This window comes from Seriola aureovittata, chromosome 5 (assembly GCF_021018895.1).
Source record: "Seriola aureovittata isolate HTS-2021-v1 ecotype China chromosome 5, ASM2101889v1, whole genome shotgun sequence".
NCBI classification, from domain to species: Eukaryota; Metazoa; Chordata; class Actinopteri; order Carangiformes; family Carangidae; genus Seriola; species Seriola aureovittata.
In genome coordinates this window covers 2,285,001-2,500,000 of record NC_079368.1, presented here as the reverse complement: position 1 = coordinate 2,500,000, position 215,000 = coordinate 2,285,001, and the positions used below count along the sequence as shown (strand labels likewise).

The 215,000-nt window shown below is 40.6% G+C and overlaps 5 protein-coding genes and 2 long non-coding RNA genes across 10 annotated transcripts in view; 5 read left to right on the top strand and 2 right to left on the bottom strand.

The window, feature by feature from the left end:
• Positions 1 to 29,724: 29,724 nt before the first annotated feature.
• si:dkey-3h3.3 (uncharacterized protein LOC100144568 homolog) lies at positions 29,725 to 43,156 on the top strand. Its single transcript, XM_056376105.1, has 5 exons — positions 29,725 to 29,937; positions 36,392 to 37,384; positions 38,294 to 38,511; positions 39,937 to 40,033; positions 42,126 to 43,156. Exons 1-4 carry the CDS (start codon positions 29,932 to 29,934, stop codon positions 40,004 to 40,006), a joined length of 1,287 nt encoding a protein of 428 aa, XP_056232080.1. The 5' UTR covers positions 29,725 to 29,931; the 3' UTR covers positions 40,007 to 40,033; positions 42,126 to 43,156.
• A 913-nt stretch (positions 43,157 to 44,069) lies between these two features.
• Positions 44,070 to 52,754, bottom strand: golph3a (golgi phosphoprotein 3a). Its single transcript, XM_056376106.1, has 4 exons — positions 52,354 to 52,754; positions 51,075 to 51,206; positions 48,447 to 48,561; positions 44,070 to 46,758 (listed from the first exon to the last, which is right to left on the bottom strand). Exons 1-4 carry the CDS (start codon positions 52,561 to 52,563, stop codon positions 46,334 to 46,336), a joined length of 882 nt encoding a protein of 293 aa, XP_056232081.1. The 5' UTR covers positions 52,564 to 52,754; the 3' UTR covers positions 44,070 to 46,333.
• LOC130169395 (uncharacterized) lies at positions 52,724 to 54,532 on the top strand. The gene is made up of 3 exons (XR_008827827.1): positions 52,724 to 52,813; positions 54,254 to 54,358; positions 54,488 to 54,532. It is a non-coding gene; the product is annotated as an uncharacterized LOC130169395 (long non-coding RNA).
• A 1,445-nt stretch (positions 54,533 to 55,977) lies between these two features.
• Positions 55,978 to 124,465, top strand: pdzd2 (PDZ domain containing 2). 3 transcript variants are annotated; one of them, XM_056376925.1, is made up of 26 exons: positions 55,978 to 56,708; positions 77,481 to 77,814; positions 81,678 to 82,156; positions 84,914 to 85,412; positions 88,231 to 88,376; positions 89,285 to 89,417; positions 89,578 to 89,742; positions 91,447 to 91,546; positions 93,231 to 93,376; positions 94,311 to 94,430; positions 95,424 to 95,538; positions 95,654 to 95,727; positions 95,846 to 96,068; positions 96,320 to 96,437; positions 96,551 to 96,683; positions 97,388 to 97,475; positions 97,628 to 97,731; positions 98,622 to 98,784; positions 102,101 to 103,038; positions 103,164 to 103,308; positions 113,840 to 116,348; positions 120,497 to 120,614; positions 120,737 to 120,838; positions 121,401 to 121,671; positions 121,880 to 122,014; positions 123,972 to 124,465. In XM_056376925.1, the coding sequence occupies exons 2-26, from the start codon at positions 77,695 to 77,697 to the stop codon at positions 124,130 to 124,132; spliced, it is 7,305 nt and encodes a 2,434-aa protein (XP_056232900.1). In that variant the 5' UTR covers positions 55,978 to 56,708; positions 77,481 to 77,694; the 3' UTR covers positions 124,133 to 124,465. The 3 variants fall into 3 exon arrangements, with proteins under 3 accessions (XP_056232900.1, XP_056232902.1, XP_056232899.1); XM_056376927.1 differs by having other exon boundaries at positions 98,619 to 98,784; positions 102,122 to 103,038; XM_056376924.1 differs by having other exon boundaries at positions 98,619 to 98,784.
• A 10,504-nt stretch (positions 124,466 to 134,969) lies between these two features.
• On the top strand, positions 134,970 to 173,516 carry npr3 (natriuretic peptide receptor 3). Of its 2 annotated transcripts, XM_056377388.1 has the most exons (9): positions 135,332 to 135,411; positions 135,494 to 136,020; positions 162,016 to 162,138; positions 162,846 to 163,021; positions 165,847 to 165,982; positions 169,377 to 169,471; positions 169,553 to 169,670; positions 169,760 to 169,844; positions 171,721 to 173,516. In XM_056377388.1, exons 2-9 carry the CDS (start codon positions 135,810 to 135,812, stop codon positions 171,830 to 171,832), a joined length of 1,056 nt encoding a protein of 351 aa, XP_056233363.1. In that variant the 5' UTR covers positions 135,332 to 135,411; positions 135,494 to 135,809; the 3' UTR covers positions 171,833 to 173,516. The 2 variants fall into 2 exon arrangements, with proteins under 2 accessions (XP_056233362.1, XP_056233363.1); XM_056377387.1 differs by having other exon boundaries at positions 134,970 to 136,020.
• On the top strand, positions 151,483 to 154,065 carry LOC130170204 (uncharacterized). The gene is made up of 3 exons (XR_008827956.1): positions 151,483 to 151,643; positions 152,132 to 152,501; positions 152,884 to 154,065. It is a non-coding gene; the product is annotated as an uncharacterized LOC130170204 (long non-coding RNA).
• A 39,754-nt stretch (positions 173,517 to 213,270) lies between the features above and the next one.
• LOC130169196 (uncharacterized) overlaps positions 213,271 to 215,000 on the bottom strand; it is a 20,313-nt gene continuing 18,583 nt past the window's right edge. The window contains exons 12-15 of the mRNA XM_056375694.1: positions 214,788 to 214,892; positions 214,506 to 214,677; positions 214,294 to 214,335; positions 213,271 to 214,205 (exon numbers count right to left, since the gene is read on the bottom strand). Of these exons, the coding sequence (XP_056231669.1) occupies positions 214,107 to 214,205; positions 214,294 to 214,335; positions 214,506 to 214,677; positions 214,788 to 214,892 (418 nt within the window). The 3' untranslated portion in view covers positions 213,271 to 214,106. The remainder of the gene's footprint in view (positions 214,206 to 214,293; positions 214,336 to 214,505; positions 214,678 to 214,787; positions 214,893 to 215,000) is intronic.

Genomic DNA, 215,000 nt, shown 5'->3' with positions numbered 1-215,000 from the left:
GTTCGAGTCCGATCTATTACTGCTCCTGTAATTTGTCCTTTCTCTTACGAGCTATCAGAATAAAAGCGATGAATGCTTAATTAAATGTATATTTCCAACTGTAACTTATCTCTTAGATTTCGGCCTGAAGGTTAACAAAGGTATTTATTTTATATCAATCTGTCCTGTGTCATTTTTCAACATACAGCTATACATTTAAAGAAAAAAGTTTTTTTTAGCTGAGGAATAAAGTATCAAAGTATCCTTTGACTCTCGTGTCTGAACACGGACATGACTAAAGTGATGCGAACTGTCTGTTGAGATTCTGTTTCCGGTCGTTAGAAATTCATTGAAGAAGTTAAGCATGACAGTTAGCATGCTACGGAGCAGGCTAGTTCAGCAGTATAAGTTACCATGGTTACTGAGCAGGGAATCCTATAAGCCACAGTAATGGAACGGAACTCTGTTTGATATTAGAGAAACTTAACAAAATAAGACATGATTTTTACCTGCCGTGATGGAGTAGGGCTCTGGTGATGAACTGGGACCGACAACAGGCTTCAGGTGAATTATTGGCTGTGCCTTTAAACAATATGATTTCTTTTATTTTTTACCAATAATGAGATTGGTGAGAAATGAATTAACTAATTGCAGGTGTCAAATCATTTTTTGGTTACAATCTGAATAAACTCTTCAGATTTTATATGAATAGAATTTAACCTTTAAAAAAAAAAACAATAAAACAGATCAGTGCATATGCAATTATTGTTGGTGCTTGTTGTTCCAGGTCAAATGTCCTCACGACAGCCGTCACACCACTGTACAAACATCCCCATTTAACGGCAGCCTTGGGGCACGGGCAACCTCCAAACCACATGAAATCCTAGCCTGGCATCTGAAGAGACCACAGACCATCATAGACATGACCCCTTTGTGGAAACAAGCCTTTCTCTCCATTGAGCAAACAGCCAATTAGCTATTATGGAGAGTGACTGCGAGGACGTGTGTGTGTGTGCCTGCTTTTTGTGGACCAGGTTGCAGCCTCTTACCTCTATAGGTGGGACATCTGCTGAGGGCTTGTGTCCCCGGATAAGTACCAGCCGAGCACAAGCACAGCACCTTTTCAACCTGATCACATAGGTATTTAGCTCTCGGCCCTGGCCACTGTCTCTGTTTGTTTTATTCCAGAGCAGGTGTTTTATAATCATTAGCGACTCCATTACGACCCCGGCTCTAAGTAGAAGACAAACAGCGGCCATGCATCTATTCTCAATGGAACCATCTGGTGGCAAGGAGGAAAAATGGCTTGTGTTTGGCGCCAGTGTTTGCCAATGGTCACATAATTGTGTTCCAGAGGAGAGGAGGCAGATAGCAGACAGAGTGAGCTGAAGTGCTGCGGATTTTATAGGATGTTTCCAATGTCTTTGTCTGCTCAGCCAACATCCTGGTGTTTGTATTCATCTGTTTACTGCAAAGCCTTCCTTCACTAAAGCTCTCTCTCTCTCTCTCTCTCTCTCTCTCCCTCTCTCTTCTTTTTTTTTTTTTTTTTCAAGAAATGTTTTTGTGGACAGTCAATAAATTTCACATTCCCAGGGCGCACAGCCACAGACGGGCTGAAACACACCGGTCTCCTCTGGGCGTGTGTTTATGCTCCGTTTTCATTCACATCATCGTTTCTATAGCATGTTGTTCTTCCTCTGCTGTGGGTTTTAATGTCCTGTGCAGGTTACATGTAAATGTTTTATTCATGTGTTGCTTTTTCCTCAAATCTGTTTATGCAAATGAACAAATATGATTTATTAAATGTATTAAAGCAAAAAGAAATCATCTGCACAGTCTGAGCAGTACAACACATGTTATCTATCCATCTACAATACAAGTAAACATATAAGAATACATCATTTTAATTAACAGAGAAATATGGCGGGTTTACCTTCTGTCATTTAAAGGCTGACCAAAATTTGAATGAAAATTATAAAGAAAAAAAAAAAACAGCACATAACTATAAAGTGAGACTGAGCTGAACCTGGTTTGTTGGAGAAGATGTGACATTTTTGATGAATCTTTAGAGTCTGGTCTCAGGATTCTGGCGGGACTGGAGGGTGCCGGGTTTCTGCTCGTGACTTCATTTTTCTGAACTGGGGGTCTGTGTGTTGTTGTGGTGCTACTTGTGCATTGTGTTTGGTGGTGTTGCAGTTTGTGTTTGCAGCAGCAGCAGCAGCAGGTTGTGTTACGCCCTCCGCTGCCTCTCAGGGCTCTGCTTGTTTGTGGAAAAGCCTGTGAATGGTGTTAATTATTCCAAACAAAATGCTGCACCCACTACACATAATTATGCCACCGATGCTAATTACTGTGTTAGTTATTAACGACTCATTAAACAATTATGGTCACCGTCAATGATATGCTAATGAATTTCACATGAAACGTGTAAAAGTAACTATTCAGCAAGATGATGGATGGAGGGCCGGCACACTGAGAGGACTCTGTCTTATCAGGCAGCCCCACATTCCTTTTAGCATTAGCACTCGCCGTAATTACCATTATTACAATTATTAATAACTGGCTTTTATTATTACAGCTTTTGTTATTAGTTAATTCCAGCGTTCAGAGGCAGGTGACAGAGCTGGAAACAAAGAGTGTCGTCCTCGGTTTGAAGAGCAGGATCATTATCATGTGTGATAATAAATATGACATGAGACACACAGTGAGTTACTGGCTCCTAAAGACACTTCTACTTCTACTTGACATACATAAAGAAACATTTATATGTATATGTTTTTTTATTTTTAACATTATAAAGAAACTGTTTTTTTTTTTGGGTGAAGAAGGACAAAGACAAAGAAAGTGACAGCATGACATGACACGACTGCAGCGGGACAAAACAACTGACAGCTTTTTGTTGCTGTCATAGATCTATGTTCTGACTTATTGAGAGGGACAGAGAAATAGAGCAAAATATATCTGTATATATAGATATATATATCTATATCTAAATATCTAAATATACACACACATATATATATATATGTATATATATATATACATATATATATATATACATATATATATATATATATACATATATATATATGTATATATATATATATACACAGAGAGAGAGAGCGAGAAAGAGAGAGAGAGAGATTTTTTCCCTTTTCCTTCCTTTCATCCCAATTGGATGTTAGGTATTCATGTTTTCTTTTTTCTCCTTTTCCTTCTCCTTTTGTTAGGGTGGTGGCGGGTGGTGGTGGGGGGGTGGAAGATGTTATGGTCATGTGATACAGGTGTGGAGATGGGACCTGTTTGGTTTCATTTTGTGTTGGTGTCGTGCAGAAATACAGTCGTGCCCCTGACAGCAGTCGTGCTCCAGGCCGTTGGGAGGAGGCTGACACCACCAGGTCACATCTTTAACATATCTGCAACTCAGTACCTAAAGCATGATGGGAGATTCTATGGTTCAGTATTAAGTACATAACCCAAGTGATATCAGTAGAAATTTACCTAGGTGCAATGTAAACGCACTTATTCTGTTTTTGTACCTCAGTTTTTAAATTAATTATTGTTTATTTTATATTTATCTATATAGACTGTTATGTGTCTACTTATCTGTAGTTATGGTGACTGTATGTAGTTATGTTTACTGTATGTAGTTATGTTGACTGTATGTACCACTACAGGCACTTCATTTCGTTCTACACTGTACAATGACAATAAAGGCATTGAATTTATTATTTCTTATTTTTATGTCTAATTACACTGGTTACACTGTGTCCTGGACTCTCCTGGTATCTCTTAATGTAAAGATATTTAATCATCCTTATGAAGCAATATTTGTCTATTAATTGATTATATATTATATTGTATATATATATATTTATTATTGCAAAGATCTGAATGTGCAGGTGTTTGTTTTTCTTCTTCTGTTTGAGAAATTCTGCTGTAAATTAACAACCACCGTGTAAACACAAGGAATATTCTACACAAATATGAAAGGCTACAGCCACAGACCGTGACAGATGCTGTTGTGAGCAGATGTTTAATGTATCAGTCTGCAGAGATCATGAGAGAGACGTTTCCTGATCAGAAGAAAACAAAGCGTGTTTTCCTGCTCACACCGAGGTGTGGCTCCAGTCTTCACTGAGCTGTGGCAGATGATGCATGACTTTGCATTGTGTGTGTATGTGTGTGTATGTGTGTGTGTGAGGGTTGAGTGGTGGTTTTATATGCTCCTGAGAAGCCTGTGCTATGAACTATTTCATCTAATGGCAGAATATACATCTATTTCATGTTCCCAGAGTGAGGACCTTGGTCAAATTGATGTATGTGTCCTCCTCCTCCTCCTCCTCCTCCTCCTGGATCCCTCCTCTTTTTTTCTCCAGCAGCATTATGGGTGGTTTTAAAATATTAATATGAGAATGCATTTAGTGGAGAGCAGCTCGTATGGGTATTCTCTCGTGACTCCCAGTTCAGGTCACTGGGGAGCGTCTGCCTGTTTCTCTGCCTGCCTGATTTACTCTAAATGCAACATTAAAGATTCTCTTCCTCTTGGAGGCTGCATGCATGATGATGCTGTCTCTCATTACCCAAATATTGTACAAATATATATATATATATATATATATACATATACATATACACAAACACATATATAGATGTATATATATATATATATATATATTATATATATATATAAATATATCAGAATCATTGTGTTGTTGTGTCGTCTAAAGCTTCTGCTCAGATCTCAGTCGAGCGGCTCCTGTGAACACTGATGAGAAAAGACTAGGTGTCATTTCTAGTTAAAACTTGAGACAGAAAACACAACCCTCAGAGAAACGCATGCAAACACACACGAGCGTGCACATTTATTTGTTCCCTCTGGATGCGAGCACAGCTGCAGGGCATGTCTTCAGGCTATGAGCTTTCTGCCTGGAATCCTCTCTCCTCTCGTTTTCTTATTTATCTTTTCTTTTTTTTTCTCCACACTGATTGGATAGTTGATGCAGAGACGGTGAAGCTGGAATTAAGCTCCTCCAGGCGGAACATAGGTGAGCATGATCGGACCCGCCCACCAACACATCACTGCTTTACTGGTTAGCTATGCTGCTGTAAAGATAAAGCATAATACCTCTGTCATTAGTGAACGATTATTATCTAAATCTATTTTTAATTATTTTTATTTTTTCATCCCTAGAAACACAAGATACCTGAATCTTTTTTGCTTAGCTTGATCTGAGTCTGTGGTAAAGATTTCCATCCGCTTGGTTCATAACCAGAGTCAGTCTGTCTAAAACCTGAAGGGTCCACATGATCAGAGCAGATTTTGATCACCTCTGGTGAATCATCTTCACACTAAGAATGGGAAATGAAAAGTTTTTGGAATGATAAAAATTGTATTTTTATACGTTGTTATAGTGTAGAGGAGACTGGGAACGTTGCAACAGTTTTTGCATTTCTCTCAGTTACTCAGAGACTATTTCTTCTAGACCAACTTTTAACTTACATCAGTCTGCTAATTACCCATACCATTCAAAGATGATTACATACGACATATCATTCACAATATTTATTTGAATGGAAGTATTCAGATGCTGCCCCACCCTGAGGCTGGTTACAACATATTAAAAATACATTAAATTTCACAAATTAACTTTTTTTTTTGTATTAGCCAGCACAGTATTCTGAAAATACGGATTGTTTTACATAATATTATAGTGTTATTTATTTATTTAATAATGTTTATCAGTTATTGAGTTTTGTTTTGTGTAGAACACAGAACCGTCCTTGAGTCACAATAGGCAAAATTTATTTATTTATTTTCTGTTTCTTATGATGAACAGAACAGGTAAATATATTATAATATGAGAGTAACAAAATAATTAAATGATCAATTATATTATAATTGTTTATTTTGCTATGGGACAAAATTAGCTGCATATTTTGTCTATTTTGAACTAAAATGTTGAAACACACTGTTGTGTGATCTGTTGTGATTTCACTGGGTGATTTAACTTGTTAACAACCGTCTCCACCCAGAACATCATGTACTAGACACACTGACCTGGACACATGCTAACCATGTAATGTAGCGGTAAACAAAACAATGATTCAAACTCAGTAAGTTTTGATTTATTCACAAAATTCGCTGAGATCCCTGTAGTCCTCTTCCTGCCCGTTCCTGATACGCGCCACAAGTATTTCAGGATGTGGCCGTATATACAGAGTGAACAGGAACGGAGCCAGAACAGTCCCCTGTGGAGCCCCAGTGCTGCTCATCACTGTCCCTGAGACACAGTTACCCAGTCTGACATCATTTTTATGGCTACAGAGCTGCTGCTGACATTAGAACGATTCTCCTGAAGACTTTCTTTTGAGCCCCTCTTCCACTGGTCAAAAAACCTGCTAAGACCCGCGAACAACTGGCTTTTGTCAGCAATGGAAAGGGGTACAATCGGTATTCACATCCGGGTCAAATGACTCCGCAGCAGACAAAGGTATTTATTGGCTCCGGCTCAGATCGGCATTGATGTAAACACAACACCCGGGTGAACATGATCATTTTCGCCCCTTTTCCTGCTGTGAAGTCTTATAGAGTACAGACACTGTAGACAGACCTGTCACCTGTTTCTGTTAAACCTAACCCGAACTCTAACCATAACCTTTTAAACCAGAAATACCACGGCCGCACTGCACCCCAGGATGACAGAGTGAGCTGCAGCCCCAAAATAAGTTTTAAAAACACACGATCACCGATTGAAGCGTCTCCCACGAAGGCTCTGATGCTTTTGCAGGAGCACCAACCGGGGATGAGACATGATATATCTGTGTTACCAGTTTACACGGCGGCTAGCAGCTCATTCTGTGTGTGTGCTCTTTAACTGCATTTGGGGGGGGGGGGGGTCTCCTTATTCACAGTGAGATTTCTGTGTTCTGAAGATACTGATCCACAGAAGTCTTAGAATCAATGTTAGTATGTCCAGTCAAACCCATCCACCATGTTGAAGAGACAATTCTCAGGAAACCAGATTTTCTGGCCCATTTTCTGACCTACTGTCACTGTGACCTACACACAGGTAACAGGTGTTGGACAGGTAATGGACAGACATATTTAAAGAGACACAACTTAATTTTTCACACAGACAGGCCTGTACCAGACAGGTGTACCACACCTCAGTGCATGCTGGAATAGGCTCCAACCCGGAGAGCCTGAATAAAATGGACTTCCCGATACTGTTCAAGCACAAAGTGTCCAGCCAAATTCTTCTAGATGACCTTTTTTTTTTTGCACTGTGGTCATGTGTGGACTCTCCATAAGAATGAAAATGTATTAGATGGATGTGGCTTAATTTTGTTTGATTTATTTATTTTCTGTCTGCACTTTTGTACATTGCAGAGTTAGATTTGAAACCGACCAGCTGGTTTTGGGTGAAATAATGTAAAAATGTTACTTGAATTAAAAGCTGCAAGCAGCATTGAGCGGGCCCTTGCACTATTGCACACCCTGGGGGGGGTAGGCCTGTAAAAGCAGCCGCACATCGTCGCAACCAGGTTTAAAATTTCCTACTTAAACTGTTTAGCCACAGAAAAGATGTACTGCATTTTTATAAGCCTTCTTAATTATGTCCACTAGATAGAGGCAGATTCCCCTTAAACAAGCACACTTTATGTGCCTGTGTCACTTTATCACCCGAAGAGACACAGAAATTTGCTGTGCTGCCACAGCTACACCGTTCAACAAAAGGAAGCATCATCTGTGTTGTGTAAAGTATGTTGTGACCAAGTTTGGGGCAGATTGGACAAAATATAATACAGTTCGAATAACTGTGTTTCAAAATTCACCACGTGGCCACAGGCAGGCTGTTAGACGAAAACTCAAAAGCTACACAATTTAACTTTCATCTTTGTCTTAAGGTGAGACTGACCAAATATGATGTCGAACTGACAGTCCAAAGCACATGGTCTAAAGTGCATGGCACAAGCACATTTAGGGCGTGCATGTTGCTGCTCCGGGTGCATGGTTCAAAAGGGTTGTGTTTCTTAATTAATTGTGGGAGTGTTTAGGGCGTAACAAGCACTAAACCAATCAGAGTGCCATCTCCCATTCCCTTTATAAGCTATACATGCCTGCACCTTGGTGGACTGCTGTTATACACACAGAATCAGAGTATACTTGTGGTCAGCTGACCAGAGTCCAGTCCTGACACAGGCAGCAGCTCCGTGTGTCCTGAGGGGGAAGGGAGGGCTGAGTGAATCAGTGCACTGAACACAGATCTACAGTGAAGCAACATTAGACATCTTTTATGTTACATTATGAGGAGCATAAAGAAACTTTCATTATACTATGAAACAGTGGAAAAATTTAGTTGTTGGGCCTTGGTTGTTTATCAATTTATTAGCTATCATAAATTTTGATATTAAATTAAAACATTAATATCAAAAATATTAATATTAAAACCCCTGGCCCATCTTTGTGATTTCTGTTTTAAGTTATTCTTCTGTTTTTCTCATTGTGCAGTCGGTATCTGGAGGGCAGAGCTGCATCCAGATCACCTACTTGGAAGAACCTTGGCCCAGTGCTGTCTTTGGGGGCTCTCTCTCAGCTCCTTGGCATATTTTACTTTTGTGTTCATGCAGACAATAGTTCATACGTTAGATATCCCACTCATACACACATGCACCAACACCACTGATCATGCTGAAATTTACACCTCAAGGCCTGCCTTCGATCTTTTGTGTTAGTTATACCATTTTGTTGTTAATAAATGTATTATTGTTTGCTCTAACCTGCATTCCCTTGCTTTTTGTCAAGGCATGTCGTGACAACAGTAAGTCAAAGTTGAAGGATTGGAATTCTACTGAATAGAGGTTGTCATTATTTACACTTCACTGCAATATTAAACACACCAGTAGTTATACTTTAATATTTTTATTCACAATGTAAAAAAATAAAACATACAATGTCTAATCTATCTAAAAGTATGGATAGGTGTGTGTGTGTGTGTGTGTGTGTGTGTGTGTGTGTGTGTGTGTGTGTGTGTGTGTGTGTGTATACACAGACAAAGACAATATGGCCGATTCAAAATAGTCACAAAATGGCCGCTGAGATCTCCTGTTGTATGGGGGAGGGAAGTTGTGAGTTTCTTTGTTAGCTCAGTTCATGTAATCTAAAGGTACCAGGTTAGAGGGAGAAGGTTAGATGCAGGCCCTAGAATTGAGATATGCTACAGATACGTGTCTGAACATACAAGTACCAAATTAACAGTGTGACTAACCACAACGTAAGCAATCATTACAAAAACAAAACATTAACCAACATGTACATGTACGTTAAGAAAGGTGAAGAGTTCTACTGCTCAGCTGTGGTGTGCTGTGCTAGGTTAGGTTAGGCCCAGTCGGGTAACGTTACCCAGTCCTTGGAACAAAAGAAAGAGGTCCTTTCGAGTCGTGTTATGAAGTCCAGTGGGATTCTGTTGCTTCCTAGAGGAGTGAAGTCCTGTCTGGCTGTGTGGTCTCCATGAGACAGAGGAGGCCGCTGGTTTCCTCTTTGTTCTTCTCACAGAGTTGGCTGTCCCTTGCTAACTCTGCTGTTGAGGAGAAGAGTGTTGCAGTCTACCATGGGCAGGCCGGCAAGGGAGTTGTTGTCTGAGGTAGCAGGGCTGACCTGGGCTGGGAGCCTTGTTGCTCCTTGAATAGGTTCAGAGAGGAGAGAGGAGCTGCTGCTGCTCCTGAGTAAGCCAAGGAGAGAAGATAGAGGACAAAGGAAGGGAGCTGGTTTTCTTTGGTGGCACCCTGGGGGGTCACATGTCATGCACCGACCAGTCAGTAAGGTCCCTGGGGAAGGGTCGTCACCAGGTTGGAACAGTGAGGAATTGTGGGGAACATGGAACAGGAAGAACATGTGGTCCCCTCGATCTTGAGTGTGGTGAGTCCCTACATAGTATAGGTGATGAATGAGAAACATTGTGGCACACTATGCTTGTGCGTAACAGGGTGTGTTGTTCACCCGCCTATGTAGGAGCATATTACTCTTTCTTAAAATAACAGTGAAATACTAAACCACTGACTTCAGACCAGGTTTTTGTTGGTCAATCACGTTCCGCAGCAATGCAACAACACTTCACCTGACCACATCTCATTTTAAGGCCAAACATGCCCATGGGCACAGGCCCTAAGATGGATTCAACTACATTTGCTATTTAAACAATATGGGCGCTCTACTGGAAAATGACAACTGTGTTGGTCTAAAACTAGCAAAGACACTTGTGTTGCACTTTTTCCCTGGGTGTGAGATAGAGCCCTGAGTGTTACGTGATGGGCTGAATCTTTGGAGAGTTTTCTGCAATGATTGTAGAAGAAATACTGAATAAGCATAATATAGTCAAACTTCAAGCTACTGAATCACAGTGAAAAATTGTTTCAATTAAAAAGAAAGTCAGACTACTATCAGTGGTGTCACTTGTCACCTTTGTAAAAACTGTGAATTTGATCTGTGATGTGTCAAAGTATTTTTTACCTCTGAACTGAACTTGATCACAATGTTGCTTCATTTGTCCACAGCTCAACAGCAGATCATTACATGACTTCACTGCTCACTCTGGGCACCTGACATGGTAATCTTTCATTATGTCCCACTTACTTGGCATGCAGAGTGAAAAAGATGAAGAGGGATTTGTAATCTGATATTTCATCTGAATTCCAACACTGCCTCTCACTCCAAAAAATCAAAAGTAACAAATTATGATGTTGATAATTGCTGTTATTAAGATGATGCAAAGTGAATAGAGGCTGCTGCTTCTACTCTGGCCGACAAAGGAAAGAATGACATATGGTGAAAAGGCAGCATCGTATGTGATTTGTGTAAAACAGCGTGTGTGCTACGCACACAGTGTGCGGCGAGCTATTTTAAACAACCACACAGCATCAGACTAAGAGCTGTGCTGCTCTTCAGGTGCTCAATAATTAACTGCATGCTGCTCACAGAATGTTGGTGGTGTAGCTGAGGAAGTCAGGCAGAAACTAGGAGCAGGGTGTGTGTATGTGTGTGTAGCGGGGGGTAACATTGAACATACTCCTCCTGTCATATGGCTTACTTGTTGCAACATCTGAAAATTAGTCCCTTGTGTTTATCACCATGTCCCTCTAATGAGGACTAAGGTGGGATCCACAATCATGACTTGCACCACGTAGGTCTGTAATGCTGATGACTGTGTCCGACACGGAGGAAGTCCCACAGCACACCAGAATGGGGGATGAGCAAAATCCTGGTAGCCTTTGTGTCGGCATTAAAGTTTCAGGTCGCGTGGGCCTGTTTTACATGGCTGCTGATTCCCGACTGATGCTGAGCTGGAAAGCAGCCATGGGCAACAGCATGTCAGACATCAGACCGCTGGTCTCCAGGTGCCACAGTGTCACAAACAAGTGTTGAATTAGACCCAGAGGGACTTAAAGCTACATATGCTAACATCACCCTGATGCTGTTAAAATGGCTGTTGTACACAAGGACTCAAAGGTATGCACCATCAGAGCTTGGGACTGCAAACATGCAGCTACAAGGGCATGTACACATGCATATAGCTGCATTCAGGGAAAAACCTCCACTTTCAGTTATTTGCAATCATGTTCTAATCAGGGATGGAAACTGCACAGTACGCATTGCTTTCATCAAGTATTGTAGTAATGATAAAGGGATAACTGATAATCAGGCAGGTAAATTACATGAAAACAGCCGAGTACTAAAAGAGACAGAAGCTGCAGACCTGACTCCAGGTTTTCAGCTGGATTCAAAACACATTAGACAACTGTATGAGCAGAGTCTCTTCACTGTAGATGGATAATATCTTTGGACCAAAAAGGCAGATCATTTATTATTTAACATCTCTTTCTCCTGGCTTATCTCTGAAATTCCGAACTAGACAGTACCGCCTCATTATTAAGCTCCTTGATCACATTGTCCTCTATAATGGTGGACATGCATACATTACTGTATCTGTTCAGACCCCAGTAATTGTTATTCAGGTCATTATTCTATCATTTATGAAAAGTTACATTTTAAAATCTGATGTAATACCTGTATGTGCACAATATACATAACTGTGATGCCCATAAATCAATGAGCTTTGGGATTATTGGGTAATTACTAAAGGCAGTTTTCCCTACATGAGAATTGATGTCATTTGTGCTCATGTTGTTGTTGCTCATATGTCACTAAATTATTTCAGTATTCACTCTATACATGGGAAAATAATTTCTACTAGTTACACCATATACTAAACCTTATGAAGAAAGTTTTTTTTTTTTTTATCTTTAAGCCCGAATGAAATGAGTTTATAATGAGAGTGTAGCAGCATAATTCCCATTAGCCTACTTTCAGTCTCTTTCTTTTGACTGGCATCTGGCTGAATGACACACATATACACACACATACACACACACACCCCACACACACACGTCTGTACATTAATAGAAGAAATGATATCTCTTCATTAAAAAAATCATCTTACTGAATGGACAATCCTGGGCTTTGTGAATAGGTCTCCTCATGACCAAAACCAAACCAATGCAATGAAAGAGGAAAAAATGAAACATCCAAATTGCTACTTCAATCTCCAAGAGCTTTGAAGTGCTGTTTTCATCCCATTTTGACCAAAATAAATGTGTATTTTTATTATAGCATGTGTCGGGAGGTTGCTAATGGGTTTGGAATAAAAGACAACACTTTGATTCAGCCCGGCACTGGTGGCACAGAGACCCTTTTTACTTCAGCTCATTTTAAAGCTGGTGCGCCGCTGCTCCCCTATCATTGGTTGATCAAGTCAAAGATGACGACCCACTCAGTGTTAATGCTTGTCTGCAGTTAGAAGTGATCCCCATGAACCAAATCAAAAGCCTGACTCCCCGCTGAATAGATGCAGTGTCTTGCTCTGCTGCCTCCAGTTAGGGATCACAGCAACATGTCCATGTGAAAGGCTGAGGGTGGCCGGCCAAGGCTGCTTTCTCCTCCTCAGGAGCAGACTTCAGTGTTACTGAGGGCACACTTATTCACGAGCAGGGAAAAGTCAAAGCTGCCGAACAAAGCTGAGGAGCCAGTGAATGGCTACTGTTAGCTGTCAGACGTTCTACACTAATGCAGCTAAAAATGTTATCAGGTTTCATTGTAGCTGTGAAATAAACATTTCATCTGTTATCCACAAGAATCTTGGATAACTTATTAATCAAACAAGAAAAGGTGATGAACTCCCACACAATGTCTGCACTTAGAACTTTAACATGTTGTAGTTGTAAGACCTCACAGATATGGCATCACAATATAAAGCCATGATTTGAAATCTAACAATATGTTTACATGCACACTAGTATCTGACTTTATAAAATATTAAATTCAGAGTATTAAAACCCAAAAAGTCCTCAACAACCTTATAGGTAGTTTGTCCATCGGCTCAGATACCCTCCGATCCAACTGAACCAACTAGACAATTCTCTGATAAAGGTTTGGTTTAGGCAAAAAAATAAACTTCTTTGGGTTAAAATTAGTACTTTGTTAAGCTTAAAGGACCTTCATTACTATAGTCACAATCAGAGTATGTATTATACAGTGACAATCAGGGGGGTCGACTTTTACTTCAGGGCAAAAGGGAACAAAGCACAGTGCAGGCGCAGTGAACTGAGACATTACAGTCCTTATAGTATTTGTTATAACCAACTAAATGCTTGAGCACCCAAAAGGAAGACAACTCAGTGGTGTGGGTTGATTTGATTATATTGTTAAGAGTAGTTGGCTGTGGGGGTCTGGCAGGTGAGCAATGGTGGTGCAGAGGTTCAGGACTGGAGGTTGCTGGGCTGAAGAGGTGGCTGAGGGGCAGGCATGTGGTGAGTCACTCTGTTAGATCTGTCAGGGAAGGGCAGGATGGAACTGGATCCGATGCAGGCAGACAGAAGAAGATCCTGAGGCACAAGGAGAGTGAGGTTAGACTGACACTGACACACAACACAGGAAATACAATGGAATGGGGGAAAAGAAACAAAAAAAACAAAAAACAGTGGAGACAAAAGGAGAGGGGGGAAAACTCCTGGAGCCCAGACCAGGACCATGACACTACCCCCCTCTCAATGTGAGCCTCCGAGTGACCGGCCAGGCTTGTCTGCATGGGTCAGATGAAAATACTGGACAAGAGGAGTCCATAATGGGACGGGGAATCCAAGACCTCTCCTCTGGTCCATATCCCTCCCAATCAACCAGGTACTGAAGTCCCTGACCCTGATGGCGTACATCCAGGAGCTGGGTGGTTGTCAACAATCCGGGCAAGAGGAGGGGGACCGGTTGGAGGGCACAGAGGACTGACATGCACAAGTTTTAACTGAGAAACATGGAATGAAGGGGTGGATTCTCAAAGAATTAGACAGCTTCAGTTTAACAACAGATGGGTTGATGATGTTCACCATCCTTCAAATGGTCCCAAATATCAGGGAGAGCTTCTTAGAGTCAGTTTTCAGTGGACCATGTTTAGAGGAAAGCAAAACTTTCTGACCAGTAGCAGCACTGGAGAGGAAATTGTGAGCATATTCCACACAAGTGAGTTGACTGCTCCAGGATGAAGGACTGCTGGCAGCAATGCATTGCAGTAAAGCTTCCAGGTCCGGGTTGGCCCGCTCCACCTGCCCATTAGTTGGAGGGTGGAAACCAGAAGATAAACTCATAGTAGCACCAAGAGCATGACAAAAAGCTTTCCAAACCTGGGAAATTTACTGGGGTCCACGGTCTGAGACAATGTCCATAGGGATCCTGTGAAGCTGGAAAACATGATTGACTGGGAGGTCAGCAGGCCTTCAGGCTGTGGGGAGAGCCAGGAAGTGTAGCACTTTGGAAAAACAGTCCACAATAGTTAGAATGACTCAATTACCTTGTGAGGGAAGAAGACCAGTGACAAACTCTAGAGTAATATGGGCGATTAGGTACTGGCAGGGGTCTGAGAATTCCAGCAGACAGTCGATGGGAAGCCTTTCCCTGGGCACACACTGAACAGGCGGAGACAAAGTCATGGGTGACTGTGTCCATAGCTGGCCAGTCCTTACAATAAATGGTTGTTCAGCCCCCTCGAGCCAATGCCTCCATTCCTCCAGAGCCAGTTTTACGGCGAGAAACTCACAGTTGCCCATGTCATAGTTTTGTTCAGGAGAAAGGTGATGGGGAAAAAAAACACGATGATGGAGCTTTTTTATCAGGAGCTATGCACTGAGAGAGGACTGCCCCAACCCCTGAGTCTGAAGCATCCACCTCCACAATAAACCGACGGGACGGGTCTGGCTGGATTAAAACTGGGGCTGTGGTATACAGTTTCTTCACGTGGAGGAAGGGGAAGGCGTGCTCAGCCTTTGGGGACCAACGGAATGGAAACGCGGAGGACGTGAGTTTGGTGAAGGGAGCCACTACTTTACTGGAGTCCTTGAAAAAGCGGTGGTAAAACAAGCCCAGGAATCAATGTAGCTCTCTCCTAGTGGTTGGTTTGGGCCATTGTTCCACTGCTTCCTACAATCTTCTCGGGATTGGTCCTCACCTGCCCACTCTCAATTATGTAGCCCAGAAAACTGACTGAGGGAACAGGGAAATCACACTTCTCTGCCTTTACGAATAGCTTGTTCTCCTGGAGCCTCTGGAGAACTTGAATGACATGGATGATGTGTTCAGAGGGTGAGCAGGAAAAGACCACGATGTTATCTAGATAGATAAAGAAAAAGTGATTGATGAAATCTCATCAATTTCACTACGGCGTAAAATGTGTTTGCTCACTTGCTCACTGTGGACTCTTAAACATGGCGGGTGAAATAAAATGCAGCGAGTACTCGACCAGTCAGAAATGTTCAGCAATGCAGACCACACCCCCCAAAGTTCCTGAACCTTTGGAAAGTACTACCCCCCGACCAGGTACCTTTTTGGGGGGTAGATCAATTACCCTGGAACTAAATTTAGACCCTGGCTCCTGCGGTGGAAACACGCATAGTTCCTCAAAAGGTTCTTGGTTCCTGGGAAAAGTTCCTGTGGTGGAAACGTGGCTAAAGAGAAACCGTAAGGAAAAGTTGAAAAAATGCCAAAACTAAAATCTAAAGACGGTACACCAGAATCAAAACGCAAAAGGAACTTTAGTAGTTCTGAACCTTAGGTACTGCCTCAGGAAGTGCACCTCAAACAAGCGGTTAAGTGTTTTAATGTAGCATTCATTTATTTTAAAAGACCACAATGCTTTGTAAAATAACCAAAGCTTTTTTAAAAAGAATATTATAAATGACAAAAATATTATTGTAATTTAAATAATATAATATTATTTAACTGTAGAACAGAAATAACAACTTATTTTGCTCAAACCCGTCAGCACTCAAATGTGCGTAAGAGTATTCTTGAGTGTGCATAGATTCTGTTCTTACTTAAGAACAAATCCCAAATAAGAAAACATTGATGAATGTCAGAATCTTCGTAAAAAGTGCGTGAGTGGGTTTTTAGAAGAAATTTCTTCTTAAGAATGGTTGGTGAATGAGTCCCAATATTGTTCTTCTGTAGATGACACACTGTCTAATAAAGACCTCTGATGATTGAAAGTATGTGTAAAGTAAATGTACAAGATAGATAGTTAGCTACTGCTACTTACATTTACCTACAGTGTCTGTGTGACACACAGGAGCAGAGACCTAAGGATGGAGCCACTCTTGGAGTGAGGCAGGCAGATGAGATGTCAAACTAATGTCAAGGTTAAGAAATGGCATGGTCCACTTTAGGGGTGTCTGAAAGATTCCTCCAGGCATGAATATGGGAAATATATTGTAATATTTACAATTACATGCAAGAAGTACTAATGGGGGGGGGGGGGGGGGGGGCAGACCCCCAATCTAATCAATGTTTATATTTTTTAGAATAATTTGGAGAATATCTCTCAGGCCTTGTTAATCATGCTGATGAGATTTTAATTACAGGTGACTTCAATTTTCACCTGGATCAGGCCTCTCATCGTCTAAGTAAAGCCTTTCTGGCACTTCTTGATACATTTGGTTTCACCCATTTTGTGTATGAACATATACATGTCCTTTACCTGGTTCTATCCTTTCAGACAGTGGTTTGTCTCCCCAATCATCATAATGAATTTAACCTCATTCACACAATGAAACATGCTCATCCTGCTGCCTGCACAGAGATGATTAACACCAGCGGTTGACAGCTTTCATGTAAACAATGTCCTCTCACTTAAAACACTATTTGCCATTTTGCCAGGGAGCATGGAGCCGACGACGAGAGCTATTTACACTGTTCTCAAAACTTCCTATTTTATCTGTTGCGGTTTCTGAAGGGCTCTTGAGCTCTCAGTGTTTGTTGAGATGAAAAATGGCAGAGTGCCTTCCTCAAGGTCTGTACTGGCTGTTGTCTCAATTTGTCAATCTTGGCATCTTTATACACTACCCAAGCACAAAATGTCAAATGTTGCTTGAAAAGTTACTTCCTCTGTTAGACCATCATAAATTTTGTACCTTTTAGATGGGAAACAAGAAGAGCATAAAGGACATGGACCCCCCCTCCCTGCCTGTTAAGGGGTTTAATTTATGCCTGTTTCCATGGTAACTATCTCCTTGGTCTTTGCTAAAGCAGTCACCTGACAGAGGTCCATTAGTAACTGTATCGTCTGCCTGTTCAGGATATGCGTGTGTATCAGTGCAACCAAGCCGGTAGTCTAAACAGGGCATCTGTCAGACTGTCATTTTGCCACCTTTAAGTGAAGCCATTAAGTTTCCTCAGGCAGAGGCTTGGTGGTCATGAAGGATGAGTTCTCTTAAGGCCGGGGGAAACCCTGGGGTAAGTGATGAGAAGTCTGTTTAGTGTCAAAACTAGATCATAGGGTCTGAAAGCTAAGTCAAACTCAGATTGAAGATAATATACTATGTGTGCAGAGTAATATCAAAGAGGCAAACCTTGGTCTTATTTTTATGGTTCCATTCATCCTCATTTACCTGCTGAATAAATAACAGATAGCCACAATAAGTCACTGGATGTTGAAGCTGAAGATATACATGTGACTATTTGAAAATTCTCCTACAGGTCAGATGTCAGCAAATAATCAGCAGCCAACTCCCTGGAAAGTCTGAAGAGGTCAAACCAAAAGACGAAACAGGTCCTGCCATGGAGCTGACATCCTTTCAGCAGGATGACATCATTTTTGAGTGCCTTACGAAACAGTCCTGGTTTTTGTCACTTCATTGATCAACATGCGGGTAGGTTTAGGCAATTATTCAAACTACCTGGTTGAGGTTAAAGGAAGGGCTAGTGTTTCGTAGGAGAGTGGATGTGAATAGTGGCCTTTGGTGTCCTAAACCGGACACTTTGTACATTTCAAGAAAATGGACTGGGAGAGGAATAAAAGGATTGTTAATACTTCTTGTTTTGAGTTTCAATACTAAAAAAAAAATAGATCAGTCACATGTCCAATCACATAAGCCCATGTGGCGTGATCTCATCAGTTCAGAGAATTCACATAATAACATTAATATTTGTTATTTGCCGTTATATGCTGTCTTGTGTTTAATCATGCATGTGATTAAGTCATTCACAGAGAGCGGCAAAAAGGAATAAAAGTTATAAGGTGAGGTAATTAAAATATAATCATCCATTGACCTCATAAGTCATGAGATATTTCTCTCCCTTACATGAGAGTACATCAGCTGCAATAAAAAGTATTGATATCTGAACTAATACATGTGATCCTGACCCTGGTTTTACTTGATATCAAATTGAATGTGTTGAATGTTTTTTTCAACCTTCTGATACGACCAATAGGAGTCTCCTGAAACAGCGCCCCTACAGCAGCAGACTTGCTGGACCCTAGTTGTCATGGTTACAGTGATAAACACTAATGTACCGAGAGCCGCGTAGCTACCTTCATCACCAACCTTCATCAGCTACCTTCATCAACTTAACCAAGCCATGACCGTTACTATAATAACGGTCTAGGTACTAAAACCACTTGGTTCAGAGAATGGTGATTTGGGTTAAAATAAGTTCTTCCTCAACATTAGACAATGTTTGTTGTCATGATTACAATAATAACAACATGGTTAACTTTGTCAAACATTCATGGATAATAGAAACAACATATACTGCCACCTTCATATGGGAATCAAACACTGCTCTCAAGTGTCATATTCATCCATCCATCCCAACCTCCTCCGGACGTGATCTTTGTCTTTCTTTATACTACGTCACTATTTTCATTTTCATTTTCATTTTCATTTTCATTTTCATTTTCATTTTCATTTTCATTTTCTCTTCACCTCATTTCTAATGAACTTACTGAAAAAGCCGCATTACTATGTTCACCTGGACTCAATGACAAACTCATGAGACTTTAGGGGTCAAAGGTCAAGGTCACAGTGACCTCACAAAACACTTTTTAGCCATTACTCAAGACTTCACACGGCAATTATGACAAGATTCTGGATAATTCTGGATAAACAGGAATGCAATCTGAGACTGTGAGTGGCAGAGGCGAACAACCACAAGGTGGTAATTCTAGTCTTCACATTATGAAGGGCTGTATGAAGAGTTGGCCCTGCAACAATCTCACTAATGAAGGGCATGTTGACTTTTGTTGCAGTTGGTTCTTTAATATGAATGTTTCATTAAAGTCTAATTAAACATTTCTGTTTTACAAATGAATTGGCTTCATTCATCTTGGGGTTTGGTTAAAAAATAAATAAACTGTTGTATGTTATATGGACAGGAGTTTTTTACTATAGATCCTCTGGTACCAACATTAGCATTATTAAACTTTTTTGTGGTTATATTTGGCCTCACCAACCCGGTCCTCTAGAAACCACATGCATATGTAACTGAACAGGTTTTTGTGGGAAATCAATGGATTCCGCTCAGAAGCAACGGTGGAAACACCACGGTCACACCAGACCAGGTTCAGATCCGACACTTCTGCACAGTGTTGTAAAGGTCAGAAGGTTTACAGGTGATCCAAACCAAACCATTTAAATTTTATTTATTTCTTCTCTTTAGCCTCCAGAGTTAAAGTCCAACTGAAATTAAAATGCATGTTTTTGTCCGCTACAACATACACACTGCTCTGTCAATCACACGTGCTGTGTTCAAATTTGAGGAAAAAAACAAAAGGGATAAATTTATATATTTTGTTTTCATCATGGTCTAGATACTGGTGTGGTTCTCAGTAGTGCTGGTCTAAAATGAATGACCAAATATTTTCTACTGGTAATTTTGTGAGATCAATTCAAGTCGAGTTTACCTCCAAGAAATACCCGTATCCTTACACTATGTTACCAAACTAACTGCAAGACCCATGAATCAAAGCCTTACAACCTTAAAAAGGTGTCACAAACTCAGGTGAGTGCTGTGTGACAAAGTTCAGCTGTAAGCAGTGCAGCAGGGATACTTTTGAAGTGTTACCTGCTGGTTGGATTCATGCAAATAAACTCCTGATCCCTGCAGCCTGCAGCAGTTCGGTTACACAACTTTTAATCCCTCTTAGTGTTAATAATGGTTTTTGCATTTTCATTTAAACACATTTATTGTCTTTTGATTGTTTTTTCTGATTCTGACATGATACAACATACAAACGAGTCAGTAGAGATTTGTTTATTTACTGTAAAATTACACATGTAGCATCATCACATTTACCACTGTAGGTTAAGTAAAAACATTTCTTTATTTCAGAAGTCATCCCCTTATAGGGGAGATTTGTAAGTTTTTCTTGCTGTTGAATGTGGGTTCTTGTCAGGCGGATGTGTTGGTGATTGTTGCTTGACAAGAGCTTCAGCCACTGTTATCTTTGTAATACAAGGTTATATACAGGTTATAATAAGTCTTCTGTGCAGCTCACGTTTTCTCTGGACTGGTAAGTAAATGATGCTAATGTTAGCTATGTAGCAAGAGGGGAAGAAATGATCAAACATCCTCAGCTCACTGCTCAACCACTGCTAACATCACACTGGTTTTAAACACAGCTGCTGAGAGCAAAGGGGAAAAAGGGAAAAAATGTTTTTTGGGGAAATTAATATAATATCTATATATTGTATAATTAATATAATATCTATAAAGACCATTTTTTTCGTCCTTTTAATAATAAAAACAAATAACAATAATTTCTAAATATTATTTTTGACAGTAAGAACTAAATGTGATTTCAGCTTCAAATTTAGTAACTGTCCGAAACCATTCAATTGTACCAGTGACATCAGTTTAGCATCAACATCAGGATCAAACCAGTTAGATGATTGTATCTCTCTACAAGGAACACATACATGCCTCTCAGTGTTGCAGTCCAAGAGGAGGTGAGCGTCACGTCAGAACAGCTGTGCTGGAATCAGCCTCTCTCATAAAGGTGTCACCGTCTGAATTGTGATTTCCAGCAGCACCATGTGGTTTGGTGAGGGGGCACCAAGTTTGAAAAACATGTACAGCACTCATGTGGCTCACACTGCAAACAAATACCCATACAACATCAATTAGTGCTCAATGAATATGAGTTAATGAGCAGCTGTGAGTGAAAGAGCACAGCCACACTTCAGAATAATGGCTGCTGTCTGCAGCAACAAACAACAGCCTGTTAGTCACCCTGTTTCTGCTGCTACTCACAAAACACTGTTGTTACATAAGTGCTAGTATGATAGTGAACATTGTTATACACAGTATTGTCTGACAGTTAATATGAAACAGCAGCGTGTTTAACTTGGACATGAGGAAGACATATAAGGATTACATGTGAATTATGGACATTATTCTCTTTCTGAAAATATAAATAACTAATGGACTACACCACTGACAATGTGTTTAGGTGGAGTCACACGCAAAAGAAACATTTAAAGGAACAGTGTCATGACTGCAACTTAAGACAACCTGCTACAACTGACTGACAGCACTTAATACACAGGGAGTCAACCAGGCAGCTAACTCCAATACTGAAGTACTAAAAACTGCAGTTCCTCTAATGACCACTAATGTCTGGCTCCAAAAGTGTACAGCATAAATAAACATGTTCACAGCCTGTTAAAAAAATGGTTTTGGTCTCTTTAGCTAATTTCCTCCTTCATGACAACTGTACGGGGGGTGAATTTTTATGTAACTCATCTGTTTAAATTTTATTAAGGCTTAAAGTTCTGTAAAATTGAGGCCATGGCTTCTTTAAGTGATATGTGGGCGAGCGTATGCTTGCCACAAAATGGCTCCACCCATGCTCCACCTCTTGCCCATTTTTGGATTAACTGGGAGATGGGGACAGTCAGGCACTGCCAAAATAGCAACGGTGGAGCAGCTCACTCTGAGCTTCATGAGAAGGAGAAAAACTGCTGAAATCAAGAGATGTCTGGTGTTGTATTTACTGCTGTGCTGTCCAGTCTGAACTCTAACCTCATATTCTCTATAGCTCCTAATTCATACAGAGGAAGGTGACAAAAAGAACTACAGTTTAATGTGCTGGTTGTTCTTTTTGATGTGGCTCCTCTGTTTGTTACATGATTCTTGTAAAGTGTGACACAGGCCATATGTGACAGTGTCTCCAGACGGTTTTTGGTGGGTCAGTCCAAGTCAAAAGTCTGGGCCAATTTTATTATTTATTATTCCCATCCCTGTTCTCTCCCTTGGTATCATGTATAACTCTATAAATAAGCGAGTGATGATGTAGTACATGCTTTGAATTCATAGGATATGGTGATGCAGTGTTTTAAGCAAACCATATGGCAGCAGGAGGGGACAGAACGCTTATTGTAACCATAACAGACTTGAGTTGGACTTGAGCTCAAAGACTTGAGACTTGATTTGATCTTGTGACCAAAGACTTGAGACTTGATTTGATCTTGTGACCAAAGACTTGAGACTTGACTTGGACTTAATGACTTGTGAGCATTGCTGGTATCCAGTCCAATCATTGTCATCAGTTGCATCCTTGCCATTTGTCTGCATCAATTCTGTAGGTGATTAACTTCTGTTTTCAGGTTTGACACAACATCATGTTTGGATAGTCTTAGATATCCTGTTTTTCATTGATAAATTATCATCCTCAGGCTTTCTTCCCAATGTAAAGTCTCTGAATAAATTCCTGTACTCTCGTCTCCCCCCAGTGTGAAGGAGATACAGTCCTTGAATAATGAAGGTTCAACTTGTCACATTGTTCTCGGGTTATGTTGGAGGTACCACCTCTGAAATACTGTGCTACACTGCCTTGTGTGAGGGGACCAGGGTGTCTTCTTGGCATGGTAACATAACCTTTTAGCTATCCTGTCCTTTATAGCAGTCAGACAATTATTGTCCAAAACAGTCTATCAGTCTCATCAGACATAAAGGACATAGAGCTGTATATTGCCAGCATAACAAAGGCAAGGGATACCTTTAAATTTGGTAATGATATGTTTTAAGGGAAGCATCTGTAGAAATAATACTAGAAGACCAAAGATAGAACCCTGAGGCACAATGAAGAGCAGCAGTTTCAGACATACTGGGACCAAACAATACAGAAAACTCCTATCTGAGAGGTAAGAGCAGAATCAGTACAGGTCCCAAGAGACGCCCAAAAGGATTTTAATTATCTTTTTTTAAGTAGTAGTGGAAAGTTGGTTCTCTGGTCCTATTTCCACACTGCTATGTGAAGAGCATTCAAGCAGAATCCAGCCCCAGTCATCCTGCACATCTCACAATGTAGGTTTTACACAATTTACATTTGTTTTGGAATAATTTTCCCCCTTCTGGACCAGCAGTCCAGCCAAACAAACGGAGGAGGAGAAACTGGGCTGTGGCTCCAGGGAAACAGTATGAGGTGTCCCACAAGACACGTGTTGCATTGAGGCACCAACATCAGAGCCAAGAGAGGACTTCTCTGCCAGCTCAGTGGAGGGAAAACCTCCAGAGTATCTGACCACTTCCTCTTTCAGGAGCCTACAGCAGGAGGAGGAGATCACCAGATGGGAGGAAGGTTGTTTCCTTGGCTTCACAGTGGACTGGGGAGCCACATGAACACTGTTAGCCACCATAGGTGGAAGGGGAAAGGGAAGCCACAGTGTCAGCAGGGGCCATTTTCAGCATTAGGATGAATTGGAACCGCAGGAGCATTAGCCGGGTTAGCAGTTTGATTGGCTTAGGTTAGGTAGTGAGGCAGCCCTGTACGAGCAACCCCTGCAACCATGGACCTCCACCTCAGACCAGGATGGCTTATGATTGGGTGTCAAGCAGGAGAATGGCCATGAACGAGTGGCTGTGGACAACTGTGTCCTAGATGGTTGCACTGACATAGATAATCTGTTTTGACTGCCCAGAGGCCATGTCCATGAAACTGGGCAAAAGACAGTCTTTCTTCGGAAGTTCATCAAAAAGTTGTCGAATATCGTCTCGAAGGTCAGCAATCTTTTTGTTTTCTTTCTGGAGTAGAACATAGTTTGCACAGTTCAAGGTTGGCATACAGCTACTTGAGAGAGTGCTCAGCTTATTTCTCAGCTCAGTTAAAATCCAAGTGTCCGATGTTTTAAACCCTTCATCCAATATGAGACTAAAAACGGGACCCACTGTGAGGATCAGGATTTGGTAGTTTTCCGGTGTCTCCCTCAGAGGGGTGTGGTTTCACTGTCACTGGTTGGTTTCAATGCCACTGTCACTGTCTGATAACTTATAATTACTCAAAATCCAGGCTTCCGGTTACAGTTATGGTTATATATTTTATGTGGCTAGTTAGTAGTTAGCTATTAACAAGTTGCTGTTGATTAGCATGGTAGCTGTGTTACCTTATTACCTTAATGTGTGTTCTTAAATTAGTTAGATGTCTTGGACGTTGAGAGTCTCTTACTCTTGGGTTTCCAAAGTAAGCACCTGAACACATCATAACTTTTCATCTGTTATGTCAGTTAAACTCATATTTGTCAAGGTCGGCCATTGTGACATCTTCTGAGTCAGTTCCTCTCCATCCTCAGTTTTGGCTCCATAAAACATGCAACTGTATTGCCTTACTCCTGTTGTAGGAATCAACTCAAGGATTGCTTTATGATCTCACCGTCATATGGAAGTGCTTCTGATGTATATACGTGTATGGCAGTGGCATCACATACTGACCGCAGCAGAAAGATCTGCTGTATTGAAGCTTCGCACTGAATTGTGCATCGTTCTTATACTCTGCCATCAGAGGGTCCTGAGCTGTAGTTGAGTTTCACTGCATAAAAGTTGTGCATTTTTGACAGTTGAAGACTTGTTATACGACAAAAACACCAGAAATATTTGGTCCATTAGACGCTGTTATATCTGCAGGCACTGCCATGGTAAACAAAATGAAAGGTTAGCGGTAGGTATGTTCCTTTACGGTAAGAGAAACACATCATAGGATAATAAAATGTTGTTGAAAATAACTGGATTATGTGCAGTGTCACTAAGGTTATACATTTTAATATGAGTGGAGCTCTGTCACAATTTAAGCAAATAACAGTGACATATGTTGTGGCATCTCCTTTAGCAGACCCATTATTTTCCATATGTGGCCATTTTGTAATGTGTTATGCTTGTTATGCCATGGCCAAAAAAAAGTCATGCATTTCTTTTAACAATTGCATAATAATTACATTTAATTCACTTAATTCACCAGTTTAAGTTATTTATGAATTCTCTGTTACACATTAATATCATCTGAGCTTTGATTATCTTGAGGGAAACAATGACTTGATCAAAATTTAGGACGCTCCAATGACAATACACTGATGACAACTACAACATGGTCAAACTACAAGACAAAAGAAAACAAAAAACACACAGCAAATTGTAAATGACATATATGCAATGCATTCAGAGAGTATTCAGACCCCTTCCAACAGGACAATGACCCTCAGCACAACACAGGAGTGTCTCAGGGACAACTCTGTGAATGTCCTTGAGTGGCCCAGTCCCAGAGCCCTGACTTCAATCCTATCCAACATTTGGAGAGAGCTCAGCATGTCTGTGCACCGACGTCCCCATCAACCTTTGAGAGTCTGAGATGATCTGCAGAGAAGAACGACAGGAAACCCACAAATCCAGATGTATAGAATCCGTCATGTTAGGCCCAAGAAGAGTCGGGGCTGTAATCGCTGCTAAATGTGTTAGTAGTTAGTTCTAAGTGAGGTGTCTGAATATTTATGTCAATGTGATATTTCTGTTTTTCCTTTTTAATAAATTTGTTAAATATTTCTTAAATTATGTTTTCTCTTTGTCATTATGAGGATTGAGTGTAGATAGATAAATAAAAGGAATTTCAATCATTTTAACATTAGGTTTCAACACAACACCATGTGAAGAAAGTGAAGGGTCTGAATACTTTCTGAATGCAATGTATTTCAACATAAGCAGCGATGTAATGAGTTAAATAGGTTTTAACTAAGTTCTACTCAGCAGGAGCCCAACCTGAGAGACAATACAACCACCTGAGGTAAAAGGAGGATGAAAATAGCATATCAAATTCTAAATATTGTGTAAATATGAAAATAATTGTTAACAATAGGCCTATGTATTATTATATAATATACTATATAATATTGTATATACTACTGTAGAATATCATTTGGTGTTCAGAGAACTGACAGAGATGCTCTGACACGCTGAGCTCTGCTTTAGAGTATTTGGTGGGCGAAATGGATAATATTAATATTACAATAATTATTGGCATTGACATGTAAAGAAACTGTTCCAAATCATGGTGGCAATAGTTACATACATGTCTGTTTTAAATAGTAAAATTATATTTGGGTAAATTAAAAAAATATAATTTAAACATTCTCTGACTGTGAACACTGACAAATTCTGTTTAATTGTCACTTATTTATTTTTACCTAAAAACTACAAACCATATATTTTAAGATGTTATATATTATATTATATCATATTATATTATACAATATTATCATATTATATTATATAATATGATATAATATTATATTATATTATATCATTATGAGATATTTGAGGGGCCGTTTGTAGCACAGCTGATTCTGCTGCTGCTGTGTGGAGAAATAAACTCCAACATTAAATGTTTTTCATGACGTAGACGTAGCTTGATGACTGATTTTTCAGAGGGGTTCATGTAAGTGGCAGGTTTGAGAAAATTCACATACAGGAGTTCTGATTTTCCTAAGACCAGAAATCAGAGGATGCTGATGTTTGGCAGGAAGCTGTGACACAGTATCACCCATAAATTAACTACACTACTTCACCAAATTCAAGAAGTTTGAATTCAGATGTGATCAAATAACAAACAGTTTCCCTGTGACTGAAACTGCGTCACAGTCTGATATTTTTTCCCGCTATCCATGACACTTTGGAGGCGTCGTCCTGCGTCCATCTGACTCCTGTTATGAGATTAGAAACTGGACTTAATCCCCGCTCACACTGCGCCTTTTCCAATATTACTAATGTATATTCTATTGGCTGAATTTGACAGATGTCTAAACCTCGTCAATCCCACCAGCGTGACACTGTAGTGCTGCTCAGGCGCTCTCCTCTGGATATTATCTAAAGACTGAGGGCGCGAAACAGGGTGATGCACAAGGACCATAAATTCGGGTCATAGCCTACATTTCTCTCTGCGGAAAATTCAGTTAAATAAGCATTTTTAAAATTTAAACAGTATAACGTTAATTATATTATTATTATTATTTATTATTACTGACAACAAACTGCAAATAAACAAATTTCCATTTATTTTTCTCTTTAAATTCTTATATAGGCTATTGTAATATAACATTATATTATAATATGTAATATACATATAATAATAACAACAATAATACTACTACTACTACAACTAATAATAATAGTAATAATAATAATAATAATAACAATAATAATAATTAAATATTAAACCAATAAACTAGAATAAAAATGTCAGGGATGTTCTATTTGCATTTATGTGGGTATATTTTCTTTTATTATTATTATTTTTATTATTGTTGTTGATTTTCCCGCTCTTCACTGACTGCTATAATATATAATAATGTCACCTCACACATGTCAATCCGAGCTCTCCATACAGGACACACAGCAGCATATAGTCAACAGTAAACAGGCCTGCAGGCTACAAACAGCAAGAGAGGAGAACAACGGTCCTGAAGCTTCATTTCCTGATCCAGTCCTCTGCCGTGACAGCCTGCTATCCTCTGACCGCACACACTGTGATGAGACCGGGATCAGTCTGGTCTGTATCAGCTGGACCAGCTTCACGTGAAACCACTGATGAGAAGTCGCCTGTGGTAGAGTGCAGAGGAGGAGAGAGGACCAGGACCAGGACCAGGACCAGGACCAGGACCAGGACCGGCAGTCGGCTCTTCTGAAGCTACACTCTGCCAACTCAGAGTCGGACTAATAAAAAGACACTGTGTGATAAAACAGACTGAGTTTGGTTAAAAACCAGCTGCTGGTGTGTCAGGACTGTTACACGGTGGCCAGCAGCGTCACTGTTCTGCGATCAGTGTGTGGAGCTCCACTGACCTCTGCTGGACAAACACTGACACTGCAATACGAGCTGCTTCACGCTCTGTTGGAAACTTCACCTTCACCGTTAATGAAGCATCATTTTCTTTACTAGATCTGTGTAGAGTCGTTAGGCTTCCTACGGATGAGACGTTATTCAGAACAGACCACCACGACTGGCGCTCAAGCAAAGGCCAGTTAGTTTGTTTTTCATGCAAAAAAAAAAACCATAAATACTTCTGTGCCAGTATTGTGAAAAACGCATGAATTATATCCAAATGTCCAAATGTCATCAAACTGTGGGCAAGCCGGTCCGAGGATCCAGCCTTGTGTTGGGCCAGAAGTTTCATTTTGCTATCTGTACGGTGGCCCTGAGAGATCAAACCACTGCACATATAAAAAAACACAAACACATTCAGAAAAACATCTTCATGGATTTGACATGTGCTGTAAATAGTCAAAACACAACCAAATACACAAACCCGGTAGAGCGCGTACACTAACCGCAGTGGCGCAGGTTCGAATCCAGCCTGTGGCCCTTTGCTGCATATCTTTCCCTCTCTCTCTCTCTGGCCATCAGAATTAGGCAAAAAATAGCTTGAAAAGGAAAAAAGCGATTAACCTGGCTGGGACGCACTTGTTGTTCAGTGACCCTTCATTTGACTATGACAATGGAAATAGAAAGAGCTGGGAAGTAAATGTGGCATTAGAAAATATAAAGTCTCCAGATATAAATAAATGTGGAATTACAAAATAAAAGTCCCCTGAAATAAATAAAAACATTTTTGTGTATTGATTTATTTATTTCTATAGATATTTATTTATTTATTTACTCATATATATTTATATTATGCTGTATTACCTAATCTATTTATTTCAGGATTTATTTCATACCTGAGTTTTTTTTAATTAATATTGATTGAGATGGCATTCCATAATGAATCACATACATGACATCTTTTTTAACCTTATGCATTTGCTTGTTGTTAATGTTTTTTTTATCACTACAGCACCCCTTTTAAAAGTGTGTCCTAAGTTTCCAACCCTATCTTATTTGTTTGAATATTTCTTTTTATTTATTCAAATTTCTTTTAATCGTTTTAAAATGCTAATTTAATATCATCTTAATGTTTTATTTTTAATGTATTTCCATGCCTCTGTAAAGCACTTTGAATCGCCTTAACTTCATGTTTTCAAAACCAGAGACAGGAAACTGTCACAGAAATATAAAGTGTCCTGAAATGGAAAGTAAATTCTTCAGTACATTAGCTAGTTTCAACCACTGTGCAGAACCGTGGGTTTGGAATGTGGCCTACAGTGTTTTCCATGTTGGCTGCTGTTTCCTTGATTGCCGCAAGGGGTCGCTAGAAGACACGTGATGAACCCTGAAGACACCGGACACCCAGAAGTTGAAAGTGAAACCAGACAGGTCTTCAGTGAGTCCTGAGAAGCTGGAAAGTATCGCTGCAGGTGGAAGGAGAGAACTCTGCGTCATGGAGGTGGGTTTCATCTATTTACGTTTAAAAGAGTTGAACAGGCTGAAGGAAGGAGAGCTGTGAGGGCGGGTAGAGTTTACAGTCGCTGTTTTTTTTTTACCCAGTTAACCTGTTAAACTGCAGCTGGTGTTTCTCTGGATGAGACGTGGGTTGGGACCTATCTCTGTTTGATTCAGACACTGAAGCAGTTCTGTGAACTACTGTAACGTTTGATTTTTCGCAGAAAGAGGTGCGTTGCGTTGCGTTGCGTTGGCCAGATAACTATTAAATAGATTTCCGCTTTGGGCGTCTAGCCTTCAAAATAAAAGCGCGTCGATTCAAATGCCTACACCCGACTTCCGCTGTCACTTTGGTACTTTTTGATGTTGTCCATCATGTATTAGATGAGATTAGTCCCGTAATTATTTGTGTCAACAGATCGATCAGTTTGTAAATGTGTAATCTTTAAAAATAAATCACCTTCCAGATATACAAAAAATACTCACAAAACAGATCTCAACTATAAAACCGATTTGCAAAAATTCAAACAAATTCCACAAATAAAACACATATCGGTGGATACATTGAATGTATTTACAAATAAGAGAAAAGCACTTACAACTTTCAAACTGTTATTTGTGAAAACATTTTTCTATTTCGCTGGACTACTTCCGAAAATCCCGTGAGCGTCCGCGGGGAAGTAATTTCCTCTTTTCAAAGTAAGAGCACACAGTCATCTTTGAGCGGTTGTTTTTTCTTTTTTTTTCAAAAGTTCGGCACCTGTTGCCATGTCGACAGTAAACCTTCATGCTGAGGGAAAGAAAGCATGGTTGTGGATTTTTTTCTACACTCTTAATAGACAGTTCATACCCCTCCAACCTGAGAGATATCTGTGTCGTTTGTTTTATTGAGTTTATTGTAATCATTCAGTCCAGCTGTTTACAACATGTTATCTTCATTAGTCCCGTACAGCCACCGAGCCAACTAATGCCTTTTATTTCTCATGTATTCTTTCTGAATAAACATCTTTTCGAAAGTAAGATATTGAGTCTAACGTGAGAGTAACATTAACAAAGTTTTTATTTAGCCATGACTGGATATTTCATATGTATTCTTTGCATACTGTAATCATGCTAAGAACAAACAGTCCATTTGTTTCCTCCTGTTGAAATTTACACTTTCAATTTCATGATCACTTTGAATTAAAAACATATAAGCACCTCAAGATGAAATCCAGACTGACTAATGTCTGGGGGCAGGCGTGTTTCTAACCAAGCAATGTATTATTTTAATAAAACAAAAATTTCATACATGTTGGGCCAAAAAAAACTTCCTGAATGTGTATAAAATATTGGGCTACTTTTCTGATGATTAGCTGGGGTTGTGGCTCTACAGTGGCAAGAAAAAGTATGTGAACCTTTTGGAATAACATGGTTTTCTGAGTAAATTTGTCATAAAATGTGATCCGATATTCATCAAAGTCAAGGATATTGACAAATATAATGTGTCTTAAATAATACCACAAAAAAAAAAGATCTTTCATGTCTTTATTGAGAATAACCAAAAAATCCTCATAGTGCTAGCGGAAAAAGTATGTGAACCCTTGAATTAATGACCTCAAAAAAGCTAATTGGTGTCAGGTTTTAGCATACCTGGAGTCTCGTTAAGACAATGAGTTTGGGGGTGTGGCCTAAAGCTACTTTGACTGATAAAAACCCCCCAAACTTTTGGAGTTTGTTTTGCAAAAGAAGAACACGTTTATGTGAGCCATGCCTCGCCAAAAAGAGCTTTCAGAGGATCTACGATCAAGAATTGTTGATTTACATAAAGATGGCAAGGGTTACAAAGTGATTTCAAAGACTTTAGAAATTCACCAGTCTACAGTTAGGCAAACAATCTACAAATGGAGACACTGTGGGACTGTTGCTACTCTACCAAGAAGTGGACGCCCAGTCAAAATGACACCAAGAGCACAACGAAGACTCATCAATGAGGTAAAGAAACAACCCCGAATGACAGCCAAAGATTTGAAGGCATCATTGGAACTGGCTCATGGAACATCTCTGTTCATGAGTCTACAATACGTAAAACATTGAACAAGCAGGGTATCTACGGCAGGACACCACGAAGGAAGCCACTGCTTACTAAAAAGAACATTGCTGCACGCCTGAAGTTTGCAAAAGAGCACATTGACACTCCACAGCGGCATTGGCAAAATGTTTTGTGGACTGATGAAACTAAGATTGAACTATTTGGAAAAAACACCCAGCACTACATCTGGCGTAGAAAGGGCGTGGCATATCGTCATGAAAACATCATCCCAACCGTAAAGTATGGTGGAGGAAACCTCATGATTTGGGCCCGCTCTGCTGCATCAGGGCCTGGTCAGCTTGCAATCATTGAGGGGAAGATGAATTCCCAAGTTTATCAGAGAATTCTTCAGGATCATCTGAGAATGTCTGTACATCAGCTGAAACTCTCTAGAAAGTGGGTGATGCAACAGGACAACGACCCAAAACACCGGAGCAAGTTCACAACAGAATGGTTTCAGAAAAACAAGTCAGAGCCCAGACCTCAACCCAATAGAAATGCTATATCTTGAAGAGAGTCATACACATGAGATGTCCAAAGAATATGGCAGAGCTTAAGCAGTTCTGCCAGGAAGAACGGGACAAAATATTCCTCCAACGATGTGCAGTTCTGATCCAGAGCTACAGGAAACGCCTGGTTGAGGTTATTGCTGCTAAGGGGGGGTCAACCAGTTATTAATTCTAAGGGTTCACTTACTATTTCCACTGCCATTTTGAATGTTGAATGAGTGTGTTCAATAAAGACATGAAAGATCAGATTTTTTCTTGTTATTATTTTAGACACATTATATTTGTCAATACCCTTGACTTGGATGAAGATCAGATTTTATGACAAATTTATTCAGAAAACCATGACATTCCAAAAGGTTCACATAATTTTTCTTGCCACAGTATTTGGACTGTTTGGTGTCGACCAGCTCTCCAACACTGGTGCAAGCCACTTTCAAATTAAATTGCTTCCATTTTTACTGCTCATCTCCTCATTTTGCTTTCGCCCCTTCCAAGTTGTCTTTATTTTTAGATCAGCTGCTGCAACTCCATGTTTTACCTCAGGACCATTTCAATGTCTTAGTCCATCTGGCATGTGAATGCATCAGATTTCATCACAGTCGGAAAAAGTAAAAGTTGCTGTCTTGGTCATAGCTCCGCTCCCCTGCTAGTTTACAGCCTGTCACACTGTCCCTGCATTGTTCTGTTTACTGTGAAGAAAGAAAATGTCTTGAGATGTGAGTCAGCTAAGGGTCTTCTCCAATGATGCATCAAGTCATTGACAGGGGGACAGCCCTGTGTATATAATTCCCTGTTCCAAATCTTTGACGCAGAGAGTTTGACCCCTTTTTAAACACACAGTCTTTTAACTTCTGCCTCTATGGGTCTCTCTTTCAAAACAATAACAAAAGACAGTGTTGGATGACGTCATGAAATCGTGTGGGATCATGCAAGTTCTTGTCTTCACCGACATTACCATAAGCTTCTGGTTTGGATTCCTTCAGTGCCAGTGGTTCAGGAAATCAAACAGACTCGGTGATTCCACTGTTAAAAACACTGGATGAAGCAGTTTCACATTAAAGCTGGTGTACGTACCCCGTCCCTTCAGACATCCCTCCACGGCCACTCCCCTAAAGCACTGCCCGAGTGGACGAGAGAGAGAGAGAGAGAGCGGAGCAGGGATTGTCGTTGTGATATCCCAATAAGGAATGGCTCATTCACAAGTAAGAAAACATAAGATTACCATAATGAATGTAATGACTCGCTCGTACTCAAAGCTGTCAAGCTGGGTGATTTATTGTTGGAAATACAGTTACATGCAATAACTTATCGCTGGCTAGCTAGTAGCCACCTGCAGTAAGGTTGTTTATCAGACAAAGCTAGAAACACCAACAAAGTTAGCTACACTACTAATGCTAAGCTAGCTATATTACTAGTACAGCTAATGTTTCTTTTGAACTGTTATCTAGAATTTTCTGTTGCATGTCTATGAAAAAACTGTAGCACCTATGTAGCTACACTGACGTTTTTTCACATATTACATTGTTTTGCATGTTAGAGCTTCCAGGATAAACGCATTGCTAGCTCTGATTTCGCCTCATATTACACAGGCCAGGCTCAGGTGAGGGGGGGGGGGGGGGGGGGGGGGGGGGGGTGAGGCAGAGGAGGTCATGGGAAAGGGAGAACAGGTGCAGATGAGCAGGTATCTATAATAGCAAATTATTTCTGTTTTTTCTGACCAGCACCACTAATACAAAATTCAATAAAGCTCTGTTCTATAACAATATCTAATTGTGTTTGTTATCTGTTGCTGCACAGACCAGAATTTGAGAGCTGGACTTGGAACAGTCGCATCACCTGCTGGAGCTCTGTCTGAGCTCTGTGACCCAAGACTGATGTTTCATATGTTACAAATGACATCAGCAGATTCTCCTCAACCAGGACCTCCGGTAACAGGTCATCCTACCTGCTGCATCAGCCAGAAATGTAAAGGACACCACAACATCACTCCTGCACTTCCATGCTGCCACACATGGAATCATATACAGTACCAGTCAAAGGTTCGGGAAAGTGTGTCCAAACTTTTGACTGGTATTGTATTTTGCAGAAGGGGGTCCTGCACATTGCCAGACACATCTGGAATGGCACCTGGGCAGTGGCTGATTATCCAGATCCAGGGGAGATGAACCAGAAGTTCAGCTATGCAGTTTACAGACAGTTTGATGTGTAACAACAACAGAGCACTAGGACACGGTTACAGTTGTTATCCCTTGTTGCTGTGTCTGGAAAAATATGTGACTAGGACCAGATCCACATGGACAGTATCAAGGTTTCATAGTAGAGTAAACTGCAATAGCACTGACAGGCAATAATCTGTGCTTTATCACTCTATACATCAAGTAATTTGCTGTCCTTTTTCCCAGGAGGATGTAACAATACCAAGTAATATTTTTTTCTCTTTATACTTGTGTAAATATTTAAATTTGTATTTTATTATTTATATGCACAATCTGTTCTGACTTTTTTGAATAAAATCTTTAAAATGATACATGCCTTTTCCTTACACTTACAGCACAAACAATGAAGTCGTTTTATTTAGCATCTCTTTGTATGCTACACAAAGCGTGTAGTATGTAAAGCGAGCTACACATAGAGAAGGATGCATTTATATGAGTAACAGTGGTCTAAGCAATTACACCTTCATTACAACTTCTTAAAAACTTTGTACGTTTGTAAACGCGTCGCCAACGACCTGATTTTCCGAGGTTTGAAGAGCTAAGCTACGTTTCTATCACATGAAGCTGCGCTCAACGGGTGGGAGACAAACTGACGAAGTGGTGGAGGTGGAGCGGGGGGGTGGTGGTCTCATCAATCCCTGTTTTAAAGGTTTGGAAGTTGTGGAGTCTCTCACAACTAAAAAACCCAAAACACAAAGTCCCGTTCGCAGCCATGACAGACATAAGATAAATACTATCAAGCCACATCTACTCACAACTACAGTGCAGACATACAGGCTGCACAGATTACATACAAGACAACATTATGTGTAATCATAAAGTTAGCTACACTGTCTACTAGCATAGCTGATGTCGCTTACACCCAGTGCTATCTAACGTTAGCTTCGGCTAACACACAAAGCATACGTTGGTTTATGATTAAACAGCTGCAACAGCTCATGAAACATCTACCTACGTTAGTATAACACAAAAAATCAGCGATTCCACCCGACACTCTTCGGCAGACACATGACATCTTTATTTACAGTCTATGGTTTTTACCAGCAGCTGAATTATCCACAATGATCCTCCTCTCCATAACAAACAGACCAGGGGATTAAAACTGGTGAATGAATAATGCAGTTTGAAAATCAGGACGTCTGCAGCAGCTGGGAGCTGAGCTGTCTAACATTTCCTCAGCTTGTTTCTCTGATAACTTCAGATCCAGACGTCCGACGACTAAAATCCTTCATCTGGTTCAAATATAGAGCTGAAAACCACCAAGGTGTAAAAAGTGTATGTGGCTTAAAACTAGATAAAAGTACATTTTTAGCTTCTGGCAGACAAACACAATGACACATGTACATAGAGGATATGATGTCACTGACAGATGACTAAATAAAATGTAACATTACGATGATTAAAATCACAGTTTTCTCTGGTTTTAGAATTGATGGAGATATTTGGGATAATTTAAGAAAACAACAACATTTTAATGTGAAAGAGTTACAGATTATTAATTTAATTTGAATCTAGAGTAATTGTGATTGTTCTGGAGTAATCCTTTCAGCCCTGTTGTAATGAATACAGTGCCCAGTAACACATTACTGCATCACCTTCACACTGCATTGAGATGGAGGTATGTAGCTAATAGCTAACGTTACCTGTCATGTCTTTTTGCAGTTCATCACAGACGTCACTGCCGTCATTGATGGAGCCGGTTACAAAGACAAGGGCAGATTAATAAAGATTCTTCAGCCTTACAGTCCTGAGAGAAAAAGTTCCTCCTACATCGTGAGAGGAAGCTACGAGGAAGTGGAGCGTCTTTCAAACAAACTGTCAGCAATGAAACATCACCTCAGTCCTGCAACACCTGGACGAACCCTTCAGCAAGATCCTGCTCCAGCCAGTGTGAAATCAGTGGTCGTGTCCTCGGTAGTCATGAGCTACATTCAGCAAAAATGTGCAAAAGAACTTGACAAAATTCAAGGGAACAATTTTGTCATTGAAATACAGCCTGACCTCAGAACAGCACACAGTAACCCCGGTGTCACAGTGCAGGTGACTTTTAGACCGCAGCATACCTCCGTACAGCCTGTTCATGCTGACTATGTCAGACAGAGGTTCATCACATTCTACCAGAGAACAGCCTCTGACTTGGAGGCCACATTGGTCCCTGTGAGTTCACAAAGCCACAAAGACCTGCAGAGGAGATTTCCACAACTCCTCATTACACCCAGCTTCAACAAAGATGAAGCAAAAGTGAGCGGGCCTTTTATGCACATTGCTCAATTGAAAGAGTTCCTTTTAAAAAATACACCAAGTCCAAGCAAGAGTCCAGTGAGCAAAGGTGCAGCAAGCAGCAGAACCTCAGGTCCTCAACCTACACACAGCAAAGATCCTGAGGATGAACCATGTCTAATCTGTATGGAACAAATAGTCACAAGAGAAAAGGAGACTCTGCGGTGCAAACACTCCTTCTGCAGAGACTGTCTGAAAAGAGCTTTCCACTACAAGCCTGTGTGCCCGACCTGTGGACAGTTATATGGCACGTTGACAGGGACACAGCCAGAGGGAGGCACCATGACTGTCACCAAAAACTCTTCATCTCTGCCTGGATACAAGAAATATGGAACAATAATCATCCAGTACTACATTCCAAGTGGCATCCAAAAGGTAAGGCTACAGGTACAACTCTGAACAATTTACACTTCCACATTTTTGAGGTTACCATCTATGAAGTCATAGGAGCCATAAAAAAGAATACATTTGTAAAAGAATGAGAAAATAATGGAAATATAAAGAGGAATAAATAAAGGAATTAAATAAGTAAATCAAAAATATATATAAGAATCAAAAAATGCTTTTCCCTACTGTTTTTTCTTTTACATATTACCTTTGCTTTTGTTTTTCCCCAATGTTTTTGCTTTTACCCTATTGCTTTTGCTATTCCTTGAGGGACCAAGCTGTCAATCAACTGACTTTGGGTGAGCTCTCCTGCCCAGCTTTATTCACTTATATATTTCTCTTTATATTTCCACATTTATTTTCTTACTAGGTTACAGATTTATTTATTTCTATGCCACTCCTTTGGCTCTATAACCATCTCCACCCACATACCACCCCATCATGAGTGGGAAATGTAAAGGATGACTCTCAGTTCACATGATGACAACTGACTGTGAGGATTGGTCAATAAATTATACATCTGTTTACGTCTGATTATCTATCTATTTTACAAGTTGAAACTTGACACTGGGGTCTCCTATCCATATTCCAAGCTAATTGATGATTCTACTCTAAATAGCTGCTGAGCTTGTAATCAGATATCAAATATATCGTCATTTAAAACTTTTTATTCAAACAAAGAAGCAACAAAAGATTTTTGTCAGCGCACATTTGAGATTTTTTAAAAGCTCATTGAAGACAAAGAAAATGTTGTTAAAATGACAAAATGCTGACACACACACACACAGCTGTTGCAGCTTGTAAAAAGCTATTGTTGTCTAGTCTCCGGTCCCAGAATCATAACTTCCAGCTGGCAGAACATCATAAAGCAGAGAAAGCTTGACTATGTGTTTGCAGGAGGCGCATCCTAACCCTGGTCAGCCGTATGAAGGTGTGTCCCGTACAGCTTATCTCCCAGACTCCTCGGAGGGCAGGATGATCGTCAAACTGCTGAGACGAGCCTTTGATCAGAAGCTCATCTTCACTGTTGGTCAGTCCTCCACCAGCGGCAGGAACAACACAGTCACATGGAATGATATTCACCATAAAACCTCCACACACGGAGGACCAACTCAGTAAGGACTCTTTCTCTGGCAACATTACATTACCCCATTGTTGTGCCTTTCATGTAATGCAACCATTAGTCAGATAAGCCAATGAGCGAGTAGAGTGTTCCTGCAGAACCACAGGCTGCAGTTTCAGGAGGACCCTAGTTTTTAGCAACACTGCCACCTAAGGAAGTGGATGACAAGACTGCATTTGGATAACAATCAAAGAGCGAGTATGACAACTCTTATGAATATATTAAGAGTAGTCAACTAATCTACCACATTTATAATAATACAATTATATATTATTATTAATAATATACAACCGTGGTCCTGTACTGCAGCCTTCTGTAGGCGGCTGCAGGAACGTAATATTGCCCGATTTTATATTAGCAACATTAAACTACTAAATTATAGCAGCAGGGAAATCTGTATTTGTCAGGTTTTCAGACACACCAGGAAAAGACCCAAACAAACAACTCAAACACTGTCAGGTTTCCAAAAATCAGGTCCTTTAATACAAAACAGGTTCGGTAAATGGGAGTTCAATCAACGAAGGCAAAGGTACAAAATCGGTGGGCCAAAGCAGGGTCAAAGACAGGAACTGGGTAAAAAACACTAAGCGCTCATTAAGGAAACACAGTAATTGCTGGTACGCGGCCGGTCACCAGGGAACAAGACGAGCTGGCACAGAGGGGAGAAAGCAAACAGACCATATACTCAACAGGGAGGGGAGACAATGAGACAATGAGACACAGGTGCAACACATCAGGGCGGGGCAGACAATCACAAAGGCGGGAAACACACAAGGGCAGGAAGTGGATCTGAAATGAGAGGAGAGTTGCACACCAAAATAAAACAGGAAACAGAACTGAAAAAGTGAGAAAAAACTAAAACATGACCTAGTGCCAAGGCGAAGCATGACAGCGTTAATGTTGTGAGTAATGAATAATGAGTATTGAAGGGTCACGTCAATATCTGATCAAGATCTAGTGACTGCAAAGGCCATAGCATATGATTCAACCTTTATTTTATCTGATAATTGTCTAACTGTGCTAAATGCGCAAACTACCCAGCATGCAACTCTTAGCGACCATAAGACAGAAAGTATTTGGGTGGAGTACTTAGACAATAAGTAGTAAATAACATCTACGATCTAAGGTCCTAGAAATGAAATCGTTGCAGTATTGCAGGAACATGCTGTTGCACTGAGCAGGCCGTGTGACATTTCATATCCTGCTGCCAAAAAAATATTTCCTTTATTTCCTCATGCAGTGATTAGTTTTTAACATCTACATATTTATAAGAGAAACATATTCATGTGTCCTAAATATAATCCCCAGTACCGAAGTCTCATCTGGGTTCACAGGAGGAGACTGGACTCGACTGTATGAGTACTGACTATAAACCTGTCCATATGAAGTCACTTAATCTCTGTCATTGTGTTTGCAGCTACGGATATCCAGACCCTGGTTATCTGAGCCGAGTTCAGGACGAACTGAAAGTCAAGGGAATCGAATGAGTCAACAAATAAATGTACTACGATGATGTATGAAGTTACACTATTATCTTTACAAACATCGTCTCTGATTGTAAAATTAAAATTAGATGTTAGAGATTATGACACAGATTGATTCATTAATGTAATTTGATACGTCATAAATAATCACACGTTAGTCAACCATAGTCTCACCTGTTTTCTACTATCATTCCTCATTCTTCTTGGATTATTTTTTATTGACTTGTTCTTTTATATTTATTTTCACAAAATATAGAAAAGTTTATATTTGTAAATGAACAATCGATTCCTATTGACCTTTTGAATGTTAAACTTCATGATGTGTAAACAACTTATTTTGCTGGTGATGCTAACTGGGTTATCTTGATATATAGTGTCTATTTTGCATTTGTAGTAGCTTGTGTATCCAATATTCACAGCTCATGTAGAACTGGTAAAATGATTTGTTGTCAGGTCTGGGGGGTTTAATTACCACTGTATGATAAGAGGAGCATGTACACCTTACCTGAAACCCAGGTGAGCTCAGCTGAGTTTCCACAGTTGCTCCACTCACTGCATCAAGTCGCCCACCCGGGTTCTCTCCTCCTGTCTCCAGCTATGTATCAGAAACTAAACTTAAGTGCTTCAGGAACGAGGTTTATCATGTTTTGTCTGTCACGGTCAGGAAAGTTGGAGCATGACATGTTTTCATCTCCGTCTCTCACCTGCCCTCTGACAGGAGGAGGAGCAGGTCTGGGAGCATGGCAGCCAATCAGAGATTCTGGTTCTTAGTGTCATTGTTACTTGAGGCTTCCTTCAGCATTCCCTCAGTCCAGCTCTGCACAGTCGGACACATGGACATTGACGTGTGCTGTAGAACTTCAAAATAAAATACTCTGCAGGTCCATTGATTTGGCTCACAGGACTAAACCCTTCCCATCTATGAATTACTTTCACTTAGACATTTAAAGGAGATGTACCTGTACCAACAGCCTGTATATGCACATAATGTAATCACCATGTTGAGTTTCTGCACTGCTCACTAACAGAAAAATACTTACATTTGAAATTGAAAATTCAAAATATTTGATAGAAAAATTGACTTGGTTGTTTAGTCTGGGTTCAGCAGTCGAGGTGCCTCTGACAGCAGTTACAGTCTCGTTTTCAAGAATACTGATTTGTACTTTGTCCATGCACGGCAGCTAAACAGTGGTTGTGGTGAAAGCATGATGTGTAGAAAGAGCCGGGACCCTTTACCTTTCTTTTGGCAAGACGACGTATTTTACTTTTATGGAAATCTCCTAAGGCTCTATTTCTCTGTGGCTTAAGGATGTCATGTATTTTATTAAGTAGGAAAAGATAATATATTCTGTGAAAGGCACCGCAGCAAAATGTTTTCATAAATGGACCTCTTTCATAGATTACCCCTCCCCATCCCCCCACCTTACCTCCCTCCCTGCCCAAATTTTCCTTTAGGTTCTTTATATAATTTTTCTCTATTCCCTTTTAATTTATTTATATTAGTGATTACACATCAATAGTCATAAGTATTTGAATGATGTATGTTTTAAATATTTGATATATTTATTTATACATTATAATTTATTATTAGTGTTATTTTTTGTATTAACAACCGATCCTGAGATTGATTCCCCTCTCAGCAAACACTGCGTCCGCGTGTTAATTGTTTGCTGAGCACAATGTCGCGTTCAGGCGGTGCTGGGATGAAACCTGAAGACATTGCTGAGATTATTCAGACCACTGTCAGTGAGACATCGGCGTCTTTCACTGAAACACTACAGGGAGAGATCTGAACTTTGCAGACAGAACTTCCAACTCCGGCATTTCAGTTTCCCCCTCAGAATTGAACTGACCACATTTTTTGACTATTGTTAAATGTCTTATATTTCCCTTTGACACTAATGACTAGTCTTTCTGTTTTGACAGGGAATGTGCAGGGTTTGAACAGGATAACCAAGAGAGGAGTTTATAGATAGCAAAAATATTGATATTGTATTAATTCAAGAATTACAGCTATAGTATAACTTACCTGTTATTTCTCTCTCTCTCTCTCTATATATATATATATATATATATATATATATATATATTATATTATATTATATTATATATATACTTGCAGCTTCGGTCTACCTTAACAGCATTAGGGGTTCCATGGACTTCTGAACTCTCTAAGCATGAGCTCACAGGGCAACTGTATAACACCAGCAGGACCAGTGGGACTGTATCTACAATGTATTCCCATTACAAGCGACCTGGTAAAATGACTACAGTTCTACTGAAGTAGCTTGGGAAACTATCTGAAAGAACATCAGATACACATCAAAAAATCCTAACCACCAAACTATTCCTCTAAGATTTGTGCACAGAACCTACTTAACACCTAAAATCAGACATCTGCTTAAATCTGCTCCATCTCCTCTATGTTAATTCTGTCCACAAGGTTCAGGGAGTGCCCCAAGGTCCCCATGTCTGTCTACTAAAAAAAAAGGATATGGCTGTCTGGCCTAACTGCTACAAAGAAAATCCTGGTTGTACGGTGGAAACCGCCACCACACATTGTCATGAAAACACTGCAGATTTGTTGATCACTCACTAGGGAGGGAAATCAGGGGTGATTATTCTTAATTGTTGACATTTAGTTGTGTATATGTTTATATGTATGTGCAGGCATGTGCATGTGGGTGTATATGAACAGGATTGGCACATACGAACATAAGGATATGAATTAAGACAATGGAGGTATATATTAACCTGTATTTATGCTACAAGTTAAGGTATATGTCAAGTATGCTTGTATATTATCTTCATTTGTACAGTTGTTAATTTTATAGATGGCTACAATATACCATGAATAAGTTCTAAGTTTATTTAATTCAGAAGCATATATGTATATGCATACATGCTCTTTTCTTTAAAAATTTTCTCCTGCTGATATTCATTCTGTCAACACGCCATAAAAATTGTTCACAAAAAAATAGGGAAACCACTTGTAATCATATATTCCTGTATTTGTTGTATCCTCAGTAATTATATAAGAGCCAGGACCCTGAGAGTGACTGAGATCTCATGGGCTTCACCTGTGTATTCTTCCATGTGAAGTTATTTAGGTTTAATTTTGTATTTTGTAATTAAATTCACAGACAAATCTGAGCAGATTTTGTTGATCAGAGCTAGTTATTGAGTCCACAGTGAAGCAGGTGCTTGACCCTCCAGACACACAGCATAAACTGAAACTCACTGCTCTCACCCTTAATTCAGTGGTTCTCAACCCGGCGGGCGTGAGATTATTTTGAGGGTAGCGGGATGTTTTTCAAATAAATAAATAATAAATACTTTTGAATATGACTTTTCTATCAAATCTCCCACACCAATGTTATAATGTCCTTATGCAACAGATTTGAGTGAGTGAGTGAAATGAGTGTGTGAGAATCTGGGAGGGAGAAGTCGGAGCAGCAGACTGAGCGTGGCACAGCACAGCGGCAGATGCTAAATGTTAACCAGCTACTGTACAGTGTCTGAATATGTAGTGGAAAGTCTGCCAGCTCAAGATGAGACCAATGTCAGATATGTGAAGGTGGGCTAACGCAAAGTAACATCATGTGGCTAAAAAGGTTGAGAACCACTCAATGATGAACTCCATTTAAATGGTTGTGTCAGAGTGAAGCTGGTGAACACGCAGTCACTTATCTCGTGTTTTAGAGCCATCATTAAATTAATGGTCAGTTTGAAAAAAAAATATCCATTTATATCCATAGAGGTTTAACATGTTATAAAAGAGAGAAACTGAAACAAAGTCTGGAGTTGCGGAAAACTCATCACCTCATGTGCCAGGGTGAGCAGTGGTTGATTTGCAATCCACAATATAGTTCATGTGTCCAACTGGTGAACTACAGGAAACACACAGACTGTGATTTATGCCCTCATACATCAATTAACTGACCCGAGGCTTCACATGGGACAAAAATGTTGTGTTCAAGGTCCATGAGTTTCAAATAAATATTAAAATCAGTTGTATGATGAGGCACTTCCAAGCTCTTGGTTTATTTTCTAGGGTCAAAGAAAGTACACAGATTAGAGGTCCCTTTATTTAGATAACATATAATCTCTCATATTCAATCCACAATACGAGGTGATTCTCAGACGCATAAACCTGTTGCCCACCTCTCCTCTTCCCCCACAGTCTCTGTCTAATCACTCTCAGCTCTCTGCTACATACAGCACCCCGAAGGAGGCGATCTCCACTCAGCAAAGTCTTTCACAAGATCCATGAGCTTCGTTAGCAAAAATCTGTGTTAAAGCAAAGAACAGTTGAACAAATGTGAAAATAAAATTCAAAAAATTGAGGCAATATGAAATTAAGAGCAACGTTTGTTGTGACAAGGCTTTGTTGAATGTTTGAGCACAATGTCCAACAAGTGAAAGACAGTGCAGCTGATCCACGGTTCTGGAAAAGTGACAGTGTGAATTTGTGCCTGATACAAATACACAAGTATATACATCAACATCTGGAATGTGAGCCCGTCTTCTGATTCTTCTGATCACACTTTTGGATTCTTTCAAAGTTCAGTAGATATAGTGGGTTTATTTTGAGAAGGTGAAAACTTTGTCTGTCTATTTGAATTTTGCTAACAAAGGTAGCTGGCATCGATTGGCTCTGCTTTCCTGAGTTTGTTCCCGCTGCTAAAATATTTCAGTTTAATCCTCAACAGCCAAGCACACAAAGATGCATTTTCCCCTTGTCAGAGTCAGTTAACATTGTGTCAGCTGATGTTACTGCAAATCAGACAGATATTACAGGCTAACCTGGTTTATATGAGCACATTTAGACAGTGTATCTAGAAGTGATACAATCCAAGCCTGGGTCCTACATCAAAATGTTTCACTATGAATAAAAAGTCAGAGGATTTTTGAGACGGTATGACCTGTTTTCAATTCATTATGTCAGAAAGTTTCATTAAAGCTATAGTATGTTCAAGAATTACTTCAAAAATTATAATTTTAGTTGAAATTTGCTCCAAAAACTATGTTAGTGTGTTGAGGTGCTGCAGACTCATTGAACAGCCTGGCAGCAGCGCCGACATATTCCCTCCTAAAGTGTTCTGAGCAAGCCTCTTCTTTCTAACCAATCAGAGAATGCCAAAGCTAGCATTAGCTGCTGGAAGATGTCACTGGGTCTGACTCACAGGCTGGCTAGGTCCTGATTCCTGCATCAGCTGAAACAGCGAACGTGACCAGAATGTAGGTGGAGGACTGGGCGGGGCCTAACGGAGCAGGGAGAGTTAGGGAGGGAGAGTTAGGGAGAGAGGGAGGGAGGGGAGGAGCAGAGTAGTTTGCCTTTGAGTCTCATGCTAGTGCTAGATTCCCAGGGGTTTCATACTGTAGATTGTATATTTAGTATCATTCATTTTTCTTTCCACCATCATAACTATCAACTGTATATGTTTGTGTGTCTCATAATGTTCACCAGTTCTACTCATTTTAAACAACAAATGGAGATGAGTCTAATTAACCAATAATAAAAGTCATACTGCAAAAGTCAAAACTCCACCTTCCTGGACCTGTTTATAGCTTCCATTCATGTTTAGACTTTTTGTCCCGTTTTACACATGAACTGTGTGTGGGTGGGGGGGGGCGGGGGGCGGGTTGTTGTCCCTGGATGAGCAGGTATATGTGATGGATGGATGGGATGGGTTCCGAGGCATCAACAGAGTAGTTCTAGGTCTAGACTCATACTTGGATCTGTCCTCTAGTCAACGAATAGATCACATCCTTACACTTCAAATTTGGTAGAATAACCATGTAAAGACTTGTCAGCATCACTGTCCTGTACATGTACACGTCTGCACATCTGTACACATCTACATCACATTGGTTATTGTATTCTGAGGTGTGTCAGGATGGTACCTCGAGTAACTTGTGCCATACACGCTGTACCTCTAACTGTTAAAGATAAAAAGATTTAACAAATAGAAAAAAAGAGGATATGAATCAATATCTTGATTTCAGCTCCACCCACATCATCACCAACCATTTCATTCTAAGTTCCATATTATTATAATTTTTTTTAGCAAAAGTGAACACATAAATGACAGAGGGGGGGGGGGGGGGCATGAAGGATCAACAAGGACTGTTATCTGGGAGGGAAGGAGGATGAGGTGGGGGGGGGGGGGGGACAAGGAAAGAGGGCAGCCCATTCCAAAAGTCCAGGCAGGGGTTAACTGTAAGTCAGTCAAGTCACCAGGTTGGGGGGTCAATACTGTGATTCCCACCCCAACATACAATGCCACTTGAATGCCATAACTGCTTGGTGTCCTCTTTGTGGTAGCCTCATTTGGTGAAGGCGGCCACCACAGCCCACAACAGCTCATTGGCGTTGGCTTTCATGCTCTCTCCCTCGGGCTCCAGTTCCAGCAGCTGCCGCACTCTCTTCATGGCCAGGTCGTATTGGTCATCTAGCAGCGGGGCAAAGGCATTTTCCAGGACGTCGGAAGAATGGGCTAAGAAGATGAGCGCGAGCAGCCGCTTGTCCATTCGATGAGGGTCATTCACCCACTTGTCCAGTACAGCCTCCTGGACCTTCTTGATGAGACGCTGCTTGATGTTGTTGTTGGTCAGAGGATGTGTAGTCATGTCAAAGAGCAGGAAGTTCTGCTTCTCAGTGGTGAGGACGCCTTTTTCCACCAGGTTTTTGGCCAGCCGTTCACGGACGTTCCTCAGCTGATAATGAAGTTTCAGGGGGTTCCACGTCTCTCCTAAAAGACAAACCGATAGAACATAAGACAGTTAGTGCATCACAAACAGGTGACATGCTCATCTGCATTAATATAGATAGAAATAGAAAGAACAGGGTAGTACCAGTAGGGTTCTACAGTGAGAGCTTTTCACTCACATATGAGTGTGTGAATGTGAAATATTATTTTCTATAGTTACTAGAGAAGCTGGTTCAAAATCCATAAGGGCAGGGAGCATTTTATCTGTACTTGGAGAGATCAGTAAGATTGTTCACGGAGCAGCAGCTTCTCCTCGCTGTCTGTCTCTGCTCTGTGTTGGTGTTTGACTGAGGTGGGACATAGCTCCTCCACACAGAGCAGACAGCAGGGCAGAGGTCACGGAGGAGGACACGACAATGGGTGAAGTGAAATGTAGGGATGGATGATCTGGCAAAAATATCATGAATCATGACCTGCATCCTGTTAGCGCACTGATTTATTCTGAAAGTCCTGACAGAAAGTTATGATTTGTATGTTTCCGACACTTTCACTCTTCTTTCAGATGTTTGTCTGCCTGCTGCTAATCTTCACCCATAATCCTGTCTTCGGTTTATAAACTTTTAAACTAACAACTTATAAACTAAAGTGTCACAACCAATCTCACTTTCTGCTTAGTTCGTATGGAGTATTCCTTTTGACAACGCTGTTATTTATTCATTTATGAGGTGATATATGTGTTTTCATTAGAAAATTCAGTCTCTGCTCCGGCTCGTCCCTCTTCTTGTCTCCCTGCCTGCAGCAGGTCTCTGGTCCCATAGACAGACTGTAACTCCACCGTCTTGGCCTGCAGCTGGTGACAGTGGTTCTTGTTCTGCACAGATGGAGAACTGGTTCATGTGGAGCTACACCAAAGCCACCGAGGCTGCAGAGCAGAACAAGGACTGCTGTCTCCATCTGCAGTTAGCAGGTTAGCTGTTTAACAGTTAATAACAGGCTGATTAGCAGAGACTGAACTTTTAAAGTTCAATATCTAAGATCATCCAAATTATAAATCGGATCGTCCACCCCTGGTGAAACATATTACTCCAGATCTGGTTGTTACTCTACATGCAATATAACCTTTGTGAATAAAAAAAACAGTTAGAGGAATTTATCAAAGCACCTGTTAAACAAGTAGAAACCTGCAGAAAACAGTATCTTCAGCTTTCGCTGCAGTCTCCTGTCCAAGCTGACTGTATGAATCCTGTTTATTTACTGCATCTCAAACAAGCTGATGTTTTTAATCCTTTATCTGACTAATGTGACAAATCTTTATGTTTCTTCTGATTCAGTGGGAAATGCGAACAGAAGGGTTTTTTAGTTCCCGTATCATTTGGTCTTAAAGTCCGACGGCACACTGACACAGATTACCATTCTAAAGCAGGATGTGTCAGCATAATCAAAGATCATTGTCACATCAGCTGCTGTTTAACGGTTTGTGTATGAGATTCAAAACAAACCTTCATACTTTTAATCGCACAATTCTCACAAATACAACTCACAGTCTATCCATGCTATGACTGCAGACATACACAATCAGTCTGCATTTTCACACATTCACATTTGATGTAAAGCTCAAAGTTAAGCTGGGTACAAGCATAAGGAAGCAGTGTGGATCTGTTCTGATATAAATCTCCTCACAGCTTTACCACCAGATCGAGGCTGTGAGCCGATAAAGCAGATGAACTCACCACTCAGCAGTTCGATCCAGCTCTGCACCGTCTCTGGCGGCTGGGTGTCTTTGATGTGTTTCAGGGCTTCGTCTAGCAGCACGTCACCTGTTGGAGCATCTGACTTACAAATGACCTGCGGAGTTCATCAGAATGACGACGGGCAGTTACAATGTGTGGTTATCAGACAACAGCTGCTGAAAATAATGTATCAAGGCCCTGCTCACATCACTGACTGAGATACAGCATCACATCAGAAGGGATGGGTACCGAAACCCTGTATTAAATGGGCCCCGGGGCTAAATTTGTAAAGACCGTAGTATCGATGAGCTCCGACGTTATCGGTTCTGCTCTCAGTTCTGGGGAAATTAAAAGAAGAGAAATTAAGACATTTCCTGTTTGTTATTGCAACATAAAGGTTTTCACGCACATTTTATCCTACACGTTTGTGATTTAGACTTTGTGATGCATTGATGCATTTTTGCTGTTTCCAATGCAGAAGTTCATATGCATCTCTCGCTCTGACCTTTGTGTGTGAGGGGCGGGGGCAGCACTATGTCTCATGCTGGAGCACTGTGCAGCACACACACAGACTCTGCTCTCATACCCTTTTTCCACCAAAATTAGCAAGTATAAGCAGGTTTTTCAAACGCAGGTAAACCCGCTATTAAGAGCCAAATGACCCCTATTCCACTTACATTGAGTTTGCCGTTCTGTTCTTACAGAGGAAACACACAAATGCAGGGAGCAGAGCGCACCGATTGAACCCTTTTCCATTGCAGGCAAAAGCCCAATGTTAGCAGGTGTTAGCGGGTTTTGACCATTGGAAAAGGGGCTTTGGTGACAATGGAGTTCAAAGTGGTGAAGTCTTTAGCATGTAAGGGCAGAAACACGCGTTCATCTGTCATTGCTCTAGGTATTTTTGTGTGTAGGGCCGCCACTAACGACTATTTTTCTAACGATTAATCTATCGACTATTTTAAACATTTAATTTTCCTCCAGAAAATGTAAATGACACGCTGGCATCAATAATCCCAGATTCAGGCCTACACATTTTACACTTATTCAGTGTAAATTCTCAGGCAGCAGCTGATGACATTATGAGAGTATTTATCAGTTACAAGGACAAAAGATATCAAAAAGCTCTGTAGTAATCCTTCACGTTTGTGACTGAGCTCACCGTGCACCACAAAAAAATATGATCACAAAATAACACTGGTTAAACAAGACTTAGAGTGAAGGGATTTGAACTGTGATGTGCTCATCCTCCCAAAGTCAGACATTAACCAGCTGATCTTACCTTTATCTTATTCATACTTATATTGATCCAGTTGAGACTATTACTGTTTCTTTTTAAAAAGAATAAATTCAGAACAGGATCTGAATTGACTGTTCTGGTTTGTCTCAGCCAGTTGCTCAGTTTGCAACAATCTACCACGTTTTAAGATTCGTGGTACACTAAGATAATCAGTTAGACTCACATACAGACAGCTTTCGTTGTAGCATTTCCTAACAGTTCGCAATTAATTAACCAGCAAGATGTTGTTGTATAAAAGACACAGGGAGTTGGCGGAGGAAATAGATGATCTCTCTATCTCTTTTCAATTTGTTGCTTGTTGAACAGGTGTTTGGATAAAGTTCTTATTGGCCTTTAACTTTTTATTGCACTAGTTGTCCTTAACTCCAGTGATCTTGAGTTATCTTTACATCACCTGGTTCTGTATCTGGCACAGCCTCTGCCATGCTGTTTGCTCTGTGTGTGTGTGTGTGTGTGTGTGTGTGTGTGTGTGTGTGTGTGTGCGTGCGTGCGTGCGTGCGTGCGTGCGTGCGTGCGTGCGTGCGTGCGTGCGTGCGTGCGTGCGTGTTTAGTGATGTGGGGGCCACTGGTGAACTATTGCACAATCAAAAGTCAGTCTAACATAGTGATTTGCCCAAAACAATGCTTAAGTTTATTCCTTAAGAATGTTAATTGGTTGAATTGACATGATAAAATAAAGCAATGTTAATTTTTTTTTTCTCTTACAAAATAACAAAAAGTACCGATAACAGTACAGTTTAAATACAGAAATCGATTTGCAGTATCGGTAAAAGTAGTAGTACCATTAAAATCTTAACGATACCCATCCCTACACTACAGACCATGAAGTCAATTATCATTTTATAGAACAAAAGAGATAAATTGTTTGGTCTATAAAACAAGAAATGAGAAAACATCAGTTTCCCAGAAGCCCAGGCTGACATCTTTACATGTTTTGTTCAACCAACAGTACAAAAGCTAAAGATATTCAGTAGAAATCCTCACAGTGGAGAAGCCGCAGGGCAATTTTTTTGGCTTGATTAAAGTACAAGACGTGTTGTTGATCAATCGTCTGTTTATGTGTTCTGAAAAAAAATGGAAAATGACTTCGCCTCAAAGCAAATTCCCTCGCTCCCTTCACCTTCCACTTCACTTTAGTGATGAAGGAATATGGTGGAGTTACAGGTTAAGGTGTGTAGAGGTCTTTTTGATAGTAACTATAAAAGGGTTGAAGCCCCATGCTCGTGACCCACCCAATTAAGGTGGTGACAGAAAAGAGCACCAGCACGTGATGAAAATAAAATAACTTATCTGAACAATTTATGTAGTAAAAGCAGAAACACATGTCCCACCTTCCTGGCCAGCAGACCTTTCCTCCTCATGCCACAAGCCTCCAGCTGAAGGCGTCCTCTCAGGGCCAGTTCAATCAGCATGCACCCTCGCAACCCCGATGAAATGCAGTCATTCCAGAACGAGGTGTAGCCCTGCATCATGGAAAGGGTTTACCAAAAAGTTACTATGGAATTACAACAGAAGAGTTCCTAATGGCCAACCTGGCCAGAGTAAACATGCAATATTAAACAATATTAAACAACACCTGTTTACAGCACCCTCAGAAGAATTTATAGCAACATGTTTTGGCATGAAAAATGCTCCTTCAATGTCTGATGATTGAGTGAATATAAAAGTCATGGTCATTCATAAACAGCTTAGAAAGCTGTAAAACTTAACAGGTGGAGCCTCATCCTTGATACTAACAGGTTGTACATGGCAACAGTCAACCTCAATCGATCTATGATGTTAATTTGTCTTGGTCTTGGTGTATGTTTTCTGTTGTAACAGACACACAAGCACATCATTTAAAATCACTTGTCACACCTTGGTTTCTCCTTTCAAATGATAATAAAACTTGTATAAATAACTAGGTGCACCTGTCTGATTTAAATGTGTTTTATATTTGACTTTATTTAGATTAATATGTCAATATTGGTTTTCAGTTGGGCTTGAAACAGATTTATCTTTTGGATGGATGTCAACAAATCATAACTACAGGCTAATTACCTCCACAGAGATTAAAAAAAACAACAACACAGTAAACAGTGTAAAGTTACAGAGGGTGCCAGTACTGTTTAACAGGCAGTGTACCTCTCTGTCAGTGGTTTAATCAGTGATCAGGTCTCATTAGAGAATGACCCCAAGGCAGCAGATTAATAGGTTCCCGATTATTCAACACTCATGGATACTTACAGATTATTAATCATGTGTTTGCATTACACTCTTCTATATAAATCGTTTTTTCTCTATATCCTCTACATCCGACTCAACAGTGTAAACACAGTTTAAACACCATCTGTCACAGCACAACACCGTATTCACCGACCATGGCTGTTAATGTTAAGATTCGCTTCTCAACATTAACGAATTTCTTCCTGAAGATGTTTAACAGTCCAATGAGGCCCATTGTTGTTGTTGTTAGTTACAGCTAGCATCATAGCAAACAGGGATGCTAACGTTTATTGAAGCTATGTCGGTTAGGAAAATAAAGCTAACATTAGCTTTGGTAACGTCCCATCGTCTAACGTTAAGATATACCTTAATATATATATATTATACGGGATTATCTAACATTACCTCTCTGTCTTTCAGTCCTAACAACAGCACCTCTTCCATCAGGGTCAGACGTGTTTCTTTGGAGTCTCCGGTGTCGTCGTCTTCCTGCTCGTCTCCCCGCCGGGGCTCGTGGTCCTCCTCGCAGGACGGACGGTCTTTGTCAGCGGCGTTGCGCGAGGCTTCGGTCCGCCTCTGCACGAGGCCCGAACTCCGCTGAGTCAAGGAAGTCATGTCTACCGGCGAGTTAGCTAAACGACAACGAAAACAGAACGCCTCGGACGACGCTGCCCGAGATGTTTGCTTCACTTACTTGTTGTCAACCATATATCAGTTATCCTGAGTGTCGTGTAAACAGACTACTGCAGCCCGAGCACCCGTGTCATCTGTGAAACTGCTCCCCTTCCTTGACTTCGTCCGCAGCTATATAATGTCTATCTAATATGGCGCCGTGTGTAAATGTGGTACCGAAGTTATCCAGCAGGTAGAGGCCGAGACAACCGTAATAACTTAAAGTTACACTGAATGCTACGTCAGCTACTTTACACAACTATAGTTACAGTAGTAGACTAGACTACTTCTAATCTGTATTATGTTACCAAGTTATCTTATGTTTTGTATGAATCTATTTCATTCCTCTGGAACAGAAGTCATCAAAATACTGCAAAAACAAAACTCAATTTTATGATAATTGTACATGACAGCATTAGGGCCTGATATTCAGACTCAACATGTTCACACAACATGTTCAAATAATCTTGGTTAGTGTTAATTTAATTATAAATTTACCATATGAATGGCTGTTGTGTATGAGAGGTCCCATATTTTACTCTTATCCTGTTTTATATTTGAAGTGTTGATCAATAAGAAGATATATATGTGGTTTTAAGAACCAAAAACCATCCTGATGCAGTTTTACATCTCCTCTCTCACACTTCACTCTGGAGCTCTAATAACAACAGCTCGGTGAGCCAAGCAGTGACTGCTTTGTTGTGACATCACAAAGTTACAGAAGTCCTGAGGGCTCAATTTCTGAATACAGGCTGTGTGTATTTTTCTGTGGACTGAGCACTTTGATACTTTCACAGTATTAATATAGAACCTAGACCTGCTTTATATTCAAAAGACACCTTTATACTATATGTGACCTTTAAGTGGTCATATTATTTTAATTATCTTATTATTTTATTTTATTACTATTATTGTATTATTAATTCATATTACTTAATTAAGGCTATTATATAATTGTTCCCACTATCATTTGCAGCACTTTATTATTTTATATTTATGATACATATATTTTGTAGGGTGTAACATTTAAGGTGCTTATTTACAAACCCCTTTAGTTCCCACCTGTTTACAGAGACAGGTTTTCAGAATGAAGTTGTGTCAACTGTTGGTGGTGATTATAGAAGACAGCTAAAAGAAAATCATAGCCCGCATGTCGCCCACAGCCCAAAGAGCCTGGAGAATGCTACCAACCAAAAAAATCAGGGATATACAGACAGCGGTGGAATCTAGATATAGGGGAGACTGGGGATGGTCGTAACATTTCTGACACTTATATCTGTATCTTTCAAGCTGGTGCATTCAAAATTTAATAAAAACTAGTAACACATTTCTGTTGCTAAATGGTGTAGGTGTTATCTCTGCAACAAACAAAAAAAATGTATGGTTTAGTCTCAGACACAAGGAGTGAAATATTAGAATTCACATAAGGACTATGACAAAAACCTGATATTGAAGCTTTTTATTCAACAATTAAATGAGTTTTGGTGTGTGTGTGTGTGTGTGTGTCTGTGTGTAAGCCATTATGTTACCTGTCAGTCGTAGTGATAATATATATATATAAAATACTAACTCGCAAGTTCTGGACAGATACCCTCCAAAATGGTTGCGTCTTCTCCTGTCTCACCTTTCCCAGGTCACCCATTGGGCGCACACTTTCCTCTTTTCCTGCCACCTAGGAACACACTGGACTCTGTTCGTCATAAGGCAACGCTTCTGGTGGCCTTCTGTGGATAAAGAGGTTGGAGAGTATGTGTCTGCCTGTTCTGTTTGTGCTCGGAGCAAGACGCCTGGACTGAGTATGCTCACAATACATTCCCTTTTGTCTGCTACTGGTCTCTCCCCCTTTCACTATGCTTATGGTTACCAGCCACCCTTGTTTCCTGAGTTGGAGAGAGAGGTCAGTGTTCCGTCTGTCCAGGCTCTCATTCGCCAGTGTCATTGGACTGGTGCTCCTCAGGACATCTACCAGATACAACAGGTTGGCTGATCGCCGGCGGTGTCATGCTCCTTCCTACCAACCCGGACAAAAGGTTTGGTTGTCAACCCAGGATCTTCCCCTGATAGTGGATCTGATAAGTGAGAGGTTTGCACAGACACATTTGCATGTATATATGAAACATAATTATGGCATACAGACGCCATTATGAGAAAGGGTGTATTTCTTTTTCTTTGGTGAATGCAATGGACTTCAATACTGACATACCGAATAAAATAAAAAAAATAAAATGTCTCTGTATACAGTACATAATGTTCAAAGTTGTGTAAACAGAACAAACAGAGAGTTTGGTTGAACCAGAAACTGTAAAACTGACAGAGGTGGGGAGTTGTGAAGAGTTGTACAAAGTTTGTTGCTGTGGGTAGGAGAGATTTCCTGTGTCGGTCCAGTGGGGCTGAACCACTCTGTTAGAAAAAGCAGTGCCTATCCAGAAGTTGGTAGAGAGGGTGTTCAGGATTAGCCTGAATTGATAGCAGTTTGTTCTGTGTCCTCCTCTCCACCCCCACTACAAAGGTTTGCAGCTAATTACAGAGTCAGACTTACTGATCAATTTATCCAGTCTGTTGGTGTCACCAGCCCGAGTCCTTGAGCACACTACATTGAAGTTTGTGTTGCTCCTGTTAGTGCTGAAGCCTCGGAGTGAGATGCTCCCGTTGGTAAATGTGTGTTTTTAAAACTTATTCAGCGGTCCAACACCGCAGCTACAGCTAGTTAACATGGCTGCCATGCTTAAACCCCTTTCACAGTGGACCGGGAGGCACAGCTGTATGGTTTAACATGAAGTGGATAACTACAAAGTATTGCAGCCTCCCAGCAGACCCCTCTCCTTGAGCGACTACTCTCAAGGAGATTAGACACTACACCAAGGCTCACCTGGTAGGCTCACACTACCAGGTGAGCCTTGGTGGCTCACCTGGTAGTGTGCTTACAACGTGAGTTCAGTCCTAACTGCAGCGGACATGGGGTCGAGTCCAATTCACGGCCCTTTGTTGCATGTCATCCCACCTCTATCTTCCTTTCACTGTCCTATAAAGGCAAAAATGGCCAACAAATAACTTTTAAAAAAAAAAGAAGAAAAAAAAAATTTTAAACTGAAAGTTCAAGTTTTAATCTTGAACTTTGAAAAAAAACAACAATGAATTCAAATTAAAAATAAATGTACGAAAAGTTTTTTCAGTTTTAAAAAAATTTAATTGAATTCTGGAATTTCTTTTGAATAAATTATTAGTTTTCATTTTTCACTTTCATATATATTTTGATATTTGAGTTTTACTTTTTTTTCAGTTGCAAATCTTATTTTTTCACTTTTAGATATTTTTTTTTCAGTTTCAGATCTTTTTTTTCCACTTTCAGACATTTGGCCCTGATGTGGGGCGGGGGCGTGGCATCAACCGAGAGGGGCATGGAATCATGAGTGACAGCAATAACAAACATAACAAAGAAAGGCTGAGGAGGACCTTCCTCGATGACGTTGCCTTCAGTAAACGTAGGTACTGTGAGAAGTATGTAAAGCTTCATATACATCATCTTCACCGGGCCGCTGTGGTTAGTACTGAACCCATGTGGTACGCGTATTACCAGGTGAGCCACCGAGACGCCCTGAAATTTTTCATTTCAGTTTTTCATTTACAAAACTATAAACCCTGATTTGGCTCCATGACTGTCCAGCATCACACAGTGTGGGAGGAAGTGGAGCCTGGGAGGCGGAGTTTAGGGCAAAACAGCCGTCTCAACAAAATCTGGACCTTGTGGCTCCGCCCTCCGCCTGGAGCCGAGGACAGGGCGGCCGCATGATAGCTCAGCAAGTCCCGATACCTACGGATAAAGAAAAGCGGAGCAGCTCCACTAAACGTCTGCATCTCGGACGGGTCTTCCCGCGGAGAGTTTCTGTTGAATGGACATTTAAAGCACTTTTTTTTCAAGCTGAGCGGATTGAACCGTGAAGACGCTGTTAAAAGTTGTGCGTGTAGTTTTTGGAGAACTAGTTCATCTCAGTACCAAGTTGATTTTCCAAAAACCCTTCAGCATGGACTACCCTGATGTTTTCAATGGGACTAGGAGCCTTCGAAGTTCATGACCATGTAGAATAAAGGTACGGACTCCTCTGCTCTCTGCTTTAATACTGCTTCAGGCTGATATAGTCTGACATGTTGAAGTATAGGGAGAACAGTTACAGTCACTATTGTTCTGTCAGAATGTGTTTAAAGTGTTGTTTAACGGTGGGAGACAATATAATTATAGTCACGAATCAACTAGACCCAGAGCATGGAGCCTGGTTGGTTTCTGGCTGGTTGTTGGCTGGCTGCTGGCTGTCTGTCTGTAGACACTTTTCCTAACCAGACATTTAATCAGGTTAATTAATCCAATTCATCCTTAATGTGCTGGATGTAGGAGAGACTGAGTTCACCATCATAACTATGAGCAGTTATTTGAACTACAGCAGCCTGTGTTATTTTTGTCATGGCAGCCTGCAGAGACTTTTTCCCTTTGACCGCAACATGCTGCATTTTCCAACCAAACACAAACCCACCAGTGTGACTAGTATTTGTATTACCAAATGAGCTTATAATTACTACAAGTAAAAAGCAACACACATACTAAACAGTGTTTGTGTGCTGTGTAACCTCTGCAAAGGACTTCTAACAGTAGAAATCTCATTAGATGAACCAGTCCCTCCTCTCTGATGTCTGTAAACGGGTCCACTTCAGCACATCCGCTTGTCCAGAGTGTGTGATTTCTCCTCCGTCTCTGTCATGATGAAAACGAGCTGCTGGTAGATTGGTTTACCTTCTGCCTTCCTGCTGAGGAAACCTCGCTCCTCTGTGACTCTGCTCACTTTGTCTCAAGCTTTCAAAAATGACCTCACTATGAAATAATGTGATAGCTTTTACATCTACAGGCTGCCATCCAGACTGCACTGATCATTCCCAGTCTACCACCTTCAGGAACCAGACAAGTGATTTACAGTTTACACTTTTGAGGATGTACTATGTGTTGCTTTGCCTGGACTGAGTCTTATCCACCAGAGTAGACAGTGTTTGTATATCTGCTCCAGTCATTTCCACGTTCCACCTTCTTTTCTTTCTTGAGGGGAATCCCCACACAAAGTGTCACAGACCAGATATGTTTTCACTTTATCTAAATCACATGCGAGTATGATGGATGCAGATCTGTCACCGCGAGTTACATCTCTCAGTCACTGTCTTTTCAGTCAGTATGAATATAGCGAGAGGTCAGGAGGGATTTAAAGCACAGGGCTGAGACAGTTTCAGAAAATACACAATATTAATAAATATTTAAGTGTGAAAATATTTAAGTTTTTAATGTTGGTGTCGACAGACTTCTTGCATCATTTCTTGGTCATGAAACAGTGAATACAAGAACAGCACAAGTCTGTTAGTGCACTGAATGTGTTTTCAGGTTTAGGCTGGTCTGTCCTCAGGGTTTTTGTGTGTCTGTGTGTGTGTGTGTGTGTGTGTGTGTGTGTGTCTGAGAAAGAAATGGAGGAGGGCTGTTATATTAAAACATCAGCTTCAAGTTGGGTTCTGCTGAAAACTTGTAACTGTCACCATGTCTGTCTTAAAACAATAGTCAGGACCCTTAAACAGCTTTTTAAAACCATGCCATGATATTTTCAGTATATATCATGATGGAAGATATATATATCTGGATATGTGGGGCGTGGGCGAAAAGATCACATGACAATCTTTTTGCGTAGAATCGCTATCACGATCTGCATCCTACCGCTGCTCTGATTTTATTGAGAAAGTCCTTACTGGATGATGTGATTTATATCTTCATGCGGCTTTGTTGCTTGTGTCAGATGTTTGTCTGTTCGCCACTGTTCTTCACCCAGAATGCTGTCTTCTGTTTACAAGCTGTCACAACCAATCACACTTTTTGCTTAGTTCATACGGAGTATTTGTTTGGAGGCTGTTATGATATTTATTTATCAGGTGCTGAATTGTTTTGATTTGAAACTTGAGTTTCTCTGCTGACCAGCTAATATGATCACATAACTAGAATAAAAAAATAAAGTCAGATTAAGGATATGTTGTAAATAAGTGGATGAATTATCATTAAGTTTCGTACTCAGTGTTTTTGCTCTTCAGTCTGATGATGAACAAACTGTTATGAACATGAGATGCAGATTAAACAAAACGATTCCACTGATGAATATCTACTACTCCTTATTATTTATCACTTTATTGTAAACTCTTTTGTTCCTGTCAGGATCCTGTACGAATTGATGGCTCAGTTTTTCCAGGTATCTGATTGGTCGGTAGTTCGGCTGTTGACAGGTTTTGATCTGAACCTCTAAGTTAACATGCGTCAGGTTAGGAGTTCAGCGTGAGTTACCGGGGTGATTTACCCCAGTAACATGTGAGCCACCGTCGTAGGACTGAAAATCCAGAGTTAATCCTGAAGTTACCTCGATAACCTCTAATCCTGTTTCATATTACAGACCTCAGATTATTCATCCTCAAGTAGATTGTGAAAAAGGCTGCTCCATTCCCTTTTCACTAGGCTCTGATCCCCCCACATTATCATTATTTTGTCATTATCATTGTTATTTCATCAGTATTTTAGTTGGATGTTCTATTAATTTTTCAGGTTCAGTTATTCAATACATTAGTTGTGAGATGTGGTTGATCTTTGTTTGCAGGTTTGATATGTTGGAAGGGTCGGCCCACTTTGTATATTTTCAGTTGTTTGTCTAGGTGAGTGGGGTTGATCAGCAGCTCAGTCAGGGAAAGGGGAAACAGGTCTGTGTGGTTAGGTCCTGTTAGTGAGCGACTGGGCAGGAGTATGTGGGAAGAGGGGCAGAACTGTTCTGCAGTAAATTACAGTGGGGTGAACTTGTGCACCTATGAATAATATCTGGTGCTTATTGTAGAGTGGGAATTGTCAGCAGTAACAGAAGTTAGTATGTGGTGGTAGTGTGGGGTTTGGTATGCTTGGACGGACATGTGTAGCATTAGCTCACCCCCATACTTACCTGAGCTGGTGGTAGGCTCCAGTCAGGTGAGAAGCAGAAGATACGATGGCAGTGAGGAGTCATTAGAAAGTGTAAGAGCAGGTGGCAGCTTGCTGTGAGGCTGCAGATTTTATTTCTTTGACGTTATGGGCGTAGTTATTTTTCTGTTGAATCTCCCGAGGTTCATTTTTCTTCCGTTTGATAATATTTTTGTTAGTCCAACCTGTTGACCTGCTTTCTTTGGAATATCCCTTTTAAAGTTTCCAGTGCCCAAACACCATCGTCTGCCCTTTTTTATAGGGTAGCAGCGCTACATAGATCTTATGCCAAAGTAAGATCATTCACAATATGAGATCATCAGATCGCCCACCGTGAAAGCTCCTCTAAGGCTCTTCATAAATGTGCTATTTAACTTTTTGATTAGGGCTGGGTATCGCCACTGATTTCCTGAATCGATTCAATTCCAATTCACAAGGTTCCGATTCGATTTGGTTTGATATCGATTTAATCAGAGATATTTCAGTTTCAATACCAGTTTTTCTTGGAATTGAATGAGATTCTCAGAGAATCAAAACGGAAAATTTCCCCTCTAACCTGGTGCATTATTAAAAACATTAATGTTTACATTACAGATGGACCCGAAGCAGTTACATTAATGCTCTTTCTGTTTAACATGACCAACAGTTTAGACACAAATCTCAAGAAGAGATCAAGGTTGATCTCGGGATTTTGGATTATTCAAATGAAGATGGAGGTTAATCAGAGAATTAATCTTTTTTCAACCTATTTTTGATGCATAAAATCATAGGCTGATGATTCCTGTCCCTGCAAAATTTGTCTATATTCAAACATTCTTGTTTACTGTTTATTCATTTGTGGTTTCTATGGGAACAGTATTTGCCCCTTGGAAAAAGGGGCAAATCACAACAAGTTGAATTTGACCCTGAACAAACACAAGAGCTCAAAGCAACAAAAGAGAGCAGAATCGTGCTAAAGACATTTAATCCTAAACCAGATTGTCGCCTCCATCTTCAGTTACTGTCTCTGAACACGTATAAACTTGCTTGACGCTTCACTTCTGGCATGCTCACCAGTTCCCTCCACACATACAAAAACACACACATCACCTACGACTCACACACACACCCAGGAGAGTTTTCTGGGCGGGGGGAGTGTTGTTTGTGAGACAGAGACAGTCATACGAGAAAGGAGAATCCGTTGAAGAAAATTCACTCAAGTCTTTAGTTCCAAGTTTGCTGTAATACCATGTGAGTTTATTGGTAGTCCAGAATACAGTGAGCCTACTCACACAGTTATTTGCTAGATTTCACGTGGAGCAAGCTGCAATATGTTGAGTATATTCCTTTCACCCATGCCTCAGATATCCCCTCTTTAAAATGCTTCCAATGGATGAGATGAACTCCTCAGTCCTCACCCTAATGGAGATTATATGAGGCTTCAGACGAGTGTCTTTCACAGTTACAGTCTTAGAAGTATGAAATGTCTCTTCTCCGCTGCAGCTCAGCAAGGAAACAAGAAGATTGAATTTCAGAGTAAAAAGATTATAACTTTGGAAAATACCCACTTGATTAGATTGACTCAGACCACTGAGTCATCACACTGACTTCAAGATTAACACAGGCTGTGGATATTGTTTCCCATCACTTAAACTGAAATCATGTTAGGAGGCCGGAGCTAATAAAAGTTGTTTCAATGGACATGTTGGCACGTGATTGTTGTTTTAAGACAGAAAGTTGAAGCTCTCCTTTAAATGTGTTTGTTCAGATAGGACCGGGAGCTCATAGAGGGTGGGACACCAGCTGATTCCTACTTATTGTCAGAATGCAAGTTTTTACATGTACATGGTGCTGTAAACAAAGAACTGAACAGATTATTATATGACACACTTGTCTTGTAAACAGATACAAGCATATTCCTGAAACGATCTTTCATGCATTCAAGAGTAGGCATTCTGCTGTGTTTTAGAACCAGTTTCACGGACCTGCAGTTCCGACTGTGGCCACAACATCTCTGTTTACCTCCATGCAAAGTGCTGTTCATGCAGCCTGGGTCTTCATACATCTGTTATTTATTTTCAAAACCCCCACAAAGCATTTCTGCAGGCAGCTGCACCCACACCACCCCACATGTTTCTACAAGCTGAGGTCTGTACTACGAAGCATGATTAGAGGTTATCAAGGTAACTTCAGGTTTAACTCTGGATTTTCAGTCCTACGATGGTGGATCACCTGTTACTGGGTTATCACCATGCTAACTTACACTGAACTGCTAACCTGATGCAGGTTACCTTAGAGGATCAGATCCAAACCTGTCAACAGCCTAACTACTAACCAATCAGATACCTGGGAAAACTGAGTCATCATTCAGGGAACAAAAGAGTTTACAATAAAGTGATAAACAATAAGGAGTAGTAGATATTTATCAGTGGAATGGTTTTGCTGTCGAGGCCAGCATGTGTCCACTCTGGTTTTAAAATAGAGCTGATGTCTTTAATTAGAACAATGATCCACACACTGTTGAATATTTCCCATGATTATAGATCTGTTCACTATTCACTAAGTGAATGTTTGCATTTAAACAGTAAAAATAATAACATGCCCAACACATCTGTTTCTCAGATGAGAAGAGACCAGTAGCAGTACTGAGTTTGCCTGCTGTGTGCCAACTCTATAAACAAGGGAATAGCAAATATGTTATTATTATTATTTACTATTATTATCATTTATTTTCCAAGTTGTGGCATTTTTCCATGTACAAACACTGTAAACAAACCTGTCACCTACCCACCACAGTGCTGTTAAAACAGAAACGCAGTGGTTACACTGCGCTCAGAGAGGAAAGAGTGAACTGCAGCCCTGACATAAGTTTTAAAAACACACAATCAGTGATCGAAGTGTCTCATATGGAGGCTTCCAGACTGACAGGAGCACCAACCTGGTTTTATCCAGGTTGCACAGCGGCTAGCAGTGATGACATTGCTCTGAACAGAAAGGCAAACTCATCTGGCAGTGTAAAAGGAGGCTATCGCCTTTTTTAGCAGGCTTACCCACGTTTGAAAAAACGGTTAACTTTGGTGTTAAAAGTTATTACAAGGCTGTAAAATCTCCAGAGGAGTGCTGTCACTGCCTTACGCTGTGTTTTGACTGACACAAAGCAAACCCATGTAGGTTGCCGCACATGCCTAGGAGAATGTTGATGCTGTACAGAACCTAATGTGAGTTTAATTAACCACAGTAATCGGTAATCTACCACGGTTATAGTGATAAGTAAAATTTTAACCCAAATACTGTCTGCCATTTTCTTCTGTAACTTATTGTGAAACTGGTAACCATTTCATCTCTATTCAAATATGAACTTGATTCAACTAGTTTAAGCCCGTAGTCTGAGTGACTGTGAATCCACCTGCTGAACAGAGCCGGAAGAAGAAGGGAAGCACCTGGAGATGCTGGTTCACTCACTCCACAAATATACATGCACACATGCAGTAAGTGAGACTATGATGAGGTCACGTGCGTGTGAAACTGTTAGACTCCAGCTCTGGACAGAGTCCGGCTGCTCTGCTCTGTCTGCACGCCGCTCACAAACTGCTGACCACAGCTCACCATGGCCTGAAACAATAAATATCTCTAATCCCCGGCATGTTCCAGCCCCCGTTTAGCGTGAGAGCCCTGAATCAGTCTCACCTCCAAACAAACCATGTCCTCTTTTACATGCTGTATAACAAAGATAAAAACTCGAATTAATAACTAACTTCAACCTGACTTCACCTCGACAGAGACTCTCTCCTCTGCTGATGAGGTGAGGTTTCTTACTGTGTCTTGATTTCAGTTGATTTGAGCTGTTGCTTGATTTTATTATTATACCCTGACACTGTGATGTGCTGATCTGAGTAGGTCTGTGAAGTGAATATAAGATGTGATCCATTAGTCGCCGTCACTTGTGGTCAGTTTTGTGATGTTACATTTATTTGAGGAGCAGTAACTTAAATGGTGGTGGTAGTATTTCAGGCTGTGAAGAGCAGGAAGAAGGACATGTACTGTGGGGTTACCTGGTGGAGCATCATGCTGCTGCCGCTGTTTCTGTTCTGTCTGATGTGTTTTCTGATTGTTTTCTGATCTCATGTCAAAGATTGGTATCAGGGCCGATCAAGGCATTTAACTGATGGATTTTATCTAGCATGAACCTAGGCCTGATCCTTTTGTTTTACATTAGCTGTCACACAGGTGTCGTAAACTGAGAGCGCAGATAGTGGCAGGACGCAAAAAGTCTGTAGTGTGGAAATATTTTAAATTGGAGAGCGAGTACAGTGACCCTGAAAGCTCAAAGCGCTGCTACTTAAGAAAACAGGCAAATACACAAATGTGCTGCAAATTATGAAAAGATGATCAATTTGACAAGACGTGCTGCAAATACTCAAAACACAATGGAAGTGTTTCCAGCGGACACAAGCGAGTGAGGGGATGAAGGCGTAGTCCTGACTGCAGCGGCCCGGGTTCAAGTCTGACCCGTGGCCCTTTGCTGCATGTCGTCCCCTCTCGCTCTCTCAGTGCTCAGTTGTGAATTTCGAAGTTAGAAGCATTGAACAAGTTTAGTCCCAGCCAGGTTCATCACTTTTTAGTGTCCCCTGAAAAAATGCTTCCATTGTGTTGCTAGTATTTGCTGTTCATTTCTTGTCAAATTGATGTTTTCCAGATTTGTTTTGTCTGTGTTTTTGTTTTGCCAAGGCCAAAAAGAAAACACAGCAGACAATTGAATTCATGGCTTTGGATGACCAGCCCATCGCTGTGGAACTGTGATAAGAAAAATATTTTTATTTTGTTTATTTTAGTATTTTATATATATATATATATATATATATATATATATATATATATATATATATATATATATATATATAAAATAAAAAAAAAAGCTTGAAGGATTCAGGATGGGATTCAGAAATGTTTATTTCTTAATGTATTGCAGCGCTATTCAACCACCATCAGACTGTCGGCCTCGATGTGACGTTATGGAAGGACTCTAGAGGCTGACTAAGGGACTACCTAAACTTTGTCTTACATCATCTGATCAATATTGACTCCAATAATTTCATAGTTGGGTCTGTAGCACAGTCCTTAGAGGGTGGTCCTGCCACTCAGAAGCCGTCTTGGCAGTGACCCCGGGCTCACAAGAGCAGAGCTGTAACTAACCAGTCAGATCTGATAAAAAGCAGGTTTGATGGCTTTGCACCAAAATAAAATTTAAACCTTTTTTCCAAAGGTCTTACTTCTACTACACATGGGGTTTCATTTGTGTCAGTGCAACAACACGATTGGCTTGTTAGGGGGAGGGTGAGACATGTGTCACATCTTTGGTGTTACAGACTTTTCTGTTCAGGATTCTTTAAGTGGTTTTCTGAGACTGTCCTCTTGTAAAAAACGAGCCCATAGGTCGTCCGTGCAGCAGCTTATAGTAGTTAGATGTGTTGCTAGGCGACATCTAGCGGCCGTAGTAATTATGACAGGAGCAAAGGGAAAAGTGCGGTGACGTAGTGTAAAGAGAGACGAAGTCCACGTCAGGAAGAGGTTGTGGTGGATGGATGAATATGACACAGGAGAGCGGTGTTCGATTCCCTTATGAAAGCAGCAGTTTATGTTGTTTCTATTATCCATAACCGTTGACAAAGTTAACTATGTTGTTATTGTAACCATGACAACAATAATAATATTGAGGAAGTAACCTAAACCACGATCTTTCTTAAACCTAACCAAGCCATGATCATGATCGTTATTATAGTAACTAGGGATGCTCATTTTGAATCTTTTTCTGACCGATAGCCGACGCTCGTTAACCGACCAGTAACTGTTAACCGACAAGATCAAAATGTACTATTTAGAATGGAATACCAATATAAAGAAGGGGCTTATTTTTACATGTGCGGAACCGGCATAATCGCCTAGATCTCCTGAGTAGGAAAATATTTTATAACTTAAAATAAATAGCAAATCGCAGCCAGACTTTCTAATGTATAAACAGTTTAACAAAATGAAAACACACACTGAATCCTCCAGCACTGAGAGTGCTGTAAGGAAAACCTTCTACTCCTCTTCCTCCTCCTCTGCTCTCGGCTAATTAATGATCCAAAACAGCCAACAGGTGAACAAAACCTAAACTGGTAGTTGCATTTTTCAGAGCTCAAAATAAAATAAACAGGGCAGGTCTACCTCCGTCCTCAGCATGGGCCAAACTTGTGCCACCTCAGGAACATCACATTTCCTGGGTAGCTGCTCACATCATGTAGAAAATCAATCAATAAAAACAGCTTGTGAGCTCAAACTAATTAAGTTACAGTGTTAAGAAATCATGGTAGTTCCTCTGCTTGGCAAGATTTAAGATTTACCACTTTTTTTCTTTTTTTTTTCAAATAACACAATAAAAGCCTAATTACTTGAACTTTTGGACCAAATTTGGCCCAAAACCAGAGTGTTGATACAGGGTTTCCATCACTACTGCAGCTGCAGAAAGTCTTTTCACAGACTGGACAGGTTTTACACCACATTCTGGATGTTAAACTGGGCACAAACCACTGGAATGGACTCTTATTAAACCATTTCAAACAGCATTGGAAAAACGAGCTGCTAATTAAGTCGTGACTGTCAATAATTACAGGAAGAACGTGATATTCTGTGTAGAAAGGAGACAGTTGTGTTTTGATGGATTTTTAAATTGGATTTTTAAAGCCACTGATTGACTTGTCCAGACCACAGCGGACCAAAACAGCGTTGTTCCTTTATTCTGTAACTGTGTGACATTCGGGATGAACTGAAATGGGGCTTTTTCTAATCTTTGGCCATATGGCGCCACTAGAGAAGCAGGGTGGAGGGGGAGGGGTGGAATGAGACATGTAGGTCAGCCTGAAACACGGAACAAAGAGTGGGAAACTAATCCTTGTTGTCAAACTGGAAGGTGGACGCGTTTGTTCAGCGCCATCTGAGTGTGTAGACCTCAAACGCTTTGAGAAGATGTCGCGTATATCTGAAGGAGAAGGAAGCAGAGACCTACTTTTACATACATGTAACTGCACTTCCGCATCCAGTAAGTGTCACTGACCAGAGTGATGCTGGTACGTAGTACATGAACAGGAACTGTTAACAATGTGTTCACCCACAGAGGAGATGGCATGCAGGTCGCCACATTGACAACACTGTGATTGACAGTTTAACTGTGGTTCGGTGAGGTTAACGTAGGTTTATGTTCGGCCATATTCAGATCAACCTGATGATAAGGTTCATTCTGAAAGAGCCACAATGGCTCCATTGCTTTGCCTTGTAGCTGTAATTCCAGAGGTGGGCGATGTCCAAAGCTCCATTACCTGAGTCACAGTTTTGATACTCCTGGTCAAACTTGGTCAACTTGCTTTTATTCAAAAGTACTTTATATCAACACATTGTTGTATTGTTCCACATTTACAGAACCTAATGACTGAAACAGCCTACTTACTTACTGACTGACTGACTGACTGACTGTAGAACTGAGGATAAAAAGCTTGTAGAACATGTTACAAAGCTGATAGAAATGGACATAAAATCAACATAGAATCAACAATTTTCATTTTGATGTTCATTTCACAATTTCCGTTTCTTTTTGTGTATTTAACAAGCCCATTAAGTACAGCACTCAAGTAAATGTACTTTGTTACTGTCCACTCCTCCTTAATTCACATCCTCATTTGTTGTTATTGTCGTCACTCAGACTAAACAAGCATGTCACCTGTTTATTGTAAGTATGTATCTTTCTGATATTTGTTCATATAATTAACATTTCAAATTTTTTTCATATCATGCCTGACTCGAGCCTGATGAGTTAACAGTAAACACCAGTGAATGGTCACATGGTCTCAGACACTTGGACCCCACTGGTGATGTAATGTTGACCTCACACCAAACGACTTTTCAAGCAACTTCGCAGACAAATTCCTAATGTCTGAATAAAATCATGAGAGTTTTGCTCCTGTTATCTCGATAGTTTGGTGTCAGGTGATCGTCAAGTGCAAGTATTACTGACCTCGTTGTCTTTGCTCGCAGCTGTTCACTTAAATTCTGTATTTTAATGCAACAACTGTCTTTGTGGTGCGTTGTTTGTAGTATTTCTACAATTAACCAACTTCCTGTTTACACTGGCTCGCAAATGCCCAGTGAACATCAATGGTCATGTGATGGCATGTATTTTCAGGTGTGTTAGTATGGACAGAGATTATTTCTGATACGGAGCTGAAACGCTCACGGGGACGCAGATTGTATTAGTGTGGACGTAGTCTGAAAGTCTTTCAGACTTTTGGACCCCGCTGGTAATGTAAGCTGAAGCAGTGGGTGCGTGTTCTTCTGTCAAACAGCTGTTGTTACCATGGTCACAACCTCCATTTACCCCTATTTTACACCTGTGTGGACACCTTGTAAACGAGCTCTGTGGTTTCTGAATGAAGGTGGGCTGCCATGAATCTGCATCAACACAGACTTAAGGCCTTTAATTCTGTTACGAGTGTTGAGCCAGAGATTATGTAGAGAGGGGGAGGGGCTCCATTCAGAGGGATTTAGGTCATTACTGGAAATGTCATGTTAATACTGTTGTTATTTTACTGATGTATGTCAGCAGCTGATGAACTGATTCAGTTTCCATCTCTCTGTCTGTCTGAAGATTACACTTTAAAGCCTTTATGAAAAGGCCTCATTCACACACCCTCATTACAGGGTTTCAGGCACAGGAGACTGTCATCAGGTTCCTGCACACTTTTTAATAAATACTCTCCCTGTCTCAGAGGAGACTGAGTCGACCAGTGGAGGCCGGAAAGTAAGGGACTAACATGTTGCTCCCCACCAGCCACAAAGTTTATCTGCAAGTTAGCAAGTTTAATACATAATTAAAAAGATTTGCTTTTGCTTTTTAAATGTTCCATATTTTTTTCTTCTCTTGTGTGTTTTATTTAAAGTGTTGATCCATAAAAAGATATATTTGTGATTTTAAGACCCAAAAACAGTCTCAATCTCTTTTATTTGTTTCTTTTCTTGTGTGTGTGTGTGTGTGTGTGTGTGTGTGCGTGTGTGCGTGCACGCGCGCATGCGTATTATAGGATGTTCTAATAGTTGATTGTATACAATAATAATAGTAGTAATAATAATAGATAGATAGCTAGATACATTATTTATCCCCTAGGGGAAAGTCATGTGTCCATTAGCTCATTATTGATAATTAATAATAATAAAAACAGTTGATAATAAATAAACAGTAATAATTAGACTAGAAAATTCCAGGGAAATTTTGAGTGCCACGGGGGCTACTGCCGGGATGAGTACATGATTTATTTCCAGTGTTCAAAAGTCACCCTGATCATATTCTGGTTTTGAGAAATGTCTTGATATAAAAGACTCTGATATAAAACAATGTCACATCCCTCCATCATGTATTATGTGGGAAATATCTCACATTCTGTGTTGTTTTTTTTAATAAAACAAGAGGCAACATGTCTTCAAACTGGCATTTAAAGGGTTAAAATCCTGAAAACTAATAAACATTTGGTAGGTTTGAGCAGAGCTGAAGTGGTTTAAGAGATTTATGCAAAAAAAGCAGAAAAAAATATTGATATATGATGATTTTATAGCATTTTCTTTTTGTATCCTTTTTTGGACGCGAGGAACCCCAGAGGGTACAAAATGTGTTACCAGTGTATAATAGACCTGTAACAGTAACTGACATTAGATTTTAAAAATATGTCAAAAAAGACACTTTCTTGCAGAAATCCATACCTTCAGCTGTAACACAGCCAAAATGATCAGCAAATCAAAAAAGAAAAGTGAAGAAAATGTCCAAAAAAGGACAGAGGGACCCCTGAGGGTTAATAAATCCCATGAACCGCTATTTAAATTACCACTATTATGTTTTTTTCTGTGCTAAATTTAACATTACTGGGGAGGAGAGCAACGCGACTAGAAGTGACAGCGAGAGAGGGCTAGTAGCTTCTCCTCTCCTCTGTCTCAGCGGAGACCGTCACAACTTGTGTGTTTTATGAATCGGTATTGGATTAGAGATTGAAGATCACTTTTAATTGGACAATCAATTTTTTTCAACTCTCCCCCACCCAGTTCAAAGTGATGCAAAATATAATATATAATATGTATAATGATATAATAATATAATAATATAAGTGTGTATATATACATGCACACAGGTCACAAAATCATATGTATATACTCAAACATCTACATTTTGTATATTGTCATCCTGCTCATGACCTCCGACCAGAAGTTTGCATGAGGGGGCGGAGCCAGAGGGCATGGAAGTAACTGTCTGTTGTGGTTGAGCAGTGTGAACATGTATTGTTTTGGCTAAAGACCATGCGGTAGGGTTTGTGGGTAGTGAAGGACTTTATACTGAATTAGTTGGGTTTTAGAGTTACATGTCATAGAGAAGATGTTATTGCATATGTTTGTCCAATTGAAATCTGATGGAAGGTTATTTATGTCTGTCGTCCATTTGTCTACGGGGATTGATAGTGTTCTGTCGTTGGATACTATGAGTTTTTTTGGTTTGAGCGATTGTAACTTTGAGTAGAAGGGTGGACTGTGACTCTTAAAATCTTCGAGTTTGATGGTTTTTTTTATGAATTCTCTTAACTGAATATACTCAAAATGACAGTGACCTGCTATGTTATATTCTTTTTGGATGGTGTCAAAGGTCAAGAGCAGGCCACCATTGAGTAGCTGTTCCAGGCTGGTTACTCCTCTCCCAATCCAGGCTGAAAAAGCAATGGTTTTCCTATTGATTAAAAACATAGGATTGTTCCATAAAGGTGTATGGAAGGATGGTGAGAGGATGTGATGGAGAATTTCATTTGCTTTCCACCAGGCTGAAGTGTTGATGGTATTGTTGTTTTGTTTTTGTTGTAGCAGGCATGAGTTTTTATGGATTTGTATATAAATGGGAGTAATTTGATGCTTAGTTCTTGAGTTAAGACAGGGTATATGACAGTATAGTTAAGTCTGAATAATACATTTAGGTTTGAAGAAATGTGAATTCCAAAATATTTTGTTTGTTTGTTTGAAAATAGGGTCCCCGGCCTCAGCATCCTATTTGCTTATAGGCAGGATCTTGGTTTTTGACCAGTTGATGGAGTAGCCAGACTCCCAACTGCAATTGCTGATCAGATTATGGTCTGAAGCAAGTGATGATGAGTGGTTTGTGATGTATAACAGAATGTCATCGGCATATAAACTGATTTTGTGGTGAAGTGATTTTGATTTGACTCCTGTGATATGGTCGCATTGTGTAATTGAAGCTTCAATGAAAAGTGTAAACAGTAATGGTGATAACAGGCAGCCTTGTCGAGTGCTTCTCTGTAATAGAAATGGTTTTGATATGACTCCATTGGTTATAACGGAAGCAGTGGGTGGATTATAAAGTATTTTAATCCAGTTGGAGTCAGAAATCCAAAGTGATTTAGAGAGGTGAAGAGAAAATGGATGGGTATCGAAACCCGGTATTGATCGGGCCCCTGGGCTAAATTTTTAAATAGACTGGAGTATTGATAAGCTCGGACGTTATAGGTTCTGCTTTAAAAAATAGCTTTCCTGTTTATAATGGCGACATAAATTCTCCAGCACACTCTTAAAAAAAAAAAAAAAAAACACACACTGGCTTAACTTTTAAAATATTAAGGTAACAAATTACATGGGTTTTGTTTTTGAGTAATTCCAACTCAGCCATTATTGAGTCAACACCATGAGACTTTTATAGTTCGACTATCTCAATTACTTAAGTACAACTTTGTCCTCTAAAAGCTTAATTAAGCTGAACCAACTTAATTTTAATGAAAAAGTATTTGCAATATTAAGTGGCCAAATTACCTAATTTAAGATATTCTGACTTGATTTATTTTACTTCAGTTCAACTCAGAAATGTCCATGCAAATTGTTACCCAAATTTTTTATTAGTAACTTATTTCACTTCAGTCAGGATAAATTACACATAGCAATTCCAGTTTTTTGATCAAACGGTTTATTTTAAAACCAATGCCAACTTATGTCCAAATTGTCTTTAACTGTGAAAAATTTTTATACCACCAATCAAGCACAAAATAGGTGCAGGTTTTTACCAGGAAGTTGCCCTAAAAAAAAAAAACAGCATATAAACAATTAAATTACAAATTAAATAACTGAACTAAAGTACTGAACTCTGTGCATGTTAAAGAATACAATAGAAAAATAACAATAATAATAATGAAAAATAAAATAATAACCATGTGAAAAGCAATACATAAACAAAGGTTAGCTGATATATGTATTCTCCCCTGGGAACAAAGAGGCATTGTTTCCAAGTTACTTACAATGTAACAAGTTAAATACATATCTGATATATATGAATACTTCCAAAAAAGAACACACAGTGTACAGATTGTTGAGCTTGAGCTTGTGATTGAGCTTGTTGTTAAACTGTATCACATTCTACTGACTTACTTCTGTTTAGTCCACACCATTTAAACGTATAACACCTCTATAGCACACAATACTGTTCTAAGTCACAAACTACACGTGCCAAAATGACTATAAAGTTAAACCCACACCCCTGTAATACTGTCCGAACAGTGACCGTTATAACATTCATGCTGGTACGATTTATTGCAGTGCTGTTGTATTACAGCTAAATTCTTCACATTTTTAGTACAGCAGTTTAGTGTTGAGAAACATAACCTTCGGACTGGCTTTTAGACTATTATACCTCTTCTTTATTTCATTAAGGAGCTTCAGTCTTTCTTGTTCCAAACTTCCTTCTGTTTCTCCTCGTGGGTGAGGGGGTAAACAGTTAATCTCTGCCTTTCTTGGCTTTTTGATGTTCTTTGCAGGTGTTTGCTCATGTGGTCGCTTCTTTTTGAGAGAGTTCACATCAACCTCAGGGCATCCAAGCCCTCTCAATTTAGATCTAAAGTTGCCCATTTTATATTTAAGACCTCCATCTATTGTATTTCAGAGATATCTACTGAAATGAGCATACTAACCAACTAGCCACGTCCCGGACCGTGTTGTTATACCACTTTATGACACTAGATGCTGTGTGAGTCAGAAGTCATGAAGAAGAAGAGCTTCCTCTTGAACTTGAAGTTACGCTACAGCTCCCGACTAAGAAAAAAGAAAATGCTGCCGACGAGCATCACAGAAACGCAGAGATGTCTGAGGCGCCTAGAAAGAGATCTTTATCTCCACCCCGAAGACCACTCTGACAAGAAGCCACGTTCAACTGCAAAGAAGCAAGACACTGGTGAATGCTGGTGTGTTTTTCCTCCACTGGAGAAAGCTCCGGGTAAAGAGACACGGCTTGATGCCGAGCTCTAGAATTCCAGTCCAGTCCTCCCCAGTGTTGGACCAGCACCTGCCTTTTCTTCTGGGTCTGGCCTCATCAACCATCAACAACCACATTACAGTAACACCTCAGAGTATTATCCCTGCACAGAACACATGTTGTCTATACTGTGATCTTCTGCACATCCTGCTCAGTGGGAGTTTTGTCAACACTTTTGTACATAGTTTTTTCATAGTTTTATTTTTTTAATTTTATATATGTGCATCTTTGTATATTTTTGAATGTTGCAGTATTTTACCCTTCTATTGCTATTTCCTGTTAATATGTTTATTGGATACTGCACCAAACACCAAGCCAAATATCTTGTAAGTAAAAACCTACCTGGCAATAAACCTTATTTTCTGATTCTGCCTTTGTGATGATGTCATCATCCCTTCCTCATGCTGCTGTAGCTTGACACCCTTGTGTCATGCAGTATTCCCTTGTCTTCATATTTTTATAGGTAAATAAAAACATACTGTTTCTCAAGAATGTCAGGAAGGATTGTGGTAAAGTTGAGCTGAATTTGATCCTTCTGAAAGCTTCATCTCCTGAGGCAAGCACTAGCTCTGTGACCTAAGCGAAGTAGGCCAACGCTGTGAACGCTTGGTAACATGTTCAGGTGATGAAAGAATCAGTGTATCCTGCGACCCAGAAGAGCAACTGCTGTAGAAAGGATGGATGGAGGTCACTGGAGTATAGAGTGCGGCTGCTGAGCTATAGATGGAGGTCTCTGATGCATTTTCAATGGAACTATCAGTAAAGTCCCATCAGTAAAGTTCAGAGTAACTGTGGATGCTCATTTGACAGAGATACTGATGTAGTCTGTTATTACCTAGAATATAAACTTATATAATCTTATCAACCTCTTAAAATGCTTTACAATGATACCCACATTCACCCATTCACACACACATTCAGACACTCGCACACCAATGTTAGGTCACAATTAAGTGTCTGGCCCGAGGACCGGAGGATGATCCCTGGACGACCCGCTCTACCTGTGAAATCTGTGAAATATTTAGCACAGTCTTATCACCGCATGCTCTGCGGAGGGAATGATGGGAGTCCGTCCTGCTGCGGCCCACAGTGTGCCGTTCAGCCTGCGACGCTCCTGGAAAGGAACAGCATAGCAGCAACTTTACAAACCCAGTCTCAAAATGACCAAAACACAAAACTGACTGTGGTGGAAACAGCGACTCTGAAGACGATGGTTTGAGGACATCCCCCTAACATGTTTGTTTACAGTGATTTTACAGGCATTGTGTGATTGTATATTAATGTGTCCTCCTGGCTTTTACTGCAGAGTGTGTTTCCAGCTCAGTCTGTGTCCTTTCCCAGGGGTTGTCTAAATAAAGGGAGGAGAGGAATCTGCCAGCTTTCTGTGGTGATGCACAGAGTTAAACACTCAGCTGAATTTTCTGTACACACCCACATCAGGATCTCCACCCCCCCAGTGCAGCGGGAACAAACAGCACAAACAGGCGGTTTATTATTGTTGGAGTGGAAACACACTGAGCTTACTCAACCAGCTGGTTAGTAGCAGTTTATCTGTTCAGGTCCTTCTTACTACAAGATTTCCTCAGTGAGACAGTGAGACAACACACAGCTGAATTATATTACAGGACTCTTCTAGTTATTTATCACTGCGCCTCTTCAAAACCTGGGGACACACCACAACATCCCCAGTCAGGGACCTTTGTTTCTTCATCAATAATCATCAATACCCCCCCCAAAATTATTTTTAAAAAATGGTCAAAATTAAATCTGACTTTTATTCTCTATGGGTCAAGCTCAAAAAACACTGAATCCTACATGTCCCATAATGCATCTATTTGGGCATCCCAGCCAGAAGAGATGATCAGAGTTATTTTCTCAGACTTACTCCTCCGGGGCCACACAGGCTGTGGATGGATAACCAGGACCAGTTTAGGAATAAACCCAGACCAGCTCTCGCCCATCTTTTGGACTTCCTGCCTTTTCTTCATCTTCATCAAGTGTCATCCTCCTGAGGTTCTACTATCACCTCACATCCACTACTTCCTTGTAAACCTACACCTCCCATCCAAGCCATGGTTGTGCTCGGGCCAGAGCGGGGCCGGCCCTGTAGTGTACAGGAATAGTAGAGACAGATGGTACCACAGAGCCAAGCAGTTCATTTGCAGCCTGAGCTCTGCATACTCATTTAAGTGTGGTTTCGTGTAGCCTGTGTTTTTGTCTATATCTGCCACAGATGTGGCCGAGCTCTGCTCTCTTTCTGTAGTTAGGCATGGAGATGGAGGGTCAACCCAGATTCTTCTCTTTACTATGAATGGGGCCCTTGAGGGACTCTGCTGGTTTCACCATTAACAACAAACTTAACGTCACTGTCGGCCATTTACAAAGCAGACCTTTATCAGTTATAGAAATGAAGCAGGTGTTTGTAGATGGATTTTTTATCATGCAGAGAGACTCTGTTGCTAGAAGTGTTTAGATTTAGCATAAAATACACAGCAGTCAGTTAAAAAGTGGTGTCATGGCTCAACCTTCCTTCAATCTGGAATAATCATAAGTGTTTTCACATAAACTAATAAAAGTAAACAGCAGGTGATATTGAGTATATTTCTGGTTTTCGTCATGGCGTTCGATCCGCTGTGTATGCTCTGCAAGATGTAAATCGTAAGATATATTGTGGACACACACACACTGGGGCATTCCGGCTGACATTCATAATTGTGAGTCATTGTCTTACATTACCTGGTGTTTGATTTACTCTACAAATTGTTGCTCTTGGTTATTCTGAACAGCCCAAACTAGGTTTGATGACTTATTCCCTTTATTTTAAGTTATTTATAGTTTGAAAAATGTGTTGACTATGAGGCTATCATGATTAATGCAAACTCGTCTGCATCAAATGAACAGAACTACAGGTGCTAAATCATCAATACATTTACATTTACTCTTCTGTCAGACGCTTTTATCCAAAGCGACTTCCAGGTGAGGGAACTCTCAAAAGCTTCATTGCAGTAGGAGACCTTGGTGTAAGTACTAAGTACTACATCTACTTAATAAGTGAAGGAGAGAAAGAGCCTACCTTACTGGACATCCTCAGTATGTGCTCTTTCAGAACTGTATGTCAGACACAGTGGTGATCAGTACTGGAGCTCCACAGCAGACTGTCCTGTCCCCCTTTCGTCACCCTGGACACCTGACTTCAGGTACGACACAGACATCAGCCTCCTTCAGAAGCTCTGATGACTCTGCAGTTGTTGGAAGCATCAGGGAGGAGGACGTCAGAGTATGAGAGGGTGTCGGACAGCTTTGTAGCTCTGCAGAGAGCTCTGCAGCTCTCTACAGGAAGGACCAGAGTCGGCTCTTTTTCCTGCGGAGGCTCCAGTCCAGATGTTTTAGGAGTCTGTGGAGGCCGGAGCCATTTTCTACACTGTGGTCTGCTGGGGCAGAAGTCTGAGGAGCTGGACCCTCTGCACGGAGTCACAGAGAGGAGGATGTTGTCAGGTTCAACCACAGAAGCTCCTTCCTCCCTGTAACCATTCAGCTCTGCAGGACGTCTCCACCAGTCCTCTGCTGTTAAACTCCTGTCACCTACTGTTGACCCACATTACACTTTTCAATCAGTGACTTTTACACATTACAGTTAACTTACTTTTCATTTAATGTTCCCACCTCACACCTCACTTTTTACTTTTGCATTTGTACATTTTTCTATACTCTTACCGTAAATGTATTATTATCAGTATTAATGTGTAGTAAAGTAAGTAAAGTAAGTACTTTTCTAACTGTGTGCTGGGAAATTGTAACAAAGCAGTTTCCCTGTAAGGACCATTAAAGTTTTTTTCTGATTGTCATTGTGATTAGTTGATCTCTGTGGTCATGGTTACAATAATAAATACATGGTTAAACACAGCATTCAGAGTTGGCCCCTCCTCCATAGCTCAACAAGCGCGAGAGAGATGATAGAGGGTAAATGGACTTGCACTTATATAGCGCTTTTTTAATCTTACTGACCACTCAAAGCACTTTACAATAGTTGCCATATTCACCCATTCACTCACACATTCATACATCACACTCATACACTGATGGAACAGCCATCAGGGGCAATGTGGGGTTCAGTATCGTGCCCAAGAATACTTCGACATGCGGCCTGGAGGAGCCGGGGATCAAACCACCGACCCTCTAATTAGTGGACGAGCAGCAGTGGTTGAGTGAGGTAGAGAGTGAATGAAGAGAGGGAGCGAAGCAGTAAATCAGAGAAATAAAACATTTTTTGTGTAAATCAACAGCCAAGAGCTCAATTGTCAAAATGTAAAGTAAGTGGAAAGTAAAGCTCTCAAAGGACTAAAAAAAAAAGGCTTTGATTATTATATTATATCATTTGATGCTGTCAATTAGAAATAAAAAAGAGGCAAAGTAACAAAAAAGAACAAACATCTTTTCATTGATCTTTTTATGCATCATGTGATCTGCTGCTCCATTGTGATGTTCTTGTGTTGTCTGCAGGTGATGAGCTGGTGCTGCAGACACCACAGCAGAGATAACCTGCCATCAGTCTGATACCTTCCACCCTGGCTCATCTGGAGATCTCCGAGTAGAGTCACACAATTTCTCAGACATGGACTTGGGGCTGTCGGCCCACACTGGTACTGGTTCCTGTGCCTGGGAGCATTGGCGTGGCTGTTGGTGAGAGACCCACCTAAAGGCCCAGGATGCCAGGATGCCCATCACTCAGGACAACGCCCTCAGCATCCTTCCATTGCTGGAGGAGTGGCAGGGGGGATGTAGCACAAGATCACAGCAGGACCGCAACCTGAGTCAACACAGTTCTGGCTGCAAGGTATTTGATCTGTATTGAGTCAATAAATAAATAAATAGCTATATAAATGAATAAATACCCGGCTCCGGGTGTCTTTCAATGGGCAGACACAGATATTTGAAACCCCACAGGCAGCGAAGGACTTCATTGAGGCAAGATCCAGGCAGCTCTAGTTTAAAGAGGGAAGAAAAAACCTTATCTCTACTTCTACAAGAAATGTATGAGTCCTTTAATTCACAATGTGTTTTTCCCTCCACTTGAACAAACAACAATCTCACACCTTTTGAAGCCCAACAAAGAACCACTTGAGTGTTCTTTGTACCGCCCTATATCCCTTTTTAAATGTAGATTTTAAAATATTGTCTAAAACTCTCGCCCTTTTGTTGGAACAGTGCTCGCCCTCCATGATCTCTTCAGATCGAACAGGATTTATGAAGGGTAGACATGGCTTCTTCAATTTACTTAGGGTTTTTAATATAATATACAGTATACTCCATCGTCTCCAGTACTGGAGATTGCTTTATCGCTTGATGCTGATAAAGCCTTTGACCGGCTGGAGTGGGACTACCTGTTTTACACCCTTGATGAATTCGGTCTTTATCCAAAATTGATTTCATTGATAAAACTCCTTTAAAGTTCACCTAGGACAAATACATTACACTCCTATTTTCCACTCCACCGAGGAACCAGACAGTGAATCCCACTTTCTCCTCTCCTGTTTGTGATATCTATCGAACCATTAGCAGTTAAGCTCTAAACAGATGACAAGGTTAGGGGAATCCAACTTGTAAACCAAGAACATAAAGTGTCATTATATGCCAATGATCTTTTACTTTACATTTCTGACCCTATAACCTCCCTTCTTACTATTTTGGCAGAATTTCAGGTTATAAATTAAATATACACAAGAGCGAACTACTCACTTTCAACTCTAAAGCCAGGGAGATCTCATTTGAAACTTTTAAATTTAAGGTAAAGATAGATCACCTGACCTATTTGGGTGTCAAGGTTACACATTTAGATAAAAAGTTATTTCAGGAAAGTTTTACTCCCCTTCTTGAATGCACTTAGACAGATTTTCAGAGGTGGGATAATCTCAGTTAAAATAAATACTTAATCTAGATTCTTGTATTTTTTTCAATGCATCCCAATCTGCAGACCAAAAAAGTATTTTAATATACTAGACAAATATATTTCTGCATTTATTTTGAATAGTAAACCCCCAAGGATTCATAAAGATTTTGTGCAAAGAACAAAACAATCAGCCTTACCAAATTTCCAGTTATATTATTGGGCAGCAAATATATTAAAAAAAACTTTATTGGCTCAGTGCTCCATCTACAGAGACACCGTACTAGGTTCATATTGAATTGTCACACACTGTGGTTAAACCTCATTACTGGCTCTGCTTGGCTCAGCTCTTCCATTAGAACTGTATACTTACAAATGTAACCCTTTACAATCAATGTCAGTGGCACCGATTCATTCTAATCATATGTTGCAACCCTCTATGGTTGATTCTGCTTTCATGATCTGGTAGAATAATGGTATACATAGTTTTGAGGACCTGTATATAGATAAGATGTTCGCCTCATTTACTCAGTTGACTCAAAAATGTAATATTCCACACACCCATTTCTTCCACTATCTACAAATATGGCATTTTATGTATAGCAGATGCAAGGGCGTAGGTTTGGTCTCAACATTGGTAAGGAAGCAACAACCCTGCCACCCCTCCAAAACTTTTTAAGACTTTTTAATGCTTTCAACCAAATAGTTTATTAACATGTAAGATCTGAATTTACATTCAGAAATGTATTTATATTTAAATAAAACTATGCAGTATCAGCTCAAAGACAAAAACATTAGGAAATGATCGTGTGTTACAATAACTAACAAGTAGACATCAGAATAGGTGGACTATGGTTGTATTAAATATAAATTAGTAATTTACAATTAATCCGTAATATGGATGAATTTGTATCCTTTTAAAACCTCAACTAAAACCCTGAAGACACACCTGTTTCCTCATCAGCCTCCTCTACTTCTCTGGTCTGCTGCTGTTCCAGCAGACAAATAATTCACAATTCACAAACATGCAAACTTTTGTATTTTGGTATTTCATACTGACAAAGTTGTTATGTTGTTGAAAAAAAGTTTAAAAAAAAAAGTAAATGTGAGAATAACTTCTTGATAATAATATTTATATAAGTACATTTATTGAATGCAGGGCTTTTACTTTGAACAGAGTTTAACAGTGTAGTATTAATCGTTTTACTCTTCTGTCACTGACACCAGCAGCCTCTGTTAGGTAAAGGGTGAAATAAGACCAGATGAAAAGACCATGTCTGAGTGTGCTGAGGGCCCCGGGTCACTAAACAAACTGTGGGGAGTGTAAACAGGAAGTATCATTGTCCTTGATATCTATTTATGGAGCACAGACATGTTGTATGAAAGCATGGTGTCTGTAGTGCAGCAGGTCGGAGCCAATCACAGTGTGTCATGCATGATGGGGGTGTGGCTTCTACATTAAACATACTTCAGAACAGGACACATGTCCTCTGGTCAGGAGCTCAGTGTGATGAAATATGCTGGAAGCTGCAGTGTCTAGTGTTTGTACCTTCCAGTCCTGCCTGATCATGATGCATAAATGATGTGTACACACAAAAATCCTGCGTACACCATTTCCCGCACATAAACTGGTCTTTATAAACACAGAATGTGTCACCTCACTCGTTCCTTTGACCATCTGTACACACTGTTTTTCCAAGTGATCCAAGTTACAGTGAAGTGAAAACAAAAAATAAGCAGAGACATGTAATTTAACATAAAATAAAATAAACAACTTCATTATCATCATTACACAAAACCAGCAATTTTACAATTCAAAACAGAATAATTGTGTTTGTGCTCAACGTTTAATCTCCTTATTATTTTTTGTGAGGCATTGTGTGAACTGTTTCATTCTGCTTTAATATTACTAATCACAGTTTTAGACGCCTGCCTGGAGCCTAATTAAGACATCCCAATAAAGTTCCAATAAACAAAGTTCAGAGTAAAACAGAACTTCACATTTGGAGTGATTGTACTAAAGTAAACTGATGCTAATTGTGGGAGTGGAAATGAGGCTTGTGCACATGCGCCCACTTCTTCAATGAGGGAGATTTATAAAACTGAACCCTGTGTACACACAGCTTTTTAATTTTGACGAAAACAATGCATATCCATATTTCTGGTTTTGTGCGCACACATAGATTTAGCCATGAATCTATAGAGTTTTATGCATCTCGCCTCTGGTTGGTTGGTTTCCAGTTCCTGGATGTTTTGCTTTGGTCCAGATTCTTATATCAAAGTTCACCAGATCTGTATTTACTTTGCCTTGGTGAGCAAATCCACTAATTACAACAATTACATCAAAATGAAACTGAATCTAAAATATTTGCTGTTATTAATACAACCAGCTCCAAGATTTAAAAAAATTCTGCAAGTGTATGTTTAATTTTAAAGATGTAGATCTTCAGCTGGAACCAGTGCACCTCAGGCTGAGAGCCTCAGACCGAACAGGGAAGTCAGAACTAATACACTGCTTCTTCTGGTCTTTTCACAGAATCTGGTGACAAAAAGATCTCACCTGTATCTAATGTGTTTTGCTGGTGACTGATTGTTTTGCCTAATTTTTTTGAAGCTGACAACAGGAAGTGACCAACTCTGTGACATTGTAAAAGTTACACATGATAAAACACATGTAACTGTGTGTGCACAGCTGCATTGGTTAAAATGAAAACATAACATCTGTTCTGACCCTGCATGAGTCTAAAGATATTTAACAGTCTGAATCCTCCAGCATCACTCACAGCTCTCTCCTCCTCTTCCTCCTCCTGCAGCATGCGGATCCAGACTCGGGTCAGAATGGGGAGCGGGACAGTGTGTGCAGCAGTAGCAGTGTTAACAGCGGTACCGTGGAGGACATGTCCCTGTGTCTCGCTGCCATCCAGAAGTTGGTGGAGTACATTAAGTTCAACTTCATGGAGGGCGACGCAGCTCCGTCAGCCAGCCCGTCCTCCTGCAGGGAGGGGGTGGACGTGGAGGTTCACGCTGTTTTCCTTAGTAAAGACGAAGGGGACACGTCAGAGTTCGGCCTCAGCTTCGGGAACATCCCTATCTTTGGGGACCCTGACGGGAAAAAGAAGGGGGGCCCGAGGAGGAGGCGGGACCAGGGCCCCATCATGGACGTGGGCTGCATCTGGGTGACGGAGGTGAGGAAGAGGAGCCCAGCAGCTCGCTGCGGGGGGATCAAACTGAGGGACGAGCTGCTGTCACTGAACGGACAGCTGATGGTGGGAGTGGACGTCAGTGGAGCCAGGTAAGACCACAGTGATGAACTATGTTATTTACTGCAACTGCACATGACACAAGCTTTTGGAGCTTAAAGTCTGAATTTGTCTGAGTTTGAATTTACTTTATTCTGATCAGTGAAATTAAGGAAAGGAAAGAAACAACGCGACAGGTTTGAAAAATCCAGTAAATTAAACACCTGACAAATAGTTATTAGTTATTAGTATATGGCAGCAACAATCTTGTAAATCCAGTAAAACAGTCCTGCTCAGTCATTGACAACATCACCTCTATAATAGAACAATGACCAAATAAAACCTGGGACCGGTTTCACAAAGATAGACTTTGACTGTGGCTTAGATATAACAAATGGTCAGACTTTAGATTCTATTAGATAGACTCTAAATTCATCCATTGCACATAGCAGTTAGTTCTTGACTATCTTTAAGGGATAGTTCGGGCTATTTGACGTGGGCTTGTGTGAGAAACTCCTGAATATTCGTGACATTACCCGCAGTAGATTGTGTTCAGGCCGCTCCCGGTTAGGAGCGCTGACCGGAAGCACCCGGCGGAGTGGCATAGCTATTTGTTAAATACGTGTTAAATGTACGCTTTACTCTCAGCGGCGTATCTTCCCTTTCCATATTCCTTCGCACGAGCGCACGTACACGTTGTGTGCACTGTATTACGCCGCTGTCTGATTCACTCAGCTGACCTGCGGGGTGCTACAGTGCGCTCCTTAGGTGCGCTTGTGCGTAGGAATACGGTAGTTCAGCGATTGAAAAATGTAGTGCCAAAGGAAAGTGCTGTTTTCACGGGAAGATAAACCGCGAAAAAAAAAAATTCTACATGAAGCTACATGTAAACAGATATTGGATTGTTTCAGTGGGCGAACAGCAACACATAGCTCTGCCACTCTGCTCCTCACAGGGAGCGCGCTGCCCAGGCTCTACTGTGGTTAATGTAATGACTATTCATGAGTACCTCACACAACCCCACGTCAAATAACCTGAGCTATCCCTTCAAGCCAGGCTGTGGTAAATTAATTCTGGGTTAGTTTAAACATATTCAAAATTCAAAAAAAAAAAAAAAAAATGGCCGACTGAGGAACTGCATCCAACCTCTGAGCTCCATTTACCTCAGCAGAAAATTACAGTGTCTGACAAGGGCAAACGCCCCACAGCGGCCCAGAACACGTCCAAAAGGAGAAACACGCTGCAAATTCGTAAACGATGCAGATTCAAAAACACATAGGAAAAACAAATAGCCTACAACAACAGGGCAAATGAAATGAAAATGAAAAAACGCACGGCAGGAAGCCAAAACAAAGACATTAACAGCAAACACGCTGCAACAACAAAAACAACACAAACCCCCAAAACAGATGCAACAGCTAACAGTTCTGCATATTCAGACAACACAACAGAAGAGATGAGGTAAACTGATTGAATTTCTCCTGTTTGGGTCTGATAGTTTCCCACAGGTCTGTTCTGATCGGGTCAGAGACGGCACTTAACAACAGGCCTTCAGACCAAAGCCTTTCTGTTTGTTGTCATACACCGTATATGTACGGTGAAACTCTTTGTCTTCAAAACATCCTCTGTCCTCATGTGGACACTGTAAATATGACCTGCTCACCTGTCTCATGTTGTAACCACCAACACCGAGAAGAGCGTCGGACCAGGCGGCAGCTGCTGGAGGTGGATTAAGAATCAGGGTTTTTGGGAAATGTCACAGATAAATGAATGCAGCTCTTAATCACTGAGGGGTTGTTGTGGGTTAGTTAAATTGATAGTTATGACTCCAGTGGTTACCATAACAGAGGTTAGACTTCATCCCCAACCCTTACACACTTCTGAATGAGTTCACAGTGTTTGACACAGAGTCTTGGCAACTGGTAGGTTTGGTCTCAACAACAACCCCTCCAAAACAAAGAGGACTTTTTAATGCTGTTAAACGAACGGTTTAATAACTTATGATCTATATTTACATTTAAATAACTACACACAGTAACAGACTGTAGATGAAAAGAAAGTTAACTTCAGGAAATGACTTGTGAACGGAATGAAAAGAGAGAGAAAACGTTCATTACTGGGGGAACAAGTCAGACCGGGCTTGTGTTCCCCCGATGAATGTGTGACTGTTTAATGAAGATCTGTAAATATTAATGTAATGTCTTTATATAACTTATACTAGACATTTTTGAACCTGATTAGAGTTAGGCTGTTGCCAAAATTATTTATTAATTTACAGTTCACTCATCAGTATTTTAAGTGTCTTTGATTATGGTTTTCTTTTAGACTGAATAGTTTGTGGAGAGCAGATCCTGAAGTGCTTGTAAGCAATAAAAAAAGTCAGAAATTGGCATCAGAGCTGTCTGAGTCTCCTCGTTAGAGTCAACCAGTCAACTGTCAGTTAGTTCATCACCAACTTCAACACAACGGAGAGACTGGACCCTGTTGCACAGATACATCTGCTGTTCAAACGACGTGGGAAATTGACAGCTGTGTTCGTCTGAAACTAGCAAAGACACTTGTGTTGCGCTTTGTGTGACTTTGTGCCAGGTGTGGGATAGAAGTCCTTTGTGTCTAAAGAAAATACAGCCTCTCTCATCAAGGTTATAGATGATGCACTCAGGGACTGATCTCCATCCTGTGTGATTTGCTCCACTCATCGAGATGGAAATGTGAGGAAGTGTTGACCCGTGGACATGGACTGTATTTCTCTTTATGATATTTGAACATGTATGTAATGACATCATTATCCTTTCAATGCTTGTTCACAGTTACCTGGCCGACCAGTGCTGGAATGGAGGCTGTATCTACCTGATCATGCTGCGGCGAGTCAAGCGAAAGGCTCCCCTCCCTCCCTGTGATGTAAACGGCGGCGTCCCTTTCAGCAGTGAGGGCTGTGAGGAGCAGCAGCAGGGCGGAGCCTCTTCTGACCCCTCTGACCGATCAGAAAACTGCAAACGCACACGCAAGTTTGGTGTGATATCACGGTCGTCCTTTAACCGGGACACCAGGGACAGTACTGACTCTGAGCTCCAGAGCTGCTACAATGGCTACAGCTCCTCTGGTCCCACTGAGACTGAGGTTAGTCCAGGGGAGGACCCAGGCTACATCCTGTCCTCACATACACCCACAGAGGAAAGTCCAGACACCTTTCTCCAGGCGAGGACAGTCCCCCAGCGTCTGCACAGTGCAGGCACCCTGCTGGCAAGGTGTCACAGTCAGCTGTTAGACAGCAAGATGGATTCTTTCAGCAGTGAACCTTTGAGCCAGGTAAGACACACGTTGACGGACAGGGATCTGATTTACTCTACATCGGTACACGCTACTTACAGCACACATCGTGAGGGGCCCTACTTAAAGGGGTTTTAGGGCAGCAGCAGTGCACTCTATAGAGTCTTTAGTGGGTTTATAGTTGTCATTGCAAAATGTGACAATATGAGGGCCCACAGGGGCCCCCTTTTCCCCTTTGGGGCCCCAACCATTTCCCTGGTTAGCCTCTCCTAGCGATGCGCCTCTGGTCCTTTAGAGAGGAAAAAAATTCTTTATCAAGGGAAAAACTGAGGAAACCTCAGGAAGAGCAGCAGAAGAGGAGTCCCTCCTCCAGGAGAGACGGACAGGAAGTAGATCTGTGTAGATGGACAGTGCTCAGATTCACAGTGTCGACAATCAGCACAACAATATTACAGATTGACTGTAAACATGAAGGACATGGCCACACAACCTCCTCTCCTCTCTGATCATGGACTACCAATTATCTAAGGTTCAGATCTCAATAACTATAACTCTTGCTACATGTTTTCATTTCCAGAACAACTGCCTTGTTTGTCTTCCATCCCTTCATCCTCCTTCACACATACACACACACACACACACACACACACACACACACACACACACAGATCAGTCTTAATGCCGACCTCCGGAGAGAAGCTCATCTTGATAGCCACAGCAGGGTTCACGGACACTATTCCACAACCAATTCAGACCTGGGGAAAGGGGGACTAGAATTCAACCCCTCACCTCAAAACAATAGACGCCCTTGTGACATCAACTAACCATGCCCCTTTGATGCCAACAGATCACCTTATAACGGGTTCGCTCTAGCTGACCATGCCCCTCTGACAGCCCCCGCTCCCTCTGACAAAAAGGTCCCACCTTCACACAGTCTCAGACTGCTGGAGCACTGGTCAGGGTCTCCTCTCTGGGACTGAATCCAGATCCTCCTGCCTGTCAGACAGCGGAGCTAATATCTGCATCTGCTCTTTGAGGGGATATAAATAACTCAAACAAGATGACAGGATGAAACCGCTGAAAATATTCTACATGAAGCTACATTTAAAAGGATATTGGATCGTTTCGGTGGGCGTTTTTAAAAGTCTCTAAAACACCTTTTTCTTCATGTCCCCATGCACAGCAACACATAGATCTGCCACAACCCCAAAACCAAACAACCTGAACTATCCCTTTAAGAACTGGAAACCAGAAGACATTGCCCCTAATACAAATAGAAAATGCCCATGGGGGGGACGTGACCCAGTGAACTGCCCTTACAGAAAAACCACATGAATTTCACATGTGGGCACATGTGCATGTGATTTTTGCACAGGTGAAATTTAACATGAGAAACATCTTAAAATCACATGTGAAATGTGTGGAACACATGTGATTGCACATGCGAAACATGTAGTTTTGGAACATTTCCATGGTGTTGGTATAAATTCCCATGTGAAGCCATACTTAACATGAAACTTAGATCTACATGTGAAATCACAACATAACATGGGACTTTTCACCTCACACGTTACATTATCTTTTTCCCATGTAAAATTGGGATTCATATATAAAGCTAAAATCAGGTTTTTGTACCACGTGAATTTTAAGATAAACATGTGGATTCCATATGTGAAACTTAGGTTCAGGGTGTTTTGCTTCATGTCACTATCACTTTCACATACAAAGTTTGTATTGACATGTTAAGTTAAAAACATGTCATTTTCACATGTGAATTTTAACGAACATGTGTGGAAAAACAAATGTGAAATGTGGATTCAGATGTGAAATATTGAATTTCACATGTGGGTTTTTCATCAGGCCTCAGCTCTGCACATTTGCTGCAGTTCTGCAGTTGCCCGCTGGGATGACTTACCGGCATGTTAACACTCTCCTGACACACACACATTAGTGGACATGACTGCTGTATATTAGTTTTGGTCATGCGGTGTGGAGGCTGCAGGACGTGCAGTACAGTACAGCTCAGTGGATGGTGAGGATGTAAATGACCTAAACAACCTGTTTGAGTAGACGACAGATCAGCGTACAGATGTTTGAGAGGATCAACAGGATCGCCGCCCTGGAACAACTGGTGTTTAACATGTGGGTTAGCGGATTGAGAAAGACAGCTGGTGTATCATCCCAGCACATCAGCAGGATGGTAAATGTCTGCGGCTGACGTGGAGACGACCTCTGTTATCCTGCTACGTCTACTAGTCCTCAAAATGGCTGAAGCTGTGAGCAGTGGGGTCAGAGGTCAAACAAGACAGAGGGCTATATTTTAAACTGCCAGCTCAACATGGCTGGTCCTGGTGCATTGACTCTTAGAGCATCTCTATCCACACCTGCTGTTTTGGTTCATGCATGTGCAGCAGTGCAAAGTCCAAAAGGGCTGGATTAGGAGAAATCCTGAACAACCTCTGAGCTTCAGCACATTCAATGTGAAATGAAATAAAAGAAGATACATTAAAGAGCCAAAGCCTCAGCCATAATTTCAGAGAGGGAGTCTCAGCCACGTGTCAGTTTGTTTGTGCATGAACTAATGTTGAAACAAAATTGCCTGAGAAACACTGATCAAAGCCTCTTGAATAACACAGTGACATAAAAAAAGCATCCAAGGATCAGACTCGTAAACTATTCTTAGTTTCCCAAACGTCTGTTTTTTGATTTGTTTTTCACAGCTTCAAGCCATTCTGTGTGATGTATTGTTTCATGTATGTGTGTGTGTGTGCGTGCGTGCGTGCATGTGTGTGTGTGCGTGTGTGCACGCACGCGCGCGTGTGTGTGTGTGCGGGCGTGTGTGCATGCTCTCTTGCAGTTCAGAGAGGGCAGCCACATCTGGAAGATGCACATGGTGAAGGGTGAGGAGGGCCTGGGCATCCAGATAACAGGGGGGCGGGGCTCCAAGCGCTCACCTCATGGCATCATCATAGCTCATATAGAGGAGGGGGGCGCCATTCACAGGTACAGTTGGTCATTATAAAGTCCTGATATAAACATCCACCTGCTGTGTTCACTACAGCTACATGTTTGTAACTGACAGAAGCAGCTGTCACACTACACTGACTCTATCAACTGTATCAACTGTATCTACTTTAAGTTCTTACTATGATATGAGAAGAAATGCCGGTAAATTCACTTATAGTGACATCCATAAATGATACTCAACAAGGTGGAATGTAAACAATATTAAAAAAACGCTAGAAATAATTTCTAATTATTAAGGTCAGACTAAGGATATATTGCAAATAAGTGCATTTCATTAAGTTTCTTACTTAGTATTTTTCTCTTTTGTCTGATGATGAACAAACTGTTCATGTGCTGCAGAAAAGAAAACAGTTAATGTTGTAATGTAATGAAAGAAAAGAGAAGTAGTTGATGTTGATTTTTAAGTAAATATTAAACAGTGTGTGGATCATTGTTCTAATCAAAGACATCAGAGGTTTAGTTTTTATTTCCAGTTGTGGACTCAGAGTCTCCTCATGTTGTTCTGAGCTGCGGTGATGAAGAAGAGAGTAAAAGCTTCATCACTGTCGGATTAACGAATCTCTGTTCAGTTCAAATGAAGCTGAAATAGTTATTATGTATCATTTAGCGTGATAAACTCTATGTGCGTTTATTAGTTAAACTCTGTTTTAAAACCAGAGGGGAAACATGCAAAGACTCAAACAGCAAAACGATTCCACCAGTTTATATAGATGTCCGTTGCTCTTTATTATTTATCACTTTATTGTGTGAGAATTTAAGAAAAAAAATCTGGTGTTTTGTCTAAGTAGATATTGCCAGTGGTGGAGGACAGTTCAGATTTAGTTTCTGAGTGTGTGTATGGTACAGTGTGTGTAAGTGTGTCTGTCTGAATGTGTGTGTTTCAGGGACGGTCGTCTTCATGCTGGTGACGAGCTGCTGATGATCAATGGTCAGTCTCTGGTGGGCCTCACCCACCAGGACGCTGTCGCCATCCTCCGCTCCACCAGCGGCCTGGTCCAGCTGGTGGTGGCCAGCAGGGTGAGTGCACACACACAGACACACACACACACAGACACACACACACACACACACACACACACACACACACACACACAGACACACACACACACACACACACACACACACACACAAACACACACACACACACACTAGGTTAACTTCCTGTCTGTCCCAACAGGAGGAGTCAGATGTGGGTTTCGAGCGCTTCCCATCCAACAGTCTGCCGGACCTGGTCAGCACCTGCGGCTCCTCGTCCCCCTCCCCTCGTCCCCTCTCTCATGCCACCCTCCCTCGCTCGGCCCAGACGTCCAACAGCAGCACCAGTCTGCACAACCCCTTGCTGGTACACACAGCTGAGATGTAGTAGCATGTTTATGTATCTGCTTGTTAGTGCGTGCGTGTGTGCGTGCCTGCGTGCGTGCGTGCGTGCGTGCGCATGCGTGTGTGTGTGTGTGTGCGCGTGCGTGCATGCGTGCGTCCATGTAATCAGACAAAACCGCAGGTATGCCAGAAATCAATTCTTCTTCTCTGCTCTAAAACAGTGGCCTAAACAGGAAGTTGTGCTGTACAGCCACTGGCAGCTGTTTAAGAGCAGTGAAGAAGAACTGATTTCTGGTAAATGGTGTGAGATTAGCTGTTAGCAAAATGATAACCCTGGAGAGTCCCACCAGCAACAAGGCAACATGTACAGCATGGAAGGCTTTAAGTTGGAGGGGTGGCTCATGTGTAGGAAGTGTTATTTTAATTCATTTTTGGCTGGACCGCAACAGCGCTGCAATATAATCTGAAATGTCACTGACTGACTGACTGACTGACTGACTGACTGACTGATCATATTTCCACCAGTGGTCAGCAGAGTGCCTCGTCACTGAGTCTGGATCAAACGGGCTCTATTAGTGGGGTGTTTACAGCTGCTGTTGCCAACTTAGCTCATTGTCTCTTTTTTAAACCACACTGGGTGTAAACATGGTTCATGACTGGACTGTGTATGGATGCCGACCGGGGGCTCAGGGCTACACCTCTTGTTACGTGCAGTCTACCGAGCCGTTTCCTGGCTACATGTACCATTATTACTAAAGGAGGCAGAGGAACGTGTGCCTTTTGGGCTTAGTTCTTCCTGTGGTGGCCCAGGTTTGAGTCCAGCCTGTGGCCCTTTGCTGCATGTCATCCTCTCTCTCTCTCTCTCTGACTGTAATGAAGGCAAAAGCCTGAAAAAGTCACTTAAAAAAAGAAAAAGATATTCTGTCTTTCTCTCTGAGTGATCATTTTACAGTAAATACAGCTGAAATCACAGCTCAGTTTTCAATGTATGTGTTTGGTGATTTTGTCAGATGACATCTCAGTTATAAAATCAGGATTTGACCGAAGGCGGCCCAGACATATTCTAGATTTTACCTAGTCTTGTTTTATGATTGACAGTCAGATTAGATAATAAAAGAAAGACTCTGTAGCCTTCATGTATCTGTTCATGTTTTACAAAGGGTTTAAGCAATCATATCACATTCATACAGCGTCAGCAGTTAAAGGTTTTTTTTTAATGCAGTGGTATCGGATCAGTCCTCAGTATTGGCCGATACACGAGTTCAGGTATCAGAACGTCTCTAGTTAAAACGATAGTTGGATTATTTGCTGTGGGCCGGTCTGGGTCGGAGCAGCAGCAGGAGCCCCGGTACAGAAGCTGACTGCTGAGCTGCTGTGGACGTGCTCAGCTGAGAAACCTGTTTCAGCCATTGAGAAACACCCACAGAACAAAAAAAACTATATCAGTTCAAGTGTTTGTTTTGTTTTGAATATCTTCACCACTTTGCGTCAAACAACCTTTTACTTTGGCTCTACATTTCCTCACGTGTTGAACTATATTAGTGTAGTATTCCTACACGTAAGCACACCTACAGTGCACGCTGTATTACACCACAGATCAGCTGTTTGAGTTGTAGTTCCCGCGTGTTGTGGAAGAGACGACAAATAAAAAAAATAAAAATGAGTCCAAAGCTGTTTTGGAAGAGATGAACGGAAAGTGTTTCTTTTTTTTTTTTTCACCCTGCAGTTGACGAACCTGGACAAACTAGAAGAACAGAGTCAGACGGAGGCACCCAAAGGATCCTCTGGCAACCCTCCGCCCACGAAGCTCTGCAGCCGGTCCCAAGGTCGGTGCTTCTCAGAGACAGGTGGAAACAGCACATCTATTCCTGACTGGCAACCTTTACACATTATATTATTACACTAGATGAGGGAGATTCAGGACTCTCAGTGAATCAGAGGTGACATGGGGCTCTACCTCTGTAGTGGTGCCCGGGTCAGTACAAGCAGAGCTCCCACACTGTTCTTCCTCCTCGCTCATCAAACTGTCCTGCTCATCTCTGTCCTCAGCTATAATAATGTTGGACAAGGTCCTAATGCTTGGAGATTTTAATATTCACATTGATGACCCCACATGTAATGCTCCCTCTGCCTTTCTTAACCTCACTGACTCCCACAATTTTAAGCGACACGTATCAGGCTCTACACGCACACAGGACCTTGTTTTTACTCATGGCATTGATATTGAAATGTTGTTCTATGTGTCCAAAAAAATCCACAACCATGGATTAATGTTTTAGACAAAAATGCAGAAGGACTGAGCGCTTGTGGAAAGCCACAAAACTTAAAGTTGACAGGCTACATCCTAGAGGACTCTTGCACTTTCAGTGACCTAGTGAAATCTGAGAGAGCTGCTTACTTTTCAAATCATATATCCTCCAATAAGAGAAATCCGAAAGTTCTGTTTGACACCATAAACCACATCGTCCCTCCCAGCACCCTGAACTTGCCGATCTTCTCAAACAGTGACTGAAACACCTTTCTTAAATGTTTTATAGAGAAGGTGGTAAATGTTAATAATGTCAAATTTTACACCCTTTTCCACTGAACTTCTTTTTTTTTTTTTATCAGGATATGTCCACAGTTATTTAAACATGCCATTGTTCAATCTTTGTTAAAGAAATCAAACCTGGATCCCTCCTCGCCAGAAAATGACCGGCCTATTTCCAAACTGCATTGGTGGTTGAAAAGCAACTTATCCAGCTACTGGAATTGCACAGGCTGTTCAACCTGCTCAACCTCCAATCAGCAATCAAGCAGAAGCTCGTGACCTGTCCTCCTCCTCTCAACCCAATTTTGGCATTATTTTTGACCAGTCCACGAGTTTGAATTCACACATTACAACACTAACTAGGTCATGTTTTTCCCACTCAAGAAATATTGGCAAACTCAGACCTGTGCTGTTATAAAATGAAATGGAGATGTTAATACATGCTTTTATCTCCTCGCATTTAGATTATTGTAATTCCCTTTCTACCTATGGGTCCACATCTTCCCTACAGCGCCTGCAAACTGTCCAGAATGCTGCTGCCAGGCTTTTAACAAAATCACACAGAACCTAACCTCTCTGCACCGGCTTCCCATTCATTTTCAAATCCATTTTTAAATTTTAGTGATCACTTTAAGCAAGCATACCACGCTCACGCTTTAAAACCCGGGGTGACTGTACCTTCCAGTCAACAGCTCCCAAGCTCTGGTGTAGTCTCCCACCAAATCTGAGATCCCTGGACTCTGTGGACTCTTTTAAAAAGCAACTAAACAGGCTTTTAGGTAACACGTGGTATTTTATGCTTTTAACCAATGTCCTACATGTGTTTCTCTTGTTTATTTTATCTGGCATTCTGTTTTGTTTTTTATTTAATGTAATTGTATTCTGTCATTTGTTTTTATTAAATTTGATTGTGAAGCACTTTGTGACTAGCATCTGGGAAAAGTGCTTTACAAATAAACCTGGCTTGCTTGCTGGATCAGGGGGGAGCAGCCGTCTGGAGTCAGTGGGTGAGGATGACGAGCTGTTTGTGGAGAACGGAGTGAGCGGTGAGGCGGCGGAGAAGCCTCCGCCGGGCCGACGTAAACACTCTCTACCTCAACAACTAGATACTGCTGGAGTGAGGCAGGTCAGTAAACGCCTCAATTAATGCTGCGTTGTTACTTTTTGTCCTGACCCACCTGAACCTGATATTTTCTAGTATAAATTGACCTGAACCTGCAGACACAGAGGTCAGAGGTCAACCTGCACATCCCCACTAGTCAGTTATAACTGGGTATACTGCTTCTTTATGAAGGAGATGTCAAGATACCAGGAATCATCATAGGCTCTGTTACAAGTTTCTTTTTAGCAAAGTTGGCATTTCATGTGTCAGCTAATATTTATTATAGTAACTGCCTGATGGAAAATCATACGTACACACAAGAATTAAAAACAAAGTTAGATAAATGATGTGAACAGATAAAACAACCATAATGGTTACAGTTAAAAAGTCCAGCATGTGTGTGTACACGATATGCACATAGACGTACATGCAGATGTGCATGCCTGTGTGTTAGGAGTCACACGTGTGCACACACGAGTGCATGGCTGAGTTGTACAAATCACACACAGATGCATATACATACACACAAATAACCACAACAGCATATGTACTTATGTATCATCCTCCACACATACACACACACACACACACACACACACACACACAAAGATAGAAGCAGCAGATCAAAGCTTGGTCACTCTGACCTGACTGTCATGACAACAGTGCTGAGGAGAGCTGCTCTAATTGCTGTGTTGATGAGAGGTTAATCAAACATTCAGAGTCACAGCTTGGGTGACGTCTCTACAACAAACCCCACAGAGCTGAGTTCAGTCAGTTTGGTGATTTTCCATCAGAATCTACAACACAACAAGAGATCACAGATATTACCTTCAGTATATGGGAGTTATGCAGATGTTCCATTAGAATAAATGAGAATTCATCACAATATAAACAACAATGATGTTTTTATAAGTTACATGTGACAGTTTCCTGCTTTTTATATTCATCTCCCTTTTAGGAATATCAGATCATTAAGAAATCAGCCCGCTCCCTGAGCACCATTCAAGTGGAGTCTCCATGGCGACTGGCACAGCCATCTATTATCTCCAGTATAGTGCTGATGAAAGGCCAGGGCAAGGTGAGTGCAGTCCTTTGACATGTGAGCATGTATTAAGCCCAGACTGTGCTCTGAGTCCGATGTGTGTGTGTGTGTGTGCGTGTGTGTGTGTGAGTTCAATCACAGTTTGATTTGAATGTGTGTTTGAGTTTTCCATCACATATTTATCTAATACAGCAGTTGAGCTTCTGCTAAAACAAGGTTCAGATTTTCAAATACACACTCAGTGAAACATGTACAAAACTCTTGATAAGAATCATTTTTAAGATTCATTAGATCGTGGACATTAGAGTGGGACAGGAAGTATGAGGAGAGAGAGAGAGAGAGGAAGGAAAAAGATAACCGAGAATATGTTCTCCTGATACCGTCTTAGTATCTTATTTAAAGAAGTGGCAAATTCAACAAATTCCAACCTTAATAACAAGCCTAAACATGAAAATCTTTATTGATTATGTTAAATACAATTCATGATTAAGTAGGCAAATAAAATATGGAAAAGTCGAGAGCCCTACTTATCTGTAATATATTTATAATCCATTTCTATATCTGGTAGGTCTAGTACTTTATAGTGGGATTAACACACTTGAATTCTAATGTCTAATGTGTCTTAAATTTATTATATATCTTATATATAATATTCCAGTGAGATTTCTCTGTCATCAATATTGTATTTATACCTTGTGATTTTCAAAGTAAAAGTAAAAACATCACACTAAACCAAAAACATGAAAAAGCTGAGGTGTGTATAAAAGTTAAGTACAAACTATAAGTTTGTAGTTTAAGTTGTCAAACATGGTCACCATGGAAAACATAATAATAGAGATAACGAGATATTAATGAATTAATCATTAATTATTCTGTTATCTTGAGATAAATATTCTGTTATCTAGAGAGAACAAAACTCTGTTATCCTGTTATTAGATAACAGGATAAAAAAATATAAGTAGTATGGCCTTTCTCAGCTTCCATACGTGTGTCTGCTGGGCCCCTCTGACATGAGGTCTGCCTCCACAGGGTCTAGGATTCAGTATTGTTGGTGGGCAGGACTCAGCTCGCGGTCAGATGGGGATTTTTGTCAAAACCATTTTCCCTCACGGAGCTGCAGCAGCTGATGGACGACTAAAAGAGGGTAACTACATGTTTTGACTCTGCGTCACTGAGCCGAGAGAGTTCAGGTTGTAAAACAGTCGCGTACACTCACACTGAAGATCCACCTCAGTCTGACTGTGTGTCTCCCCCTGCAGGAGACGAGGTTCTGGAGGTGAATGGAGAGTCTCTCCAAGGACTTACACACCAGCAGGCCATCCAGACCTTCAAGGTGGTCTGCACGTTTACTGGATTCTGACTGACAGTGTTATTAAAGACACCTAAATCCTGTTCCTGCTACGTCATGTACAACTTCAACTGTGTGACACTCACTTTTATTTCTCCCACAGCAACTGAAGAAAGGTGTGGTGACGCTGACCATTCGGACTCGCCTTCGTAGTCCAAGCCTGACACCCTGTCCCACCCCCACCCTCCTCAGTCGCTCCAGCTCACCCAACTCCAATACCAGTGGGGGAACTCCTGTCCCCTCTGGGTTTGAAGAGGCTGATGGCCGCAGGGGCCCCGGTCCTGGTCCTAAAGACTGCATCATCATGGAGGTCACTCTTAATAAAGGTGAGCTGACTTGATACAGAAAACCCTTCGTTGGAGCTGCAGGACCTAAACCAAAAAACACAGAAAACACCCAGATCTGAAATATACTGATGTGGACAGAGTGTCCTCATACTTTTATGTAGTGTATCCTCACCTGCTTTTGTTGCCTCATAAATCACATCTTCTGTGCCACTTGTCATACAGTACTTTACGTCTGCAGTGATAATAACCTCGTTTTCAAAGACTCTGACAGTGAATGTTGACTTTTCCAGAGCCTGGTGTTGGTCTGGGGATTGGGGTCTGCTGTCTGACCCTGGAGAACTCTGCTCCTGGTATCTACATCCACAGCTTGGCTCTGGGATCTGTGGCCAAGATGGACGGCAGGCTCAGGTGAAAACCTCAGGGTTATCTTTGACCTGGAAACTAATGGGCGCTAGTGAAATTAATACGTAGCCTCACTGATGCAAACAGTGTTGTGCTGACATCTGTTCGTCTCCTTGCAGTCGTGGAGACCAGATCCTGGAGGTGGACTCGGTCAGTCTTCGTCATGCTGCTCTCAGCGAGGCCTACGCCATCCTCAGTGAATGTGGACCTGGACCAGTCAGTCTCATTATAAGCAGGCACCCTAACCCCAAGGTAAGAAGACATCTGTTTGTTTTCTACAGACTGATCCATTCTCTTTGAACATATGTAACATACTGTATATCTAGTTCTGATGTAAATCTCCTCTTTAATCTTGAGTCATCTTTATCCTGGTTTATATTCAGTGCGCCATTGAACAATTATTTATTAACCAGTATTTGGAGCTGATATATTTGCAGTAAAAATTAGAAGTTTGCCTCAAAATTTACAGTAACACAGATTCCAAGACAAAACTTTCTTTAAAAGCCTTTAAACATAAAGTAGGTTTAATGAAATGGTAAACAGAACTTTTCTGTAGAGGATTTTAAATGCCACATTCAGATCAAATCACAACAGCGAAAGGTACATGATGAGATCTGTAGCATTTCACTGATGTCCAGCAGAGGGCAGCAGAGACCTGACAATACTAAATACAAAGCAGCGTCATTAGTTTTCATGAGGAGATACAGGGGTGCTTTTTCTTTTTGGCTGATCTGCAACAGCGGGGCAGGCCTATGATCTGGAATGTCCCTGACTGACTGACCGACTGACTGACCGACTGACTGACTGACTGACTGATTATATTTCCACCGCTAGCCAGCCGAGTGCCTCATCACTGAGTTGGAGTTTCTAGTGCAAACAGGTTCTATTAGTGGGTGTTTACATCCTACTGAGTCACACCAATGATAAATCTGCTGTATCTCCATGTGTTTCCTCAGGTGTCAGAGCAGGAGATGGATCACATCATAGCTCGATCCACACACAGGGAAAAAATGAACAGGAACAGACACTCATCTCACTCCCAAGGTCTGAAATATTTACCTATGTTTTCATTTGCCTGTCCTCTTGTTTTACAGGTTAACTTTACTGTTAAAGGCTCAGATGCCAAATTAAAATGTTTTTATATGCTCTGTGTGTCTGGCCTCTCTGGGTCTAACTGCCGTGGTTGTAATGTGCAGGTCTGACCTGTAAGAGCCCCAACCCATCGATCAAGGAGCAGCAGGGAGATGGCTCCCCTGCTCTCAGCTGGACCATGAAGAGATTCCTGGAGCCTGCCAGTAGAGTAAGACTTCATTCACATTCATGATCATTGTTGAGTTCATACAGACACATTGCTGAGTTTTAGTTAATTATTCTGTAACTGTAACTGTATCTGTATTAATCTGCTGTTCAGTCCATATCTGTTCTAAAAACACTCTAAAATCTCTTGTTTTCTTATTTTAGTTCAAAATCAAAAACTGAGAAAAACATAGTTATTGTTATATGAGGTATTGTTGAAGTCTTTTACTTGAACTTACTATATTTGTATTTTTACCTGCTCCTTATCATTTAACGTCTTTAAAAGTCAAACAGCTTAGCATAGACATTTATGGTCCAAAATATCTCTCCTTAAAAAGGGGAGAAAAGAATGGAAATTTAATGTTAAGAATAAACATTAATGGCTCAGGAGATGGGGTGGGTGTTGGTTCAATTCCTGGCTCTTCCAGTCTGCATTTCTGAAGTGTCCTTGGGTGTGTGTGAATGGGTGTAAAGCACTTTGAGTAGTCGATAAGACTAGAGTATAAAAGTCCTTAAAATCGAGTATTTCTCATCAATACACACACTGTGTGTCCTTCAGGCCTAACAAATATGTTTGAAGTATTTCCTCCAATAAAACATGTACATTTTTACACCGATGTCTACATTCGTTGGCAAACTGTCTTTTTCTTCTTCTCTGCCTTTTGCTGGGGCAGTTCTATCTTTCTTGCTGTGTCACCACAAACAGCTGTTGATTAGTGAAATGAAGCAAAATGAAGCTGTTCTAGAGACACATGGTGGAACATCACCTGACTAAGACACTTAATATTGGGTTTCCCTTCACCTTATCATCCTCTGTATTTCAAAAGCATGAGGTTGTGGTTCTCATCCTCCTTTCTCTTGACCTGATCTACTGTTATCTCTGCCCTGAAGCAGGGCTCCCTGAGCTCAGAGGCTGAGTTATCTCAGTACTTCTCCCAGGACGTCTCCAGCCACTCCTTCTTGTCTGACACCATGCTCATTGGATTGAGTGGTGATGAGGCTCCGCACCAGCAGAGCTGCCGCACCTCCATGGACGACAACGCATCACAGCCACGAGGTAAATGTTCAACCATTTAAATACCACATGCCACAATGTGACCTTAATATTTAATAAGAATAATAATTCCTAATAATTCCTGTGGTAATTTTTGTGCCCCTGTGATATTTTCCTTTGGTGTTTTATGTGATTAAGTACCTGGGATATGTGGAAATGTCCCTTAATATATTGTCTTATATTCAGGTCAATACAAGTATCACAGGAACACAAAAATTACCACAGGAATTTATTGCAGGAATGTGGGGTATTGTTTCCCAGAAATCGTATTACCTATACTTTATTCTCGTAATATTCTGACTTTTAGATTTCTTTTTTCTTTGGTCTATGTGGCCTAATACCCGCTGGGAGGCAGGTGTGGGGTCATTTTTCTAATTTGTTTTTGTCTTTCTACCCAGAAAAAAATGTTGCCTTGCCTTTCAGGGCTTCCGTGGGCATTAAACCTACCTTTAACAGTTTTTGTGTGCATGTGTGCGCTAGTGTGGGGACACAGACAAAGGAAAAAGGAAAAATGGCTGATTTAAAATGGTCTCTGTGACCACACGATCTTAAAAGGGAAGAGACTACAACAAGATTGCAGTAAACAAAGAAACTACTCATAATGGCCGCTGAAACCACATGGTTTGTGGGGAGGGACGGTGTGAGTTTCTTTGTTAGCCTAGTTCATGTAGTCTAAAGGTGACAGGTTAGAGGGTGAATGTTAGCTGCATGCAGGCCCTATAACTGAGATAAGCCACAGGTATGTGTCTGAACATACAAGTACCAAATTAACTCTATGACTAAGCACAAACTAAGCAAACATTACAATATCCATCCATTCCATCCATACATTATCTTCCGCTTATTCTGGTTCGGGTCATGGTGGCAACAGGCTAAGCAGGAGGTTCCAGACATCCCTCTCTCCGAAGAATGCTTTCCAGATCCTCCAGGGGGATCCCGAGGCTTTCCCAGGCCAGATGGTATACGTAATCCCTCTGGCAAGTTCTGGGTCTACCTCCCAGGTGGACATGCCTGGAAAACCACCTTATCAGATGCTCGAACCACATCAGCTGCTTCCTTTCGACGTGAAGGAGAAGTGACTCTGAGCTCCCTCTGGATATCCAAGCTCCTCACCCTATCTTCAAGGCTGAGCCCAGCCACCCTACGGAGAAAACCACTTTCAGCCACTTGCATCTGCGATCTTATTCGTTGACCATAGGTGAGGGTTGGAACGAAGATCAACTGGTGAATCGAGAGCTTTGTGTTTGACTTTGTGCCGAGAATGCATACACAGCTCTCACTTTGGTTATACAGGGTACCCTATACACCATACCATGTAGTACCCCCCACAGGCCTATGACTTTGTCCCCCAGCCAGCCTGTCCAAGTCCACAAACACATATAGACTGGCTGGTCAAACTCCCATGTCCCCCTCAGTACTCTCATAAAGGGAAAGAGCTGGTCCACTGTTCCACTGCCATGACAGAATCTGCATTGCTCCTCCTGAATCTGAGGATCCACAATTGGTCAGAGCCCAGGAGCAGTGCGATTTCCCAATAATTGGAGCTTCCCTTCGGTCCCCTTTTTTAAAACTGGGAACCACCACCCCTGTTTGCCACTCCACAGGTACTGTCCCCGACATCCATGCGACATTGAAGAGGCGTATCAGCCAAGACAACCCTCCAATGTCCAGAGTCTTCAGCATCAAAGGGGGCATATCTCATCCACACCTGGCGCCTTGCCACCAAGGAGCTTCTTGACTACCTCAGTGACCTCTGCCAGGGTTATTGATGAGACTTCACCCGAGTCTTCAGACTCAGAGTATTCTTTCCAACGCCCAACAACATCTCCAGTCCGGCTCAGCAGTTCTCCTCTCCAACTGAACACAGCCTGGTTCAAGCCTTGCTTCCCCTCCACCAAACGATTTGTCAGAACTTCCTTAAGGCCAACCAAAAGTCCTCCTCCATAGCCTCCCCAAATTCCTCACACACCTGAGTTTTTGTTTCCGCAAATGCCGAAGCATCGCAGCCAACCCTGAAATCCATCCCCGTGGCTGGTGGGTCCGCAGAGGCTCCATGTAGCCTTTTCGGGCTGAAGGCCCGGCCACCAGACGCTCACTGGCGAGTTCCCCTTTCAGGTCTGGCTCCAGGAGGGTTCCCCCAGTTTCCCTATTCACGAGCAAGGTACCAAAACTCCCATATGGCATCTTCACTCTGGGTTTTATGAATTGCTCTTAGTCTGGCCCCTCCCCTGTGACCAATTTGCCTTGGGAGACCCTATCAGGGGCTACGTCCCCAGACAAGGGTCACCAGGACAGACAAACCCCTCCACCGCATTAAGGAATCGATTCTCAGAGGGGAATATTGCAACAACAAAACATTAACTAACATGCACATGTACATTGACAAAGGTTAAGAGTTCTACAGTTTAGCTGTGCAGTGCTGTGCTAGTTTAGGTTAGGCCCAGTCAGTTAACGTTACTCAGTCTTTGGAACAAAAAAAGAGGTCATTTCCAGTGTTGTTCTAAAGTCCAGTGGGCTTGTGCTGCTTACTAGAGGAGTGAAGTCCTGTCTGGCTGTGTAGCCTTGGTGTTGCAGAGGAGGCCTCTGGTTTTCTTCTTTGTTCTTCTCACAGAGTTAACTGCCCCCTTGCTTACTCTGCTGATTCTGGAGAAAACTTGGTTCACTACCAGTTAATACTAAGCAGGTTGCTGCTGTTGAGGAAAAGAGTAATGCATTCTGCTGGGGGCAGGCCTCCAAGGGAACTGTTGTCTCAGGTAGCACGGCTGACCTGGGAGACTTGTTGCTCCTTGAAGAGCCGAGAGGGAAGAGAGGAGCTTCTGCTCCTGAGCAAACCAAGGAGAGAAGAGAGACAATAAAGAAGGGGATCCGGTTTTATTTGGTGACACCCTGGGGGGGCCACATGTCACACACTGTCCAGTAAGCAAGGTCCCTATGGGAGGGTCGTCCAGTGAGGAATTGTGGGAAAGTGAGTTTTTTTTGTCTGTTGAACAACAGAACATGTGGTCTCCACAATCTTGAATGTAGTGAGACCCTACATAGACCTGGTTTTCGGTCTCCAGAGTCAGACACTAGTGGACGTGTTTCTTCATCAAGGGACACTTTCAAGTGATTTAGGGACGCTATTCTAGATTAATGACCAAAGATTTCATCATGTTAACATTTGTATGGGACAGCCTGAAATCACACAGCATGTAGGAGCATTGACCCACATTCATGACACCACATCATCTTTGTCTGTTTGTATTTGGCTGTGACAAATGACTGATCATTTGTTTACCTGTTAACTGTTGTCACCACTTTACCTGCATCTTCTCCTCAGCTTTCACTCTCTCCCTAACAGAAGTGGACAGTGACCCTGTGTACAACACATCAGAGGAGAAGACCCCCGCCCCCCTTCATCAACATGCAGAGGCAGTTTGCCAGCCCATTGCCGTCTCCAGCCCTGCCTCAGTGCGGAGCCCGCTTCTGCGTCAGCACCGGGTGATGTGCTTTGAGGATGAGCTCAGCGATGATGAAGAGTCAGACAACAATAGAAACACTGGGCACTTCCATACACCAACAAAACCTGACTCTCTAGATCTCAGTGATGCACAAATCCCCAAAACTGTTCCAGCAGTTGTAACTGCTACTTCTGCTGCATCATTGTTAGACGTAGACGGAGACAATGACGATGACGGGGATTTACAGAGGTGTGGGAGCAGCAATGTGACAGCACAACTCTGTGGTAGTTTGTCAGAATGTGAGGATGGTGTTACCAGGAAGTCTGAGGCAGATGGTTCTGAGTCACCCTTCATGCCCATCTGCTGCCCTTTGGACCACAAAGCAGGTTTGGTAAGCAGCATGGACTCTGTGTCGAGCCATTTGACTATCATCAGTGAGAATTGCACAAATCCAGATGATGCACAGCTGGAGTCAAAGCGCTCCCCCAAGTTGGAGCATAAAGCAGTGACGCGGGTCAAAAGTATGATGAGCATTGAAGCTCCAAACCTTCAACAGCAGAGGTCCAGAGTGGATGAGCCCGCTCCATCCCAGCCCCCATCCCAGCCCACACAGTGTGGAAGAACCCCCAGGACTGTCGGTGGGCCAGAGCCCCACTGTAAGAAAGGAGACACCCGCGAGCTTGTGGGTGTTTGTGCCATCGACACTGTGACCCTCAGGAGAAATGACAACGAGTCTTTTGGTCTTGACCTGGAGATCATGTCCTCCCCTCTGAAAGTGGTCATCACTGGGTTAAAGCCTGGCTGCGCAGCAGAGAGGGTACGTCTGATTGGTTTCATCCTCATCGTCCAGTCCAGTATCACTGAAGGGAGACTTCAGTTTGAGAGAGTCTGTTGCTCAGTGAAAAGTTTAATTTTATCTCTTGTGTTTAATTGTATTTCCAGGGATCTTCAGCCAAGCTGTGTCCTGGAGATGAGATTGTGAAAATCGGAGAAAAGCTGGTGTGCTCCTCCAGCTACCAGGAAATCTGTGAGCTGATGCGTAACCTTCCTATGACACTGTCCTTAGAAGTCAAGAAACCAGTTTCAGGTAAGACATTGAACTAGAGTCATAGTTCATCCAGCATCAGTGTGGATGCTACTGTTATTTATTAACCTCATCACTTTACATTTGATCTTTTTTAGTAGAACTAGGATGTGGTCCTTTGTGTGTTTAAGTTTGCAACCGTTTTTTGCAGGACAATATGGAAAGCACTGGTCCAAAATATCTATTTTGACGTTTTAACACACCAATTTTGAAGATCTTCAGGTATTTGGACCGTCAATTTTTCAATGCTATTGGTTGGCGTCAACACACCCATCCCCTTTTTGACAGAAGGGCTGTGTTTCATATATGTTGGGTTGTATGTATGCTTACATTGTAAAAATGTGGGCTTTCTTTGGGCTATCATGTATCTTATATGCAACTGTGAATCAGTATTTCGCACAGCCCATTTGTGTGGAGGGGGGAACAAGAATTAGTTAAAACTCCTGAATAAATCACTGAAACTGTGAAAGACAAGCGTAGACAATTCAACATCATGAGCGGCGAATTTGAGAAGGTTTGAGTGAAATCTGTTTCAAGTATCCATTTGTAAAAAGTATATGTGAGTGGTTCAGTTGCGCTCCTCGCTCTGCTTCCTGCTCCACTCCAGCTCTGCTAATGGTCCACAAATGGCAACGAGAATTGTAAAGAATTCAACTACGTAAAAGGACTGTGTGAAGGACAGTACATCAGTCATGTGCAGACGAAAACTAGTTTTTGTAAAGGAACCAGGCATGTGTCAGGCTAACAGTTAGCATCGGAAAAGCTGCAGCAAACATGCTATCATTGTGGCAGGAAGCACCTGGCAAGAGACTGCAGATTTAAGAATGAAATGTGTCATGTTTGTTCCAAAATTGGACACAGTGCTCATGCTTGCAGGAAGAGAAAAGTGACTTCACAAACGCAGTATGTGGAAACTGAGAGAAACACATCCAGAGGAGATGAAAAAAATGCTGAGCTTTTGGAGCGTATGCAGTGTACTCTACCTCAAGCTGGGAAAAAGCATACACAGTTGATGTTGCACTTGGGGGCAAGAGCACAACTATGCAACTGGATACATGGTCAGCAGTGTCAGTGGTATCTGAAGAATATTACCAGACAAATCTCACTCGTTTCCGTTAAAATCAGCTCCCACGTTAAAGCTGAAATCGTACCAGTACAGCATGGGGCACAGCAAGTCACTCTGCTGCTGGTCATTGTTTAGAGAAGTAGACCTGCTTTGATTGGTCGAAATTGGCTAAAGTTCACAGAGTGCTAACGTCAGTGTGTTGAAGAGGAGACATACCTTCTACCTAATACTGAAGATTTGTTTGCTACTTTAGCAGGAAGAACATCATTCAGTGAACTTGACATATCTCATGCCTACCAGTAGAAATAGCAGAGAAATATTTGACTATTAACACACACAAGGGCTGTACAAGTATCATTGCCTCAGTTATGGTGTTTCCAGTACTCCTGCAAATTTTCAGTATGTTATGGACCAGATTCTTCAAGGGCTGGACAATGTGACGTGTTTTGGATGATATCCTCATCACTGCTTACTCAAAGGAGGAGCATTTGAAAAGGCTGGACGAGATGCTCACACGTCTGGAGAAACATGGAGTCAGAGTCAAACTCTCTAAATGTCCTTTTCTCCGGAGCAGTATGGAGTATCTGGGACATAGCATTGACAAGGATGGCCTACACCCCACTGAAGAAAAAATGTCTGCAATAATAAATGCACCTAGGCCAACAAGTCCTTCTTAGGCCTTCGAAACTACTACATCCACTTCCTGGAAAATAATCTGCTAAGAAAAGATGGTAAGTGGGTTTGGACTACTGAATGCAATAAGACATTTGAAGATGCTAAAAAACTGTTGCAGCAGAACAAGGTGCTAGTACACTGTAATACAGGCCTTCCACTGAAGATTGCATGTGATGCATCACCTTATGGAGTGGGTGCTGTGATTTCACATGTCATGGATAATGGTGGGGAACAACTTGTGGCTTTTGCATCAAGGACACTACCCGAGGCTGAAAGGAAGTATGCCCAAATTGAAAAGGAGGCACTTGCCACTTTGGAGTTAATAAATTCCACAAATATCTATATAGGAGAAAATTAACACACCTTACAGATCACAAGCCACTTTTGGCTATACTGGGGCCAAAATCAGCAGTTGACATTGAATACCGGAAATCAGCTCATCATGCCAACGCTGATGCATTGTCACGCCTTCCCCGAGCCTCAGTGGAAAACACATGTGAGGAACTTCCAGTGTGTGCAAAAGACATTGAGAAAGCCAATTTAAAGGATCCTGTACTGAGTAAGGTGTGGAGCTACACCATGAATAGATGGCCCAGTTATGCACAGGATGAAGCATTGAGGCCTTACTTCATACGCAGATAGGAGTTATCAGCAGAACAAGGCTGCGTTCTCTGGGGCCAAAGAGTCATTATACCCCCAGTATTAGCTGAGAAGGATAAGCAGAACTTTTTGAAGGTCATTGATAGCCATTCAAAGGGGTTAGAAGTCTTTCCCATCTCTCATCTCACAACACCATCGAAGTTCTGCGGGGCCTGTTCTTCATATGGACTCCCGGAGGAGCTAGTATCAGATAATGGGCTGCAATTGGTGTCCAGGGAGTTTACTCAGTTCCTCGAGACAAAATGAAGTCAAACGCAGTATTTTACCTGTATACCACCCTGCATCAAATGGAGCGACAGAGAGGTCCGTTCAAATCCTAAAATGGGCTCTGGTGAAAGATGTGCTTGAAGCAGAGGCTAAGGTTTCTGTGCCATTCAGCCTCCGACTGGCAACTTTCCTATTCATGTACCGCAGTACAGCCCACACTGTGACTGGTCGGAAACCAGCTGAGTTATTCTTGAAATGCCAGATCTGAACTCGCTTCAGTTTGCTCAAGCCTGACCTTGCCAGATGGGTTGAGGAAAAACAAGCTGCACAGAAACACCATCATGACCATGGGGTCTCATTTGTTCGCTTTTCTCTGGAAGGAGAGACTGTCCGCAATCCGAAATATCAGGGGAGGAGTTGAGAAATGGATTCAGGCAACAGTTCTTAAGAGACTGGGAACTGTCATGTACCTTATACTGGAAGGACAGACACAGCGTACAGTGCATATTGACCACGTGTTACCATGGCGAGAAAAGGGTTGGGAGACCATCGGTTAAGTTGGTTCCACCAGCTGCAGAGACTGTTCCATCAGTAACAGTGGACTGTGCTGTTCTGGGTTCATTCACCAGTGTCTCGGCCAGGCTGTCGAGGTGACACCAGCACAGGTATCACCCACAGAAAACAAGAGTGCACCTGTAAAATGCTGTAAAAGGCTTTGGTTACTACCACAGAGACTGAATCTTTAAAATTGACAATCTAAAATGCAGTTTGTTAAGATATAGGCTGTGAAATGTGCAGTGCTAAGATATATTTGAAGTTCACTATTTCATGGTGTTTCAAGAATTTACTCAGGGGCAGTAGATTTATTTTTGCTTTGTAAAGAAATAATGGCTAGAAAGCTTAAAGGGGAGGAATGTAATAGAGTGGTCTTGTCGCCTTGTGGTGCTAGCACCCAAATTTAAACTCCATAAGACATTCAAAGTTGACATTTTAACACAGATGTCAAAATAGACGTTTTGGACCAGTCCATGTTCCACTGGACAGTGCCTCATAACTAATTCATTTTTATGAGACCGCTGTGCCAGTACAGCAGGGGTCCTTTAGAGGAAAATGCTTGTATATTTCAACCTGGTGTATATCACATGGCTCAGAGCCACAAATTCATTTGTTGTGACTTCATTAAACAGCTGGGAGCACTGTCACCTATAGACACATTTAGATTTTCTAAGTCTGGAAGAATTCCTTGTGGTCTGGCCAGCTGATTGGCCCGGAGTATCAGACCACTATTAAAACAACATGTGGCAGCTACAGTGACTCAGACCTGCGGACCATCAGGTGTAAGTAGCTCCAGTGACTCAGAGCTACCAGAGCTTTATGATGTCGGTTTTTCAATGGAGAGCTCAACACACTGCATCTTAAGAAACCACATGCAACAGACAAAAACACAAACAAATTCAGAAAACATCTTCAACAATTTGACAACACAGGCTGCAAATACTCACAACACAACTTAATGCACAAACATGCTGTAAGTTATGGACTACCATCTAAATCAATATTAAATAAATAATTCAATAAATAAATACAGCTGTGAAATAAATCCTGAAATAAATACATTGGGTAATACATACAATATATACATGAATTTGAATATGAGTATATAGGTGAGTCAATAAATAAATAGCTATATAGTTGAATAAGTGAAAAAATGATTTGCTTTTTATTTAAAAAAAAAAAAAATTATTTTAGGGGACTTTTATTTTCAAATGTCACATTTATTTCCTGCTCTTTTATTCAAATGAGGGGGCTTGGATATCTCACAGATTCAGACCAAAAGCAATATCACAGTATCACTATATAACTTTCGATGACCTTGTTCAGTGTGTGATACAGTTCTGTTCTGGGGTCGTTGCTTTGGATAACAAACCACACCCCCTCATTTGAATATAATAGAAGGAAATATAAGAGCTGGGAAATAAATGTGACATTTGGAAATAAAGGTCTCTGGATATAAATAAATATGGACATTTACACATTTGTACATTTATTACCTCATTTATTCTTTCCAGGATTTATTTTATAGCTGTATTTATTTATTTGATATTGATTTAAAAGACATTGCAACAGAAATGTTTCCAGGTGATACAAAAAAGTGATGAAGCTGACTGGGACGCACTAGTTGCTCAATGCTTTGTGAGTTTAAAAGTTAAATGTTTAAAAGTTAAAAGCATTGAACTATAAGTGCACATGGATGTATTATAATACATGTATTAAAAGAGAGTGTAACTTTGCGTAATCCTTCTTCATATTGTTGTAAACTTCAGTCCAGTGTTTTGGTGTCTGCTAAGTTTTTAAACTCATGGCTGTATTACTGAGATCATTGTCTGTTTAAAGTCCAACTGAAATTATTTATATCGTTGTTTGCCACAGCATGAATACATATCACAGCTACTGTTCACCTTTGAGAGAAAATTTACAAAGAAAATGTAAATTTTATATTTTTGTTTCATGCTGGCTCCACCTGAGAAGTGACACAGCCAATCAAATGTTGTTTTAAACCACATGTGCATAAAGCAGTAATGCCAGTGTTCTATCACAGGCAGACATTCACACCGACCAACACAAGCACCATAGACTGTAAGTTCGATCAGGAGCTTTAGCAGAAGGGCTGATGTGGGTTGTTCACAAACATGTCTCGTCCGTCCTGCACTTCAGCTTATTGAACATTTCGTTGAACACTGCTGCTAACGTCAGTTTGCAGACTATAGAGCCAAGTATACAACAGTTCAGACGAAGTAATTTGATTGGACGAGAGTCATTACATGAGAGCTGATATAGAGGACAATAGCACTGGGACTTTTAACTACATGTATCACTCCACTTTACAGGTGTTCTATTGACCACCGTAACTTAGTTATCTATCTTAGATTATCACAAACTTTTCAAAGATGAAAATATTTTCAGAAATAACATTTGACTTAAATTCGTCAGAAGAGGATGGAGGGAAGGAAAGAAGTTTGGATACTTCAGTGCACTTTCAGATGCGCTCATATGACATCATCGGATCAGGAAAATGTTGCTTAGCAGCAGTCCAGTACCAGTCCAGGTGCTGAACTATTTGTGTTGGCGTAACCAAATAAATGATCCTAGTACTGTTGTATAAAAGCAATATCACACTCAAGGTCACGGTGTTGTGCTGAATAATCTTTAACACTGCTGACAACACATTGTGCACCCATGGCCTGTCAGCTACAGCGCAAGCTTGTTTACCTCATCTCTCATTCCCCTGTCGGGGCTTAACCTGCCAGCTGCCGTCGATCAAACACAGACCATAGTCTCCATGATATCACACACAGGTTCCAGCTAATTCATAAATGCTGATCTGTGGCAAGCATATGCTTCTCTTAGCATCGTGGCTGGGCATCTTGCTCGAAGGTTAACTCAAGGCTAATTAATTTGCTGGCAAATTAGGTAGTTTATGAGCTATGCTAACAAGCCAGGTATGATGAGTGCAGACACTGATACCTGCTAATTACCACTGATATATAAATAAAATAATAGCGAAATTTTGTGTGTATGGAGCTGAGACTTTGGTGCATACCGGTTTGTGACGAGCGTACGCTCACCCACCTGTCACACAAAGTGACTTCACCCTCAATGATACATAACGTTTATTTCTGCTGTAAAGTTGGACATTGTAACATGGGAGTCTCACTCTTGGAGCCAGCCTCAGGTGGTCATAAGAGGAACTGCAGTTTTTGGTGCTTCAGTGTTGGCTTCATTTCTCAGCCCTGCTGCTTGACACAGATGAACAGGGAGCATTTCTGATGTTTCTCCAAAGATCTTTTAATGATTAAATATTAACAATCATTTAATGTTTGATCAATGACTAAATATGATTTCCGTTGGGCTTTAAATAAATTTGTGCTGTGTGCAGATGTTATCATTGTCATCAGTGCTGTTTTCCAAAGCCTTGCAGCTACATGTGACGTGCTGGCGTATAATTATGCTTCTTCTTGTGTTTACACTAAGTCATTAGTGCCAGAATGCTGCTCAGTTTGCCTTTAAATAGACAATCATGTCTCTTCCTTTTATGCCAACCTAAGATTTAGGATCTGCCCTCCCTCACTCACTCCCCCAAAGCAACCTGCAGGCTTCTGGCTTTCTATCCATGGTGACTATCTTACACAGTATATTTTACCTTTAGTTGTGCTAGATTCACCCTGTAGTTTAACTCCCTGTATGCTTTCTATATAGTTTAATAACGGCTTGTTTTGTAGTAGCTTAATGTACATTTTAATTTAGTGTAGTAGTGACATTGCTGTGGTTAACTGTTTCAGAAGAGAAGAGTTTATTCCCATGTTATTATTGTAAGAATATTCTATTCTATTCTATTCTATTAGATTACAGTCTCTCTATAACAAGTTTCAACCTGTCAGAAATAAAATTTGGCATTTCTGGTGAAGGAACCCAGTTACAGATTGATATGGCCATATGAGACTACCCTTTTAAAGGATTTATGAATGGTTTATAACTAGTTTATTAATTAGCTTGTTAACATTTTATAAATGGTAGTAACTCATTAGTAAGACTAGAAAATGCATTTCCTGTGGAAAATGCGTATGAATGCTGAGAGATGAATGAGTTTTCTGAAGCAACTGCTAAAGCAATGCTGAAGTGGAGGAATCAACTGCTGAAAAACAACTTGTAAGCTGAAAGTTGAATTGCCTAAAATGGTTGAAAAAATTGCTAAATTGTTGAAAATGCTGAAAAAAATAAAAAAAAATACTGAAAGCTAAAGTGTAACAGTTGAAGAGTTGGAGGAGCTGAAGTCAGTACCTGAAGAACCTTACAAATGTTACAATGTTAAATCTTAATTTCATTATCTGAACAATCTGAAATGTATTGAATTGGAAGAAATTGCTGAAGTAATGCTGTACGTGGCTGAACAGAAAGAATTCTTAAACTGGAGCTTGAATGGCATGAAATGGTTGGCCTCATGTGTTGACGCAAAGTGAAAAAAAAACTGTACAAAAATGTACAAAAATGCACAAAAATGCACAAAACAGCAAAATCTGTAATTTGAAAGCCAAATGGCCTGAAACGGCTGAAAAATACCTAAAGAAGAAATAGATAGGTAGATAGATAGATACTTTATTTATCCCTTAAGGATTGATAATAATAACAATAATAATTAATTTAGTTCACATCCTTTCATGTACACTGTAATGTACAACCAAACTTCAAAGATCAAATCTGAATGAGATTTCTGAAGCAATGGTAAAATGGGTGAAACAGCAGCTCATATTAACTGAAGTACGGTGCTTTGAAAAGTTAGATGCTGAAATATTAAACTGGAGGAGCTGAAAGATGAAGTCCATTAGCTGCAAAAGACGAGAAGTGGGACCCTTTATCTGCCTGCGTTCCTGTCTGTATAGAATCAGCTAGAATGACAAACTGAAATGACCTGTCTTCGTGTTGGAGCAGTCTGTAGCTGGACTTTGACAGAAATGTCAGTAAAATGGTTGATAAATACGGCAGACAGTCTCTAATCAACTGATTTGAAACAGCTGTGTGCCCCCTACCCCCACGCCCTGCACTCAGAGGTTGCCATGGTGATTTTGCCTGCTTATTTACTGTACTGAGTGAGACAGGGATTCAGCTGAAATATACCTCTCAAACTCAGGCTTCCTAGTAAAATATAGTAGTATAAAGGTATATATTTTCTGAGAGATTAGACTCTGCTGACCACGGTGATATAAAATATTTGTCAGTGGCGCCAAAAATGGGTTGGGGACAAAAATTTTCTGAAAGAAGACAGATTTGTCTTGGTTCTGGTCAAAAAACTTTGTCTGAGCAGTGAATTCTGTGCCTGTGAGGACAAATTAAACAGAGATTTTAAAACCAGTTTAACCCCTTCTCCCACTCTAGCTGTAATGTCATCCCCTCTTACCTCCTCCCATAGATACCCATTATAAATTCAAAAACTGTACATAATATCAGCAAAATGATCACACAATCAGTGCCACAAGACTCTCCTGAACATGTCTGTGTGGTTTAGGGTTTCTTAGGAAAGATGTGGAAACAGGAGCGAGTTACAAAAAAGTGTCAGTTCTGCTTTTCTCCGAAAATCTGCTCCTGAATTTGTATTGCAGTTTATGTGAGAGTTGGAGGGTACTACCATCACTCTCTGTGCTTAGGTAGACACTTTCTATGGAACAGGACAAATTTGTCTACAAACTGGGAAGAAATTACGTGGGAAGATTGAAATATGTGGCCACAAGGACAAATTACGCATCATTTTTTCAGATGAGTTTGAGAGCTTCTTCCACTCTAGCCCTGAACATTCTGCGCAATACACACCCATTATAAATTCAAAAATGATCAGAAAAAAGCATAAAACTAAAATTGTGACAAATCAAAAACTGTAGAAGATATCAAAAAGTTCAATACAAGCTTAATAGTTAAAGGTCTTGTGAACATTTTAAAGTTCGAATAAAGTCTGTACTTGAAAGTCTGCTGAAGTAGTTGAAAGAGGCTGAAGTTTTCAAGGATTTGAACAGTCTCTCCATTCATTTGAATAGTAAAAAAGTAGCAGAAAAAGCTTAATGTTTTTAAAATCATAAATAGTAAAAAAAGTTGTATACAAGCATAAATTTGCTGAAGGAGCTGAAGGTTTTGATAGTTGAATGGTTTCTGTGGGGAAAAAGTATGAAGGAGTAGTTAGATGCTGTATATGGGTGGAAGAAAAAGAATAATAAAACATAAAGTTTCAAATAACATGGCATTCACACTAATAATAATAATAATAATAAAGTATAATGATTTGAAGACTGTGTTATAATTTGTTTATAATTATAATTAATAATTTGTGATTTATAAAGTGTTAATGACCAAATTGATAACCGAACTATAAAGCATTTATAAATCCTTTACATCCTAGGGTAGTCTTATTGTAAAGTGCTACCGAAAAAGAAAATCACTCCTCTGACTTTTCTACAGTCTAGATTTATTACTCCTCTGTCTTCCCCAGTTCAATCTGTAGCATGAGAAACGGCAGTAGAAGAAGTACTCAGGTGACTTCCTGAAGAACCACAGCAATGTCTCCAGTTAAAGGTCCCATATTAAATAAAGGTAGATTTCCACATATTTTTGTATTATCAAGCAGGTCTATGTTCTATATTAATACTGTGAAAGTATCAAAGTGCTCAGTCCACAGAGAAATGCACACAGCCTGTATTCAGAAATTGAGCCTTAAAATGAGCCATCGGGACTTCTGTAACTTTGTGATGTCACAACAAAGCAGTCATTGCTCTCAGCCATGCCCCAAGCCCCACCCACCTGAAGCCACCATCCAACCTTGCAGGATTTGGTTTCTCTGAGTGTTTACCTGAAATAATTATTTTTATTGGATCACTCAGAAAACAGTCAGCCAATCAGAAGAGAGGCTCTGTGTCTCCTCTCTTCTGATTGGCTCACAGACCTGTTGTTACTAGAGCTCCAGAGAGAAGCCTGAGAGAGGAGATGTAAAATTACACTGAGATGGTTTTTGGTTCTTAAAACCACAAATATATCTTCTTATTGATCAAGACTTAGAATGAAACACTGGAGAAGAGTAAAATATGGGACCTTTAAAAATCTTTAGCATCTGAATAAACTTGAAATTATGAACCTAAACCACTTAATTCATTTCTCTAGATGTGTACACATCTAGAGAACACTGTTGTTCAGATTGTTGTTGTCCTGATCTATGAGTATCATTTTGTAACCCTGATTATTCTTCTTGTATTATTGTATTCTATGGCATGAAATGTATGTAACCTCTGTGCTGCAAGATAAAGTAGAATTTATTTTACTATTATTAACACAACATTAACTCCTCAACCAGTTGTGACTGAAGTGCTTACCTTTCATTTCTGCCTCCAGCTGTAGATCGACTGTCCAATCTAATGATGTCATCAGGGAGCAGTGATGGAGCCGTCAAACTGAACCCGGCAACATCTGTTCAGGCGCTGTCTGATGAAGTGATAGTCCCAAACCACACAACCCAAACAGACCATGACTTCCAATTACCCATCACCAACATAGATGATATTTTATTAGAAGTGAGCCTCTGCAGTGACACAAACACACACACCAAACCCCCCAAGGAAATATTATCCAATGAGCATGTATCAAGCCAACATGCTGTACCCCTGTCTGAGGCGGCTGGGATTCAGTTTCCAGTCCAGACTAGTCTCCTGGACAGCTCTGTCTTAGATACAGGAGATGAGAAATGTGTTGTCCTCCCTGTGGAGACAACACATGTCCTCCCTGTGGAGACAACACATGAGAACCAACCAGAAGAGAACGCTGGTTCTAAACACATGTACCCCACAGGAGAAGACAGCGATTCAAACAGTGAGTCCACCACTGACAGTAGTGTAGTGGCCAATAAGAACGCTGAAAGAGGTGGTGGTATTCATGAGCCCTCCTCAGATGAGGAAGAAGTGGAGTTTTGTTGCTGTGATGCCCAGAGACCTGCTGCTGATGGACACTCGCCAAACAGGTCTTCACCTGTTCAGCCTGCAAGCAGTCAGGATACAGAGCTGGATCAGACCTTCGATGTGAGGCGGGGTGACTCTGATGTCTCAGTGAGAGACAAAGAGCAACCATGCCGGTTTTCCAACAGTCCAATACCTGTGTCCTCTACAGAGTGCTTTGTTAATGGTGCTATTGAACCCTGCGACAAAGCTAGAGAATGTGTGGCATCTTGTCCTGGTAGCTTAAGCCCCTCCCCACCAGAGACCGAAAGTCTCACACAGGAAGCAGATTCCTCCCTGACCTCAGAATTACTGAAAAAGTTCAATATAAAAAAAACCCTGTCACCTTCAGTGGTATCAGAGACCTATGGTTCAAGCCTCAGCAGATCAGATACAAAAGTCTCAGCAACAGTGATAAACAAAGAGAAAGTCCTGACAGGTAGAACTAATTTGAACACCCAGACTAGCTCCTCACTGAAGAATACCTCTGGCCTGAAGCTCCTTGATATCCCAGACAGTCCTGTGTGGAGCAGCATCTTAAAACTTCCATCTGAATCGCAAATCAGTCCAAAAACAGCTGCTCCCAAACTGAAAGGCCTGAGTATCAAGAGTAAGAACAAGTCACAGGAGGAGCCGCTCCAAAAACCAAGCCCAGCTCCTTCAAACATCGACGCTGCCTTGAACCAGACAACACAATTACCACCAGTGACAACCAGATCCAGCTGTTTGAGGACCAGTAACCAGCCTGATGTGAACAGCTGCCTTGCTTTGCCCAGAGTAAGCGAGAGAAGGCAGGTTAAATCTGAGCACAGAGATGTACAACTGACCATGGAGAAGAGCATCCATGTAGGTTCCAGGTCTCAGGGCCAGTCTCACCAACCTCCCACTCAGAGAACATTTATAGAGGTTCAGCTGTCTTCTTTATCTGGTTCATCATCACCAGTTGTGGCTAACAGTGAAACAGTAAATTCAGGCTCTAAACCCACTCAGAGAGGAACAGAGGTGAGATCAGCACCTGTTCTTTCTGCTGCTGTTTCCACTGTAGAGAAAACAAACGCTGTGGTCCGTAACACAGACTTGAACTCACTGTGTTCTACTAAAGAAGCGCACTCAACCACAAAACCCTCAAAGCCTAGTACTGCTGTGGAGACAGGTGAGACCCTGAAGTCCAGCACATCCAGACTCTACATAAAGACGATGGAGAGACGAAGCTTCTCAACAGACGCTGCAGTGTCTGCAGGCTATAATCCCTTCTCTGTCCGACATAAGATAAAGTCCTTTGAGAACCTGGCTAACTTTGACCGGCCTGTAGCTAAAAGCAGTGACATTCAGTCTCACGCCCTGACGTACAGATCCTCACTGAACCAGAGGATCGCTGGTTATATGGACTTGGTGAATTCTGTTGACTGTCGCGCACGGCAGAGAAGTTTTAGTTCTTATGTGGAGACTCTGATAGCGACCACACCCTGCTCTCCTCCTCTTGGTAAACCCCCCTCGAACATTACACTGATGAACCTTGACTTTCCACATACACACTGTAACACAGCTCCCCTGTTGGAGGACGGTCCTAAGGCTGAGGCTCCCAAAGCTCCAGATGGATTTACACCACAGACCCCTCCAGTGCTGCGGAGGAAACATGGCAGACTTCCCCGCAGCAGGCTGCAGCAGCTCAGGGCTCTCAGTATGCCTGAGCTCGAGAAGCTATGCACAGAGGACTTTACCAAAGGACAGGGTACAGCAGTGGAAAAAACTGAGGTCAGCATCCAGCCCACAGAGACTGAAAGCTCGCCTCTCTCTGCAGCCCCGACAGATGTGGATGTGATCAGGGTGAGCCAACGTGATCCTGGACCTTCTGAAGAGACTCCTCAGGAAACCCCAGAGACCCATGGACCACAGCCTGGCTGGTCCATCAGGTGAGGAGTTCAATTAAAAACAGCTGATTTTGAATCTTTTCTATCCATTGAAGCCACTGTGAGTAGGAGTTGAAAATGAGTTTCGTATCAGCTGTGCAACAGCACAAAGCTTTAGAATACATCTTATTACAATCTGTTAATCAACCCCAGATCACATTCTGTGAGTATAACTGGAACAGTGTGTAGGATTCAGTGACATCTAGTGGTGAGATTGCAGATTAAAACAGAAATGCAGACAGGATCATTGTTGCTGTCACCTCTGACCCTTTCTCTCCCTGAAACATCAGGCTCTGAAACCCACTCATTTAGCAACGCAACACAAAGCAGTTAGTCACAATCAACAGAAGGGGGTGTCAAATGGCACCACACAGGTGAGAGCCAGAGCCGGAGGCATATTGATTTTGCGTTGTTTGTCTGTCCATCCCTTTCTCATGAATGTGATATCTCAGTAATGCCTTGACCGAACAAATCTTGCACAGCTGTCCAATTGGAATCAAGGTCGGACTGATTAGATTTTAGTGGTCAAAAGTGACCTCACAAAATGCAGTTTTGGCCTTGTGAATGCAAAATCTCCGTAACGCCTTCAAAGAACTTGTTTAAATTTGGTACAAACGTTTACTGGGACTCAAGGATGAACTGATAAGATTTTGGCGGTCAAAGGTCAAGGTCATGATGACATCACAAAATGCGGTTTTGGCCTTTTGAACGCAGTATCTAGAGAACTCCACAAGGGAATCCCTTCACATTTGTTACAAATGTCCACAGGGACTCATGGACAAACTGATTAGATTTTGGTGGTCAAAGGTCAAAGGTCAAGGGCAGTGTGACCTCATAAATCACTTTTTGGCCATTACTCAAGACTTAACACATTAATTATGACAAAATTTCACACAAGTGGTTAATTTTTTATATAATTCTGGATTAACAGAGATGTAACTTGAAACTAGTCTGAGTGGTGGAGGTAGACAACCATGAGGTGGTAATCATTCAGATGGTTCTGCTCATATTGTAAGGCAGTTTTAGATTGCCCCCTCTTTCCTTATGTGTTACTTGTTTTTTTTATTTTTTTTTATATTATAGCATACTGATTGGTTAGTGAGCATGACGCAATCACACGTGAACAACGCTTGCTTGCTGTTTTGTGGCTATAGAGTTCACAACCCAGCTTAACTACCTAGATCACTGATGTACTGTATGTATGTATGTACTGCTGTATGTTCTCTACTCATCTGCCGAAGTGAATTAAAGTTCATAAATGTAAGATTCCCTGTCGTGCAAAGTGTTTTCACCCATGCACGTCCAGGTGAAGTAGCCTAGTTTACTTCAAGGGGTCAAAGCACGACAACTGGTGTCAGAAGTGGGATATCCAAAACTTACATCCACCTGACAAAAAAACAATTATCCAAGCTAGCTACCCAGCTGACCGGATTCAGAAGCTTCATGTTTCAACACTTGCTGGTTGCTAGCCGTGGTTCCCAGCATAGAAGACTGTTAATGTGAACTAATCACCGAGCAAGATTGCACTCGCCCATTTAGTGGCGCAGCGCACCAGCAGGACTTACTACAGTAAGCACAATACTCTGATAATAACAGTAACAGGTCCTTAAAGTAAAGACTGATGCATAAAAAACATTGCTTGCAAAAGATGAAATAAGTGCAACAGGCAACTAAACAAATAAATAGAAAATAAAATAAAAAAAGAGAAAAGAAAAGAAATAATTACATAAATGAGAACAAGAAAATGATAAGTAAGACCAAGAGACAGTGGTCATGGCCCCTTTGCAGCTGAGCTGAATCTAATCAATTAACAGGCTTGCAACTCTGGCCCAAACATGAGGAATGTCAACCCTGAACCTGACAGCAGGCAGAGAGACACTACGGACTACGGGCATGAAAACCCAACGCTTGTTTCCCCACCACGATGACCAGAGGCTAAATAGCTCAGGCCACAACAATCAGCACACTCTGCAGGAAGTACCTCGACCTAAACTTGCCACATTTGACACAAATGATGACTGGGACTCTTTCTTGTTGCCATTTGAGCATCAGGTCAGGAAGTATGGATGGAGAGCTGCAGAATGAGTGGACAGGCTGACCGAGTGCTTAAGAGGAGCTGCAATACAGTATGTCCACTCACTGCCAGAGCATACAAGGGAGGATCATGGCCTCTTAGTAGAGCAGCTCACCCAGTGCTTTGGAAAAAGGGACCCCCCCCTACCACAGTAAGGAGGAAGTTGGGAGAAATCAAAGAGTGGCCTATGAGGTAATGAACCGAGATAAATGCTCTGTTGCAGAGGCTCAAAAGTGTGTGGAGGCTCATGAACATAACTACAAAGCCACTGTATTACGCTAAACTGAAATAAAGAACAGAGGGAGGCGTATTTCTTGGGCTGATGATGAAGACACATGTGACGACTTCACTGCTACCTCTCGCAGGACTCAGGACCCTTGTTCATACAGTATGAACATTTCCAGTCTACACATGCAGAATGCCAGCAAGTTAAAGCAACAACAACTTCCTCTGCTATTAGAGACTGAGTTGAATCATCCTCAGGTGGCCTATGTTTACACGCAGCTCCCATACGTGAACCTGTCCTCCTTGGATTAGAACTAATGAAGTCTCATGATGTTGTCATCCACACCCGTGGCAAAGTTTTCTTTGGAAATGAACTTGTGCCCTCCAGAATAGTAAGAGGGGATGGATCAGACTATTGTATTGATAGAGTGATCCTAGAAGAGACCACCACTATACCAACAACTTCAGAATGTGTTGTGTGAGGCGAAGTGGAGGACCCCAGGCCAGGGGTTCCAGCTGTGCTAGAGCCTTTGAAAATCACAGAAGCTGTAGCCTCCAGAATTGTTGCTACCACCATGGAGAAGCGGGTGCCAGTCCAGTTATGCAACCTCTCAACCAGCAAAGCAGCCCTGCCAAAAAGAACATGCCTTGGGCTCTTTGTTGAAGCTTATCCTGAAAAGCTATCATGTTCAACTCAATCCCTGTTCGCCAATGGTGACTCTGACCTGGGTTACCTGTCTGCTGTCACACACAATATTGACACAGGACAAGCCTGTGCGCCGACCAGGGAGAAGAACACCTCTCGGATTCCAAAGTGCAGAGGAAACGCATCTTCAAGCCATGGTGTCAGTACACCGTCATCAGAGTGGATCATCTTTGTATGCAAGAAGGATGGAGGCGTGCAGTGGTGTGTAGATTACCACTACTTGAACAGATAGCAGTGGATGACAAGGACCGTGAAAACACTGCATTCATCACCCACATGGCGATGGAACTCATCCTCAGATGACTTCAGTGGGAAACATTATTGATCTATCTTGATGATGTCATCGTCCTTGGCAGAGGAGTTGATGAAAGCCTTGACCGGCTTCAATGTTGACACCATGTCAAGACGAACCAAAGAACATTCAAACTAGAATTACAACCTTCCGGCTGTATGTCTCTGCCACTCAGACTAGTTTCACGTTACCTCCCTGTTTATCCAGAATTATATAAGATATTAATTATTTGTGTGAAATTTATCATAATATCATCTCATAAATGCTGTTTGAAGTCTTGAGTAATGGCCTGAGTCCAAATGAATGTTTGTACCATATTTGAAGAAATGTCCTCAAGGTTGTACAGAGATATTGCGTTCACAAGGCCATTACTGTGATTTGTGAGGTCACCACACCCTTGTCTTTTGACCTTTGACCCCAAAAATCTAATCAGTTCATCCTTGAGTCCTTGTGAAGTTCTGTCAAGGTCCGATACTGTGTCCACAAGAATAGGATGGATGGACAGACAACCCAACAATATGTCTCCGGCTCTGGCTGTCACCAGTGTGGAGGCACCATGGTTAACAAACCGTGGTTAACAAAACCATAACATTAGGTACCGTCCACACCATAATGGGTGAACCATGAAACAACCCAAATCATAACGTTATCTGTGTTGGTGTCCAGTAACATCTGTGTAGTATGAGATTAGTGAGAAACTAAGCTGTATTATTGTAGAACATATTTCACTCATGTCAACTAGACTATAAAAACTGTACCTCATTTCATTGTACTGATTTCTACTCTAATCATGTTAGTGTTTTCATGGTAGTAAATCCAGTAACAGGAGCCACTGTGACTCCTTCTGTCCTCAGTTTAAAGGAGCTGGAGTCTTCCCCTCTGAGTCAATGTAAACTGCAGACGTTGCTGTTCTCCCTGACGGCTAAGTCACACGTGTTGGCTCTGCTCCAGGACACCAGGGAGCTTTCTGAGGTAACACCACAGAGCTGCTCACACATGTGATTTAATATCTAACACACTCATTTCTATTTTATTACTAGTGACTGTCTGTGTGAATACCTGTGTCACATTTATTGTGTGTGTGAACTCTGCAGGTGAAGGACGACACTCACCTTGTGATCCTGAGTAAAGAGGAGGGATCAGGACTTGGTTTCAGTGTTGCAGGTGGCATTGACCTGGAGCAGAAGACAATAACTGTGAGTACAGTAGGTAAATGCTCACAAACCTGCATGGAGTGTGTAAATAAACTTTTTTTTTTAATTCATTGTGTTTCAGTCAGGCTTTTGCCTGCACATGTTCATATCGCCATCACGATGAAATTACAATCTATTGGTCTGCACTAGTGCACACTAACCTGGACTGGTACCTGAACACAGATGCCATCTACCTGAAGAGGCAGAGCCGGCTCTTTATCTTCAGGAGGCTCAGGTCCTTCGACGTCTGCAGTGAAATGCTGCACATGTTTTATCAGTTTCTTAAAGTGATTTTGCAAAGAGGAAATGGTGATTGAGATTCTACATTTCTTATAGCAATGACATGGATTTCATGACAGAGTCTCAATGTTATAATTCTTCAGATGAAGCTCATGCTTGACAGCAATACATGTAGACTCTACAGAGATAGACTGACTATGACTGACTATGATTTTATAATAAACATAATTAAAGAATGAATGATAAAGAAGAAAGAATGTAGAGGTTGGTGATGTTTTAACAGCTCTTTGCAGCAGGTGGTTATACTGTAACACTTTGTGTCCAGGTCCATCGGGTCTTCACCAAAGGTGCAGCGAGCCTCGAAGGCACAATCCAGAGAGGAGACAGCATTTTATCCATAAATGCAACGAGTCTAGAGGGAAAAACCCACGGAGAGGCCGTGTCCTGCCTCCATCAGGCCAGACTGTCCAACCAGGCCTTAGTCGTCATTAGGAGAGACAAGGACGGCGGACCAAGTGTCTCGGACAGACAGGACCTGGTCAGCCAGCTGAAGAGTTTACGTTCTGCCAGGAAGACGCCTATGGAAGCTGGAGCAGGTGAGACCTGGTCTTACATCTATAGGTTCACCTGTTGGTCTTCATTATGGTGAAGTCGGTCATTCCCCACAGCAACATGTTTAATGCTTTAACCTTATTTACCTTTACCTTTCTCCTTTAACATGACCCTGTTCTGTAACGTTGCGGTTGTATACTTCATAAACTACATATGTTGAGATTCTAACTCTGGGCGTTGAATGTCTCTCAGTGGTGGATGTCGGTCCAGATTGTGCTTTAACGGTGGAGCTCCACAAGACTTCTGCTGGGCTGGGCTTCAGTCTGGAGGGGGGGAAGTCCTCAAGCCACGGAGACCGGCCTCTAATTGTCAAACGCATCTTTGAAGGTGACCATTGCTCTATATGTCTCTCTGAAAGTACAGGCTACAGGTAAATATTGTGTAACTGTGTGTTTTACCTCCATCTGGATTGTGGATCACTTTATCTAATGAGGTGGAATTCAGTCTGGATGTTGTTTTATAGAAGCCATAAAGGTAACATAGTTCATCTATAGTTAATGACCAGATGTTAGAAGGCCTCCCTTTAAAATAATAAAATACATCAAATTACAGAGAAGAAAACTGAAAAGAAGAGAGAGTTTGTTAATTAGTGAAATCAATACGAACATGACAGGCATTAACAATCATCATTAATAATGTTCCTATGTCTAAAAAGGTTGGGAAGCAGAAACATCAGCAGCACAAACAATATACAGAACTACAAAATTTCTGAAGAAATATGAATGTGTCTTCTGCTTGGTGCGTATCAATCACACACGTTTCAATCTCTACAGAAGACGTTACTTAGAGAATTATCCTAACTCTGACCTCAGTCACTGCAGGTGTCCATCAAAAAGCTCTTTGAAACTGTGAGGACTGGACAAAGTGACCTCACAATGATGCAAGACATGTCTACACACATGTACATGCACTAACAGAAGCTGATCTGCAACTAGAAAATGCATTTCCTGCTGAAATGCGTGTGAATGCTGTGAGCTGAATGAGATTGCTGAAGCAATGCTGAAGAAGCTAAAGCAATGGCTGAAGATTAAAAGCAGAACTTGTAAGCTGGAGGTTGAGCGCTTCGAAAAACTAGATGCCAAAATGTTAAACTGAAGGAGCTGAAGTTCATTCGCTGCAAAAGCTGAGAACTGAAACATGTTGAAAGCCAAATTATTTACTGTAAAAGGTGGAAGTAGGAATAAAATGCCTTACAACTGTGAATGAAATCATTTGTATTAGTAAAAGAAATATGAACTGCATCCTAAACATTAGAAAAAGTAATTTCTTTTAAGAGTTACACTTGACAGTAAATGGTCTCAGCTGTGAAGTTTGTAAATACAGAACCATCTGACCTGTTGGTAGCACCTAATGGAAATGAAGAACTGATTTTAAATCACATGTTTGACCTGCATTCAGTTCATGATTTGTCAAACTGTCAAGATTTGGATCACTCTTTTTCCACAGCTTGACGAGCTCTACAGTTTTATGTCACATGATCTTTCTGGTCAGTTATGGTGGAGGTGTTTCACGTCCACAGATCAGCAGTGTGCTGGGTCACTCACAGAGTTTAAACTCTGACCGTCTGCTGAACACTGTGAAGTTTCTGTCAAAACAACAGGAGGATGTGAAAGCAGCTCACTGCTATCGCATCCTGGCATCCTCCCATCCTCACACTGGCTTCCCACAAGATAATGCCAGCAAACAAAAGTTTCCATGGAAACAGTAGAATGTTACTGCTGTAAAATCTCTTTCACTGCTGTAAATAACTTTTCTTAACTAAGCCTTAAATGAGATTTTGTGCAACACCCTTAAGTGACTCCCGGAGCTAAGGGGAAATTAAACCTTTATTGTTGTACTAAAGTAGAAAACTTAAGGTGCTTTGTGCAACGGGCCCCTGGACCTCAGGCTCCACTATTGTTCTGGGTCCTTTTCTTGTGTTAACATTATTTAGTTTAACAAACACATGCAGACACAAACTAAACCAAAATATTTTAGGCATGAGGATCATTCATCATCCATCACAGTCTCAGTGACAGAACAGCATCTACTCTACTACTTACAGAATGGACGACACACCAACGTGTCAAATGATCTGTGACCACGACGACAGTCTGATTTACAATGTACATAGTCAACTGTGAAGGCTGCAGTGGAAAAAACAAAATGATAACCAGAGCTTTTAGAACACAGTTGCTCTCCTCTGTAGTTTGCCCTGTGTGGTTTTCATAATATCAAAAGCAAGTTGACTGTATCTCAAGTGTATCTTTAAGTGTGGATGAACTGCTGTTCTCCTCTACACCAGGAGGCGCTGCTGAGCTGTCGGGGCTCGTCGAAGTCGGCGACGAGGTCCTCTCCATCAACGGCTGCTCTCTAGAGGGCCTCATGCACCACGATGCCTGGAAAATCATCAAAGCCACTAACAAAGGGCCCAACACCCTCCTCATCCGCAAGCTGAACACCTGACTGTAGGGAAAACCTCCTGAGGGGGGGCCACTGTGAAACTGCCCTCTAAACCAGGGTTTGGACAAACAAACGGAACCAGGACGAGCAGGTTGTTTTTTTTTTTTTTTTTACAGGTTTTCTGATGGACTTTATTTGATTTTGTGTTTTGTCTTGTTTCATGTGTTTGTACCTATAAATAGGTCAAAGAGGATGGAGCACTAACTTTTGTGGTGTTCAGAGCTGAATCTATTTCAGCCAGGAAGTGCAGTTTGTTTACATTAGATTCACTTTGGGATGTTTTTAAAATAAAGTCAGTTTGTGAAATGATCTCTGGCTGGGTGTGGTTCTGGTTTCCATGGTAACAGTTGTTAATAAGCACAAATGGGAGAAATCGGTATAATTAAATCCTAGTAACTGGCTAGAACCCAAGCTGGGTCTGGGTAGGGTCCTGTTGTATTGATGGGAGATAAAAGAACTTAAAATTTGGCACAAACATTCAGTTGGACTCACGGAGGAACTGATTACGTTTGGTGGTCAAAGGTCAAGGTCATGATGACCTCTTCAGTGTGAATACCACAATTTTGAATTTGCTCTCGTTGAAAGGGCAACAGTCTTCAGGGAGGACAACTTTATTGAATCTATTGATTAATTTGATCAATCTCACATCATAAGCAGTGATTTCTCGATGACATTGATCTTCGATCTCCGATTCAAGGAAACACACAGGTTAACGACTGGGTCAAGTTAATAAGAAATAAAAATGAAAAAATGAAACTGCATCAAACAGTATCAGGGGTGTGTGTAGGGGGCTTGACAGTTATTGCCACCACTTAGACTTTTCCCTCTCTCTTTGTTTCAATTGTGAGAGAGAGAAATATAATTTTAATTTTGTTTCATTTAATTTGGTTTTACTTGTGTTGTGTATCCTACTCCCACCACGGCCTATTCATATTTAACAACAGCCTATGTGAACTACATAGCTATTACTAGGAATGGATAAATGGAACAACAATATTATAATAGGTTAATGGTACACATAGAATACACTGACTAACAGAACGATAACAATTCTTATTCACACGAATAAATGGCTAAAGACATGACATCCATCAAATAATAATAATAAAGTGATGCACCAGATTGTTTCATTCCCTAGAGGATAATGGATGCAGAATGGTCCCTACATGGCAGTATTGTCTCGTGGTGGATATTTACCTCAGAACTGATCAAACATATCTCAGCTTCCTTTTGAGCTACAGAAATGAGTTTTGGACTATAATTCATGGAAATCTTTCCAGAATAATGATAAAAGAATTACATGGTGATGAGACATTTAGTTCAATGATACTTTAAACACATGGTTCATGGTTTATGGCAGGAGCCTCATGGTTGCAACATGGACTCAGTGTCACTCTGGGGCGTGTGTTGTGTGTGTATCCCATTTGCTGTAGGGGCGTTGATTCAGGATGAGTTACATGAACTAGCTGTAAATTTCACTGACATGGGAGGCTTTTCTTGATAAATCAGAGCACCCCAGTGTCCTTACCGTCACCCTTGTGTCCTCACACTGGCGCCAACAGTGTCCGCTACACCTCACAAAATGCAGGTTTGGCTTTGTGAACGCAATATCTCCGTAACTCCTCAAATTTGGTTTACCTGGACTCAAGGTCAAACTGATTACATGGCTAAAGGTCAAAGGTCAAAGGCCAAGGTCACGGTGACCTTACAAAACATGATTTTGGCCTTGTGAACACAATACCTTGAAAACTCCTCAAGGGAATACCTTCAAATTTCAAAAATGTCTACTTGGACTCAAGGATGAATCGATTAGATTTTGGCGGTCAAAGATCAAAGGTTAAGGTCACCTACACTTTTTAGCCATTACTCAAGACTTCACACAGCAATTATGACAAAATTTCACACAAATGGTTCATACTTTCTATGACTCTGGATAAACAGGGATGTCATTCGAAACTAGGCTGAGTGGCGGAGGCAGACAACCACAAGGCGGTAACTCTAGTTCATAATGTCATGTGTCAATCAGAAAAGGTTCAATAATTATTACATTAGTTAAACTGTGAAAAACACAAACTGTGGTAAGTTTTAAAGACAATAACATTAGACATAAAATGATTCTAAATATATGAACTGTACATGAAAACTTTTTGGTTTTTGATTGGCTGATGAGAAATGTATGGAAGCCTGTAGGGGGCTATATTCAAATGATAATGTAAAATGTAATTCCATATGATTCCATTACAAAATGTTCACATATGTTTGTGCTATTTGAGTAAAAATTTAAAAGAAAATGCAATAATCCAGCTTGCATTTTTATTTTCACATACTTGTATAGGTGACCACATTAAAATGAAAATGGAAAAACTGTTTGACATTCATTTTCAAAGTCACTCTCTACAGGCTGCCATAGTTATGGTCGATCATGGAAATAATTCTTATTTTAAAACACTTAGGAGTCAGGAAGTGAAAAACCACACTTAAGCTTTGTCAAAGCTTCTTAATACAAAGAGTTTCTACTTTTCACAGAGATGGTTTTTGATCATTTTTTAGAGGTTTCATAAAAACTAGTCCAGTTATCCAGAGGCCCATTCCTTATCTGATGTTTATCAAACTTCTGAGAATGACACAGAAGTCAAAAGAGAACTTTAGAAATTTTTAGCAAATTTATTAAACAGGCGTAACTGAAATATGACATTGACAAAAGTATTCAGACACTTTACTCAGTATCTGTGATCCTTCAGCACAACATTCAACTTATATTAATTCTCATTAATTCTCTTCACTTTTCCCACAGGAACCTTCCATGTGTGTAATTATATCATTATATTGTTAATAACAGCTGCAGCAGGAGCAGAGCACACACTCTGGTTACAATGACAGAGTGCACGTGTAAGAAATGACCAGTAGATGTCAGTAAAAGCTCACAGACAGGTGAAGAAACACACCACCTTAGTGAACCTGCGCTGACATCTTGACTCCATGTCCTCATTCACTGGATATAATAACTGCACGCTCATATGTTTCATATAGACCTTTTTCATGTTCCATCACATTTGATCATTAATGTACAAAATACATGACATCAGCAGATAAACTAACTGTGTTACATGTATTAATGCTGGTTAGTGAGTGATCATTTTCAGTGCATGACGAACATTTTATTTAGAATTCGAATTCATGTTCATTTAGACGATGATGCAGTTCAGTAAATAACACCTTAAGTTTACAATTAAACAAATATGGAGAATAAACTATGCAGTTATTCACTTGGGTAATTACGTGGACTTCATTTTTTTAGCCTTTCTGCAGAAACATGGGAGAAGGAGTACGATCACAAAGGAATGGGACTGGATATGTCATGATACAGGTTTCAGCTCAAATGAAGAGTTGCTCAAAACCTCCACCAAAGTGCAGACCTACGAGTGTGGAGCTGTTACATAATTTCTCTCTTTCAAACTTAGGTAACTCTGCATCACATTATGACAAGCTCCTCCCCAACAACGTTAACATGAGACTGACCTCTTCAAAATAAAGACAGTCTCATGTATTTGTATTTGAGTAGATTCATGCCACAATGAGAGGATTGTTTTAATTCCTCATCAAAAAAGCCAATTAATAATTTAGTGCACAAAGTATGAAAAAATTATTATTGCATCACATGTAATCTGTGATGCAATAATTTCTCAGTAATGTGACTGACAGTCAAAACTACTAAACATCTTACACGCTGTGAAAAACAATGTGTCAACACTGGAGTAGTTCATTTGATTCTTAAAAGATAAAACAAAGCAAAGGATGTACAGGGGCTGTGCTACATGGCTAAAAGTATGTGGACGCTCCGTTGAACACGGTCGTGAACGTTTCAGATTCTCCACCAGACTTTGGAGTCTGGCTGCAGAGATTTGTTCAGCCACCCGAGCATCAGAGTGGTCGGCCACTGATGTCAGGTGATGAAGACCTTTTCGCAGGTAGAGTTCCAGCTTCATCCCTGAGGTGCTGGATGGTGGTTGAGGTCAGGACTCCAAACTGGGAGAGCTGTTTCTTTATGGAAAGAGCAATGCTTTACATCTAGCGCACATCCACACACCACTTAACATTAAAATAGTGCAGTTAGTTTACCAGACGGGAAATAGAAAAAAACATTAGTGGCCCTGTCTGTACAGTCTTGCACAGGAGGATTTTGGAAATACACAAACAGAGCAGAGCAGCAATAAGAAAGTTCCCACAGACCGAACTACATCTGCAGATTAAAGATGTCATTACATGACGAGGTGCTGAGTTCAGGTTAATGACCATAATTGCAAAATATCTCCAAGTTGTACTCGTTGGTGTAATTTGGACATTTGAGATAAAGACGGCACAGAATTGTGCTTCAGATGCAGTATAATACTTCACCTTTTCATGTAATGATTTAATGATTTAAGTGTAATGAGAGCGGTGGAAAACATTGGCATGTACGTCAGCAAATTCCACTGCACCCGCCAGCAAACAAAAAGTGTCCTCTGAGAGACCGGGTAGGTGTGTCATTAGTGACACATGTTGATGTGCCACGATAAGTGGAAGGCTGCTACTAATTGAGCAGAGGATGTGAAGCTGAGGTCGATGTTATTTTTTCATCGCGGTCGGTCACTGTGGAAACAAGCCTTCGAGCTGTGTTTGCTGTTCAACCTTCTCAACATTATTCTACATAGAGTCACAGCAAGTCCTGTCGGTAGCAGACAGAGACTTCTGCTCCAGTCCTGACATACTTGTACTTTGCGTAAATATTTTCATTTTATTCTACTTTACACCTCCAGAAAGTTTTTACTCCAGTTCATTTATTCAACTTTTGAAAGTTGTTTGTCCACCCACATTTACAAAGTAGTTCAAATTAGCTCCTCTACACTTTGCTGAAATGCCTCCAGCTTTTAATTACAGCTGCGTTAATTGATTTTTGGCCACTTGGGGGAAGCAGAGTGATGTTTGTGTCACCTGATGAATCAAAGTTTCAGTCAAAGATCCTCTCAAGAAGCGCCAATGGTAAGAAATGGTAAACACTTCCTGTCTCCTTAGTGGGCGTGGTCGTGATTGCTCGTTCATGTCACAACATAACAATATAGCTCAACACTAGATACCGTTTGATTTTACGCCTGATTTTGCTGCTTGTTTTTATATGCTAGTTTAATATCTGATCAACCCAGAACAAGATCATTTCAGTCTAATACTCTGTTTTCCCTCCAAAATCAGTTAAGTAATAATTACAATAATATTATTATTAAGCAAAGAAATACAAGTTTTATTTCAGTGTTAACTTTTAATGCATGGTTACATGTACAGGTCCAGGTCTGTTGGCAGCGCTACTGTAACTGTAAAACCAGAACCAGAACCAACAGAGAGAAGAGATCTGTGTTGTGAGATCTCGCAAGAGTGTGAATAAACTTAATTTTCTCCTGATTTCTCTAAAAAAAATACCATTTTAATGTCAGAATGTTTGGAAGATCTGTCACTTGTGAAATATGGACCCATTATTGATTTTGGTGACAATGGGGTGAAAGAGTCATAATCTGTGATCATGTTCACTTCTCCCACCGGAGTGAACAGACTCAGACCTGCTGCTGGAGGCGGAGAAACCCATGTGACACAGTTACAGGAAATGGTTGTAAGTGCGCCATCTCCTCTCTCAGCCGTCTCCGGTCCTCTCTCTCTTTTAGCTCTGTGTTTGATCTCCACCAGCTGCTGAGCTCTCCTGGTGCAGCTGCCCAGGTCGAAACCGAGCTCGTTGGTGCTTGTCATCCCCTTTCTCTCCCTGTTCCTGTCGCTACCTGATAAAACAGATACAAACAAACAGTAGTGATGTTAATATGCAGATCTGTCCACCAGAAGTTACCGTGCATGGCGGAGATAATGACATAAAGATTCATCATCAATATAATAAGTTGCTACCAACCGAAGTTCACTGTGTAATGTTATAATCCCGTACAATGTATTTACACTCTTTAATGAACTTCAGTAATCTATATATCCATGAGGCCGTTTTAGTAACTCTGTCTAACCTTCTGTAACAAATCCACATGGTGAAACATGTCTGAGAAAAACACTGTATACTGTGGATGTGTCAGCTGTGTGTCTGTTGCTTATGGAATTGTTGTTGTTGTGTATCTGTTGTTTGTGTATATGTTGGTTGTGTGTCTGTTGGTTGTGTATCTTTTGGGTTTTTTTGTGATCAAATTTTTATTATTATTTTGCTCCCAGTTTTGAGGGTTGAAAAAGGAAAAAGAAAAACAGCAGCAAAAAAGGAACATCAGTTCTAGCATACATCTATAATGTTAGACATGGATTCTTTTAACATAACTTAAAAACATGTTGCTATATTTCTTTTTGCACCACTGCATCAGGCTACAGAAAGCTCCAGAGAAATAACGTTTATAAATGAGATTGGGAGTTCTGAAGTTTATGGGGATACCAGCATCTTAATACCAGCATCTTTTTTTGCGGCCATCAGACCCAGAAGTAGAAATCTCCTCTGTGGTTTTGTAATGTTAATTGCTGAGTCATCATTTAGAAGTAGAACATTAGGTGAACTACGAATACAAATTGTGGTTACATCTGATAACACGTCCCACATCGTATGTCAATAAGTTCCCACTTCATTTTTATTACATAGCGTACAAATGGGTGAGGGACAAAGCTGGGATTGGAAGCGTTTCCCGGGAGTCAAATAAAATCTATGGACAAATTTGTATTTGATCATTTGATAATTCCAATTTCAGGATGAAAGGGCCACATTTTCCCAAAGTTCCTTCCAATTAATTGCCAATTCTTTAAATCAACATTCCAAACCTTGATCACACCCATTGACAGACATGTAGATTCCTGGAGCTCCTTATACATGTTAGAAACAAAGACCTCACTTTTGGGTTTAGTAATCATACAATTAAGGAGTGGATGTGTGGGGAGGGCATTTTTCAATGGAACTCCTTGGGCCTGAATGACTGACTTTAGCTGTAGATTAAAAAAAGGAAGTTGATGGTAAATGTATTTTTCCTGAGATCTTCAAAAGACCTTAAACCTTCATTATTAGTGATGTGGGAAAGAATATGAATAGCACCTGTAGACCATGTGTGATCAAGGGTTTACTTCTTGAACAAAGTAACTTGTTTAGGAAAATTGGGTATGTCATTTCACATCCCAGCCCCCAAGTTTTTCAGCTCGCTGCCATGTTTGCATGGTGTAATAGGTCCAAATTTTTTCCTGGCAATGCTTGCGTGATAAACCACACAACAGAATTTCATCCAATTAGAAAGGAGTTACCATGCTGCGCTCATTCTGGAGCCATGGTGTGTCTTGTTCCTGGAAGAACCACCTCTCAAGGGGGTGGAGCATAAAATCTATATAATATAACTCCAAATTAGGTAAACCAAATCCTTCTTCTTGTTGTTTGTTCTGTTTGAATTGAGCTTTTCAACCTAGGTCGCACCACTCTCCAGATAAATTTAGACTCAAGGCTCTGTAACCTATTCCAAAAATCGGGGAGGTGTAGATAAAGGGAGCATGCTGGATATAAAATTAATCTTTGATATACCACTGCATGATAACAATTTTTGGTTGGACCATCTACTAATAGAATTACATAACATTTTATAATTGGCACAGCAATCATAGCAGTCATTATTACGTAATTTGCTAGCCAGTAAAAAGCTTGGTTTACTCCCATCGAGGTAATGGGTTCGCCTTGCTCTGTGAATTACGAACTCTAACGTTTTTCCTAGGATACTATTTAAATGCAGTTTAACCATAGCTATTTCTTTTTCTCGTTGTTTCAAGTTTGTGTTGTTGGCGGATAAGTGATGCCAGAACATATTCCATAGTGGTGATTTCTTTTAATTGTGCTCTATTTTGAGCAAACACAAATGATTTGGAATTATTTCTTATAAATCCTTTAATGGCATTAATAGTTATGGATAAGGAGGAGGAAAATAATATGTATTGGGAGCATACACTGAAATAAGTGCCATTTTAATATCGCTAAGGACTGTTTTCACATATACTCTTCCCTCTTTGTCCTTTCCTCTTTTTATAATACTAATAACTTAAGATTTGAACGAAACAAACACATTATTAACTGAAGAATGTGCTTCTACCTTATAGTTCACATGGTCTAGTTTACATATGTCTTGCTGTAATAACTGAGTTTCTTGTAACGATGCAATATCTACATTTTTCTTCTTTAAAATTTCCAGGCAGCTAAAGCACTTACTTCATTGATGCGTTGTACATGCCATGAAAATGCCGACAATTTCACCATGGGTCAATCATATTTGCAGTAAATATATAGTAAATGATGTTGGTTGTGTATGTGTTTGTTGTGTATCTGTTCGTTTTTTATGTGGTGGTTGTGTATCTGTCGGTTGTGTATGTGTTGGTAGCGTATCTGTTGGGTTTTTAATTGTGGTTTATAATAAAATGGTTGATCATCTGACAGTTGTGTATCTTTTCATTGTGTGTCTGTCGGTTGTGCGTCTGTCTTTTGTGTATCTGGCAGTTGCTTATCTGCTGGTTGATTATCCGCTGGTTGTCTGTCAGTAGGTTGTGTGTCTATAGGTTGTGTATTTATCTGTCTGTTGTCTATCTATATGTTGTGGGTCTGAAGATTGTTTATCTGTTGGTTGTGTGTCTGTTGGCTCTGTATTGGTTGGTTGTGTATGTATTGGTCGTGTATCTGTTGTTTTCTAATGTGTTGGTTGTGTATCTGTCGGTTGTGTATTTGGTGGTTGATTATCTGCTGGCTGTCTGTCAGTAGGTAGGTAGGTGTCTATAGGTTGTGTATTTGTCGAGCATGCATCTGTCTGTTGTCTATCTGTCGGTTTTGTGTCTATTGGTTGTATATCTGTTGGTTGTGTATGTGTTGGTTGTGTATCTGCTGGTTGTGTATTTGTTGGTTGTGTATCTGTCAGTTGTGTATCTGTCAGTTGTGTATGTGTTGGTTGTGTGTTGTTGGTTGTGTATCTGTTGGGTGTGTATGTGTAGGTTGTGTATCTGTCAGTTGTGTATCTGTTGGTTGTGTAACTACTGGTTGTGCATGTGTAGGTTGTGTATCTGTTGATTGTGTAACTACTGGTTGTGTATCTGTTGGTTGTCTATGTGTAGGTTGTGCATGTGTAGGTTGTGTATCTGTTGGTTGTGTATCTGTTGGTTGTGTATCTGTCAGTTGTGTATCTGTCAGTTGTGTATCTGTTGGTTGTGTATCGGTTGGTTGTGTATCTGTTGGTTGTGTGTTGTTGGTTGTGTATCTGTTGGTTGTGTATCTGTTGGTTGTGTAACTACTGGTTGTGCATGTGTAGGTTGTGTATCTGTTGGTTGTGTAACTACTGGTTGTGCATGTGTAGGTTGTGTATCTGTTGGCTGTGTATCTGTTGGTTGTGTAACTACTGGTTGTGCATGTGTAGGTTGTGTATCTGTTGGTTGTGTGTGTGTAGGTTGTGTATCTGTTGGTAGTGTGTGTGTAGGTTGTGTGTCTGTTGTTTGTGTATCTGTAGGTTGTGCATGTGTAGGTTGTGTATCTGTTGTTTGTGTATCTGTTGGTAGTGTGTGTGTAGGTCGTGTATCTGTTGGTTGTGTGTCTGTTGTTTGTGTATCTGTTGGTTGTGCATGTGTAGGTTGTGTATCTGTTGGTTGTGTATCTGTTGGTTGTGCACGTGTAGGTTGTGTATCTGTTGGCTGTGTATCTGTTGGTAGTGTGTGTGTAGGTTGTGTATCTGTTGGTTGTGTAACTACTGGTTGTGCATGTGTAGGTTGTGTATCTGTTGGTTGTGCATGTGTAGGTTGTGTATCTGTTGGTTGTGTATCTGTTGGTAGTGTGTGTGTAGGTTGTGTGTCTGTTGTTTGTGTATCTGTTGGTTGTGCATGTGTAGGTTGTGTATCTGTTGTTTGTGTATCTGTTAGTAGTGTGTGTGTAGGTTGTGTGTCTGTTGTTTGTGTATCTGTTGGTTGTGCATGTGTAGGTTGTGTATCTGTTGTTTGTGTATCTGTTGGTAGTGTGTGTGTAGGTTGTGTGTCTGTTGTTTGTGTATCTGTAGGTTGTGCATGTGTAGGTTGTGTATCTGTTGTTTGTGTATCTGTTGGTAGTGTGTGTGTAGGTTGTGTGTCTGTTGTTTGTGTATCTGTTGGTTGTGCATGTGTAGGTTGTGTATCTGTTGTTTGTGTATCTGTTGGTAGTGTGTGTGTAGGTTGTGTGTCTGTTGTTTGTGTATCTGTTGGTTGTGCATGTGTAGGTTGTGTGTCTGTTGGTTGTGTATCTGTTGGTTGTGTATTTGTTGGTAGTGTACGTGTAGGTTGTGTATCTGTTGGTTGTGTATCTGTTGGTTGTGCACGTGTAGGTTGTGTATCTGTTGGCTGTGTATCTGTTGGTAGTGTGTGTGTAGGTTGTGTATCTGTTGGTTGTGCATGTGTAGGTTGTGTATCTGTTGGCTGTGTATCTGTTGGTAGTGTGTGTGTAGGTTGTGTGTCTGTTGGTTGTGTATCTGTTGGCAGTGTATCTGTTGATTGTGTAACTACTGGTTGTGCATGTGTAGGTTGTGTATCTGTCGGTTGTGTATCTGTTGGTTGTGTGTGTGTAGGTTGTGTGTCTGTTGTTTGTGTATCTGTTGGTAGTGTGTGTGTAGGTTGTGTGTCTGTTGGTTGTGTATCTGTTGGTAGTGTGTGTGTAGGTTGTGTATCTGTTGGTAGTGTGCGTGTAGGTTGTGTGTCTGTTGTTTGTGTATCTGTAGGTTGTGTCAGACTCACAGAACCGTAACTCGCTCTGCCTACACGGACGCTGGCTGTGTTGAAGCGGCTCATTGTGAGCTCTGCGGCGGTGTCGCTTTAAGAAGGAGGTGGGCAGCGCTCCGATGACGCAGGAGTGATCCTGAGAAGATGCTTCAAAACTCCAGGCCAGAGCCAGCGTGTGCGGTGGCTGCTGGCGGAGCTAGAAGGACCTCCGAGCCTGGCAGGAACGGCAGAGTGAGAATCCAGAGCAGGTTCAGGAGCCGTCGAGGGAACTCTGAGTGCAGAACAACACACGCACATTCAGGCAGAGTCGCTGCTTTAACAGACAAACACAGTTAGTGAGAAGTCGTTGACTCGGCGGCGGGCTTTCTGTGTGCGGTTGTATGAACGCTGCCAAGTGGAGCGAACTTGGGGAAAGAAACACTGAAGAACATCTCTCCCACACTGTCTCTGGTTTATCTGAGGGGGGCGCTCGGGAAGTCGCAACATGCCACATCTCAGCTCACTGTGCGCGTGCTTTTTGATGCTCCTGAGCCCAGGTATGACAAACACCATCACCGAGGACGTAGAGGTGTTGGTGCTGCTGCCACAGAATAACTCCTACCTTTTTTCACACGCCAGAGTCGCACCGGCGATCCTTTACGCACAGCAGAGGTTGCGGACAGACGGAGGGAAGTTCTCCGGGTTCCACTTCAACATCCACTTTGAGAAGTCGGACTGTGTCAATGATGCTCTGTTTCTGTTAGTGGACAGGTCGTGCGGGCAGAAGCCGGATCTGATTCTGGGTCCGGTGTGCGAGTACGAGGCGGCGGCGGTAGTGAGGCTGGCGTCGCACTGGAACATCCCGGTGATCTCGGCAGGTGCCCTGGCCGCCGGCTTCGGCAACAAGAACACCGAATACTCCCAGCTGACCCGCATCGCCCCGTCCTACGTGAAGATGGCAGAGACCTTCACTGCGATGTTCGAGCACTTCACCTGGAAGAGCGCGCTGCTGGTCTATGAGGACGACAAGCAGGAGCGGAACTGTTACTTCACTCTGGAGGGGGTCTTTCACCTGATGGCGGACTTTAACATTAAAGTATACCCGTTCTTCCCAGAGGACCGACTGGACACTGACGACATCCTCCAGAGCATCTATGACACTGAAGGTAACACAGCTTTTTAATAAACCCTCCTGTAGCGGAAATTAATTAGGTGGTTTATATATAAACTACTTCAATAAATAAGTCATGTGTAACTCAAGCTGTAATTTGATGTCACATGGCAGTGTTGGTTCACTACAGCAGAATAGTGACCAATGAAGGCGCAGTAAATGAGACAGTACGTGCGTTTGGTGTCTCAAACTCCAAGACTCTTGCTTCTGGTTGAGCTCATGTCTTTAGTAATTTAATTCAGGCTGCGACTAACAATTATTTTCATTATCAGTTAATATACCAATTATTTAATCAGTGTTTATCTACAAAAAAAAAAAAGAAAAATATTGAAATTGTCCATCACAACTGTCTCCAACCAACTCTCCAAACCTCAGAGAAATGATCCCATGAGACAAACTGATCCTCAGGTAAGGCTTCCTCTCACAGGTCCTGGAGACAACTATGTGGTTTGGTCCTTTAATCACAGGAGATATAGAGACAACATTCAGAATCTGTTGATTGATTATTGATATCCAGATGAATAACCCTGATATAAGGAGCTCCACGTTTCATATTCTGCATTTGTGGCTCAGCCTCTGCAACAGTTTGTCTGAGCTTAGCATTTAGAAATAACTGGAAACGTCATCAGTGTTCATCTGTCTGTATTTTACCAAGATAATATGGATCTTTCCAGGAAACTTCCTATTATTCAGGATTAAACTGAAATTCACAAAAGGGTAAAATAAGATGTTTAATTCTGTAGTTAATCACTATTATGCTTCAGCAGTAACAGTAAGAACCTCTGTGTCTCTGTTTGTTCCCGTTCCTCATCATGTAATCACAGAGGAAATTCTGCATTAAACGCATACAGACTGCTGAAGCCTCAGTTAGCTTCAGTTGAATGCATTTTGATGTTCATTACTTACATTGATCAAGACTGACCAGTATGGACAGGAGTGACTACACAGGTTCACACAGATGAGTCTGTTACGGACAAAATAAGCAAATGGCAAGACGTCAGTTTGGGTAATAATCATAATAATTGGACATTTGTCACAGCTTGGTGATTATTTTGGCAGATATTGTGATATGAGTCGTGATTTCAGTGTGAATGGTCATTTTTAATTTTCACTGAAGAAAAATCTAAAAATGATGATGTGATTTTAATTTATTTAATTAATTTATTTTTTTTGGTGTCTTGTACCAAACAGTCATGTTCCTTTACATCTGGAGAATATGATCTGTAGGTCGGGGCGTCGCTGTAGCAACACAATGATTCATATATTCGTCTGTTGTTGCGACACATTTTACCTTCATCAAAATGAAATCGCAGCTCATGTGGATTTGGTATTGCACTTGGCCATATTGTGATTTCCACTTGCTCAGACCTACTTTAGACTACATTTATAATTAAGAGGTTAATAATAATTATTAGTTGGAGCCCAACTGCAGAGCCGCAGTAAGTCATGTTCTGAATATGTGAAACTGATAGCTGTGCTTTTATTCGTCCTCGCTCCACCTGCATCGCTCATCACTGATCACATGTCTGCAGACTTCAGAGTAGAGCCACATGCTTCAGTTGCTTGAAATTGTTTAAAGGACTGAAAGCAAGTGAGCAAAACAGGACGTCTCTCTCAGGACACGCTCACTGTCTTATTACGCTCCACTCTCAGGACCGATTGCAGTCTCTGGCTGCGGTATAACGTCTCTTTTGATTAGGAAGGTTCCTAACTGAGAGAAATGACCCAGAAGTCTTTCAGTAGCAGCCGTGATAAGAGCTGCTCAAATTCTCTAAATAAGAAGGAGAGGAGCGTCAGTGCTTCCTATCTTATCTCCTTTAGCAGAGGAAACACTGGACCTTCCTTTACAAACGGAAAGGAAGTCCCACAATTCCTTTGCCACCGCCACATTTAAAGAGACGCATCACTGTAGTTTCAGACCCACGTAAATGTAGAAACAACAGAGCAGCTGTTTAATGTTTGTGACAAGATCCAGAACTGATGAAAATCCTCGTCTGATCGACTGAAGCCCAAATCCATTGATTGATTTCTTCTCTTCCAGATCTGTTCAGTCAGGACTCATCATGAAAAACAAATATATTGAAATTCTGGTAACAATATCATCATCATAACAAAATACTATAGCCTATATATAAATTTTGTTTCGCTAAATCCCCTCCCATTGTGGAATTTGCTAAAAATGAATTTTCTCTACTTAACAAATGTATAAAAATGTCAGAAGCGTCTATGCCGGGAAACTATAAACTTATATCTGAATATAATTTATTCTGATCTCTTGCTCAGTTCCTCATTTCTATTTAATTATTATTCACCGGCTCAGCTTTTTCTATTTGTATATTCCTTTCATATCATCTTATTTCAACATTTCAATCCTGTTTGATTGTTTTTGTGGTTAGGAACGGAGGATTTATCCTCCATGTAAAGTTAGTTTCGCTCCACACCTCCGCGATTGTCTTTTCCTAAGTCCATATGAATTCTCTTTCACATCTTTCCTTGACCTCATGATGTTTTCCATCGAGGTCAAGGAAAAGTGCTTAGGAAAGGAGATTATTTTGACTTTTTCTACCACAGCCTCTCTCTCTCTCTCTCTCTCTCTCTCTCTCTCTCTCTGTCTCTCTCTCTCTGTCTCTCTCTCTATATATATTACTAAATCTGTTGTTCAGCCCGTTTAAAATGTCTCATGAGTTTTCCTGTGAGAATCCCTGACTTAAAAGTGTGATGTGTTGTTATGACCCTCAGAATAAACTAACAAAATAAAGTGAGACCCAGGATGTGAACATAGAAACTCATTTTAAATATTGAACTTTTTACCTGACATTAGGCAACATGAGTTAACAGCAGCAGTGTGACCGTTGTTCTTTTCTACAGGAGGGATAAAGTATAGACACTACGCTACTCTGCTAGTGTGGTTTAATATTAATGTGCACATTTATTTGTTGTATTAGAGCTGAATGTCTCCACATTGATTTTTTTTCTCCCATTTTAAAGTCAAATGAAATGAAAGTAAATCAGTGTTCAGGCTCTCACTAAGCAGCTTAGCTGAAATTCTTTAACAGTTCATGGTTACATCACTTCATATCACAGGAGTGGCTGGTGTATAAATTAGCATATATTATACATGCTAAATGCTGAAGAGCCACAAAGAGCACCTGATGGTGAGGAATTAGTATTCCCGGCATGTCAGGCGCTTAACTGCTTTTCAGCTCCACTGAGCAGAGAGGAGAGGCAGCCATCATCATCATCCTCTTCATCAGCAGCGGCAGCACTTCGCACAGATACAGATATGTATCATAAACCGATGTGAATGTCTTTAATTCTCCAGCTCCACATCTGGGAAGATTAAATGACAGATTCATACTCCAGCGTGCTGCTGCGGAACTAATCATGCAGACAGCCTTCAGCTCCCCAGCCCTCCGATTAGATGTGACTGTGCAGCACACCCCCGACAACAGTGGCGGTTCTAGCTTGTATGGTGCTCTGGGTGAATACCCCAATCAGAATATGCATAAATAGATATATATTATATACATATATATACACATAAAGAACATAGACAATCAAATTACTGAACTGCACAAATCCTTTACCTCACAATTACATTAACAAGAGAACCTACTTATTACACTATTACAAACTTCAAACAAGACACACACTTTCTAATTTGCCCAATTGTCATCTAAAGCCTGACCGTTCTTACTTGCCTTGATGCAAAGTCAATTAGTACCAAAGTTCAATCATAAATACCAAAAGTAGATACCTTAACAAACAAGAATGGAAAGAACACACACACACACACACACACACACACACACGCACATGCACACTTATATAAGACACACACGTGGTGGTGTGCAGACTGGTTTATTATTCTTAACGATTTCACACAACCCAGAAAACTGTGAAACTACAGGTGTGTATTCACAGTGTTCTGAATGAATTGTGGTTTATTTGGCAGCTTTTTAATGGTGTGACTGATTTTACTAATTGCACTAGTAATGTACAGCGATAGAATTGCGCTATTTTGATAGATTCCCCGCTCCAGTGTGGAGACGTGTCAAGCTACCCTCTGCCCCCCCTCCCCATGTACCACCACCTCTGAGAGTGAGAGAGGACACCTCAGCAAGCAGAAGCCTGCACAGACTAGACACGGCGCCCACTCTGACCTCCAGGGTGACACGACGTCATTGACATGATGTGCAAATGAGAGACAGAAAACCAATCGCACAAATGCATACTTTTTTTTTTCTTTTGGAAAACGCCCGTGCTGCCCCCCCCCCCAACAAGATGCTGCCCTGGGCGGCTGCCCATGTCGACCGTATCTAAATCCGCCACTGCGCACCAACCACTGCTGTCATATTTCCAGTAGACGATCCACAGAAACACTATGAACGTTTACACTATAAAACACTGTATGGATTGTTATTTGTTGCGTCTTGTCATGTGCTTGTGTGCATGAGCGTAATGCAGCTGCCAAAATGATCTTGTACCACAGATAGCGTCTTTCAACAGCACAGTCTTTCTGTTGTTCTGTCAGAGCCAGTGAAAATCTGCATTACTTTTTTATTTATTTGATCATTTATTTCTTTCCTCTGCTTGTTGTTGTACCGCTGCAGTAAACTGCCACCCCGAGCACAGCGGCAGCTCTGAGCCCGTCTGACTACAGGATCAGTTTGGGTTGCCAGCTTCTCTCTGGAGGTCTGGTAACAACAGGTCGGTCACGACTGATTTCTGAGTGATCCACTACAAACATAGCAGATTTCAGGAAAACACTCTGCAAGGTTGGATGGTGGGTCCAGGCGGGCAGGGTTTGTGGCATGGCTGACAGCGGTAACTGGTTTGTTGTGACATCACAAAGTTACAGAAGTCCCAACGGCTCATTTTAATGCTCAGTTTCTGAATACAGGCTGTGTGCATTTCTCTATGGGCAGAGCACTTTGATACTTTCACAGTATTTATAGACGACCTCTTATGGCCAGTGTTAGTGTTCATAATTTAATTCTTGGTGTGGACTAAAATAGATTTACGTGCTTTATTGTAATGAAAAGACATTCTTTTTCTTCTTCTGTACATCTTGTACTCTCTTCACCCTCTGTCTGAAACGCTCTGTTAAAGCTCAGGGCTCTTTAAAGCCCTCTCCCCCATCTGAAGCTGACCAATCAAAGCTCACTGGGCTCTGATTGGTCAGCTTGCCGGCAACTACCATGGCAACGACATGTTCTGCATGTCTTGTGTAAACAAATGGTTGTGGCTGTTAAGGCTTCGGTTCTGCTTTATCGGTTTTGAGCCAGAGTCCTATCCTGAATAAGAAGGTGATAGACCCGATCCACCTTCACAAGCTGGACTGGAGCAGGAAAACAAGCACACCCACTGCCAGGCAGCCAGAAGGGGGAAGCCGCCCACCCCCCGCTAAATTCACATACTCAACCCCCCCCATCCCCGCCCACTAAATGCAGGGTGATATCTTGACACTGCTTTTGATCTCACAACTGACTGATTACGCTGTTCAAAATGTGACAACAGAATAAGTGGATTTTGCTCTCCAAGCTATGGTGTATGCTCAACTCTGGTGAGGCTATTTTTGTTATTTAAGCCTGCAATCTGTTATTAACTCCCTGTCGAATAATGAGACACACTAACTTCCAGGCTCACCATTAGTCCCAATCAAGCCGTAACCAAGCTGCCATTAATGGAGAGTGCTGCGAATCAAGACCCTGGACAGTCTGCAGAGACTTGGGATGACAGTATTCATAACTCGGAATACTTTTATAAGAAATCCTTTTGATTTTTAATGTGTGTACACGTCCAGACTAAAGGAATATAAACAATGGAGGAACAGACAGACAGTCAACGGCTAGAGTCTCCAACAATTCACCATCCTGCTGGTTTACGATGCTGGTAAATCTGAATTCATTAAACTTTAGTGCGCATAGTTATTGTACAACTGAGGTTAAATTATGGATAAAATATCTGAGCTAACAAGCTATAGCATGTCAATATTGACAAACATTTAAGCATTGATATCTTTGCTACGCTGCTGCTTACTAACGTGATCAAGTCGCGTTAACACAATAAAACATCACAGATCCACAATTATAATGCAGACTGACAGGCTGTGAGCCTGAGCCCCCCGTTCGGCCACATTAAAAGTGAACTACAGAAATAACCAATGTGGAAATTAAGCATCTAACGATACGCAGTTTCTGCAGGCCTCCTTGAAGTGCCGAGCTCGCACTATAATGTTCCGAGCAGTTGGAGGGAACTGTGGAAAAAAATAAAATTTCTCCAGGCAATTGAGAACATGGTGTCTTTTGGGCTGAGTTACAAAACTAAAGAAAACTCTTCATTATAAAGTAGTTATGTTATATGCTGTGGCTTGTGTGAGGGCGTGCCAAGCTTGCAGTTGGGCAGCACCAAGCGACATATTGACGTCAATAGGACCAGGAAGTAATGTCTGGACCCCCAATGAAGCGTTTCATACAAAGGAGTAAATTGGGTTTTGCCCTGACAGTTTCTCCCTTCGGTGTAAACTTTGAGCCTTGTGACTCTGGAGACCATTTACATGCAAAAGATATATAACACACTATATGTAAGGAAAACTCAGAAAAGCATAATAGGTCCTCTTTAAAGGAGCTATTTGTAAGTTTTGTAGCTGGTCTGATGAATCTGGATTTCTCCTGAGGCAGAAGTTGGTAGGCTTGGAATTTGGCACCAGCATGAATCCTATTACTCAACATCACCATATTACCAGTGGCGGCTGGTCAATAGGGGGCGCTGGGGCGCCACCCCCCCCCTTCCAATTATCCAGATGAGACAGACTACATAATAATAAACACAAATAAATTAAGCAAATGTATTTATTAAGTCAAAATTGTTTACTCATCTTCTTCACCCTGTAACCATCTAACTATTTCTGACCTGTTTTCAAACTATTTAATAAAAATTTTACATATCAATATGTATACTTCGTGTATACCTATATACGAGACACTGGCCAAATGAGTGTGTATCTAGCTCTTAAAACTTGAAACCAGGTGACCTGATCCTACGTTTTAATTGGTGGCTTCAAGATGACACTCCTTCTTTTATTAGAAGCCAATTGGAATTGTTTTGACGTTGTTTTGTTTTTTTTAATCGGGATTGGACAGTTTTCTACAGACTTCCATATTTGAAGCTGTTGCTCACTCCCGCTCGTTAGATTGAAGCTTTCAGAAGATGACAAGTTCAAGTGGACTCGTGGAGAAAGAAAATTTGGTTATTTCTTTACAGAAACATCCTTTTACACGGCTTACACCAAAATAAAAATAGAGGATAAAAGAGCCCAATTTAAACATTAAGCAGCAGGCAGGTGATCGAGGACGGGTTTACACTTGTGGCTTCATCTGCTCTTGTTATGACAAACGGAGCTGGCTTGCTGGATGCGGTGTAGGTAACGTCTTTTATTGCTTTCCCTGTTTGCTTTTTCAAAGTGTCGAAACATTGTTGAGAACGACTGGGGTACAGGACCATAAACACCTTTCTGAAAAGTGCAAACAGCACGAAAGCAGCTGCAGCCATCTTGATTAGAGTTCTTTTGGCAGGCAGCATTGCTGAACAGTTGGATGAAGGCTACGGGATTGGCATTGGATGGGACAACGGAGAGGTGACAAAAAAATCAGCATCCTGTCCAAAATAATCAATGAAATTAAATGATTGATGTGAAATTTGGTGGAGCCTTTGATCTTGCTTTACGAGGCCATGATGAAAGGGAGACCTGCGATAATCCCGGGATATTCTGTGGGCTGGTCGATTTTGTTGCTTCCCTTGATGGAGTGTTGAAAGAACACCTTGAGAACGCCACTGTATTCAAGGGAACATTGAAAACTGTGTAGACCTAGGTTCTGGACTGCTGTCGTGAGGGAACACATCCTCAACGAAGCCTAAAACTGATTTTTTTAATCAATCCAGGCAGATGAGACAATGGATATTGCCACACAGTCCCAACTTCTGCTTGTGCTGCGCTATATTGATGCCAAAAACAATGTGCAGGAGAGATTTTTTGAGTTAATCCCTCCGCTGTCAGACACAGCTGAATCCATAGCTACAGCACTTAAAGAGCGTCTGGCTGCCATCCTTCCTGAGGATCAGAAAAGTAAGCTCATCTACCAGGCATATAATGGAGTCAGTGTGATGAGGGGTGCCACTGCAGGTGTTTAGAAAAAAATACAAGATGTGTACCACTACATCCACTGCTATGCACATCAGCTCAACCTGATACTGCAACAGGTCACCTCTAACATATACAAAGTGAGAATTTGGGATTTTCCAACTTTTCTTCAAGGTCACCAAGGCAGACAGGTGTTCTTGTTAAGTAGTGGCCCATAGATTGCCTACATCCATTTCACAGTCGTGCCATCAACACTGTGTTTGAGCACAGAGAGGACCTCATGCAGTGTTTTGAGAGCATACGAGATTCAGGTGACTTTGAGCCCAGTACTGTCCGGGAGGAGGGAGCTTTTACTATGCTTCTGGAAAATCAGGATTTTAAGTTTGTTTTGCAAATCAAAAACGGAAAAAAAAATCCAAATCATGCCACATGTGGACTTCCTGTATGCCAAGCTCCAGAAGAAGGAGATATTTTCAGTCCACATCAATGGGTGCATCCAGCAGTTCCAGAAGGACATTAAAAAACATCAGGTAGAAACTGTATTATTATTAATACAATTAAAACTCTTTTATTATCATTCTGCATTTAATTATTTAAACTCAATAATAGTATTAATTATCTTGACAGAGCTTCTGTCTATTCCATGGTTGAGCAAAGCAGTGGCCCCCAGCCAACAAAGAGGCATTGGGGACTCAATCCTGGGGACCATGAAAGGATTGCAGCAGAGGTGAGCTTTGGAAATCAGTCACTCTCCATATTACACTGAATTGTTATTTTAATTTCTGTTTGCCAACTTACCTATCCTTTGTGTCAATGAAATATGTTTATTACTACTGGACATTAGAAATCTGAAATTCATCAGCCTCAAACCTGAAATGAGAATTAACGGAGGTTAGGTTAACCTGGTGATACTTTTCCCCGCTCTTTTCTTTTAAGATAAATGTTCCCAGTCAGCATATAGATATGTATTAATATCTCTACATCCGGTGGATTAAAACTGAGGCTCTGCCTTTTATTTACCTGTTGCCATGGTGAATAGTACTATTGGGGCACCATTGTTGAGGACCTTTTTTTTTTATTCTGCACCCATCAACTTAGAGTGAACATTTTTAGATTTTATTGAACTGATTGGCTTTTCTTGAACCAAAAACTCACTTTTCAAATATTCACATTTTCACAGAGTTTACCCTCACCGACCACTTTATTAAGTACACCTTGCTAGTAATGGGTTGGACCACTTTTGCCTTAAGAAGTGCCTTAATTCTTCATGGCATAGATTCAACAAGGTGCTAGAAACATTCCTCAGAGGTTTTGGTCCATATTGACATGATAGTATCACGTTGTGAGCTGCACATCCATGATGCGAATCTCCCGTTCCACCACATCCCAAAGATGCTCTATTGGATTGAGATCTGATGACTGGAGGCCATTTGAGTTCCGTGAACTCATTGTCATGTTCAAGAAACCGGTTTGAGATGATTTGAGCTTTGTGACATGGCGCGTTATCCTGCTGGAAGTAGCCATCAGAAGATCTGTACACTGTGGTCATAAAGGGATGGGCATGGTCAGCAACAATACTCAGGTAGGCTGTGGCATTAAAACGATGCTCAGTTGGAACTAAGGGGCCCAAAGCGTGCCAAGAAAATCCCCCGCACCATTACTCCACCACCACCAGCCTGAACTGTTGATACAAGGCAGGATGGATCCATGCTTTCGTGTTGTTTACTCCAAATTCTGACCCTACCATCCATCCGAATGTCGCAGCAGAAATCAAGACTCATCAGACCAGGCAAAGTTTTTCCAAATCTTCTATTGTCCAATTTTGGTGAGCCCATGCTAATTGTAGCTTCAGTTTCTTCTGCTGCTGTAGCCCATCTGCTTCAAGGTCCAATGTGTTGTGTGTTCAGAGATGCTCTTCTGCATACCTCAGTTGTAACGAGTGGTTATTTGAGTTACTGTTGCCTTTTCCATCAGGTCCAACCAGTCTGGCCATTCTCCTCTGACCTCAGGTATCAACAAGGCATTTTGGCCCAGAGAACTGCCACTCACTGGATATTTTCTCTTTTTTGGAGCATTCTCTGTAAAACCCTAGAGATGATTTTGCCTGAAAATCCCAGTAGATCAGCAGTTTCTGAAATACTCAGACCAGCCCGTCTGACACCAACAACAATGCCACTTTAAAAGTCACTTAAATCACCTTTCTTCCCCTTTCTGCCGCTGGGTTTGAACTTCAGCAGACTGTCATGACCATGTCTACATGCCTAAATGCATTAAGTTGCTGCCATGTGATTGGCCTATTAGATATTTGCGTTAATGAGCAGTTGAACAGGTGTACCTAATAAAGTGGCTGGGGAGTGTATATATTTGACTTATGATATTTTCCTAATGTTTTTACAACTTGATTGACTGTAAAAAGTCTAGGATAAATACTTTAGTAGTTCCATATTTACAAGTGGAACAGTTACCTGTTGGTGACTTTAGAAGAAGGGCATTTTGTAATTTCTACATATTTTTTAAAAATTCTTTTCTCTGTAGTTCTGTGATACCAAACTGGGACACACCAAGGAATGCTTCTCCTTCACAAACCACCTTGTCAGTGCCACCTTACTGCGAGGAGACAAGTTTGAACAGTACAAGGTAACATTTCCTGAAGATACACTGAGCAGGACCTTGGAAGCTGAAGACAGAGCTTAGTCTCATCTACAGCAAGGAAGAGTTTAAAGACTGTTGTGGTGCTGTGAACCTTTTTTAGTTGTTTATGGACACACCAGACTGTCACTCTCCTAAAGATCCTCATCCCCACACCCATGACCACAGCAGAAGCTGAGAGGTGCTTCTCAACCTTGAAAAGAATTACAACCTTTCTCAGAAACACCATGACCCAGGAGAGGCTGAATGCACTGGCCATGCTATCAATGGAAAAGATACTTGTTAGTGAGGGCAGAATTTATGTTCAAGTAGTGCTTGTGGCTAGTGACTTAACATTAGCTGTTGCTCTCCACACTGAAACGCCGTGTTTTTAAACCTAAATATTGGCAGCTATGTACTCGCTCTAATCAGTAATCAGTACTCAAGCAAGAATGCACTTGGACTATGTTATCAACACTTCACTCTTTATGTTACTTTAATTTGTGCATTCACACTTAATAATCACTTTCACACTGTCACTGCTTGTTGGCTGTAGAATGGGATTCCATACATTCTGTATGCTGCTGTTGCTTCAGGCCAGTGCTTGGGCAACATTAGTGTCTTGTTTTTTGATTGGTTTTAAGTTGTAGAAAATCGCATAATATGTGATCTTTAATAAACAATGGTTTTGTAGATGATATTTAATGTCATGCATTCTTTCATCCTACGTGTTTGGCTTCTTAAAATCAGGGCGTTCTTCATAATGTGAATATCGGCAAGTGAAACTATTTACGCTCTCCTAAAAAGAGACTGAAATGAAAAATCAGACCAAAAGACTCGATAAGAAAAACTAATGAAAATTTCAAAACTATAATAACTCTGCCCCCAATTATGCGTCCCCCAAAAATATTTTAGCACCAGCCACCACTGCATATCACACTCATAACCATACTTTAAAGCATACTCCCCCTGAACCAGACAAATGCTGTTAAGTGTCAGAGAACCTCTTTCTGATATGAAAGCCTTAAATTCAGGTATTGCAATTAGTTGTAATTTTACTGTAATATTTCCACTGTGCAACATACGTCATGTTTGATGTCACTCAGTGGCGTAAAAATGACGGTTTTGGGAGAAGTTGCTAAAGGCATCGACTCCCCAGCTCAGAAGTATAGGAATTGATCTTTCTTAGATTTTGTGTTTGTATATCACTGATACATCAGGACCCTCATTTTTCTGACTGTGTTTGATCAGACTTGATGTCTCATAGATTCACATTATCTGTGCTGTGATCACGGCTCCGTTACTGTGCTGTTTTCTTATGGTGAAACCCATTAAGAAGCTGTGTAACTTCAGTTAAAGCTGGTAGTATTTTTTTCTCGCCGTCTTCCAGAACATTACAGACATGGATGTTCAGGTAGCTCACATTTACACTGTGAACAGCTGATTACAGATGATCTGACTTCTGGTTCATGGAAGTGAAGAGAGATAATGGGTTTATTAAGTCCCTGCAGCTGCCTGAAGGCAGAGGGACAGATATGTTGATAAATCTGCAGCCTCTGATTGGAGGCTGAAGCCATCTAACGTGTTTACCTTAATAAAATCACATGCAAATGAAATCAGGCTGCTAAATTTGTAGCATGACAGTTTATGCAGAGATGTCAGATTACCTGAATCGTCCTTTTGAACTTTCTTTTCAGCAAAAGTGTTTTATTCTGGAACGACATCGCAGTACAACAATGTTGTGTCACATTAATTGCAGTTTGATGTGACCATTTTCAACATAAGATATATTAAAAGAAAAACTGAAATAATGGAGGATTGCTGCATGAACGTTCTTTATTATTTATTTTTATTGTAATTATACTAATTAACTTGCAAACCCGCACCGTATCTTAGGATGCACAGTTGTGGTTCCTGTATGTTCTTTTCACACTGCCCTGCACAGTCAACACGAGTCCGTTCATGTGTCGAGCTGCTGTTGTCACGCGTCACTGTGATTGGATCAGAGATTGGCTGACAGTGTGTTTATCAGTCACGTTTAGACATATTTTCCTCTTCACCCAGCCCTTTTTCACTTTGTGCTGCTGCACAATCCTGAACCAGAACACCAGGTGCACTTGGTGCCACCCACATAGCGTGTGCAACCTAAGACCTACCGCTTTGCACAGGAAGTGAAGCTTGCACGATTAAAACAGGGTCCCCTATATTACCTGTAGTACCTTCTTCCGGGCTTCTGTTCTGTTCTGGTTCTGGTGTTCGTCCTGATGTGACAGGCTCCCTTGATCTTTCTCCAGCTATCCGATGACCTTCGACCCTTAGCCAGTAGATGCTGTGAGTAATGTTGGTCTTGTTTGCACAGACAGCTGATGTTTATTCCCAGTGTTCTTTCAGTCTTCAGTTCACTGATGTAGCGCTATCACATGTGGTCTCATGCACCAACCCAGACCCCAATAACTGCTGTGAGCAGCTTTATTTTTTATTCTTATTTTTCTCTGTTTTGTTTTTGATTCATTTCATTTTTTTCATTTTCTTTTAATATGTTAAATATCAATTAATTAATCAAACGGAAGGTGCGTGGGAGATGGGGGGCAAATTAAACTCATTTGGGGGAGCATGGCCCGCGAATACCAGAAGGTCGGTGGTTCGATCCCTGGCTCCTGAAGGCTGAATGTTGAAGTGTCCTTGGGCAAGATACCGAACCCCACGTTGCCCCTGATGGTGGTTCCACCAGTGTATGCGTATGAGTGTGATGCATGAATGTGTGAGTGAAAGGGTGAATGTGACAAGTATTGTAAACGCTTTGAACGGTCAGTATGACTAGTTACTGGCTGTGTTTCAGTATGAATGTTCTTGACATTTTGGGAGGTCTTTGTTGTTGTTTTCTTTGTTTGTTTTCCATATTTACAGTTAGTGTAGTTACACATTTGACCTCTTTGCCCTGCAGAGCCAAACAGGGGCTGTGGATGTTTGCAGACGTTCTACAGATGTTTTTATATGTTAATATATGTTGAAGAGGTTTGGGCTCAGACTGTTTGAAGTTATTGGGTCCATGTACTTGCCTGCCAACAAATTTTTGTTTTGAAATGAGAAAAGCAAAATTGGGCGACCCGTTTCCCAACTCTTGTTTTGATTATGGAGAACGTTGTTAGTTTTTTCTTGATGTTATTATAAATGGAAATCAGCAATTGAAATGCCTGTGTGGAAATCATCATGATTTTTTTTGGTGCGCTCCAGAAGTTGTAAATAGTTTGCTGCTTAGTATGAGTATGAGCTGCAGTGATTTTGAGCTATGATTTGGAGACGGACATAAACGAAATGTCTTTGCAGGAATATGTGGGTTTTGTTGAAGAACACAGAATAAATGGAATGTCTTGTGGCAATATCACAGCTGCGTCATGCACCCAGAGATCAAAAAGTGGCTAATGGTATGCCGCTAGTGGTGGAGCAGCACATGCCGATCTCTAGTGGTATGCCACTCGTGTTCCACCGGCGCTCACCGTTTCACAACGGCAGGGTCGTTTTCCATTTTTTTGGATTGGACATATGTGTGATGGTCTGTCATTAATCCAACCTGATCCAACCACTGATGAACTTAACTGTACAGGAGCTGATGGTGCTACAGATCACCACACAGTTAGTGACACACACCTCTGTAAGTCTGAGGGCTTTTTGTTTGTTGATTTTCTTAGTTTCACTTAAGCTTTCTTTGCTGTTCTCCTGAAGACATGCTTTATATTTTGGAAAGCCTAACATATACATTAAATATGTATCCCATAAACTCTTGTAGTAAAAATTTAATCTCTTCACTGTTGCTTGCCTCATGGTTGTCCATGTCTGTGATTCTATGCGTGCTCTCTCTCTCTCTCTCTCTCTCTCTCTCTCTCTCTCTCTCTCTCTCTCTCGCTTTTGACACAGTTTGGATGCTCAGTTATGATATGAATCAATGATATTATTGACTTTATTTTGTGTTAAATCGATAATGTGGTGAAATAAATATCAGAATAAGGGTAAGAACATCAGTACTTTTATTATTAATAATTACAATAAGCGCTAATATATATACTTACTAATCAGGTCCAGAGGGCAAGGGTTAGCATTAAACAAATAACATGTTAATGAGGTGAGCATTAGAGCTGCCGTTTCCTCTGGTTTACAGTCTCTGTGCTAAGCTAAGCTAACAGGCTGCTGGACAGGGACATTTTTCCCAAATTACAAGCTTTTGTTTTAACAATGAGATTCTGATTCTGATTCCTGAAACTGATGCGATGCAGCAGGGTCACATCAGCAGAGATGACTTACTGCTACATATGTTGGTCTTTTACTACATAAATGCATCGTCTTGTCTCGACACTACACTGATGTTAGCTTCCTCTGACTCACAAATGACCTTTGACTTAGCACGGATGCAAAGGTAACATTAACCACATTATAATATACTGCTGGTGATGTCTGCCATGGTCAGTGCTGCTAGAATTGAGACTCCTACTTAACTGAATATTTTACACTCAGGTTGGTGAGGGTTGATCTAATCTGAGCCTCAGCAGCCAGCACACACTCTCATTAGTTAGTTTGGTTTATTATACTTAAATTCTCTTTTTGTGTGTGTGTAGCAACTGTCAGATAATTACAACCACAACAGAAAAGACACCACAATTAAAGACAAAGTGCTCCACAGCATCACGTCACCACATCACCATGTTGGAAATGAGTACAACAAATTCAAGTCTCCTGAAAGATATAAAGGATCTCAGGGTGCGGGAAGTCCACAGAGACGGTACCCTGTACCTCCGTCCTGATGGTGCCAACTTGTATTTACCACTGAGCAGACAGCCACTGAGAGAGGACAGGTACAGGAAAAAATTTTCTTGATTTTTTTGCTTTTTCACTGCAATGTCCATGTCAGATATACTCGCTTTCAGTGGTTTAGATCAGGATAAGCTGCTGACTACAAAAGTAAGACCCAAGTTGTAATATGTAGAATTATTATTTAAAATGCACAGTCTGTAACTTCTGCCTCTGGGGGTCTCTCAATCAAAACAATAAGAAAAGAGGGCATTGGGTGACGTCATGAAATAACATGGGATCATGAGAGTTGTTGTCTTCCCCAACATTACCATAAGCTCCTCCAGGTTTGGATTCCTTCAGAGTGGTGGTTCAGGAAATCAAACAGACTCTGTGATTCTAATTGTTAAAAACGATGGAAAAAAGGTGTCGTGTTTAAGATCTGGCCAGAATTTTAATCTAAAATGTTCAAAAAATGAACTAACCATCAACAGTATGTGAAGGAGCCACAGTGATAATGTCATGACTAAGACCTCCATCTATTGTATTTCAGAGATATCTACTGAAATTAGCATGCTAACTGACTAGCTGCATCCCGGGCCGTGTTGTAATACCACTTTATGACACTAGATGCTGTGTGAGTCAGTGTAGCTAGTCTGCCCTCAGTCCCACGGAGAAGAAGAGCTTCCTCCAGAGCTTGAAGTTACGCTACAGTTCCCGACAAAAAAAGCTCCCGACTAACATGACAGAAACATGGAGATGTCTGAAGCGCCTAGACGGAGCTCTTTATCTCCAACAAGAAAACACGTTCAATGGCAAAGAAGAAAACATGAGTAAATCCTGGTGTGATTTTCCTCCGCTGGAGACAGCTCCGTGTTCAGAGATGCGGTCTGATGCCGAACTGCAACTTTTCTGTTAGACTGGTGAGTAACATCTAATGTTGGTCTGTAGCTAAAAGTATCATTAGTGCAAATTAAAAAAAAAGTACCGACAAACACTTCAAGTGACATAAATGTATGATTGATGATGTTGACAGGCGTTTAAGTGATTTAGTAGAATTCAGCCTGTTCCTGCAGCTGTTGTCCAGATAGATGCGTCACTAACTTTTTTTACAAGTAAAACAAAGAGACTGTTTGATCCAGAACCAGCGGGTTCAGGATCCACTGCCTAATACTGTATTTATTTTAGCATATTCATATCTATCCTTACTATTTATTATACAAACACAACAGACCTAACATGTTTGAATATAAAGAACTTGTATGATCTAAACTAATTGTCCTCTCACATGTTTGTCTGTATCAGGACCAGAAGTCCAGTCCAGTCCTCCCCAGTGTTGGACCAGCACCTGCCTTTTCTTCTGGGTCTGGCCTCATCAACCATCAACAACCACATTACAGTAACACCTCAGAGTATTATCCCTGCACAGAACACATATTGTCTATACTGTGATCTTCTGCACATCCTGCTCAGCGGGAGTTTTTTTTTTCATAGTTTTTTCATAGTTTTATTTTTTTAATATGTGTATCTATGTATATTTATCTTTGAATGTTGCAGTATTTTACCCATTTCTTGTTATTTCCTGTTAATATGTTTATTGGATAATGCACCAAACACCAAGCCACATACCTTGTAAGTAAAAAACTACCTGGCAGTAAACCTTATTTTCTGATTCTAAAAGTTCGCTGAGGCTCTTCAGCGGACACAGGAAAGGACGTCTCCAGCAGCTGGGAGCTGACCCCTAGTGGTCTTCAAGTAAACTAGTTCAAAATATCATGTTTTATACTTTACTTCAACTGTCTGTGAGTGACCACAAAGCCTACTAGAGAGTATTGTATATGTGTTGTTTTCAATATTAAATCAACTCATTTGTAAATTACTATTCAAACATTATTAGATCTATATGAATCGGCTATTTTACAGTGTAGTAGGACTTCACAGTAACTGGCGGTTTTGCAACACTTCCAACTCGCGTGTTAAAAATGATCAACGCGACATTTGAAAGGAAATGTGGATGAAGCCAACAGTTATCCTGCCCTGTTATTAGCAGCTTATCTACTATCAAACATGGAGAGCGGACAAGATCATGGACCTGTGGATTAAGACTGTGTCACTTAACAGAAAATCAAATGACACCTCTGCTCTAACAGCCAAGTGTTTAAGTTTTGAGTTGTAGTTGTAATTTAGTCACCATGACTGAGAGTCTTGGTGTGTTTGGTGACATCCAGCCAGTGTTCTAATGTGTGTGAATATTCTTATGTTACATAGATAGCAACACTTGCTGTCGTGCAGTGTGTGAGCTGCAGAGTTTCCTGTTAATCATAACGCTTTACATGATTGAGGTAACCAGACAGCTGAGTGGTTACTGCGCTTGGGATTGCATGAGAGTCACTAGTTCAATTCCTGACGGGTCAGACTTTTTGCGGCATGTCATTCCCCTATTCTCTGTCCCCACATTTCCTGTCTGCCTTCACTGTCCTATCAAATAAAGCCACAAAAAAAAAACTTAGTTGATCTGTGAGTTTAATTTAAGTGGTTAAGTAGTTCTTGGTCTGAAAAAGTTTGAGAAACACTGGTCTAACATTTCCTCAGCTTGTTTCTCTGATAACTTCAGAGCCAGACGTCCGACGACTAAAATCCTTCATCTGGTTCAAATATAGAGCTGAAAACCACCAAGGTGGAAAAAGTGTATGTGGCTTAAAACTAGATAAAAGTCAATGTTGCGCTTCTGTCAGACACACACTGACACATGATCATAGAGGATATGATGTCACTGACAGGCGACCAATGAAACGTTCCCATGATTAAAATCACAGATTTCTCTGGTTTGAGAATTGATGGAAACATTTGTGATGACGTAAGAACACAACTCAACAACATATAGAACACAGATCTAGTTGTTTTTAGATGTTTTATTGTGGAAAAATTACAGAGTGTAACTTTAAGGTTGATACTGACATGATCTCCCTTCTTTACAGTGATAAACATTCAGCCCCATCTGTTCCTCTCCATGTGTCTCTTACTGGAAGGCGACTGTCAGTACAGCATCAGGTCTGGCAGAGGCAGAGCCTGAGGCTGTGCATGTATAACTGCATTACAGGTGTACGTGTGGCTGAGATCAGCAGCGTGACGCCATCAGAGCAGAATCAGTTTCAGGTCAACTGTGGTGGGAAAGTTTCTGTGTCCGTGTACAGTGATGTAAATGTTGGCATTGATTTAACCTGTGGAGAATTCCTCAGGTAATTACTTAATGAAAGAAAAGTAAATAAAGTAAGTAAACTGTAAGTAAAACTGCATCATCACCAACTTTAATATGTTAAGAATTCAGACTAGGAGCCACGTATTCATATCAGAACTGCCATATATTCATATGACCACAGCTGTTTCTATACAACTGATCAGCTGGATCAGATTTTCTATTAACACAATGAGGAAATGTTCAATTTCGTATTTGCGAAGTAGAAAACACACAGGTACTGAATGTATCAGTAAAATGTTCACAAACCGTGTGTTTGTTTTCCAGCTAAATATCTGATCTGCAGATTGTGCCGTCATGGCTCTCAAGTTCACAACCTGTTTAATTACATTTGAACCTAAACATCCGTCTTTACTAACCTGAACCAAAGAGCTGTTTGTTGTCTGAACCACAGACGGGACTCTGGATGTGAACCTGGTCTCTGGTGGGACAGACCTGCACCTTGTAAACTGCGATCCGCCTCATCCACCTCCCGGTGCCTCCGAACATGACGCCTCCTTGAATCACATTTCATGTGATTGATCATAGTGTATTCCAGCTGCTACCCACAGCCACCTGCATCTGCTCTTATATCAGTAATGAGGTGTTATAATGAACAGAAATAGCAGACAAGAAGGAGGCAAATAACACGTGTCATCCACAGGTTCATTAGCTTTTAAATCAGGGTGGATCATCACGCTCACAACTTACCACGTAGCCATGGTTACACCCATGCAAGAGTGCAGGGAGTTAATTAACGACGAATGGTATTTTCAGAGACTGATTGTTCCGTGTTGATGGTCTTATAACTCAGACCATGCTGTCAAGCTCATCTGGAATTAACAGTTTTTGAATTCCAGATGTGGCCTCTCCTGCTCAGTCCAGGATCTCTCTGCTTCTGGTCTCCCACCCTGAGGAGGCAAAGGGATAGATGAGGAATAGAATCATTTTAATGATAGTCCACTAAAACCTTAGGCGTACGTCTAATAATGTGTACGGATGTATGTGTGAAGTGACACTGGACTTAACTTTTCTCTCTCTCTCTCTCAGTCATTTTCTCGGCACCTCGTGCTTTGCTTGTAAAAAAAAAAAAAAAATCCCTCATCAGTTTGCTACAGATTTTTGTACCATTAACCACTCAATATTACAACATGTAACAGCCACAGGAGGGAAAATGAAGCACCTCTCTCATGATTGGTCCATTTCTGATGTTAATCCTCCTGAGACATGCACTCCCATCCTGAGTCTGTATGAAGTCTTTGTGTTTGGCGAGAACTCCCCTTGGGCTCCTGCATAGTTGTAAGGCAATGACTTGCTCTTACTGTATGACCACAAATGTCTTCAGGCTCAGACTGAAAGACAGCAACATGTTACCAAGGACAATGCTGTTCATACAAACAGGAACATCATCAGTCAGCTCGTCCAGCAGTCGTTCAGTCACTCAGTAATCAGTCGTATCTGCGTGTGTGCAAGACAGATTCATTTTAAACGTACCCCCTCCTCTTTATCCTGTTCACCTCTCTGACAGACGGATCCAACAACCTTTTTTGTAGAGTAATGGAATTACAAATTTTGTAATGCCCCCTAGTTGCATGTGCTCTAGCTTTTCAAGTTTATGGCCAACACAGGGCACTTGAAATACACTGTGGGCACTCAGTAAGTGCACCATTTGCTCCTCCATTCCTGAGTTAATTTGTAACTAGCATCAGTGCCCTAGCAAAAAGGAAAATCCAGAAGTTTTAAAATGTTGCTGGCTGCAAGCGCTGCCCCATGGAATGGCTTGCAGAGCATACACAGGGCCAGTAGTGTGTGTAGAGCCCAGTGTAATTAAAGGGTGCTATAGTGCTGGCAGGACTGAGGTGAAGTTTGTCCCACTGACTCGAGGGATATTTCAGGAGGTGTGTTTAAGTGACAGAGTTGTGAGGAATGTTCCAGCAAGACTCTGAATCTTCCTTATTAACAGGGACGCTGGGGTTACTGTGTTTTCAGTTGCAACTCCTGTTTGTGTAGCTGCTTGTTTGTTGCTTTATTTATTTTCAATCACACCGAAGGAAAAATTCTTATCAAGCCAGTGAAAGGAAATTTAAACAGAAAAATGATTATTGATATTTTGTGGCTCACTCACTATGTGACTCTCAGTGAATGTGTAGTTTATGACAAACAGAGAATAGCTGCAGCCCTGCAGGATTCCCATCACTGTTAACACAGTTAGCTTTGTGTCACTGTGTTGTTCATTCTCCCTGTTTGGAAGCACATGGATAAATAAGGGGGGGGGGCTCCCTGTCCGTCACTGCTTCATTTCTACAATACCCATGAATAAGATGAGCAGGACACACTTGAGTTGATTGACTGAATCCTCTCTCTTGTCTAGTCTTCTTGTTTAAGACAGATTGCATCAAAGTGAAATGGAGCTGTGTCCGAATTGCAGCAGTGGACAGTGAGCAGTTTTCATGAGTCTGTGATGGATCATATTTATTTTGCTTTATTTTATTATTATTATTATTATTTTAGAGTTTTCTGACAAAGAGCCACTTTATTTCATCCAATCTTGATATTGCAGTAGCTAATGTGGAAATGATAAAATCCCCATTGGAGAATATCCAGAGTATTGGAGTGAACTGTGGCTTTCTTTTGTGAACAGTATTAATAATTTGAAGATAATCTGAAGTGACGCCTGCTTTTACAAAACGTTTAACATCCTACAGTAGGAGGCCAAATCATTATCAAGGCAAAAAGCATCCAAGACCTCCAGGCTTTCTTTGTCAGTGTCAAATGTTGTTAATTGAAATTTTCTTTGGGAATGTGCTTCGTTAAAGCACAATATCTAATGACTGTGGTTAATGATTGGATTTACTTTCCTAACAGTAACATACATGGACCTTCAGGTGGGTCCTGCTTTATTACTTTATCTTGGGGCCCTGTCTTGAAGTCGGTCCCTGTGTAAAGATGTAGTTTAATAGCCTTACCTGTACAGCAAATACTGCACTCATTTATTTCATTTTATATTTTTGGTAAATATTGCTACACTGATGACACTCAGCTGCTATACCTCCCATTCGAACCTGTCAGTAATGTTATTAATAATTCAGTTAGCTCTCTCCTTCACTGCCTTGACAGGGTGTGAAATATTGGATGGCAAATAACTGTCTTCAGTGAAACGATAGTAACACTGATGAGGTCTTGTTTGGTCCCCCTGACTCCAACAGGGGTGTAACACATCTCTTAGGCCCCTCACCTCCATGCTCCGGGTAAAAATCTTGGTGTCATCTTCGATTCAGGTCTAAAATTCGACAAACAAATAAACACCATTGTGATAGGTTGCTATCTGCAGCTAAGAAACATCGCCAAACTCAAACCATTCCTCTCTTTCAATGATCTGGAGGTTGTCATAAACGCCTTCATTCCTCCCGGCCGGAAGACTGCATTGCCCTCTATTTGGGCGTTACCCAGTCCACCTTGTCTCAACTATAGCACCCATACTTGCATCCCTGCACTGGTTACCAGTCAAATACTGTATTGAGTTTAAGGTTCTTTTATATGTTTTTAAACGTGTAATGTGTAAGATCATGCTACTCGCTCCACCTCCACAGGGGGCAGCATTTCACCTCTTCGCCCCTGTCCAGTTAATCATGTTGCTGAAATTGTTGATAGCACTTAAACTAATTATGAATACTTGTAAGTTTTTATTTACCTATAGAAATATGAAGGCAAGGGAATACTGCATGATACATGGGTGTCATCATCCCAAAAGACAGAATCAGAAAATTTGATTTATTACCAGGTAGTTTTTTACTTACAAGATATTTGGCTTGGTGTTTGGTGCAGTATCCAATAAACATATTAACATGAAATAACAATAAAAAGGTCAAATACTGCAACATTCAAAAATATAAATATATGTAGATACACATTAAAAATTAAAACAATGAAAAAGATACTACACAAAAATACTATAACTATGTATAAAAGTGTTTAAGAAAGACAAAACTCCTGCTGAGCAGGATGTGCAAAAGATCACAGTATAGACAATATGTGTTCTGTGCAGGGATAATACTGTTGATGGTTGATGAGGCCAGACACAGAAGAAAAGGCAGGTGCTGGTCCAACACTGGGGAGGACTGGACTGGACTTCTGGTCCTGATACAGACAAACATGTGAGAGGACAATTAGTTTAGATCATACAAGTTCTTTATATTCAAACATGTTAGGTCTGTTGTGTTTGTATAATAAATAGTGAGGATAGATATGAATATGCTAAAATGAATACAGTATGAATATTGACATGAATATGCTGAGATATACACAATGTGAACACTAGTAACAGTATGAATATTATCAAATGTAAATGCAAAGAAACGAAGAGTAAACAACTAGATGTATGATAAGAATTCACTGTTATATAGTGTGTATGTAACCAATAAACAATACAGAGTGGTACTGATATGGATATACTGTGAAATACATAACAAATATAGGCAGTGGTATAATATTCATTATTCTGAATCAGCAGTATGAACATGTATACACTGTGGCTCTGACATAATCACAGTGGGATAGACAAGTGGTGCAGGGTGACAGCTGAGGGGAAGAAGCAGAGGATCAGATCAGTCTCTTTGTCTGACTTGTAAAGGTGAATGAGATTTACTCACCTAGACCCTCCACACTGTGTCTGTTCACTCTCTGCCATTGGTGTTGGTGGAACAGGTGGAGGCGGTGTCAGTACAGGCTCAGGTCCTGGTAAAGACTGAGGTATGCTGAAATCTCCTCAGAAATGCTGCCTGATCTCGTAACAGTAATGTAAAGTGGTTAAAACATGGTGAACCGATCGATATGTATACACTCAGTCTACTGGATCCATACAATCTCAACGTACAGTCATCAGTTATATAATAAGCCTAAAGTTAGTGACACAACTAGCTGGCCAACAGTCGGCAGGAAAAGGCCCAATTCTACTAAACATTAGATGTTACTCACCAGTCTAAAAGAAAAGTTGCAAGCTCGGCATCAAACCGCATCTCTTTACTCAAGAGCTGTCTCCAGCGATGGGAAGCCAAACCGAGATTTACTCATGTGTTCTTCTTTTCTTTGCCGTTGAACGTGGATTCTTGTCGGGAACGGTCCTTTGGGATGGATATAAAGATCGCTTTCTAGGAGCTTCAATCATCTCTTTGTTTCTGTGATGCTAGTCAGGAGCTGTAACTTCAAGCTAGACGTTATGCTGACTCACACAGCATCTAGTGTCACAAAGTGGTATTGCAACACGGGAAAGGTCGGGGCTAGATGGTTAGCATGCTAATTTCAGTAGATGTCTCAGAAATTCAATAGATGGAGGTCTTGGTTATGACATCATTACTGTGGCTCCTTCACACACTGTTGATTATGTTAGTTCATTTTTTGAACATTTTAAACTAAAATCCTGGCCAGATCTTACACATGGCCCCTTTAAGGCGTTTCACATTCTAGCACCTGAGTACAGTTCCTCCGCCCCCTTTCCATCCCAGATCCCTCACATCTTCAGACCATCTGCTCCTGGCCGTCCCTCGAGCGAGGCTAGGGGAAAAGGTGATAAGAATTTTGTGGTAGTTCCCGCAAAACTTTGGAACAGTTCTTTTAATTAAGTGTTCCCCCTCCATGGACATATCTAAGACTAATCTTAAAATCCACTTTTTTTTCTTTGGCTTTTGAGTGTCCCGAAGATTTTATCTTTCACTTTTATCGCCTGTTTTTTTTATTTCAAACTCTTCCCTGTCTGTCTCAGACTATGGGATAGTTAAGACTTCACATTTTAGCTGTTATTATGTTGTGCGGTTTTCGCTGTATATTATTGTATACCATCCGGTCAGCTCTGGTTGTTTTAAATGTGCTCTATAAATAAACTTGATTTTTATGGCTTTGAACATGCCCACAAGACAGAATAAAGATTAATGTATAATTAGGCTCGGGTGATATCCAAAATTCAATTTAATATAGAATTGAATATCTTAATACAGTCCAGCCATAATATATAGTATTATCCAGCCCATAATATATAATATTGTCACTATTAATTATCATCAATTACGATATAATTATATTGTTGTTTTTATGTTTCATGTGTGTTTTTTATGATATAAAATTTTATTAGGTATTTTTAAATGTGCTTTATGAAAAATCTGATTTGATTTAAATTTGTCCTCATAATAATTAGCTGTTATCAACTAATCTTGGTTAATTGGTACTGATTATGGCTTTGAACATGCTCACAAGACAAAATAAAAATGAATGTATATTTAGGCTTGGGTGATAAACAAAATTTGATTTGATTTCAAAATGTAATATCTTGACACAGTCCAGCCATAATATATAGTATTATCACTAATAATTGTTATCAATCATAATATAATTATTTTGTTTTAATGTTTGAGTTGTTTAATATGTAATTATATTATTCTATTATATGTTTCAGGTATTTTTTACAATATATAATTATATTATTGTATTTCTTTATAATATACTGTATATTAAACCCCTTTTAAACATAATTAACACTGCAGGTGTGGACTGGAAATGAAATGTTTACTGTGATCTTTGGTCATTTAACTAAGTGTTTTAACCACCAGTCAGACATGAAACATGATATTGTTCAGTCTGACTTACACTACTGATGTCCATTGCAGATAAACATCCATAAATCTGCTTAGAGATTCTATTAAAAAAAAAAGAGTGCAGAACATCATTCAGAATCCTCCTGTTTCACACTTTTCTTCAGTACCACAGTGATACTTGTCTGTACATCCATGGTTACACTGAAAACCTGTTACAAAATAAGAACAGAATTTGTTTTTATCAGGTTCCTTCAGGTAATCGACAACATGTCTTATGTTCTGCTAATTTTCTCTTCATGATAAAACCTGTTTGCTGTGGAATTAATGATATCAATAATTACTGTATGTTTGTAAGTGTTCAGTGGTCAGATTGTGTTTCTGTTGGATTTATATACATTTTCCATCAACAATGAGTAGCTTATTGATCATTATCCCACAGTTATTTGAAAGTCTTTTCTCAAAAGTAGCTTAACGTTCTGAAACGTCAGGAATGATCTGATGAACATTATGAAAACTTTCCCTCAACGACCTCATGAACATTGTCTTTACTAAGACTTGTACCTTATGGTATTCATGCACACTCTGACTGTAACATTTATCTCTGTTGTTTGCCTGCAGTGGTGATCATGTGCATGGGAGCAGACAAGATACGAGAGATCATGCTGGCTGCTCACAGACGACGGCTGACCAACGGCAGCTACATGTTCTTTAATGTTGAACTCTTTAACGCCTCTTCTTATGGTAAAGTTAACGTCACATACTAATGATGAAAACTAATTTTCTGCAGTGTTAATGGATGCATAAGCTTCAAATGATCTACAGTGCAGTCCGTAAATATTTGGACACTAACACAGTGACAGTGACAGTACTACGTGAGAATGTGAAAATGACAAACTGTGACCTGTGCCATCTGTGACATTAGATTTGAAATGAAATAATGACTGAGTCTGAAGTGTTCGCTTTCTGATATTGGGTAAAAATATTGGAACTGTAGTCATGTCATTTTGTTTAAGTTGAAAGCTCTTTCTCTCAGGACACAGGTGGAGACAAGACTCCATATGGCTCTTCCTCTGCCAGAAGCAGAACTAGGCAAAATGTTCTTGGGCCCACTTACCCCGCAACCTGTGTCTGTGGATACGGCCATCACAGGCCTTGAACATGACACTGAATGTAATTTGTGTGCTAGAGAATCGTAATGAATGTAATTACAAGGTAAACTGGGCAGGACTTTGTCTTCTTTAAACAGCTTCCTCTGGGTTTTTCTTTTCAGTTGTCATTGTGTTTTATTACATTTTCTTTTCATTTCCTCCCAGAGGCCCCTGTTCTGTGAACGCTGCACTACAGCCACTTACTTAGCACAGCACTTTAGTGTCAGTCTGTCTGGAACTGATTCTGATCAAACAATAATCTTTGTCTAATATCTCTGTCACTCTTCAATTACCTTCCAGGTAACGGCTCCTGGAGGAGAGGAGATAAATATGACAGTGATGCGAGGCAGGCCTATGCTTCTCTGAACACGGTGACGCTGCTCCGGACAGTCAAGCCCGAGTTTGAAAACTTCTCCATGGAAATGAAAAAGTCCACCGAAGAAACGGGACTTCATGACTGCAGAGACTGTGGGAGTGTACGTATGTGTGTGTCCGTCTCGCACTGAAACAAACTGATGCTGTTGAGTCAGGTGGTATTGGTCTGTTTTTATAATTGCCAAATCAAAGAGCACATTTATATATACCAGCCACTCTGTGATTTGCCAACAATTAAAAAAAAAAGACTAATAACACTGAAATGTGCAAGCTTCAAAAAGTTGTTATTAATATAATATTTTAATTACAGATGAACAGTTAATCGAAATATTATCAAGATCGCAATACGGCCAACTGCAATATCCAAATCACAGGAGCTTTTTTTGATGAAGGTAAAATCACAACAACAGACCATAAATGAAGCGTTGTGTTGCTACAGAGACGCCCCTAAAAATCATATTCTCCAGATGTAAAGGAACATTTTTTTTCTGTGAAATTCACACTGAAATCATATCACAGTATCTGTCAAAATAATCACAGTGTAATTTTTTTTGCATATCAGTCAGCCCTAATTTTAATATATACAGAAAAAAAGTGACAGCTCCACCTCCAATCAGGAATCACAGGATACAAAATAACAGCACTGCCAATTTACTATGTGCAGAGGAAACAGTGCTGACTTCCTTGTTTAAACCATGAGGCGACAGCGTTTCATGTGTAAATCCAAAATGTTACAGCACCTCATACACATGTTCCACAGCTGCAGTGCAGGCTTCACTGTAGCTGACCTGCCCCTCCTCAGAGGTGTAACTGCATGTTGGGGCTGCAGAGATAAAACATGGGGAGAGCTGTGATTGGTCAGAGTGGGCTGCGTGTGTTCTCTCAGAGTGTGCGTCCGGTGTTGATGGAGGTTGTTTGTAGTCTCCATAGCTTTGGACAATTTGAACATTTGGCCTGATGACAGTGCTGAAGAAAAAGTGTGGTGATTATTAGGATTCATCCTCTGGGGATCATAAATGTCGGATGCAGAAGTGTTTCATTTGATAAGTACATTTTCTAATCTGATGAAGGTGCAGGATGAAAGGTCAGTGGATCACCACAATCAGTAGGCCTGATCCTCTGGTTACCATGAATGTCACGAAGTTGATGAGATATTTCAGTCTGGCATTGCTATCCATGTAGCCACACTGCTAGCATGGCTAAAAATGGGGTTAGGGTCATGGAGATGCCATGGGAGGGTGTGAAGGAGGAAATGGTGGGAGGAAATGAATTCCCCTGAGGATACATGTCTGCAGGTCTGGGCAATACACACACCTTTTATATCTCAACAGTGCACTGTGCAGGTCCCTCTTCTAAATCTATGATACCCAGAAAATAAATGCTGTTTTCTGGCTTTAGGGCAAGACAAAGATTCCCTGAACTGTTCCTCTCTCCAAAGCAGCCGGCCCTTTTCCCCAGTAACTGCATCAGTGTCTCTGTGTTATAGGTGTCCTTCCTCTGTGACCTCTTTAGGTTTGTGTTGACAATATTCCCTTCGCCGTGGCAGTTGTGAGTCACCTCAGTCAGCTCAGGCGACACTGTTCTGGTTTGGAGGGGCTCAACAAACCTCTGGCTTAAGAACAGATGATTTCTGGTTGGTTTTTTTTTTTTGTTTGTTTTTTTTAAATATGACAAACCTTTGTTGCCTCTAGCTTTTAAAAAGTCACTATGGCTGATCTCATAGCAGAGCTGCTGTCATTAAGCTGTGTTTGTGTTCATTTTGTCTGATAATGTCATCATCGTTTAAATGTGTTAATGAAACCATCAGGTTTGTTCATTTGGCTGCATTGAGACACAGTTTAGGTGATTCACAAAGAGCTTTTCTCCTTCTCCATCCATCCATCCATCCATATGCGCTCAGGGTCACATGGTGGCTGGAGGCAGCTGACATTGGGCGAGAGGCAGGGTACATCCTGGGCCAATCACAGGCCTACTGTTCTCCTGCTCTCTCCCTTTCATTAAATACATACAGGAAAAACACGTTCTGCTGCGTCAGAAACAAATAAAATGCATCAACAACTAACAATTCAGTTGCCAATAAAGACCGTTATCGATCAACATTCACAAGTGAACGTTTAGGAGATGTGGGCTTTAATATGAGCTTTAATAATTCAAATAATAACATTGAAATAATCAAAGCCTGGCAAAGTCCAAACCTTCCCAGGTGACTGTTCCAGGCAGCTCTGTGCTGATTGTGACACAGGACTCCGACATACTGGATGGTGATGATGCTTTGACATTGAGCCAGTCTTCACATCAAGGTGCACGACTGAAATGTTGAGTGTGTTACCTTCTGTTATCCCACTTGTCCGCTGAGCAAAGAATGACATAACTGAGTCGATAGATTGTTTCCCATGTCTTTTCGGTGGCGTTCATACTCGTACTCGTACTTGTCCCACGGTCCTTGAGCATGACATTGATGTTGAAAAGGCCAAGATCGTTTCATAAATGACTTTCACAAAGTAAATGCTGTTACAGTCCCCGATCCCTATCCTCTGCTGCGGTTGGAGGACGGCATCGGTAGCTTGGGTGCAGCCAGATACGTCAGTAAATTGGACCGCCGCTAACTGACCGCACCTGCAAACAACAACAGCCCTTTGAGCAGCACACATAGCAACCTCCGCCTTATCATCCACCTCAGCTTCCTCCGCAAAACCTTGCATCAACACAGTATCAGACAAAAAACTAATTTAGTCTCGGAGGGGCCAAAAAAGTTAGATGGGTAAGCCTTGCCCTGTTGACCCCCACCGACAATGCCAGGCCAGGTGTGTGAGCCTGTATTTAAGTCATCACTTTTCCAGAGCAACCTCTGAAGACATTGTTACTGTGCATCAGTGTCAGCTGCAGTACAATCACCTTCTCTTTATAACTTCATTCTCCATTTCAGGTCAACATGTTTGTTGAGGGGTTCCACGATGCCATGATGCTGTACTCCATCGCCTTGCATGAAGCCATGAAGAGCGGCTACAGTAAGAAGAATGGAACGGCGATCACGTCACGCATGTGGAACAGAACATTTGAAGGTAAAAACGCTGCAGGCCAAAGGTTAGAAGAGTTACTCCTAAGAAGACAGCGGCGTGTTTGCTGCGTCAAGCTTTCGGTTTTCCTTTAAAGCCGTCTTTAGCCGTTTATTCTGCTGATGTGTATTCGTAGGATAAAACATCAATGCAGCCAGTGCTCTCTATGTCGTGATTGAAAAGTTTAATACCTACTGAGATATGAATCAGATATGAAGAACCACACTGCTGTCACTCAGTTTAAAATAGAAGTTCCTGTTGCGCCTGCGCCTTTAAAACAAGAACTCACTGTTGTGCTGTTCTGCTTCCTGTTGATAGAAATATAAAAGACTTTATTTTTAACTAACAAGTTACTGATGAACATGACTATAACATTTCCCTAATTACACTAAAAGCAACGGAGAAGAAACAGACAAGACTGGACTCACTCGAGAAGCTTTCCATGTGTTTGAATGTTCAGTGAGGTTAAATAAAAAGAAACAGTGTAGACTATAAAGTTTTATACTGTAAAAGATAGAGCTCTTGGTTTCACTTTAAGGTTAATAAGTTGACCTTCATTGGAGGGGGGGTTAAGTCACCAGCAGCGTGAGTCAAACTGAAACAGGCTAGTTTACACTGCTGCACATTTTCCCTGCAACAGTTTCATCTCGTCGTGAATCTTTAGTGTAAACTGGCTTTAACAGCTACAGTCATTCTGAGCATTGTGCAACCACAATGCATTTGGCTAACAGTCCTATAACTGTGGCAGTGTCGAGGCTGCTAACGTTAACCTTCCTCTCCTCTCCTCTGCTTTTGACTCTATGGCAGCTCTTATGCCTTTAGGTTTATAGAAGTGAAATAAATGGCAGAGCTCTCCTGCACTGTATTTGTTGAACTGTTACAGGCAGAACTGCCCTGTCCAGTAATTGTGGCAATGTGGCCAGTTCCTGCGTTTATGCAATTAAAACTGACGTCAAAAGCAAAACAAGAATCAAACTATGAAAATCCACAAGGACCTACATATTATCATAAATATAAAACTGAAAGGCAACTACTTGGATTACATCCCAGATAATCCGGGCATGGAGCACCTCCGTGAAAATCCCAACCCTCGCTCTGACCCCCGACCCCCGACCCAACCGGTCCGATTCTAACTGGATCCTTTTGAAAATAGCGGGTATCGTCCCTTGTCTTAAAAGCACATGCGCAAATTCAGACACGCTATCCTTTAAGATTAAAATGTACTTAGTTAGTTTAGGTTTATATGCAATGACTATAAAACATTTAAATGTAATGAGTAAATCCATAATAAAACGTACTCTTCCCACAGAGTTCATTTATTATATGAATAAAATGTATTAAAACTTTTACTTAATAAATTCTCGCTCTCACTGAATCTTAATATTACGTTGTAAAAACTATGATGGTTAATCTAGTACATTTTACTCGTTTGTCAGTGTGTGAACGAGACATAGCACTGGCGTGAGAGTAAGACCAGGGATTTCATTGTTTGCTGCTGGTGAAGACAACAAGGTCATCAACACTAATTAATTACAATTACAATTCATTATCCATGTTCCATTCACCACTGGTAGTCAAGTCTGATGTCTTTTGTTTTTAAAAATCCAGAAAAGGGTTACATGACAGAAGCTTGATGAATCAGGGAAGGATCCATCTTAAGTGATCATGAGGCAATCAGGAAGTGAACATGGGTGTCTGTGTCATCAGCCATTTCTCAATACAGAGTTTGCCAAAATTTGATATGTAGCACACTGCCTCTGTTCATTTCTTTAGTTTATTTTCATTGAGATGTGGTGGTATATTTGTACACGTTGTTAAACTGTTAAAACAAATCACATATTTTCATCAGAGATAACACTTTTTCTACCAGGACGAGCTGCCGATACTGTTTGTTGATCTCACCCGGTAGGACGGGCCTCACATCTCCAAAAAAACGCTCAAGCAGATTCCCAAACAGGCGTTATTTGGATAAACTGACACATATTTGAAGTTAAAACTTAATGAATGATACAATAACAGACTTAGTGTGAAAACTGTTTCGCCTTTGAGCCTGACTCAGAATCTCTGCCTCTGTCGCTATTTGGTGCGAAATGCATTCTGGGATACTTAGCTGTCCCAAGTCCACACAAGTCCCGTGCTGATGCATCCTCGATAAAAATGGGCGGAGCGAGAACACGTCCTGATATTTGATCTGTGCTTGGGTAGATGTTGACTTTGAATTGGAGCAGTACTTGGACTGATGAGATTTCACACATTCAACACAAATACAGAGAAGAACGCAGTCTAATCTGTTTCTGTTCATCCAAACTAAAACACAACCCTGGAGTTTTCAAACTAAAACTGGGTCAAGAGTGTTTCCAAAAGTCTCGCTGTACAATAATAAAGACTGTTGCCCTGGTAAAGGTTGGTTTCATGGCTGGACAGATGCATTAGATTTTACAGGCATCCTCGGTAAACCACTAATTCTTTATGTGTGAAACTAATTACAACAAAGCTCAATTGTAAACTCAGCCTGTAATCAGACAGTTGTTTCACTTTTGAGACAATAAGTTCAATAAGAAAAATCAACGTAATTAAAAAAGAACAATTTTATTTAAAATGTAAAAAAATAAGATTAGTAACCCCCATATTTTATGGCAAACAGAACGAAACGCTCCATTCAGTTAAAAATACAAATATTCTTGCCGCTCTCTGTTCAAAATAAGAGCATCCACATAAAGCACACCTGCAGGGCGATACTGTGTGAGAAGTGTCTCCTTCAGTTCATTAAATCCCTGCAGCACCTGAAGGCAGCAGGACTGATGTAGTTAAATCCACAGCCTCTGTTCACTGTTTACCTTCATTAAATGACGTGACAACGACACCAGGCTGTGGTGCAACCACACACACCTCTGCACACATGACACGAGTCGGCAGCAAAGCTCAGGTCAGGGTTTTTGATACCCACACCCAGCTGACCCACAAACCGCTGACTTTTAGCTCTGTCTCTCTTTCTCTCTCCCTCTCTGGTTCGTGGTCAGAATCAGCTGTTACAAAATGTATATAGCACACGATTCATCTTTTATTTATTATTATTCCTATTGATAAAAATATAAATCATGAGAATAAGAAAAAAGAAGAAAAGAAGCTGCTGTGCATCTTTCAGCATCACAGAGCTAGAGAGAGAGGGAGAGAGAGAGAGAGAGAGAGTAGGAAGAGAGGACTAGTAATAACAGTTTAGCCTATAGAAGGCAAAGTTTCCATAAATTATTTTGAACTTTGCTTATAACTAATCTAGCTTACCTGAATGTACTGACCCTCAGGTCGACCCATGAATCACTACTGGTTATAGCTGGATATCCTCTACGTTATTGGGAGTGTAGCTGAATGATGTTCTAATTGTTTTCATGATGGCGGACAGGAATCGCAGGCCAGGTGTCCATGGATGATAATGGGGACAGGAACGGAGATTTCTCTTTGATGTCCATGACCAATGTTGAGGAGGGAACCTATGAGGTAAGAGGAATCAAAAGTCCATGTCCCGCCCCCGAGGTGCTGACACACATCTGAATGATAACATGTTGCATTAATCCACAGGTGGTGGCCAACTACTTTGGAGTAAATGGAACTTTCCAGATGCTGCCAGCCTTTAACACCGACCACTTCACTCTCAAAGGAAGACATAAAGCACACGCTGAGATGCCAGAAAAATCATGTAAGTGTTCACTACTGTTCAGCTATCTACAGTACGTGTGACGTTAAGTGGGATGACTCCATGTTTTAACCAGTAACTGTTCTAAACAGGTGGGCTGGGAGTGTCAGCTCTGACTGGAGTCATAGTGGGAGCTGTTCTGGGAACTGCGATGCTTATAGCATTCTACTTTTTCAGGTAACTATAGGGGATGTTTATCATCTCTTTTATACTTATACTGTCATGTTCAAGTACTGTCACTGAAACACATCCAGCTGCCTTCCAACTCACTGGCTGAGAGACTCTTTATTATGTCTCCAGTCAGGCATCATGTTGTCAGGTTGTCCATCTCATTCTCATGTACGTGATATCTCAGTAACACCTTGAGGGAACTTCTTCAGATTTGGCACAAACATTCACTAGGACTCAAGGATGAACTGATTAGAATTTGGTGGTCAAAGGTCAAGGTCACTGTGACCTCGCAAAACAAGTTTTTGTCTGTAACTCACAAATCTATACGCAAATAATGACACAATTTAACTCAAATGTCTATAAGGATAAAATGAAGTGATGACATTTTATATCCAAAAGGTCAAAGGTCATATCACTGTGACATCATAATATTCTGCAATAATAAACACAGATTGTGACCATATTTCCTGTAGCTTGTCTGATTGGTGGAGGCATCCAACCATGAAGAGGTGATTCTAGTCAAGGCCTTGACTCAGGTCTTTTGGTTTTAATCACCAACCTCACAGCTGAGAAAGTCAGACAGTCACACAGGCTGGGAACAGGCCTTCAGTTGAACCAAACTGTCTGAACCTTTCATTTCAAAATTATAGCAAAAGTGAGCACGACCAAATGTCATATAGTTTTGTATTGCATAGAAAAAACTGTGCACATAGTTATTTTCATGTAAGTGCAGAACATGTACTGTCGGTTGAAGCTGAAAAAGAGAAGCACAGTTTAGATAATACTTTAAATTTTCCCACCAAATCAGTAATAACACTCACCAACAGCTGTCTCAAGAGGTGGAAATAAACACCAATGTTTACTCTTGTGTATATCACGTATTTTATTATTATTTTTTATTATTTTACCTGACTTACTTTGTAATGACTTTTCAGTAACAGATGTTCGTGACCGTTCACCTGCTGACATGCTGCATCAGTGTAGTGTCTCATCTCCATTTCTGTCACTGCTAGAGTTTATTGCTGCTCTGTCTAAACACAGTTAATGTTGTTTTCTTCATCACAGTGTCTAACTACCTGCTGTACATTTAAATTCACACTTCTGCTCCAGCTGCTTCATCAATTCATCGGTTGTTTACATGCTATTCAGATCTGCTAGTTACTTTAGCTTAGCAGTTAGCACTGGCTTTTCTCTCTCTCTCTCTCTCTCTCTCTCTCTCTCTCACTCAGTGTGTGTTGAATCAACAGATGAACTTGATCATCAGAGTGTGGTGTTGTTGTAACTTCAGTGTAGAGGATTGTGATGTCAGCTGTCTTACCTTTGACACACAGCTCTGCTCGTTAAAGGGATAGTTCAGGTTATTTGACGTGGGGGTTGTGTGAGGTACTCATGAATATTCATCACATTAACCACAGTAGATTCTGTTCAGTGCGCTCCCTGTTAGGAAAGCCGACTGTGAGCACCTGGCAGAGCTATGTGTTGCTGTGCACGGGACCACGAGAAAAAATGTGTTTTAGAGCCTTTCAAAAACGCCGACTGAAACAATCCAATATCAGTTTACATGCAGCTTCATGTAGAATATTTTCAGCGGTTTACCTTCCAGTGAAAACAGCACTTTCCTTTGGAACTACATTTTTCAACCGCTGAACTACCGTATTCCTACGCACAAGCGCACCTACAAAGTACACTGTATTAGTTTTAAAAAAGCCCTTCAGTGACTAAAATTATATGATAACCGGTGAACACTACAAAAAAAGAAGATCCAAGAGGAGTTGAATCAAGGGCAATTGTTTCATCTTCAGTTCAGCCTCAGTTGGATAAGCACGACCTGGATGACAGAGAATCCTCACTGACATCTTTCATGTTGTTCATCCCTCTGCAGAAAAAACTACAGGATCACCATCGAGCGTCGTGCACATAGTGAAGAGGGCGACACCCGGAAGCACCGTCAGTTACGAGAGGACTCCATCAGATCAAACTTCTCGGCAGCGTAACCAGCAGCAAGCCCCCCCCCCCCACCCCTCCCTCCCTCCCTCCCTCCCTCCCTCACAGAGAATCACACATCTGAATGTGACCAAAGACTGATTTTGTGTTTGTATCCTTCAGTGTTTTGATTTATTGTAACTCAGGACAGTTGTAACAGTCACAAAGCACCACTTGTGTTCCTTGATGTTCCTCCATACAAACGTATATGATTGTATTGGTGTATAGAAAGCTTTGGCCATAATATTCTTTAAGGAGTTTTAAAGAATTTATTTTAAATATTCAGACAGGGGTTACATGACTGTGAATGATTCAGAACAGTGTATGTAACACTACATTATCATGCACTAGCAGGGTGGGCAAGGTCTGCTGTACTTTTGCCTTTCAGGTTGACAAATAGAGGCCTCGTGTTTGAGGGTAGTGAACGATAATGGCAGAGCAAAACTTGACACATCTGGAGTTAACTGACTAAAAATGGATATAGGCTAGATCTATATCTATATGTATAGGCTATAAGCTACTGATATTAAGCTACTGATATGTTTTCAGATCACCAAAACCTTGTTGAGATCCAGCAGCCTCCATACAAATCAAATCCCGTATGAAGTAGTGTGAGAAACACTGGGTCACATAGCATCTCCTCTACACCTTCACACTGGCTCATTTACAGGGTTTCCCTTTTAAAGTTGTCATACTTTATAAAGTTTGCTTTATAACGGTTAATAGATTCTTCACTAATAATTCATAGATCAGTAATAAGAACAACCTGAGATGTGTTTTGGTTATTTTTGCTTAATGGCAAATCATCCTCCAAATGAACTAAAGGAAATCTACGACTTATAACAATCTTTTTTTAATCTTCTTTTTTTTTTTGTACCCGTGGCCTTTAGTTCTGTCAGTTATGATCATCCCACCTGTCTGATCTGTACGTAGCAAAATAACTGTGTCCTGAGGTATTACAGATTACTGTGGTGAGTACAATCAAACGCCTTGTATTTGCTACTTTAAGTTGTTTGACTCCTCCTTTATGACATCTCCGGTACAGAGTCGTCATAACTGATTGAACCAACGGCCAGACCTACAAGAATAGTAATTACAATACAAACAGATGATGTCTTGAAAAACATACACCACTGGTCAAAGGTTTTGAAACACCTCAATTTACCAGCTGTGAATTTTATATAATTCAGTGTCTCAGAATTTCTAAAATTAAACCATAGAAAAAATAAACAAGTCATAGAAATTTCTTGTGAAACTAAAAGTTCTTTCTACAATGGAAATCAAGTATTGCTCAAAAAGGTGATCAAACACTGCCGCAGAAGTTCCCACTAATGTGTCACTTGCAGGTGGCTTTGCTTTTACCTTCTGTCACGTTCATCCCAAACCAGCTCCATGGAGATCAGGTCTGGAGACTGTGCTGGTCTTCATCATGTGAAGCCTCCACTCGGTTCTGTTCTCCTAATGTTCTGTTTGTTTCAGCACTGCCTTTGTACAGACAGAGGGCGTTTCAGTCATCAACCTGTAGGAATTGTTTCATTAACTTTCAAGGCATTTACTTCCATTTCCTGTTTTCTATTTGTTTTCTTTTTTCTTTTTTTTTTTTAAACCTTGGTCAGTTTACCACTGACCTTTGTACCATTTAAGGTTTTCCTTTGGAAGTGAGCTGCTGAAATTTGAATAAAAACTGGAAAAATCGAGGTGTTCTCAAACTTTTGACCAGTACCATATTTTCCTCATAGAGCTATCTAAAATTCAAAGCCAGTTTCCTGCTGGAGGAAAAACAGTAGTTGTTTTTATTAATGGTTTATTATTGATGCATTCATTATTGAATTATTTAACATTACCAAAGAAATATGTCCCAAATGATGAACTCTTTCTAAATATTCCTGCTCAGAAAGTGGAACAGAACTCATCATTAACTGATATTCATGACAAATAATATTTCTGTGTTATAAAGCCAGATGTGTGATGGTTCTATAAACAGTAGAGACTGCATTAAAAAGAGAATTTAACTCCACATTAATGAATTTTTATGTAAGTCTCTGTCAGTTGAGTTGCATTATTTATGCAGGATTTAAAGTCAAGGTTTTTATAGAAATTAAATAAAGACAATGAACTTGGTAAAAAAAAAAAAAAAACCTTCTGTTGCTTCACTTTGTGAGTCTGGGAAAATATTCTGATGGTGAACTGATTTATTCTGGAGAAACTGACTCAAGTCAAGTGAGTTCATTAATATGCTCCATCACCTTTGGTTTGTAACTGGGAGAGAGCAGTGATTGGTCAGCAGGTCTGAGGGGTCTGGAGCTGGAGGGGACGAGCGGTTCAGTGTAACCTGGAGCCAGTCCACACAAAGCTTTAGAGACAAATGAAAAGTCTCGGAGGAAAAAGTCCAAAGAGGTTAAAACTCCAGCTACACTTTTGTTTGGTTTTGTTTGCCTATGTGTGTGTAGAGTGCAAAGTGTACGATGACAAATCGAGTGTGGGGGTCGGGGGTCGACTTTTTTTCCCAGGGCAAAAGGAAACCAGCACAGCCTTCAGTGAACCGAAGTGTTACAGTCCTTACAGTATCTTGCCTGTTTAACTCAAGCTGTCAACAAATGTAGGAGTAGAAGTATAAAGTAGCATAAAATGGAAATACTCAAATGAAGTACAAATACCTCAAAACTGTACTTTAGTACAGTACTTAGAGTAAATGTACTTAATTGCTTTCCACCACTGCTGATATAATTACTTGTATTGTTATATTTCATAGCTCTTCACTCTGTAGAGCTTATAGATCAAGCCACAGACCAAAGAGGATATCGATTAAGAATCTCATATCTGTGCCTGTAACGAGAAGTAGTTCAGGTGGATTAGCTAACATGAAACCTTCTCCTCCTCTATAATCTGCTTCAGTTTTTAAATCTAGAAAAGAGCTTGGGTTGCTATATATAAATGCAAGAAGTCTGGTCTCTAAATTGGACTGTTAATATTCTGATCCAACAGGCAGATCCAGATATTTTAATCATCTCTGAGTCATGGATAAAAAAACTATTCCACATTCTAATATACAGTAAGTGTTAATGGTTTTAACCTTTTTAGAGCAGACAGAAAAGGGAGAGGTGGTGTAGTAGCTATCTATGTTAAAACATGTTTCATTGTATCAGTGCTACTCCCTTCATCTGTCCCTTGAGAGTTTGAATGTCTGGCTCTGTCAGTAAATCTGGGGAAAAAACAACAGTGACAATGATTAAGGCAAAAGGAATTTCATAAACTTTGACATTCAAGGGTTCCTGCATGAATTAAACATGTGTGACTTAGATAGAGTGACTCTCATATCTGACCCAGACCTGGTCTTAACTTATTTCTCCAGCACTTTTAATTCTATTGCAGACAAACATGCTCCTTTTAGGAGACTGAGGATTAAGGACAGACATATTCCCTGGTTCTCACCCGAACTATCTGTAGCAATTACTAAGAGGAACTTGGCATGGGCCAAAGCTAGAAGAAGTGAGGCTGCTTCAGACTGCATATTGATCAGGTAGTTATAAAATAAATCCATTGCTATGATCAGGAGAGCTAAATCTACATATTATCTCAATTCCTTATACCTGAGTGCCGATAATCCAGCTAAATTCTGGAAAACAATTAAATCAGTGAAGAATAATTCTGCCACTGCACTTCCCCCTCAGTTACAGTGTGACTGTGGTCCCATAACTTATAAAATATAAATTCTTAATGCTTTTAATTCTCATTTTATTGAATATCTGTCAACAGAGTAATGAGCCCCCAAGTCGCAGGAATCCTTGTAGTTTCTGTTTTAGTCCACTGTCTGAAACAGAGGTGAGAAATGCTCTTCTGAAGATAGACCTAAAGAAGTCTACTGGTGCTGGTCAGCTTGACCACAGTCTTCTGAAGATAGCTGCTCCGGTCTTAGCCGGGCCCCTAACTTATATTTTTAACCTGTCTCTTAGCTCAGGAATTGTTCCTAAGATCTGGAAATCTGCACACGTTTCCTCTTCATAAGGGAGGAGACGGTACTTATTTAAATAATTATTGTCCAATCTCCAAGCTCTCTTGTTTAGCCAAGGCCCTTGAATCTTAATTCATTCTCAAAGAGAAATAGCATTTTAAATTCTTTTCAGTCTGGTTTTAGATCTGGTCTTAGTACCGTTTCAGCTGCATCTCTTGTTCTCAATGATATTATATGTTGTCTTGACAATGGACAGTACTGTGCTGCCTTGTTCATTGATCTGTCCAAAGCCTTCGATACAGTTGAACATTTACTTTTAATAGATAAACTAGCCTCTGCTGGCCTGGATCAGATTGCCTGCCAATGGTTCACAAGTTATCCTGCAGAGAGAACACAATGTATTGCTGCAGACTCTACACGTTCCTCTGTTTTGAAAGTCACTAAAGGTGTACCACAGGGTTAAATTTTAGACCCCTTACTTTTAACCTTATATATTAATGATATTACCTCATTCTATAATGGCTGTAAGGTGCATTTTTATGCTCACATCACTGTGCTTTATTCATTTGCACCCACATTGAGGGGAGCCAGATATACAGTACTTTGCAGAGAGCTTTTGAATCAATCCAACATTCACTCTTACAGCTTAAGCTTTTTTTTAGAAATGTTTCAAAAACAAAACATATTAAATTTACGAGATTGCACTCCTGGAAGGAAATTCATTTCAATATTTGCAAGTTGGATTGTTATAAAATTGAAAAAGTTTCCTCCTATAAGTACATTGGGGTATTTATTGATGAAATGCTCTCCTTTAAACCTCATGCTGAGGAGCTAGTTAAGAAGTTAAGGATGATCCTTGGGTTCCTTTTTAGAAACATCATGTTTTTCGTCAGAAACTAGAAAGCGGTTAGTACAATCCACTTTTTTGCCTGTACTTGCTTATGGTGATACTATTTATATGCATGCTGCCGCTACCTCTTTGAAACAGCTTGATAGTGTTTATCACACAGCACTTCGTTTCATTACTGGTGATCACTTCAGAACACATCACTGTAATCTTTACCAGGCAGTGGGTTGGTCATCCCTGGCTGCTCGGAGAAGACAGCACTTGCTGATATTTGCTTATAAAGCTATTTTACAAAAACAGCCCAATTATCTAACATCCCTCATTGTGTGGCGGTCTAATCCACACCAGACAAGCACTGGTTAATCCTTGAAGTGCATCAAGTCAAAACCAAATTGGGTAAAATTGCTTTCAGCTATTGCGTGCCTAGAGCCTGGAATAACCTTCAAGAGACAATTAAATTAAATAACATATTCTCTATGGGCACTTTTAAAGATGTTATTTGAGTCTGATCTTGAGGGCTGTAAAAGTTTTGTATAATTTTTAACATAAATTTGAACTTTTTTATATGTATTTTATGCTATTAAATTATAAGGTACTGTTGAGGTTGGATGTTTTTGTATTGATTGTTTTACATTTTATGAACAAACGAATATTTGACTGTTTTATATTGTTTTTATGATTCAAATTCTCTGTATGTAACCAGGGCGCCACTGAAAATGAGACCTCTGTCTCAATGGATTCCCCTGTCTAAAAAAAGGTTAATAATAGTAATGATAATGATAATGATAATAACTTTTACATGTTTTATACTGTTCAGTGACCCAACCAGGTAACACTGAATTCCTCAGTGAAAACAAAGGGGGAAACTATTATACAAGCTAATTCGAAAAGGTTAAAGACTAACCAAACCACCAACAACAACTTATCCTCCATTGTATCACTGCTCATGACTGAGCACCAGTGTTGCTAACATTAGCTCATATATGACATTTTATATTGGCAATGAAATAACTAACATTAGTTAGCTAAACTGTAACTTAAGGTTAAAGTTTGAAACTACCAAACATTAGTTAACTAAATTGTAACTTGAGGCTAAAGTTAGAAAACTAGTCAACATTAGTTAGCTGTAATTTAAGGTGTAAGTAACTAGGCAACATTATTTAGCTGAACTGTAACTTGAGACTTAAGTTAGAAACTACCCAGAATTAGTTGTGTTAATAATCCATTCGGTTGACAGCATTAATAAGTCCTCTCTGTTTTTGAAGCGTTGACATTTGATTGATGTGGTTCATTAAAACATCCATCCTATTTTATGTGGTTAGTTGACTGTCCAAGTATTGGTGATTCTGAGAAAAAAAGAAAAAACTAAAAGTAAAATTTTCTGAAATATCAACATGACATCCGCACTACTAGCAAGCTAGCTTATATCAGCTAGAGCGCCCACTGAGATAACTTTTAACTGTTTAAATCCAAGTTTTAAGGTAAAGTCATTTAAGCGTACCTTTGAAATTTAAAACGATGTATTTCACTTGACAATTGACCAGGTTTGTTTGCTACCTTTTGAACTTTCTCGCTAACCAGCCTAGCATGCTAGCAAGTTAGCATAGAAAGCTAGCGTGCTAATGTTAGCAACTAATGGTGACTGAAGGATTGAATAAAACAAGTAGTCTGTCCACTTTTACAGAACTTTCGGTACATAATTTATAATAAATGATTTGCAAATAAGTTGTGTTAAATGCATAATTTGTCACATTACATTTTAGAAATTGCACAAATAAAGCTCTGAAGAAATGCAAGATTTGTGACTTTGAAATCCTCATAGTCAAAAATATAGCAAAATCATTTAAATATGTCCTGTGGGTAAACGTCTGTGGTAAAATACGTGTTTCATTTGCCGAATGTGCCTACAGCTTCAGGACATTCATTCTATTCCAGACACAAATCCAGCTGAGCCAAGAGCAAAGGCTGTTTGTGGTGCCGTTGCCTCCTCTTACACTGTCTCTGGTTGAGAGGAAAGAAAGAGGGAGAAAAGACCCAAGTGTGGCAATTCAAGTCAATGTGGTATGTGAGTTTGGCTTTTCTCAGTATCTCAGCTGCCTGGTACATGCCTTTTTTCCGGGGCTTCCCTCTGCCCAGGAATCTGCTGCTTCACTTTCAGCCCCTCAGCCCTGCAGTCCTGTGTTTGACCCATAGGGCTCAGGCATTAGTTTATCATGTTTTGTACATTTGTTTTTCTGCCGGTCTCCATGTTCTGTTTACTCTAACTGGACCCAGCCACTCCCTCCTGCCCTGTTTCCTGCCTTCCTTCCCCAACCTCATCACACACCTGGCCGGCCCATTTCACTCACCATTTTCGAGATTGTCTTTGTGCATTCAATCAAGCTTTCCAGCCTTGTTTTTACCTGTTCCTTTTTGTTGCTTGCCTGGTTTGTTACCTGCCTCCAAGATTGCAGTAGACTTTTGAACAGTTTTTTCTGAGTTGTGATAGAGTCAAAATGAATCTTCTTTCCTTTATTGCTCCAGGCTTCTACTGCCTCCGTGTTGTATTCATTCACTCACCATCAACCTTTAATCCAATGTAAACTGTTCCTGCTTATGTAGTTTCTTAACAAGGGTCAAAGTTGGTATGCATGCATACATTAAAAGTTAATAACAAACCTTCAGTGTTTTGAATTGCAGGGAAACAGCAAAAACAACATATTACACAACAGCTGTGCTGACAGGAACAGGAGCAAGGCGTCTATCAGTATCTGTATTGATGGATGTTTCCTGAGAGCGGTGAGCATGTCCCACAATGTTCTTGTTTATTCATGCCCACCCCTAACAATCCACAGCTGATACGGTGCTTAATGTGGACTACTCTGTAGTTAAGTGTTAGTGGGGAAGGAAAGGACCCAACTGTGGAAATCTTCTTTAAAGCAGGAAGCTTAACATTGCAGATTTGCAGATGCTAAACATCTGCAAATCTGCTCAGTGTTACCACAACTACTTGCTCTCCAAAGAAACCACTTACAGCCTCTCACAGCTTGGAGTCAATGTCACTGGGAATTAAGGAGGGAACAGATTCACTCAAGTTTAATTGATGATTAGTGTTATCTCATCATCACTGTTGAATCTCATGTCTTGACTTTCAAATCTTAAACTCAATCCTAAACTGAATTCCAACCCCTAAACAAGTCCTCTTTACCAAATATGATGCCATTGCAGAATGAAAACAACCACAGAGTCAGTGTAATATTTAAAGTAATATACAGTGTAATTGTGACAAAATATATTTGTCAACCCGAGCACTGTTCAGTGCTCAGGCAATAATTAACATTACGATTTCAATTAAAGCTACAAGCAGCTTTAATGGGTGTGGCCAAATGGCATTGAAATTTGGGGTCCTCTGACAAAATCTGATAAGCTTCACAATTTAGCGTCACAAAGGTGTTTTGATGAGGTTGACTGTAGATGGTGTCAATCTGATTAAATCTCTAGGAGGAGTTCGTTAAATTCCAATGCCTGTAAATCGCAAAATTCAGTGTTCTATGTGCATACCAATTTTTGTGCATGTAGATGAAACCAATGGGGTATGAAGGGCCCCTTTGAAATTTTCTAGGTGGCACATCACCCATGTGGGAGACCCATAAAATACACTGTTGCTCATAAGGTTGGAATAAAATATTTTTTACCTCTTTCCATGAAATGATTGTGACAATGTGATTTATTTAATTTCACCTGGGTAATTGGGACACATAATCTAATCATTGCACCTGGTCAAAAGTGATTACTGATGCATTTAAATAGGAATAAACAGAGGATTGTGTCTGAAAACAAAATTATTCCAACTTTATGAGCAACAGTATGCAAATTTTCACCAGACCTGTCACATGCAAAGTTTCATGACTGTGAGAACGGAAAAGGCCTGAAAAAGGCACTTCATTTGGAAGAAAAACAATAATAACAAACAGAACGGTTTCAATAGGGTCCTCACACCTGAGCAAGGTTTCACCATTCGGTGCTCAGGCCCTAAATATCCAGACTTGATAAAACTCTTACTATGTAAACCGTGACATATACAGTAGATGCAACTCTCCCTAGAAATCACCTTTATATTCTGCTAATTTACTGTCCAGATCAGGTTTTTTTTTTGTTGAAATGTTTTCATTTACAGTTTATTTCATTTATCGCATACCAACTAAAGTATGGTAACACTTTTCCATGTTGCTTCGTTCTCTTAATCTTTGTAATCTTTTTAATATGGATCATTTTACATTTTTAAATAGCTATTTAAAATTCTTTGTGTGATGGAACTGCTACCAGCTTAAAGGCAAAAAGACCGAATCTTTAACAATGTGTCGTATTTAGATGATGATCTGATGATGATGATGATCTGATGATGATGATCTTGATCTGAAAAGAAACTAATAACTATAGCTGTGAGATAATGTAGTGGGGTAGAAGTAAAAGGTTAAATGGACTGGAAATATTCATCATCAAAAATGGTCTCGGTTTCTTTCTACCACTGGTTTTGAAACCCTATCGTCCACCATGACTTGTGTGTGGTACATATGGTACATGTTTGACTGGAGAACATAATCCTGATATCATCTTCATTCATGATGTTACTAATCAAATTGTAGTTTGAGCTGTTTTAGTTTTAGAACCATCAGATTATTTGTATATTATTCCTGTGTTTTTAAATTTTTTATTGAAGACTACATACAGTTAATGAAGTTTAGAATTTGCAGAGGAAGATAAAACATTGTGTTGACATTACACAGTTGCATGTGAGGTTGGCAAACAGTGGCATCCAGGCGGGATGTTTGGAGTGATGCCTGAGGTTCGATTGGCATCAACGTTGTAAACATCAGAAAAAGGAGCCACTCAGCATTAGCCTCAACAAAGAAATCTCATTTTGGCCATTTCCCTATTACCCTACCAGAAAGTCTATGATGTCGATTTGGACATTATCCATCTGCATCTGTTGACTTAGGTGACGTCAAAAACCTGTTATCAGATCGAATTCACACACTCTTCATGGCCAAGTTGACAATTTGCAGAGGAATGTTGTTCCCTCTCAGCTTTGGAAGAAATGTCTTCCTTCCTTCTTTACTTTATACTTCCTCTCTCATTAGTCCCGTACATGCCTTATGGTTGTTTTACTTTCCTTCTGCATACCATTCTGTTTTTTCATATTTATGACTGAACCCAATAAATCAAATGTCTTTAGTAAATTGTGACAAATTATTTAAAAAATATTTACCTTTCACAAAATAATCAGTAAAGTGCTGGGATTTCTGGGATAATTTCTTTTTGTCTAGGTCTTCATTGTGCACATCAATATGTCGGATATTTGGTAGTCTGATAACCAACTTTTCTGCATTGTACATCAATGTCACTTCATAGATTAAAAAGCATATTTAACACATATTTCAAATGGAGCTGCAACCTCCATTTAAAATTTTGAACAAGGTGAAATGGATTGCTGAGCCATGCCTTTGGTCTGTCACTCAGCTGCAGTGTTTCCCTTGTATACATATTGCCACTGCTGCAATGTCATGAAGTTGCAATTACACACCTCTCCAGAGGGCTTTTATTTTGAAAAGACGGATAAAGAAACACCTGGCTGATGTGAGAGGAAGATGGATTTAACCAGCTGATATTAAGTTTGATACATTTTTATTACATAGTAATGTTCACTCCGACCGATGGTGTACTACTACCCAGGTACAAAATGCCTTGACTGGTCATCAGGTGTACTGGGACAAATCCCAGTGGGGCGTCACATCAATGTGCTGGTGGATCGTCAAAAAAATCCCAAACTTTTTAGTGGCTCCGTTGTGTCACTTTCTGTACACGCCCTCTGTGTGCCTGTCATTCAGGGTGCGCATGAGAGAATGCAGCGTGTGTGAGGAAAGTGAGGAAATAGAATATTAAACTTATTTTTGTCTGGAGTATTTTCTCCTTTGTTGTGAGAGCGTAGTGGAGAGAGAGAGGGGATGACATGCAGCGAAGGGTCTGGAACATATTCGAAATTCACATTTGAAGTTGACATTTTTCAAAGCACTTGAAGAAAACCACTGGTGGATGAGAGAGGTCAGATAAGAATAAACAGACTGGCTGGAGCTGAGAGAATGGCTATGGTCACTCAGATAACGACTCTTTACAAGTGTGGTGAGCAGAAAGCTTCAGAGTGAACAACACGTCCAACCTACAACAGCAGAGGACCACGTCAGGTTCCACTTCTGTCACCAAGAACAGAAAACTGAGGCTGCAGTAGAAAACAGACTCATCAACACCAGACAGGTGAAGACCTGGTCTGATGGATCTGGATTTGTGCTGAGGCGGCAGATGGTAGAGTCAGAGTCTGAATCCATGGACCCAACCTGCTTTGTGTCAATGGTCCAGGCTGGTGGTGGTGGTGTGATGGTGTGGGGAATGTTTTCTTCTTAATACCAATCAATAATGGTGTGAATGTCACAGTCTATCTGAATATTGTTGCTGACCAAGTTCATCCCATTGTGGACAAGGTTCACAATCTTCTAATGGCTACTTCCAGCGGGATAGTGATCCATGTCACAAGTTTAAGTCTTCCCAAACTGGTTTCATCAACATGACAGTGAGTTCAGTCAACTTCAGTGTCAGAATCAGATGCCCGAACTAACTCAACTGGCTCCTTCCAAGTTCCACACCCTAAACTTGTTGCATTTTTTTCTTATTATTTTATATAACTTATTATTATTATTATTATTATTATTATTATTAGTAGTAGTAGTAGTAGTAGTAGTAGTAGAAATAGTAGTATTAGTAGTATTATTATTATTAGTAGTATTATTATTATTATTGTAGCTGTTTTTAATGAGTGATGTTCTTAAAGGCTGTTAAGATGAATTCACTCAATTTATGGTGCCTCATCAGGCTGTGCTGCAACAGTCTGCTGGATACGACAACAACAACTACAACTTGTTTGGAAAACTGAAAAATAAATATTTTTCCAGATTCTTTTGCATACAATCAGCACTGGCCTATTCTTGAACGTAAAATATTTCTGAATATAAAATTATGTATGAGAAGTATGTAAAGATACAAACCACTTCCAACTGTATCAGTTTTAGTGATTTTGAACCACTGTATCAGACTTCTGTCAGAAGTACATTGTTCCCTTTTGTCAGATTAGAGTTAGTACAATTTGTGTATGTGTCATCTCATTAATTCATCAAAGTCAAATGAAGTGTGTTAATCTCACAGTGCATCAAGGATAAATTCTGAACATCAACACAACAGCGCTGGCTGCTCATTTCCCTGCACTTAACATCTCATGGGAGGAGTGAGGAAAGGGAAAACAAGCAGTGCTCTGAAGCCTTATCAGTGATTGCCTGACTAAAGCAGGCAGCAAATAAGAAGAGTGTGACACTGAAAACACTAAAGAGCTGGAGAGTCGAGCAGTGGTGCAGACTTTCTCAGCCTTTCCTTTTTCATGTATACATGCTGTTTTTAATTTAAATAAGAATTGTTACACTAAAGAAATAGGCTCCATGTTGACATGCATGCCCTGTGTATACTGATACCTCATACAAGTAAACTAAAGAGGGATCAATAGTCCTTCCAAGCTAAAATCAAATGGTCAGATAGCAGCAACCCACCTCCCACCCCCCCACTCCCTGCATCAACCATTTTCTGCAACTTTCCAAAAACCCACGATGCAACATTCACTCCAACGTTGCACCGTGATTTTCTAGCTGTGGAGTCTGCAATTGTATTTTTCTCTCTCGCTACATTTTTTAATTTGTTACTCTACTGTTTGTGACACTTTTCATGTGAACGACATGAGCACAACACTATGAAAGTCTTCCTGGAGACACCATCTGAACATATTCGTCGTTATCACCATTTATAAAAATTAACACGTCTGATGTATGAAGCTTTGCGCTTCCTGTGTGGCCGTTCCAGACATGATAAACACTTGATTTCCCATGTGTTTGGACAGCATATCTAACAAACCAGTTCTGAGACCCCATGAAACCACGTTAACCCCAGTTCATTGGGATGTACCAGAAGTTCTGTTAACTTCCAACCAAATACTGTGCAGTATATTGAACTTATCTAAAGCATACATCAAATTTAATCAGCTTTATTTTGCTGAAAAAGGATGCAGACACAAACGTCTGTGCCAAATTACATCAAGGCAGATAAATGAAAATCCTGGCCTATTTTAAGTCTGGTAAGTTCCATTCCATTGCTGATTCCTTGCTCAGTTACCATGGTAACTTATACTGCTGAGCTAGCCTGTTCCACAACAGCCTAACTGTCAAGCTTAACTTAGCAGTTTGAATGAATTTGTCACAGCCCCACTGTATCTCTAGGTGTATCTCCCCTGTCATGTCTCTCTGTATGTGTGTGGCCATGGCTTCCCTCTCCTGTCTCCTGGCTCATCTCAGCCAGTCTCCGCCCGCCACACCACCTCACCAGAAGATCTTCTAGACACACCACCAGCCACTGCCTTCAACCCCCCTCTGCCAGTCTCCAGCCCTGAGCCGCCACCAGCCTCCCCTTCCCTTATCGTTGTTTTCATTAAAACCACTTGTCACCCCTCACCTCTGTCTGCTTTTGGGTTCAAGAAAAACTTACAAAGCCATCACAGAATTTCCAACGGCAGGAAACAGAATCTCAAAAGACAGTTTCATCAAGTGTCTTTTTGCACTCACATCACTTTAGTCATGACCCTTGGAAACTAGGGTCAACATCCCACCCCTCTTTCGTGTGCTTATAAGCCAAAACAACAAACATTTCAAGGTACCAAGAAAATGTCAATGCCTTATAGTGATTCATAATAATTCTTTTGGTTGTAACTTGTGCTTCACAGTGTAAATGATATACATGGGTCAACCCTACAGCTCTTACCAGCAAAACAAAGTCATAGTCATTAGATCTAGATTAGATGTGGCTCTTATATACAAAAGGATTGTTTGTTACTTTATTTCTCAGATAAAAAAACATTTTTTCTTTAAATGTATAGCTGTATGTTGATGAATTACACAGGACTGATTGATATGGTTATTTATGTAGAGCTTTTACATTGTGCATTGTCATATTAATAATGGAGGCTATCAATCATATTTATGAATTATAAAATAAATACCTTTGTTAACCTTCAGCCCCAAATCTAAGAGACTATAATATAAGTTACAGTTGGAAATATACATTTAATTAAACATTCATTGCTTTTATTCTGATAGCCAGTGAGAGAGAGGATGGATTGCAGGAAGGGCCAGATGTTGGACTCAAACCTGTGTAGTTGCATTCACGAGGAACTATGATGGCATGTACTATGCCAGGTGAGCTATAGCAGCGCTGTACTACTGACTTTACCTGATGAACCTGAGGTGTGTTTTCTCACAGCACACAGAGCTCGTCAGTTACTGCTCATTGATAAACCTCTCCAGTCCACCTGTAGCTGTAACTGGTTGGTTTTACTTCACATCACATTATTCACGTATTATACAGGTCAGGTGGTTTCCCTAATCAGCAGGTTTTCCTTTCTTTCTGTGACATAATCTTGTTTTCGACAACTGACTGTTGAGGGCTGCTTGTATTGTCTGTGTGCGCACATAATGCGGCTTCTTCACGCCTGGTTTGAGTTAATGTTGACTAGGCATCGACAAATTGTGTTCATGGAACGGCTTGAGCCTGAAGTGAACATCGACATTAGTTCTAATCGGGTTTTTTCAAGTAGGCGCAGATTTCCTTAGAGACATTAATGGAACACCCCCCGGTCGTAGCTGCATGTGGTTGTGACCACAGGTATTGGAGCTGTCCATCAGCAGCCAGACACTAGTCTAACTAGAATTACTGCCAAGCGTTTACAAGCCTCTGACACTCTGGTTTCAGATTACATCCAGGGCCGCAGGAAGATAACTCCTGCTTATTTCACCTTTCTGAGAGAGACTGTAGCCACTCAATAAAATAAAAAATAAAATATTCAAGAAACTACTGCGTATAAAACTATTTTGACTTGCTCTGCAGGTATATGTTGGTGTTGCTCAAGCAGAGAAAAAAAAATACTTATAATAATAAAGTTTTAGTGCACTTAACAACAGCAACATCTCCTTGTTTCTGAGAGTCACAGAAATTTATAAACTTACATAAATGAATTAAAAAAATTAGGTCCCAGTGATTTATTAAACACTAATGTATTATACACTTGAACACAGAGAAATAATTGAAAAAAATTGTACAAAAATGTAAATTTTATGTGTTTACTAAAGTAAAAGCACAGGGATCGGCCGATTCCAACTGTCTCAAAATGTCGGATATTGACCCGATTAATCGGCTGACCCACTAGGATTAAGTAAATAACTGCTGTAATTTTATATGTAATGTGTGTTTTTTACTGCAGCCATTACAGCTGCATTGAACCTCAGCATGAAAGCAGTCCTGTACCATGTGTGCCAGAAACAGTGTAAGTATAATTTTGATCATGAATCTACCATTGACCTTCTTACTTGTTAAAGCATTTGTTTGTTTATGTTATTATTTTTGTGTACACTTAGCTTAGCCAGTTGTATAAAACATGGTTATTGGAACATGTACATATACTTACATTGTAGCTGTGATGTATAGATGCATGATTTTGGTTTTGAGAGGTCAGCATATATTGTGATTGGACCCTGTGATTGCTTTATGCCCTCTCAGGAATCGTGCTGGGGGGCCACCACCAATTACTGAACAGGTGTTATCCATTGTGCTATCATAGATTACTGGCAGCTACAGTTAAAAAATATTATGACAGCAACACACTTTGTGTTGGCTTCATTCTCCTGTGACTTTAGATCTGAAACAAAACAATAGCTAAGTTTACATACACAGCAATAATGCGATTAAGGCAGTAATGAAAGTCGAGTGGAATCCATGTAAACACCATCTGCCTATGCAAATGCCGTTACGCTCAAAGTCAGAGGCTGCAAAATTGCAGTAAAACATGAGGACTCCTCTGATCTTACTCACATTATTTGGGGCAAGTGAGAGCATGTCAACACCTTAGTTGAATTTATTAAACTCTGATCAAGGCGCGCATATGCAACTTATGATGTAGTGCTTCATGTGAAAAGATGGAAGGAAGATGCACAACACAACATGTTGGCTTTTTAATAACAGATCAAACTAAAACAAATACCTATTGAGGGCAGAAAGAACACTTAAGTGTACAGTTGTCACTCATTTCATTCATTATGAATTGTTATTTATCTTGTATGACTCCTGTGGCATGAATAATTAACAGTAACTTAAGCCGAGCTGCTGTGTTTCACACCGGGACAAAACAACAATGCTTTTTAACTGTTTACTGTCAATCAAATAGTCTTCTTAATGTTCTTCTAATTGTAGTGTAAATGGTGAAATCCGTTGAAACAGACAGTGTAAAACATTTTGTGCTTGCAAAATAACACTTTTCGAAAAGAAAAAAAGTTTCTAAGAAATGAAGAAAGTTGTTTATGGTTCTTTTGTTGTACAGACCTAGAATTAACAGATTTTTAACTACATGGTGGATCAGAAAATAAATAAAATAGTACATTTGGGATTGATACACTTGAATTTAATATGTTATCGGTTTAATCTGTCTCCACTCTGGTCCCAGAATTCCAGTTGTCAAACCTGACATTCAAAAAACAGCAGAACCCCTAAATCCGGCTAAATCAGGAAAGTATTCTCTCGGCTACTAAAGTCATTAGTAATTTGGAACATTAGGAAGAGCCAGAACTAAGCTTTCCAAAATACCTGGCCTCCAAGACTAGACTGCAGTAGTCCATATTTATAGCCCAGCTATTTCATTGAGAGTAATGTATAGTTCTGATGCTGACTCCAAGTCCTGTGGCTGCTATAATCCATTTTGTTCCACAGCCTGTTGTAGATAATCCTGGATGTCCGTATCACCACATGAATAAATAGTTTGCCTTGGGTCAGGAAACATATTTAGTTCCCTGTCTTCAACAGCCAATCCACAGTCCCTTGAACCAAACCTGCACAGTGAGACAATTATATAATTCAACATGAAAGGAAAAACCTGTCCCTAAGATTTTAAAAATCATAATTGATTACATTTGTTTGCTCTTCATATACAGAAATGTAGAAAATGTAAAAGTAAACAAAGGCAGTTCCAGTCTATAAATTAAATTAAAGGCTATAAATTACCTACACATGCAATAATCCAAATCTATTTACCATAACGAGTGTGGTGCAATTTATGCTGTAATACAACACTTTGCATTTTCATAATAATGTATATGATCATTTCATTCTGAGTTTATATGGATTACCTGTGAGGCAAGAAGAAGAGTTTGTTTGGCATCCCCCCAGGACATGATGCAAGTCCGGATGGTTGAATCCTGTTCTTGTTCCAGAGGTTGGTATATTCATCCAAGTCTTTCTGCATAACATTACTGAAGCAGAATCTTAGTAAGCACTGGTGTTCATGGCTACCGTTGAAGTGTCCGGAGTCTCTCAGGTCTCCAAACAGGTCCATCCAAAACTGAGCCCTAGGAATACATTAAATGCAAAGTTGCCTATTTTACACAAGAGGAGAAAATTTTATATAATTTGAATAATTAAAAACTATAGTCTGATAGCCGAAGAGTTGCCTGGTACCAAGCTGTTCTGTCATAATGGCATGTCTAACCTCAGCTAGTTAGGAATATTTTTTTCTTCTATACAACCCTTCTTTTAAACGTCTTCAGAGAGCACATACCCATTGTGACATTGTGAAAGGTTGACAGCATATCAAGTATCACCTCACATGTATGTCCTGCATCAAAAAAATCTCTAATAATCACAAACATTGAATCAGAGGTAGTGCTGTGCTGTTTATATGTGAAAACATTTGCTTCCTGTTTCCTTCCTGTTAAAAAGACAGTGACAGTGCGTCTGTCCAATCAGCGACGATCCTTGTTGATAGCAGGTACCTACCTTTTCTTTTAGAAGCTAATGTTCTGTTTTGTGATTTGTCGTTGTGTTTTTGATTTGCCGTTGTGGTTTTTGATTTGTTCTTGTGATTTTTCATTTGTTGCTGTGTTTTGTGATTTGTCATTGTGTTTTTTGACCTCACAATGATGGTTTCGAACCTAAATTTGTCCCCACAACCATAGCAATGTAGACATGTATACACACATGTACGTGCCCGAACAGAAGTTGATCTGCAATAAAGCTACTGTGATATCTTCTGCTAGAACATGGACAACAGTAGAAAATGCCCTGAGTTGATCAGTCTAATTAGCGAATCAAAGTCAGTTGTGTAAAAGTTTGGGCAGCAACTGCACTTGTGCATTTGTGTGTGTCTGGCAATGTGCATGTGTGTATTGTTGTGTGTGTCAGTAGAGCTGTCTACCATAGAGCCTCCAAAAAGCTTGTATTACCAGGTAGAGACACTTATATCGTTAATATCTATAAGGTGGAGATGGTGTTTGTGTGTCTGTTAATGTATGTGTGTGCGTGGTGTTAGAAACTGCCAAAGCTTAACCTTCAAACAGCACTTTGAAGTTGTCAGGACCGGCCAAAATGACCTCACAATAATGGTTTTTACCCAAATTTGTCCTCAAAATTACAGAAAGACATGTACACACTCTCAAAGAGCCACACAAGAACATGCACATACAAGTACACGCAAATACACCATGTTGATTTACCTTGGAGTTGCTCTCATACCTACAACATTTTTCAGTTCTCAGCTTTTGCAACTAATGGACTTCAGTTCCTCCAGTTTAACAGTTTGGCATCTAATTTTTCAAAGCACTGTACTTCAGTTAATATGAATTGCTTTTTCAACTATTTTAGCATTGTGTCCACCAGGTCTCCATCAGGTTTGAAATTATACGTTTTGCTTGTATGTTTCTTCTTTCTTAGGTGTTTTGTTAGCAAATTTAGTTCATTTAGCTTTCAACTTACATGTTTTTTTGTTTTGTACATTTTGTACAATTCTGTACATTTATTTTGCTCTTTGTTGCACTTTCCATCCACAACTTTCAACCTTTTTCAACCGTTTCAAGCCATTCAACCTCCAGCTCACAAGTTCTGCTTTTAGTCTTCAGCCATTGCTTGAGCTACTTCAGCATTGCTTCAGCAGTTGCTTCAGCTTCTTCAGCATTACTTCAGCAATCTCATTCAGCGCTCAGCATTCACACGCATTTTCAGCAGGAAATGCATTTTCTAGTTATTATTCGTAATTCTTCCGCCTTTTTCTGGTCTCTAACTACTCCTTCATACTTCGTCCTACAAAAACCGTTCAACTATCAAAACGTTCAGCTTTTTCTGGAGATTAATGGATGTATTCAACTTTTTGATATCAATCAACAATTTTTGAAATATTAAGGTTTTTATGAAATTTTTTGCTATTCAAATTACTTGAGACAATGTTCAAATCCTTGAAAACTTCAGCCTCTTTGAACTTCAACTACTTCAGCATACTTTCAGCTACATACTTTATCCAAACTTTAAACTGTACACAAGACATTCAGCTATTAAACTTGTATTCAACTTTTAGAATTTTTGATCTTCAAAACTTTATGATTAATCACAGTTTTAGTTTTATGCTTTTTTCTTACAATTATTTAATTTATAATGGGTGTGTATTGCACTTAATGAGCAAAGGCTAGAGTGGATGACATCACAGCTAGAGTGGGACAGGTTCTAAAACTCCTCTGAAAAAAATCTGTTTAACTCGTTGTCATGGCCACATATTTCAGTCTTCATACATCATTGCTTCCTAGGTAGTAGACAAATTTGTGCTGTTTCATAGATTGTGTCTACCTTAGCACAGAGACTTACAGTATTTGACCGGTCATCCCTATGTGATGGGAGCACCCTCCAACTCTCCCAAAGACTGCACGACAAATTCAGGAGCTGATTTCCGAAGAAAAGCAGAACTGACCCTTTTTTGTAACCTACTCCTGTTTCCACATTTTAGGTACTATAAACACCAAAGCCGCATATTCTGTGTAGGTCTTTTGCCACTCATGGTCCCCTCAGAGTCCTGCATGGAGGTATTGTTTTTTTCAGAAATAGCAGTTTGAGTTGCTCGCCAAGTCAAAATCTCACTCATCTGTATGTCAGCTCTGTGTCTTCCAGTTATAAACAGTTGTTCAAAACAGCTCGTTAAGAGACTGTTTGATCTCTTTGATGTTTACAAACACACACACACACACACACACACACACACACACACACACACACACACACACACACAAACACACATATACTTCTAACACAATATCAGGGCAGAAATGATTAGACTCATTACCTCTACCCTTATTACTCTCAAGTATGAGAGCATGTATAAGGTAAATCAGCACTGTGTAGGTATGTGTGTGCATGTCTTTCTATGATTGTGAGCACAATTTTGTTTAGAACCCTATTTTTGTGAGGTCATATAGGCCAGTCCAGACAACTTCGAAGGGCTTTTGAGGGTTAAGCTTGAGCAGTTCCTAACACCACACACACACATATATTGACAGACACACAAACCATCTCCACCTGGATATTCACCTTATAAGTAAGTCAACCAGGCAAGACAAGCTTTTTGGAGGCTCTATGGTAGGCAGCTCTAATGCCACACACACACACACTGATATATATACACACACACACACACACACACACACACACAGACAGGCAGATAGAGACAAAGACAGACAGACAGAAAGACAGAAAGGTGTTTCAATCTTTTCAGAGGACGATAACTTGAGTTTCACATTGAGAATTATCCTAAATCTGACCTCAGTCACTGCAGGTATTCCTGATAAAGCTCTTTGAAACTCTGAGGACTGGCCAAAGTGACCTCACAATGATGGTTTCGAACCTACATAGCAATACTATGTGTATGTGTATATACACATGTACATGCACTAACAGAAGTTGATCTGCAATAAAGCTACTGTGATTTCTCCCACTAGAGCAGAACAACATGGACAACAGTAAAAAGTGTCGTTTTTACTGTTGTCAGAGTTAATCAGTCTGATTAGCCAATCACAGTCCATTGTGTGAAAGTTTCGGCAACAACTGCACTTTTGCACTTGTGTAGAGTGGTCACTGTGAGTAACTGCAACACCTGTGACTGATATTTTTTAGAAATGAAAACACTGCAATAAGATTGTTTAAACAACAGATAAATTGATTAAAATAGAATGATAATAGAATATTTAGTTGTTGGAAACGAAATGATCTAGGCTACATCGTGCATTATATACACTAAATCTGTTACAGGTACCTCGTGCAGAAAGGGTAATGTTTTAACCCCACTCTGCTGCTGTTTGAATGTTTTCATTATTATTGATTTTTGATCAATTGAGCTCTAATGGAACTAATATCTCCATTAACTGTGAAGACCTTTGACTCCTCCTTGATACTGTGGCGCCCTCTGGTGGTGAAAAGATAAACTGCACAATGTCAGTTTAATTAACACAGATGACATCAAGTGTTTTGAAATGTTAAAGACTTAAATGTTGTTATTAGAATTGTACTTACGACTGATGTTCACCAAACTGATACCAACAGTGATTTCTTCAATACAAACAGTCATTCTTCATGTTCATGTGGATGGAACTGGACTGTTAAAGTGACAGAGAAACTATCATGATCATTGTCCTCCAGTGGCCACTGTCAGTAACTACAACTCTCCACATACACCACTGACAATAATACTAATGTTCACACTGACCTTATCACACATTAACTGCATTATTTTAACTCTAATTTTCACTACATTGATAATGACAGTCTATATATGAACACAGATGTTACTAAACTGAGTATTTACCGTCCTCCAGTGGTCAAACTGAGTCACTACAATACTACATTACACTGATATGTGTTAGTTATAGTACCTTTCCGCATTAAAATGTCTAAAATCAACTAGACCTATGTTATATATGTTGTTGAATTGTGTTCTTACATTAACCCAAATTCTCAAATCAGAAAAATCTGTGATTTTAATTATGGTAACAGTACGTGCCATTTGGTAGACTGTCGATGACATCATATTCTCTATGATCATGGGTCAGTGTTGTGTCTGTCTGACAGGAATTTAAAATTGACTTTTATGTAGTTTTAAGCTACATACACTTTTTACACCTCGGCCATTTTCAATTATATATTTTAATCAGATAAAGGATTTTAGTCATTAGACGTTTTAAGTTATCAGAGAAAAAAGCTGAGTAAATGTTAGACAGCTAACCTCCCAGCCGCTAGAGATGTCCTGTGTCCACTGAAGACCGTCAGCAAATTACTCATTTTAAAGTGAAAATGCTTTATTTATTTACCGGTCCTAACCCCATGGTCCGTTTGTTATGGAGAGGAGGAGACCTCTGTGGGTAATTCAACTGCTTGTAAAAACCTGCTGAACATCTGGTTCATAAGTTATTACAGAAACAAAGGTAAGAGAGGTCTCAGTTTCCAGCTACTCCGAGACATCTCGTGTTTGCTGAAAAGCATTGGCGAATCATTGACTTTCACTATGAAACTGCTTTATTCAGTGTTTTTAATGGTTATAATCAGTGGGCCTTATTTATATCCTGAACCACTAACACTGAAGGAATCGAAACTGAGAGAAGCTTACGGTAATGGTGGAGAAGACAACAACTCCCATTTCCACGTTATTGCTATTGTTTGGATTGAGAGACCCCTAGTGGCAGAAGTTACATACTGTGCATTTAAAGTGTTTTAAAAGTTGTGAATGGTTCTTTTTGTTGGTGAACCACAGGAAGACGGTAAAGTGTTGGCAAATGTGTAATTAACTTACTTAGATGCATAATTTGTGGTTTTTAATTTAGTTTGTAGTTTTTAATAGGAGGGCAGGTTGAACAGTTCAACAATTGAACTCCTTGTATTTAACATCGTTTCAGTCAGGATAGGCTTAATACTGAGGGAATGAATAAACTTTTATTGCCAAACAAGAGAGAAAAAGTGAGAAGTGTTAGAGCGTATGGCGATTAGACCCCATTGTGATGTCATCATATGTGAAAAAGGGGTGAGGCTGTGCAGAATATAAGAAACACCCCTGGGGTCTAAACATTGACAAATGACAGCTGACAGCAGGAGAGAGGAGAACAGATTTTAAAGTTTGATTGGGAGAACACGATTGGCTGGTTGAGATCATGGCAAAATGTCAGCTGATTACGAGAAGTGGGTGAGAAAGAGAGAGAGAGAGAGAGAGAGAGAGAGAGAGATAGACAGAGAATTGTGAATGGAAGAGGCATATAGATAGTCTTCCTGATTGAACTTATGCTTAGCTTAGCTATAGTTGACATTACTATTTGTAGTGGACAAATAAAGAGACTTTGTGTCAAAATTTGGGAGCTCTATCACAAAAATGTATTAAAAGGTTACAGGTGAAAGTGTTATGTTTTACATCAGTCAAACTGAATTTGGAAGTCAATTAATTAACTTGTAACTTATTTCTTAAAATTTTTCAAACCATTTAGACTTAGTCTACTCTATAATGTGCAATGAAAAAAATACTTCACCACAGGGAGGAAGGGAAGTAACAACTGCTGATATAAGCTTTTTTTTTCTAATTATGTCCCAGCAGTAAATCAAGATTACATGTTATTGTCCTGCTGTAGCTGCTTTGTTGTACACCAGCACATGTTCAGTCATTCTCACACACAGACAACTGCCAGCTAACCTTTCCATAACAAGACCATTTCCCTGGAACATCAGGGAGCCCCCGACTCTCTGTAAAGTTCACGTAATCTTAACGCCTGCTGAGAAGTAAAGTGTGACAGTAACTGTTTGAACAGAATTTACAGTTTACTGGTGGCCTGTTAAGTGAGGACACAGGAGAAAAGTATTTGTTGACATTTCCCAGGCACTTGCTGCTGTGTGGACACATGTCTCCAACAAGGAGTGACACTTCACAAAGCCAGCCTAGGAAACATGTTCTTCAAACAGTTGTATCTCCTCACCACTGTTTACTCACACATGCCTGCACTGTCCTCTCCTTCCTCCTCTGCAAACTGCAGACTGACTGACTGAAGCACTGACGAGCCACAGCTTCACAATCAAGTGAAATAACATTCTGTAGATTCTTTATATTTCCATGTCACCTGGATACAGTTAATAATAATAATAATAATAATAATAATAATGATAATCTTTATTTATAGAGCATTTTTATAAACCAACGTTACGAAGTGGTTTACACAAGGCAGTCTTGGTATTAGTGGAAACAGACCAAAGGAAGTGTCACCAGCAAGAGAGTGATCAGTTAAATAAAAAAAAATAAAAAGTTGTCAATAAAAGCAAAAGTAGTCAATAAAATTACGTAAAATTATGTCAAATCGGGGAAAGCTCTATGATAAGAATAGGTCTTAAGATGATATTACTTCTGGGCCTGTATTCACAAAGCATTTTATCTTAACACTAAGAGTACTCCTAAGTCAAAATGCATGTGTATGACAAGGCTTGTGTCGTCCCAGGAGAATTTAATTTTACTATAAAAACTTCCATTCAATTCTCTCTGTACCTGTTGTAATGTAGCTGTGGTGCGGCTGTGGGTTGAGGTGTGAGAAGATTTCCCCCGTCCCCCACCAGTGACATCCAGCTGGAATATGATCCTTTCAAACAGTGGCCTCGGGTCACTCTCTATTAAGATCCATATGAATTGTGTGTAGATCCTGGACACTGTACAACAATGTCTACAACTGTATAGATACCATCAATTACAACCTGTGTGTTGATGGTGTGATTTTGTTCTCCTTGTCTTGTGGTGGTGCAATAATTTTTACATGTGTTCCATCTATGGCACCGATCACAGCGGGTAGACTGACCATGAAGCTCCTTTGTTCTGTGTAGTTGTTGAACATCTAAAAGAAATCGTATGAATTTTCCTATGATGTCGGATCAGAGCATATTTATTGTTTGGTGAATAGATCGGCTTTTCTCTGTTAGAATCGTTACCAAACATTTAATTTACACACTGATTGGATTGTTTCATTTGGCTGAATATGTTATTGCATCCTTCACAATCTCCACAACGATCATTATTCCCTCGTGATTGAGTTGTATCTTTTAAGTAATTCAGCATCGTGTAAGGTTTCCACAACACTGTGATGTGGAATGACAGCAGCTCTTTGTGATTTGGTCGTAGTGAGTTAGGAGTCCTCTCCACTACTTCTAACTTCTCTCAGACTTAAGTTGCTTTGTGAATCACTCTTAGTCAGAAGAATTAGGAGTCAACAACAATACAACAATGTGATGTGATGTGTGATGTAAAAGAGAATTTAGTCATTTAGAATACTTATTACGTATTTTTATAATCAAGTACTGCAGTACTTTAACTCAAATAATATTTCTGACTGAACAACTTTCAGTTGTATTGGAGTAATATTTGACCAGGAGGATTTATACAAGTAAGGGAGCTGTGTACTTAGACCTCGTCTGGTGCAACCACAGAGGTCTTACTGTTCTTTCTTAAATTCAACTTAGTGGATCTTTCAGAGTTTTACTCAGACTATAAAAATCAACACCTCCCTTCTAATCCCCCGCCTCAAACTGTCTGCTCTCTGTGGCTGTGTCTGACCTACACGTCCCACTAATGCTGCATAGACACTGCTAACACAGCTCTGCATGTGTCCATAGTCTAATGAGCTTCAGTCAACCTTTATTTAACCAGGAAAAGTCTCATTGATATTGAAAATATTTTTTATAAGAGCGTGTGGGCTGAGACAGGCAGCAGCGCAATAAGGGTGCAATAGAAGCAGTCTTGCGGAGACAAATGTGCCTCTTCAAGGAAGCAGGAAGAATGTTTTGGAAAGTCTGCACAATACAACTCTGGTCCATATGTTATCTGAAGCCATATGTACAGTACAGCCCAGCAGCTGGAGCAGCTGGTTTCTTATGAGCTGCAATGACAACAGTAAACAGGATTTTAATTTCATTTGCTCTTGTTAATGAGATTTTAAATGACTTATATATTTTCTCTATAAATACCTCCTCTATTTGCAGCAGTTTCCTTCATGTTCCAGTTTGTTTCCATTTTGCCTATTTTACATCATTGTTTTTATTCTTGTTTATATTGTTAGTTTCATATCATGTTATTTAAAATAAACTGACAAGAATTTATACATATAAAAATATATTTTAAAGTTAAATAATTGGTGTTTTTTATTAATATCATATCACGATGAACATACGTAAATTACAATTACATAATAAGCAGAGTTATCAGAGTGGCTGACCGGCTGACGTCACCATCAGCTGTCGGTCATGGTTCATCAGTATTCATGTCTGAACACGAACGTGATCACAGGCTCTTAGTATTTAGTCTCACAAGCGGAGATGTGCACATGTGGATGGATTACTGTGCATCATGTCTTCCAGATGTTTACAGAGGAAGTTCTTCACAGAGGGGCAGATTGTTAAACATAGTGAGAGATGTAAAAACCTTCTTGTATAAATACAGGAAATGGCTCAGGATGTCCCAAACATGTTTATTTACAAACAGCTCCTCATTTATTTATTTATGAGGTCGTTTGCTTCTCCTGTGTGATTCAACCACAGCCAGCGCCGCTCATTGACAGTTTTCATCTACATGTGGTTTGAATGGGTCAAAGCAAGCACAGTCAACTAAAATGACTTTTATATATTTGCATATTCAGCTGAACTGTGCTCTGAGTGAAAGACTCTAGGTTATGCTAGTAATTAACCGCAATTAAATAACTGTCAGCGTAGTAAATAAACACTTCACCTGTGATGAGACCAAATTAAAGGATTATTTCCATAAATTATAGGAAATTATTAATAGTCAATTATGGACCAGAGAAAAAAAGTGTTTCTAATCTATATGATATAATCCAGATGTTAAAGTTACAGCAGAGGCTGTCTATACTGCTGATGATGACATGGTACTAAAAGAGTATTATGCCATTTTCATCAGTATTTTGTGCTGTAATGGCTACATGCATATAAACATCTTGGTTCATCATTATTATCATTCCATGACAAACAAACTGTGCTTGCTGTGGTTTCAATGACATTAACTCCTGTGCTGTTTTTTTGCCAGTGTAATAAACTGGTGTTGCAGCATGTTTACACACTGTAAATAGTTTAACTTGTGCTTGTTTCTTTGAATTGCGTATCTTATATTGTATGTTGACTTTAAAGGACCAGCATGTGCTCTTCTTCCACACTTTAACTAAATATGTAGACTCTTCACATTCCTCTGCAGAGTCTCCAGGGGGCGTCGTATTTGGATTTCCTCAAACATCAGACGTTGAGTGGACTTCATTTCCAAAACACAAGAGAGGCCCTGAATTGTGTTTTTCCTCAACAAAAGACCCAGCTCATAAAAAAGGCTTGTCACTGTGTCTCATGGAGGAAGAAGAAAAACAGAGCTCACATTCCTCATCCTCGCATTTCAAACATTCCTGTGGTGATTTGCCTGACGTTCACAAAGATCAAAAAACCCATATTAATCTCATCTTTGTGTGTGTGTCCACCACACCACACCAGACTACACTACACTACACTACACTACACTACACTACACCACACCACACCACACCAGACTACACTACACTACACTACACTACAACACTACACTACACTATACTACACCACACCACACCACCACACCACACCACACCACACCAGACTACACTACACTACACTACACTACACTACACTACACTACACTACACTACACTATACTACACCACACCACACCAGACTACACTACACTACACTACACTACACTATACTACACTACACCACACCACACCACACCACACCAGACTACACTACACTACACTACACTACACTACACTACACTACACCACACCACACCACACCACACCAGACTACACTACACTACACTACACTACACTACACAATACTACACTACACCACACCACACCAGACTACACTACTACACTACACTACACTACACTATACTACACCACACCACACCAGACCAGACTACACTACACTACACTACACTACACTACACCACACCACACACCACACCAGACTACACTACACTACACTACACTACACTATACTACACCACACCACACCACACCAGACTACACTACACTACACTACACTACACTATACTACACCACACCACACCACACCAGACTACACTACACTACACTACACTACACTATACTACACACACCACACCACACCACACCAGACTACACTACTACACTACACTACACTACACTACATACACTACACTATACTACACCACACCACACCACACCACACCAGACTACACTACACTACACTACACTACACTACACTACACTAACTACACTACACTACACCACACCACACCACACCAGACTACACTACACTACACTACACTACACTACACTACACTACACTACACTACACTACACTACACCACACCACACCACACCACACCAGACTACACTACACTACACTACACTACACTACACTATACTACACTACACCACACCACACCACACCACACCAGACTACACTACACTACACTACACTACACTATACTACACCACACCACACCACACCAGACTACACTACACTACACTACACTACACTACACTATACTACACCACACCACACCACACCAGACTACACTACACTACACTACACTACACTATACTATACTATACTATACTACACTACACTACACTACACTACACTACACTATACTACACCACACCACACCACACCAGACTACACTACACTACACTACACTACACTACTACTACACTATACTACACCACACCACACCACACCAGACTACACTACACTACACTACACTACACTACACTATACTATACTACACTATACTACACTACACTACACTATACTACACTACACATACTACACTACACTACACTACACCACACTACACTACACCATACTACACTACTACTACACTACACTACACTATACTACACTACACACTACACTACATACACTACACTACTACTACACTACACTATACTACACTACACTACACTACTACACTACACTAACTACACTACACCATACTACACTACACTACACTACACTACACTATACTACACTACACTACATACACTACACTACACTACACTACACTACACTACACTACACTATACTACACTACACTATACTACACTACACTACTACTACACTATACTACACTACACTACACTACACACACTACACTACTACACTACACTACACACTACACTACACTATACTACACTACACTACACTACATACTACACTACACTACACATACTACACTACACAATACTACACTACACTACATACACTACACTACACTATACTATACTACACTACACTACTACACTACACTACACTACACATACTACACTACACTATACTACACTACACTACACAATACTACACCAGACTACACTACACTACACTACACTACACTACACTACACTACACTATACTACACCACACCACACCAGACTACACTACACTACACTACACTACACTACACTACACTACACTATACTACACCACACCACACCAGACTACACTACACTACACTACACTACACTACACTACACTACACTACACTATACTACACCACACCACACCAGACTACACTACACTACACTACACTACACTACACCACACCACACCACACCACACCAGACTACACTACACTACACTACACTACACTACACTACACTACACCACACCACACCACACCACACCAGACTACACTACACTACACACACTACACTATACTACACTACACCACACCACACCACACCAGACTACACTACACTACACTACACTACACTATACTACACCACACACACACACCAGACTACACTACACTACACTACACTACACTATACTACACCACACCACACAGACTACACTACACTACACTACACTACACTACACTACACTACACCACACCACACCACACCACACCAGACTACACTACACTACACTACACTACACTACACTACACTATACTACACCACACCACACCACACCACACCAGACTACACTACACTACACTAACACTACACTACACTATACTACTACACTACACCACACCACACCACACCACACCACACCAGACTACACTACACTACACTACACTACACTACACTACACTACACCACACCACACCACACCAGACTACACTACACTACACTACACTACACTACACCACACCACACCACACCACACCAGACTACACTACACTACACTACACTACACTACACTATACTACACTACACCACACCACACCACACCACACCAGACTACACTACACTACACTACACTACACTACACTACACTATACTACACCACACCACACCACACCAGACTACACTACACTACACTACACTACACTACACTATACTACACCACACCACACCACACCAGACTACACTACACACTACACTACACTATACTATACTATACTATACTATACTACACTACACTACACTACACTACACTATACTATACTACACTACACTACACTACGCTACACTATACTACACTATACTACACTACACTACACTAAACCACACCACACCACACCAGACTACACTACACTACACTACACTACACTGCACTACACTACACTACACTACACTATACTACACTATACTATACTACACTATACTACACCACATCAGACTACACTATACTACACCATACTACACTACACTATACTACACTACACCATACTACACTACACTATACTACACTACACTATACTACACTACACTACACTACACTACACCATACTACACTACACTATACTACACTACACTACACTACACTATACTACACTACACTACACCATACTACACTACACTACACTACACCATACTACACTACACTATACTACACTACACTATACTACACTACACCATACTACACTACACTACACAATACTACACTACACTACACTACACCATACTACACTACACTACACTATACTACACTACACTACACTATACTACACTACACTACACTACACCATACTACACTACACTACACAATACTACACTATAGTATACTACACTATACTATACAACACTACACTACACTACACTACACTATACTATACTACACTATACTATACAACACTACACTATACTACACGATACTATACCTCACTGTACTACACTATACTATACCACACTACACTACACTACACTATACTACACTACACTATACTATACTACACTACACTATACTACACTATACTATACTACACTATACTATACAACACTATACTATACAACACTACATTACACTATACTACACTATACTATACCTCACTATATTATACTACTTTACACTATAATATACTATGTAGCTCAAAATGCTACATCCTGGAAAAGCAACAGGTACCAGTGGTACCAATGGTTCCCTTCAGAATGAGGACAGAGAGAAGAAGCACAAACTACAGGAGAGAAAAAATACAAAGTTATTGACATGAAGTAAAATGATATAAATGCACAGACAGAGAGAGAGAGAGAGAGACTGCGCTCAGTGCATCATGGGAATCCCCTAGCAGTCTAGGCCTATGGCAGCACAACTAAGGGATGGACTCAGTTGAGCCAGACAGTTTTAAAACTGATCTTAATTGTAGAGAGGGTGTCTGCCTCCCAAACCCAGACTTGGAGCTGGTTCCACAGGAGCGGAGCCTGAAAGCTGAAGGCTCTACTTCCCATTTTAATCTTAGAAACTCTAGGAACCACAAGTAGACCTGCACTTTTAGGAGCAAAGTGGAAAGAAAATGGATATTATGGAAATAATAATAATAAACTAGAAAATTCCTGGACAAATTTTGAATGTGCCTGCTGCTTGGTGCGTGTGCTTCACTCCTCACATTTCAATCTGTGCAAAGGATGTTACTTTCAGTTTCATTCATGTTGTAGAGACTTAGCCTGACACTGACCTCAGTCACTGCAGGTGTCTCTGTCACGACTAGCCGAAATAACCTCACACTGATGGTTTGATCTGCAATAAAGCTATACCAGTATATCCCCATATAGACGATAGCTTCCAAGATCAAACTTTTATTACCTATCTTACTTCTTACCTTTTTGAAACTCTTATTTTGAAAGTGTATCCATGTCGTGGAGACGCCATGTCTGTAAATGTCATGGTTTGCTATGGCAAACACCTTTTGTTAGTTTTGTTTGGAATTTTTGCACTTCCTGTTTTATTTTGTAATTGGTTTCCTTGTGTGTCAGTGTTTTTGCTTCCTGTCTTGGTCCTGTGTCGTGTGGTGATTGTCTGCCCCACCCTAATGTGTTTCACCTGTGTTCAATCACCCTTGCCTCCCTTGTCTATATAGTCCTTGTGCTCCCCTTTGTCTGTGTCGGTTCGTCTGTTGATTTGTGGGTTTTTCCTCATCAGTTCACGTCGTCTATTCATATTTGGTTCTTGTGTTAACTAAACCTGCCTGCACCATCCCCAATGTGTTGGCTGCATTTGGGTCCACCCCTACTTACCTCAAAACCCCGACATAAATGTATGTGCTTCTGTGTTTGGCAGTATAAATTGCATAAGGTTTTGTACAACAGAGCCAATAATTCCCTCTTACCATGTTGAGACTTTTATTTTGAAGGTAATGTCTGACGAGATTAAGTCCAAGGCCAGTGTATTGGTTTTGAGGATCTGACCCTCAGAGGGGCGAGTTGTCCAGTTTAATGGCCACAGGCAAGAATGATTTCCTGTGGCGCTCTGTGGTGCATCGTGGCTGGATTAGTCTCTCACTGAAGGTGTTCCTGTACTTGACCAGCACACTGTTGAGTGGTTGGGAGGTGTTGTCCAGGATGGTCTGTAACTTAAACAGCATCCTCCTGTCTGACACTTCCGCCAGAGAGTCCTGCTCCATCCTCACAACGTCACCAGCCTTCCGGATCAGTTTGCTGAGTCTATTGGCATCCGCCACCCTCAACCTGCTGCCCCAGCACACAACAGCAAACAGGATAGCGCTTGCCACTACAGTCTCATAGGACATCCTCAGCATTTTCTTGCAGATGTTGAAGGACCTCAGCCTCCTCAGAAAGTAGAGACAGCTTTGGCCCTTCTTATAGAGGACTTCAGTGTTCTTTGCTCTGTCCAGTTTATTGTCAATGTGGACCCACAGGTACTGGTTGACAAAGTTATCGACCACAGACCTGTATTCAGTTTCTTCATCCTTGCTGATACATCCAACTATCGCAGAGTCATTAGAAAACTTCTGAAGATGACACGACTCTGTCTAGTAGTTGAAGTCCACGGTGTATAGGGTGAAGAGGAGGCAGACAGGACTGTCCCTTGTGGGGCTCCAGTGTTGTTAATCACACTGTCCGACACACAGTGTTGAAAGCGTACATACTGTGGTCTGCCCGTCTGTTCACAATCCAGGACACTTGGGGGGCATTCTTACCTTGTAGAGCAGGCCAGATGGTGTTACAACCAAAGGAGAAGTCAAAAAATGACTTTCACAGTGCTCGTTGGCTTGTCCAGGTGGGTGTAGATGCAGTTTAGCAAGTAGATGATGGCATCATCAACTCCCAGCTGTGGCTAGTAGGCAATCTAGAGGGGGTCCAAGTGTGGCTTTACCATGGACCGGAGCTGCCCCAGGACAAGTCTCTCCAGGGTCTTAACAATGTGGTCTGTAGTCCTCAGAGCCACTACAATGCAGTGTCTTTGGCACAGGAGCAAGGTGGAAGAGCCAGGCTCACATGGTGAAGCACTCCACATAGTTGGGGTGCACAGGCTTTCAGCACCCGGGGGCTGACACCATTGTTGTAAGGTGGGGGAGGGGGCGGCAGTGGACTGGAGACAGACAACAGCTGAGTCAGGCAAGGGCATGTTGTTTGCTGTAGTTTCAGCTCCAGCTTCCTCCTATATTCCTCTTTAGTCTAATTTCCTCCTTTTTTGCCAGGTTGAGTTTAGGATGGTCTTTGATGTTTTTAGTTACCCATGGCTTGTTATTTGTACTGTCTTTTCTGGGACAATTCAGTCCACACAGAAGTTGATATAGTCTTTAATACATTCTGTAAGCCCAACAATATCAACTCCATGCAGCTCACATAGTGCATTCCAGTCTGTTACCTCAAAACATCCTTGAAGTGTCTCATAGGCCTCCAGCGACCATCTGCTCACTGTCTTTGTGGTCACAGGCTGCCTTTTTACCAGGGGTACATAGCAGGGGTTGAGGTGCACCAGGTTGTGGTCTGACCTCCCCAGGGGCAGAAGGGGAGAATAGCTATATGTGTCCTTAACATTAGCATACAGCAAGTCCAGGGTCCTCTCCTCTCTGGTTGGACAGCTGACATACTGGCTGAAATTGGGCAGGGTTGTTGCCACAGTAACATGGTTGAAGTTGCCAGGGATTGCAATGAGGGCACTTGGTTTGAGTCAAGATATAGATGTGTGATTGACTTCACATGCCGTCGTCAGGTTAGCGGGGGGGGGGGGGGGGGGGTGTAAACAGCAATCATAATGGCATGTGAAAATTCCCTAGGCAAATAATATGGCCGGAGACCAATGGCTAAAAGTTCAGTGTCTGGGCAACAAATATGTTCCTTGACCCAACTGTTGTTGACTAGAACAGCAAGTCCACCACTTTTACTCTTACGGCTCCCGGTGCAATCCCTCTCTGCCCGAATAGTCTGAAATTGTAACGTTGTAGTCGGGAATATCCTGGTGCAGCCATGTTTCGGTAAAGCACATGATGCTACATTCCTGGAACTCCCTCTGACACCTGGCTAACACTGTTACTTCTTCCATTTTATTTGCCAGTGAAGTCATGTCCATGATGAGAGAGGGGAGACACTGTTATCTATGCACAGCTTTCTTCTCTCGTTGCTTCTTACCTCCTCTGCATCCCCTGTGTGGCCTTCTCCGGATTTCTGCAGGGATATCCGCAGTTCTGGTTTCCAGGCTTGCCCGCCTCAGTGCAATCAGCTGATGTGTAAAAAACAATGCAGCCATGGAGTTGCTGTGTGACAAAGACACGCATGTTTAGAGAGTGAGCAGCTTAACAAGTTATGTAGTAGAAAAGTTGATCTTATACGATTAAAGAAGAAAGGTAAAAGCTAAAAGGCTGCATGCACGTCGGCGCATGCGCATTAAGTTATTGTTCCACTTGATGATAGTCTCTTATGCAGAATACAATAAAATCAGTGTAACAAACCACTGAGGAAACTCTACTCATGTCAGTTCTGTCTGTAAAAATATTTGTTTCTCCTCATGTAGCAAAACATGACCAACCCTCTACAGTTAACTAAAACAATGAGCAGCAGAATTCCCTGATAAATGATGAATTGATAGTGAATCCAATGGTGGCCCTGAAAGCTCAAAGCACTACAACAACAAAACATGCAAACAGACAAAACGGAAAGAATTTCCGAAAACATCTTCATCAATTTAACAACACATGTGCTGCAAATGCTCACGACACAACCAAATACAGAAAATCCATCCATGTGCACTGGTTTTAACAAAAGTCACAAAACATTGAACAACAAGTGGGTCCCAGCCGGGTTCATCTCTTTTCAGTGTCCCCTGGAAACACTTCCACTGTGCTACTTACAGCACGTTTGTGTATTTGGTTGTGTTGTGAGTATTTGCAGGACATCTGTTGTCAAATTGGAATGCATGTCTAAAGAGGCCGGTTGAACTGTGTTGATGAGAAGTCATGTTGATTTATAGGAACTGTTAACTCTTTTTAGTTACTGCAGCTTCCAATTACCCTTACAAGGAATGAGGTGGGCAGACAAAAGCTGCTCAAACTTTATCTCTTCCAGCGCAGCTAATTGACATTCCTGTTGTCAAAGTAACAAGTTAAGAGGAAACTGCTAAACCAGTAAGCATATTACATTGTTTCCTTGGCAACTGTTGGTGTGAAGGCAGCTGTGGGCAGTTCTCAACAATGGCCATGTGACATCTCTTCAAACTGGTTATGAGTCGACTATTTTTAACATTTAGAGAAGAGCTCTGAGAGCTGCCTCCAAAGACATAAAACAATCAGAATAAAAGCTCACGTGTAGAATCCACAACCTAAAATCAATCAACTGTGGTCTCTGGTGTGTGGTGTGTGTGTGTGTGTGTGTGTGTGTGTGTGTGTGTGTGTGTGTGTGTGTGTGTGTGTGTGTGTGTGTGTGTGTGTGTGTGTGTATTTATGTGTGTATGTGTGTGTGTGTGTGTGTGTGTGTGTGTGTGGATGTGTGTGTGTGTGTGTGTGTGTGTGTGTGTGTGTGTGTGTGGATGTGTGTGTGTGTGTGTGTGTGTGTATGTGTGTGTGTGTGTGTGTCTCTGTCCTCATACTGCAGGTATCTCTGTTTTTGGAGCAGCAGGATCCAGATCTGCCACTACAACACTCATTAGGGCCCGAGCACCGAGTGTGCCAGGGCCCAGCAGTGCCTGGCACCGGAGGTGCTCCCCTCAGAAATCGTAGATTTCAATAGTGATCGGGCTGGGGAGTTTCCAGCAGGGGGCCATGTCGACATTGAGGTCCTCGGATGTTCATGAAATTTGGTGCGATGATTGCACACATGGTAAAAGGATTTTTTTGCATATTATGTACATTGTACAGGGGACAAAGATCACGTCTCTAACATGCAATGTGGGAAGCAAATCTGCAGACAGTTAAGTTATTATAATGTATTACATTCAAACAATATACAGTAAACTAATACAGTGGAAACTTCTTTTAAAAGGCATTACAGTGAACAACTGCTTCTATGGATCCAAAAGCTTGGGACAGAATCATTCCTGTGTCAGTGCTGTTTAAATAGTAAAGTGTTCACTTTGAGTCTTTTCATTACAACTTCTGTAAAAACAAATGAAAGTGTTGTAGCCTCCTACTGCAGCTGTCGTGTGGTGAGGCTCTGAGGTCTTTGGACCGCCACAGTGTATGTGACCTGGACAGATGTGCTCACTGTATTTCTGTATGGCATCTACAGTCTAATCTTCCATTAAACATTAAAACCAATCCCTCAGAGCATTTCCAAAAAGATTTAAATAATGAAACTAAATTATTTTGCTGAAAAGGACAGCACTGTAGCATGTCAGCTGATGCAGGTAGGTGCTCTGGATGCTGAAGTCTGGCCAAAGCTGCCTTTAGCTCATCCTTCACATCTTCCACCTCCTTAGCCAAACCAGGAAGATCTGAAAACAGATCAATCAAAAAGCAGATTTTTCTGTGTTCAGATCTTCCTGGTTTGGAAACTGAACATGGTGGGCCTTCACACAGGTCTATTTGTGTGTCATCATTCTTTGGTGCTTTCTCCGGAGGTCCTGCTTTATCTGTTCATCTCTGGTATTTGTTGCAGTTTCTTTTACAGCTGATGTAGATGGCTACAGAGAATAAATAATTTCAGCAAAGGCAGGAGTGAAGAGAAATATCACAATCACAAGTTGACCTCATTGTTCTATACAGTCCTACATTATAACTCTACACACGCCGTGTGAGTACATGGTGAAAATGATTATGAAATGGCCACTTACTGACTGGTGGTTAGATGTCTGACAACTCTGTCAATCAAACAAACCTCGCTGTGGAGTAGTGTACTGACGTCTGAAGTCAATATCACACAAAAGAGGGGGAAATAATGTTTTGAGGAAATCCTCATATAATAAATGCTTCAGGTCATGCATGAACAAAAAATCATAATGTTGAGGCAGCTCAGGATGCGTAGGATTGCAGGTCTAAGTAAGTGCTGCATGTTTAATAATAATACATTAAATTATTAAATAACAACAATCAAAATGATAACCAACAGCAGAAATAGCAAAAGAGAAAAATAAAGAAAGGGAAAAAAGATTTATTAATAACAAATATTTATTCTCGCACATATTTTCTTTTTATATTTTCTATGTATATTCAGACCACATGCATATCATAGAATCACCTCTATTAGCTATTATCTATAGCTATTATTATCTAAAAGTTCAGTCCAAAGGGAATTTGGTTTGAAATTTCTTTATGCATAACCGTTCATGTCTTTTTGTCTGCCCCCCCCCCCCGTCCGCATGGCACAGGTTTGGAGACCAGTGATGCAAAGCTGATGAGCAGGGTGAATATGACAATGGTGGACCAGATGGGTCCTCAGTCTGCCCTCCTCAGTGTTACCAGAATGTGGTAAGTTTCTCTCACATAGAGACTACAGAATTGGCCCAGGTGTGGCGAGTGACTTTCTGGCTCTGGAGGATGATTCTGTCCAGAAATGGAGTAATAGCTCCCCCGTGTGGGTGAAGCCAGTACTGCTATTGTTTGAAAGCCCAGTATCCCTCCCTTTGGTTCACAACCTGTAGTCTACAAAACTACTCTGGCCAAAGCATCTTCCAAGTGTGTGCTGAAAGCAGATCATACATTTAATTGCAGTTCTGAGCACCAATGTTCGAACATTCTCCTAGCAGTTTCCTGTGTCCAGTGGATGTTATCTGAGGTGGTTTTGGTGTGGTGGCTGTCGGGCAGCTGCCTCAGGAAGGGGAACTGGCTGGAAATGAAATGGATAATGGTTGTTAGGTTTTCCTGTTGGTCCTGTGGGAGGAGAGGTGAGTAATTAATCATAACATAAGACTGATCATACAGATCATGATCACAAAGTAGTGTGATCATATCATACCGTTACATATGGTTTATTTCAAACTACATCATTAGTATTATTCTTATTATTGGTTTATTGTATTTTTATTCCAAGTGATAGCCTAATTTATTTTCTGTTCATCTGGGCAATGGCCCAATTTATTTATTTATTTATTGTTTTAGGTGGGAGGGGAGAACATTTTTATGTGTGAATTATGTTTCATGTTTAAGAACTTTGTTCTCAAAATTTAAAGTTACAGTTACAACATTTTTGAGGAAAATGCTGCATCTGCTGCATTTATTGACATAAGAGGAGCCTCATTCGTTACCTTTACCTTTTTTTTCTGCTCAAAATGATTTGATTTCATCAATGAGGATTATTTTTGACAGATTCTACCTCACCCAGTCCATTCCCCCTGGTGAAAATACCGTTAAAGAGCTAATACACCACATAATGTGCACTTGTCTGCTTGCCAAAAACTGATTACACCATTTACCCTCATACTGAAAGATGTTTTCTTGTTCAAAATGATTGGACTTCATTAACGAGGGTTAGAATTGACAGACTCACCCAGTCCATTTCACCTGCTGAAATACCTTCAAAGGACAAAACAACACATAAAATGAACTTTTCCCACTGCCAAAAAGGGATTACAGCATCTACCTTCATACTGATGGATGTTATCTTGTTCAAAATGATGTGATTTCATCCATGAGTGTTATATGTGTAATATCATACCTTACCTAAAAAGTGATTGCAGCATGTATCTTCCCCGTTGTGAGGTGTTTTCTGACTCCACATGATTTGATTTCATCGATGAGGATTATATTTGTTGTGAGCGAGAGTAGTGCACACATGAACAATACTGCGTTTGCAACTGAGCACAATCTGAGATAAAAACTAATTTCCTTCATATTCATCATGCTTGCACCCAGCCAGACAGGAAACCTCTGCCTTCTGACAGTTGAAGTGAAAAATGAGTCAGAATTGAACTTCACATCATGTTTAATAAAGATAAAACCGTGTTTTCCTTCATATTCATCATGTTTGTAGTCCTTCTATGCACGAACTTTGATTCTGAAACCTTCTGGAAAAAGAAACTACAGCTCAAATGAAGAATTCGTTTTGTTGAAGAAAATACATCTTAACATCATGCTTAACTTAATGAACTGCTGTTACTGAGAATAGCTCATTAATCAACAATTCATGCCCGATCAAATCATGTTTTTGCCAACTTTTAGAGTGCCTCTCTGCCTGGACTGAGAGAGAGTTGCTACCCGCCGTGCAGACTTGCTGTTAAAATAGATCTGTTGCATCACATCTGCGGGTTGGTGACCGTGTTAGTGCCGGAGCCTCAGTGTGAGATGCTCTGGTTGGTAAGTTTTTGTCTTTAAAACGTATTCAGCAGGCCGGCCCTGCAGCTAGCAGCTGTTAGCCTCAGAGTGGTTGTGTTTTTAAAACTTATTCAGGGTTAGAGTTTCCAACTCCGCCGCTACACTTAGTTAGCATAGCTGCCGTGCTTAAACAACTTTCACACGTGGGAAAAGCAAAACCAATACAGTAAAAGCAAAAACAAGACAGTAAAAGCGAAAGCAATAAGTAAAAGCTTTTTTTAATTGTTTTATTTACAGTATTTCTCTTATATTTCCACATTTATTTTCTTATTCTTACAAATTTATTCTTTTCCATGGCATTCCTATGACTCCATGCTCTCCTTCGTCATTCTCCTTCTCCCAACATGTCTGCAGCACCTTTGGTTTTGTTCTGACTGCTCCTAAAGACACTCTTAGAGTATGAGCTTGCATCATATCCAGGTCTGCTCAGCAGTTTTTGCTGCTTCGTATACATTACTTTCATAGTCTAATCTCTATCTTATTAAGGTGTCATAAATATACAGTTGAGTGCAAAAGTTTGCATCTCCCTTAGACCCTGGGTGAAATGTCAAAAAGATCTGCCTCTTTTGTACAGTTCACCTTCATAATAACCATCCATAATCACTGGAAGGTTTCCCGTCTGAAAACCTTTTATGGACTCAGTGTAAAATAACTGTGTCTAGATTTATCTTAAAGAGCAAAGGTTTACATCTCCTTGGATAAACCCTCTAGGTTATTACTTTTAATATGTAAAATCAGGTGTCATACAGCATTGTCAGCACTTATGTTTGATGGGTGGCACCAAGTGTGTTCAGTCAGTGTGTAGAGTGTGTGTAGATTTCCAAGAGCAGTTTGTAGCAGCAGCAACAAAAAGAATGGGATCAGGGAAACAGCTGTCAGAAGACCTCAGAATGAAACTGCTAATCTTTTATAAAGCTGGAGAGGTGTTTTGTGATTTCAGCACCAACTGTGAAGACCATCCAGAACAAACTCGGACACAAGACTCGACCAAGGAGCAAGTAGTTGAAAGAGCTGCACGGAAACTCGCTCGAGTGCTGCGTAAGAATACAAACAGACAAACATTTTAAAAAAAAATCCTTAGAGGTGAATGGAAGTCCACATCCTTTTGCCTGTCCTTACTACTGCCTGGGTTTTTGCTTGCACTGAATCATACATAGAAATAAGGTGATTAAACTAGTCAAAACTAATTTTCTATTTCTAACTGCTTCCTTACACTTCTACGGTGTAGGAGAGAGAGAGAGAGAGAGAGAGAAGAGAGAGAGAGAGAGAGAGAGAGAGAGAGAGAGAGAGAGAGAGAGAGAGAGAGAGAGAGAGAATGATATGGTGCAAAGGGCCACGGGTTTGACTCGAACCCGCGCCACTGCGGTTAGGATTACACGATTACCGTACGCTTCTCATCCAACATGGCACCACACTCTTCTTTATACTTCCTTTACTTTCAGGAACGGATTCTAACACAGCTGATATTATACCTGTGTTTCTAAGTGTTTCTATGCTCATTCAATCATTAACCTGACTTTAACAGTGTATCTATCACTTTCTTCCAGAACATCCATTTCCTGCCCGTGTCCTCAGTTCATTGATGATTTGATTACGTTTTATTTTTTACTTCCATGACAGTAACAACAGTGCAATTACCATGACAGGTCTTATTTACACCTATCCGTGGAGCCCACATTAAATGTTTTTAGACAGTAATACAATGAGCTCATTAACAACTAATATTTTAATTTATATACTTTCTACGGATATAATTTTGTGAATGCACACAAACACATACATGCTGCACACATCAGTTCAGAGAAACTGGCCAACATGCAAGGTTTCCATCAAAAACAAAAATATACTGACAAAGTAAGAGGAAGTGATGGAGGCAGAGAGGAATGTTTACTGGTTTTTGAATAAGATGGAAATGAAAAACTCATTACAGTAAAGGACAAATGTTGATGGCACACCTAAAGGGGGAGGGGCCATTATTAATCAGTTAGTTACACGTGGGCTTCTCCTTATATCTACCGTGAAAAAATAATAACTTACTATCTCAACGGCAAAGAGGGTTTCATCATTTACAGAAAAACAGCATAAAAAAAGTACAGAAAAGCTTATTACAGAACATCTGCAATTGTTTCTAAAGACTAAAAATGGACATTATTTACAAGGGATGGTCATTGACTTCATCATGCCAAACAAATTCATGTCTTAGTTGTGCCTTCATTTTACATGAAACTGTCAAACATGATTTAAAATAAAAAATAAAATAAAAAGCTATAAAAGAAGCACAATAACTGCTGAACTACTGAAACAAAAACATTTGATATCACATTTATACACCTTCATTGTTCTTTAAAATTGATCTTATAGAAACTTACAGAGGTTGAAGAATTGTTCAAAACATATTTCTTAACCCTGCTCGTCTGTGGAAAAAAAAATCTTCATTAATAGCTTGATACAAATATAGCATGACAGCAGCAGGGGAAGTGGAACACAGTGCGGCGCAGCTGCACATGTGTCACTTTGCCTGTATGAAGGGTCAGAGCTAAAGTTTCAAGGGCGACGGTCGTATTCACTGATCATCCTCTTGATGTGCGACAGTTTGGACCTGAGATATTTACACCTCTTCTTCTTGATTTTGTAGTCTGGGGACTGCACAGGACAGAAAATGATTTCATTCACATCTTTGTCTATTTTTTACAGGACTGTGTTTTACTGTAAAGAACACTGTGTTTCTTACCTTCTTGAGATTCTTCAGCCTGGTGTATTCATTCATTGCATCCTGAGATTAGAGAGATAGTGGTTAACGATCTGAAGTTACCACTCAGAAGAAATCACCATCCCAGATTTACAAACATTTTGTAAACATACATATATGACATATGGATCATTTCCCTGTCTATGTTTTCATTACCTGACCCCCTTTCCCATCTTTATCTAAACCACACTCACCAGGAAGTGTGGACTGCCTGCAGGGTGTCGGGCTAGCTCTCTGTCCAGACCAGCCAGGTCTTGGTTTATTCTGTCCAGCTCAGCCTGCAGGCTCTTGTACTCCTGGTGATCCCGGTCAAACTCCCGTTTGTAGTCCAGACGTTCTTGCTCATTCACAATGGAAGGAAACAAACTGCAGATTCATGGTGTAGAAACACAAACGCATCCCAGTCAGAGACAGTCATTCGTTGTATCTTTCTCATGATCATTATTATCTGGCTCTCCGGCTCCCTTCAAACTCACACGCTGAAGTCCTCTTCCTCCAGGTCGTCCCCAGACTCTGCACCAGCGTCGTAGTCCTTCAGCCAGGGCTTCAAGCCTCCCACAGAGCTGCTGATGTCCGAGTCTCTGTGCAGAGAATTACTCATGTATCATTACATACATTTGTAGCAGGTTTGTGGAGTACCTCTTAACCAGGAGATTTACTCGCTTTTCAATCGTGCGTTCGCATAGACA

Bases quoted from the DNA above. Each gene is read 5' to 3' on its own strand.
- si:dkey-3h3.3 (XM_056376105.1), top strand. The intron at 37,385-38,293 runs GTAAGGCTACAG...ATGTGTTTGCAG, and splicing joins TTCCAAGTGGCATCCAAAAG to GAGGCGCATCCTAACCCTGG. The intron at 38,512-39,936 runs GTAAGGACTCTT...TTGTGTTTGCAG, and splicing joins ACACACGGAGGACCAACTCA to CTACGGATATCCAGACCCTG.
- golph3a (XM_056376106.1), bottom strand. From the start codon at position 52,563: ATGACTTCCTTGACTCAGCGGAGTTCGGGCCTCGTGCAGAGGCGGACC. The intron at 51,207-52,353 runs GTAATGTTAGAT...TCCATGATGCAG, and splicing joins TAGGACTGAAAGACAGAGAG to GGCTACACCTCGTTCTGGAA. The intron at 48,562-51,074 runs GTGGGACATGTG...TGAACTCCGCAG, and splicing joins AAGGTCTGCTGGCCAGGAAG to GTCATTTGTAAGTCAGATGC.
- pdzd2 (XM_056376924.1), top strand. From the start codon at position 77,695: ATGCCCATCACTCAGGACAACGCCCTCAGCATCCTTCCATTGCTGGAG. The intron at 96,069-96,319 runs GTGAGCTGACTT...TGACTTTTCCAG, and splicing joins GGAGGTCACTCTTAATAAAG to AGCCTGGTGTTGGTCTGGGG. The intron at 116,349-120,496 runs GTGAGGAGTTCA...TTCTGTCCTCAG, and splicing joins CAGCCTGGCTGGTCCATCAG to TTTAAAGGAGCTGGAGTCTT.
- npr3 (XM_056377387.1), top strand. From the start codon at position 135,360: ATGCCACATCTCAGCTCACTGTGCGCGTGCTTTTTGATGCTCCTGAGC. The intron at 136,021-162,015 runs GTAACACAGCTT...GTTTGCCTGCAG, and splicing joins GAGCATCTATGACACTGAAG to TGGTGATCATGTGCATGGGA. The intron at 169,472-169,552 runs GTAAGAGGAATC...ATTAATCCACAG, and splicing joins TTGAGGAGGGAACCTATGAG to GTGGTGGCCAACTACTTTGG.